At 34.0% G+C, this 273,087-nt stretch overlaps 10 protein-coding genes and 1 long non-coding RNA gene across 11 annotated transcripts; 6 read left to right on the forward strand and 5 right to left on the reverse strand.

The window, feature by feature from the left end:
* Positions 1-5,328: 5,328 nt before the first annotated feature.
* LOC123663728 (unconventional myosin-XVIIIa-like) lies at positions 5,329-64,941 on the forward strand. Its single transcript, XM_045598393.1, has 18 exons — positions 5,329-5,415; positions 15,316-15,464; positions 16,502-16,625; positions 37,897-37,986; positions 53,110-53,253; positions 53,520-53,750; positions 55,018-55,134; positions 55,774-55,935; positions 56,324-56,500; positions 56,967-57,096; positions 57,716-57,863; positions 58,549-58,654; positions 59,085-59,282; positions 59,689-59,898; positions 60,927-61,093; positions 61,894-62,103; positions 62,675-62,782; positions 63,009-64,941. The coding sequence occupies exons 1-18, from the start codon at positions 5,329-5,331 to the stop codon at positions 63,094-63,096; spliced, it is 2,646 nt and encodes an 881-aa protein (XP_045454349.1). The 3' UTR covers positions 63,097-64,941.
* Positions 64,942-67,009: 2,068 nt separating this feature from the next.
* On the forward strand, positions 67,010-80,517 carry LOC123663224 (AP-1 complex subunit beta-1). Its single transcript, XM_045597919.1, has 17 exons — positions 67,010-67,431; positions 67,507-67,677; positions 69,092-69,289; positions 69,369-69,486; positions 70,901-71,091; positions 72,020-72,202; positions 72,387-72,569; positions 72,959-73,153; positions 73,432-73,524; positions 73,948-74,069; positions 74,937-75,127; positions 76,590-76,678; positions 77,360-77,461; positions 78,089-78,230; positions 78,483-78,600; positions 78,972-79,098; positions 79,875-80,517. Exons 1-17 carry the CDS (start codon positions 67,324-67,326, stop codon positions 80,274-80,276), a joined length of 2,733 nt encoding a protein of 910 aa, XP_045453875.1. The 5' UTR covers positions 67,010-67,323; the 3' UTR covers positions 80,277-80,517.
* LOC123663225 lies at positions 79,822-82,076 on the reverse strand. Its single transcript, XR_006744630.1, has 2 exons — positions 81,974-82,076; positions 79,822-80,236 (listed from the first exon to the last, which is right to left on the reverse strand). It is a non-coding gene; the product is annotated as an uncharacterized LOC123663225 (long non-coding RNA).
* A 2,227-nt stretch (positions 82,077-84,303) lies between these two features.
* Positions 84,304-100,985, reverse strand: LOC123663223 (PAX-interacting protein 1). The gene is made up of 16 exons (XM_045597918.1): positions 100,890-100,985; positions 98,300-100,801; positions 98,023-98,190; positions 97,842-97,946; positions 97,210-97,288; positions 95,721-95,854; positions 94,965-95,055; positions 94,006-94,129; positions 93,369-93,462; positions 91,771-91,917; positions 91,131-91,277; positions 88,824-89,036; positions 87,819-87,971; positions 87,450-87,528; positions 85,665-85,884; positions 84,304-85,321 (listed from the first exon to the last, which is right to left on the reverse strand). Exons 1-16 carry the CDS (start codon positions 100,983-100,985, stop codon positions 84,757-84,759), a joined length of 4,917 nt encoding a protein of 1,638 aa, XP_045453874.1. The 3' UTR covers positions 84,304-84,756.
* An 11,826-nt stretch (positions 100,986-112,811) lies between these two features.
* Positions 112,812-142,566, forward strand: LOC123663729 (serine protease gd-like). Its single transcript, XM_045598394.1, has 12 exons — positions 112,812-112,906; positions 113,825-114,324; positions 115,266-115,555; positions 118,726-118,869; positions 136,789-136,954; positions 137,615-137,821; positions 138,792-138,909; positions 140,406-140,617; positions 140,717-140,878; positions 141,278-141,393; positions 141,809-141,953; positions 142,307-142,566. The coding sequence occupies exons 1-12, from the start codon at positions 112,812-112,814 to the stop codon at positions 142,510-142,512; spliced, it is 2,361 nt and encodes a 786-aa protein (XP_045454350.1). The 3' UTR covers positions 142,513-142,566.
* Positions 142,567-144,092: 1,526 nt separating this feature from the next.
* LOC123663378 (N-glycosylase/DNA lyase) lies at positions 144,093-147,668 on the forward strand. The gene is made up of 6 exons (XM_045598066.1): positions 144,093-144,193; positions 144,269-144,598; positions 145,127-145,238; positions 145,930-146,100; positions 146,450-146,644; positions 147,538-147,668. The coding sequence occupies exons 1-6, from the start codon at positions 144,117-144,119 to the stop codon at positions 147,625-147,627; spliced, it is 975 nt and encodes a 324-aa protein (XP_045454022.1). The 5' UTR covers positions 144,093-144,116; the 3' UTR covers positions 147,628-147,668.
* An 813-nt stretch (positions 147,669-148,481) lies between these two features.
* LOC123663553 (beta-chimaerin) lies at positions 148,482-157,628 on the reverse strand. The gene is made up of 8 exons (XM_045598227.1): positions 157,595-157,628; positions 157,320-157,521; positions 156,880-157,110; positions 156,443-156,678; positions 151,620-151,871; positions 150,806-150,937; positions 149,774-149,879; positions 148,482-148,897 (listed from the first exon to the last, which is right to left on the reverse strand). Exons 1-8 carry the CDS (start codon positions 157,626-157,628, stop codon positions 148,729-148,731), a joined length of 1,362 nt encoding a protein of 453 aa, XP_045454183.1. The 3' UTR covers positions 148,482-148,728.
* Positions 157,629-167,503: 9,875 nt separating this feature from the next.
* On the forward strand, positions 167,504-172,808 carry LOC123663730 (phospholipase A2-like). The gene is made up of 4 exons (XM_045598395.1): positions 167,504-167,690; positions 169,267-169,426; positions 171,974-172,126; positions 172,724-172,808. The coding sequence occupies exons 1-4, from the start codon at positions 167,504-167,506 to the stop codon at positions 172,806-172,808; spliced, it is 585 nt and encodes a 194-aa protein (XP_045454351.1).
* Positions 172,809-179,201: 6,393 nt separating this feature from the next.
* On the reverse strand, positions 179,202-193,582 carry LOC123663731 (RIMS-binding protein 2). The gene is made up of 20 exons (XM_045598397.1): positions 193,400-193,582; positions 192,641-192,839; positions 191,604-192,503; positions 191,387-191,507; positions 191,141-191,318; positions 190,762-190,894; positions 190,047-190,261; positions 189,617-189,820; positions 189,338-189,532; positions 188,547-188,741; positions 188,138-188,389; positions 187,115-187,174; positions 186,087-186,176; positions 185,187-185,402; positions 184,194-184,421; positions 182,221-182,451; positions 181,917-182,079; positions 181,529-181,693; positions 180,602-180,675; positions 179,202-179,555 (listed from the first exon to the last, which is right to left on the reverse strand). The coding sequence occupies exons 1-20, from the start codon at positions 193,580-193,582 to the stop codon at positions 179,202-179,204; spliced, it is 4,356 nt and encodes a 1,451-aa protein (XP_045454353.1).
* Positions 193,583-233,367: 39,785 nt separating this feature from the next.
* On the reverse strand, positions 233,368-239,686 carry LOC123663444 (clavesin-1-like). The gene is made up of 4 exons (XM_045598127.1): positions 239,595-239,686; positions 235,384-235,575; positions 234,708-234,960; positions 233,368-234,405 (listed from the first exon to the last, which is right to left on the reverse strand). Exons 1-4 carry the CDS (start codon positions 239,684-239,686, stop codon positions 234,046-234,048), a joined length of 897 nt encoding a protein of 298 aa, XP_045454083.1. The 3' UTR covers positions 233,368-234,045.
* An 11,683-nt stretch (positions 239,687-251,369) lies between these two features.
* On the forward strand, positions 251,370-257,099 carry LOC123663734 (the record flags this gene model as incomplete). The annotated part of the gene is made up of 12 exons (XM_045598400.1): positions 251,370-251,394; positions 251,485-251,753; positions 252,357-252,534; positions 253,237-253,433; positions 253,864-254,002; positions 254,112-254,239; positions 254,960-255,206; positions 255,297-255,578; positions 255,784-255,950; positions 256,024-256,165; positions 256,571-256,704; positions 256,918-257,099. Coding segments are annotated over 12 exons (2,016 nt in total), but the record flags the coding sequence as incomplete, so codon positions are not given.
* Between the last annotated feature and the right edge of the window lie 15,988 nt (positions 257,100-273,087).

Here is a 273,087-nt window from a genome sequence, read left to right on the forward strand (position 1 = left end):
CGGCGAGCGCGCCAACGAGGTCGCTAGCGGTACCCGCGCCGGCACCGACACTCCGAAAGCGGACGAGCAGGTACGCGTCACTTAATATATTGATAACAAGAAATTACAGGTGCTATCGACTAGCTACTACGACTGAGGTCTAAATGTTTTCGATTATGATTACCACCCCTTAGATATCCAATCAGTTTACAATATAGCAAATAATTGAATGAAACTTAAAATGAAAGAGGACAGATTTGCTTATTCCGAAATGAATATACTTATGTACTTCTTTAGCGAGCGAGTAGTTTACAAACATACAGTAATGTACAGTAATATTGACATCAATACCATTAAGATATTAGGCTCATCATATAACGCACGTGCTCAATAGCTGTAATGGGTTCATGAAAATTGTGTCGGTTATTCAAAGTTTTATAACACTTAATACCTATGTATATATCGAGAGTTCTATGAACAGATTGCGTGCTTATCTATCGTTTTACAACATAATGATGAGATTAGCATAATTTAACTTCCGAATGCCTTTCGTTGATCATTTTTCATATTTCAAAGAAATGGCAATAGCGTTATATAACTTCCTATCGACATTCTTGTATCTTTATTGTTTGATTTGTATGAAAGTTTTAATTACGTAACGGCCATAAAGAATGCGCTTCTCGATTCTCTTAAACTCGCACATAATTCTTGCATAATACACGTGATCTACTATATCAAAAAAAGAAGTAATAAATATAAACATAATAATTATTAATTTCTGAAAATCGTTACAAATGACTAAAACAACAAAATGTAGGGTTCAAACTTTGTTATTTATTCAGTTTCAGATTATGTCGGCTAAAAATTTTCAGTGTTATCTCGACAACTGCGCAACGGGGGTCGAATCTTGAAACTGATTTATTTACGCTCTTACTTTCACTAACAACAATACACTGAATAATAGTTTTGCGTCTTCTGACGTGCTGTGACGTAAGCGATACCGTAACAAGTGTTATTTTCGCCATAGAAAACGTAAATCAACGCTTAGAAATCGCTCACACACTAAAGAAATTCGTCGCGAAATCGATTTGCATAGAAATTTTGTTCGAAGTTATCTCACATACATTTTTTCGTAAATTTCTAAATTAAGTCACGTAGTCTTACAAAATCTATTTATATAGCAATTCTTTACCAAATTGATTCTTACTTAATATTCAGATCAATCCTGTAATGCGTTTTCGCAAACGTAACGCTTGTCGCTTTCTTTTACTACTTTCTTTCATGATACGTGCTCCAAATAAATATACAAAACCAAAACATTTGTTTGTACATAGTTAGACAAACATATGCATCATTTTCAAATAAAAACAAAACGATATAACTACAAATGTACGAAAGTAAAAATTTATAGTTTTCATTAAAAATGTAAATCTGACTTTCTACAGAGAGCTATTACGTTCTCCAGGCGTATCTTTCAAACAATTAAATGTCAATTAAAATATCGATACACACGTATAAGAAGGTAAACAGAATTTTATGAGACTTGAGTGCTTGATATATTAAATGTAACAATTATTCTACTTGCAACTATCTATGTGCGGTGACTTATAAAAGCATAGTAAAAAGTTATGAAAATGTAGTAAAATGTTTTTTACTCTCAATTAAATTATTCTCTTAATAACTTAAATTTTATTATAATCTTATTTTGAATTAATTATTTATGATTGATTGTTCGATGTTCTACTACTGTAGTATAAACTCTTTGTAATTAAAAATTATTTTCTACTTTTTAGTTCGATTAGCGTGATAAGAGCGTGGTTTTTTAGTTTTTTTTTTTTTTTTTTTTTTTTTTTATAATTATAATTTATTCCAAATTATGTTTCACAATTTGTTAAATCTATTCTTTATAAAATCAGACAATTTTTTTTCTTAAAACCATGTTTGTTTTTCGAGTTTTGTAGATTAAAACGTTAAAAAATAAAACAATGAACCATTATTCATTTGAATAATAAATAACGTAACAATTGTTTCAAAGATTTATAATTGAAACTTGGACGATCACTACATTCAATTTGCTCAGTCACGTAGTGTTTGTACGGCTTTCATACACTGTAATTCTCTCTCGGCGCCAGCACATGCTCATCACGTCCAGCTTTCCCCGCGCACGCACTGAAAGTAATCCTTTTCTTTGACTAAGCGTAACATAAAAAATTTCTCAACTATCTTCTCATTAATTTGTTACCTGCATATTTTAATATGGTTCTGTATCCAAAAACACGGTTCATAAGCAAAACGAATCGTTTTTTATTATAGCAACGGGAATTTAGAGGTATTTTGCATTCAACGTGTAACATCCCATATGGCATGGCCTCTTTCTCCGTGTAGGAGAATTAAAAAAAAAAAACTATTTGGAGTCTAGTAATATGAATTATTATTGAAATTTATTCCTATTTTGAACTGGTGGCATTTATTTAGTTGTGTATATTATATACTATCATTGGTGATTATTTTAACTAAACAGTATAATCTCAAGGTAACGGTAAATCTTTAGAAAAAAATTAAAGATTGTGACCTTTCATGGAAAGTCAATTTATTTTGAACATAAAAAGAAATAATGATAGGTCATTGAAAAGATAAATTTTCATTTTTGATTTCGCAATCACAATGTATGTAAGTAATGTCACCTGCTTCACTTTCATTTCCTTTCATCAACGTGAACTTCTTGATAACAAATGAAATGAAATATAAAAGATTCCCTACTATATACGGGCGTTTGTAAAAGCGGTTTCTCTTTTTCGAACCGAGTTATTAAAAATGCCAATCCATATTCATTAAACGTATACTTTTTTTCTCAATTCTTAATAACACAAAGGTCACTTTCAATTATATCTAAAATGAGAAAGGATACTTTGTTTGCTTGAAGGCACAAATAACTTCAAATACTAATCCGTTTTAAAAATAACAAAAGTCGGTACTAATTCAAAAAAGTATCATACTGTGATTATTAGGAGTAGAGTTGTTGTCGTAAATGGAAATCAATCTGTAGGTTATCGAATCTTTCAGGTGAAACCGTGAAGGACGCTTAGTTTTATCGTATTCGTCGATTACAGTACAAATATTTAATCGGGTACAATAATCAACGCTATGTATTTTGTTGTCAGTCGTTGGAGCGAAAGTCGTGATACAATACACATAGTAATGATGATTGACGTATTTGAATTATTATTTGTAAATGCTACTAAATTACTATGTTACAGAATTATGTAGGCTACCGATACTTGTACGGTATAATTACCTGACTTTAATGAATTTTGAATATAATACTCTGCCCCGCGGCATCACCCGCGTCAATTTGAGAAAAAAAAACACAAAAATAATATTCAATTCGAAACAGTATTTCCTAACAGTAGCGCGTTTAAACAAACCAAGAAACTTATCAACTGTATAATATTCGTATAGATATATAGATTTGGTATCAAAATTGTCATATTTAATAGAAAACATTTTTGTTCATTCATATTTGACGACGCATTAGCGCAGCGGTAATAGCACTGGCTGTTGCGCTGGCGGTCGCGGTTTCGATTCCCGCTCACGACAGACATTTGTATCGACCATATAGATGTTAGTCTAGTAGTCTGGGCGTTGTGTTTGTGTTTTGTATGTGTTTCCGGACATATATGAGTGGTATATATGTAATCGGGCGCGGTTAATACGGGTTTTTCCGCATAAATCCCGATTTCACGGGAGTTTCGGGATAGTAAGTAGCCTATAAGATGCTCTATAATCTCCTCTATCTTCTGGCGAAAGTCCCATAAAAATGGGTTTAGCCGTTCGGGAGATTAGCCTGGACAAATAGAAAGAGAGACAAAGTAAAATTTTTAAAATAATTTGTGTGTTTTAGTATCATATAAATAACTCTATGCACTTGAAAATCTCAGTTATTTTGAAATCACAGGAAGACACTTGAATTTTATTTATATGTGTAAAGAAAAGGTGATGTATGACCAATTGACGATCATTGACAAACTTTTACATGAATATCCTGTATACTTATACTCTTAATTATGTATCACAGAGTATTTTATTATTGATAAAATATTTAATTCGTATAATTTACGTGTGTGTAAATCAGCACACCAGAGACACGTAGGGATGACACTAACACATTAAAATTTCATATTTCCATAAATTATGTCATGTTTTGTTTAAATATAATTAGTTAGTGTTAATTTTTAATCATTATGAAGGAATAGTTTAATATGACTGTACGTTATAGTTATTACATCATTCCTTTAATACTAATAATTTAATGTATGATAGGTACAAATCATAAAATTTATTTCACAATTAGTTCAAAGTATGTATATGTAAGTCATTATGTTATAAAGTTCATAAATCTTAATACAAGTGACAACCATGATATTGTCTATCGCCTCAGCGCAAGCGCAGGTGTCTAACAAGTGACCCACAATCTCGCATCGTTCGCAAGACTCGATAATGAACTATCACGATACTAAAAGCTTTCCCTACTTACGAGTGTAATCCTTGGGCCAAGACGAGTTAAGATTACGTTAGTTTTACAGACTTTTTACTTCTGCTGTGTAGCGTTGATAGCTAATTGCATTGTTTTATTTTAATGTTCACGTGTTTTATAAATTAGGATTTAGAATCATCTAAGATTTTAAAATACAAGTCTCACTTGATTCAGTAATCAATTCAAAGAAAGCATTTAAGGAATATATCGTAATCTTAGCTATTCTTTTGTACTGATATTAATTATAAGGACTTAATTTTTTATTTATTTCCAAAGCACAGCCTCAAAAATTACTGTCACTGAGTGGTATAGGCTATATCATAACGGCCTTTATATAATAATCTCGTTTTTAAGACGCAATTCGTCTGGAGCTTATGTCAAAATTCTATCTCTAGTGAGTAAATTCAGAGATAGATGAAATATTGAAACTAGCTGTAAGAGGAGTAAACCTAACACCCAAAATAGTGGATTCGCGAATGAAGCCACGGGTTGAAAACTATATTATGATGAAATTATTTTAGAAATTATATAATATATAAGTCTTATGTATAAAACATACATCGGTTAACAAATAAAACAAAGAAACTTCAAGACAATTCCTGCAACAGATTCTACGTAACAAAGCAAAGGAAACTTGTTTAGGTAAATACATTATATTTTTCCCTCGCAAATACAATGAAAATTACCATATTTAAAATTTGCGGCACTACACGCTCGACGGCGATGACCCTGAGTGTGTGTAGTCTGTGTACGTGCAAAATTGTTAATCGGCATTACAGGAATATAGCTACATATGTAACTACAAGAATAATAAGATGGTGGATTCCACCAGTGTGCTTATTAACACGTTGAACGCCAGACCAAAAACCATGTTTAGTCCAGTGGGCCGCGACGGACACCATGTGACTGCCATTATATTGGGTCCAAGAGGCCGTGTCGGACACCATGTGTCCGCATGCCCTCGATCACTTCAGAAGCCTCTAGGGAGCCGACAGACAGTGTTTCGACTGTTTTTACTAAGGCAAGTGACCCGCGCGGCCTCACAGTGCAATAAGGCCACATAGCACAAAAAAAAAATCGAAAACACTTTGAATTTATAGGCTTTTTAACAAATTGTTTCCAAAAATGTTATAGCTGGTGTCTGCCACTTGAGATCTTGGAAAATAATGGGTAAATAACTGTTTCCGTCAGTCGCCCATTATTTTTGAGGTTTTCGCTGACAATATTTGCAGAAAAACACCTTAACAATTTTTTGACGATTCTCGATTTATTGGTGTGGCCCCAGGCGAAAGTATGCTGTCGGACATACGGTGTCCGTCATGGCGTTCAACGTGTTAATACGTTATGTGCGTCTCCACTGATACCGATACTATTGCTTTCGAGAAATAAACGGTTTTTACTTTATAAATATATACATATATCTACTTATATAAAAATCTCCGTTTGTTGTCCTTTGTCCGGGCTAATCTCCGAAACTACTGGAGCGATTTTAATGAAATTTGGCGCAGATATATAAGTTTGTCCTACTTAAAATAAAGGCTATATTTTATTTCGGTTTATTTAATTATTATATTTCCATAAAAAATAGAAGGTACGAATATGTACGATTTTTATTTTTGTGTTACCCACACATTAGAAATCCACACATCAAAAATGTTTAGAAGGTACGTAGTTAGCCAGGTCAGCAAATAAAGCCTATATTTTATTTCGACTTATTTGATTATTATTCACAAAAAAAATAGGAGGCACGAAGTTCGTTAGGTCAGCTAGTATCTATATAGAAGATAGAAGTAGAAAGAAGAATGTTTTCTGCAGGGTTTTGTTTCATGACTTCTTTGTAACTAGTAAACTATAGTTCTATCACTTTTCGCATATTTTCAATACTTTGTGAATTTCGTTAAAGTAGAAATTACATCAATCCAGATCATCATATGTCTATGTACCAAGCCGTAATGTAACCGGATTAATATTTTTCGATATAAAAAGATTTTTTTTTTATCACAATCAGTGCTAGGTACACCTGTCATTAACATTGTGAAAGTGGTGATATTTTTCTCAACATTTTGTATCGTAAAGGTCTTCATTTTTTTCTATCGGTGTATCACGCTAGGACCCTAATATGATCTTAAAAATGACGATGATAATAATCTTAAAATAATGAAGCAAAGAAAAATTCCACCTTCTATACAAAAACCGCATTTTTTGTATCGCCTCGTATTTTGTCTCTATAATAATTTACTTGTACAAAAAAGCTTAACTAGCAACATGTAACATCACAACAAATTGACGATTCATTCGAATTTAATATTTTTTTCAAAATCGCAGTGTCCGGTTCCACGAGCATATAATATACTGTAAAGGTGACAAAAAAATATAGTATTATTCAGAACAAAACAATTGTTCCTCACGGTCTCAAGGAGTCAAAGAACCGGTATTATTGTAACCTCTGCTCAAATACTCGGATATCTCAAATATCAGAAAATTGCTTTGGATCGCGTCGTATTTTTTGTTGGCTATCAAGTGAACGAGCACCTTTGTTTCCAGCAACGGGAGAATATGTTGACACAATGATACATCGTTTGCGTAGCGGATGTTCCGACTTGTCTTTGAATAGTGGACGGACGAAAATAAGCTCAACAATAAGTAGGATTATTTTGAAGAAGGCAATTCGAAGTCATGTTGTATTTATTGCTACTGTGAATGTTTCTCAACCTCTGCTGTAAAAGACTGAACTAATAGATATAAAATATGTTTGTCTGGGTTGGGCGCGAATTTTTAGATTTCACATTGAATCTGATGGGTGGAGCAATCAGGTGGTGTATTTTAGTCTTATTCGCGTTGATATTTGTAGCCACTTCAAGAGAAAAAATTAGCTACCTAATCCGATTTTGATTGAATTATTTAAAACAGGTTAGATATTTCCGCGTTTTATCAAGTATAAACAAGCAAGTACTTGTTTTATAGATACTATTAGTATGAATAAGTTATCAGAGGGAGAATGCTTTATAAAAAGGAATATTTCTAAAAAACTGTCTATCACGAAGAAGACCGCTATGCAGTGCGGTCGGGTGGTAATATTAGCGGCAACTGGAGCGCGCTGCAATGCTGTTTTACTAGATCCAATCTACTGCGAAGTAAAATTGATCTTATGTTAACAGAGAATCTGTCAGACTCTACTGGTAAAACTTATACTGAATAATAGAAAAAAAACACTCTCCCGAAAATTTTTAATTCTTGAAATTTATTTAATAAAATTAATAAATTGTAATCAATTTAGGTTTCTGTTGTAAATTTAAGTTGGTTTTGATTGCAGGGCTTACTTCGAAGTTAATGTTATTTTATAAACTTGACATTCTACTACTTATATGAGTTAATTTTAGCAAAACAATAATGTAATTGTAGTCACATTCCCATGACAATAATTGATACTAATCGTAATAAATAAATACAAACTATGACGTTAAATCGCGTCAAAATATAATAATAATAATAAACATATTGACAAATGTTTATCTACATTAATATCATAAATATATATAACACTAATTTACTTCTTGCGACTTCTCGTGAAGTAAAAATATTTTAAAGTTTTTAAGGTTTCACAAGTAAGGCCCTCAGTTCCCGGCAGCCCCACTATTCCCGGCTACGGCAGCGGCCGTGGTAACGGTGGGGTAGAGGGTGCTAAGAATCACCGGGGTACGGGAGGCTGCCATAGAAAAATATTCCTGGCTACGTATAATGGACGCACGCTACGGTTGGACCATCACCTCACCGAACTTGAGGTAGAACTTAGTCACATTAAGTGGAGCATACTGGGGTTGTCTGAAGTCCGAAGAGAGGGAGAGGACACGATGATCCTGGACTCCGGGCACTTGTTCTACTTCCGTGAAGGTGATGGGCTTTCCCAAGGTGGCGTCGGTTTTCTGGTTCACAAGACTCTCACTAACAACGTTGTGGAAGTCAGTAGTGTGTCGACCCGGGTAGCGTACCTTGTACTTAAGCTCACCGACAGGTACTCCCTGAAAGTGATACAGGTATATGCGCCGACCTCGGCACACTCTGACGATGAAGTCGAAGCCTTGTATGAAGATATTACAAGGGCCATACATGGCACTACTTCGACCTTCTACAGCGTTGTTATGGGAGACTTCAACGCTAAAGTGGGAGTACAAGGCCGCGACGGATCGAGCATCGGACCACACGGATTGGGGCACAGGAATCACAGGGGGCAGACGCTTGTCAACTTCCTCGAATCGGAGGGGCTCTTCTTGATGAACTCATTTTTTGAGAAGAAGCCCCAAAGGAGGTGGACATGGCAAAGCCCCGATACTGTGACGAGGAACGAGATAGATTTCATCATAGCGAATAAAAGGCATATATTCAGAGATGTCTCAGTGGTTAACAGGTTTAACACCGGCAGCGACCACCGGCTAGTACGGGGCACTCTGAATATATGTCTCCGAAAGGAGCGGACCCGCTTGATGAAATCTACTCTCCGACCTACGCGGCCCCAAATACTATGTGGCTCCGAGCAGTTTCAGTTGGAACTCCAAAACCGATTCGATTCGCTGGAAACTACTAGCGACGTGGACGAGATAACCGACAACGTGGTGAAGACGGTGTGTACACTGGGTCGCAGGCACTTTCCACCAACAAAGCCAACGAAGCAGTCCAAACTTTCTCCCGAAGCCTTGGATCTGATGCGGCAGAGGCGCGAGTTGCCGGCTGCTTCGCCAGAACAGAGGGCTCTTTCCAAGAGGGTACGGAAAATTATTCGCCGAGACCTCCGCTGCTCAAATACGAGAGAGGTTGCTACTCTGATTGAGCAGAATAGGGGGTCCAAAGTTTTCCAAAGACCATTGGGGAGAAGCCTTCTTGCGAAGCTTAAAACAGCAGATGGCAGAACCGTCTGCTCTCGCCCTCAGGTCCGAGAAGAGGTTGAGAATTTTTATGGACAGCTGTACTCGTCGAGCGCACGCAAGCCTGCGACTTGGGACACCGAAGATCCACGGGCACCATTGTTGCGCCATTATTCGGAGTGTATCCCGGACTTCGAAGAGGATGAGATTGGTGCAGCGCTCGGGCAGCTTAAAAACGGAAGGGCCCCGGGGGATGACGGAGTTACCACTGAACTCCTTAAAGCCGCAGGGCGACCTGTCCTGAAAGCCTTGGCAAGACTATTTAACGCCGTCATCCACCGAGGTACCACGCCGGAGGCGTGGTCCAGGAGTGTGGTGGTGCTGTTCTTTAAGAGAGGCGATAAGTCTCTGTTAAAGAATTACAGACCGATCTCACTTCTGAGCCACGTCTATAAGCTGTTTTCGAGGGTTGTTACGAATCGTCTCGCCAGAAGACTCGACGAATTCCAACCACCAGAGCAGGCTGGGTTTCGAAATGGCTACAGCACCGTGGACCACATCCATACTGTTCGGCAGATTATCCAAAAGACGGAAGAATATAATCAACCGCTGTGTATGGCATTTGTGGACTACGAGAAAGCCTTCGACTCCGTCGAGACCTGGGCTGTCCTGGACTCTCTGCAGAGATGTCATATCGACTGGCGATATATCGAAGTACTAAAATCTATGTACGACGCGGCGACGATGACCGTTCATGTCAATGACCAAAGAACAAGACCTATTTCCCTCCGGCGCGGGGTAAGACAGGGTGATGTAATATCACCGAAACTGTTTACCACTGCGCTAGAGGATGTTTTTAAGACCTTGGATTGGGGGGAACGGGGCATCAACGTCAACGGTGAATTCATCTCTCACCTTCGTTTCGCCGACGATATTGTCATCTTTGCGGAGACGCTGGATGAGTTAGGCCAAATGCTGGCCGGCCTAAACGAGTCCTCCCGACGTGTCGGTCTCTGTATGAACTTGGATAAGACGAAAGTTATGTTTAACAACCAAGTCATACCGATACCGGTATCGGTCGATGGTACCCTTCTCGAAGTTGTTCAGGATTATATTTACCTAGGCCATACTATCCAACTAGGCCGCAACAACTTCGAGAAGGAGGCCGATAGGAGGATTCGGTTGGGCTGGGCGGCGTTTGGCAGACTTCGTCGAGTCTTCACTTCGAAGATTCCGCAATGCTTGAAGACAAAAGTTTTCGAGCAATGCGTCCTGCCTGTGTTAACATACGGAGCCGAGACGTGGACACTGACCAAGGGACTGGTCCACAAGTTTAAAGTCGCTCAACGTGCAATGGAACGGGCTATGCTTGGGGTCTCTCTCAAAGACAGGATTAGAAATGAGACTATCCGCGAGAGAACGAAGGTAACCGACATAGCCCACAGAATTAGCAAGTTGAAGTGGCAGTGGGCTGGTCATCTGTGTCGCAGGACCGATGGCCGTTGGAGTAGACGGGTCCTAGAGTGGAGACCGCGTCTTGGCAAACGCAGTGTGGGACGTCCTCCGGCCCGTTGGACCGACGATCTACGTAAAATTGCCGGTGTAGGCTGGATGAGGATTGCGGAAGACCGGGATGTGTGGCGCGAACTGGGGGAGGCCTATGTCCAGCAGTGGACTGCGATAGGCTGAAGTGTTGTTGTTGAAGGTTTCACAAAACATTCTTTAGTGACAAATACTCAATATTTTTTATTCATAGATTTAGTCTTTAACTAACAGCTACTTACGCCTCATGGGCTAGCTACAAACCTTAAAAAACCTTGGATAAGCAGTCTGTATCCTCGCTATATCCTAACGCGTTCTGTATGTATCGACACTAAAACGTTGGACCATAGTTCTATAATTACGTACACAGTGAATATCCGCTTAGCAAGCGAATCATTACAATAATATATTAGATAGCAGTTGGCGCCAATAACAAACATAAACGTCCCAAGTAATAGGAATCTTTATTTATTAATTTATCGATAAGCTAAAGGTTAAGCTTGTTTAGTATCCATTAATGTTATTTATATACACGTAACTAATATTGAACACATACCGCGGCTTTCACCCATCACGTTCACTTTAGACACTTATTAGTTGCGTAATCTCTTCAGTTACTAATGAACTTTAATAACTATCTCAAAGGTAAAAAGACTAGCCGAGTTCCTATAGTTACGTTGTACGAGCCGTTCAATATCGAATACGAAATGTTTGAATTGTATCGCTTCGTAAGTCCTACGAATACTTTTTTGAATGAAGATAATACCGGACATTAAAATCACAACAAATACAAACTCATATCATAAACAATCAAACTAGTTATAAATATTCAAAAAATTATTTTACAGTATATAATGTGTCTGTAATGTGTTATAATAGCATTCTTTACTTTGAAAACATAATTAACGCTTGTAAATACAGATGTAAAAAAGTATTTAAGCTGTTCAAGCAACTTCAAAGGCGGACCAGTTCAATAGAACGTAATAACAATTTATAATGAAACTTTTTACCGATATGCCCCCCGGACCGTTGTTATCATTTGCCCATTAACTACGATCTCGTTTGTTTAACCTACTATTTATAGAGGTATTAAATAAAATGCGGTCGATAGTCTCATAGACTCAATATAAGCATACAATTGAAGAAATGATGAATGCTATTTAATTTGTAACGAGATTAAATAGTTCTAAAATGTATTTAGCTTAATTCTTTTATTGATTGTATTTTGTTTTGAAATGTATTTAATGTGTCATTTTTGTACTTACATAAATAAATTATTAAGATAAGCTTATGTAAATATTGAAATTAAAAAAAAAGATATAGTAAATGTATTAATTAATTTCATTGTGACATGGTTGTACAATACTTTAGCTATATTAAATTTGTCAAAATATATTACTGTTTTTCGGTAACCTGCTTTTCAAATGAATTAACATAAAAGTTATATATCAAGTAAAATATAAAAGAATTAACAATCTAAACTTAAACAAAGCTATCGTTATTGGCCTTTATTGTGTATCTATCTAAATAAAAATGAATGTTACTAAGCGCATAGCTCAAGATTAACTCTACCAATTCGGGTATTTTTTTTCTATGTTCCTTAACGTCCACGGAAGGTTTTAATACTAAAAAAAAAAGAAATTAATTTAAAATTATTAACTTTTGACAGAACGAAATCTGTCCAGGCAGCTAGTCATAAATATAAATGAAAAAGATCAATGCAATGTAAATAGTAAAGGCGACGAGCTGTCACGTCCTATTAGAGACGCAGCGTCGGTCTAATACCAATAATAAACAATCATCTCGTATCAGCTCGCCAGTCAGGTGTCATTATGTTCCTACCGCTAAGTGATGAACTAGGTCAACTAGTAACTGAAAGTCGGTTTATATTACCACGAAACCACTGTTTCCGTTTTATTATTTAACGAATTTGACAATTTATCGGTGACGTTGTTGCTGCACGCTTCTGGGTTTCGTATTATTCGATCAGCGATCATATTTTTTTACACACTATTATTTTATTATTATTTATTTGCTTAGCACAGTAACAATATTCATGTTATAACATATTTACTAAATACAATACGTGTAACATTAACTGATATGGATGTAAAGTACCTTTGACAAATCTTGGAATTCAACCTTGTCAAGATGATTTTTATTTGGTAATAGAAGTATGGCGGTAGAAATTATCCTAACCGTAGAACTTGGATGAAGTTTTCCTAGGAAACTATGAAGTTAAGTAGTATCGATGTTAACAAAATTAAAACTGATTTAAAACATTCAGTAAACAAATATTTATGGTGTAACAAGAGTCTTGACAGGGTTAAGGCGTTTATTTTTCTTTAACTTTCTATATAAGGGTTACATCATAAGTAATCATATCTTTATTTCAATTTCGTAACTTTATCAGTTCAGAATAATTTGATGTATAGTAGTGCAGCAACGAATGTATTAAAACTCCAATTTAGCGATCGAGTAAGATTCCTATACGAAGCACTTATAGTTACTTGCACTGGTAGAGCTGAAGATTTTAGATGTTCCAATGATTATGTATCACGAAATTTTATGCTTCGCTTAACTTAGTTACATTTTACTCTGAAACAAATACATGAGGAATTATGTATCGATCATCACCATTCCGTTATATTTATACAATTTTATGGTCTATTTATAGATTTAAAATTAGCTTAACAGCTATTCGACAGTTAATTTATTATGTAAATATATGATGAGCCCGTTAGTCTATCAAATCGTATTTCTTTCGTATATAACAAATGAAAAATGTTTTCATATTAGCCATAAGCATGTATTTCTATTTTAGTAATAACTTTATTAAGATGTTCTGCATATTCTACTCACAAAGTACAGGCTTGCTTTATAAAATCTCTGCAATCTCCAAAAGAACGTAGGAACCACTACATTTGTCATGTCATTGCAACATGTTAAATTAAAACTGATAGCTTATTAGTTGAGTTTCACACACAAGACATATTCTCCCTCGTGCTTCAAATGTATTTAAGTACCTAATAGTATATCTATCGACAACTAGTATGTGAAATAAAATTTGTTACCTACATGTGAAACATACTTTAAGTCTTTAAAGCACTCGTGCTCACGAATTAAGCATAACATCCTAAGGAAAATATGAAGTCTCAAAAGAAAGAAATAAATATCGAGGAAATAAGCTGTTTATTGCTTGCTACATACAGGACAATACGGTAAATGTACATGTCTCAATCGTCGCGTTGAAATGTAAACGAGATCTCGTAACAATGGAGATGCCGGTCGTTGTGGAAATAGAGCGGGCCACTCGTTAATGTTTACATTGTGCGTGACAGCGGTTAAAACTAAAACTCGTAAAAGTAACGAGCCTTCTCAATGTGACTACATTTCTTAGAATTTGTTTAAAAAAAATGATAATGAAGTTTGTACAGCATGGAACACCATACTGTACAATTATATTATTTAAGATTGCTCAGTAAATTATATTTATAGGACTTCTGAACAAAAGACTAAATCTTATGAGCTAAAGATCAACCCGTTTAATATAAATTTCTCTTTTTTTTATTCGCAACATAAATTAATATTTTTTTTCAATCCCTATAAAATTGCTAAATTAAAATTGAACGTGTCAAAAAAATTCTAATAAGTAATAATTATCTAATACTTCAGTTAACTCGCACCTATCTCTTCACACAAGACGATACTGTATAATGTAACCGTATAATAATTGGCCGTTTCGATTAAATAATATAAAATTGAACGTAATTTCTTCGAAAAGAAAGTCAATGAACGAACAAAAGGAATACTTCATTAACATAATATATGTATGTATATACAACAATCTTAAATTACAAAACAAATACAAATACGCAAGTTGTAATCGCTTGTAGTTGTATAAGATTGTTGTGAAATAGTGCGTTATTTGTAAAGAATGAGTAATGTTATGTCCTGACTCCATTTACAAGATAATAATATTGTTCGATATTAAATAATATTATTAAGTACAAGTTACAACACTAATAAACGAACCGCGCTGTTTTACATACGTTGAATTGAATTCTAAGCAATTCAGTTGCCATTTAGGTATGCTCTGCTGTAAAACCATAAGAAACCTGGTACATATTTACGAAGTAATTATGCTTTACTAAACGAAATTGTCTCTTGCTTGATACATTGTATTCACATATTTCTTACTCATATTTTTTTATAATTTGTCTTTATCTAAATATGTTTTTATGTGTCATTAAAAATAATACAGTAATTTTTGCGGAAAGGGTTAACAAACATACATAATAACACATTTATTCCATTCATATTAACCAAATATTCATCCATATACCATATCAAATATCGTGACAAGATTATTGCATATTAACAACGTATCTGTTGTGTCAGATCATGTTCCGCGGCGGCGTGGTGGGCGAGCTGGACGCGCGACGCGACGCCGCGCTCGCCCGCGTGCTCGTGCGTCTCCAGGCGCGAGCGCGCGGCCTGCTCGCCCGCCGTCGCGCCCAGAGACTACGCACGCAGCACACTGCAGCAAGGTATGTTTACACACGTTTTATAGGGATAACACCTGACTTGACAAACGTTTTTCCTGTCTCACGAATTGTCACATGCTTGAACATTTAATTATCATTAAGTTATCTGACCTTCTCCAGTTTTCTACGCTTTTTTTCTATAATACGCTTCTTCTCCTATTTTTTTTTATTGGCATTCTCAAAAAAATGTTTACGTCTCTGACAACCGCTCTGGTCTAGTGATGCATGAAGGCGTCAAATACCGACTGCCGCGACTGCCGTGGGATCGATTTCCACTCGGGTAGAGGATAGTTGTGATTGTTTAAATATTTGTCCGTCACACCGTTCCTTGAAAATCACGTTAAGCTGTCGGTCCCGGTTGTTGTCGTAGATACTTGATATATCGATGATAAAATTAATTGTTGTGGATATCTTTTCAATATAACCATTGTACATATAAGTATATTATATATACGATTAATTGCCCGAATAGTAATTATTTATTATTGATTTATATATATCTTGAACTAGAAACTAAAAAAGAATCAAGGGTAACTAGCAGATACAAATCACTGAGAAGAGTGTTTTTAATGATAAGCCTTGTATAAGGAATGTCATGTAGGTTATATTATATTACTGTCAAGTAGTGTTGTTTCCAGTGGTAAGGTAGCCAGAGCTCCTGGGTAGGGTCACCAACGCTTTTGTGATGCATCAGATGTTGGAGGCGACCTTATGCTATAATAACCGCTTATCATCACGTAGGCCATACGGTGGTATTTCAACCTACACTTCAGCTTATCCACTAGCTACTGCTAAACATAAGCTTCCCCAAGCTCGTGACATGCTGGTTTCACGCATACCTCGTCCAACCGCCGCCAGCGATATTACGTAGATCATCGGTCTATCGGACCTGAGTACGACCGAAACTGTGTTTGCCAACACGCGGTCTCCATTCCACCAACACGTCTGTTCCAGCGGCCATCTTTTGCATGTTTTTTTTTTCCATTCTAATGGTAGTATATAAAACACAGTGTTATTGATTATAAATTGTGTGTCCGTAGGTGTGTGCAACGCAATGTGCGCGCCTTCCTCGCGGTGCGCGATTGGCCGTGGTGGCGGCTGCTGGTGCGCGTCACACCACTGCTCGCTGTACACCGCACAGAGCACCGGCTTAAACAAGCACAGGTAACTCATATTATTTTCTTAACTAAACCACCTTCCAGGTTCAGTCTTTTAGGAAAAACGATTACTTAAGAGGAAAGGGTACCGGCTCTTTCTCCATACAAACGTAGTCGACTGTTTTCTCCCTGGATAATGACACTAGATCAAATATTTTTGTGACACAGAACTCTTTGCTGCCATGACCATGCCCCTATGTTTTGATTTTTTTCATATTCTTATTATCATAGGAATTAGGAGACTTCAAAAACTCGAAATTTTGCATAATTTTTTGTACATTTTCAGACACTCATTAAAAAAAATATATGCATATTTTCAAAAAAATGAAAACATAGGGGCATAGCCGAAGTCTTCTTTTATTTTTTAAAAAAAAATTTAAAAAAAAATTGCCATGTTTTGAGGAGAAAACAGTCGACTACGAAACACTGTTTTGGTCAAAAATTATCTACCTAAAACGGTCTGAGCTGCAGTTGTCCCTTTCTTGCTTTTTGGGGGATAGGTCTGGGGGAGGGAAGGGTCAAAGCAATACGTATATACGCCAGCGAAGTGATGCCTCATAGTCGATAATTATATCGATACACTAGTGATGTAATTTTTAGTCGATATTTTCTAAAATTCGTTTTAACAAAATTAAATAATTTCTCTTTTCATAACTACAATAAAACCGTATTTGTATATGCGGTTTTTATTGTAACACTGTGCAAACCTGGGCTAACGAAGGGTTTCGCTAACAAATAACAATGATAATTATGGTAAATAACTGTGTTGTTTGTTTTTGGTATCAAATTAAAGGGCTCAATACAAGGATTTCAAAAAAGTATATTATGATTATTATTACCGTAATACTAATAAAAAATACAATAAGAAAGTTTAAAAAAATTAGGATTCTGCTCTTTCCCATGCCTATGCCAAGCAAGCTGCGAGCCGCGCTTCTTCCTCGCCTCCTAGGCGAAAAACAACTTCGGGGTTTACTCTTTCCAATATATTTTTTTTTATCAATTTCGGAATACTCTGTAAAAAGTTATGCATGGTCAAACATAAATAAATATAGGTACGTGGCGACTTTAGAACCTCCTCTGTTCTGTTGTTGTCTGTTTGTTTATACTCGATAGTTGATATTGTTCTAGGTGACACTAATTGTCACTTCTCTGTATACACTTCCCTACCGCTTTTTCACTACGCTGTGTCCTATATGCCCAAAGGTTGTCTGGAAGAGATCGCTACTCTAGCGATAAGACCGCCTTTGTACACTGTTTTATTTTTTTTGTTTGTAATATGTTATTGTGTTGATTGTTGTTGTGTACAATAAAGAGAGTATCTATCTGTTTTTTTTCATCGGTAAGGATGAAAGGAAGGAGCAGATTATTAAATTTGGTCGAATCTATGTACCTATGCGATTCGTATTTAGACTTCGCAAATAGAATCATATTTCTGAATTGCGTAAAAAACTCAAGTGGCACCACTGGCGCAGCATTCCTTGGAACCCCGGGAACCTTGGGGCCCTATATCAAAATTAGTGGGGGGGGGCAGGCAAAATAATGGGTAAAGATTTCTCATTAAAAAAATGCTTGCATTGAATTAAAATAAATATTTATTGATTATAAGTTATTACTTTCTCCTAAAATAGACAATAGTGAGTGTAGTCTGCTGTAGCTGTTCCTGTTCCATCGAAATCCTTAGGTAATTTTTTATCACTTTTAGTTTTGAAAAACATCAAGTTAATACCCCCGAAAAACTGGATGCAAGGCTATTGAATTTTATCAGTAATAATTCCATGAGTTCTTTAATGAAATCAATGTTTTGAATTTCGGATTTTAAGCTAATTTAAAGAGCTTGTAGTTCCAAGCTGGAGAGTTATTAGCCTTGACCTGCAGCAATAGATGCGGGGGATCGTTCGCTTCAGCCTGTGAGGCCAATACTATTAGTGAATTCCTATGAATCTTCCGCATCTATATGGGAGATTCACAGGCGCATAACCTGAAGAAGAGATTCAACGCTGCCTCCAGGTCTTACAGGTAGTAAATCGCTAGGGCAAAGTTCAAACACAGCAGAATTGGCGAGAGACTATTGGGCTTTCCAAATGGAACCCGTGCCTTTTGTTTCTTACAAAAGCTGTCGAAGGTAACGTTTTTTAGTCTACACTTCCATCATTGCGCGAACCTGAAGGCTCTCTGGCACATTATGCGAAAAAGTAAGCGAAAATTCTTTGCACTCTTTTTGCGTCGAATTCAACTCTTGACGATGAGGGAAAAGCACCATCGAGCATTCCACGGTGCGAGCACGCGATGCGTAATGTGCACTATGAGCCGTGTCGTTTGTCGTGTTCTGCATTCTTTCGATGTCAAGAAGTCTAGTGGTGCTAATTGTATTCACCAGTAGTTTGCAACCAATGTGCGAGCTTCGTGCGCATTCTTTCCGCGTACATTCAAAGTGTGGAATGACCTTGCTAAAATTTGGGGGTTTTCAAGCGTCTAGTGTTTAAATCTTTTCTCTAAAGGCCATGGGCGACGGTAGCCGTTATAAATCAGATGGCTTCGTCTGCTTGTGTGCTCCATTCTTATATAAAAAAGATTAATTCATTGTTCATAATGATTAACTGAATCCCGAAATAAACGATGCAGAATGTTATCAACAATTGGGCGCACGCTTCAGTCATTTCTGAAGTGAAAACTCTATAGGTATGTATGACAGTTTTTTTATTCTTTTTTCCAGGATTCACAAGATTAAGTGACATTGTGGATAACATTTTACTAATTTTTTTTTTTTATGTCACTAGGTCGGCAAACAATCGTACGGCTCACCTGATGGTAAGCGATTACCGTAGCTTATAGACGCCTGCAACACCAGAAGCATCGCAAGCGCGTTGCCGACCCAATCCCCAATCCCCCCCAGGAGCTCTGGTCACCTTACTCACCAACAGGAACACAATACTGCTTGAAAACAGTATTATTTTGCTGTGATCTTCTGTAAGGTCGAGGTACTACCCCAGTCGGGCTGCTCCATATTTTGAGCAGGAAATTCCTGCTGTGCCCTACCTCAGTCAAAACTTTTACTTACACACCTTAAAAAACACCCTGTAAATAGGGGGCCCCGTATCATTGATACGGCTGATATGGCAGTAGTTACGCCCTGAGTGGCACCCAATTCCCTACTGCGGGAATACGTATATTCTCAACTTACTTTACTCTATTCTTTTTAACCCTGTTGTACCTGCTTATCTAAAACGACGATTTAAATTTCTTAGTGATTCCAATGAACGCAGTCTTCGTTCTGAGGAAAGCTTACTTCTTGAATTTCCCTCTCACTCCTCTTTCTTTTATACTAAATCTTTCACTGTTCAAGCTTGTCGACTTAGGAATTCTATAGACGTGTAAAATCGGTTTCTATTTTTAACCGACTTCCAAAAAAGGAGGAAGCTCTCAATTTAACTGTATTTTTTATGTATGTTACTTCAGAACTTTTGACTGAGTGGACCGATTTCAACATTTTTTTTAATCGAAAGGTCGTGTGTGTCATTTGGTCTCACTTAAGTTTATTTGAGATCTAACAACAACTTTTCGAGTTATATAAATAATACGTTTTTACTTGACTATTTTCGTCGACCTACGTTGTATTATACAGCATAACTTTTTACTGGGTGTACCGATTTTGATGGTTTTTAATTTAATCGAAAGCTGATGTTTATCGTGTAGTCATATTTAAATTTCATCGAGATCTGATAACAACTTTTTGAGTAATCTTTAATAACGCGTATTTACTTGACTATATTTTCGTCTACCTTTGTTGTATTACATGTCGATGTAATTGAAGTCGGCTTTTTTTCCTTTGCGTACAAGTCGAACTCGGTCGACCCAGTCAAAAGATCTGAAGTAACATATATACAAAAAAAAAGGAAAAGAAAAATACAGTCGAATTAAGAACCTCCTCCTTTTTTTGGAAGTCGGTTAAAAATCAATCTGATACGTATTATTATTTTCTGTTGGTGTACAATAAAGTGTATTATTATGTTATGTCATGTTAATCAACCACTCTTTAAAAAAAATCAATCGATTACGTAATTTGCCTAACTAAAAAAACATAAATAAAATAATAATTGAAAAAGTCGCCTTCATGATTTTTGTAAGTGTACATAATGTGTGAAATTGGTGTGATTTATATAGCTATCTTTGTGTAATTATTGAATTTTTATCTTGTTCCAGCCTTTTCAATTGACTTTCTAATAGTTGTTCTTTACGCAGGCGGCTTTTCTTGTTTTTTTTTTTTTAAATCATAATATTATTTTTAACCATTGTTATATCGCCGCAATTATATGTTAATTAATACATATAACCTATACCTATGTATTAATAACTGCAACAAACATGAGACATTATAAATTATATAGGTACTAAGACAAACATTTTATACTATGTATGTACTACATTACATATATATACTATACTTACACTTATACTATGTACTACATGTATACACTATAATTATGTATGTATTTCATTACCCATTCTTACACACACCTCAACCATGTAATTACTTACCTAATTCATAAATAAAGTACCTAAGTATTTCGATAATTACCCACAAAAATATAGACATGTATCAAGTCACAAAGAGTATCCAAGTCAAAATAATAAAACATAATAATAAGTAGTTTACGAAATTCAATAATAGTAAGCCGAGTCTCAGCAATACGATGCAAAACAAATTCAATAAAACAAGCCAAATTCAGAAAAATAGCACTATGCGCTCTATGTACTCGAAGTCAATCACAAACGAAAGATGCGAATACTAAAATATCGTCAACAATTAATAGCTGAATAGCCGGCGCACGCACACTAACAATACGACAGTCACACATAAAAAAACGGAGCGGAGATGGTGCGGGGCGCGGTAGCGGCATGCGGCGCGACAGAAACATTTTATTCAAATACCTATTTTTGAAAAGTCTCTCCGGTACCCTTTCCTCTTAATAAGAAGATCATAAGATTACCTTAAATAACAAAAAAAAACAAACCGTTGCGTTTAATTAGATTTGCATAGCTTTTTTGAGTTTTCGTCTATTAAAAGAAATGTTTATTGTTAAATTTAAATTACACCCAGAGATGACCGTAAACTTAATGTATGTAATGTACTATTATTTGAAATAATTAGCCCTCTTACATAAAGTATCGCATTATCATTTATTTATTTATTTTTTTGCACTTTATACAATACCAAAACTTTTAACTGAGGTAGGGCACAGCAGGAAATTTCCTGCTCAAAATTTGGAGCAGTCCGACTGGGGTAGTTCCTTAACCTTACAGAAGATCACAGCTAAATAATACTTTTCAAGCAGTGTTATGTTCCTATGATGAGTAAGGTGACCAGAGATTCTAGGAGGAATTGATAGTAGGGTTGGCAACGAGTTTGCGATGCTTCTAGTGTTGCAGAAGTCTATAAGTTAAAGTAAACGCTTACCATCAGCCATACGCTTGTTTACCAATCAAATTATATGAGCTTACATTTGATATCGAATAGTGTGCCTAATTTCTTTTTTTTTATATGCGCAATATACCACTTAAATTTTGTTAATGTCTATAAATTATTATTTTCTTTAATTACCGCCTCAATTATTTGGCTATCAATAACCTTTTAACGCTCAACTAAATATCTAAGAGCAATCGCACAGCAGGTAGTATTTACATGAGAGCCATCGATTGGAACATAATAAAATGGCTTTAGTGATATTAAAAAAAAAAAACAAAAATGGAACTTCAATTTCAGCCTTTTAAACCGTTGCCGTCTTATATTTAAACATCTTATCTCAATCAGGTAAACAATTTGCTTTAAATTTAATACTTTTAAAGCGTTTAGTTATTTTTTAAATAATTTTGTAGTTAATGCATCCATGGCTACGGCACTTACAAAAATTTTGAAATATTGGAAACCCTTAATGATTATTAACGAGTATTTTAAATATGCATATCATAATAATAATATCTTAATAATTATGACCATGAAATTAAAAATAAATTACCCGTAGTTAATTAAGCAGCTCATTAATGAAGCCATTAGCTAAAATAGAATTATATATCTACGAAAGAATAGTAAGACGTGGAAACTTGATTATGTTAATGTGTAACTTATTTTTAATGTAGGTATAACTAAATTCCCAAATAAATAACAAAGTCAAATGTTCATATAGTTAACAATGAAAAATATTTAAAAAATTAATAACAAAACAATTACATGTGTTATAAAATAATAATAATAATAATATACAGTAAATATTTGATAAATACGTTATATAAAAAAAAAACTGGTAATTTTAATTTTATAATCTTATATGAAATGTAATATTATTTAATATTATTACACAATTAACATTTTATTAAAAATTTATACAGAATACTACAAAACATTTTACTTTGGAGCGTAAAATTATAATTACGATAATTTAGATTAATGGCTTTCAATAGTGCCTAAATAATAAGATATACGATTCACAGCTTGTAATATCCCACTGCTGGGCATAAGCTTCTTTCCCCGTGTAAAAGAAAACGAAATAAAATAAATATAAATTTAATACTTTTAATTTTAAGCACTACCCCTTTGAAACTTCCGATATTTCAGCAACGTTGCAGGTGCCATATATAATCACGGGTCACCCGTGAAAGGTGTTCATAGTGAACTTAAAAGCTTAAAAACTTATCTATAATTTATTTTAAATATAACAATGAACATTATTTTTCATTTCAACTAGCACAAAAAATTATAGTAAAAAGTAAAATATTTTAAAAATAATCCTCATTAATATCTAAATTGTATTTAAATTTATATTATAATATAGTATTTAAAGCTATATTTTTATCAGTTATATAATAAAAATATAGCTCACATCAAAATTTAAAATATAGCTACTGGACATATACCTAGTGGCTTTAGTATATATTTTGTTGTTGCTAATTTCCATTAAATATGTCATGATAACTTTAAAACCTTGCAATCCTTATTTTGTGATTAGAATGCATATTTAGAAGGAAGACGATTTATTTATCGAGATTTTATACATTTCATAACGCTGCTCACCAACCTTTTTATATAGATTATGTATACCTACTAGTTTTTAATGTAATATTACCCACTACACTACTATTGAAGTTGGTTCCGCTATGGAAAAAATTGCTTAACAAATTCCGCGTCTCTATAATTATAGTGTTGCAAATAAATTGCGATCTGTGTCGCCTACTATACGAATTCCCAATAATAATTACGCTCACACTTTCTCCTCGCGTTTTTCTTTGCAATCAAACCAGTCGCAGGAATGTCGTCACCTAGGACGCAGTCTTAAATCAACGAACAACTTCGATTACATCGTTAACAACACTGTAATAGATATATAAGACATAACCAACTAAATATATATAAGTAAAAATGAGTCGAAAAAATGTATATGTGTGACTGCACTAAATTTGTTTATTCTTTTTGTGTGTTCATTGTTGTAAAGAACAATGTTTATGACAAGAAAATTTAAAAGGATTAATATATTGATAAAATAAATAGCGGAATTTGCTAGACCAGCTAGTATATAATATTTTTTTGTATTGTAAATATGTTATTTAAATAAAAAAGATCGTTCGGTAAAAAATATTGAGCTTAATTGACATATATATATATATTGAGAATGAATATCACTACATTGTATACTCGTAAAACAAAGTCGATTTCCGCTGTCTGTACATATACTTAAATCTTTAAAACTACGCAACGGATTTTGATGCGGTTTTCTTTAGTAAATAGAGTGATTCCAAAGGAAGGTTTATATGTATAGTACATGCATAATATAGTGGAGAAACACTGATAGTTTAAGAGGTTTCTAATGTAATGTCATAAATTAGCAGATTTTTTGCACATATATCATATATTAAATTTATTTTATTTTATACTAGCTGCCCGTACTGGCTTTGTTCTGTCAAAAGTAATTAGATTTTTATTTATATAGATTTTTTAATTTTTAGTTTTTTATTAAAACCTTCCGTGGGCCTTAACGGACATTAAAAAAAATTATCCAAATTGATCGAGCCATTCTTGAGTTATGCACTTAACAACGTTCATTTTTATTTATATAGATTTAGTATCATGCGCCTGTGAGTTCGATAAAATAGAGAATCGAGAAAATAGAGTTCGATAGCAGTTTGACTGTTGTTGATAGGTATTTCTGACTTCTGTTTCTCTACTACGGGTTATATCGATAGATCTTATAGCCTACACTATGCCTTTATGTACCTTTGAAATGGTAAAAAAAATAATTTAAGAGTTTTAAAGTTTATCAATCAAAAAACAAACAACAATATTTCCTCTTTATTGCATTTGTATTGATTAAACATTATATTATAGCTCTAACTTATAAAATGAAATCAATTAATTATTATTACGTATATAAAACAAATAAGTATTAAAGATAAGGCTTTAGATTGATTTGTATAAGAATATTGTATGTTTAGTAAACTTATGTATAAAAATATGTTACAGTTCAGATGTTTCGAAATACACTTTTACGTTCGATGCTCGAGGTTATCTCATGACCGACTTCCATTCATACAATACGATCGCTTCCTGCTTGTAGTAAAGATTTGAAAGTTCGACGACCTCAGATCAAAGATAATCAACATGATCGCATCTGATAGAGGAAGAGACGCAGCCTCCGTAATCGCTCATTGTTTTAATAACTAGTAGTGAATAAAAAGATTTACATCACAGAAACATGATAAAACTGTGAAATGGTGATAAATATTTCGGTTCTCTATCCGTGAGAATTTTTTAAATGGAGTTGTTTTTCTAAGACTTATATTTCCGTTTCGTGTTACATTCTACAATTAAACGGCAGTATTTAAAGAACTAAACGGTAACGAAGAGAAGTAGAGATAGTGTTAATATATTATTTGCTTATAAATGTAACACTGAAAGGTTTAATTTAAATCAAAATCATGTTGCGTTAATAAAATTTACAAATGCTGGAACCTAGAGAACGTAAAGTTATTTTAATGGGAGAACTTTAAAATAATTATTACAAAGTAAGGACAAAGTAGGTACCTTATTCTCCACGACGAATATACCTTTACAGCATAACCAATGAGTGGGGACTCCTTAGATAACACGTAATGTTAGGACGTCGGTTATGCTTATTACCATACAAAAATGTGATGACAATCGCTATCCTAAGAAAAAATTACCGCCGAGCTATAGCCAAGTAAGCTTACTTAGCTATGGGATATTAACTGAGTGACTCAGTACACTGTAAAATAATTCTTCGCGAGAATCATAAACACTTAAAAGTTAGTTGAGTCGTCAACATTTTATGTCTTGATTAATTTACATACATATGTTTAAGGCGGTATAAACGAAGCTCTGTCGACAGTTAGTAGAGACCCGCCACCGAGCTAAACCATCAAACAGGTTGAACATTAACGGTGTGGATTATCACCGTACTTACAGCTTGTTTCCTGCTCAGCGGGCTCGAACAAATTGATCGTTCGGTTTCATTATAGAAACGCATTACTTTCATGAAGAAAACATAATTTATCATTTAATGTGCATACACAGCACATAATGTACTACCTAATTACGTACCACTTGTTTTTTATAGGTACATTAGGTTTGGAGGACCAACCATCTTGTTAGATTGTGCAGGGTCCTTATTAAATAAGTTATTACAGAAAAGTAGGCTCTGTAATTATATACGAATGTTATGAAGATGATATATTTGTTATATATTCTTAATCAATAAATGTATGAATGCAATAACAAAAAATACGTCCTTTGAAGCATAAATTTCACTTATGTACCTAATATCTAAAAATTATATTATGCACTATAAATGGCGGCTGTACCTATTAACATAAAGTTTCATGTCCACGCAAAGAAACCGCGAAAAATTCTTGTCATTTATAAAAACATAGATAATTTTAAATTAAGGCCGATTTTTGCTTTTTCGCCCAACAGAACAGCCTAACAGTAACGCTTAATACCGCTTTTTTATTTTAAATACAATACAATTAAAACCACTATCGAATTATAATAAATACAGATAGGTACAAAAACAACTACGCGATAGTCAGTGACAGAATGACGTAAAGCATTAATATTCATACTTGATTAATCTGACGAGTAAAACTCGTGTAAACTCGTTTATGGCAATCATAATAAACAGCACTGTTGGTAGTATCGTAGACAGTTAGACTCCTATTGCGTAAGTGTTAGCTAACGCCTCATATGCGTTTTCTTGATGTTATGTATTAGTAGTAAATATATGGATAATGTTACACTTATCACTACTGTTTGTATTCCTTTTTAATAAGTAAAAGAAAATATTGAAGTTGTAAAAATAAAAAACGCCGTTTTAAGACGTCTACTTTGGAAATTGTAATTGAATAAATTATTTTATTCATTTAAAATTAAAATAATGTAATATATTTTAAAATGGCTATCTTTTTGTACAATAATTTGGAACTTTAATCGCCACAGTATTTTAGTTTTCCACGAATACATGGTTAGAGAATTATTTAAATTTCAATGAACTATCTCGGCTCAGATAAGTACAATGAGACAACGCGTAAATTTTAGTTAGCCATCTCTCAAACAAAACCAAACTGCTTATAAGACGTGTAAAAATAATTTACAAATCATTATAACACATTTCTTACTTTATTCCAATATCATAATGGTATGAAAATATTCTCATGTCGTCGTTATATTGCACCGTCACGTACGTTGACAATGAAAGTTTGGCCTGTTTTAATTAAATAGTAGGCTACATGAAATATTAAGAGAAATATATATTTTGTTGACCAGCTGCACCCCGCGGTTGCACCCGCGTAATTTCCAATCTCATGAGATTATCGGAATAAAAGTAGCCTATTCATTAATTTGGATACCCATCTATGATCTTATTATAATCAATTCCGTAGCTTTTGCGTGAAAATGTAACAAACATCATTCATACATCCTGACGAAATTCGCATTCATAATGTTATAGGATACGTATTATTGAACTTCCGTGACCATGGTTGCTCTAAAGTATCCAAAACGTTAAACCGTGATAAAACCCTAAAAAGTTGTTTCATTATAATGCGTTTAATTAAAACTAATAATCTCATTCATCAAGTCGTGAATTCAAACATTATATTCTACCGGTCTAGTCACGGATATGTTGCATATATTTTGATGTGACGTATGACGTTTCCTCAGTTTGTGTCTACCGTATTCACGAGCCGACTCCAACGTAAGACTGGCGCCACCTACGTCGAATGCCTTTTAAATGAAATTTTGAGCTTAGTAATTAAGTGTAATAAGTTGTAGTGGAATAGCGTTCCAAATAAATACTTTGACATATATATGTATGTATAACTTTTTAATTTGGTAGATATCAAATGTAGCACAATATTTTGACAATAGTTATATTATACTAGCGACATCTGTCCGTCCATATTTTTACATGATAAATTATAATCGCCTATCATATACTAAAACCTTCTCCGAAACACGCTGCATCTTATGGTTTAGGTATTATTCCGATCGGTTCAGTAGTTTTCGCAGTATAACCAAACAAAAAAACCGGCTCTCCATTTATTAGTATAGATTTTGATCGGTATGGAAAATTCGCACATATTAAGTGTAATTAAGTTTAAAGAATATGAATGCCCTACAATCCGTTGATGCCTACTATTACAAAGTATATTTTATTATAGGTATACGTATCTGACAGTATATTTGTCCTTATAATGAGTTTAATGCATACTGAACTTTATTAGATAAAAAGAACCATTAAGATCTTTAATCCATAACATCTCTAATTTGTTTGTTCAATCCGATAGTTCGAGGCGATGAAGCATTAAAAGTATGTCAAACAAATAAACATATCTTTCACGCTTAAAAACGGTGTTAATTAGAGTCTCACTAACGATAAGCTTTACGATTTAGCTAAATTTGGATTAATAAATTAGGATAAATAATTAATTTTGACAAAATTTAATATATTATTAATTTAATATTTTCAATAAAACACTTTACGAAATTTATTATTTTATATTTATAGTTTTTATATCATCATCATCATCATCATCATCATCATCATCATCATCATCATCATCATCACTGATTTTTGATGAATGATTTTTATTTATTTTTAATTTTTTTTATCATCATCACTACAGCCTATTGCAGTCCACTGCTGGACAATAGCGAGGAGAGAGGGGATGGCTATATTCTTAATGCCGTAGCCACACAGCATTTATATGATTATATGATTTAGACACACAGTTTTTATATGATTTCTACATTTAAATTTATAGTCAATAAATTAATTTAAACATCCAACTGCATTCCTTATCTGCTTTATATATGCAGATATTAAAATAATGAATCAAAGGCTGTTAAAATTTAACTATTGGCGTGTCTTTTGTGTGTGGATTTAGTAAGCACTTCGTACTCAACGGCTGTCAACAGGACTACAATCCTGAGTCGGTGTTCCGGCAATATACAACACAAACAGAAACGCTCAAGACACAATATTTGTAATATTTATCACTATATTAGGTATTATATATTAAAATAATGGAGAGGTATACGATATTGATTGAATACGTATTTATCTTTATAGTTTATGATATATTAAGGTATTAAATGTTTAATCGCTAATTTCACACTTCAGTAATTTTAGTAACTATTGGAAATCCCATTCTTTGAATAATATTAATTAATATCGATAAACAATACAAACTATAATCATATCAACCGTTCAAGGGACTGGATACAAAAATTGAGTACAAAGTAAATAAGATTATTATTATCTCAATTTGAATGTAATGAAATCTTATGTCATAAAATCGACCCACGCCCTATAAAATATCGAGTCACGCTATTTAAAAGTAATCAAGTCCTTATACAGACAGAAGTATAACAGAGTTTATTACAGTAATTATTTATATCGCACAAAACCGGTAGACTGTGAATAATATAAAAACCGAACCGTTCGACTGTCTATTCCATAACGAGAATCGAATCAGTTAATTAGATCGGGGTTGGAAATAACTGTTTGTTGAATGTAAACAATGATGGCAATACATTCGATATGAAAGCGCCAGTAACGGACGCGTTCCCACGTTGAAGATCTTCTCAGAATAAGGACGCCGCGCAAAAACTTATTGTATGACAAATATGGATCTGCAAAGCTTAGAGTATCGTGTTTTATTTTTTGATTTCGTTTAAAAATAGTTTAATTGCACAGTCGTCGATACAACTTCTCCGGTCTGGTAATAATAAGACTGTTTTTTGACTTAATACTCGCCGATGAGTAAGACAAGCGTTATTATAAAATTATGTTAATAATAATGTCTGTATATTGACAGAGCTTTTTATTGCTACATAAAAAGAATATTTATATACTAACCATATATTTTATTTCTGAATATAACGAAAACCGTAAAAGAAAAAGATAATCTTGAAAGATATCTTGGCTTCACCAACTTCTGAAGAGGCTAGAAATGTATATAATTTGGTTAAGTCAAAAGATAAAGGTGACGTGGTCACTGTGTGACAAAACCTCCTTTATTTTTAAAGAATAAAAAAATCTTGAGAGACGTGACAGTGCGCTTATCTATGAATTAAACGGTACCTATAATTTATTGGTAATAATTAAGTTTAAATGTAAGTTCTCGCTAGAATAATAATACCTAAATATCTTATGACGTACACAAACGGTAGTCCGTTCCTATGGTAAGTAATATCATGCTTGTGTTTATCGGTAACAGCCGACTGATAGCTACAATTTTTTTTTTTTTGATAAATATACATAGAAACAAAACATATATAAATGCAAATGCTACACCCACACTCAGGCGGGAATCGAACCCACATCCTGTGGAGCAGAAAGCACTACAGGGCCACTACAAACTGCGCCAACGGGCTAGTCAAAAAGTACTAATATTTTCAAAAGGAGTTAAAAGTTTTATATGAAACATATTTCATCTGACCTCCGCGACCTTAACAAGTAATCCAGTAGTTATTTGTGATGTTGAAACTACCCTCATAATAAACTGAACCACAAAGAAAGGGTCGATCGTCTTTTGAAGATATTGATGATTTTCTAACCAACGCTTTTTCTTTGCGATCCAGTGTAGTAAAGGTAAATCAATTCCTGAAAAGATGATTAAAAAGATTAGTCGTTTCCAAAAGAAAAACAACCATTTCCAAGTACAAATCGATAATCTGCTGGCGTATACTAAAATAAAGTTTATTCAGAAAAAATTAAAATTAATAATCTTTTTTTTTAGGAACAAAATAACATAAGTAGTGCATAGTATTTGTCGTAGATATAAATATTCGCGATTCTATTCATTATACTATTGTCTGTTGCTCTACAGTTAAGCATAGGTACGGTGCTTTAAAACAGGGGTTCCCAAACTTATTTTGCCTACTGCCCACTAAGAGAATAAATTATTATTTTATATAGGTAGTGCCCCCTTTGAGCAATCTTTTAATGAATATTAGTTGATGTTCACAAGTTGTAGTCCAGAGTCCTTGTAGATTAAATGACAAATCTCCCCCAAGCCTCTACACAACGGCAACAGTTTTTTTTCTAGGTCTCTTACCAGACCCCCTTTAGTACTGCAACGCCTACAAGAGGGCGTTATCGCCCACTTTAGGAAACACTGCTTTAAAAGATGCATATTTCTGTACCTACTAGTCTCTGTTACAGAATTCTTCCGATTCCATAGTCAGTGATGTCTGTTCACATAGTGAAAACTGAAAAACTATGCCACATTAATGACAATACAACTTAAACATGAATACTTCTATTGGTGTTTATATACTTACATAGAAATGTGTTGGTACGTATTGTCAGTTGATCGACCAATTTTATTATCTATTTTAGGAGTTTTGTAACTGTTTTGGCTTCAATAATGATAGGAGGGGCCGTTATGACTATTGTGGGTGGTTGCGGTCCACGGCACTATAGCTTATATAATAGCGCATACGACGCAAGTGTCAAGTTACTAAGTGAGAATCGAAAAGGAAATAGTTCTTGTTCGAGTTTTCTCTTTAATGACCACGATTAAGTATAGAATTTAAACGCGCTTTCCACGCGATTTTCTCTTCCCGGAAAAGTAGTGTTAGCACAATGTTTAGCCCATATTTTACAAACATGTCATGTATGCGACGAAACCCGTTTCTCTATACCATTGATTTGTTACATCACTTTTGTTTTTATTTTTATAAAATATTTCTTTTTTACTTTATTTTTTTAAACATATTAATTTGCCCCACGAGTGTGATTCACATTAACAACAAAAATGAAATTAAACAAATTATTTAAAATTCCTTTCCGTTACATTTAAATATAAGCGTTGTTTATTTATTGCATAAATTATATAGAGAAAATTAACTCGCACAAATATATTTAAAAAAAATGCTACTTTTTACATACTCATCCGAGTGTTAAAATATTTTTAATATACCTAAATCAGTTTGTTTTGCAATAATCTGCATCGGAATTTTTAAACCTCGGTTAGTGTGTAGTTAGCTTAATATTGTTGAATGTTATTGTCAACATACGAGCTCGTGATCACTATACTCCATCAAGTTTCGCTCTATTTCACTGCAGTTTCACTCATTTACATTTAAGAATTGATGCGTTAAGACGTATGTCTGATGTTTAATAACACTGATAATATTAAAATAATTTTTTTTCTACTAAAACTATAAGACTGAGTTGAATGATAAATGAAACTTTTGTACGTTTTATCGACGAATGTCAATTACATTACGAAGTCAGGTTTATGTCAATCAATTTGACAAGCTTCAAAATGTATCCCAGGGTTAACCAAGCGTCATATCTCTTAATTATATGTAAGTATACTAGCTGACTCGACAAACGTTGTCTTGCCGCTAAACGCTATTTAAAAATAGGGGTTGGTGCTAGAAAGGTGAAAACTTAGGGTTGTATGGATTTTTCAACGCCAAATCATAATAAAATAAAAAATAAATAATTTATCTAAAAATTAAAGTAAATTATGGGTGGACTAAAACTTAACACTTAACATTTAGGGGGATGAAAAATAGATGTTGTTCGATTCTTAGACCTACCCAATATGCACACCAAATTTCATGAAAATCGGTCAAGCCGTTTCGGAGGAATTTAACTACAAACACCGCGACACGAGAATTTTATATATTAGATGGTTTAATGGATACAAAGTTACTAGCAACTGTGTATATAGGTTTTGTTAAATCTATATGCTAATCATCAAATTTTATCGTCTTTGTTGCTCTTTTGATTTGCTCACATTTTGTTTTTATACTAAGATCAAATTTCAAAATATTATATTTATTTAAATATACTTTCACAATGACTTTCGAATCATTACTTTAAATAATTTATGTTTTATTGTTACGTAGAGCCACAATAGATTCGTAACAAACTTTCTGTTATGTATTTTTAGTAGGCGATAACATCATTTACCGCCATAATTATGTCCAAAATTTAAATTTCAACATTGTAATCTACGTTCGCTAAAATCAATGTAATCTTAGGTAAATTTATATGAAGAACGTCATTATAGAACTGAAAATATATCACAGTAAAAGTGAAGTATTCACAATTAGTTTCAGGAGTTGAAACTTGAAGGAAACATAAATTATATTTCTCAAGTCCGACATTGCCAACACGCTGCCAACCATGAAACATGGTCTAACTCACGTAATTATACAGACATAAATAATATTTGTCTGTTATAAATCCTGATGCTAATCATTTAATAATATCTGACGATGACTGATAAAATAATGTACAGACTAAACTAGACATAAACCTTCCACAGGCAAATCCTTTATAACGAAAATTCTTAGGAAATGGTCCTTAAATTTTTTTCTTATTCAGTATTAATAAGAGAATGGCAAGATAGAATCGTTTCTTTTTTTATAGTTCTAGTCTTCAGATTAAGTTACTAGAAAATCCAGTATTTTATACTTGGATTCCATTTAATAAAATCTATTTTATAAGTTTAATCTATGATTTCTGTATTTATTTAGTAAGTTATAATATTGAATAAAATTAGACATATATTATTTAACCACACAGCACGTTAGTCAAAAAAGGCTGTAATGATAGTAAATGGTTGCGTTTCTTAAACACATAAATAAAAAATAATACGGTCAAATAAGTATTATTTATAGCTAATATTTATTTTGCACATGTAAATTTCACATATTATGTTTTCATTTCACGTAACTTGTCCCATTAAATTTACGCATCCGGTTCAAATATCTTTGGAAAATGCAAATTACCGGTTATTTAAAAATGTAAAGTGACTGTCAAAGATAGATTAATAGTAGGTTTTTTTACAACTTGTAAGCTACGTTAAGATTATTTTGGTAACATATCAATTACATTTTTAAATGTCTTTTATATGGTAATCTAACTATATGATAAATTAATATCGTTTATTGTTGCGAAGTTTGCTTTATTCTGTACATAACCAAATTCACTTTGGATAAAACCTTTAGGCATAAAGTAAAATTTCTTGCCTTGACACATGTCACAGCCACTCAAATGCTTCTTCTATTATATACGTGCTTCATTTTGACAACATTCGACCTACAATATATACTACTGAAAATAATTAATTTGTGACCGACTGGGATTTTCGTTTTAGGGTTCCATGATCAAGAAATTATTTTTTTCACATTTATTGTTTTGAAATTTAGAAATAAATAACGCCCTTCCCATTTAAGTATGTTCGATTTTTATCCATATACGGAATTTTTTGTTTTCATATTACATTATGTTAAAGTTAACTAATTAACCAATTAATGTTTTTATTGTACAACGTTTGTATTTTAATTAAATATTTTTACAACTCATTGTTTTAATGTACAGTTTTTTAAGTCACAGTTCACATATTAGGTAACGTTCGTCTTTGCTTCCTTCCTAAATGCATTTAATTAGTCAAAACGACTGCCACAGTGTAGCGGCCACAAGACCATTAACATGTAACAGAAAAGATATAAATAAATAATAGTAAATAAGTACAACTTACTCACGCGGTCGCCTGTTCCTGATGCAGGCACCATAATGCCTTTGTTTAACAGGTGATATAGATAACTTTTTGCAATAAATGTACATATAAGTAAAACAGATATACATAATTATATTACCATAAGATTCGGAGAGACCTCCCCTCCCCCCGGTACAGAAAAGAGGTTCACTTCCAACTGCAACAGCGCTATACGAGCTACGTGCTATATTATAATTTGCTATGGAAGATGGGAGTTATCTAAAATAGCAGTGAAATGAGGCAGATAACATGCGAAAAGATTTACCGTCACAACATTACCGTCTACAAAGTTAACTCCATTACCAATTAATTATGCCATAAGATATGTACGAGGGGCGGCTGAAAAGTTCTGAGCCTAGGGTACTTGCAGTCGTACTATTTAGTTATCCGGTGGGTCACTATTTGAACGACATCTACCCACTATATAAGCGAAGTTTCACGTCATTAGCTTCATTACGCTTTGAGTAATTGAACCGTAAACATCACCATGCCTGAGTCATCACTGTACTTAACGAAGTTTGAGCATCGCGCCGTCATCAAATTCCTCGTTAAAAAGGGAAAACAGCAAAAGAAATTTTTGAAGAAACTTCTAGTGTATACGGAGAATCTGGAACGTCGTCAGCCACGGTTAAACGATGGACACGCCTATTCCAAAAAGGCAGAGAGACTCTGGAAGATGACCCCCGCTCGGGTCAGCCGAACACCGCAGTCACCGATGAAAACATCGAAAAAGTAAATAAATTGTACTGGACGATCGCCGAATAAAATTGTGGCAGATAGCAGAAGAGCTTGGCTTTAGTAAGGAACGAGTTGAAGATATTATACACAATCATTTGCATATGAATAAAGTCAGTGCGCGTTGGGTGCCAAAAATGCTCACGCCACTTGACAAGCAGCGGCGCGTTGAAACTTCTGAAGAGTTTTTAGACTTGTGCAAGGATAATTTGGAAGAAATTTGCACTCGTATTGTCACCGTTGATGAAACGTGGATCCGACAATATGACCCAGAATCAAAACAGGAGTCAATGCAGTGGATAGAGAAGGGGGAAAGACCGCCGAAGAAGTTCAAGGTGGAAAAATCGGCTTCCAAACTCATAGCCACCATTTTTTGGGATTGCGAAGGAGTTTTGCTCATAGATTACCTTCCAAAAAAAAACTACAATGAATGCAGAGTATTATGCTGGGCTTTTAAAAAGAGTTCGCGAAGCCATTGTCGAAAAAAGAAGAGGTAAAATCAGCAAAGGAATTTTGTTTTTGCAAGACAACGCGCCGGTTCACACGGCGCGCATTGCGAGGCAAGCCTTGCGAGAAACTGGCTTCGATGAAGTAAATCACCCTCACTATAGTCCAGATCTGGCACCTAGCGATTATTTTTTATTTAAAATTTGAAAAAAGACTTACTAGGACGAAGATTTGGGGATAATGAAGAGATGAAGGTGGCCGTTAATGAACATTTTCTAGCCAAAGACGCGGGTTATTTTTTATCAGGGATACAAGCCCTCTATAAAAGATGTCAAAGGTGCATTGAAGTCCAGGGGGACTATATTGAAAAATAAATTTTATTTAGATTTTTATCTAGACTCTTAATGCCCTAGGCTCAGAACTTTTCAGCCGCCCCTCGTATGTGTATGTATTATGCAGGAAACATGGTGAACGGAGCTTTGAACTCCTTTATGAGCAGTCGGAAGGTGTCTAAAAAGGCTCGTTTGGCTGTGCATGAGGGGGTGTTGCTTCCGACACTCATGTACGGAAGTGAAAGTTGGGTATGGCAGAAGAGACATGAAAGCAGAATAAATGCAGTTGAGATGAGAGCGTTAAGAAGTATGATAGGAGTTAAACTGAGTGACAGGATGAGAAATAGTGAGATAAAGAAACGGTGTGGTCTGAAAGAAGATGTAGTGACAAAAATTGAGAAAGGTATGCTGAGATGGTTTGGTCATGTCGAGAGAATGAATGAAGAACGACTGACGAAAAAAGTGTATAAGGCGAGTGTGAGTGGAAGTGTTGGAAGGGGTAGACCTAGGCGGACATTTCAAGACCAAATCGGAGACGTCTTGAAAAAAGGCCAGGTCAAGAGTACCCTAAACCGACGAGCATGTATGAAGGGAATAATGAAAGTGGATGAAGCGAAACAAGTAAGGATCGTAGCAAGTGGAAAGAAGTGGTCTCTGCCTACCCCTACGGGAAAGAGGCGTGATTATATGTATGTATTATGTAGTGATTGACTTGAAAGTTCCATGAAAATTGTTACTTCTAATGAATTTGTAGTCTTTCGACTGAATCGGAAGCTCCCCCTCTATATTTGCAAGGCACGGGCGCAGGTCACACTCGCACTCCTTACAATACTATGTAGGTAGTACTTATAGTGATTATAACAAAATTGTAATACGATCCGATCCAATCTATCGTGTGGCATAGGGAGTAACTCAGAGCAGTGCCTAGGACTTGCGACCCAGGTGTACGTTTAAGGAGATCTCCCCTGAGATGCGCATCAACGCTCACCTTCACTGCTCGAGTTATACGCCTCGCCTAGCCAGATTAATTGTAATAGATAACAATTAATTCGTTTGCACAAATTAATTATTGAACGAGTCTAGGTTAAGCTACTAGCAGGATACAACAAGTGTATCGTGTCAAGCCAGAGCCAAGACTGCCTTAGCGGCGGTTGCACCGTTCGTTTCGTACACGTCAGAATAACTCGAGTAATATAATAAACGAGGGTAGATGACTTATCGAACGATGTGCTAGGTGGCGCGATCGTTGCATCTGTTGCTTATAAATTCCTTTCTAATTGCGTATGACGGCGCTAGTGTTGACAAATTAATTATTAACTAAATGTTATTATTTCTTATAACTTTCTTTAATTTTTATGACACAATTAAAATTATTTTAAGCGGAAGAGTTTATTTATAAATGCGCGCTGTGCTGGTCATCTATTGCTTTGAGTTTTTTTTTTATAAATAGAATGGTTGACTAACTTTATAGGCTGTATAATATTTCGTAACAATAACTAGAACCAGTCGATTTTCTTATTCAATTCTTTGTTTTAATTTAATATTCTGTAAGACTAACAATATTTTTTTCTAAAATTTCTAATACTACAATTGGTAGTATTGTTGCATAAGCTATATTTTAATTTATATGACAATTATTATATCAGATGTATTAAAAGTAAATGTTCTTTACAGGATGAGTTGGAGACGCTACGCGCAAAACTGGAAAAAGTTGAAACCGAACGAACGCACTATAAGAACGAGACCGAAAAGTTTGAAAATAAGGTAAGAAATACATATTACAGTATCTTGTAATTACTATATACATATATATACACTTACTTACGGGGCTTACATTCCCGATATTTTAGTGACATCGCAGGCGCCACGAGACGCTTTAACCATATACGTAAAAAATACTGACCATCAGAGCATTTGAATGTAATTCCTGTATTAGGGGGTTCGAAAACACGTAACACACATGCACAAATGCCCGAAATATTTGGCTTTTGCGTTGATCGAATCCGCGATCACGAGCCAGTTTGTGCTGTGGCCACTGCGCCAACAGGTCCATCATACCCTTATTGTTTATTTAGAAAAAGATTCCTTTCATTTATGTAATTTCAGACAGTTAAAATTAGTTTGAATCAGAGTAAATTTAGCTATCAGCTATGCTTATAAATCGTGATATAAAGAATAAATCACGCACGGTATCGTCCTAAACGCTTTAGAATGCACATCTGATAAGCACAATGTGTCAAAATATCTTAAATACGCGAATGGTCAAACGAATGAGGTCGTTAAGATAAAATGCAATGTTTACCGATGACTTTTGACTCCTATACGGTTCATTCAGACACAAGATCTTTTTACTCACTCAGCAAGACGGTTATCACGTACTTGATTAACGACAGAAAGATAAGGCATGCTAGCAATGTCTTTTATCCAATTACCGGCCAAATAGAACCACGGAACCACTAGGAAATTAATTAGTATTTACCGGTTCTGAATAATAATTATTATCTAGAGACTTAGGACTCCGTGGTATTCTGTGAAGAAGGTATTTACATACATGTCTATTGCGTAATCTACACTAATATTATAAAGAGATAAAGTTTATAACTTTGTTTGTATGTAGGGGGTAATCTTCGCAAATACTGATCCGATCACGAAAATTCTGTCACTAACAGAAAGCTACACTATTCAGGAGTGACATAGGCTAATATTTTATTGTGATTGAACGAAAAATTCAGTGAAAATTGTTGTATATAAAATTCTCGTGTCACAATGTTAATTACAATACTCCTCTGAAACGGCTGGACTGATTTTTATGAAATTTTGTGTGCATATCGGGTAGGTCTGAGAATTGGCCAACATCTATTTTTAACCGACTTCCAAAAAAGGAGGAGGTTCTCAATTCGACTGTTTTTTTTTTTTTTTTTTTTTATGTATGTTACATCAGGACTTTTGACCGGGTAGACCGATTTCGACAAATTTTATTTTAATCGAAAGGTTGTGTGTGCCAATTGGTCCCATTTAAATTTATTTGAGATCTAACAACTACTTTTCGAGTTATATCTAATAATGCGTTTTTACTTGACGCTTTTTTCGTCGACCTACGTTGTATTATACCGCATAACTTTCTACTGGATGTACAGATTTTGATAATTATTTTTTTGTTGGAAAGGGGATATCCCTAGTTTGGTACCATGATAAGGAAACCAGGATCTGATGATGGGATACCAGAGAAATCGAGGGAAACTCTCGAAAATCCGCAATAACTTTTTACTGGGTGTACCGATTTTGATAATTTTTAATTTAATCAAAAGCTGATGTTTATCATGTAGTCACATATAAATTTTATCGAGATCTGATAACTACTTTTTGAGTAATCTTTGATAACGCGTAGTTGCTTGACTATTTTTTCGTCGATCTACGTTGTATTACTTGTCGATGTAATCGAAGTCGGTTTTTTTTCGTTTGCGAGCAAACACAATTATTCATACAGCTAAGTTATTAATGGGGGGGATTAAGGGGGGCTAGTAACATATATGGCAAAACTACGTTTGCGTGGTCAGCTAGTTATGATATATAATGAAATTTAATACCGTGGGCTGAATAGTATTTTGTACACATATTTTGTTTTCTTTTTCTTGTCAATTTCAAATGTCAAAACAATGTCCCGACATTATTGTTAGTGTCATAGCTTGTTTTAGTATCAGAAAATTAGTTTAGCTCAATTATATAATAGGGAAAATAGAAATAATCTTATATGCATTAAGTATTTAATAAATAAATAAAAACTTCTGAACTAATAAATATCAATCAATCGAATCGAAAAAAAAAGTTACACGTGCACATATGTTTAATTCGATAACAAAATGAATATTAACAGCAGAACCGGTAAACCTTGGATCGGGTCAATAGCTCCATTATCTAAAATATGCTTTGTATTCCTCGTAAAAACGAAAACATTTTTAATACGTTAAATTTTAACAATTTCTAAATTTCTACAACTTTTTTAGATGTCACTTCTGACTGTTTTACGGTGACATTTTGTGTTTTTAAAGGAACTTAAATTTATGACTTATAATAACTGTTGCTTATTTAAAATAAATTTTTCGTTAATCTTATACTATTAAACGAGCAATTCTTGTATATATATATATAATCTGAATCTCGGAAACGGCTCCAACGATTTCCATAAAATTTAGTATATAGGAGGTTTCGGGGGAGATAAATCCATCTAACTAGGATTCATTTTTAGAAAATGACGTTTTATCCCTGTTTTTAGGGAGTGAAAAAATAGCTACAATATCGTTAGAATACGAAGGTAAATTTCGCAACTGTCATTAAAGTTGTAATAGCTCGGTGGGAAATCGGCCGGTCGGGATCAACCGAGGAGATCATGGTTCAAATCCCAATGTCCCCTGATCAATTATTTTTTTCCTTTTTTTAATTGCACTCGTTATTTAAAAAAAATATTATTCATATTTTATAAATACGTAATTCGAATTTAAATATGAATTCCAAAAAACACGATTTACTAAAAATACCGAGCTAGGCTCGGTCACCCAGGTACTAATCAATAATTTATAGCAATTTCTCGGTTACTCTCGATTAAAATGGTACACTTATTTTAAATAGTGTTTTGCATTTGCTTGCCGACCATAACTCTGATAAAAGTAAAAGTACCTAGGTGACCGAGCTTAGCTCGGTATTTTTAGTAAATCGTGTTTCTTGGAAATCATTATTTATAAAATATGAATAATATTTTTTTACCGACAATGATAAAAAATATAAATAAATATAAAAAAAAATAAAAAAAATTAAAAAATAATAATGATAAAATATGAATAATATTTTTCAATTTTACATACATTATTAAATAAAAAATAACGAGTGTAATTAGAAAAAAAAGAAAAAATAATAATCGATCGAGGATTTGAACCATTGTCTTTTCGATCGCGACCGGTCGATTTTCCCACCTGAGCATTAACTGAAAGTAGCGAAATTTACTTTCATATTCTAACGATATTTTTTCACTATCTTAAAACTGGGATAAAACTACATTTCCTAAAATAAATCCTAGCTAGATTTATTTATCTCCCCCGAAATTCCCTGCATACTAAATTTCATAAAAATCGTTGGAGCCGTTTCCGAGATTCATATATAAATATATACAAGAATTGCTCGTTTAATAGTATAAGGTAAGATATAAGCCCGAGTTAAATTACATCCAGGTAAAACAATTATTTAGAGTTTTTGCAATTATTACCCCTTCTTCTCACAAAGTTATTACAACTTATCAGTAATCTGAGTAATAATCTGAACTGGATTATCCAGTAGCATCTATATTCGCAACAGACTACGTGAATGAAAAATAAACTTCAAGCTCCCTAAGGCCCAGTTTCTATATTTAGGAAACAATTCGTTCTTTCGATAACATTCGCAATCAAAAGTAGTCGTTTTTGAATACATACATACACATATATACAATATGCATACTTACAATACATATTTAATAAAAAAAAAATTAAGGTGACCAATTTGAATAGGGACTGACTTTCATATTTAGAGATATTTATATTTCTCTATCCTTAGGATACACCAACGTGTGTTCGAACCCGTGGCGCGTAGCTAGTATACAATAAATTAATTTTACCAGCTGCCGCGACAAGCCGCAAGGAACATGAAGGGTGTCATTACAATAATGACCCAAGCAGAGCGGTACACCTTGTTTGTGCTTGCAAATACATGTTTTTCGTGGTACCGCTTATTATTTATTGCAAATTACTTTCACATCAATCTTATGGCAAGTTTCAATAACTAACTGTCCCCAGTTTTTCATGCTCCCGGAAGAGCTGACATAATTTGTATGGAGATTAGGTGTACGAGTACTGTCGAGATAAGTGTTATGTAGTCTTAAGTATGTATTAATGTCTAGGGAAGATACATCAGGTAATAAATAAACATAATATAAGACAGTAAGTAAAATGTAAATACAAAAATTAAAAAGTTTATCAGTTTGTATAAGTTTTTACTACATTGCAATCATTATATAAGAAGTATATATAGCTTTTATATTAGAATATTATATAGCCTATCAGGTCATAAGAAAATATGTCTAGATCAATTAATTAATATATGTGTATGTTATCGACTATCGAAAAGTGAAAATTTAAAACATTTACGAACGAGCTAAAAAACATTTAACAAGATAAAATTTAAATTTAATACTACTCTCCAACTCTACCGACTGTCCCTGCCATCTGTCGGTGAATGCATGCACTAAATTGTAGAGATGGAAAGATATGCGCACTACGTGATTCTTCAATAACCCACGTACAATTACAGGGGAATACTTTATTATTATTTGTTTAATTTCTTGTCTTTTAGTAATCTTCGTCTTCACACCAACCGTTGCAATAAAATACATACATTGTTATTCTTATTTTTTATATTTTAGTTGGATAGCTTACAGCTTATAATAACTATAATTAATTGAGAATAGAAAACTAAATTGCCAATAGCAAGCTACCGCATATTGAAAACACTTATATCATAACACTACACTATTTCTTACTATATTTCATATTTGTTAGACTTTATAAAGCTTAAATATTATATGGCTAACATAATCTCAATCCTTTTTCAAAAAAAAAATTTTTTTCCATCGGACGTGATATAGATTCATTTTAACAAACGTTTATTTAGTTTTCGTACTATCAGTCTGTTTGTGCAGTCCTTGTGGGTCTCCCCACCGTGCCTAGGAGAGCACGTTAAGTCGTCGATCCCGGTTGTTATCATGTACACCTGATAGCGATCGTTACTCATAGTAGGGAATATATCCGCCAACCCGCATTGAAGCAGCGTGGTGGATTAAGCTCTGATCCTTCTCCTACATGGGGAAAGAGGCCTATGCCTAGTAGTGGGATATGACAGGCTGAAGCGTACTATCAGAAAAATATTTTTATTGGTTTAGGCATTCTATACTTCCGCTATATTTGATAAAAACCTCTAAAACTGTTTTCTTTTATTTTCCTGCTAAAAACCAAGAGTTATAAGTAGTTAATTCAATACTAGGTGGAGAATTGCAGAGCACTAGTGCAATCGATAACTCGATACTGTATCAATTGAAAACAATAGGTTTTGATTGAGTACTAACCTTCATTCGGCGATGCAAAACGTAATAGCAAATGTACAATCAAATAGAAAATAATTGATTGAGTTCTTTTTAAATAAAATATTTTTTACGTGCTTTAGACACTTTATTTGTCCGTCTCTTCTAAGTAAATAAAAAGTTTTGTGTAGAACAACATTATGTTGTCAATTTTTTTTTTCGTTACATTATTTTGATAATTAATTAATAGGTATCTAAAGTCAACTGGCAGATGTAAATATACGAGAACGCTCCGTTACTGTACAAGTTTAGTTTTACTATTTTTATCACTACCTCATCTTAGTAACTAAAAATAGTCACAATACAGTCTAGTTTTTTTTTAACATAACTACAATTCCTGTATATGGAATCTTCATTTACGGGTTTCGCAGGTGACTGTACGAAGTAGATCTCCTTGGTAGGATTAATTCGTCTTGTCATCGTCTTTCTGACTATGTACTTTGTGTTGTGTTCAAACCCACCGATAAAACATCTCTCTCACTAAAATACCTGTATTTAAAAAAAAAAATTGAAGGTACAAAAATCATTAACCCTTTTAGTGCAAGTTGAAAAATTACATTTTAATACTAAGTTCATAGAATAACTATTATAATAATAGTTCTATTGCTTTGTTCTAATGTAATTTGAAGCACTGTTTACCACCATAAAAGTCACTTGTAAGATAGACTGTAAAACTTCCATGGATACACTTCACAGATGCATGTAAGTATTTTATATATTGTTACATATAATTTATTTAGTTTAAAAGTTTTTTACAAATTTATTAGATGTTTATCAATTAGAAATTATAATTTAAACTAATTCCTTCAAGCAAATGTGAATTAAATTATTATTTAAATATAGGCTATTTATTCATCCATCGTTTAAAGGAATCCAACTCAAAGCACGATAAAAGAAAATCTCACAAACTTTATTATTCTTCATGTGCCGTGCCAAAGTATGCAAATATAAAGAATTTTCTAGTATACACTGACTCATCGAGTTCGTGTGGAAAGTTAAATAATTTGTTTCATTCACTGCTGATGTCTTTATATAATTTTTTTTTTTCTAATGGTATTTTTATCCTCTCGGTCAAGGAAACATTCATTTCAATCGCCATACAGTTTATTTGTGTTTTTTTTATTTTTAGATAAATTCTTTTTGTGACGCTGACGCCACATTGCTGGTTAAAATACTATAGATACTTAAATTAAATCGAAAAAAAAAAATACGTAAATTAATTTGTCATTATAAAGTACAAAACAGAATTCTCTAAAAATAAATTGTTGCTCTAAAAATATATTGTTTATCTTTTGTAAATCATTTTAATACATCTCTTCTAGTTAATAAAATGATCACCACATTATTTAAATTTGTTTATCCTTTAGCTGATATAAATTAAATTTGGGGATCGTGTAGCAACACTTTTTACTCATCATAAATTATTTTTTCAACATATCCAAAATGCGCTGTCCGGGGACAGTAGATCATTAAAAAAAAATTATAATATCAGATTAAAGTCAGCGAACTCTTAAAAATGTATCGCGTTTTAAATATTCTAGACTATAATACCCAATATCTTCTTAAATTCAGGTCGAACGAGTCATGTATAAAATGGCATCATAATTTTTAACCGTGTAAAAATTTAATATTAGTCGTTTGATAGTTCATATTTTCTTACGTCGATGAAGACATATAAGTGAGCCTTTAATATGTACGTTATGTTATGTCAACTTTGAATTCGACTTCTTTTGGTAAAACGAATGGTTTTCGATGGTGCCAAAAGAGCAAAGATGTCTTCGCCATTGTTTTTTTTTTATTTTTGGTAGTCCTATAAACATGAAATGATACTTATATTCTTATAGAGGATACAGATCTTAGAATCGTGGATCACATTAAATGCAGATGTATCCATAGCTTTACAAAACTCTTTCGCGCAGCGAGCGTCCCAATTGCAATGATTTATTTTTCCCAAAATATTCCTCGCTCTGAATAATTAAACTCAAATTTTTATTACTCTTATGTTTTACAAAATACGTATTTGTTCGCAATGTAAACAGGCTAAGTCGTAGTATGAAATTATAGATACTTTTTTTTAGTTTATAGCTGTTGTCACATTACAAGGTTGAAAAAAAAACATTGTCGCCGCCTACGTCTGTTCTCCATTAATCTCATATGAGACTTGTAATATAACACATAATTACGACACGAAAACTAAACATTTACTCTAAACATAATTTCATTAAATTCTTTGAATTTCTTCATGTCATTATGATTTAAATATTAATTCTAATTATTTTTCAATTCAAATGTTTATGTGATAAATGTTGAATATTAGAATAATTACTGCGGTTTTACTTGTGTTAAATTCCTATGTTTCTTAGACTGATCAACGTTTATCTTCAATTTGGCTTCTGTGACCCTATTTATAGCATTTAATCTTTTATTGGCCATGCAGCTAATACCGATGAAAACACGTATCAAAACAATACATCGTACATTGGTAGAATGGTGAACTATTTCGATGGCTCCTAAGTATACTGAGTCAACTAACAACTTTTGATAATTTCATTTTTTAAGATATTAATAACATTTACTTCATTTCCTATCTACCTATGTAACAAAAAAATAAAGTTATTAAAAGTAGAGTTGACTCAGTATACTTAGGAGCCATCGATTTATTCCTTTAATTGTGCATTTCGTATGATACTATAGAAAATTTTTAATTGGTAACTATTTGATTGTTTTAATAAGCAGCATTTCTAATTATTTGTAACACAAGTAAAGAAATGAAGCCAGTAAAGAGTGCCCTACTTTTTACTTATACTGAAAATTCTTGATTTATATTACATTTTTACTAACGTAGGTATACGTTACATTATCTCACTTATTTCCTTTACTTTTTTAAGTTATATAATTTCAATTAATTTCATCAATAAAATTAGTCCCAAATACTTTTAAACAAGTTTTCATGTGATTACGTATAGTAACAGTAATTATATAAAAATGTTTTTATTACGTAATGTTTGTTTTTTTTTTTTTTAAACGTTTATCTCGTTTTTAATAAACTTGTTACATCATTTTAATTTTATAATTCCTTTTTTCAGCCTGTTTAATTAGAGTAGGTCATGAATACATTCAGTCTTCGTATTTTTATAGTTGTCATAAAACTAGATATATAGCGGCCTATTTACAGAGCTTTGGTTTATCGTTTTAGTATGATGGTAAATACATATATACGTAGTTAAGGTTTAAATTTCTACGAATGCGCTTATACTTTAAATTATCTTTCTACACGTCGTCATAAAACTTGATACTCCTGTTATAGGTAACAGCAGACGAATATAAATAATATCAGTCTCAGGACGGGAATTGTATCCACAATCCTCGGAGCGGAAAGGCAACAGCAGGCTAATATAAATAATATAGTCTTAGGGCGGGAATCGAACCAACAGCCCCTGGAGCAGAAAACCGGGCCACTACATACTACACCAACGGGCTAGTCAAGATAATATTATATTTCTTTAATCTATTGTGGTTAGCATTTTGGTTTTACCAGTTCGGCATAAATTATTTCGCCTGTGCCATATGGATATACAAAATAGCTGTATAAGTTCTGAGAGTGAGTTCAAAACAAATTTCTCTAGTATTTCTTCAAAGAACTTTTTTCGGTTAATTACATTCGAAAACTCAGCGCCGTTACGTGCGTAGGATTGCGCAATTCTCAAAAGTATGACGGATGTTAGATCATTGGCGTGGCGTTCTCTCAGCTTTGGCGGCCGTTGTTATTGTATTTGTTCCGTACTGTATATGCTTTGGGTTAGTCCGCTTTTGATTTCAGATCTTGTCTACAAATCACTGGATTGTTAAAGTTGCTGCTCAGCTATGATTCAAAGAGTCATGGTGAATAGCATGTGTTAACCTTACTTAACAGATATACTACCCAATGCGAATTATCACAATGTTTAATGTAAATTTTTTATTATTCCATTCGGTTCTACAATTTTAAGTGTGCTATATTGTTAAGACACGTATTTGATTGACTGAATCTATTAATTATACATTGTATATTATGATATAAGTGTAATATAATAGTTATAATGTTAAATTATAATAATTATGTTTGCAGGCAAACCAAAAAAAACCGACTTCAATTATATCGACAAGTAATACAACGTAGGTAGACGAAAAAATATAGTCAAGTAAATACGCATTATCAAAGATAACTCCAAAAGTCGTAATCAGATCTCGATGAAATTTAGATGTGACCACGCGATAAACATCGGCTTTCGATTAACTTAAAAATCATCAAAATCGAAACACCCAGTAAAAAGTTATGCGGATTTTCTAGAGTTTCCCTCGATTTCTCTGGGATCCCATCATCAGATCCTGGTTTCCTTATCATGATACCACACCAGGAATATCCCCTTTCCAACAAAAAATAATTATCAAAATCGGTTCATAAACGACGAACTTATCCCCGAACATACATTAAAAAATATATATATACGGTTGAATTGAGTAACCTCCTCCTTTTCTTGAAGTTAGTTAAAAACTAAAACAAAATAAACAATATCAATAAAAGTCTCTATAAGGCCATCTTTATCGTTATCCTGTTTTTCCTATGGTAAATGAAATCTGCATCTTCACTCTACATATTATATATAAGTATAAATGTACCTTACAAATTTACTATGAGATTGGGATTGGAAACGCACTTCGTCCAAATATACCGAACTGACCAATTATAAAATAAACATGTCTGCTTTCCTGTTTGTTAAATGATTTTCGGGAAATTCGTGTTTATGAGCGACTAAATTAGCACTGTAATAATATTATTCTAAACGACTGTTTTCAACATACACATATTCATTAGTACCTCCTGCCTCAAATTCTTGAATAAATAATTATTTTTGTTTTCATTTTATTTACCCATTGTAGAATATTTTCGTTTAAGCTTTTGGTTATAAAATGTATAATACATTGTTATTCCTTTTACAAAAATAAACGTGGGCGCTTCTTAAACAGTGAATAACAACATCGCAATAAATTAAACTTTATGCGTTGATTAATTTTTCAACAATACATTTTCGCATAGCACTGATATATACTTAAGTAATTTTGTTTTAAAAGCAAATCAAGTTATAATTAAGGTAAAGAGTTAGTAGTGCTAGAATTTAAAAATAACAATGAATTAGTAATTTATGACACTATTTATAGACACCAGTTTAAAAACAATTCAACATCTTTTTTTTTTTTTTTTTTAGTAATTTATGACACTATTTATAGACACCAGTTTAAAAACAATTCAACATCGGATATTAGTTTAACTAATGTGCCCGCGCAGACGTAATTCCTCAAGGTTAAATTCATGCGTAAGGAAACAAATTAACTTTCCTGAAGGATTACTTGTTTATTTTGAAGGTTTAACGGGTGTCATTCGAAATTGCACTTCGACATCTACATATACTAAAATAGTCGAGCCGCCACGACTGCCCGGCGACCGAGTTAGCCGGCGCAGTGCGTTCGCGGAGCCCTCTCACGCCGGTTCTATTTCCAACTAATGTCCCGACGCACATCGCGCCGTTCGCGACACTAATCCTGTACGCAAGCGAACTGCGTGAAATGGCACTGGACTTTCATCGCGGGAAACACTTCCGCTTATCTAGGAACCGCAAACAATTTACACGCTAAGTTAATTTGCTAAGTTAAGATGCCTCACGCCAGCTCAAGCTCGAAATTCGCAAAAGGAATGAATACAGAACAACTTACTATTCAAATACCAGAACCAAAGGTAAATGGAACAGCAGCTTCTACCAATGGAATTCTGTCGCCAAATTCCGATGGGCTACTCTCGCCGCCTATATTGGATGCGACTCCAAAGAAACCTCCCAAAGCACCGTCAGGACGGACTATTCTGCCAGTCAAAAAATCCAAAACGTTGCCCATAGACTTTGAAGAGAAAATTCCATCTAAGGTTTCTACAGGACTCTTAAATGGCAAAAAACTCTTCGTTACTAAACCATTGAAAGAGGTTCGTACGATCCCTCAAAATACAACTGAAAATGGAAATAATTTGACAACTCGCTCACTCAGTCCATCATACAAAAGGAGTATGTCGCTTTCGGTGGAAACAGGTTCTATAGCAGAACTCGCTAAGCGACACGGTTCAAATAGTAATCTACTTATTTCACGGTCACCGAGTCCTTTGTCTTATAATAGTGTAAAAAGTTCTGCTAGCCAATATTCAACATGCAGTAGCAATGGTACGTATGTACCATTATCACGTTCTTCCAGCATGAACTCAACGCTTTGCAACAGAAGTCCAACTCCTCGTAGGATGTACCCACAGACTTGCGACAAATCCGATAGAGTCGATCTAAATGAATTAAAATCTAAGGAACAGGCTCCAGTCGTTTTTGATGCTAACCTATCATTTGTTCTTGGTTGTAAAAAACAGCCAGTGAGACAGAGGTTTAAACCAGTCGCAGCTCATTTAGAAGAAGGGACATCGTCGAACTACTTAAGTTCAAAAATTGACAACTTTTTGAAAAGGACTGACCATGTCATGGATGAATGGAGAAGGTTAGGTCATAAGGATGAAACTGATTTGGACGTGTATTGTGACGGGAAAAGAAGAAAAATCGGAAGATCGAAGTCAGCAACAAATATTATGATCAAGGGGTTTACTCTATTCAGCCGTAGTGGAAGCAGAGCTAGTAGTGTTTGTCGATCTTCTAGAGGAATATCTGAAGATAGGACAACTGTTTCTGAAATGGATGAGGTCAGTAAGCCACGCTTTGTCATTGCTACTAGAAATATCAATTTTACAAGATGTCTGAGTCAAAAAAAAAAATACACAAACACAATAATAAATTACTGTAAGCCGTTAGACAGTTATCACGCGCGATGGCGCTTGACTTGTTCAGCCGCAATCAAAGTGGAGACGAGACGATTGCCAAAACCTTTTTTTTTTCATTTTTGACTTCTTACGCTACTTTAACAAATGCGTAAGATTTTTGGCAGTCAATCATTTTAACTAAGCGTTAGTACATAACGAAGCGGAAGTTTCTTGTTCGTAGTTTTGAAATTCGTGCGTAATTTGAAGGAACGGATTTAAATCGATGGGAAATTCCTAATGCGCTTGGCAAGCGACGATGCGTCGAAGCAAATGCAGATCCATCAAATAGTTGTTACAGACAGACCTCCCACTCTCTACTAACGTGTTCCAATTTTAACCTGTTCTATGAGTTATCACCGAGTCGTTAGAGCCCATTCATTATAATAATCGTTTTGTTGCTTAAACAATTATTAATTATACTATAAAGATACCAATCAAAACTTAAAACATTATAAAACTAAAAATATAGAATTGCATGCATCTTATACCATACTACATTGACGCCGCGTTGGCCCAACGGTCACATCCATGGATTGTACCTATTGCGCTGGCGGTTGCGGGTTCGATCCCCGCACATGACAAACATTTGTATTGGCCATACAGGTGTTTGCAGTGGTCTGGGTGTTTGTGCAGTCCTTATGAGTCTTCCCACCATGCCTCGGAGAGCACGTTAAGTCGTCGGTCCCGGATCTTATCATGTACACCTGATAGCGATCGTTACTCGTAGTAGGGAATATATCCGCCAACCCGCATTGGAGCAGCGTGGTGGATTAAGCTCTGATCCTTCTCCTACATGGGGAAAGAGGCCTATGCCCAGTAGTGGGATAGTACATGTGAAACGTAAGGAGATATTTTGTAACGTGCATTTATGTGGCGTTACAAACCCTGAATCAAAATTATTGACAGCTTACCTTGCTCTACATTATATATGCGATGTTTAATGTCTTCGTCCCGTTCGTTGAGATGTAATAAACGACTTGATAAATAAAAACATTATGAGTTTCGTATAAAGTTACACGAAATACGAGTACGTACGTAAATACGTTTATAGACTTTCAATAATTATCATAATATGATGTTTTGCTTTGGTCGTAATAACAATATGAGGTAGCGTGTTACTGAAACTTTTAATACTTTTGGACAATAATATAACTTTGAATTGTTATGACACTACGATCATTAAGGTAAAATAACTTGATTGCACAAGGAGTTTATGTAGTAAGCAGAAATATCACAGAAAAATTAGAGTAGTTTGAGGATAAGAAGTGTTTTATATATATTTGCATATTATGTGCACGAAGTTTACCAAGCTTTTTTGAAATTTTATTTCTAAAAATAATCATATTTTTATCTTATCAATTGTTAAAACGTGCAATAAAATTATGAACCATATTATGATTGGGTATTTATTACGTAATCACTAACTATAATAAAATTATTTCATTTTATATTAGTATTATAAATTAATTTTTAGGTTGATTTAATTTATTTTATTTTGGAGATTTAAGATTTTTTTAAATGTGATTTTAACTATTCATTATTTAGTTAATCAGAACTTGAAACTTTGAACTTGAACTACATTAATTTTATTTATTAACTTCGTAACGCATACGTAAAAAGATACAATATGTTATCGCTCTCGTCTAGGCAATCTTTATTGATAATAGTTTAGGAAAAGAGCTGGGAAGAGTGTGCAATCCAAAGAAAGTATTATAACAGTACGATCTTATATCTACAATAATCAAAGATAAGGTAAATATTTGTCCATATTGCGTTATCTTTGTTTTGAAAACATTAACAAAAAATATGCTACTAGACAGCAATTTTTTGTTAAAATAATAATAATATTGATTTTTATAGCCCTCATTTATAATGCAGACAGCTATAGATAGGTCGTAATATAATTATGTGCTTTTAATGATCTTTAATTTTTACTGAGAAGTGATGAAACAAATAGTTTAATTTCTTCGAAGCATTTAAGACATTTTGATTAATTATAACCGTTGTATTAACGGAGTTACTAGACAGGAACAACGGAAAGACATCTTCGGTATCTCATTACATAAATAACTTGTTCAGAAATTCTTATCTATATGTACTGAAGCTGCGCCAAAATATTTCACTGGTAATGATTAATTTAGTATCGAACCAAAAGGTCGTTGTTATATGTTACGAATAACAATCGTCTATGTATTTATAACAGAACAACAGATAATGAATTTATTTTTTCTAAATTATAGTATTAGAAACCATGGCTAAATGATAAATACGGTATGGGAATATCGTTTTAGATAAAAATTTATTGCATAAAAACCTTGTAAACATAAAATAGCTGTAATGAAAATATTCTAGCATCTATACTATTATGCACGTGTAATTCTGTAGCTAGGCCATTTATTTATATTAAAAATATGTTTAAAAAATATCTGAAGGATCGTTCCGTAATCGATATTAGAGCCGCAACCGTATTATTGAAATAAGCTAACATGTTACGAATCCATACTACAAGTTAGGATACTGGATAGCTCTTGTACTTCAATTCAGTATGGTTTCCGTGGCAGAGTGGAATACATTTAAAATGTGTAATCGTAAACTAAGTAAAGTGTATGAAATATAAGGAGTTTTTTGCCATGTAGACATTTATAAAAATTAAGTAGATATATATATTACCTGCCTGGTGACTATGGGCAACACACTTGAGTTCACGCCATTTTTGGCGCGAACTTGTGGTGGCCTATGTACAGCAGTGGACTGCGATAGGCTGAAGTGAAGTGATGATAGTGATATTACTGTAATGCTATAGTCAATTAATCATAATACTTATAAAACCTTATGTTTGTTGCAGCTATCAGAAGTGGGCGGTGAACTAGCGGAGGAAAGGGCTGCAGCTGCACTAGCATCGGAGAGAGCAGACGCCGAGGCCGCAGAACGACTTCGAGTAGAAAGAGACAACAGGGAACTTCTAGCCAATAATCAAAGGCTGCAGCAGGTTGGTGATACGAACAAAATAATACACAACACAGATAAACTACAGTACCATGTTTTCTGAGACAAGCATATTTACTCACAATATTATTCATTATTTTTTGAAATAAATGAACCACAAAAAATATCAGAAATGCTAGATCTGATTTAAACTACTAAACAACTAGTAGATCTCGTTTTTTAGTGTAGTATAGTCAATCATATGAACAGTTATGCATTAGGTATATTTATATGGTGTATTATACATTATATCCATACATCAACTTCCAGGCATCAGAACGCTTAGAACTCGAACTCCTGCACTGGCGTTCCGCTGAAAACGGTGCGGAGCCTTCAGATTCTGAGGGATCAGAGGCCGAAGTGGGTGCCAACGGCGAAAAATACAAGCGGCGCTTCGAGAGAGCGCACCGTGAGCTGCAACTGCTAAGAGCTCAGCTGCGGAGACAGCACGAGGACGACCTCGAACAGCTGGTCACCGTCAAGAAGCAGCTCGAGAAGAAGGTAATTTAATATCTCAAAAACAGGCAATTGGGCGTCGTTCTAACTATCTTGACTTTTACAAGGCAACTTTGGTGACCCAATCTATTTGTGACAGCAATATTTATGTTTTGTATATTGGTTCAAATTTCCAAAGTAGAGCAGAGCAGTTAATTGATGTCAGTTTTGACTAAGAAAATAATTATTGCACAGACATGATTTTTGTTCAGTAAATAAAATCAGGTCAACAAATTTACTCATTCTAAAAACTTTGCGAAAAACTATCCGGCGTAATTATATATTTAATCAACGTCTTAAATAAACGTTGAAACGAGTCTTAAATTCGGCCCGCGATACGATTTGTTACATTTTATCTCGGTCCAAAGCCCTAGTTATCTCTGATCATCCTTGATGGCGTACTGATGCTGATAATGGTATGAAATTTAGTCACCGATGGTAGTATTTTACTGTCATTACACACTTGCGAAGTATCAAATGTGAGATTTATTAATAGTGTAGATAAACGTGTGATGGAAGAAGAAAAAGAAGAGGTCAGTGGCCTACAATAAAGGACATTTTGTGTGAATTTTTCAAATATTTATAAATTGTGAAACGTATCAATAACTTGTTTGATTTGGCGTCGTCCCAAATCGAACGGATCGACCGATGATGGGCCGGGATTACTTTTTATACGACTAGCCTTAATCTGTTCGGTGTCGTAATAGTAAAATATAATTGCTATTGTGTAACGCGAATTGATACAATATTTATCATTTTTATGATAATGATTTGAGTTGTAAATTTTACTACAAATTAATGTCTATCAAATTATTAAGTAAGTAACCAGTTCGCTGATTCGATTTACGATTATGAAATCAAATAGTAAATTATCTGCTACTACTACATTCTGATTCGGACTTTAAAATTGGATCATTTTAAATTCATTGATCCAAAACTCAAAATTGCAATTATTTATTTAAAGGCTAAACGTAAAACAATATATAATATTTATTCTCTTTTAATGAAGATACTTGTATCGTTAACGGAAGAAGCAAATATTCTAATGATAAAGTGTACTATGTCAATATGTGTACTATTCGTTTAAATATAATAGTCGCTGTCGCTGATAGTTGGCCGAAAGTTAGTTTTTATCAGACTATGTTTGTTGGAGTGAAATGGTAGACAGGAAATTGAACAATTTTAATATATAATAATTTAAAGCGTGAAAAGTTTTCTTAAAATTCCATAAAGCTTAATTTTGTATCGTTCAATAATGTCTTGCTCTGAAAAGGTCCAGGATGCGTATGAAGAAGTGGAAGAACAGCGGGCAGTGGCTGCACAATGGAAACGAAAACTGCAGAAGCTGACCAACGACATGGCGGACCTCCGCTCTCTTCTCGATGAACAGGTCAGTTTATCGTTTATTTAACCTTTTTCTAACATGTTTAGGAATTCAAATTGTGTATTTTGATTTACATACACAAAAAAGAAACAGCTTCTTGTTTTCAAACACTTATTTGCACTCGCTACTCGTGTAGTTCTATCTGCATTGTGCATCTGCTCACATGTATCTTGCATTTTATCCAGTCTTGTTTTATTAAGTCTGTTTTGAAGAAGATTATAGACTATATAACGTCAGGGTCTACTAATAAATCAAACTAATCCGATAAGTATTTAAATTAAATTTAGGTGGATTTACATACACGGATATTCTGTTATGGATATAATATCTTAATTATAATAATTGTATTTGAATATCTATTTTTAGTTAGAGTTGTCTGTCTAAAGGAAATGGTTAATAAATCATAGTACCACTCCTAACGATCTATTTATTTATTTATTTATACTTTATTGTACACCACAACTACATTTTAAACAATAAACACATTAAAAAACACATACAGACTGTGAAGTACAATGGACGGACTTATGGCTATTTAGCCATTTTTTCCAGACAACCCTATTTACTATAAACTCCATAAGGATAAGCTGTAAAATTTGTTCGTTTCACGTTTTGGTGGTCAATAAGTGTTGTATTTTTGTCCAGACTTGCCGCAACAATCTCCTAGAGAAACGTCAACGTAAGTTCGACGCGGAACTACACAGCGCTCAAGAAGAGTTGAAGAGAGAACGCGCCGCCAAGGAACGCCTGTCGCGGGAGAGGGACCAGGCGCACGCCGAAAAGTATGCGCTGGAGCAGAGCCTCTCTGTGAGTGGACCTACGCTTTACACATGCTATACTGACTTACTGACTGACTTATTACTGACTGTTTGTTATTAATTTGTTACTGAACTGTTATATTGATTAAGCCGATTTGGTAATTATTGAATTCATAAAGGATAGACTAGACTTAGAACTATAGGGCTCTTTTTTCGAATGAGTTATGGTCTACTAGTACAATGTCTTTTGCGAATTAAATTGTAATATATTGTTATAGCGCTAGAATATTCATTTTGATGCTACCTATTTTGCCACTTTTTTTGTTCATGTCGTAATTTAATCTATAATACAAACACAAAACAAACACTTCGAAAACGAAATTGGGTCTTCTAGCAGAGTTAAGAAAAAAAATTCTCAAGTAATATTTTCATTCCAGGAAGCTCGGCTCGAGGTCGAGCTGAAGGAGGAGCGCCTGGCGGCGGCGGCTCGCGAGCTCGAGGAGCGCGGAGGGGGGGGTGACGAGCTGGCGGCGCTGAGGCGGGCGCGCGCAGAGCTGGAGAGACGCGTGCGCGACCAGGAGGAGGAGCTGGACGAGCTCGCCGGCCAGATACAGGTGACCGTTGATAATTATATCACGATCTAGCCTTTAACATCCCGCTGCTGGGCATAGACCTCTTCCCCCGTGTAGGAAAAAGATCGGAGCTGAATCCACCACGCTGCTCCAATGGGGTTTGGCGGATATATTCCTTACTATAAGTAACGATCGCTATCTGGTATATATCATAACAACCGGAACGTCACATTAACGTGCTCTGCGACACGTGGAGTGATCCACAAAGACAGACATCCAAACTGGAAACAAATTTGTGTCCAAATACGAACTCGCCAACTTTTGGTGTCAAAACATGGCGCACGCACCAATACACCTACCCATTATTTATAATCGCTTCCTTAAAGCTTAAGTTTTCGGCTGTCAGCGCTGACGGTCAGTGTGTGGTCAGCCTTAAATATGTTACTGTCGATACATTTTTCGCTGGCATCATTTCTATGTTAATGTATATTTGATATATTATCCTCAGCTCCTGGAGAGCTCGAAGCTGCGGCTGGAGATGCTGCTGGAGCAGCAGCGCAAGGAAGCGCGCCTGGAGGCGGCCGCGCGCGACGACGAGATGGAGGAGACGCGCGCCAACGCCTCCAAGAAACTTAAGAGTTAGTCATTGTTTAGTTATTTTTGAAGTCACTTTGGTTGGTCAATATCAATATAAAGTCCTGAAACATCTAACCACAATTAATCTTTAAATAAGTATATTGCAATATGGTGAAGAAGCATTTGTGACACCTGTTTAAAATATAACAAGATCTTAGGAAATGCATATCTTACGGATATACCTATTTACTATTACAGTAATTTTACCTTACCTAGTATTAGTGTGCGAGTGTAAATAAATAAATAAATAAATAATTTTAAGACAGTTACACTATGGCTAAATTATCAAATGTGTTTATTAATTATTCTTTTAAACGCAACAGGATCTGAATGTTACAGATTTCTATTCGACTATCTTACATGCTTATAGTAATAAAACATATGTGGGAGGGGGCCACCATTTGATAATCTCCAATAAATTCCAATTTGCAGTATATTTCGAATAGAAATCCCAGTTGATTTGCGGGAAGTTTAAATTGACGATCTGGGGGATAAGTAGGGGACAGACTCATTCTGTCATTCCGCCCGCGTCTCATCCTCGCGAGGTAGTATGTCCACGCACTATTCTCGGCACATATTTGGTGTGTGCGCTACACGTGTATATTGGTGTGTCCTGGGCAGTGCTGGAGAGCCAGCTGGAGAGCGAGCACGCGGAGCGCTCCCTGCTGCTGCGCGAGCGCCACGAGCTGGAGCGGCGCCTGGCCGCGCTGGAGGAGGCGGCGCGCGCCGACAGCGCCGACCAGCTGCAGCTCGTGCAGCGCCTCAAGAGGTGCTCACCACTGCATACCGACCGCTCTGCTTCATCCCCACTTCGTTCTACTTCATTCTGCCTTCATCCCACTTCATACTGACTTCATTCTACTTCATACTGCCTTCATCCTACTTCATACTGACTTCATCCTACTTCATACTGCCTTCATCCTACTTCATACTGCCGTCATCCTACTTCATACTGACTTCATCCTACTTCATACTGCCTTCATCCTACTTCATACTGACTTCATTCTACTTCATACTGCCTTCATCCTACTTCATACTGACTTCATTCTACTTCATACTGCCCTCATCCTACTTCATACTGCCTTCATCCTACTTCATACTGACTTCATTCTACTTCATATATACTTCATCCTACTTCGTAAATTTTGAATAAATTTAATCGAAATTTTTAGACAAGTGAGATGGTGAAAACATATAAATAGAGGTTTTTCAAAATTTATTAAAATGTATGTCAATGTTAAATCAATTGAAATTAAATAAATATTTCGTAATGAAATCGTAATTCAATCACCAATTGTACAATAAATGCCATAGAACTATATTAGTAGTTATAAAATCAAATGTTTACATATAAAATTAAGATTCTAATTTCATAAATATTACGTTCTTATTGCGAATAATCATATATTTATCTTTACCATACAATAATCACCAAGTAATATTTTTCATCACAGAGACCTCAAACGATACCGCGCACTGCTACGTGATGCACAAACGATGCTCGAACAGAAAGAAAAAGATGGAGGCGGTAAAGCGCAGATTAGGCAGTTAAAGAACCAGGTATGTTGGTGGAAATCAAAAATGTACCACATTATTATCACCCTTTCTGCCCGTCTTTAGCCTGTGTATTTAAAAGCCAGCTGTTGGATGGTTATCCCGCCATCGGACGGCTTTTTAAGTTCCAAGGCGGTAGTGGAAATGTGTTATCCCTTAGTCGGCCTCTTACGATCCTCATGGGAAGAGATGGGGTAGCTATATTCTTTACTGCCATAACCACACAGCATATGTACAACAAATATCTAATCCACCGTCTTACCTGTTATATTTTTTTTTTTTTTTTTTTGTGCCACACTAGTATATTATTATAATAATTTTGTACCTACTTTAAATTCCTTTTATTGTTCGCTTGTTTTTATGTTAAATATTTATAATATAATTATATTTTATGATAAAAGGAAAATTTAATTTTTAATATCATCTGGCTTACCAGGTGGAAGATCTCGAGCTGGCGCTCCGAGCCGCGAACAAGGCTCGTTCCACAGCCGAGGCGGAGGCGGCCGAGGCGACGGCGGCGTTGGAAGAGGCCAATCGCGCCAAGAACGACGCGGCCGAGCGCGCGCTCGCCGCCTCCAGGGACGCCGCCGCGGCGCGAGCGCAGCTGGACGACGCCGAGGAGGAGGCGGCCGAGGTACGGCACCGTCTAGCTGTAGTGTGTACAACGTTCGAGGCTAATTTGACCACATAAATGGACATTTTGAATTATTTTTAGATCTAACATTGCATGAATATCCTAAACGGTGTGTAATTTTAAAAATATATATTGACTGAAAAAGGATAATAGTAATAAGTAACACGCCAACACAACGGATTGACAGATAATCGCATGTCAAAATTTCTGTAAAAATGCGTGCATTACTCATGTAAACTCAACTTTTTTTAATCTCGGCAGTAAAAAAATTACCCATCAAGATAAGTTTTAGACAAATTTATCGATTTAAATCTCAACTCTCAACAGTCTACAATCTGGAATCGTTCAGTCAGGATTCATATATTCTTCATTGAGCAAAAAGTATTAAACTATAATAACCTTCCAGCTATTAAAGAAGTACCGCGCGAGCACGAGCTCGCTGTGCGCGGCGCAGGCGGAGGCGCGCGAGGCGGAGAGTCGTGCGGAGGCGGCGGCGGAGGAGGCGCGGCAGGCGAGGGAGCGCCTCGCGGAGATCAGTGCGCGCCTGGCGACCGCGGAGGCGGGCCACTCGCACGAGCACCACGAGGCCGAGCGCCGCCTCGAGCTGCGGAACAAGGTACCGTGTGCGTGCTCGCCCGTCGGCAGTGTGATGGGAGCGCCTCGCGGAGATCAGTGCGCGCCTGGCGACCGCGGAGGCGGGCCACTCGCACGAGCACCACGAGGCCGAGCGCCGCCTCGAGCTGCGGAACAAGGTACCGTGTGCGTGCTCGCCCGTCGGCAGTGTGATGGGAGCGCCTCGCGGAGATCAGTGCGCGCCTGGCGACCGCGGAGGCGGGCCACTCGCACGAGCACCACGAGGCCGAGCGCCGCCTCGAGCTGCGGAACAAGGTACCGTGTGCGTGCTCGCCCGTCGGCAGTGTGATGGGAGCGCCTCGCGGAGATCAGTGCGCGCCTGGCGACCGCGGAGGCGGGCCACTCGCACGAGCACCACGAGGCCGAGCGCCGCCTCGAGCTGCGGAACAAGGTACCGTGTGCGTGCTCGCCCGTCGGCAGTGTGATGGGAGCGCCTCGCGGAGATCAGTGCGCGCCTGGCGACCGCGGAGGCGGGCCACTCGCACGAGCACCACGAGGCCGAGCGCCGCCTCGAGCTGCGGAACAAGGTACCGTGTGCGTGCTCGCCCGTCGGCAGTGTGATGGGAGCGCCTCGCGGAGATCAGTGCGCGCCTGGCGACCGCGGAGGCGGGCCACTCGCACGAGCACCACGAGGCCGAGCGCCGCCTCGAGCTGCGGAACAAGGTACCGTGTGCGTGCTCGCCCGTCGGCAGTGTGATGGGAGCGCCTCGCGGAGATCAGTGCGCGCCTGGCGACCGCGGAGGCGGGCCACTCGCACGAGCACCACGAGGCCGAGCGCCGCCTCGAGCTGCGGAACAAGGTACCGTGTGCGTGCTCGCCCGTCGGCAGTGTGATGGGAGCGCCTCGCGGAGATCTTTTAAATTTAAAAGGATTTTTTGTAGATCTGATCACTCTTGACTATCTTAATTTCTTTATCTATTGTTCATAATAGCGGTACGATTCAGATATATTTTTACAAAGTTAATTATAGTTCAAAGCATGACACAAATTAAAAACATTTAATTAATACAGGAGCTGGAATCAAGTCTGGAGCTAGAGGCGACACAACGCGCGCGGTTGGAGGGGCAGTTGGCGCGCTTACGAGACGCACACGAGGCACTTGCCGCGGAGCTGGCAGCGGCGCGCGCGCGGGACCACCTCGCCGCCGAGGAGGCGCGGAAACTCGCCCGTCAGCTGAGGTACTGGGGCACACCGTGATTGCCGTTCTATACACCCATCATAGCCGTAGAATAATGATGTTACTCGATTATTTCAAGGCGGTTATTTTAAATAACTATGTTGGTTTTGAAGTGAAACTTCTTTAGGCGCGCGAGTGTAAAATTTTTACGGATGAAATGGCAACGTTTTGATGAAACGGCAACGTTTTTGTCGATGGCGCTGAAACAGAAATCTAAAGCTCTAGATTTGTATAAATATAAACGAGACTTAAAAATTAGTTTGCCAAAGAAGTTTCACTTCTGACATGTGTATTTCGTACGCACACACTTTTTTACATTACTTATTTTAATTCCATTTAGACTACACAGAAGCATAATTTCACTATGAGCACCTATCAAATCTCTGTTTTTCCGATTTGAAAATCAAAATACATATATTTTTTCTTCAGTGTAGTAATAATATTAAGACAGACAATGTTAATGAAATACAAAAGTGAACTTCGTATTTCTTTTCAAAACCGACAATATTCTACCCACTATCCTGACGTCACACTCAATGAATAATAGTATACGTTTTTATTACAATACTAGCTGCCCGGATAGGCTTCGTTCTGTCAAAAGTTAATAGTAAAAAAAAAATATTATGAAAACCTTCCTGAGCCTTAAAGAACATACAAAAAAAAATTTAGCCAAATTGGTCGAGCTATTCTCGAGTTATGCGCTCAGCAACATTTATATGTATATATATATATATATATATAATATAAAGATTATATTCGAAATTCGATCCAATGGTTTCTATAATCGTGCTCGTACGGCAGGGAGCTGAAGGAGGAGAACTCGTCGCTGAACGCGAAGCTGAGCGAGGCGTGCCGCGGCCGGAGCGCGGCGGAGGCGGCGGCGGCGGCGGCGGCGGGCGAGGCGGCGGCGGCGCGCGACGAGGCGCGCCTGGCCGCGCGCCGCGCCGCCGCCCTGCAGGAGGCCATCGCCGGCGACCTGTCCAGCCCCGGCGACTCGCGCGACAGCGACAGGTGCTGGCGCCCGACTGGCCCGTCTCCCGCGTCGTTCGACTGTGACGTCACACCGGGGGAGGGGCTGGGTGGCGGTTACAATATAATTATAATATATATATACCAGTGTTTACGTAGGCATAGGGGGGGCAGGGATTTGCTGACATTCGCTGACAAGGGGGAGGAGAAGAGTAAAAATTACTGAAATTCTGCAATACTTGTATGACCTCTATTAAGCTGTGTTTTTCTAAGCGTAAGATCGAGGTACTTCTCCGGTCGGGCTACTCCAGATTTTGAGCAGAATGTGTCCTGCTGTGCCCTATCTCAATGAGACGGACGCTTCCTAATACACTTTCATTACCTAACTCAAACTTAAGGCTAAAACTAGGCTAGTTAGACTATGGCTAAAAGTAATTTCGCAACTGAAATACTTTGTTTTAGTTATACTTAGAAATTGTTAAGCAATAAAAAAAATTAGCAACCTATATAACTTTAGAGTATAATTATAGAGTATAGTTATAGTTCAATTATGAACCTTTCGAGTGGCGACGTAAATATAAAATTAATCATAAAAGTTTTGTTTCTCTTGCAGTGAAAACGACAGCTACAGCTCAGACGAATCTATAGGAACATTTTTAGCGAATCATAAGCTGAGCCCGTCGGTGCCGTCACGCAACAGCATACAGCTGGACTCCCAAAAGTAAATACCTCTCCTTAATTCATTGATTTACAAACTATACAAAAATGTTTTCTATAAACTAAACGTGGGTAGGCGACTTGCATTTTCAAAATAAAATTAGGTATATTTTGTGTAATATGCCTATCCATTAGATTCTAACATAGCCTTTAACCTAGCCTTTGCATAGTTATAATCGTACCCCCACAAACATTCGCGTGTAATATTAATACGTATATAACACCAACAGATCTCACAGCCCCGAGGGCCGCCAGAGCCGCACCAGCGTCGGCTCGGGCTCGAAGCCGCTGAGCCCCACCAAGGAGTCGTTCGCATAACAACCGGCCGCGGGCGGCTTGCTCGCCAGCGCATTGCCGCTTCTCTGCACCGCGCTCTGCGCCAGGCAGCGCGCGCCCTCCACGCACCTCGTCATCGAGTGAACGAGTAGTGCGTGACGAGAGACGTCACGGCACATGACGTGCAACGCACGCCCTCCACGCACCTTGGCACAGAGTTCGTGACGAGTGACGTCATAATACATAACCTGCAGCGCACGTCCTACACGCAACCCGTCACCGAGTTCGTGACGAGTGACCTCACAATACTTGACGTGCAGCGAGCGTCCTCCACGCACCTCATCATTTAGGTAACACCTAAGCTGCTAGTTTGCCGAAATTATATAGGCAAACAAGCGCGTCGTGGTGGGACGTGTGCCCTGTGACGTCACTTGACGAGTGTCGTGTGTGTACTATATTGACTAATTATGTGTATAGTGTATGTTGTGACTGACTAATTATGTACGAGAATGTTTATCATCGGTTTTTACAGTTGATTGTTAGTGTACCACTGACACTAGTGTCCCACTGATCGTAAAATCCTACTTCCCTTAATGAATTTTATACCACCATTTACGAAAATATTTATCCAATGTGCCAACTTCCAATAATACAATTTAAAATTACAATGACGGTTATTAAGCGACTGATTACCTGGATGTTACAAAATGAAATAGATTCAAATCTAATTGTCTCATTAATAAGCTACATATACGAGTAATAAAATCGTTTGTAGATGAAACTAAATCATATTCGGATTTGATTAGAATATAAGAAAATAATATACACTATACTGTTAAAGAAAGTTTTGCTAATAAAGGATTTATTGGCGATAATATTTCTACGCAATATGATATATTATGATACGTACAATATTTATGAGGCTATAACTTTACATAAATCATTTATAATGTACCACTGGCTTATGATATACTGTGATTATAGTAGTTTATTTTCGCTGAATCGCTATTTTCTGACACAGCTTGTGTTCGCCAAGGCTATCACAAACTATATTAATGCGAAAATGAATATGCATTCCAGACTGTTATATCTCATTATACTCAGACTCGACACTTAAAGGTCTTCTTACTACACTTGCATATTTTATACACGGCTTGACATTAATTTATTTATATTAGATTTTTATAAGAAGTAAAATTCGATGCTTAGAGTAATTGTGCTGTGGTTTCTAAGCAGCCAGTCAGTATTTAGATAATATAGACGGAAAGGTTTAATGTTAAGTTGATTGTTATTTAGTTAATTAATAATTGTAAATAAGTAGATTGCATATACATTTTTTATTATTTAATTTGTAATATTCGTGTGATCAGACTGTTATTATATGATTTATTTGTTACAAATGATTTGTTGCTTTATAGTAGACGAACAAACATATCTGTTAGGTAAATAGATTTTTATCCCCACATTGACTGGTTGGTTCTAAATGTAATTTTTACTACCGTAGTGAATCAGCGTGCATAGACAAATATCACTTTTTTATTGACAGTGTCAATGACAAAAATAAAAGAAGAGGCGTTACAATAAATAATGTTGTAGCTATAATTTATTAACCAAAAAATCTTTATGTTTTTAGTTTTGTTATTTGAAATTGTTGATAAAAAGTGTTCTTAGTTAAGCCTGCTCTTATAGTAAACCATTTTATTAACATTGTATTTACGTATATTACTTCTAAATCATTCTATATATACCATTTAGATATGTGTCTGTAACCGCAAGTATATAATTATCTTTAATAAACTTATGAGTAATGTATAATATGTCATGAAATGTTACTGCATTCGATATTGGTTGTAAAATGAAATATTTAATAAAGTAACTTACAATCTTTCCTAGAGTTTTTTTTCCTAACTTTCTACGCAACAATAGTAACGAAATAAAAAGGTGTGTAATATGCATGAATTTACTTGACTGTACGTTAAAACATTCAGGTTTCCTCAAGATATTTTCCTACGGCGGGCGCAAGACAATTTTAAATGAACTATAAAATTCACTGCGCAAACTCAGCCATGGTAGCCCGGATTTGATCTCGTAAATAGAGATTAGAGTGTAGACCATTACTACGCAGAAACTATTACAAAGTAACATTAAAACATTATCACCGAGGTCATTAAACCAGGTGATAGTACATTCCTCAGCTTTTATTCCATTAAATATTACCAATACGTACGTTTAGCATAATTCCGTTCCCAAGATTAAGATGGTGAATTATACTACCTTGTAGTGGACTATAAAACCAAATCAAAAGAGAAACCAGCCGAGAAGCGCAAACACAGCATCAAGTACAAATTGCTAAATGGACATATGTAAATGGATTTCATGGCAAGAGTCAAAACCTTCCAACTCGCAACAAAACTGTCCGGAGGCTTGTAGGTAATACTGCGGCGGGAAGGCAACTTCTTGGCATTTTTAAAGATCTTCTTTTTTTTGTGGAATGACCAAGTTAAGGTAGCGCTGCGAGGAAAAAATACTGCATTCAAGTAATGGCAGCGAACCAATTCTCCTGAAAATAAAGAAGAGTACAAAGTAATCAAACCTGCTTAGCTTCAGTATACATCCATGAAACTACCATGGCTCATGATGTATGCCGACAATTTAATGCTCGTCAACGCAGTGGCTTAGCGTGGATTTTTGCCGCCCGGGGCACACCAAAAATTTGTTGCCCCTACTAATCCATTTTATTTACCAAATCAATGTAAAACACTCATTGTAAGCTCAATTTTCATTGTGTTTTTTTACCGACTTAAATAAAGGAGGAGGTTGTCAATTCTACTGTATTTTTTATGCTGACACGATTTGGGATTTTTTTTTTGTCAATTGAAAATAATTGTGGTGATTTTGTAGTCCCCTTTCGTGGGTCGCCCAGGGCCATTGCCCCTGGTACCCCCGACGCTACGCTATTGCATCTTCGTGAGCTGGTTGTATCAGGAGCGTAAAAGGAACCTGTGGAAGTGTACGCTTAAAAACATATTACATTACTTGGTCTATGCTTAAAAACGTCGGACCGAAATTAAATGTGACAAGAGCGAGTACCTATATCGTTTGTGAAAGTCCATTCGCTAGCACGATTCAATTATGGCTTGAATTAGCCGTTAAGTCGGATAAATCCGACGAGTTTGTAAATAGGATAAGTTGGATAAGTTCCTCTTTGTCTAATTAGCGGATTAGAATACCACTCAAGCTTAAGGGGAAGATATACAAAAGCATAATCAATCATCAATAATACATATAATTTAAAAACAATGTCTGATTGTCTCTGTGCGTTTGTGGACGCTAATCTATCAGAAACGGCTTATCCGATATGGATGTGGCTTTCACTAATATATTATATTGTATTGGTAAGCTTCACTTATCATTTAGTGTTTGTTTCATGTCAATCGGTCCGTAAAGAAAAAAAGTTATGCCAATTTAAAGAATCGTGTTGAACATGTAAATACCCAAACGACGGTGCTTATGGTGATGTGTGGCGTAATAAGGGTTGACTGCAAGCACAAATCTTTCACACGAAGGTGGTTTACACTACTTACAGCAAGCTTACACCATGGCAAGCTTGACCTACCCCACCCCAGCCTGCAAAATAATGATACTTGTAATAAAAAAAATACTAATCGATAGATTTTCAATAGCTCAATTCAACTATGTTGTCCTTTTAAATTGCTTACCTTAAATTATTTAATTAAAAATCAAAAAAGTCGGTGAAAAAAAATCATTTATCGATATTTTCAAACTCCTATATCTTTTGATGTATACAATATTTTAAATTGCTCAAAGTGTTAAAGAACTGCTCAAGTTGCATTTATAATTGCTCAAGTACCTACAGTTTGGAACAGATCCAGTTTCCTTAATTTTTAAATACTCAGAATCAGAAATAAATATTTATATTTTATCTGTTATATCCAACTGTACAATCATAGATTAAAAATAATAACATTCAATTACGCCCCTTCAACTTCTGTCAAAAAGTGCTTTTAGAAGTATTAATTTTACCGATCGATGTCTTAAAATTAAGTGCAGTTTTATAAGAAATTCCACCATCCACATTAACTCTTTACGTTAATTACTTATTTTATTTTCTAGTTTACGTGGTATTTGTAAACCAATAGGTGACATTTCTACAGGTATTGATTTTTTCGTAGGTCACGATACATAAAAGTTAGATTTAGTGAAAAAGTAACTCATTTTGGTTTATATTGTTTGAGTGATAACATCAAAATGACCGATTCAAAGTACTTCACAACTACAAAAAAGGGCGAAATATTCGAGCTTAAATCTGAGCTGAACAGCGACAAAAAAGAGAAGAAGAAGGAGGCAGTCAAAAAGGTAAATTACCTTACTTTCTGAGTTACGTCAAGTTTTTTGTTTTGTATCAATATTTCTTTATTATTAATATTATAGGTGATAGCATCTATGACTGTGGGCAAAGATGTGTCGGCCCTCTTCCCAGATGTAGTCAACTGTATGCAAACAGACAATTTAGAACTTAAGAAATTAGTTTATTTGTATCTTATGAACTACGCAAAATCCCAGCCAGATATGGCCATTATGGCAGTCAATACATTTGTCAAGGTATGTACTACTTTTTACACAATATATTAATTAAATAAATTTAATACTATGTTAAGGATTTAGTTTTATGCTTTTTATTAGAAGTATGCATGCTGTGAAAGTTGATAGAATTTAAAAACAGCATTACCTAAGGTATAAGATCAAGTTAACAAAATATTAGATCAAGTTGATAAATAACATAAACCTAATAGGAACAGTAAATGTCTTAGGAATTAATGTGAATCTTGTCATTGAATCTATACAATATCGATACTAATAATCTGCACCGCCATAACATAGTTAACAATTCTAACATAGCTAAACATTTTTAATACTTCTTTGAACAAACAAAATGTTCCTTATTGATAGAGTTGTAAAATTATAACATTTATTCTTCAAGCATATGACTTAAAAAATCTATAAGTCAAGACACATTAAGTAACAGTTTATAATAAATTAAGTAAATATAAGATATCAGAATTAATTAATAAAGAAGTAGTTTAGCTATCTGTGTGTGTGACGTGTCTTTTTTATCGTTTTAATGTCTACTGTACCATATTATGATGGGTGGAAGGATCTACCAACATACCAGCTTGTTAAGGTAAACATATGATCCAAAAGAATCAACTCACCGCTCTGTAGATTTACACATTGATAACTAAAATGATCTCATTAGTAAGTAGATATTATATATTATATGTTTAAAATATTGAGACGATTCTTTGAAAAATAATTGCATGTAAGAAAATAGACTCATATGCATGTCCTGATAGCAAGCGCCAATGTGTAAATCTACATTATGTAACAAGTAAATAATATTGGAACAGAAAGATATAAAAATAAATATTCCATGCCTCATCAATAGAAGCACGTTGGCTATTTTATACTATATTTTTTATACCGTAGAACCTTGCTAATCTATAATATGCAGTTATAGTTCTTGTTAATGTTGTATCAGGCTTTTGTAATATCATTGCTCAGTATAATTCAATATGGTTAACTCTTAAGTTTATTCGTTTTTATTATAAAATCATATTTGAAAAAATAAGCTTTAAGATCATTAAATTTCATGAAAAGTATCAATTGTCGTTCTGTGGCTATACAGTATAAACAATACCTTTTACTCCATGGCTTACATAAAAGTATGCTCTTTGAAAAAATTAGGCACCTTGCCAAGTGTGTAACATCATTGCTTTGAAAATATTAATCACTCAATATTACATAATCCATGGTGAAATGTATGTCTCTTAATAAGGCAGTGTTCAAAGTGTAGATTTTAGCATCATTTTTTTGTTCTAGTTTATTTAACACGTGCTGCTAAATGGATAGCAAGTTTCTACAGTTTACGCTTATAGTCAAATTGCTTCAGTAATGTTGATGTTGCTTACATAACTACTACATTGTACTGAATAAAAGTGAAAATGTGTTTCTACAGGATTGCGAAGATTCGAACCCCTTGATTCGGGCACTGGCTGTACGGACGATGGGTTGTATCCGAGTGGACAAGATAACGGAGTATCTATGCGAACCTCTGCGCAAATGCTTGAAAGATGAGGATCCATATGTTCGGAAGACGGCAGCCGTGTGCGTTGCTAAGCTGTATGATATATCACCTAGTATGGTTGAAGATCAGGTAATTTCAAAGAAAAAGTTGATTATTTCTTTTGGGACTAAAAAGTACTATATTAAAATTGTATGTTAAATCAAAACAGGGCTTCCTTGATCAACTAAAGGATTTATTAAGCGACTCAAATCCCATGGTAGTCGCTAATGCTGTTGCTGCTCTGTCTGAGATCAATGAAGCAAGTGTATCTGGACATCCATTAGTTGGTAAGAAGTTTAATACTTTTTTATGTAACTTGGTTGGCAAACAAGCATACGACTCATCTGATAATAAGCCATTACCGTAGCCTATAGAGGCCTGCAACACTAGAAGCATCACAAGCACATTGGCGACCCTACCCCTGACCTTCCCCAAGAGCTCTGGTCACCTTACCAAAGGAACACAACACTATTTGAGGTAGTACTATTTAACTGTGATCTAAAACTCCTAATAATTAAAGCTATCCCCAATAAAATCTACCAGTTCATGAAAAAACAATATCTACCATTAGTAAGGGGACGTTCATAAAATACGTGAGATGCTTAAGGGGGGGGAGGGGGTCGAGTCAAATCTCATCTAATCTTACGTTGGAGGAAAGGGGGCTCGGCAAATATCACGTATTTTTTTTCTGATTGAAACAAAAAAAAAATATACTATATTGGTCCATTTAGTCCAGATTGTACATGCTTAAGATTTAATCTTAAGCGTAATCGTAAAACGATTAATATCATTCACTAATTCGTTCGAAAGAAAATAATTTCATTCAAACTTCGAAGTTATACATCTACTGATTGTCTGATTTGTTGATTGTGTCGGATTACTAGTCTTAACTAGTCGTAAATAAAAGCACAAAGCAATTTTTTTTCTTTTTACAATAACAATCCAACTCGTTTACGTAAGAAACCCACATTTTGAAAAATCTCACGTGTGATTGGGGGATGGGGGAGGAGCTTGAATAAAATCTCACGACATCTTACCAGGGGGAGGGGAGGGACAGAAAATTTAAAAAAACACTTCACGTAATTTATGGACGCCCCCTAACTAGAAATCAAATAATGTAGAGGATTTCTAAAAAATGGTTCCCATTTGTACCCTACAGTTGTGAATATTATTTAATATGAACATCGTCGATATAACTAATCTAATGGACTAATTTTTGGTAGTCACATAATATATTATTTCCTAATCGTTAACTTAGTCTACTCTATACCTTTACGTAAAAAATAACGACTCATCGCTGTCACTAAGCTTAACCACGCCCCTTATATAAACTTAAATTGTCGTAAATTAGAATGCATATCTTAAGCGCTTACTTCTATTGTCCAATTTGAAGACAATATTATTGGTCGAGGGCAGTGGCGTAACGTGGTTTCTTACCGACCGGGGACAGCCGAAAATTTGATCACTATTTTTAATCGACTTAAAAAAGAGTGGTTTCTCATTTCGACTGAATTTTTTTATATATGCTGATCGAGATCTGACAAATATTTTTCGAGTTACCTTATAACGCGTATTCGACTTCATATGTTATAAATTGAAGTCATTTTTATATCGTTTGAGAGCAAACACAATTATCTGAACGCGAATGGCCTATAGAGCTCTAGCTCTAGCTGGAGAGGTAATGCGCGGTGACGTCGGCAGAGATGAACGCGCCGACGATCAACAAGCTGCTGACGGCGCTGAACGAGTGCACGGAGTGGGGGCAGGTGTTCATCCTGGACGCGCTGTCCAACTACGCGCCGCGCGACGCGCGCGAGGCGCACTCCATCTGCGAGCGCATCACGCCGCGCCTGGCGCACGCCAACGCGGCCGTCGTGCTGTCCGCCGTCAAGGTGCGTCGCCAAATCTTGATCCATTCCTTACTGACGGGTCTCATCACATCAGCCTCTCGCAGTCCCCTACTGGACATAGGCCTCCACAAGTTCACGCCAAAAATCGCGTGAACTCATGTGTTTTGCCCAGTCACCACGCTGGGCAGGCGGGTTGGTGACCGCAGGGCTGGCTTTGTCGCACCGAAGACGCTGCTGCCCGTCTTCTGATTGACTGACTGGTCTACATTTATAATAAACAAATACATTTACAGATTTTTTTTTTTACTACACTATTAAAAATTTCTTTTGTGTCTTTACAAAAAATGAGTTGAAAGTGACACATCAATATTTATTCTACTTTATTTTAATTTTACTAATCAAATGATACCCAAAATGCTTAGCAATTTTAGAATTAAATATTATAGTTATCACTATACATATTACTATATATACATTCCATCTATATATTCTTTATTTATGAATATTACACAAATATTACAAAGAAAATTGCTAAATTTTCTATGACTCCATTGTAATATCTATTACAACTTTGTTTTGTGCAATGTTTGTAAATCTCAGTTTTTAATGAAATTCGACAAACAGTTCCGTAAAATTAAAATACAAGTAAGTATTTTGCATAAAGATCGTTACATCATAACACATCCTACTAAGTTTCCTGACATCTTTCGATAAATTACTAGAATTTTTTCATAATTTTGCTGTGGTTAACATTGGTTTTTTACTTTACCCCACCTTTGTTTAGTAAAATGATTGTAATTTTACAAATATTTTTAACAGTGTAAGAAAAAGTGGTAGTTCTCAAATTTTGTAGTATCTTCTTGTGAGTATGCGCTCGATATCATCTTCAACTAATTATAGTATACGTAAACAAGGTTTTTGTAATAAAGCTTTATCATCCTCAGCTTATTTAAGCTTCTATCTTTGCCAGGTCCTCATGAAGCTGATGGAGATGCTGTCGGATGAGACGGAGCTGGTGAGCACGCTATCGCGCAAACTGGCGCCGCCGCTGGTGACGCTGCTGAGCGCGGAGCCCGAGGTTCAGTACGTGGCGCTCAGGAACATCAACCTCGTGGTCCAGAAGCGCCCCGACATCCTGAAGCATGAGATGAAGGTACTTCTTATTGACGATACTATGTATAAATTTACTATATACGTTCCTAGCAAAGAAAAACTTTTAAAGAATAAATGTTTGTTTTGCTTTATTTTGAATTAACTTAAAATATGTAATACTGTATTTTTTACTTTTTGCCAACTATTACAGTACAAGAAATATAAATGGTTTAAATAATCGGCAGGTGTTCTTCGTGAAATACAACGACCCGATCTATGTGAAGCTGGAGAAGCTGGACATCATGATCCGGCTAGCGTCGCAAGCCAACATTGCGCAGGTGCTGGGCGAGCTTAAGGAGTACGCTACCGAGGTGGACGTGGACTTCGTGAGAAAGGCCGTGCGCGCCATCGGCCGCTGCGCAATCAAGGTACGAAGCCCATAGTCTAGGTCTCAAGAACTACGTGACATCAAGGTACGAGCACGTAGTTTCATCGTATCAAAGACAACATTACAGAAAATGTTACACATTCAGTCCTCACGACTGAAGAGAACATAAAAATCTTCGGTTTTATAGAGCGCCGTCTTTTTCTCATGTCTGTGCTAAACAATTTTTAGTCTTACCTATTTAAAAAAAAATTGCAACAAACGAATTTGTTTTCAAATGTGGTTGTGGGTGACGATGTAGAAGAACAGAGACGACTACTATTGAAAATTATCTCCTGAATTACAAATGGTAAAAAAATATCTATTCCAAAAAAAATTGTTAATTTAAATTTCTCAACAATATTTGATAATTATCATTATAACATATTGCAGGTGGAGCCATCTGCCGAGCGCTGTGTATCAACACTACTTGAACTGATCCAGACTAAAGTGAACTATGTCGTACAAGAAGCGATTGTGGTCATCAAAGATATATTCAGAAAGTATCCCAACAAGTATGAAAGCATCATCAGTACATTGTGTGAGAACCTGGACACACTCGATGAGCCAGAAGCCAGAGCTTCTATGGTTGGTAAAAATGTATTATTAAGATAAAAATAGAATCTATAAAAACCTCACAAAAATAGAAATTATTTTCACTACTAATTTTAATAGTGGTTTATATTTTTGTTAAATAATTTATTGAATTTTTCGAACATCTTTTACCTGAATATGATTGTTGGCATAAATATTAAGCATATCTTATTTTTCTTGTTAACTAATTTTTTGAATTTTATTTTTTTATTTTTCTTGTGCAGTGTTGGTATAAAAAATATTATTAAATAGTATTGTTTGTAATCATACAGGTATGGATTGTCGGCGAGTACGCAGAACGTATAGATAATGCTGATGAACTGCTAGACTCATTCTTAGAAGGATTTCATGATGAAAATGCACAAGTAAGTTCTCATTCATTTATAGTCTATATTTCATAATAATAATTAATTGTGGCCTTTTGGTTTTACCCAGATATTTTTCAACTTGAAAGACGTTTGGGTTAAAAAGTTTTCTATGATGGATGAGGAACTATTCATCAGTAAAAAGGAAACAAAATAGATGAAATCAATTAAATTATCGACAAATCCACGTTTAAGTAAGAAGTTACTTGAAAATTGACTGGACTTGCTACTCAACTGGCGCACATAGCGCGCATATATAAGGTGTAGTAAGTGTAATAGTAACGCGTGAAAAAAAAAATCCCAGTTCATTTTTGAATTTCGTGATCTATAACACCTATACACCTACTACATTTGAAGGAACGCAGTTAGGAATCGACCACCTGTATATTAGAGTATCGAGTCTAACCACCGGTGTGTCTGTAGGTGCAGCTGCAGCTGCTGACGGCGGTGGTGAAGCTGTTCCTCAAGCGGCCGGCCGACACGCAGGAGCTGGTGCAGCACGTGCTCAGCCTCGCCACGCAGGACTCCGACAACCCCGACCTCCGGTACACCTTTATACATTTTACATTGTCTCAATATGCGGGATATTCTGGCCAGGTAGTTCTGCATATACCGTCCAATACGCGCGTAAGCAAGCACAGCTGTAATTTAAAATGAAGGGACAGTTTATGCAAAACTACCTTACTGGAATAGCCTTAAAAAAGGTATTGGTACTTTTTTTTGGAATAGCCCGTATGTTAAGACAGTAATATTTAATAAAGGTATTGGTATTTTTTTTTTTCACATTTAACGTGATCAATAAACACATAAAGATCCCTCAATTTGAAGGACCTCAGTTAGCTTTCGAACACCTTATATATTGATCTGCTCGTAAGTATTGTTTGAATGAATGTGCAGATACAGTCTAACAGAAGCTATAACATAATTATGCAGAAGTATATTTAAGTAAACTTTTGAATGTGACACTGTGTGACATGTGTTTACATTTTAGTTATTTTTGAACTAACTTGCAAAACCTAGTTTGGTTACGTGTATAAAATACTAACAAAATTACTCTGTTATAAAAATAATTAGTTTCCTTGTTCATTCATTCAATCAATCATTTCATTTCATCATTCAATTATACAAAATACGTTGCACAAAAACTAGACTTAACAGGCTCATCTACCAGTCGATCTTTAGAAGTATAAGAAACATCATTGCGGTAGATGTATAAAATAAAAAAGAAACTGATAATAATAATATCAAACAGTAAAACAAAATTAAAGATTGGATTAAGTTAGTAGATGTGGAAACAAACAAATATATACACCAATACAAACATATATCCATACAAAGAACATACATACAGTACACATATCAGTAGCTTATTATTAGAAGTATGCATATCAAATGTAATTCAATATTTGCAGGGACCGTGGGTTCATCTACTGGCGACTGCTGTCCACGGACCCCGCGGCCGCCAAAGAGGTGGTATTGGCCGACAAGCCACTCATCAGCGAAGAAACGGACCTACTAGAGCCCACTCTTCTTGATGAGCTCATCTGCCACATCAGCAGCTTGGCCTCGGTTTACCACAAGCCGCCCACGGCCTTCGTTGAGGGTATGAGTCACACTTCACTGAACATCTTACTATCTATTGTAATTTATGCATCTTTAAGATTTTATGCATATATACCATTGTTTTTAAATGATTTTGTGTTTAGAAATGGGCTTGAATATTTTATTTTCTAATCAAATATATAATGAAACTGGCTAAATACAACGGTATTCAAGCACCAACTGCTTTTCTCAAAGGCCGGAAATACACCCGTAGTTACTAACTCTACTACTAATATTGCAGATATGCGTCCACGTATTGTAACCGTCAAATGTCAGGTTTGCTACCTGCAAGTTGGGCAACTCCCTTTTTATATATACATGTATATAGAGGTGGATAATTCAGCTTACGATTTAATTCAATTATAACGTTATTAATCAAATCAACTGTAATTGTCATTTGTTAATATTGTTGCACCTTTGTTATTTTCTGTATTTCCTATAATTATGATATGATATATTATTTAAAAATTTTTTTTTTAAAGACTTTAAAAATTGTTAAATTATGAATTTAGCCCAATTGTAAATTCTTTTTAATATTAATATTATAAAAATGAAGAGTTTTATTTGTTTGTTTGTTTGCTTGAACAACATGTTCAATTCAGTCAGTCAGCTCAGCCTATTGCAGTCCACTGCTGGACATAAGCCTTCCCAAGTTCACGTCAGACATCCCGGTTTTCCACAATTCTCATCCAGCCTACACAGGCAATCTTACGTAGATCGTCGATCCAACGGGCCGGAGGACGTCCCACACTGCGTTTGCCAAGACGTGGTCTCCACTCCAGGACCCGTCTGTTCCAACGGCCATCGGTCCTGCGACACAGATGACCATCCCACTGCCACTTCAACTTGTTAATTCTGTGGGCTATGTCGGTTACTTTCGTTCTCTCGCGAATAGTCTCATTTTTAATCCTATTTTTGAGAGAAACCCCAAGCATAGCCCGTCCCATTGCTCGCTAAGCGACTTTAAACTTGTGGACCAGAGAGTTGAGAGTTTTGAGCATGTTCAAGTAAACAAACAAACAAACAATCAATCTCGAGATCTACTGGTCCGATTTTAAAAATTATTTCAATGTTTCAGAGTTAGCCCATTTATCGAGGAAGGCGCGAAAATGACAAAACGCAATAAACAATCATATAAAAATGTTGGATTCCAAGTTCGAATATCGTATTTTCTTTATTTTTATTGTATAGTATTTATGGCCAGACTATGTAACCTAGTTTTAAAATATAACGTTTTGAGAATTTATTAAGTGTACTAATAATATTTAAATGTACTAAGTGTAACAGTATGTATTACTATTTAATTATTTATCCGAGCGTCAGAATTGAGTAGCGGTGCCCGTCTATAATTTCAGGTAGACGAACATTTTAACAAAACGCTAAACAGGACGCTACTTAGTGTGTTGTATACCTTGCGTTGATGAGCCTTGAATAAATAAATAATACACTGTCGTGTGTCGTAGGCCGAGGAGCGGGGGTGCGCAAGTCGCTGCCGGCGCGAGGCGCGGCTGCAGAGGACGCGCAGCCTCAGCCCACAGTCATACCCAACCAGGTACATACCCGAATAGGTATATACCCGGCCCGGTACAACATAACCGACTAGGTACATACCCGACTAGGTACATACCCGACCAGGTACATACCCGAACAGTACATACCCGACCAGTACATACCCGACCAGGTACATACCCGACCAGGTACATACCCGACCAGGTACATACCCGACCAGTACATACCCGACCAGTACATACCCGACCAGGTACATACCCGACCAGGTACGTACCCGACCAGGTACATACCCGACCAGCTACATACCCGACCAGGTACATATCCGAGTCATCGAACTCCTTACCGTTTTCTTTTATCTTTATGCTGATGACCTGCAGATTTATTTGACGACGTCAGTTGAGAACATCACAGAAGCCGTAGAGACATTAAATATACCCGACCAGGTACATACCCGACCAGGTACATACCCGACCAGGCGCATACCCAACCAGGTGCTTGTCTTACATCTGCACCTCTGTTGTTAAGCTAATAATAGCTTTACATAGTCTTACTACAGTTGTGTCCGATTTCATTACAGAAACAATAGTAGAAACTTTTTTTTTGTTTGATCGTTTTCGAACTGTTTTTCAATGCGTTCATAGGAATTGTAACAAAAAAAAATAAGTTGGCAATAAAGTAATGTCGCTCCTTTCGGAGATCGCTCCTTTCTTCTCCTTTTTTCCAGGAGTCGCTGATCGGCGACCTGCTGTCGATGGACATCGGCGCGCCGCCCGCGCCCGCCGCCCCCGCCACGTTGGACCTGCTGGCGGGCGGGCTGGACGTGCTCGTACGTGCCGCGCCCGCGCTCGACTTATATACGCACACACTATAAATTAATGTATACTAGCTACCCGCCCCGGCTTCGCACGAGTGCAATGCTGATACTAAATATAAAATAAATATTTGCAAGTGAGCGCAATATGTACGACATCACATTAGAAACCTCTAAAACTATCAGTGTTCCTCTACTAAATTATGCATGTATTATACATATAAACCTTCCTCTGGAATAGTAGCGTAGTTTTAAAGATCTAAGCATACAGACAGCGGGAAGCGATTTTTTTATACTATGTAATGACTATGTAATGATAATCAATATTATGAAATTATTTTTCTTTTTTCATGCGATTGTCATGTTTAATAAAAGAAGAATGTTTAATATAAGGCTACTTACCCATTACGCCAGTGTCCAGCCGGTTATTGAATTGCGTTTACCTTATAATATTTTTGGCAACAAAGCATTACACTCGCCTTTGTTTCGGTGCTCACTCTAGGAATAGATAATCCAATATATTTACCTATCTTCTATAAGATTTTCTGTGCAAAATCAAATTGGACTTTAAAAATAAACTAACACAATGTCAGTTTTTTATTTAACATTTTAATTAAGTAAATAAATAAATAAATTGAACAGCTGGGAGGGCCGGAGCCCCCCGCGGCGGCGGGCGCGGTGGGCGGCAGCGCCACCGGCCTGCTCGGAGACATCTTCGGCGCGGTGCCGCCCGCCTCCTACGTGCCGCCCAAGCAGTGCTGGTTGCCGGCCGATAAAGGAAAAGGTAACAAGCAACGACCCACATACACATTATATTACTGTATTATATTTCTTACTAGATGATCCACAGTGGGTGACACACATCATAGCATACGACGAATGTACGAAACCAAACACACTTAGTTATTGTCATTCCAGTCATTAACAATAAGAAGCGTTAATTTATAGTTTGTCTTTGATTATTTATACATTTTTTGAAAATATATATTGTTTACTATTATATATATTTATATGGTACTTGAACATCATTAATTAGGTTTGGAGATTTGGGGCACATTCAGCCGTCAAAATGGTCAGATGCGAATGGAAATGACATTCACAAACAAAGCAATGCAAGCTATGAGTGGATTCGCTATACAGCTCAACAAAAACAGGTGAGTCTTCTTGTACTTTATATAAAAGATTTATATATGAGATATTAAAATTAAAACAATTAAATTGTGTTAGAAGTAAATAAACTTGAGAAATAAGTAAAGATAAATCGCTTGTAAGAATAAAATTGTTGTTCTCGTAAGCGCACTTTTTCTAAAGCGCAGTGCCAAATAACTATCGCGAAACTAGATCCATTGCGAGGTCATTCCGACCCTCCTTTATTTGTTCGATAACTACACTGATTCCATTCGATGACGTTCTGTGGTTTTGTTTGCTCGAGTACATTACATACTCCTTTTCGAACGCATGCGCCTTCACTGCTCAACTTGCGGTGTGTGTAGTGTGACCGATGCCTAACACCTGCCCCCCCCAGCTTCGGCGTGTACCCGGGCGGCGCGCTGGCGGTGGGCGCGCTGGCGGCGGGCGCGCGCGCCGACGCGCCGCTGCCGCTGGCCGCCGCCGGGCCCGTGCAGCGCATGGAGCCGCTCAACAACCTGCAGGTGAGCGCCGCTCGCTGCACTGCTGCTCGCGCCTGCTCCGCTGGAGGTCGGGATGCTCCCCCCCTCGGGCCGCCCCGGAGTTTGACCGGGATATTTCCTGCTGTAACATACCTTAATACGACATGGCTACGGTATCGCCGATGTTCTCATCTTAATATTGTTTCATTGCGACGTGTCTGCAATGTTTAGTCAAAATGCAGCCAATGATTCACATGAAGTGGCACGGTTTTATTGCATCATTTCTGTAGTGTCATGATAATGTTTGTGTAGAATCATTAAAACAACATTATAATACGATTGTACGAATATGTACTGTGTGGCTACGGTACTAAAGACTACAGCCAACCCCTCTCTTCCCGTGGGTGTCGTAAGAGGCGACTAAGGGATAACACAGTTCCGCTACCACCTTGAAGCTTAAAAAGCCGACCGGTGGCGGGATAACTATCCAACTGCTGGCTTTGAAATCCACAGACCGAAGACGGGGACAAAAAAAATACACGTATTTATCAACTTATTCGCGCCTCTCCTACAAATACCTACACATACAAAAAAAATATTTTTAAATTATTATTAAGTAATCACAACCTTAATATAACACATACACATGAGTTCACGTTATTTTTGGCGTAAACTTATGGAGGCCTATGTCCAGCAGTGGACTGTATAGGGTGTAATGATATAATACGATTTATCGTGTTTATAAAATAAATTAAACAAAATGCATCAAAACTTATAAATATGCTATATTCGATTATATAATTTTGACATGTTTCTAGGTGGCGGTAAAAAACAACATCGACGTTTTCTACTTCGCGTGTCTCATTCCTGCACACATCCTCTTCACTGAGGACGGACAGCTCGACAAGCGTGTCTTCTTAACCACTTGGAAGGAAATTCCTGCAGCTAACGAAGTGCAACACACAATTTCCAACGTCATCGGTACCGCAGACTCCATCGCGCAGAAAATGACCCTCAATAATATCTTCACTATCGCCAAGAGAAACGTCGAAGGTCAGGATATGTTGTATCAGTCGCTCAAGCTCACTAATAATATATGGGTTCTCCTAGAGTTGAAACTGCAACCCGGCAACCCTGAAGCGACCCTCAGTCTTAAGTCACGCACTGTAGAGGTCGCCACCTGCATATTCCAAGCGTACGAAGCAATAATTAAATCGTAATCTCAAGAATTGCTTTTATATATGTATATGTTGGTCGAAGATCATGTTATTGAAGTATTCTTATATAAGTTATTATGAAAGACTTTATATGACTGTAAATTCCACTAGTTGTATGAACGTTTATTTAAAATTTAGATATGTATGCATCTCGTAGCTCTGGAGTTTTATTTCTTAGCTCCAGAACTTTAAATATTATTATTATTAAGAATTTAAATATATTAAATAAATTTATGTTAAACATGATCGTAGTTTTCTTTATTTTCGACAAACATTTTAATTTGTTTGTTGAAAATTTTTCGAAAAATATGCTGTTAATCCTTTTAAAGCTAAAAACCAAAGCCATCCACCAAGCCACCAGACATCTATAAAGAAGGCTTGCTATCTACTTACTACAAAATTTGAAATATATATTTGTAACTAAAAATGTCTAAAAAACGCAGCTACAGAACCGATGATATACCTTTCAAAATCATTAAGCAACTCCTAATAAATGACTGAATAACTACGAATAAATGTTATAAATGATTTTATGTTTATGAATATTTATAAATGGCGGTGTCGTCAATATTTGGGAACAACGAATGCAACGGACCTAACGTCGTCAAGGAACTGGCCATCAAATGATATAATAAGTATTTGCAAGATGAAGCTGGATAAATTTGTCAACATTTAAAAAAAACGAGTGCGCTGGCCACACGGCTGAAGTTAAACTTCTTTAGTTTCGTCTAACTTATAAGTTATAACTTCCATTCGTTACGCCCAATCACACTTTTCGTAACGCTCTTGTCACGCATTCACCAACTTATTCCCCAAGTCAGCGTGAGTAAAGAAGTTTTACTTCAACAATAGAATAAAACATTCCACTGAGGTAGGGCACAGCAGGAATTTCCTGCTCAAAATATGGAGCAGCCCGACTGGGGTAGTACCTCGACCTTACAGAAGATCACAGCAAAATAATACTGTTTTCAAGCAGTATTGTGTTCCTGTTGGTGAGTAAGGTGACCAAAGCTTCTGGGGGGATTGGGTCGGCAACGCGCTTGCGACGCTTCTGGTGTTGCAGGTGTCTATAAGCTACGGTAATCGCTTACTATCAGGTGAGCCGTACGCTTGTTTGCCGACCTAGTGACATAAAAAAAAACTGGATGAATTTTTTTCACCGAAAAGAGTAAAATGGAACATTGAACTGTTATGTTAAAAGTTTTGTATTATTTTATAAAACTTGTAGTTCAACCAGGTCAACACATAGAGTACATTAGAAAACAGCATCAGATTACTCTAGTCTAGATCAATTAACCCAAGCGAAAAAGAAAGATACTAAGATACTACTTGCTCGCTCAAAAGATAAGCTTATTGACTTACATGTATTTTTTTATAAAACTAAAACTTTTCTAAAGAAGCGTACGGTTGGTTCACTTGACGGTAAGCGAGTACCGTAGTCTACAGACGCATGTAACACTAGAAGCATCGTAAGCGCGTTGCTGACCTTACCCCCCCAATGAAACAATATATTTTTTATTTTATTTTCAAAAGCACACTTACAACATACATATAAAAATTTTAAAATTACAAATATATAATAACAAAGTATCTGATATGTATGTCACTTACAAGTGTACATAACATTTTGAAATACAATGTTTAAAAGCACAAAAAATCATCACAAATAATTAAAATATTTGAACTTTAGATATACCTACCTAATACATTCCATCAAGTGGTTCTCGCGTTATGTTGCAATCATCTGTACATCCATAATGTTGTGGGAGTGATGTGAGAGTAACATCGGTGTAATTGGGACACTACAATGTTAACGTCCAACATAATATTTATTCAATCGATTGTTTTTACTGTAATAGTAAAAAGAATTTTGTATAAAGTGAAGTTTTGTGTGAAGTGTTATAGAATACTAGCTATACTATATATATTTTATAGAATAATAGCTGAACCCGCAAACGTCGTTTTGCCATATATTTTATTAACCCCCTTAATCCCCCACCTACAACTTAGGGGTATGAAAAATAGATGTTCTTCGATTCTCAGACCTACCCGATATGCACACAAAATTTCATGAGAATCGATCAAGCCGTTTCGGAGGAGTTTAACTACAAACACCGCGACACGAGAATTTTATATATAAGATTAATAAAAATATAGATGTTTAAGAGTAAGCGCTTTCCGTTTTTTTCATTTTGTGAGAATAAAGCACAGCCTTCTTGGAGGCGTTGGAACTCAATATTCCATGTGTTCTTAATTTTTAATTGTCCATTTGAAAACATGTAAATGTTTAATAACTTAATTTCATTAGAGACTGTAATTTTGTTTCTTTTTTTTAAATAAAATAACTAAGTATATAATATCAAATTTAAAATGGCAAAAGTATATAATATATCCTGAGGGATCGTCTTTTAATTACATAATGCTCAAAAGAGTGGTTTGAAAAAAAATCACCAAATCTGATGATCATAAAAGGGTTATAATGAGAAAATGAGACATCGTGTGAATTTATATTCGTTGTTTTTTCATGTTTTTTTTTTACATCTTCGCCCTGGCTATTTCATCGCCTTGTGATTATTTTTATTTTTATTTTATTTTTTGTATAACGACCTTAAATTGGAAAAGTCTAACGAGTTTTTCCTTCCGGCTTTTTTTTCCTCTCGGCCAACACAATACATTAGGTTATGTAATTTATTGTAATCTATAAAAATAAATAAAATTGGAGTGTCTGTTTGTAATATTAAAATAACCGCTTTTTGCTAAATGTATATGGATACACGGTAGACATACCAAAATAACATTTTTTACATTTTTTGTCTGTCTGTTGGTTCCGGCTAATCTCTGAAACGGCTGGACTGATTTTGACGGGACTGTCACTGCCAGAGCTGATAAGGCTAAATATATAAACCTGTAATATCCCACTACTGGGCATAGGCCTCTTTCCCCATGTAGGAGAAGGATCAGAGCTTAATCCACCACGCTGCTCCAATGCAGGTTGGCGGATATATTCCCTACTATGAATAACGATCGCTATCAGGCGTACATGATAACAACCGGGACCGACGCCTCAACGTGCTCTCCGACACACGGTGGGGAGACCCACGGTGGGGAGACCCACAAGGACTGCACAAACACCCAGACTACGGCAAACACCTGTATGGCCAATACAAATGTTTGTCATGTGCGGGGATCGAACCCGCAACCGCCAGCGCAACGGATACAATCCATGGCTGTAACCGTTGCGCCAACGCGGCGTGTATATATATATATATATATATTTATATACTATAACTTAGGCTACTTTTAGTTAAGAAAATAATTTTATAACTCTGTGAACACATAACAAAAACTTTTTTATTAAATTTCACGCGGAAGAAGTCGCGGGCACAGCTAGTATTTTATACAGCCGATGAAGTTTGTAATGTTAGGTACATTTTGATTTGATTTACTGTCATGATTCTACTAAATTGTTTTAGATTTATTTGACGTTCGTTTGTGTATAATCAATCTTATGGCGAAATGAATATTTTCATTTCATTCAGTACTTCTTTTCATAAATCTGCAACCTTAATGCCAGGCAAGAAATTTTTACAAAATACTAAATTTTCCATAATTTAATCAGATTGCCTGTACTTAAAGATAAAATATTGAAAATTTTAGTATACTCTGTACCAAAACAAAACTTCTGTTCCTTACCGATTCTTCTCTGCAGATATAGATCTACTATCGATTCTTCATACATTCCTAATCGATAGTAGCTTCACTTTTAACTCTAGTTAGGTAAATTAATTTGTAAAATGAAATGTAAGGACGGGGAGGGGGGTAGTCTATAACCTCACTACATATCACCAAGAAGAGGGTTAAAAAATTGCTAAAAGGCAATCACGTGATAAATACACGCATCCGATATATAATTACATCATTAAAAGAAAATTTCTTTTCTCCTTTTTTTATTTTATTATACAATTCATCAATTATTTGAATACAATTGAAATAGAAAAATAAATCCTTTATGGAAAAGAAAAAACGCCCATAATAATAAATTCATTTATTCCTTTTTACAATATGTTTAAAACCAGTCTTATATCCTATTTCATTTTGTTTAAAAAATAATATAAAATTTCAAAATTCGTTATACATAAAAATATATCTTTATCCTTAATCTATGAAACAATTTCACAGAAACCCCCTTCAAGGTATTAATAAATATATATTTTTAAATAAAAAATTTAAAGGGTTTCGAAACAAATAGAAACAAAATCTAAGGCACAATTATTTCTACACTACTAAAGAAATGCATGAGATTTTTATAAAATTAATTACATACTAACACATATTGACTAAATTGTACTCTGTAAAACTATATTTTACACATTTACTACACACAAAGTATTTCATACATTAACTAAATACATATTGTAAAAATTTAAGAGATTTATACTTTATTCACAACATTGAAACTTGTAATCGACACCAAAATTTACATTTAATCTATTTTAACAAGAAACTCTTCTATTTCCAATTTTTGCCTCATGATGGCAGATAAAACTACTTCAGTGCTGCACACCACATTCAAAGTCTTTTCCGATTGAAGGAGATAGTAAACTAGATGCAAATCATTGGGCACCGTTAGAACTAAGTAACTAAATGGTTTCTGATTATGCATCTCCTGAATCGAGACATAGGACCTCCGGTTCTTTTCAACTTTTCCTCCACATAGCTCTATCATCTCGGTAAGTCCAGCTTTAGAAGGTTTGACGCAGGGAGTTAGGAAGAATGTTATTCCCTCAAATAACTTCCGCCTCTGTTCACCGCACAGTAATACTTCATCGACGTCACATTTAAACATTTTATTGAAATCCTCATCTCGAAGGCCATGTTTGGCCTCATCCGCAAACTTGTTTAGCCGTTGGCTCTCCATTATCCACTCAGGGGTAAGTAAATGTTTGACGGTGATAAGGCAGCTCACAAGTTTGCATGTTCGAACGAGTTTTTCCATTACAAGATGAGTCGCTTCCGCTGCTGACGTTACGACAAGGCCTCCGAGTTGTCTGTAAATGTCACAAATTCATTGAATTAGTATTAGTTGGTTAACATTATTAATCAGCGTAAAATCAACTGCACTACTTTATCTGGAGCAGCAGATTATATCCTGCTCAAAATCTGTAATAGCCATACCAAAAGCACCGCAACTTACTTAGAAATTTAGAATATTACAGCTATATAGCACTGCTTTGAAGTAGTTTTGTGTTCCAGCGGTGAGTAAAGTAGCCAGAGCTTTCGGGCAGTCGGAGGCAGGGTCAGCAACGCGTTTACGATGCCTTCCGTGTTACAGCTACGGTAACCTGTCCCGCCAGGCGAGCGGCACACCTGCCTGCCGGGACACAGCAGTACCTCACGACGGCGGCCAGGCGCGCGGCGGCGGGCGGCGCCAGCGCGGAGAACAGCACGCGCGGCGCGAGGTGCAGCGGCGGCGGCGCGGCGGGCGCGAGCGGCGCGGGCGGCGCGGGCTCGAGGCGCGGCCGCTTGGCGCGCCGCCCGCTCGCCGCCGCCGCGCTGCGCTTGGCGCGCTCGTGCGACTCCTGCGTTATGTTGATGGGCATCTTCCACGCGTCTGAAACGTTGGATTATTATGTAATTGAAGTCAAACTTCTTTACGCACGCTTGACTTGCGGAGTAAGCTGGTAAATGCGTGACGAGAGCGTTACAAAAAGTGTAATCGGGCGAGGCGAACGGAGCAAGAGAAAGATTTGCGAGCACACATTTTTTTTCTCTTTCTCTCATAACCAGTTACATTTCGTATATCTAAAACCTAGTGCAGGCCTATTGTGCAGAACTTACTTCAGTCTTACTTCAGTCAGCCAGTTTTGATTTTAAACTTTCATTTCACGGTCCATATCTTTATTAAGACTAATAATAAAATTAATTAAGGGGATCTCAGAAAAATTCAACCGTTTGCATGTGCTATAAAGTATACGTTAAAGTTACGTTAAAAATATCAAATAAATATATGTTGTAACTCGGATTCAATTTATTAATGTGACTGTAAGATAAAACTCTCTAAATAAAGAGAAATAATTTTTACCTTACCTCACTTCGCGTACAAAAATCGTATAGGATTTCTAATTTTACTACTTATAATAGTGAATATTTTTTTTTTTTTTTTGTTAATTAAGAATCCTGTACTTAATAATTCTACGGGAGGGTTTTTTATTAAGTGCAGTATTTTATTAGAAAATCGTCAAAATATAATTTCTAGTTAGCGGGTCTGAGTTGCCAGGCGACGGGCGGCCCGCGGCAGACGGCCAGAGAAGAGGCCTTTGTACGGTGAACTAGTGTCGCTCGCCATCGCTCGCTGCTCTTGCTTACGCGCAAATCTTTAAATTTTTTTAATCCAAGATATACATAAAATGTAATAGACAGACAGACTTACTTTTGAATTTTGCAATTGTATTAAATATTAAATAAAAAAATAATTTAAATTATTCATTTTGAGCTGTATACGAATGTAAACGCTGCTTAGTTTAAACTAGTGATCTAAGATCTGAACCTAAAGTCGATCTTCACTGAGCCGATAATAGAATAAAACATAAATTTAGTTATATCTATACAAATATAATTGGAGTGTCTGTTTGTAATATTAAAATAACCGCTTTTTACTAAATGCATATGGATGTATACACGATACATATATCAAAATAGCATTATTACAATTTTTGTCTGTCTGTCTGTTTGTTTCGGCTAATCTCTGAAACGGCTGGACCGATTCTAACGGAATTTTCACCGGCAGATAGCTGATATAGTAAGGAGTAACTTAGGCTACTTTAAAATTATTTATTTTATAACTGCGAACTGAACTATAACTTTTTTGTTAAATTTCACGCGGACGAAGTCGCGGGCACAGCTAGTAATTAATATAATTTTAGAGCCTAAATAATCGACACGACAAGAAGAAGAATTAAATAATAATTATGGATGATCACAACTTGTACGCAAGCTATTGGTCTTAGAAATGGAGAAAGAGGCCTATGCCCCGTAGTGGGATATTACAGGCTGAAGCGTAACACTGATCAGGGTAAGTGGGGGTGGGTGGGGTGTGACAAAGATTAAATGCTCAAGGTCATTGAGAAGGGGGAGCCTTTTAACTAATTATTTTTAGACTGTGTACATTTCACTTACTCATTAGATGTGAAACCAAGCTGTAGTCCATACGGAATGGGCTAGCTAAGTTAAATTGCTGATATTTCGCATTTTCAATCTGAAATTAGAATGAAATATTATAATTAAAAAATCATATTTGTGACACACTCAATATGAAAAATAATAAAGCTTTCTTCCTTTGTTACGGAGATTATACATATTATGTTCTTTTCTAAACGCAGATCTTCAGGTAGACTGTAAGTTTGTTTGTCATTCAAGTCATATATAAAAAAAGTAGTTTGATAAATTAGACTCCGATTATTTTCCTTTCGCCCAGCAGTGGTACTTTACAGACTAATAAGGTCTCTAGTGTTATTGAGTATCATAAAATGTCTCCAGTCCATATACCTGAGCTAGCGCGGTCATGTTCCCCAGCAGCAGGTCGGTGAGCCAGGCCGCGTTGACAACGGGGATGCCCCAGTCCCGCGCGCGCCGGTACTTGTTACCCTCCGCGCGCTTGGCAATCAACACCGTGTTGTCGCGGCTCATATACGGCGTCAGCTGGTGATCGAATGTTTTTGTTTCACTACTTATACAGATAACATTTATACTGTAAGGTAAAAATCGTTAATTATTTGTTATAATTGCGTGACACACGCGAAGACCCAAAATTAAAATTTAACTTGACGTTGAGTGTGAAGCGTTTATTTATTTATAGCTTTAATGATTCTGTTTGAATTTGTTTTTGTAGAGTATTAATAAAAATTTCAACGTATCAAAATCAAAAACAACTTTATTCAAATAGCACTTTCCAATCGTCATTTTACAAACTAAAATTTTAAAGTTATTATTATTTCTGTAAAAGCTACCAGCGATTCGGTAAATCGATTAGGTCGGTAGGTTCGGAAATGTAGATTCTCTATGGATAAATCGGCAAGAAACTGTGCAGTTCCTCTTTTGAAAATAATATATAAACTGTGTTTTAGAACAAAATTAGAGTTATTTTGCATGAAATATAGCGTCACTAAGTTCACGCAATCTTTATATTGGCTGGATAGTAAGAATTCCGGTTTCAAAGTAATACGCTTCAGCCTGTAATATCCCACTCCTGGGCATAGGCCTCTTTCCCCATGTAGGAGAAGGATCAGAGCTTAATCCACCACGCTGCTCCCTATATAATCCTGCATACGCTTTATGTATTAATTTTTTTTTTTATACAAACTTAAATTTAGACGAGTTGAGACAATTACAAAATTGTTTGTTGGATTTTATTACACACACGAATACCATAACCCAGAAAGGAGACGTTTACTTTGCACAGTTTGGAGTTACAATTTTGTTATTCCTTCTCGTGTTTACTCTGGGCTTATTACTATTTATATTGTAGTTATGTGTTAGCGCGGCCCTGCCAACCTTGGCGCCGAGCTGGCGCAGGCTGCAGGCCAGGCGGCGGCGCTCGTCGCGGCGCCAGCCCGCCAGCGCGGCGCGGTGGTGCGCGGCGGGGCGCTCGGCGCGCGCGTGCAGCGCCGGCAGGTGCAGCGCCAGCCACGGCGGCGCCACGCAGCGCCGCTCCAGCGTGTCCGCCACCCAGTACGCCGTCACGCAGCGCTTCGCGTCGCGCAGCGCCTGCGCACGTCCGACACTCTTAACACTGTCGCTTAGGTCTTTACCTATGAAATTGCCCTTTCGTCGTACTGGCTATGTATGTCGTATCGCACCTGACTTGCTGCTGCTGATTATGGTAGATAAAAGATATAAAAATAAAAGTTAAAATATAAATATATTTGCTAATATTTAATTGCTATGAATGAGCTCACGAACGCGCTGTACGATGATGATATGTGAACGTGAACTGATGTATTTAGCTAATGAATCGTGCAACTAACGTAAACTGCTGATCGGGCGATATGTATGTGCGGCTGAACCGTACAATTTCTAAACTAAAAAACATTCGCTAAGAACTTGTATTTCAAACTATTTTTATTTTAAAAGTATAGAATTCTTTTTTTATAATTAGTCATTTGTTTAATGGTTAGCGTTCTGTTTACATCGCATTTGTACGTTTTTCGTCATCGTGGATATGTTAAAATTCGAGTAATTATGGAATTCCGTCGTGGTAGCAAAGCGGCAGAAGCGGCACGCAACATCAACGACGTTTACGGTGCGAACACTACTAGCGATCGTACTACCTGTTATTGGTTTACTCGCTTTCGTTCCGGAAATTTTAACCTAAGAAATGTATCACGTGGTCGGCCGAAAATGTTGGTCGAAAATGACGAATTAAAGGCGGTTGTGGAGACTGATGATTCTCAAACTATAGCTGAGTTAGGAGCAGCTTTCGAAGTTAGCACTAAAACAATATTGGTCCATTTTCGTCAAATTGGCAAGAACGAATTGAATGAACGCCAGCGCGAGATACGAATCGAGACGTGCCTTGCACTGCTCAACAGCACACAAACGAAGCCATATTGAATCGCATTGTTACTTGTGACGAAAAATGGATTCTACTCGACAATCGCAAGCGCTCAGCTAGTTGGTTAGATCCTGGTTCAGGACCTGAACAATGCCCTAAACGAAAAGTGATGGTAACTGTTTGGTGGGCTAGCACCATCACAGCTTCTTCTTACCAAACAGCATAGCATTGCTGCAGACGTGTATTGTGAAGAACTAAACACAATAATGGGGAAGCTCGCACGTGTCCAGTCAGCTGTGGTCAATCGCTCCGCTTCGCTGCTCCTGCACGACAACGCGCGACCTCATACTGCACAGCAGAACGTCACCAAGTTAAGAGCTTGGGTTGGAAGTTTTCCGTCTTCCACCGTACTCACCAGATCTTGCCTCTACAGACTTTTCCTTTTTTCCGGAATTTGGATAACTTTTTGGCGGGTAAAAATTCAATACCCGAGAGGCAATACAAAATGCCATTGAAGAGTTTGTTGCCTCCCATCCAGCAGTTTTTCAAGAAAGACGTCAATAAGTTACCACTACGTCGGCAAAAATGCATTGATTGCACGGGTAACATTGAATAATAAAAATAAAAAATATAGAAAAAAAGGTGCGTTAACTTATCAAAAACGGCAATTTCATAGGTAAGTATTATTTAACAAATAAGTAATTTAATATTTATTATAATTTTACTTATCGTACAGTAAGTAAGCAAATAGATAGTTATTCCGACAATCTGATCGAAATTAATTATTTATTATAGTTAGGATTATAACTACGGTGTAAGATGTTAGTTGAATTTAGAAACTGGCTAAGGAAGAATGGCCTGTTTCGGTAAATTGCTCGCAAATAACGCGTCTCGTTCTACGTTAAAAAAATATATCGAATCAATCAATAATTACAGCCTATACAGTCCATTGCTGGACATAGGCCTCCACAAGTTGACGCCAAAAATAACGTGAACTCATGTGTTTTGCCCATAGTCACCACGCTGGGCAGGCGGGTTGGTGACCGCAGTACTGGCTTTGTCGCACCGAAGACGCTGCTGCCCGTCTTCGGCCTGTGTATTTCAAAGCCAGCAGTTGGATGGTTATCCCGCCATCGGTCGGCTTCTTAAGTTCCAAGGTGGTTGTGGAACCTTGTTATCCCTTAGTCGCCTCTAACGACACCCACGAGAAGAGAGGGGGGTGGCTAAATTCTTTAGTGCCGTAGCCACACAGCACTCATATCGAATAATTTTCTGAAATAGGAAGTGTGGCCTTAAAGCGCTCTGACCTGCATGACGACGCCGTGGCGCTGCGTCTCGCACAGCACGTGCGTGACGCGCGCGCAGTAGCCGGCCTCCACCTCGCCGCCGCGCCGCGCCAGCGCCTCCGCCCAGCGCGCCAGGCGCTCCGGGCCCGCCGACTGCTGGTACTCCACCTGGCGGCGTGCGCACTAGACATATCCGTGTACGCTAGACGGTAGCGGTGCTTACAGTGTTTAACCCATAATGCAGTAGAAATAAGTATATGTATCATTGTTCACACCGTGCAGAGGTCTCAAACAGAAAATAATTTGTAATTTATTTAAATTAAAGATTTACACATATATCCACAAAATGTTAAAATACAGTTCAGTCGAGTCAGTGCTATCGAGCGTTATAGATAATAAATAAAGAATCAATATTGTTAAGGACACACAAAGAAACTAGAGCCATCTAGCGGCAACATTTTACATTGACATTGACATTTGACATTGTTAGTGCTTAGCGTTTGAACCTAGTGCTTTGTGTTGGACCTAGTGCTAGTGAATAAAGTCTTGAAAAGAGTCAGCAGGTTTTTCTCTCCAAATCCTTCGAACCCTAACACGTAACAATATCCTTGTCGATAGCCATACTCATCTAGCTTAAATATACCGGGAACGTAATGCTCACGATGTGAAAGACGCAGCCTAGCAGGAAGAGGTCGGGCGGCAGCTTGAGGTTGGGGTTGTGCCCGTAGAACTGCGCGCGGGGCGGCGCCGCCCGCACCGCGCCCGCGTACACCTTGTTGCTCACCACGCCCGCGCTGCCCGCCGGTTGCTGGGGAATGTCATGTTAACATTCTAGTTACCGTATACAATGTGTTTTTCTAGTATTAATGTTGTGTGATTGGGATCATCATCATCCTCCTCAATTTAACCTATTGCAGTCCGCTGCTGGACATGGCTTTGTCGCACCGAAGACGCAACTGCCCGTCTTCGGCCTGTGTATTTCAAAGCCAGCAGTTGGATGGTTATCACACTACCGGTCGGCTTTATAAGTTCCATTGATTAGAATAAAATTGACTTGATTAACTTTTAAAATTGTACCTATATAATGAGACTATTTTCAGAGATACAGACAGCCTATAGACCAGTGCTTTTAGCTTTTGAAACAAAAAAAATTACAGTAGGATGAAACCCATTGTAAAAGAAAAAGAACACAACGAAAATGAAAGGATAAATAAATTACGGGCGATCTGAGGTCGGGGAGTAGGGAGGGTAGGGGGGTGGGTTTAAGGGTAAAAACGGTTTATCTCGATTTTCGACCAACCTACACAAGTCCTTTTGAAAAATGTTCAACGGCAAAGTTGTAGGTCGGTAGGTAGTAAAAAGGTCGACAACTTTTGTATATACACTTATTTCACATAACCTCAAAATCAAAGTGAAAAATACAAAAAACCAAATGTTTGGTTTTTTTATTCTTACCTTTTACAAGAAAAAATTTTTTTTTTTACGTAATTTGGTGAAAACGCCTTTTTATGTGCCAAACACACTAATTTATTTGATTTAAAATATTTATTTTTTCACCTTATTTTGACTTCAATATCGAAAAAGTACCCTCATTTTCAATCGAAAATTCTCACGTCAAAATATCAGCTTTTTTTAAAAAAGTCAGTGGGCTTTTTATTTGTTGAAATCTCTATTTTCTGATGGTATAAAAAAATACATTACTGTGGTAAATGTTTTCAGAAAATGCAAATAAAAAGACCAATAAATTTTTTTAAATTTTTCACATGAATTTTGAGGTTTTGTGAAAAAAGTGTAAATACAAAAGTTGTAGATCTTTTTACTACCTACAACTTTGACACTAAACATTTTTCAAAAGGAGTAGTTTAGTCGAAAATCGAGATAAACTGTATCCAACAACTTCTAGACCTCAAATCGCCCATAAATTTTTTCCTTTCATTTTCGTTGTATTCTCCTTTCTTTTACAATGGGTTTCATCGAACTGTATTTTTTTTCACTTTTTACCATTTTCAGAGGCTAAAAGCACTGGTGTACTTGTGTAATAATATGTTTAATATTATCTTAAGATTTGTTAATTTTACCATTATTATTATTTAAAGTCGTTATTAATTATTGAAAAAATTACAATTAAATTAAAAAAAAAATACGTGTTCATTGGATTTCAACTCTGTAAATGATTGAGGAGGTTTTACTCAATATGTGTGTGTATGTGGTTTGTACTAAATAGTTTGTGTAATGTTTTCCTATAACAATGTGTATTACCGGGGTAGGGACCTGGTGCGGGTGGTGCGCGGGTCCCAGCAGCAGCCGCGTGGGGCGCACCGCGCCGCCCGCCGCGTGAGCCGCCGTCATCAGCCTGAAAGGAACACATACCACATAATGGTTTAAGTTTTTAAGCCAATTTGAAGACCCAAAATATGCGGTGCATAAATACAAAAATAATTTTTTTAAAAATTGATAAAAACTAAACACTACAATTAGATGTTAGAAAAAATTGTTACATCTTTGGAACTGATTAATTTATACACTATCTTATAGTGTCATTAAAGACAACTTTTGGAAACTAATGCGAAAAATGTAAGCAAAATGAACCGAAAAGAAGTATTGAATTGACTAGCCCGTTGGCGCAGTTTGTAGTGACCCTGCTTTCTGCTCCGAGGGTTGTGGGTTCGATTCCCACCCCGAGTCTGGGTGTAATATAAATATTTATTTATATATTTATATATGTATTATTTATAAGTATGTTTATCGAAAAAAAAAATGTAGTATACCAGTCGGCTATTACCTATAACGCAAGCATTAAGTTTCTTACTTTAGGAACAGACGACCGTGTGTGTATTGTGTAAAAAAAAAATTGAATATAAAAGTCAAGTTCCGCCATGGTCGCCCCGCAGCTTACCGCAGCGTGCCGGCGGCGGAGGGCTCGTGGTCGGGCGGCGGCGCGGCGCCCTGCAGGCGGATGGACAGCATGTTGGCGAGCGCCGTCTTGGTCTTCGGGTTCACGAGCAGCGCGCCCGCGCCCGCTGGAATCATTCATCCCGAGCTATAATCTTAACCGAGTTGATATACGGTGTGCACGAAACTCGGTGCAGCTCTGTCTAAATTTTACATACGCTTCAGTCTGTAATATCCCACGACTGTGCATAGGCCTCTTTCCCCATGTAGGAGAAGGATCAGAGCTTAATCCACCACGCTGCTCCAATACGGGTTGGCGGATATATTCCCTACTATGAGTAACGATCGCTATCAGGTGTACATGATAACAACCGGGACCGACGGCTTAACGTGCTCTCCGAGTCACGGTGGGGAGGCCCACAAGGACTACAGACACCCAGACCGAGGCAAACACCTGTATGGCCAATAAAAATGTTTGTCATGTGCGGGGAACCCGCATCCACCAGCGCAACAGGTACAACCCATGGCTGTAACCATTGCGCCAACGTGGCGTCAGCCAAATTTTGCATGTTAGGAGCAATATTAAGCTTTCCCATTTCTTTTATAAGTGGGATCAATGAAATTAAATCTAACAATAGGTGGATCATATGAGAGCGAACCAGTATGCTTAGTCAATGAAATACGAATTTTCTCCACTAGATCCTCAAAATTGGAAATTTATTTAATAATATATATGTACTATATGGGACAAATAAACCCAGAGTACACATTTTATACTCGACAATAAATGGATCACAAAGAGCTATTTCAATTTATCAAACTGACACCTATTCATTTGCACAAGCTAAACAACACTTTAAAATACTCCATATTCCAACAATTAAAAACACGATATAAAAAAGATATCAACAGTGATACTAAAACAGGCGGCACTAAATTCATAATTATTAAAATTATTCATACCTTGTTGTTGTTCAGGAGTAGTAGGTGTTAGCAGAGCGTCCACTTGTTGTTCTTGCAAAGGAGTCACTACATGTTGGGTAACTGGAGCAACCTGAATATATAAAAGTCAATTAAATTCAAATTGAATCTGAATTTTCTAAGATTTGCATGTTCGAAAGTCATCTTAATATATATAATTTTTGTGCGTGTGTGTTTGTCACCTAACTTCTTGTAAACTGTTGGCTGGACTGATTTTGTTGAAATTTCATATGCATATTTCAATGGGTTTATGGATGGTTTGAAAACAATTGGCACAAGGTGGTGCTGTTGTCTGTATGCGAGCAATCAAATTTGGTAGGTGCTATTCCCGACAGGACAACATCTACTGGGTCCACTAGTATGAATCGTGTACTGTATGTATTTATAGGTGCATATGTGTCTATATAAATATTTTACACATTTATGTCTCAATCTAAATGTTTATATTATAATTCATACATCTACACCAACACAATACAATCTCCTCTGCCACTAGGTTGCCTGGAAGAGATCGATTTTCAGTGATAAGGCCTCTATTTGTACCTTATGATACTTTGTTAAAATCAATTTACTATGTAATATTTCTCTTTTCAGTTACAATAAAGTGTTATATATACTTATTTTTGAATAATCGTAAAAATTAATTACTACTCAGATAAATAATGAAATAATTATTAGTAATAATTCAATAAATTAATTTTTAATTGGCAGCAGAAAAATGGGACATGTGTTTCTGACCGGCTTGGGTGGCTGGTGGTGGTGCGCGGCGTGGTCGCGTTGCGCCTGCAGCTGCTGCAGGCGCTGGTACTGCTGCTGGCGCTGCAGCTGCTGCAGCGGCGTGTCGCCCGCCGCGCCGGCGCCCGCCGGCGTCGCTGTGGGCCACACGATATTTACAATACGTTCCAACTTTCAATTTTATTATTAAAACATTTGCAACAACTATGGATTCGTCCCTTAATTACATGAGGCTTCAACAGGGGAAAAAAATCATGTAGTATCACAAGGGGACCTCCCCTTGTACCCCCTGAGGGGCTGAAAGCGGGTTTAAACACGCAAAAATATTCTCAAAATTTCAATATTACTACACAAGGGTTAAGAAGTTGGTAAAAAAACATCATGTGATTAATGGACATCCCTATATTTAAATGTCAAGCAAGTTAGTAGCAGTAAGCTTTGTTAGTAATAAGTATGTCTATTTAAAATATTTGATGCTAGAAACATATTTTAAAGTAACTATGAACTATGATATATTAGTCTTGAACGATGGTGATATGAAATTAGAAAGATAATAGAGAAAATAGAAAATATAGTATTACATATTATTAAACCATATCATAATATAAGTGAATGCCTTTCACATAAACTTAATACTATTGATATAAATAAAGTATTTACTTACATTCTGATTCAGGTGAATCCATCAGAATTCAAACCAAAATTGTTTTAATAAAATAGAGTATGATAGATTAATTACATAAAACGCACTTCTTCACAATAAAAAAATATTTTATTGAGATATATTTTAAAGTATCTGTAACACTTAATAAGACAAATATCAAACTATCTTTTTATATATTTAAATAAACTTATTTTAAGAAAAAGTTAAAGATTATATCAATGCTTGACGATGAACTACAAAATATTCATCGTTGTATTAGAACATGAGGTGGGTATCACATTGAAATTAGAATTTCCGATCAGCACTGTAGGGCATCATTATGTATGAATCACAATTTGAATACCAAAACTTCTAACAGGACACATTCTTCAACACTTTTGCTTGAATGTTCTTTCAGATACCTAAAAATATATCTTAAAATAAGCGTAAGCAGGACAACATCACAATGAACATAGCTTTTATGTGTCCCTGGTAATTTTCTATTACACTTTTTACTACTTTGATGATTTCAAATATCCTAGTCATCTTACAAATTTTTAAGAATATATAAAATCTTTATTGCTTTAACAAAATGAAATATCTTTAATGGGAGCTGGTTGGTAGATTAGTATTTGAATAAATAATATAAACAGTAATTAATGAATATGAAAAAAAAGCGTGAAGAAAGAGTAAATATTAAAAAAAATGCCTTAAATTATTAGTTGAATATGAACAAAATTAATTTTACAGAAAATAGGAGCATATAGAATATTAAAATGCAGCAAGGATATTTATATAATTGCAGTGCAATGATAAATGAATGATTTTTTCAAGAGAAATAATATTTACCAGGAGATTGTGGCTGTTGTGTCGGTTGCGCTGCCGGTATGGTTGCTGTCCTAGCACCTTGCTGCTGTAGCCATTGTACCTGTGAATATGTAATATTTGTAAGCTATTCTAAAAAATATAAAATATCTTGATCACATGGCAATTTTAATACCTATAACAAAATGTGTTAGCCCAAGTTTGTTAGTATTTAAACATAACATTGATAAACCTGTATACATCCTCTCAAACATTTTCATATACAATATAAAACAGGTTTTTAAATTGCATATTATACTGTTTCAAGCTAATAAATTTGCTTAGTAGTGTTCAATAAGTTGCAAAATGTGTCTTTTATTTAAAGTATATTAACTTATGTGTTGTTTATACCTATATCAAAATTCTCAAAATTATTATTAGTTTCATTTATTTAATCTTTATGAATATTCTCTATGAATAAGAAACATTCTATTATGAATTTATCTTTTTTCTTAATTTTTTTTTTTTATTATTTTATTTTACATTAATAAATTATTTATATCAGTCTAACCTTCTTTTTTTATAAGACTTTATTTTTTATTTATTAAATAAAAAATTGTATTACTTTTTGTTATTCATAAATATATTTATTCATTATAATTGTATAAAACTATTACCTGTTGTTGCTGTGACAACCCAGGTGGTAACTGGCTCCTTATGAACGTAACACTCTGTGGTGCGGGTGATGGAGCTCCCGGGGAACCAGCTACTACTCCACTTTGCTACAATATTACAACAATGATTAATAATAAATAATAATATTCACATTGAAAACGAAGTGTATTAGAATAGTCACACCTGTTGTTGAGCCAAGGCTGCAGACCTCTGTATATGTAACTGTCTCCGTTTCTGCAACTGTGCGACAAACATTGCACGTTGCTGAGGATCCATTTGTTGTAACTGAGCATGTGTCTGAGCATCGAGATGGATCAGCTGTCTTCCACCACCGCCCGCTGTCCACGACACCTGTAAAACCTTGACATTGAGGAAGAGTAAAGGTATAGAATAAGTTTTAGTTGTGACAGTAAATTTTTTTACAAATAAAATACTAAGAAAATAATACAAATTTTCTTACCCTCGGTCCCACAGCTCCAGGTTGACCAATTTGTTGTCTCTGCTGCAAGTATTGCTGTTGTTGCCAGGACACATTCTGTCCACCTTGTACTATCTGCTGACCCCCCGGTGACACAATTTGTTGATTGCCACTGTGAGTAATTATCTGCTGAATACCACCTCCTGCTAGTTGAGAACCGGGCTGTGGTGATTGAGGCACTTGCGTCAGCACCTGTTGCGTCTGACCAACTGTTTGGCCTATTATTTGCTGGCCAGACTGTGTTACTATTTGTTGGGATGGCTGGGCAATAACTACTTGATGCTGTTGACCCTGTTGTGTTATCACGTGTTGACCACCCTGTGATAAAACTTGTTGACCGCCTTGAGTTATTATCTGTTGGCCACCTTGGTTCACAATTTGACCACCTTGATGGACAATTTGACTTTGTGACACTATTTGCTGGCCACCTTGTAAAGTAACTTGTTGATTTCCATGTACTAAAATTTGTTGTTGTCCTGTGTGTTGATTTATCAAAACCTGCTGTGGACCTTGTACTATCTGTTGCTGGCCCGATCCATTTAACAATTGTTGCTTTTGCACCAAAATTTGATGATGAGTTTGGCTAATTCCTTGTCCTTGATTATTTATTGACTGTTGAAGGATTTGTTGTGAAGTTTGTTGTATTGTGTGTTGTTGTGGGCTCAGTTGAGGTTGCTGGTTGCTAATTAAAGCTTGTTGTTGTGTTTGCATGATTTGCTGTTGCAATATAACTTGATTTGGTGGGTTACGAGATTGAACTAAAGGACTTCTGATAATTTGATGTTGTCCCTGAATCATCTGGATATTCTGCTGTCTCCAGGTACCCTGCACAGGTACTGTGTTACCTTGTTGGTTTTGTATATTTTGCTGAACAGTTTGTATTTGTTGTCCAATGACGGATTGTTGAGTTGTGTTTCCAACAAGTTGATTAAGTTGACCTCCCTGTCCAGTTTGAGCCTGAGATGTAACCAATCCTTGTTGATTAATAACACCCATGTTAATATTTTGCTGTTGATTTGTTAGTGACTGAACAGTTTGCTGTTGAATTATACCCTGATTTTGTCCCGACATTTGCTGTCCCGAATTTATAAGTTGTTGTTGGTTTAATACTTGCGTCTGACCTAAATTTTGATTGAGTTTAGCGTTTTGCAGACTTTGTTGAAGATTTTGTGTAGATTGTGCCAACTGTTGAGCAATGTTTTGTACAGCACTCTGTTGACTTAAGGTTAACCCTGGTTTCATTACCATATTCTGTTGATTAAGTTGACTTTGTTGTAGATTATTAGCTGTTTGACTTAACATTTGACTGATATTTTCAATTTGTTGCTGCGCTGAACTCATTGATGTGTTAATATTTTGATTACTATTCTGAATGTGTTGTTGCAATTGGTTAGAAATATTCTGAGTTATTTGCGAAGTTGATACATTCGATTGAGCAAATCCTTGTTGATTTTGATTACCAATTTTATGTTGTAGCATTTGCATTCTTAATTGATGTTGTTGCAACAACTTCTGTTGTTGAATTTGTATAGCTGATAGCCCATGTGGCTGTTGCGAATTTTGTTGAGCTTGACTATAAGTTTGCTGTTGTAAATTAACCTGTTGATTTTGTGCATTCATGCCAGCTTGAGATACTACTGAGTTTTGTGCCATTTTCTGAATAAATTGAGTGTTAGCCTGACTTCCTTGAATTTGCACATTTTGGGTAACAATGCCCTGAGGTATAGACTTGTTTATAATATTTGATGTTGACATAGCAGTTGTGTAACCCATTGAGTTGACATTAGAGGTTACAGCAGCAGAAGAATTTGCTGAGGAAGGTGGGTGGTTCCAAGGCATTCTTTGTTTAAGTTTGTCTAATAATGCTTGTGTACCTTCGTCTTTATTTTCAGTCATGTTTTGAGTTGGCACCTCATTCTTTGCAATTCCTTCCTCAAAATCGAATCCAGTAATAGCACTGATTCGATCCATTGGTTTAGGTGGCGGCTGAGGTGTTACAAGTAGTTTAGGGTGAAATACTTCTGTCACTGCTTGAATTCTAGCTCGTACACTTTCAAGTACCCAATCAGGGGTAACAATTTTTATTCTAGAAGAAAGCGTAAGCGCAGCACTATACTTCTTACCCGATGCAGAACCACTAATTAAGTGTGTACAATGTGTATCTAGGTTCAACTTCACTTTTCCACCATGATATGTTATGAGTGCGAATAACGCTTTGGCGTCAGAGGGAGTTACTTTAGTCACACAAGCAGTAACATTTGAAAATATCTTGTTCTTGCTAGGAAAGTATGGCTTCGTATTGGCAAGTTTCTTCAATCGCGCACATGCAAGAACCCAATTTTCAGTTACTGCTGGGATCTGGTAGATGTCTTGGGCGTCATCGAGGTCCGTATCAGCGGCATTGTTTCCACAAATTAGATGAGTGACATAATCAGAGAAATATTTAGTGTTTTCCGCTCCTCCTGACTGAAGCAACTGCATAATCTGCAATTACAATAAAACAAGGGACCAGTTATACTACAATTCGAAGCGTAAATAAAAATAAAAACAAGTATACATGTCAAAAACAAACCCTTTCCGAGACATCGCCAGAGAGGTAGTACTTGACATCCTTGAAAACTGGCTCTTGCAAAGTTAATGAATCTAAATCGTCAACAATCGTTACCATTTTCTATTTCAGCGAAATTATAAAAACTTTATTTTAAATAAACATTGTAATTGAACTTTAGTTCGAGCGCCGAAAAGTAAAAACTCAAGCGAGAACGTCCATCATGAAAGACGTTGCCATATAAAAAAATCGGATAATAACCTCACTGAAAAACATAAAAATCTATTATGTTATTTTTTTTTAAGTACCTACTTACATAAATTTTGTTGTGTATTAAAATGTTAATGTTTGCACAAGTCTTGTAGGTATGTAATGGCTAATAGTATTTCTAATTATAATATCTTCATGATGTAAAACATTATTTTGAAATTTTAACTAATTTAATTTGTAGCTTATTAACAGTAGGTAATTTAAAATGAGGGTAGATAAATATGGGTAGCAATATATATATCGAGGGTATTCTGGGAGAACCAGATAAGTAGTGATACTGTTATGTTGAAAAAAGGGCAGTTAAAGTTTTGGATGATAATGGGTCAACGACGAAGCAATAATTATTTTAATTATAATTTAAAATGAATGTCTGTTGTAAGAATGCTAAGACTATCTATTCTACTCAAACCCTTTCTAAACCCAAATTGAAGGAGAGCCAGAATTTTTCTGGTTTCCATTATCCATTCCAATCTATTATTTATAAGGTTTTCTGATATTTTGGCTAATGTGGAGAAAAGAGGTATGGGATTCTTGCCGGGTTTTAATATCGGTAAAATTATTTATGATTTCCAAGAGTCTGGAACAAAACTTGACATAAAAAAAATTATTAACAATGTTCAGAAAAAAATCTTTTGCTTTATTGTTTAAACTTATGATAAACTAGCCGACCCGTGCCCACTTCGTTGGGCGTTAATTATTATTATATTAACCAAATAACATACTTTAAACAACAAATTTTATAGCAGTTAAATAAATAATATGTCGCTCCCGTGTATTTATTATTTTCAATTACATAACCAAATAACATACTTTATAGAACAAATTTTATATCACTTAAATACATAATATGTTGCTCCAACGCCATCTATCAAAAATCGAGAAAACGTCGTCGATAGACTAAAATAAGACTAAATTAATAACGTCGAAAGACTAATAAATTGTTTTTTAATAGCAATAGATGGCGCTAATTTATTTACTTTTTTTTTTTTTTTTTTTTTTATTTACACAATACACACACGGTCGTCTGTTCCTAAAGTAAGCAACTTAATGCTTGTGTTATAGGTTACAGCCGACTGGTATATAGCTACATTTTTTTTTTTTCGATAAATATACTTATAAATAATACATATATGAATATATAAATAAATCTTTATATTACACCCAGACTCGGGGTGGGAATCGAACCCACAACCCTCGGAGCAGAAAGCAGGGTCACTACAAACTGCGCCAACGGGCTAGTAGGGCGGTTTTGATATTATATTTTAATCTTTTTCTTATTTACTGAATTTTTTGTTCAATTACAATAAAATATAGCCTATGTCACTCCTGAATAGTGTATCTTTCTGTTAGTGAAAGAATTTTCATGATCGGATCAGTATTTGCGAAGATTACCCCCTACATACAAACAAAGTTATAAAGTTTACCTCTTTATAATATTAGTATGGAAGTATAGATGAGTTCGGGATGCCATCTTTCCCAGGAGTGGAATCTTTAAGGTCTGAAATAGCACATCGAAGTTCAGAAAAAGAAAAAGGAGCATCCATTTCATCTGAAGAATGGGAGGAAAGAGGACTGAGAAAGTTGTCATAGTAAGTGACAAATGGAGGGGCCAGCTTGTCAGTAAAATTATTAATCCATTCCAGTGGATCATAAGAACTAGAGATAGGGGAGCAAAGAGAACGACGAAATTTTTGAAGGTTTTACCATAAGGACTTGACCATACTAAGGTGGGGAGAGATCGAGGGCTAAGAGATTCACAAAAGTGGGACCAGCTAAGTTTCTTTTTTTTAAATAAGTTTTTTATCTAATCGTTCTAAAATGTATCTTTTTTTGTGTGTGCATAAAAGTTTAGTTATTTATTTATTTTATTTATTTACACTTTTTGCACACCAACAAAAAAGTAACATAAGTTTATTAAGTAAAAAATAAATAATACATTTGCATTAGTTGCAACAGGCGGCCTTATCGCTAAATCAGCGATTTCTTTCAGGCAACCTTTGGGCAGATGACTAGAATTGATTATTAGCGGGGATAGGGGCGCAAAATAAGTGCTATCAATCATAAACTTAAGTATATATATTATATACTAGCTGCTTCCCGCGACGTCGTCTGCGTGCACGCTATACAGCACTAAAAATACCTACGATTATACCTTTTAAAATAACATTAATTTACCCGTTTCTTCTTTACATTTCATATCTACAGAAAAATCTCATAGATGGCGCTGCTTTAAAATTGTGTTGTCTACTTATATTCATTTAATTATTAATTATGTTTATCGGCTTAGTTACTTATATTGCGTGATTTTTATAGTGTGAAGCTAGCTTATATGGCATGGTTATTAACATAATAACAACAATATTCAAAAATGCGTCGTTAGATTACACGTTGTTACAGAATGCGTTGAGGAAATAAAGGTTCACTGCTCGTTCCCGGTGGGTGATAGCATGATAATATATAGCCTATATGTTGACCCGACTTTTTAATAATATTCGTGTCAAATTTGAAGTAAATCCATGCAGTACTTTTTGAGTTTATCCCGGACATACATACAGACAACAGACAAACAGACAAAAATTCTAAAAACTATATTTTTGGCTTCGGTATCGATTGTAGATCACACCCCAGGTATTCTTTTAAAAAAATATTCAAAGTACAGTTTTGACTTTCCTACCATTTTATTATATGTATAGATATTCATACATATACATATACATACAAATACACGTACACAAATATACACATATACACGCACATAAATACCAACATAAACACATAATAATTTGATAACAAAAGAAAAATACATACACAGAGAAAAAAAGAAATTCATAAACGAATAAAAAAATAATAATATTATGATGACAAGTACATTGCCATAATAAACCTCTTGAATTATTCCAATGAAACAAAATAAAACAGTGAAACAGGCTTCAACAGTGAAAGATTTAAGAGTAAAAGGTTGAAGAATGATATGGAATCTTTAGGATGAGGTTAATATCAGAGCGGAAGAGATATTTCGTGAGTATCACTAAGAAATTCGAACCGATGTTTTAGATAGGAAGGTGTTAGAGGATTAAATAGGATTGAGTATAGGAGAGACAGAATGTGAGTATTCCTGCGAAGTCGGATAGGTAGCAACTTTTGCTGTTTGCGAAATTCTGAAACATGGTCGTATTTATGTAAACCAAATATGATGAATGGATGAAAGTTTAGTAAATAAAAATAAATATTTTCTTTTTTTTAATTTTGCGTCTAATTGTTGGAATTTTAGAGAATTTGCTGTAGTCATAGACTGAGAGTATATTTTCTCTGCCTCTAATCTTTGGGATTGTTGGGAACTTAATTGTTTGCATTCCTCATTCCACCAAGGGGTCAAAAGATCAAGGAGAACAAAACAAACTCACTTATTCTGTTCTGCCTGTCAAAAAAATAGAGAACGCCGTTTGTTTTTTTACCAATGCGAAACAAATGAGATTCAATATTTTGTTTTACCTGTTACCATAAAATACGAATTTAATTTAGGTGTTTTTGTGGGTAAAGAAAGTAAATCGTTTTATTCCGTTGTCACTACTTGTATAATAAACTTTTTATTTTGTTTGAAAAATAACGTTGTGAAAGCTTCGGCAGTTATATGGCTTTTTTTTGCCAGATAAAAATTACGGCGAAAACTAAGTAGCCTATGTGTGTAACTATTTTTTTAAATTTTTTGCACTTATTTGGTTCTGCCAGAATACCCTATATATATATATATATATATATAAGCGAAAGGTCACTCACTCATCACGAAATCTCCGAAACTATAACACCTACAAACTTGAAATTTGGCAGGTAGGCTTCTTATAGAGCGTAGACATCCGCTAAGAACGGATTTTATGAAACTCGACCCCTAAGGGGGAAAAACGGGGGTTGCAAGTTTGTATGAAAATCCTATGTTTTTGAAGTAAGAGACCTGAAATTTTAAATGTATGCTCTATAGATGATGAGAAGACGTCCAAACAATGCATCTTTAGAAATCAACCCTTTTTTGGGGTTAAAACGGGGGATGGTAGGTTGACTCACTGATCACGAAATCTCCGAAACTATAACACCTACAAACTTGAAATTTGGCAGGAAGGCTCCTTATAGGGCGTAGAGATTTGCTAAGAACGGATTTTACGAAACACAACCCCTAAGGGGGTGAAACGGGGGTTGGAAGTTTGTATGAAAGTCCTATGTTTTTGAAGTAAGAGACCTGAAATTTAAAATGTATGCTCTATAGATAATGAAAAGGCGTCCAAATAATGTATCTTTTGAAATCAACCCCTTTTTGGGGTTAAAACGGGGGATGGTAGGTTGACTCACTGATCACGAAATCTCCGAAACTATAACACCTACAAACTTGAAATTTGGCAGGAAAGCTCCTTATAGAGCGTAGACATCCGCTAAGAACGGATTTTACGAAACTCGGCCCCTAAGGGGGTAAAACGGGGGTTGCAAGTTTGTATGAAAGTCCTATGTTTTTGAAGTAAGAGACCTGAAATTTTAAATGTATGCTCTATAGATGATGAAAAGACGTTCAAATAATGCATCTTTAGAAATCAACCCCTTTTTGGGGTAAAAACGGGGGATGGTAGGTTGACTCACTGATCACGAAATCTCCGAAACTATAATACCTACAAACTTGAAATTTGGCAGGAAGGCTCCTTATAGAGCGTAGAGATCCGCTAAGAACGGATTTTTCGAAACTCGACCCCTAAGCGGGCAAAACGGGGGGTTGGAAGTTTGTATGAAAGTCCTATGTTTTAGAAGTAAAAGACTTGAAATTTAAAATGTATGCTCTATAGATAGCGAGAAGGTGTCCAAATAATGCATCGTAATATATATATATATATATATATATAAGAGAAAGGTCACTGACTAACTCATCACGAGAACTTAATAACCGCTGGATGGTCCATCCATCCAGGATGGACAAAGATGAGGCAGGGAGGTAGATTATAGTTAGTTGACGTCCGCTAAGAACGGATTTTGCGATATTCCACCGCTAAGAGGGTTTAATTAGGGTTGATAGTTTGTATGAAACATATACAGCCTGAAAATAAAACTAAAAATGTGGTGTATAGAGAGGTTTTATAAAAATAACTATTAAATTATACTAAATTGTGCCTTTTAAAAAGTTACTCAGTTTGATAAGCATTTCAAGTGACTGAAATAAAAAAATAATTTGCGTTAAACATCTTAATAGTAATGCATATCTTCATAACCACGCGGACGTAGTCGCGGGCGACAGTTAGTGTATTATAAAACAAAGTCCCCAAAAGTATTTGTGATAGATTCCTTCAAAATCTACTGAACGGAGTTTCATGCGATTTCACCAATGAAGAGAGGGCTTCGAGAGAAAGGTTTACGGAACGGCTAAGCTGATAATAGTTTCACTGGAAGTTTGCCGGGAAAACTTTGTGACACACTGATTTCTACGCGGGCGAAGCCGCGGGCACAGCTAGTATATATATATATATATATATATATATATATATATATATATATATATATATATACTAGCTGTGCCCGCGACTTCGTCCGCGTGGAATTTAACAAAAAAGTTATAGTTCAGTTCGCAGAGTTATAAAATATATAAATATCTAAAATAAAAGTAACCTAAGTTACTCCTTACTATATCAGCTATCTGCCAGTGAAAGTCCAATCAATATCAGTCCAGCCGTTTCAAAGATTAGCCGGAACAAGCAGACACACAGATAGACAGACAGACAGACAGACAGGCAGACAGACAGACAGACAAAAATAAAAAAATGTTATTTTGGTATATGTACCGTGTATACATCCATATGCATTTAGTAAAAAGCGGCTATTTTAATATTACAAACAGACATTTCTAAGTGACTATCAAAACATATAAATTACATGACATATAAATTATAAGTAGAAAAGTTTTAAAGCATATGTTGTGCATGTATGTGTTTAAGCATTCAGTCAATTATGCCTGAAAAGTGACAAATAACATTTAACCCAACCATACATTAAAATAAATCCAGTAAGACTAGTTAAATTATGTGTATTTTCAACTTCTATTTTATGTTTTGCAAATCTTATTACTTATTTGAATAATGATTAGAACAAAGACTAGAGAAAAAAACTACGCGGCTTAATTTAATGCGTGCTACCAGTCCGATTGTAAAGAGTAGGTAACTAAAAACCTGTTTATTTTCCTGTTATATTATATCAACCTAAAATTAAATTAAATTTCACAGTAGTGTTTTTTGCAATAAAAAGCTTTGCAAAAGCTCTTTTAAGGATAGAACTGTTTCATAACATCATCATCATATCAGCCACATTGGTAGTTTCACAAGTTCGAGCCGAAAATGGCGTGAACTTATATGTTTTGCCCATAGTCACCACGCTGGGCAGGCGGGTTAGTGACCGCAGAGCTGGCTTTGCCGCACCAAAGACGCTGCTGCCCGTCTTCAGCCTATGTATTTCAAAGTCAGTAGTTGGATCCCGCCATCGGTCGACCTTTTAAATTCCAAGGTGGTAGTGGAACCCTGTTTTCCCTTAGTCGCCTCTTACGACACACACGGGAAGAGAAGGAGTGGTTATATTCTTTAATGCCGTAACCACACAGCAAGAACTGTTTCATTGTCCTGATTTTATTGGCAAAAAGGTTTTATAAAAATATAATTTTGATTTAAATAGTGTTTCTTTAAATCATTCATATATATGTATATTAAAATCAATTCATTCGCATTTCTCTCGGCATCATGGATGACAATTGAATTCGTCGCCGCTGCGCTCGCACCGTCGCCGGTGCTCCCCGCCGCCTCCCGTCACCCGCGCCCCACGCGATCATCAGGCGCGCACGTACTCTAACATACTCCCCTCGTTGAAGAGTCGTCTTCAATATTTACAGTCGGCATAACATAACATATCATGTTGAAGGCCCTTCCTGGTGCGAATGTCTGCCACCCTTGCAACTCCATCTTCACCCGAAAGCACTCGAACAATTCGCCCCAGCAACCGCATGGGTTGACTGGACTTGTCCTTTATCACAACCAATGCACCCTCCTTCAGCGTCTCTTGCGACTGCATCCACTTTGTTTTCGACTGAAGTAAAGTAACATATTCATTAGAGAACCGATTCCAAAGTGTTGCTTCAGTAGTTGGATTCTGTTGAATCTCGCAAGAGATGAGATTTTGGTGACAGTGATCACAGAATGCGGTGCAAATAAGATAGATCGTCCAATAAGGAGATGACCTGGCGTTAAAGGACAAAGACCAGAAGGATCGTTGGACAAGGGTGTAAGGGGACATGAATTTAATATTACCTTTAATTGACTTAATAAACAATTCATTTCTTCGTAGTCCAGAAACGTAAGACTCAAAACGTAGAATAGGCTGGAATAAATGTAAACCTTATACCTTCCTCAGTCGTGTCTGCCAGTGAGAGCCGCTTAAGAAGTACTGACAAGGCATGAAATGCATCTTGTAACAAATCCAACCTATAAATAAACTTAAAGCTGCTTTAAAATGAATTAAAAGCTCCCTTCGTCAGGTCCGAAACATGCTATAAATGCAAAGTCCCTGTCCCTGTCCCTGCAAGCTAAACATACAAACTCACAAACGTAAGATTTTATATGTTTGCAGTCTTTTTTCTAGGTGTACTATCATTACTGGCTGGTATAATAAAAAAAGGGAAATAATACATTGTTATTTTGAAAAGATTATAAATCTAGAAATTAAGTTACAGAATATATAGGTAGTTTTATTAAACGAAAAAGAAAACTGTCTGTTCTTAACCTTCGTGAAGCGATATCTGCGGGATAGTCCTTGGAAAGAATACCGCACCATTTTGAATTTGAGAAACTCTCTTATATTTTGATATAAACTATATTCTAAAAATAAAAATTTGCGTCGAGTTAGAAGAAAAGAATACCCTAAAGTCGTGGGTGATTCCTTAAGTGTTTTGATTATAGATGGAATACAGAACGACGAGGGTATCTGTATGTTATTTAAATTAAAACAAGTAGAAGGAATGATGTTAGGTAAAATGATGTAATTATTGTCTTCCTTATAGTCACTAGCATCAGACTCCATTATAAGAGAGTGTGACTGTGAACTATTAAGGGGTTGATTACTAATATCAGACATTTGAGTTTTAATTGGAGTAGTATTAAGTACGCCTGCAGTATCATCTAGCTCGTGAAATTCATTTATATGTTCAATAGTGATATCCGAATGCATTGACGTATTCATCGTATGCCCAGAACCAAGCCAGTACTGATATTCATCATTAAACTCTGGCATGTTAGGAATATGACTTTTTACTGGCTATGTTAGGAAGTTCAACAAACCGGAAGAAGAGCAAACCGGAACCGAAGTGTCCTGCGAAGGAAGTGAAAGACTCTGGATCAAGGCACGACCGGCAGACACGAGAGAGTAGTACTGGCAATCGAAGGCCTCGCGTCCCTGAGCCTCGTCCTCAAGCATATCCGACCACTCGTCCAGCTCACTCTGTAAAGCATCGAAATCATCGTATAAACCTTCAATTTTATCTAAACGCAATTGAAGTTCGATCTGTGTTTGTAAATTATTAGTTAGTTTACTGATTGTAAGTGATTTCAAAAAATTAGTAACCTTTCGCTTAATTATAGCTTGTTTTCCAATCAAATGTTTTATTGTTTATCACTCATTGTTAATTTTATTAAAATATTTAATATTATTCTCAGTTGTTATATTTTATTAACAAGGAGTAATAATAATAATAATAAAAACTCTTTATTGTACACCAAAAGTGAGCAAAAATACAAAAATAAAAACAGGAGTTAAGTACAAAAGGCGGCCTTATCGCTAATGAGCGATCTCTTCCAGGCAACCTTTGGGTAAAGGAAATGGTATATATGTAGACAGTTTAGGTGTAGGAGTAATTAATTTGCAATAATTATTTTAAAGATTTTTTTTATAAGCAAAAAGCAAGCAATGTTTAAAGTTTAGTACGTAAGAAACAAAAAACTAGAATTCATTAAAATTTTAAAAGCAATTTGCTAGAGTTAAAAATCCTTATGAAAAAGTAAAGCAACTACTAGTATATGCCATTGCTATTGAAAATAGCTAGGCGCCTAATATTGCAACTACAATGTTACAGTATTGTACAGTTTTATTTTTGAAATACCAACCTGTAAATAGAAAATTATAAATTAGCAATTTTGTCATATGCGGGGATCGAACCTGCAACCGCCAGCGCAACAACCACAACCAGTGCAGCGCCAACGTGTTGTCGTGAGAATTATTATTATGTTTAATTGCGACAATTTTATCATTAAAGTCACTATAGGTTTTTTGACTGCGTCTGCGTGACAAACATGTTTTCAAATTCACCTTTAATACGCTCAATGCAAACACGTTCTCGGCCGTTGCAATGTAATTTAAAAATGTAAAGTCATTGAACCAGAAAGACTTTCTCATAAATTAGTATCTTTAATTTTTTTTAAGCTGATGAAAATATGCAGAAAGATATCAGATCGCCGAATCGCGAACCGAATGTCAGATGGGTTGGTATCTGTTTTTATTCATTCATTCATTTTGCTTAGCGGCGTTTAGTTGTGGCATATTTTGAATTAAAGTTTATCTGTCGTAAAGTTAGAAGCCGTTATGAAGTCTCCTTCAAATTATTATAAGCCTCATTATATAAATATTAATCAGTGATTTTTTGGAATCTATCCTCCGTAAAAAATACAATGTGATTTCTACAAATAAACTACAAGTTCACTATCACATTTCTAGAGCAAAGCTCATATTATGCTACTCTAACAGAAAACAAATTTTGAATTTGGATACTAATAAACGTATTTTAAATCATTATAATTAACTAGCTATAATAATAACAATAATTCTTTATTTCAGGCAACAATTTGACCCATAAAACAATTTGACTTTCTTCAGTTCTTATAATCAGATACAACTAAAAAAAAAAAATTAATAAATGTCACGACAATTTGAAAAATACAATTACAATAATAAAATGAAACTAATTACAATCACACAATGTCCAATATAAATAATAATAATAATTAATATTTAAAGCTTTCGCTCCGGTATTTGTATCGCAAGGTGTCTATCGCAACAATGCTAGAGGTAGAAGCAGTCAAAACGCTCCGCGATCATCTTCAGCACACTGTTTTGGCTGCCCCTTACTCAACGCACAAAATAGCTATACTATATAGCTATTTTGTGCGAATAATTCGTACTAAATAATTTTAATAATTAATTAATTTACAAAAACTTTTTTAGCTATTGATGCCGGTAGAGCAAACAATTATCTATAAAATAACATATAATTTATGTGGAGTAATTGTGAGATTTTTTTTTAAAAAGGTAGGCACACATACCTTAGTGTATTCATATATATGATAACAAATGGGGAAACGTTTGTAGGGCTCTATATTTGATTGTCACAATATGATACTGATTTTTACTATAAAATTGTAATATGTTTTACTATTCACATAAGGTCGTCTGTTCCTAAGATAGCTATTTATTACTTGTGTTTTTGGTAATAGCCGGTTGATATAGACTGAGGCGTGTTTTTTGGATTAAACTTATGTACATATAAATAAGATGTATAGATATAAATGCCATAAATGTATTTTATTTACTTTATTTATTTATTTATTTGACGACGAATGACGCTTTGGCGCAATGTTCACGGCACTGGTTTGTGGGTGTAGCGCTGGCGGTTGCAGGGTCGATCCCCGCACACGGCAAAAATTTTGTATTGGCCTTACAATGGCCTTGGTCAAACATTTGTTTACCGTGGTCTGGGTGTTTGTGCTTGTGTTTTGTGTATTTCCGAATCCCCGACACAAAAGATAATCCTAGTAGGGGCCGTTGAGTGTCAGGCGTTTATTTATTTAATTAAAAAAATTTATACGTACAGTATTACATGTCACGTAGGAAACGTATAAAGTTGCGCTTCTCCAACGAGGCGAGCCTTCGATTATTCTGATGTTGTAGGCGTTTATAGGTGATATATACATATATATAGGCTACACTAATATAACCGCTTACCATCAGGTCGCTTGTTAGCCACTGTAAAAAAGAAATGTTTTACAAAAGAAGCTACAAGGCAGGGTTATTCCAATCAAATTGATTTAAAGGTCACTTGGTCGTTATGGCGTACAATTACTTTTTCCTAAATGACTTTCAATAAAACTTGTCTGGAAGAGATTACTATAGGTGACCTTTATATAATTATACTAGCTGACCTGGCGAACTTCGTATCACCTTATTTTTTTCTGAAATATAATAATAACATAATATATGAGGGGTATAGAATCAAAGGCAGCTATATCCAGAACAAGTCGTTTTGAATCTGTGAATGCCATTTTGTTCTTCATACGATTCTTTATAAGTTTACAAAATTGTTTGGTACCTAAAACAGCTAAATCCCTACCAAATTCTAGTTTAAAAGATTGGTTTAGAACCTAAGTCAGCTAAATCCACACAGTTTGGAAACAAACACAGCTAAAATTGCGCCTAGCCAATCACAGGTCTCCATTTTCGTAAGGACAAGATGGCGGATTTCATACTAAACCGTATTTTCGTGGGTGTGATTTTTATCGAAAATAAATAGGATTTTGCACAGTTTTTTTACTAAAAACGTGTTAAACGACTAAAAAAAGTGCAATGGAAGTGTCTGTAGTAGAAGCAGTGCCAGAGAAAGGAAGAAAGCGCAAAAGACAGCCGGAGAATTGGAAGGCGAAGAAAGCAAAAATTAAGGGGTGAGCCTAGACTAGTGATGTACTTAATCCGATGGAGTTCGATAGAATCTTTAACATAAAATACAATTTTTAAAAATCGATGGGAAAAAAGTCTATCAGCCAGATCTAGGTTTAATGAACAATCGTACTAATATTATAAAGGCGAAAGTTTGGAGTATGTATGTATGGATGTATGGATGTTTGTAACTCTTTCACGCAAAAACTACTGAACGGATTTTAATAAAACTTTACAATAATATAGCTTATAGATCAGAATAACACATAGGCTACAACTTTAACCGACTTTTAAAATGGAGGAGGTGCTATGTTCGTTTTTTTATGTTCAACGATTACTCTGCCGTTTGTGAACCAATTTTCAAAATTTTCCTTTTGGTGTATAGGTTATCATCTTAATTTGGTACCATATTCATAAAAGTGGTGACCTGATGAAGGGATCCATAAGAAATCGAGGGAACTCATCAAAATTTATATGGAAACATGTGGTGACTTCGGTTTCGTGACCAGTATTATAAGCATATGCTACCAACAAGTAAGATTTTGCACCAAGGTATACCATGGTTCGGAAAGTGCTGAGACAACTCCTGACTCTTTATAGATACGAGTTTGTGAGTTTCTACGTTGTTTTAAGAACGAAAAGCATATGCTACCATGCAAACTACATTCACCACTATCATAAACCATTATAGAACCATGTATCGTCCCGTTTTGACTCTATTATTGGTACTTTTCATAGTCTTATTATATTATATCACTTTAACAGCGGGTAACACCGCGGGGCACAGCTAGTATTATCTATACGTTTTATGTTGTTCAGTGCGGATTTCTATCAATGAAGCTTTTCTGTTACATTAATAATTAATGTAGGTACATTAAGATTATGTTATTTATAGTAATGGTTACGTTTGCTTTGTTTCACAGGTACTCGCCGAAATGTTTGCCAGAAAACATAACCTGCAATCATAACACCAAATCATTTGCATGTAAACAATTGAAAATGCTAGATCTTGTGCATTTTCACAGATCGTTTTACTCGAAACCCATCAAACAACATCAAGATGCGTTAATATTGAAGTGCTGTTCGGTAAAGAAAACAGCCAGAAAGCGGCCTGTAAAAAACACAAGAAAAAGCAGAGCTTTTTCAATTAAATATGCAATTTACGCTAAATCACTTAAGAAAGCAATTCCAGTTTGCCAGAAAGTGTTTCTAAATACACTTGGGATAACGAAGTATCGTGTTCAGTTCGTCATGCAAAACTTTTTTGAATCTGGTCAGGTTCCTACAGAGAAAAGAGGCGGTGACCATGAGAAACAGAAGTATGCAGCACTAAGACAATCAGTTCATAGGTTTTTAAAGTCTTTGAATTGCGTAGAAGCACATTATTGCAGAGGATCATCGCAACAACGCAAATACCTACCTAGTGAGCTCAATATTAAAAAACTATTTAAACTTTTTAAACAAGCACACCCAGACAGCCCAGTAAAATCATCTTACTTTAGATCTATCTTTAATCAGGATTTTAATCTTGGTTTTGGCAGTCCAAGGACGGATGTGTGCTCGAAATGCATTGAACTCCAAGAAAAGCTGAAGAACGAAAATGATCCATCGAGGAAAATTCAACTGATGACAGAGAAAAGGATACACAAATTAAGAGCACAAGCATTTTTTAAACTACTCAAAGAAAAAAAAGAAGAAATGATTACGTTTTCATTCGACTGCCAAAAGAATTTAGTACTTCCAAAAGTGCCCGACCAGAGCTGTTATTACAGCAGGCAGCTGTATTTGTATAATTTTACAATAGTCAAAGGTTAATCGAAAGATCCTTTAAATAAGAACACTACATTTGCGTATGTCTGGACGGAAAATGAATATGCTAAAGGTTCAAACCAAATTGCTTCCGCTGTATATGATAGGCTCAACAAAACTGACCTGACTGATGTCACCCACGTCCGTTTAGTGGCAGACGGATGTGCTGGCCAAAATAAAAATTTAATAATGATTTCAATGTGTATGAGTTGGATATTGGAAAAACGTCAAATAAAAAAAATGGAACTGGTGTTTCCCGTCACAGGCCATTCTTTTATGCCTCCTGATCGAGTTTTCGGGAATATTGAAAAAAATATTCGAAAAATTGAGATAATCACATCGCCAGAAGAGTACATCGATGTGATCAGTCAACACTCGACAGTCACGCGACTACGAGATATGTGCTTGACTGGAAAAGTTCAATACAAAATATTGTAAAAACACCGGCTCAACTCCACTTCAAGATTTCTCTGTGTAAAAGATTTATTCTTCGAAGATCAAAAACTCAAGGAAGTGTGTTGGTACGTGGTGAATTATATTACAATTCTGACACAGGAAACCCCAAAAGCTTGTGTAAAACAGGCAAAAACGCTGGGGCTATACGGCCAACAATAATCCCTAATGGCATAGAAGTGAATCCATTAAAGTTGCGAGATGTCAGAAACCTTCTTCAAAAACACTACGGTGACTCTTGGCAAAATCTTCCACATTTAGGATATTTCCACGCCGTGTTGAATAATCAAGACGAAGATGAGCTGCGGCTATTAGAAGAAAGGGGAATTGAAGAGGAGAACTATACTGTAGAAGATCTTTGCGAAGTTCAAGTAGAGCAAGATAATTTAAGAGTATAAGATTTTTAATTTAAAAAACATAATATTTTTTCAGAAATGTTCTTTTATTTACTCATTTATTCATTTCGATATCATTTTTTTAGCAATCTTCTTGATAATGACGAACACATTGCATTTTGTTTTCGATAGAAAATCCTTAGATACTTAAATAAAGTTTAAATACACAACACTAGTCTTGTGACGTCATCACCAAAGAATTGGTATCAAAAACGGCTATATCCATTGTAGCCTGAATCAAAGACAGCTAAATCCTTTTGTTGGTATCAAATACAGCTAAGTGATTTTAAAATTACCGCAAAAAAGTAATTTAATCTTTGGATTGGTCGATGTATGTGTATTCAGTGTTACCACCATTCCAAAAACTTTTTTTGGACTATTTTTTATTCGTGTTGCTACAGTAAAAATAAAATAAAACGTTTTTTCTGCTTTATGAAAAAATAAACTAGGTGGATATAGCTGCCTTTGATTCTATACCCCTCATATCAAAATAAAATATAGCCTATCTTTTAAGTTGGATCAAACTGCACACGGTGTGCAAATTTGACTAAAATCGGTTAAGTAGTTTAGGAGTCCATTGAGGACAAACATTGTGACGCGAGATTTATATATATAAAGATATTTGTAATACTCGTAGTTCTAAATTGTATCATTTATATGTGCTAAAAAGTTTTAATAAAATAAATAAATAAATAACAATTAACAATCTTTCTTGGTATATAATTATGTATGTATGTATGTATTAAACACAAAAATAATTGTGTTTGCTCGCAAACGAAAAAAAACCGGCTTCAATTACATCGACAAGTAATACAACGTAGATCGACGAAAAAATAGTCAAGTAACTACGCGTTATCAAAGATTACTCAAAAAGTAGTGATCAGATCTCAATAAAATTTATATGTGACCACATGACAAACATCAGCTTACGATAAAATTAAAAAAATTATCAAAATTGGTACACCCAGTAAAAAGTTATTGCGGATTTTCAAGAGTTTCCCTCGATTTCTCTAGGATCCCATCATCATATCCTGGTTTCCTTATCATGGTGCTAAACTAGGGATATCTTCTTTCCAACAAAAAAAGAATTATCAAAATCAGTACACCCAGTAAAAAGTTATTGCAGATTTTCGAGAGTTTCCCTCGATTTCTCTGGGATCCAATCATCAAATCCTGGTTTCCTTATCATGGTACCAAACTAGAGATATCCCCTTTCCAACAAAAAAAGAATTATCAAAATCGGTACATCCAGTAGAAAGTTATGCGGTATAATACAACGTAGGTCGACGAAAAAAGCGTCAAGTAAAAACGCATTATTAGATATAACTCGAAAAGTAGTTGTTAGATCTCAAATAAATTTAAATGGGACCAATTGGCACACACCACCTTTCGATTAAAACAAAATTTCGGTCTACCCGGTCAAAAGTTCTGATGTAACATACATAAAAAAAAAAAAATACAGTCGAATTGAGAACCTCCTCCTTTTTTGGAAGTCGGTTAAAAAATAATTTTATCGAGATCTGATAACAACCTTTTGAGTTATCTTTGATAACGCGTAGTTTCTTGACTATTTTTTCGTCGATCTACGTTGTATTACTTGTCGATGTAATTGAAGCCGGTTTTTTTTCGTTTGCGAGCAAACACAATTATTTGGAAGTCGGTTAAAAAATAGTGCTACGGAGATGTATTGTAGAATTTATTTATTTTTATTTTAAGTGTAATTGTTAAAAACTATAGCCATAAAATATAATTTATTTATTCATATTTATTTATTTATACTTAATGTACACCAAAATACAGACACATATAAAGGAAGATACAATACAAGATGTACAAAGGCGATCTTATCACTATATAGCGATTTCCTCTAGATAACTTTTGGGTACTGGACACGATACAGTAGCAGCGGTTAGAAGTGTGCACATATTAAGAGTGTATGCTACCTCAAATTGCTTATTTTCCACTCGGCCGGATGTCCATAGCTTCCAAACTACTGAATATTTAAGTTTGAAATTTATGTATAATAAAGTTCAGGATATAAACTATCTTTCATATGTTTCGAAAACACGATTCCATAAAATTTTCTCGATACAAAAAAATCGCAAAGTTACCTCTATTTTTGTATTAAAACCTTAATATCTCAGTAAATATAGAAGTTATGGACTTGAGATTAAGCATAGTAATTGAAATAAGTATGAAGAACATTTTATATGTTGCGTTTTTTTAAAAATAACTATTGATAATGTTTGTTGGGAGAAAATACATATAATTCGCGCGATAAACGACCAAGCGCTCTCAATTCTCATGTGTATTTAGTACGGGTGAAATCTGAATTCGAGCTGAGGTAGTGTAGCCCCTTAAGGAGGAAAAATCAATAATAAATAACGTTAAACAAATTGTTTACATGTTTAATACTAAAAATACGAGGCATTATCAGACATACGTAGATATAAACTACGATATGATAGACTTACATAAATATAAAAAACTTATATATAAATAAAATACATACACACATATATACATATATACATACACTTATATACATATATATGTATCTACATATAAAATAAACTACAAATCACGACAGTTATGACTACCAGTATATAAGTGTATAATCTATGGTTATGACCACGTAAAATGTTTTTTAAGGCGTGTTTAAAACAAGATTGCGTTGGTTGATGGTTGGTGGTTATAATATTAAATAAGATAAATTTAACTTTTTAGAAATCGCTCTTTTGGCGATAAGACCGCCTTTGTACATCTTCATCTAATTGTACTATATTTGTTCGTATCATTTAATGGTGTACAATCAAGAACATTATTATTATTTATTTAATGTACTCAATGTATAAGAAACAAACTGGTTTATTTTTGACATTTTGCAAAGGCCACACTTAGGTTCCGCTTGGCTTGGTGTCCAACATAACGTAGCTGGAAGTGTGCTACGAGTCTAAAGGATGTCCAAGACCTGTGCAAGCCGGACAAAGAATCGTATTTTACGTTAGTATATCTCGTACCATAGACTCGATAACACGTTTTTCTTCTGATTATTAATAAAATGCGCCGTATTTTACACTTAATAGTATCGAAATAGTAAATGTGCTAGGATGTATCGTGTATTCTTTAGTTTCATTTTTTTCGGATTTTGGTGTGTGTGTGGACAGCACGTACGGTCTCCATGTCCAGACTATTTTGACTATGTGACTGACGGTTCAGGAACTTATGGGGTGATTGTGTTGCAGCCTTTCGGTCCTGTGTCCTCTTTGTTAGTCAGAGGCAATTTCACGATTGCCGCAAGACTAGCATTTGTAAGTATTTTATAATATCTGAAAATTTAACAAAGGTTTTTTTTTTCATATTTTAAAAGTTTTGTCACTTTTAACGTTCATTAATGCTTTATTAAAAGCAGTACAAATATACAACGAAGAATACAAAGAATACTTAATTTATTTAAAAGCGTGTCCTCATATACTTAATTTTTTATTACTTTGACATGGTACGTATATAAACAAGTTTGAAATAAATCAGACACAGTTAAACTAAACTTGAATTTTTCTGAAGGTTGCATGTTCAATTCCTATTTCGATCAAAAAAAATCTCTTGATAAAGTTTGTGTTATAGAAGTTATTATTTCGATTCAAATTGTACTCCTTGGGATTTCCCATTGGTAATACTTGGTAAGTATTGGTAAAGTCTAAGTCTCTATTTTTAAACATACACACATTTTCCGTTTCATTTACTATTGTTTTAAAAACAATATTTCATATTATTATTATTTCATATATATTTTTTATAAGTTTCGTATAGGTACATTTTAATTTTTAGATGTTACCATATTATTGCTAACATTTTTAGTTTGTGATCAATTAAAAATTATAAACAGTAAGAAACCGTTAGTGATATAATTAACTACGTGGATATATATAAGTAAGTGATATAATTATAATGTATATAATTATTAATAATCCTATCCTATTTCAACCACCTAATCGTCACCGAACCCTCAAGGTTCTCTTTAATTTTGTTACCCATGTACTTGTATAGTCGCACTTAGATTATTATTAACTGTTTTGGCTTTGTCACAAGAAAACAATTTTAATCAATTCTTCTGTTATAACCTGTAAAAAATTTAAAAACAAAATTTAAAAACAATCATTTATATCGAGGTTCAATGTAAGAAATATTTATTAAGTGCTATGAAATAAATTTAATAAGACAAATATTTGAAACTATAAGGTATAATGGTATCACATAAGGAGAAAAAGCCACGCGTGTCGCGAGGTGTTCAAGTTTCTAGTGATCTACTCGTAAGAACCGAACTAGATACTATCTTCACCCATCTGCTTAATGGACAGAATGTATTTTATATCTATTTTAGTATATTAAAAATAAATCACGATCGGTTTGGCTAAAAAAAAAATCCTGGCCTGTATAACATTCGCCAACCGCCATTCGAAACAGATTCTTAGCAGACTAGCCTATATCATCGTATTAGGAATAAAACCGCTCATTTTTTATATTTATTTATTCGACATGTGCGTGAAAATAACTAGTAGGGGAGAGCGATGAGAATTGAAATCGAGGTAAGTTATAGCGCAAATATCTTGAAATCTAAAAACACTAAAGATTTGGCAATTATGGCTAATTTGCTACTTTTGCCACTCGCTTGCCCTCTTAGTAGCCGCTTACGAGCGAAAATTTACATTTTCATGGTTATAAAATATCAGGTCAAAAAATCGATAAAAACAAGTCCTTATGTAGCTTCACCTTAATTTGGTTTAATTAGCTATTTTATCATCCTAACTGTTCTATGTTATTTAGAATAGCTGTCTTGTCTTACGAAGATATATCGACTCAAGCCTAATGGCAACCGATTTTTATATGCTAGAAGAGTTGAAACACAGCTTGGTCGCACTTACCAATATAATTATCTGCTATGAACTGAACTGAACTGAATTTCGCCATAAGATGACTTCAAACTCTTAACGAACGTCGTTTGAAAGAAAATCATAGTACTATTTTAAAATTTAAAGTCATATACAAGACACAAAATAAACAAATCGCAAAGCAAATCGTGTATATGTGTGTATAGACATAGCTTGGTCGAGCTCTATCTATTCAATCCCATGCCTTGATGTTAATTGATGTTATTATAAGCTTTAATACATAAAGTTCGCTTACCTTTTCATCATTAAGATGTTAATTGATGTTATTATAAGCTTTACTACATAAAGTTCGCTTAATAATTTTTTTTTAAACTTCAGTAAAGGCAGAAATTGAACTAAAGTCGGAATCGTCTTATACATTTTCTATATCTATTCTACAAATAAATAAAACTGGAGTATCTGTTTGTAATATTAAAATAACCGCTTTTTAATAAATGCATATGCATGTATACACGGCACATATACCAAAATAACATTTTTTACAATTTTTGTCTCGCTGTCTGTCTGTTTGTTCCGGCTAATCTCCGAAACGGCTTGACCGATTTTGACGGGACTTTAACTGGCAGATAGCTGATGTAATAAGGAGTAAATTGGGATACTTTTATTTTAGGAATATATTTATTTTGTAACTCTGCGAACTGAACAATAACTTTTTTGTTGAATTCCACGCGGACGAAGTCGCGGGCACAGCTAAATTATCATAATAATCTCATCTTATTATTAGTTACTACCCTTTCATTTGAAACTCATACTGGGAGGGTTATACAAAAGTATGTTGGTCCTTAATCCACCATTTTGTTGCGGCGGCCATTTTGGATTATCAACATTATCGATTATTTATTTATAATTGCATATACGATATCTAAAATACTTCGCATTAATAAATCTGAACTATCTCAGAAATTTAGGTGTTATTTTTGACCAACATCTCTCTTGGGGTCCGCAAATATGTGAAATTAGTCGCAGACTGTTCGCTTCGGTTGGGTCTCTCCACAGATTGCGTAATCTTCTACCCATTCCTACTAAAATTGCTCTTACAAATAGTCTCCTATTACCAATTCTTGATTATGCTGATACTTGCTATCTTGACATTACAGAGGAGCAGCTTAATAAGCTTGAGCGCATTCAGAATTTATGTATAAGATTTATATTTGGACTACGCAAATATGATCATATTTCGGAATTTCACAAAAAACTCAAGTGGCTCCCAATTCGCCTTCGCAGCAATGCTCATATCCTTACCCTACTTTATTCTATTTTATTTAATCCCTTTACCCCTTCCTATCTGAAAGAACGTTTCAAATTCCTTGGTGATTCTCATGAACGCTGTCTTCGTTCTGACAGTAATTTTCTTCTTGAAATTCCTTCTCACGCCTCTTCCTTTTATGATAAATCTTTATAGTTCAAGCCTCTCGCTTATGGAATACCTTGCCTCTGAATATCAGACGTGTTCAAACACCTGCAATTTTTAAAAAGACTGTTTGGAAGCATTTTCTTTAAACTCAACAATAAACAAGTAATTTATAATTATAATGTATATATGTATTTATATGTATGTGTGCTATACGTGGGTATATATGTATGTATTTATGTATGTATGTATATATGTATGTATGTATGTATATGTTTAATTATTTGATTATTTATAGTAAATTTGTTGTAACTTGTACACCTTATGCTGACGCTAGACCTTGCCCCTTTCCTTTGCCCTAAGGTTGCCTGGAAGAGATCGCTTTTCAGCGATAAGGCCGCCCTTTGTACCTAATGAATATATTGTTAATATTTTTGTCTTTCTTTGCTATGTATCACTAGCTGTGCACCGCGGTTTCACCCGCGTTAATTTGAGAAAAGTAGTTACCTATAACCTTCATCACTATATCTCTATATCTTCTAATTTTTGTCCACAGCGTAGTGAAAGCGGTAGGAAAGTGTACACAGAGAAGTGACAATTAGTGTCACCTAGAACAATATCAACTATCGAATACAAATACACATAAATATACAGCACAATACATACATACATAGACACATACATACAAATATATATATATATAAACATATATATGGGTATTTCATATCTATCTGGGCGTTAGGTACTCGGACACGGTAAACATGGGTTTTCCCGCGTAAAACCCCGATTTAGCAGAAATTTCGGGATAAAAAGGAGCCTATGTTTGGCCCTTAACCTTTTTTGTCTTTTAATGACTATCCGATAAAAATCGGTTTAGCCGCTCTAAAAATAAGCCAACAGAAAGACAGACAGATAGACAAAAATTAGAGACTACGGCACGGTACGTGAAATGATGATTATAATAATAATAGTAACTACGAAAATGAAAAGGACGGATCGTCAGAGAGTGTGTCGCAGTATGGCATGCAAAACGTGCATTTCAAGACATGTGCAATAAATAGGATTTGGTCCTAAATACAGCTCGACATTTCAAAATAGATAATATCGTGGCTCTGCGATTTGTCAAATCAAAGGGTTTGACGGTGCACACAATTTTTCATGTAAAGCTAGAACGTCAAGTTTGAATTTACCATCTAATGACCAGGAAATACAGGCACCATGCGTGCCCAAAGAAATTTGTTCGTGTACTGGAGCTAGTAAAAACCTGTATTCTTTAATTCTTTAAGTAATTCCAAACTGTTTTCTGATTTCTGTTTTTGGTGTACAATAAAGCGTATTATTATTATTCGCCTTTAGCTTTTCAGACGTAGGTACCTACCCAATAGTGCCCCACCTTCAAGCTCCACCTTTTTTGGGAACGTCAGTAACATTTTTGTTTTTCTATTTTTTTATTATTTGTCTGATTTATTAGCCAGTTTTATAAAACTAGTTGTATAACATAACTTATGAGGTTTATGATTATTGTGTTATGATTAAGAAAACCAATCATAACATGGATAAACATTTACGATGACATTAACTGACATTGTAAGGGAAGAAAACTATAATCTATCCTTATTAAGACAGCAGTGGTTCATTGCTGTCGCGTAACTTAGCCGCATCCCTTGACCAATTAAATAGTAGGTAGTAAGTTAGAACGCCGTATTGTGTCGTGTTGACCAGTTGAAGTAAGTTATTAAAACAGGCAACATAGGTTCCTACCTACCCTGACAAACTGGTTCACATTTTATATTTCTACTAGCTGACCTGGCAAACTTCATATTGCCTTATTTTTTTTCTTAAATATAATAATTACATATATCAAAATAAAATATAGCCTATCTTTCAAGTTGGATCGAACTGCACATGGTGTGCGAATTTTATTATAATCGGTTAAGTGGTTTAGGAGTCCATTGAGGACAAACATTGTGACACGAGATTTATATATATTAAGATTCGGTAATGTTGTTTTATGTCGTGTCCACTTTACTCTGAAGCCTAAGCAATACTTGAATAATTTTTTTCAATCTTCCTAGAAAATCAGAATTTCGATTCGACGAGGAAACGTTGTACCCATCTGTAAATAATTAGTACAAATAGCGTCTCCTCAATTGATATTTCTTGAAGCATTTACCTTCCTCTGTAGGTACACGTGATGACTTTAATTATTTAATTACTTTAATAAAAAAACTTGGATCGCGTGTTATAACTTGTAAATTGTAATAGAATTAGGATTGTTTAGTATAAAAATGGGCGTACCGTACATATTGAATATTGGTGTATGGTATTTCCTATAGATACAATTTTAATAGCACAAATAATTGCAAAGTGAGGTAAGAGTAAACAAAATATAAACTGAATCATATAGCGTTTTGTAAATAACAGTCATAGGTATGTGTTAAATTTGAATTATTCTTGTTTAGAGTAATATCTATGCACTGCAAAACTGTAAATGTATTTTTTAACTAATTATACAGGTACCTTTTGTGTGTGTGTTTTTTTTTGCTATACATAATACTTACTGTATAAAATACGGTATAAAATTTGTTACTATATTTTAAAGACTGAATCCATCATTATATCTATCCCGGGGTTCTCTGATTCAAAATTAACTCGTCAACAAATTACTTTAATACTTCGTTCTGGACACGTTCCCATGAAAAATTTTGGATGGATGATGAAAAATGTTAGTTCATCTGACTGTGATATTTGTGCTGTTGGAGACGATATCCAAAATTTATTTTGGTAGAATATGTTCAAAACGGAAATAAAAGAAAGAAAGTAGTACCTACCTAATAATAAAATTTAATTGTGTAGGAAAGTTTCAAAGTAAATATTCTGCGCGACTCTAATTTATGAAGCAGCCAAGATACTTTATACTTTTAAATTAAAATACAAATTAAGAATAGAATATATATTTGAATTATCAATTGTGATTAGGGCATTATGAGACTGACATTATCAGCCTTTCTATTAAAAGTACCATACTAGAAAGAAAAAACATATTGAAGAATTTTAGGTGATGAAAATTAATTAATCAATTCATATATTACACAAGTAGACAATAAACACACCAATATATATAAAAAAAAACACTTAATAAACCGCGATAAAATCCGAAATTTCATTATAAAAATCAAAATAAGCTGAGACAAAAACAGTAGGCGATCATCTCAAAATTTAAATCACAATATTATTATTATAATTCATATTGGAAGGCCTAGCATCTATCAAAAACTGAAAGGCCTTTATTCTTGTACATGTTTCTAGAGTCGTTAAAACATCGAGACTTTCAGAATGCTCATTAAATGTGCATATGTAAATAAAGTGATTCTAGGGATGGTTGAGTTACTGCCCAGATTAGTCTGACTTTTTCTTACTTCGAAAACACTTAAACTAAAGGGTATTGAATAAATTAAATAAAAAGGTAAGATCTGCCATTTGTATAGAAATAGAAAGATTACATATCTAGTCTAAAGTGTTGCCATCTTTCACTATAGTTCTTTTGAATCCCGAGTTAAAAAGCAATGTTTAACTAAGGTAGGGCACAGCAGGAATTTCCTGCTCAAAATATGGAGAAGCCCGACTGAGGTAGTACCTCGACCTTACAGAAGATCACAGCAAAATAATACTGTTTTCAAGCAGTATTGTGTTCCTGTAGTAAGGTGACCAGAGCTCCTGGGGGGATTGGGGATTGAGTCGGTAACGCGCTTGCGATGCTTCTGGTGTTGCAGGCGTCTATAAGCTGCGGTAATCGCTTACCATCAGGTGAGCCGTACGCTTGTTTGCCGACCTAGTGACATAAAAAAAGCAGTACTCAAAAATACTGCGTATATAAGCACTAAAATTGTAATTTTTGTCACTGATTTCTTAAATAAACTGCTTCAAAAATCTTTAGTTAACAAAATAAAACTCTTATTAGGTACTTTTTTGTACGATTATAATATACATATACAGTTTTTATTAATGCTAATTAAAATTTGTTATAATGAAAGCGATTATTTTATTCATGTTAAAGAGCAAAAAATATTTAATTAATCTTGTCTTGAAAGTTCAATACACAAGACTATTCACGTAGATTAAAAATATAAGTGCAGACAACCGCTGCGAACCTGCGTATAGTTCAATACCCTATGATTAATGTAAAAGCCCTTTGTTTCTTTGTAGTACCCATAAAAATTATTATATTTAAGTCAATAAGACAGGCATTTCTGTAATTAGTATAATAAAGACTTTGTGATTATGAAATATAACATCGATTGTGTAAATTATTTAAAACCAAAGGATCCGGCGAATTTCGTACCTACATATATACTACTACATACATACTTTTTTTAGAACATGTATTGGTTTCTTTTTTTAGTTTTCTTAATAAAAATATTGTACAAATTGGTGGTTGGTATCGTATTGTGTCGTACGGAAGGTATGCACCTAGGTACATAATTCAAAATAAAATAAAATAAAAAATAAATCTCCATGTAGGAGAAGGATTGGAGCTTAATCCACCACCCTGCTCCACTGAGGGTTGGATATGTTCCCTACAATGAGTAGCGATCGCTATCAGATATTTAAGATAACAACCGAGACCGACAGTTTAACGTGCTCTCCGAGGCTCGGTGAGGAGAAACACAAGAACAGACATCTAAACCGGTAAGAAATATTTGTACATATACAAATATCCATCCCGAGCGGGAATCAAACCCGCAAACTATCGGTGTTTTAGGCGACTACACGCATCACTACACCAGAGCGGTTGTTTCACTTATGTACTCATTACAATAGATAAAAGACAGATTAAGTAATTTCTACTACCTATTAACTAAATAAAGTTGTAAAAGAATTTCATACGTATTCAATAAAACTTAGTTGCATTATTATTCTTTTAACCGCTAAACGTGTTAAATTAAATGAACAAACTCTTTAAATATACAGTTTAATATTTATTTATTTAATGCTTGTGAGTTTGCTGTTCTGAAACGGTACAATCATTGATGAGCAATCGAAACGTTGAAAATAAAAATCATGTGAGAGTCTTTAATAAATGTTTAAAAGTAGTAGGCAAAAAATTTGAATACGAGGAAAATGTTTTTAAGATCATGTTTTTAAGCTGAGTTGAGTTCTGGTACTTGATCAGCAGTTGAAAGTAACGGAATGAATTTATTTATTCTTGATGTTCTTATCGTAATATATATACTTACATTAGTTTTTGAACATCTTCGATGTTTTTGGATATTTCAAAGCCAGCAGGCTTTGAAATACATAGACCAAAAACGGGCAGCAGCGTTTTCGTGCGACAAAGCCCGCCCTGCGGTCATTAACCCGCCTGCCCAGCTTGGTGACTATGGGCAAAACACGTGAATTCATGCCATTTTTGGCACGAACTTGTAGAGGCTTATGTCCAGCAGTGGACTTTATTAGGCTGCAGTGAGTGAGTGAGTGAGTGAATATTTACCTATATGTTGGTCATACATATAACGCCTCGCCCGATCACACTTTTCGTAACGCTCTCGACACGATTTCACCAGTTTACTCCCCAAGTCAAGCGTGTGTAAAGAAGCTTTACTTCAAAAATGTATTATAAAATCGTCGCTACAACTTTCTTTATTGGTGTTGGACAAACTTGGGGACATACTTTATGCAGTAGAAGCAATACATTAGTTTGTAAGTAGGTTAAGAGGTTAATGGTGAGAAGTTTTATTATACCCAAATATTAATTAAAGGATGTATTAACGGCCGTGAGCTCTATGGAAATCCTGATCAACATCTCGTGTCCAACCGGACTTTCACAAAATTTCAAATGACCTATTTATATGTAAATATTTTTTTTTGTCCAAAATCGCCTGATGTGTGTTTTTTGTACTCATCTATCTAAGTATGCCTTATCAATCACTTTTACGAGTTTGATAAAAAATAATATCAGCTTTGTCTCCGTTAACGTTTATGATTACAGTTCCTCTGTAAATTTTTGTATGATGACTTGGGTATAATCGTCATTTTTAATGGGAATCGTAAATCCTGAAATAATAGATATTATATTGTATTGTAATGACAATTTTAAACGATATTCAATAAAATAACTGATCAAGTTAATATTATTCTACGTGACATTGGCGAAGTCATCTGTGCTCATTTGGCACTATTGAAAGCCATTAACCCTGAAGAAGTAGAAGAAGTTAGCATTATGACAGCTACTAGGTTCATATGAAATACTCTTGTAAAATTTAATCACTATCCGTCTTATGTAGCTGGTCTAATTTTTTCAGATTGTCTATTTTCTTTGAAGAAATTTCCATTATTAGACTAATTAAGTAATGTGCGGATGAGTTTATAAGATACTAGCTGTGCCCGCGGCTTCGCCCGCGTTGAAATTAGTGTGTCACAAAGTTTTCCTGGCAAACTTCCAGTGAAACTCTCATCAAAATCGGCTTAGCCGTTCCGTAAACCTTCTTCTTGCCAATGGTGGAGCCATCTCTCCAATGGTGAAACCGCATGAAAATCTGTTCAGTAGGTTTTGAGCGAATCGATCACATACACTTTTGGGGACTTTGTTTTATAATACACTAACTGTTGCCCGCGACTACGTCCGCGTGGTTATGAAGATATGCATTACTATTAACATGTTTAACGCAAATTATTTTTTTATTTCAGTCACTTGAAACTGAGTAACTTTTTAAAAGGCACAATTTAGTATAATTTAATAGTTATTTTTATAAAACCTATGTATACACCACATTTTTAGTTTTATTTTCAGGCTGTATAGGTTTCATACAAACTATCAACCCCAATTAAACCCCCTTAGAGGTGGAATATCGTAAAATCCGTTCTTAGCGGACGTCTGCTAACTATAATCTACCTCCCTGCCAAATTTTATTTTTGTCCAACCTGGATGGATAGACCATCCAGCGGTTTTTGAGTTCTCGTGATGCGTGAGTTATATTTATATATATAGATAACGATGCATTATTTGGACACCTTCTCACCATCTTAAGAACGTACATTTTAAATTTCAAGTCTCTTACTTCAAAAACATGGGACTTTCACACAAACTTCCAACCCCCGTTTTACCCCCTTAGAGGAGGAATTTCGTAAAATCCGTTATTAACAAATGTTTACGCTTTATAAGGAGCCTTCCTGCCAAATTTCAAGTTTGTAGGTGTTATAGTTTCGGAGATTTCGTGATCAGTGAGTCAACCTACCATCCCCCGTTTTAACCCCAAAAGGGGGTTGATTTCTAAAGATACATTATTTGGACGCCTTCTTATCTTTTATAGAGTAAACTTTTTAAATTTCAAGTCTCTTACTTCAAAAACATAGGACTTTCATACAAACTTGCAACCCCCGTTTTACCCCCTTAGGGGTCGAGTTTCGTAAAATCCGTTCTTAGCGGATGTCTACGTTCTATAAGGAGCCTACCTGCCAAATTTCAAGTTTGTAGGTGTTATAGTTTCGGAGATTTCGTGATGAGTGAGTGACCTTTCGCTTTTATATATATTATAGATTAAAATTAGAAAAAATGACGAAATTTTACTTTAAAGTAGTTTCAAAAAGAAGAAGATGAAACCCTTATTAATTGAAAAAGGATAAGTAATGAAACATCATCATAATTATTTTGATTAAATAAATGGCTTTGCCCAAGTGAATAAACGGCTTATTTAATTGTTAAAATAGTCTATATGTATTGTATACTTTCCTTGGACAGTATAAAAATCGTTCTAATTAAATTAATGCCATTTCCTACTACTGTATCATTTGAACCGGTGCCTTATTAATTAAAAAAATTATTGTAACTTTCATATAGATATTTATAATTCTAGTACAAAAACTCGTAGCTTAGTAATGGGTATTAATCTTTAAAACGCTTTCTCATCTCAATTTTTTATAAACTACTTACAATAAATACTTATCATATTACGGCATTCGGAAAGATATACATCTATAACATATATAATATTCTTTGAGTATTTTCCTGTTACCGTGTTTTCAATCAAGTTATATTACTTATAATAAAATTAATAGTTCTATTAATCTTATATATAAGATTCTCGTGTCACAGTGTTAGTTAATATACTCATCCGAAACGGCTCGACCGATTTTTATGAAATTTTGTGTGCATATCGGGTAGGTCTGAGGATCAGCCAACATCTATTTTCTATACCCTTAAGTTAATAAAATATATGGCAAAACAACGTTTGCGGGGTCAGCTGTATACATATAAAAGAGTGACCAGTTTTAATCGGCCACTGTTTATTGTATGGGTACTGTACCCTACGGTTTCACCCGCGTTAATTTGAAAAAAAATAGCCTATTGCCTTCCTCGGTAAATGAGCTATCCAACACAAATTGATTTTTTTCAATTCGAAAAAGTAGTTCCTGAGATTAGCGCATTTTAAACAAACAAACAGACACACTATATACACTTATACATTCCATCTTTTCCAAACTTTTGACCGGGTGGACCGATTTCGATGTTTTTTTTCAATCAAAAGCTGGTGCGTGCCATGTCCCATTTAAATTTGATCGAGATATGATGACCACTTTTTGAGTAATCTTTGATAACTAGCATTGACTTGACTTTTTTAAGCTTACTTACGTGGTATTACTTGTCTATGTAATTGAAGTCGGTTTTTTTTTCGTTTGAGAGCAAACACAATCATGTGGTGTTGTTATCATCATATTAATAAAATTCCAACGATTTTTATTATTTCAAAGGAGTGTAAACATTAAACAAGGAAAAACTCGATGCGAAAGAATTCAGTTGTAATATAAAAAATCAAGTCTTCTTATGTTAATAAAGTAAAACAACTATTTTGAATAATATTATTGATAATATATAAAGTTTTTTCGACTGGTTATCGAAATACGCAAGTTAATGACGATCAAGTTTGCCAAATATAATATTTTATGTCAAAATCTTAAAATATTGACATCATATTGCGTATCATCTTATAAATAATTATATTTTACATTAATCCTCTACGTTTCGCTCGCTTGCTTTAGCCTGCAATATCCCACTGCTGGGCATAAGCCTGTTTCACCATGTAGGAGAAGGATCAGAGCTCAGTCCACCACGCTGCACCAATGCGGGTTGGCGGATATATTCCCTACTATAAGTAACGATCGCTATCAGGTGGACATGACATCAACCGGGACCGACAAATTAATGTGCTCTACGAGGCACGGTGGGAAGATCCACAAGGACTGCACAAACACCTTGACCACGGCAAACATCTGTATTGCCAATACAAATGTTTGTCATGTGCAGGGATCGAACCGGCAACCGCCAGTGCAACAGCCACAAACAAAATAACATTTTTTACAATTTTTGTCTGTATGTCTGTCTGTCTGTTTGTTCCGGCTAATTTTTGAAATGGCTGGACCGATTTTGACGGGAATTTCACTGGCAGATAACTTATGTAATAAGAAGTAACTTAGGCTACTTTTATTTTAGAAATTTATTTAATTTGTAACTCTGCGAACTGAATAATAATTTTATTTTAATTCCACGCGGACGAAGCCGCGGGCGCAGCTAGTGTCAAATATAGTTATTTATAAGCTGATACGCAATATGATACCAATATTTTAAAATGTTGTCATAAAATATTATAAATCTGCTAAACTTGATTGTCACCATAAGAACTTGCGTATTTCGAAAACCAGTAAAAATAATTCTGTTTGCTCGCAAACGAAAAAAAAACCGACTTCAATTACATTGACGAGAATACAACGTAGATCGACTAAAAAATAGTCAAGTAACGACGCGTTATCAAAGATTACTCAAAAAGTAGTTATCAGATCTCAATAAAATTTATATGTGACCACATGACAAACATCAGCTTTCGATTAAATTAAAAATTATTAAAATCGGTACATCCAGTAAAAAGTTATTGCGGATTTTCAGGAAGTTCCCTCGATTTCTCTAGGATCCCACCATCAGATCCTGGTTTCCTTATCATGGTACTAAACTAAGGATATCTTCTTTCCAACAAAAAAAGAATTATTAAAATCGGTACACCCAGTAAAAAGTTATTGCTGATTTTCAAGAATTTCCATCAATTTCTCTGGGATCCCATCATCAGATCCTGGTTTCCTTATCATGGTACTAAACTTGGGATATCTCCTTTCCAACAAAACAAGAATTATTAAAATCCGTACATCCATTAGAAAGTTATGCGGTATAATACAACGCAGGTCGACGAAAAAAGCGTCAAGTAAAAACGCATTATTAGATATAGCTCGAAAAGTAGTTGTTAGATCTCAAATAAATTTAAATGGGACCAATTGGCACACACCACCTTTCGATTAAAAGAAAATTTGTCGAAATCGCTCCACCCAGTCAAAAGTTCTGATGTAACATACATTAAAAAAAAAAAAAAAAAAATACAGTCGAATTGAGAACCTCCTCCTTTTTTGGAAGTCGGTTAAAAACTTTATATATTATCAATAATATCATTCAAAAAAGTTGATTTACTTTATAACTTGATTTGTTATATTACAACCAAATTCTTTTGCATCGAATTTTTTCTTGTTTAATGATCACACTCCTTTGAAATAAAAACAAAATCGTTGGAATTTTATTCAGGTCAAGTATTGAATAAAACAAGTTATATCTTATATCTTAGTTTTGCGTAAATTTGTTCTTTGATTTTACATTTATTGAATAAAATTAACAAAAATTATGTGGTGTCATGGGACACCAAGTAGGAACGAAGTTCTTTCGGATAGTATAGAAGCAACACAATTTGAAAAAAAAAATGTTTAATTTTATATAATTATATTTTCTAGTTCTAGATTTTTTTTTTTTTTTTTTTTTTGATTCGTTTTTAATTAAGTACATAAAAGTATTTAGGAAATTAAGTATTTTAGAAAATAACAAATACCATAAAATAAAATAAATCAAACAAAATAATAATAAAAAAAGTTATGTGGAGTCATGGGACACCAGGTAGGAATGAAGTTCCTTCGGATAGTATAGAAGCAACACAATTTGAAACAAAAAATGTTTTAATATGTGTACCTATATTTTTACGTATGGTTTACGTAAATTCATTTATTCTCATGATTTTGTATGTTTATCTTATTCTTCTGTAAGTGTATGTATGTATTTTTTTTATGTATTTATAATTCTATTTATATTTATCTACTTTTGCACAATCCCGCACTTTGTTACTAATAATCTCCTTTTACCTGGGGTTGTCTGGAAGAGATTGCTTAAAGCAATAAGACCGCCTTTGCATGCTGTCATTGTAACTACTTTTTGTTTAATTTTATTTCTGTTCTGTTGTTTTTTTTTTCTTCTTTTTTTTTACTACGTGAAAGTGTTTGATTATATGTATGCAAGAAGTAATAAATAAATAAATAAATAAATAAATAAAAAATGTTGAACTTGATATATATTTTCTAGTTGTTGATTTTTTTTAATTTTGTTGATTGGTTTGTAATTAAGTACATAAAAGTATTTCCGAAATTTAGTATTTTAGAAAATAACAAATACCGTAAAATAAAATAAATAAAACAAAATAATAATAATAATAATAATTCAAACTATTAAGTGAAATAAAAAACATGTGTCTTTATTTATTTTTGTCGCAATATAAAATTACATAAATAATTTAAAAAAAAAGTTTACTAGTAATATTTTAGGTTTACAAGCGTCATATTATACAGTCGTGTGACTGATATTACGTCACTTCCGTTATATATTTTTTCTTACGGTTTTAGTCTCACATTTTTCTCAGTTCGGTCGCCCAGCCAAATGTCAAGCTTGCTGTAAGGAACTTCGTTCCAATAATAATAATTCAAACTATTAAGTGAAATAAAAAAAAAAACATGTCTTTATTTATTTTGTCGACAGTATAAAATTACATAAATAATTTTAAAAAAAGTTTACTAGTAATATTTTAGTTTTACAAACGTCATATTATACAGTCGTGTGACTGATATTACGTTACTTCCGTTATATATTTTTCGTACGGTTTTAATCTCACATTTTTCTCAGTTCGGTCGCCTAGCCAAATGTCAAGCTTGCTGTAAGGAACTTCGTTCCAATTATGGATAACAAATCGCAAAAATTTTGTAAATTTTCGATCCTGATGTTCGAAATGAATGTTTTTTATCTGTTAAATAAACTCTTAGGAACTACATGATTCGGCGGATAGTTTAAGTTACAAACCGTTTCATCTGTACAATAAGTGATATATTGAATATAAATAAGATAAGAATCGGCAAAAACAGCTATCCGAGACTTTAGTGGCAACTGGCGAAACAGGCGCTAAAACAGGTTACCAATAAAATCGTAGATTGCTTATTTCGATGTTATCCATCATATAAATGACAGCTTTTGATTTCACAGATTTCAAATAGAGGTGTTACATAGAATAAGCGGCTTGTAAGTTCTATTAGGTATATCCGCCGAATAATGTAGCCGTGTATTTGATTAGCTCGTTCGCGTTGGCGCAATTTGTGCGCTTTCTACTCCGCGGATCGTGAGCTCGCATCCCGCCTGAGTATGGGATAATAATATATATTTATATTTATGTATTATTTATAGTTTTATATGTATATTTATATGCTATGTCAAATTATAATCTTTGTATTTTTTTTCTTGACAAATTTCCTGACTGAAAACGGTTAGACCCAATTTGTTATTAAGGCGGCTTGAGTCACATTTTTTCTTTTTTTAAAGTAAAAATTTAAAATATACCGAATTTCTTCGTTGGATATTCGTCCATTTTGACGGATAGAAAAATAAATGAAAAGTGGCCGGAAACACTTTCTTACTTTTTAATTTCATTTTTAAAATGTTACCTTTTCATTGTATCGAAACCAGCCTGTTACATACAGCTAATAACATTTTATTGCAATTTTTTACTACAAAATACAAGAAAGACTTTTTCTCCGACTGATTTTAGTTTTAATATTTAAAAAAAAATCGTATATTTCGTTTGTATAATAGTTAAAAGAATATAAACATATTTCAATCAACAGTTTTACCAATTCTAAATTAACACTAAACTTATCGTTGAATAAAGCTCTCAAGTTTTAGATCACAAACACACGCATATTGTGAGTAAAAAATTGACAAATGAGTGTCCTTCATATAATTTCTTGTCCGACTTTATAATGTCCATATATAAGGGACTTCCCTCTATCTAGTGACGGAGGTAGTTATTTAAACATAATGTACATATGTTTTTAATGTGAAACTCGGCCTGAATATTATAGTAAGGTTGTGAATAAGTAAATAAATACGTGTATTTTTTTTAAGATACGACTTACAATTTACAGAGTGAGTTAAAGGTGTTTTTTTTAATTATTACTAAATCTTTCAATAAAATGTTAAGAAAAATAACAAATAAACTACCCTATGGAATAAATCTCATAAAATATGGACAAAATATGCAGACCAAATTCTCATACCGAGTTATGAAAGTCTACGAGTACGAGATCTCTTATGCTCTCATAACTCGGTATGAGAGTTTGATCTGCAATCTGATCTGAGAATTATGTCAAAACGTTTATTTTTAACCAAACAAACCACATCACAAAGTTTATCTTTAAAATAATGTAAAATAGGTTTTCGCCTTTTCCTTCTATTTTTTTTTTTTGTTGGCAACTTTCACTTTAGCTGTGTATTTTCGTTTAAACAAATAGGTACAAAGAACGTGATCTCGATTGTACGATCTCTCGCATTATATATATATATATATATCTAATTTATGTATTATACCGCTGATATGCCCGCTATTTATCAGTATGCAAGACGTATAACCAAGGATTTATACCTACCGTATATTTCCTCATAGGGACCGGCTCCATTTGTTAAACGTGCGACCAGCGTTTAAAAAATCCTAATATTTTTTTTTTCGTTTTGTTTGTTTACTGTGTGGGCCATTCACCTTACGCGGTAACCTTCTCTTTTTCAGGATGTTGGATAAACAAACTAAAATAATTTTGCAAGACTGAGTTGTCAGTTCGTCCCTTCATCTTTCTGCCCTATGTCCAACAGTGGGATATTACAGACTGAACCGTAGCCTATGGTTGCCTACAACACTAGAAGCATTGCTAACGATTTGCTGACCCTACCCCCGACTTTCCCCAGGAAATCTGTTGAATTGTAATTGGTTGACATTTAATATTACCAATTAAAGTTATCACAATGGTAACAAATACAAATAAAATAGAGTCAATCCTTTAAAATATACAGTCACACATATAGTGTAGTAGTATTACTACAGCAATCGCGGACTTGGCCCTTATTGTTATTCCTGATTGAAAGTAATAAAACATTTTGTGACTTGAATTGACTAACAGATTCATAGTCGCTGAGCCTCACATCGGAATGATTGGCAAGTTTCTATATTATATTGCAATAGCTGAACTGGCGAACTTGAACAATCTTCATACCGCTTCATACTTCGTATTTTTTTTTCGTGAACCTTTTTTTTAAATTTTCTTAATACAACCTTACCCTGTACTAACGAGCAAAAAAAGGATTAATTCAATTTCGTGCTGTCGTTCGAAAATTATGTGCGTACATATATCTCGTCGTTTCGTCGTTTTTTTTTTTGTATACAACCAAAGCGAAAAGCTTGCTTGCTATTCTACCTCTAAGAGAAAAACAACTTTGCGATTAGCGAAAAGCTTGGTAATAATCCTTATAAAAACGTTGCCGCATTATCTATTGATTAATTAACAGTATTTTTACTGTACGAATTAAATTTTTGGTATGATGGAGAATGCTTACTAGTAGCATGCGACAGTGAGTAACATACAGTTTTAGTTTCGACTTAAAAAATATAATATTATCACGTTACGCTTGACATATTAAAATCAATAAAATGCCCCTTTATCTAGCTTACTAATTTATATTTAATTTCTCTTTTATTTTACAGACTTATGCGGGTAGTATAGAACCGGTAGTCTCGAGTACACACCTCCTCCAGGATTTTAACAGAGGCGTCCCTCTAAAGTACCGAGTGAATTTCCCTGTGACCTCCCCACTGCCGAAGATCACTTCGCTAACCGTGAATGATAATGTTGTTTGTTATGCAACTGGAGGTAAGATATACATTGGTAGTTATTATTACTATTAACAGGTTTCAATTGGGATAGGCCAGTGAATAATCCACATGGATCGTAGTTGAGATCGTAGGTTGAATACTATAATGAAACTATTAATCAATTTTGTTTTAAGCGGTCAAACATTGACTTTTTTTGAAACATATGTACATATAGTAATTCCTTATAGAAGCAATTTTGATTCTAAAGGACTTAGCGCTATTGTTATTTTGAAACTCTCGATATTTCGGTCACCATGGCAAGACCCGTAGAATCGAAAATGTTCATAATAACAGTGAAAGCTTAAAACCTTATACCTATTGAAGTTACTTAAATTCCAATCCCCTCTTCAATCATCACGATCGCAGTATAGTAAATACAGCTGACCTTAAAAACCTATACTAACTTCATTCTTATAATAAGTTACACATAAATTATATGGGCAGTATATATTTATCCAATTTACGTATTATAGACAAGAAGATTTACCGGATCTAGATATGATGTGTCACATGGTGGAAATCTTAATTATGTGTTTCTTTCCTTCTTCAAAAAACAATAACAAATATTTTTCTCATAATTCCAACCAATTCTGAGATAAGAATGTTTAAATTATAACTTCTAAGACTGATGCTCCAAAATAAAATATATTTTCTACAGATCTTCCAGGAGAAGCTCAATACGTGACAACAATAAGTCTGCAACACATGTTGTTCTTTAAGTCAGGAAGTGATGGATTATACAATGCTCTTCCTCCTCAAACACAACAACCAGAAATAATTTACGTACAGGAACCACAACGGCCTCCTAGCAACATCAACCCAACATTTGAAGTTATTGAAACTAACCAATCTCCTTGGAATCAAGGTGAGGAACGCATATTACACTATTTAAGATATTAATGTCTGGTTACAGCTTATATAGGAAGTACCCAAGTGTCTTTATTCCTTATTTCATTAAACTGGTACAGTACCGACTGATAGTTGATACTAGTTACAGAAAAATACTAAATTTTTTTTACTGTATTTTACCCGCAGCTTAACTAGCATTGATTTTTTTAATAAAAAGTATCCTTCGCTACTTCTAATACCTCCAAAAATATGTGTACGAAGTTCCATCATGATCGGTTAAGTAGTTTTCGCGTAAAAGCGTAACAAACAAACTTATATTCACGTTTATAATATTAATACATATACATAATATTAGGGATTAGCTACAATATTACAAACACAACACGTGGCCATAATTATTTTAAAGAAAAGAAAATTAAATAATCTTCATTAACAAATTAGGTTAATATCGAAAAGACGAAAGACTATGGTATTTTCGAGTAGCACATAATTGTGTTTGCTCGCAAATGAAAAAAAAACCGCCTGCAATTATATCGACCAGTCCACAATACAACGAAGGTAGACGAAAAAATATTCAAGTAAATTACACATTACATATAAGAGATTACTTAAAAGTAGTCGTCAAGTCTTAATCTTTAAATGGTACCGTGTGACAATTACCAGCTTTCAATTAAAAAAAAATTCAAAATCCGTGTACTCAATAAATAGTTATGAGGCATACTCGTAATACAACGACAGTCGACGAAAAAATAGTCAAATAAATACACATAATTAGAGATATATCAAAAGATACTAGTTAAGTCTCGATCAATTTTAAATGTGACCACGTGATAAAAACCAGTTTTTTTTTTTTAAGAATCATCTAAATCGGTATACGCGTAAAAAGTTATGAGGTCTCTTTTTTGAATCTGCTAAAAATTATTTTATATAACGCCTTACATTTTTCTTGGTAAATTGTAAGGACTGAGGTCTGGATTTCTTTCTAGATATTCCGAGAAGAACTACAGAATCCCCACGAACAACATCTACCCCAAGATTAATTTATACAAGACCAACTACGCAAAGAACTCGACCAATTCCATCTCGCCCAATAAATACTTACAGGTAAGTATTAAAAGTTTTTTTTTTAAAATAAGTTCTATAAAAATTGGGACTCATTTCGCTAGCTACAAGTGTGCAAGAAAAATTACAAACCCCAAATCATTGTCAATAAGACAGAAACTAAAGTATTTTTGAATATATTTAATCAAGGAGACACTGTTCCTTGAACGGAACCGGGAAACATGGAGGAAATTTTTACAGACCATAATGAAAGCAAACGCTTAAACGTTTAAGAGCGCATATTAATAGATAAAAAATAACACACTCATTTTTGAAGTAAAACTTTTTTACTCACGCTTGAATTGGAAAGTAAGGTGATGAATGCGTGACGAAAAGTGTGATCGGGTGTGGTGAACGGAAGTAGAGAGGGAAAGATAAGTTAGTGAAGATAGAAAGAAAGAGAATTACCTTTCGTAAGTTTTACTTCAATTGTGTGGTCTAAAGTACACTCGTTTTTTTAGGAAGGGTTTATAGATTTCATTTTCAATTCGTACCTATGATTTAATGTTATCTCCGATACATAAAAAATTCGAAATATGGATTAAAAAAGTTGTACTCGTTACCTGATGTACTATTTTATATTGTCTTAAATATGTCTTATCGCATTCCTAATGACTAGCTCGTTGGCGCAGTTTGTAGTGTATGTCCTGCTTTCTGCTCCGCGGGTTGCGGGTTCCATTCCCGCCTGGGGGTACCATTTGTATTTATATATTTATATTTTTGTTTGAAATAATTTTGTGGTAAATATGAGGCAAATTTTAACGGGTTTATTGTCTAGACGAACCAACACGCTAACTTAGGTATTGTTTATTACATGCATAATAATTCTTATAACAAATTATCTTGTGAAATCTGATTTAATACTTTATGTCTGACTAGCTGTGCCCGCGACTTCGTCGGCGTGGAATTTAACAATAAGCTATTTTTTAGTTCGCACAGCTATAAAATAAGTAAATTTCTAAAATAAAAGTACCCTTAGTTATTTGTTATTACATCAGCTATCTGCCAGTGAAATTCTCGTCAAAATCGGTCCAACCGTTTCAGAGATTAGCCGGAACAAACAAACAGACAGACAGACAGACAAAAATTACAAAAAATGTTATTTTGGTATATGTTCCGTGTATACATAGATATGAATTTAATAAAAAGCAGTTATTTTAATATTACAAACAGACACTCCAATTTTATTTATTTGTATAGATAAAGATAGACTAGTGGTTGCCCAGTAGTCGAAATTCGACCATAATTAATTTAAATTATAAGTTTGAACATTAAACAAAAGAGTAGAGACTATGTAGGCAATCAAATTTCATAGCAGTTTTCTGGCCAGGACAACGTCTGCCGGGTCCGCTAGTAAACTATAAGTTTTCAAAATATCGTACTTCTCTGTCCGGGCGATTTTGGTAAAAAGGGGTACAAAGTTTTTGCTTCACGTATTAATATATAGATTATTTACGTGTTTGTTTGACTGTTTGTAATTTGGACTTTTTCTTCCATAGACCAGCACTGAATCCTATACAAACCAGTAGTACAATAAACTCAATGGAATGTGGAATTAATAGTAGTCCGATTGTTCCACTAATTATACAAGGATATAGTTATGATAGAGGAGAATGGCCGTGGTTGGTTGCGATTTATAAAATACAAAAGTTCAGTAGCCTGAGTTATATTTGCGCAGGAACATTAATATCTGCAACACACGTGGTTTCAGGTAGGTTCACCAACATAAAATAATTTTAGTTTAATTTAGCTTCAATTACTAATTGTAAATGTCCATTAAAAAAAATATCTTTTTACCTGTCTTTTCAAGCGGCCCATTGCATGAAACGGAAGAGTTCTTATACGGCTGCAAAGAATTTAGTTGTTAAGGCGGGTGTTTACAATTTAGAAGATTGGAGTGATGACATCACCGTCACTAGAACCTTACAAGCGGCTTCTATACATGAGGCATATAATGCGACCACTCTTGCTAGTAAGATAATTTATATTTTTGTTAATAATAGGTATATACGAAAAGGCTAATTCTTACTTTGGATGTACACAAAGAACAACAAAATTAAATTAACGTTTGATATGGTTAGGCATTGTTTAAATTAAATTAATTTTTTGACCGACAATTTTTTTTAAAGAATGGCTAAGTAATAATTGGTAAATTTATGGTTCCTTTTTTAAGTCTTTATAAAGAGGCTTTTGAAAAATGTTGATATTCGTAATGCAAAGGCGGTTCCAGAAAATTGTTATTTGAGAGATTCGAGAAATTGTTACATTGAAAGTCGTTACATTAGGGTTTGTATTTTGTATGTGGAATTAAAAGGAATTGGAAAGTAGGTAAGTAGGTATGGGTAAGTTAAAAACTTTCATTATATTTCAGATGACCTATTGGTGATGACACTTGAAAAACCTGTTCCCTTTGGTACGTACATTAAGCCAGCTTGTCTTTGGAGTGGCAACCCAGACCTTAATCGTATAGTCGGAACATCAGGAGTCGTAAGTGTTGTACCTACTTAATTAATTTAAGGTAAATGATAGAATGACTCGTGCTGAATGTTTCGAAAGCTGGTAGCACTAAGTTTTCTGTCTGTTACTCTGTAATAACTTATCTCTTCTCTCTTTCCTTCGTTGTTTTAATCTCACATTAAAATTATTAGTTACTATTAAGTAAATTTATAGCACAGTTAGGTACTATTCTGTAATAGATAATATAAACAATAAAGATATGTAAGCGTATTATACGTTGAAATTAATGCACATTTATTACTTGTTTAATCTGTTCTGTAATACATACTTTTATGTGTACATAAAATTTTGTTTTATATAAAAATAGCATAATAGCTTACTTCTTCGCAGTTTAGTTATTACAAAAATCTCTAGATAGATTTAATAATTCGATATCATTACTTAGGTAGCAGGATGGGGTGCGAATGAAATTGGCCCAGGGGGTACAGGCGAGCCCCGTATGGTGCACATGCCCATAGTCAGCACAGCCACATGTAGAGCGAGCAAACCCGAGTTTCATAAACTGACCTCAACCAAGACACTTTGTGCAGGTGTGTACTATACGTTTTCCTAATAAAAAATCTTTCAAGAAGGGACGCGACGCGATGCGACATTTGGCGACCAATATAGTTATCAGCACGGATATTGAGCGCTGACATTCTACCTGCGTACAAACGAATTTGAGATTCAAATTCGTTTGTACGCAGTAGAAAACAGTCTGGTAGCTCAAACGCACAAAAGGTGAACCATAAATGTCGTACAAAGGGGTCATGAATTGTTCTAATATAATGATTGAACACTCCTTTAGCTCCTCGCTATGTTAACATTATCAATTTCTACGCAAGCAAAGCCGTGGGCAACTGCTAGTATTATATATTATTTAACATTGTAAAAAATGTTTTAGGAGATCACAGCGGATCTGGTCCTTGCTTAGGTGACTCTGGCGGTGGACTTTACATTTTAGACAATGGCCGATGGAGACTTCGAGGGGTGGTTTCCTTATCCCTGTGGTCAGATAATGGTGACTCAACATGTAATCTTGAAGATTACGTTGTCTTCACAGACACCGCCCAATATTTGCCATGGATTAGGAAAGTTATGTCTAATTAAATTCGTTAATTAATTAACAGTATTTTTATTAAACTTTTGTAATATATTTATTTACATGTGTTGTTTACTTTCCTAACTAGTATAAGAACCCTGTTTTCATCACTATTTTTTCAATAACAGAACAATGTGAACATTAATTAGTGAACGTATTATAACAACTACTTTTATGAAATGAACATAATAATATATAAACGACGCGTTGGCGCAGCGGCTGTAAAACTGGTTGGTTGCGTTAGCAGTCGCGGGTTCGATTCCCGCTCATGGTGAAAATTTGTATAGGTCATACAACTGTTTTCCGACATCTGGGCTTTTGGACACTACTGGGGTCTGTTAAAGGTTAATATATATATATATATATATATATATATATATATATATATATATATATATATAACCCAATAGCTGAAAAGAAACTCATTTAACTATCAATGAGGTTTTCTTGAATTCGAAAACAAACTTTTTGAATCTTGTTATAATTCACATCCTAACATATATCACGGTCTTACAGACGTGTTGCGCTTTTCTTTTCAATTTACTGCCGTCAGAGGCATGACGATAGATTATGTTTTAAAATATAACCAATTACAATGAAACGTCACTCAATTTAACCAATAACAATGAAACGTCACTAAATATAACCAATTGCAATGAAACGTCACTCAACTAGCATGCGCAGTACGCACTGCGGACTGCACCACGTGACCGTATCCAACGATAGCAATGACATGCAGCGGTTTTGACCCGAACGGGAAGTTATGACACTATCGTACTAATCTCTCGCCATCGAAATTGGGCTTAGTTGCATGACCTTATATAAGACCGTGACATGTATGGTTGTCATTAATCAATGGATGCGTTCCACTAAAGGCCCGCAACGCCATCGACCACGACCGCTAAAATAGCCCTTCCTCTAACTTAAAAAATGCCACGGGAATTGTAGATGAACTTTAGAAGTGGAACACATATTTGAGCACTGTCAGGTGTCAGCTGCGTGCTCGCAATATAGCGACATGATGAGAATATGCAGTTTTAGGGGTTGTAATTAAATATTTCGCATAGATTGGAGTAAATTTAATTCAACATAGATTCCCAGGAATTTTTATTGTATCGCCACACAGCTGACACCTGACAGTGCCCAAATATGTGTTCCATTTCTAAAAGTCATCTACGATTCCCGTGGCATTGTTTACGTTAGTGGAAAGGCAATTTCAGCGGTCGTGGTCGATGGCGTTGTGGGCCTTAGGTGGAACGCATCCAATATAAACAACACGTACCTCAAAAGCATGGAGCATAGAAATTCAAACTAGGCTGTATGAATTATAGTCCTTTGCCTTTCCCTATTGGGGATAAATTTAAAAACAACAAGTAACATGGAGTATAGAGAAACTATGCTCCATGCTCAAAAGGCTAAGCTGTCAAAGTCACTCACAGAGTACCTACATTATATAAACAAAGTCACTATGAAGTGTGACATTTACACAAATATTTACATGCTTGTAGGAGGTTAATGGCCAGTTTTTTTTTTTAATGTTTCCCGCCTAAATGTAAATTATATTCTTTTATTTTACTGTTAAGTTAGTTTTAAGTCGTTTTATTGCTGCAAAATGGCTTGGCATAAAATACCGTGTAGCCGTCGTGAACTTCAGTTACTAGGTACTCTAAACGGGGGTCAAAGTTTTAGGTAAGTATTACTTTTTTGCTATTAAAAATTGATTGACAATTAAGCTAAAAATAAATGTTTTTTTGTGGTGTGTAGGTGGGAGTATAATAAAGAAACTGATGTGTGGACTGGAATTTTTTCCAAAACAGTTTGGAAGCTACGACAGGATGACGAAAATTTGCAGTATCAAGTTATGGGATCGTTATTAAATAAAGCATCGAAAAGCGGAAGCGATATGTTTCAGAATTTACTAGAAAACTATTTTCGCTTAAACTATAAACTTAGTGATTACTATAAAAAGTGGTCAGAAAAAGATGAACTATTTGAAAAGGCCTGTAAACAGTTTTATGGTATAAGGATGCTTTATCAAGAGCCTGTAGAAAATCTTTTTTCGTTTATTTGTAGTCAAAACAATCATATTTCTAGGTGACTGATTTTCATTACTTAATTTAACTAGAACTAATCTAGACACAAAAACTTAAACAACTTTATCTTAAGAGTATTATGGTGCCGCTCGCCTGGCACAAATAGCAGTGCAGCTACATGCTGCACTGATTTTAGTTTCTTTTGATAAATTTATATAGCTGGAAGCCGTGTTGGCACAACGGTCACAGCCATGGACTGCACCTGTTGCATTGGCGGTTAGGGGTTCGATTCCCACACATGACAAACATTTGTATTGGCCATACAAGTGTTTGCCGTGGTCTGGGTGTTTGTGCAGTCCTTGTGGGTCCATCGTTACTCATAGTATGGAATATATCTGCCAACCCGCATTGGAGCAGCGTGGTGGATTAAGCTCTGATCCTTCTCCTACATGAGGAAAGAGGCCTATGCCCAGTAGTGGGATATTACAGGCTGAAGCGATGAAATTTATATAGCTTTGTACCATTTAATTCTTAATTTAAACTATATAGTGATGTGTTTTAAGATTAAATAATCAATTATTATTTTTAGGATATCGACAATGGTTGAAAAATTATGTAAACACTATGGAGAGAAAATCTGTGAATTTGATGGAGTAACTTACTTTAGTTTCCCAGATGTTGATAAATTAAAACAGCCACAGGTAAATATTCAACCTTACTTAATCACATTAGAAAAAGATTTTATTTTATTATATCTACTTTGAAACAAGAACACTAGTAAAAATAATTACTACTAAATCAATACCAATCATGATAAAGTTGTCATTTCATAAGTTTTAATAATAAAAAAAATTAAGTAAAAACCATTCATTAATTACGTAAAAGTCCCAAGTAGGGTTGGAAAAATTTCTATATACCCTTACTTTCAAACTGATTATTACGTAATATTTTCTAAGTTGATATTTTATATTGGAAATTGTGCAGTCATCAAGTGTCTTGGCAAATGATCATATTTCATTTGCATCTGGAAATTAAAAAACATATCAGGAGGAGCTGTTTATTACAAAGTTATTATTGTTTTACAAATAATTAATAGTGTAAAATATAATAAAATAATCGCACTATTGTATGGCATATTATATTTTTAATTAGTATTGCATCATATACAAAAAATATGTCATACTACATTCAGTCTAGATTCAGACTTTTTAGTAACTCTTTTCACAATAAGGTTTTTAATAATAATCTAATAAAAGTGAATTTAACAACGATTGAAATAAAACAAATACAGTGAAATTGAGAACTTCCTCCTTTTTTATAAGTGTCAAAAATTTTAATTACCTTTATGTGATGGTAAACTAAATACCTTAATTATTATTTCTTATGTTTCAGATTGAATCAGAACTAAGAAATTTAGGCTTTGGTTACAGAGCTAAGTTTATACAAAAGTCCGCAGCACAGATAGTGGAATGGGGTGGAAGGCAGTGGTTCAAAAGCTTACAGGAAATGAAATATAAAGATGCTAGATTGGAGCTTATGAAGCTTTGTGGAATAGGTCCAAAGGTATTATTACAATTTACTAAAAGAAATTCGAATATTGGCTTCTTTTATTAAATCAAGAAATAGTAAATATGTCTAATTACATATTTCCACTACTTACATAATATTAAAAAGTAAAAAATATATATTATTTGACGTTTTTTTGATGTTTCCCTGTGTTAAAATAGCTTCTCATAATAATATACGGTGCACAGGTTTTTTTTTTTTAATACTGGACTGAATAACTTCTCAAGTTACTCAGGTATTAGTTTTATATTGGGACATTTGTATAAACCCTTAAATGACCTAAAATTAGAATAAATAGAATTATTTAATTTTCATAAACTTTGTTTATCTTATAAATTTATTCTAGGTGGCAGATTGTATATGTTTAATGTCTTTAAACCACCTTGAGGCTTTACCTGTCGACACGCATGTGTACCAAATAGCGGCCCAGAACTATCTCCCACACTTAAAAGGAAAAAAGAATGTTACTGAGAAAATGTACTCAGAAATTGGAGATCATTTTAGAATGTTGTATGGTGATATGGCTGGATGGGCTCATACTGTAAGTTGATTATAATCTATTATATAATGAAACAACTTCTCCGGATTATATAGCGGTGTATTAGGTTTTTACATGCTCGACATTTCGTATACTCTACAGCAACCATGGCCCCGGGAGGACCATGATAATCTATTATAGTAAAGAATTTGTAATTTACTTATAAACTTTTTCTCTTGAACAAAACATTCGTAGCTAATGTCGAAATAACGAGCTCCGCAAAATTAAAATCAAAAACATGGTAAATAACTAAATATCCCGTTTTTGAATAATTTACTTATAAACTTTTGTATACCTATAATTCAGATATCAGAACATATGTTGCTCAATGTAATATTGTCCTATTTTCTTTCTCTTTCGCAATCATTGAATACAGTACTAGGAATCGTACTAAACTTCGTTTCATAGGAATGCAATCTCTGGGGCTCCATTCGTTACAACCTAATGCCTAATGTAATAATGTACGTATTATAATAGACTATTGTATAGGCATAGTAGAATGGAAAGAATATAATGTAAGGATAGTATGTAATATAAATAAATATAGATTTAAGATTACCTATGTAATTTTAGTGGGAGCGCTCTTTAGGACGAGCAGCCTCTGATCTATACGCTGTCTATGACGTAAAACAATTCTAATATTGTAGTTGTACTATAGATAGAGACTGAAAAATAATAAAATATGTTTACGGGATAATTATTTCGAGATTCAAGATGTTTCGGTCATTGAATGAGATGGTGCCATAGTCGTGAGTGACATGAAATAGTGCTTTCAGTAAATTTTATAACTATATAAAGTAGTTAACTCTAAAAATATCTTGTAATTAATTAATAATTATATTTATTGTCGTATTTACATTTATTTCACAAATTTAAATAATTTTTTATTGTTTTAGGTATTGTTTTGTGCTGACTTAAAGAAGTTCCAGCAAAATGATGAACAGCTGTCAGAAGGTGAAAAGCCTAAGAAGAAGAGAAAAAAATAAGAAATCTATGATTTTTAGAGAAATAAAAAATAATCAATAAATTGTTCATATTTTTATTTCTAATTTTTTTTAACATATGAAAGTACAAAAGATATATAAAATGGATACATAACACAACCTGGAATGGTTTACAAATATATCTTTTACAAAGATTATATTTAATTGATCCAATATCACAATGCAAATAAATAATTTATCATAAATATTGCACTAATACGATTAACTACTACAGGATTATATGGATACATAATCTTAAAACTATTTATAAGTATTTATATACATTTGATTAAATAAATATATATTAAAATAAATTTTGTCTTAATTTTTGAGTAAAGAAATGTAATGAGAAATGTGTCAATAATAGAATTGGCTTGTGTAACAAGAATATTCTTTTTAAATAGTCAACAAAAAATGAGAGATTGAAGTGCTAATTAGAAATGAAGTTAAATCTTTATTAGAAAAACTTGAATTTGATGCAGACAATAATATTAATGTCTAAATGATCGTTTTAGTCTGTACTGAATAAATTACTTGATGTAAGTGTATAACAAGGTTTACTCCAATATATGTAATAATAATATTATATATGAACTTACTGTCAATATTCTTGCTACTGTCGAACTCAAACACGATTTATACAATATTTATCTATGAATAATTATTAATTTAAATTTTCTAGTTTTTAAATATGAGATGAGATATGAGAGATAAAAGAACCCAGACTTATTTTTTATTCAGATCTTTTAAATATTTTAAAACAGTCAAATTAAGGAAAATGTGAACTAGATAATGGTTCAAATTTCCAAACAAATAAATACGTACTAGTCTTAGGGTTGCTAGATTCATTTCATTTCAGGGACAATTCGAGGATTACGAATTCGGTCGGTTGAAAAATATACGAAAATTGATAATATTTTTTGTAAATCGCTAGAAAACAAGTAGTGTTCGAAATCCGGGACAATCGACTATAACCTGGACACGGGACAAGACAATTATTTCCGGGACCATCCCGGATTTCCCGGCCATCTGGCAACCCTAACTAGTCTTGTCTTTCTAAATTTTACTTAATTCGTATTCAGAAATAAGTAATTTTGAATTTAATTATTTATTACCATAATATATTTGTGGACAGTATTCAATCAGCGCTTGCAATGCCCTTATTTCAAAAGCCAAGTCAGTAATGGCGGGAGGCGTAGCGACGAGTGTTGGCGCGAAAACTGTGCTAAGGTTATGTGCCGACATTTTGTTGACATCCGCATGTTGGGCAATTCTAAAAAATTACATATGAATATTAATATTCATTTTATATAGTTATAATTTGAAATATATTTTATGCCATTATTATGTAGGTATCATCAAAGTATCAACATATTCCGATTTACATCACATCATCATCACTTCAGCCTATCGCAGTCCATACTGAACCTAGGCCTCCACAAGTTTGAGCCAAAAATGGCGTGAACTCGTGTGTTTTGCCCATAATCACCACGCTGGGCAGGCGGGTTGGTGACTGCAGGGCTGGCTTTGTCGCACCGAAGACGCTGCTGCCTGTCTTTGGCATGTGTATTTCATAGTCAGCAGTTGGATGGTTATCCCGCCATCGGTCGGCTTTTTAAGTTCCAAGGTGGTAGTGGAACTGTGTTATCCCTTAGTCGCCTCTTACGACACGCACATCACTTCAACCTATTGCAGTCCACTGCTGGACATAGGCCTCCCCGAGTTCGCGGCAGACATCCCGATTTTCCGCAATCCTCATCCAGCCTACACCGGCAATCTTACGTAGATCGTCGGTCCAACGACACGCACGCGAAGAGAGATTACGATTCCGCTTTACGTTTTAGTACAATTCAGCTGTTAAATTTTAGTTATTGTTCATACCATAATGAAAATAAAGTGACAAATTTCGTGGCTCAAACAAGCATCTCGTGTTATGTTTATAAAATTTACTAAATATCTTTTTCTGAAATTTACATTTTATTTATCTTGGCAAATACAAACGAAAAAAAAAACAATGTTATTTTGAGAATTCCATAAATTTGATTAGACGTTTCTTATCTTGGGGAATTAGAAAACGTCGGGACTTCTCAAACCCTATAGAATGCTTTACAATATTTGTATAAGAATTTGGCAAAAAATTGTTACAAACCTATGTAAATGCTGTACCATATATTGTAAGCAGTTGAAATGAGCTGGTGGTAACGTATCGAGGGCCTCTCTCAACATTGTCACTTGTATTGCTGCTGTCTTCGTTTCTGTAAAAATAAAGTTGTATAGTTATAGTTGTAAATATAACTAAAACATTATTTTATAAACTGAAAATAAATATTATAATCTCCCTCAAGATTTCGTATCCCTTTACTCTGTTTACAACCAAAACAGGAGATACATTTAACTAAGGTACGCTCCAGCCCGTTATATCCCACTACTGGGCCTCTTTCCCCAGGAGAAGGATCAGAGCTTAATCCACCACGCTACTCCAATGCGAGTTAGCGGGTACATTCCCTACTATGAGTAACGATCGCTATCAGGTGTACATGATAACAACCGGGACCGACGGCTATACGTGCTCTCCGAGGCACGGTGGGGACTCACAAAGATTGCACAAACACCCAGACCACGGCAAACACCTGTATTGCCAATACAAATATAAATGAGGTATTCAGCAAAAAATATCATGCTCAAAATCTGGAGCAGCCCAACTGGGTAAGTACCTCGACGTTACAGCTGATGATCTCAGCTAAATAATACTGCTTTCAAGCAGTGTTGTGTTCCTGTTGTGAGTTAGGTGACCAGACCAGCTCCTGGGTAGAGTCAGGTAAGGATCGGCAACGCGCTTGCGATGCATGTGATATTGCAGGAGTCTATAGGCTATGGTAATCGCTTGGCATAACTGTACGCTTGTTTGCCGACCTAGTTGTATAAAAAAAGGTCCATATATATATATATATATATATATATATATATACGGTCGAATTGAGTAACCTTCTCCTTTTTTTGAAGTCGGTTAAAAAATGTATCACACAATTATCCCAAGATGAAAACTGGTTTCAGGCTCAGGAAATAAAAAGCCTAACTACAACAAATGTATTGTCTATACAAACACATTATTACAGCCAGTTGCTCTGAATCAATTTCTGTAATAAACAAATATTTTACAATAATTGTAATAAATACTTACGAATAGCATTCACTAGCTTGGGATGAACCTCAAAAGTTATAAGCGGAACTGGTAGTAATCTCAAGTAAAGTTTCAGAGTGCCAGCTATTACATTGATGTTACTGTATACACTAAGATCCGTCGCCTCTCCATCTTCAAAAGATATAAAAAAATAACAACCATAAAACTTTATAATACAAATGATCGATAAGCATACAAAATAGGGCTTCAGTTAATAATAATTGCATTTGTTATCTATCTAAGAAGTAGTAATTTTTTAAACATTTTGAATATCATATCAAAAATTGACCGCTCCAGCGGGGTTCGAACCCGCGTCTCCGACGTACCGTGTCGGCGCTCTAGCCAATTAAGCTATGGAACGATGCACCCGCTCGAGCGAAATTTTCGATATGATAATTTTTAATTTCGGTTTAAGCGAACCGTGGCGCCGTCTATAGTGAGCTCTTTACAGAAACCCGTAACTATTCAAAGTTTCATATTACAATGAAAATCTTTGACAGGAGACGAAATCAATTTTTGATATGATATTCAAAATGTTTAGAATTCCTAATGTGGGTAACACAAAAATAAAATCTTAGATAGTAGTAATTTTTTGTTCACTGGTTTTACAAATTAATTTAAAATTGCAAAGCAAAAGTTAAAGTGTAAGGTAAAACTAAGCTTAAAATTCCGAAATTACAAATAGTTTATTGCTTCAGCCTGTAACATCCCACAGCTGGGCATAGGCCATTTCGTCATGTAAAAGTGTCGGGGCTTAATCTCGGTTAGCAGATAAATATTAAAAAAAAAAACAATATACTAAAAATATTTTCACCTTTATCAAAAGCCATTTTCAATGCTTCAATCTCGTCAGCAAAACCTGATACTCTATAAATACCCTCGGAGTCCAAACCTCTGGCTTCTATTTCAATGACACACTTCTTGACCACAAATGGCAATGTACTCGAGTGAGCATTAAGTAATGTTGTCAGGTCGATACCAAACACACCCCTTAGCTTTTTTAAATCCGGTACGCAATGGTTCGGTACTCGCTCTGAACATTTTGAATGTGCAATGAAACCACAATCTGGTAAATTAAAAAATTATGTTAAAATAAATAGTTATAAGAAATCATATTTGATACAATTAAATATTAAATTATAGGAAGAGAAACAATTATAGCATCAATCTAGTAATCTTAAAGATGATATTTATAAAGTACTAGCGACGCGCCCCGGTTTCGCACGGGTGCAATGTTGATACTAATTATAAAATAAATATGATATATAATATATTCACAAAAAATGTGTTTATTTACGACATCACATTAGAAATTTCTTAAACTATCAGTGTTCCTCTACTATATTATGCATATATTATACATATAAACCTTCCCCTGGAATCACTCTATTTACTAAAGAAAACCGCATCAAAATCCGTTGCGTAGTTTTAAAGATCTAAGCACACAGACAGCGGAAAGCGACTTTGTTTTATACTATGTAATGAAGTGATGTATGAGGATGACATCTATGAGGATGGTTATACCTCGAATTAAGTCTATAAGTTGATATTAATTTTTTTTTAAGTATTATAAAAATGTATATATTTTTAAACGTTTTGACCAATCTTGTTAGTAAAATGAAACACAAAGAGTCAGCATACAAAAAACAACTTATTCTTTAAGATCAAATTATTGCAAGACAATTTAATATGTAATATCGACACATGATATGAAGAACATTGTAACTAATGAAACAATGTTTTCTAACTATACCAACAAAATACTGAGGGGGAAAAAGGTATCTTTCAATCTAGGAACCGTATTTATACGACCACTAGAACGATTTTTAGATGAAAAAAAAAAAATTAATTGCAATTCAAGATAATCCAGATTTCCGCTAAAAATTATAGTAATTTCGGTTACGAAAATAAAAATATATATAGTAATGGTCTCCTTTGAACACAGTAGCATTGTAATACCATTTCTTATACTCAAATTTCAACATCACAGCAGCTTATAATATACATTAAGTTGATATACCACATTATTGGAACTATTCATACAATGTTTTTAAAATAAAACAAATGTATTCTTAATCATTGTAACTTGAACAAAAACAGCTTTCCGTTTGATGTAACACAACATGGTCATACTACAGAACGCAAAAATTAATAGAAGAATAATTTATTTCATTACAGATGTGGCATTATTGAATATCACTTGGCCACTTTTTAAATGCAACAAAATTGTAAAACGTTCTCCTGAAAAATTAGTAACAAAATCAGATACAATGTTCTTCATATCAGGTGTCAATATGACTAATACCAAAAAAATAAGAAAATAATGTTACAGTAAATCTAATTTTATATGAAAGATCCACTGCAATAATGATGTCGTTTGTTTTTTGTTTTAAGATTCTGTTTCAAATTTTGTTTCTTTTTCAAGAATTGTGTTTCAAGCTTATAAATACATATACATACATATAATCACGCCTCTTTCCCGTAGGGGTAGGCAGAGACCACTTCTTTCCACTTGCTACGATCCTTACATACTTGTTTCGCTTCATCCACTTTCATTATTCCCTTCATACATGCTCGTCGGTTTAGGGTACTTTTGACCTGGCCTTTTTTCAAGACGTCCCCGATTTGGTCTTGAAATGTCCGCCTAGGTCTACCCCTTCCAACACTTCCACTCACACTCGCCTTATACACTTTTTTCGTCAGTCGTTCTTCATTCATTCTCTCGACATGACCAAACCATCTCAGCATACCTTTCTCAATTTTTGTCACTACATCTTCTTTCAGACCACACCGTTTCTTTATCTCACTATTTCTCATCCTGTCACTCAGTTTAACTCCTATCATGCTTCTTAACGCTCTCATCTCAACTGCATTTATTCTGCTTTCATGTCTCTTCTGCCATACCCAACTTTCACTTCCGTACATGAGTGTCGGAAGCAACACCCCCTCATGCACAGCCAAACGAGCCTTTTTAGACACCTTCCGACTGCTCATAAAGGAGTTCAAAGCTCCGTTCACCATGTTTCCTGCATTCACTCTTCTTTCAATATCACTCTCACACTTTCCATCTCTTGTAAACTTCGAACCCAGATACACAAACTCATTCACCTGTTCAATTTGTTCATCTCCAATCACGATATTACAGTCTGTCACTACCTCATCTCTTTCAAACACCATCACTTTCGTCTTCTTTACATTCATCTTCATTCCCTTTCTAACAAAAGCTCCACTCATAGCAGTTACCATCTCCTGCAACTCCTCGGCCGAGGACGCAAGTAATACTTGGTCATCAGCATAGAGAAGACATTTGACGAGTAACTCACCCATTCTCAACCCACTTTCATTCTCTTTTAACTCTGTCAAGCAATTGTCCATGAACACGTTAAACAGCCACGGTGACGCTACACATCCCTGTCTAACACCTTTTTCGATATTAAACCATTCAGTGTATGCCCCGTTTATCCTCACACAAGCACTAGAATCCCTATAAAGAGATTGTAGTGCTCGCATGAGTGCGCCGCTCACACCGTACACGGACAATGCTGACCACAATTCATTCCTCACCACTCTATCATAGGCCTTTTCCAGATCCACGAACGCGCAATAGACCTTTTTGTTTTTTGCTAAAAACTTTTCGGCTATGCACCGCAAGGAAAAGACCTGATCCGTACATCCCATTCCCTTTCTAAATCCCGCTTGTGCATCCCATACTTTTTCATCTGTTTCATTCACAACCCTTTCAATCAACACTTTCGCATACAATTTACCGACGACGCTGAGAAGGCTTATACCGCGGTAATTTATGCAGTCCTGCCGTGACCCTTTTCCCTTATACAACGGCACGATTACGGCTTTGCACCAGTCTTCCGGTACTTGCCCATTTCGCCAGCACAAATTGAAAAGGCAGTACAGCTGGCTAGCCACTATACCCTGTCCAGCCCTCAGCATCTCGACGGTGATCCTGTCATACCCTGCAGCCTTACCTAATCTCATACTTTTCAGCGCTTTCACTATTTCATCCATGCTTATCTCACTTTCATCGACATTTATACTACTCTCAATGGAAGGTGCCGGATGTTGTACCTGCACTTCCTCTCTTTCAAACACACTTTCAAAATACTCTTTCCATCTCTTTAACACACATTCTTCTCCATTTATAACGCTCCCATCTTGACTCCTGATTGTGCTCAGCTCCGAGGGAGAAATTTTTCCTCTGGCTGTTTTGATGGATTTCCAGAAAAACTTAATGTTTGACTGGAAATCTTCAGTGAGCCTCCTATCAAAATCATCCTTTCGTTCTTCTTTCTTTCTAGACACAACTTCTTTCGCTACTGATTTCAATCTTTTATACTTCGTTCTTGCTTCCTTTACCTCGTCATCCGTTGCCTTTTGAACCTTTTGGTTAGCTTTTGTTGCTAACCAATCCAACCACGCTTTCTTCTTTTCTTGCACAGCCTTTTGTACATCTTTATCCATCCACACATTATAGTTCTTTCTTCCTTTCCTTCTTTTAGCTACCCCGCACACCTCAATAGCACTATTCACGACCCCTTTCTTAAAAGTCTCCCACAAATTCTCAATCACACCTATCTCTTCTATGCCTTTAAAACTTTCTTTCAGTTTCTCTACATACTCATCTTTCTTTTCTTTTCCTTGTAGATTTTCCACTTTTATTCTGGCTAAAACACTCGTAGGCTCGGCCCTTCGGTGGCGCCATCGTTTAAAGAGGCCACGTATTCGGGCTATGACCAGGAAGTGGTCTGTGTCGAGACCAACACCGTGGTATGCCCGAGTGTCAAGCACTTTCTTTCTCAGTCTTTCATCCACAATTACAAAATCAATCATACTTCTAGACTCACCCTCATCTCTTGTATACAAATGGATCTTTTTGTGTTCAAACATTGTGTTGACCACGCAAAGATTCCATTCCAAGCATACTTCAAGCAGACTTCTCCCATTGTCATTCACTCTTTCGTCCCCAAACGTACCCAGAACTCTTTCATACCCATCACGCTTTATGCTTAAAAAAAATTTCAAAATTTGAATGGTATTATTTTTTGACAAATTATCATTCTTTAGGTATTATAATGTAATTTAAAAAAAAATTACAAAAATGTATACTATCATGATCAAAGTCCACACTATACCGATGTTCATCCGACTGGTTAAATTAACTTCTGATTGTTTAGTTTCTGCAGTATGAGAAAGCCAATCGTAACACTGTTTTGTTAACTGAATTTAAAAAAAGGAAGTGTGTTACCTTTTATGTTTTTATTGGGTGTACCGATTTTGATTATTCTTCATCATTACAGCCTATACAGTCCACTGCTGGACATAGGCCTCCACAAGTTTACGCCAGAAATAACGTGAACTCACGTGTTTTGCCTATAGTCACCACGCTGGGCAGGCGGGTTGGTGACCGCAGTACTGGCTTTGTCGCACCGAAGACGCTGCTGCCCGTCTTCGGCCTGTGTATTTCAAAGCCAGCAGTTGGATGGTTATCCCGCCATCGGTCTGCTTCTTAAGTTCCAAGGTGGTTGTGGAACCTTGTTATCCCTTAGTCGCCTCTTACGACACCCACGGGAAGAGAGCATTTGCTTTAGCTTTATAAAACAAATATGCAGATACAACTATTACCTTCACATTTTACACCCTGTGCGGTAAAACCCCACAAGAAGTTAGCACAAAGTTCGCACCAATTTAAGCCCTTAAATGTATGAACTTTAAATGAATGTGATTTTGTATACTTAGACAGTAGAGGGCTATCTTCGAGTGTAGGTGTTAGATCAAAATTCAGTTTTTTAATATCAGATTCTATTTCTAATATTTTTCCCTCATGTTTGTTAATGATTGGACTTGATCTGTTCGAAGCCCTGAAGAATGATATTATGTTAGTAAAATAACTGTTATAATATTGATTATTCTTAGCAAAAGATATTATTTTGATAGTATGAAATAAGGTACAAATGCCAGATATATGAAAAATGTAACGAAATTAAAATGCTGAGAATATTAAATAAGCATACTTGTAACTGAATAAATTACATTTTTTTTTAAATATTATTTATACATACTGATGGATTTTTGTAAGTGTGTTTATCTTTCGTCTATTCAGCGTAACATACGGACTCTCTGTGTAGTTAGCCTGAGAATTTATCATTTCCATTATATGGTGAGCCCTTAGTTCCATGTGGCATGTGATGAGACCGTCCGCTACTAAATCATATATGCTATCATATCTTTTATCCTTTATGTAATGGGTCCCATCATAATATAATTTATAGTGATGAACTTTATTATTGAACCTTCAAAAAGTTTTTACATTTTTAATAAATTTGCGAGACTTAGTACTTATTGAGACAAAAAATTTAAAATATTTAATACAATTGATAACAGAATATTTAAATAATCAATCAAAGATATTTTAAATAGTTGAAAATGGTAGGCCATTCTATGCACTATCATTCTGATTAGACTCAATTAACATAAACTAATAAAAGAATAAGGTCAATACCTCCAAGTTAATGTGTAGAAATCATTGTATTCATTGCCTTTTCTTATCAGAAACGCACCATTGGGTTCATCCTCGAGTAGTAACGTCGCTTCCTTATGACCCATAATTCCATGATATTCCTTTCCATAAAATAATGGTCTGTCCGGACATTCTTCACAAATTATTTTCTTCGGCACAGGAGCCTCTAACTGAATGCGATAAACTAAAAAATAAATAAATAATTTACTCATTTAATACTATAGCAGAAAGTTACATACATTATTCCATTAACTGACGTTCAGGTTTCCATATGTTTTTAAGATTTTCCATTATTTATTTTTATTAACACGTAAAATAATAAATTACTGCCGTATTTAGTCAAGGCTCGTACAAAATAAGTATGACAACAAAATAAATAACTAAATCGTAACGTAAACAAAATAAATGTCAAGTAACGCATAGAGCCATGGCATAGAGATTAACATCACAGATAAAGAGCCTGTATTTCATAGTCGCATAGGTAAAACAATGTTAATTGTCATTACATGTGGGTATTAACATTTTCATTGACATTGCGTTTATTCGAATAGATTAATTTAAATTACTCTTGGTGACCACTTGTTCTGTGAATTCCGATTCTGAAAAATGTTTGTACTTATTAATTTTTTATAGAAGTATACCTTCCAACCGAAATAATAATGTTTATATTATTAATATAATACTTTTAATATAAAATGTTTGTGTTGTTGTAAGACAAGAAATATAGATAAAAAGGCCTGTCTCAAATCAAGGTTTAATAATGGAAATTTGAACTCTTTTCGGGCTATTTTTTTAATAGTTCGATGTTAAAAAAAATACTCGTGATAAAATCTTCAATACCTGTTGCTCTAATAGATAAATTTTATTACATCGCCAATCACTGCCACTCCACTGCGACGACAAATATAAAATATTTTGTTATACTGTTTGCAAACAAACAATACATCTTTTTGGGTGTTTTAGGTGTAAACTAATTATTTAATAATTAATTAAAATAAAATAAAATATTTAAGGTTTTCGAGTTCAAATAAGTCTGAAAAAGATATGTTCTACAGTATTACTACCTTAGTTATTTTTATTTTTATTTTTATTGTACTTATTTTAGTTCTGTTTGGGAAACAAACAATTATTAAAACACTAATCCAAAAATAAATAAATAAGAATAACATAAATCAATCTAAATTATACAAAAAATATGTGGTGTCATGGGACACCAGGTAGGCAGTAGGTAGGTTCCAGGTAGGCCAAGTTCCTTCGAATAATATAGAAGCAACACAATTTGAAAAAAAAAATGGTTTAATTTTATATATATTTTCTAGTTCTTGTTTTTTTTTTTTTTTAAATTTTGTTGATTGGTTTTTAATTAAGTATATAAAAGTATTTAGTAAAGTTAGTATTTTAGAAAATAACAAATACTTAGGTACCGTAAAATAAGATAAATCAAACAAAAAATAATAATAAAAATATTCAATAAGTTATCAGGTTTTTTAAATAATTTCAACAATATTTGAATATAAAATTAATTTTATTGTTCATTCATTTACTCTTTGTGTCACTTTACTAAATTACACTATCTAATTTTCTGTGGTCGGATTTTCGTTCTTACGCCACATTTGTTTACCATTTAGAAAACTTCAAAAAAATGTACTATAGAAATAGATACTACGCTCAAACGATAGCTATTTTAAATCATTATTTTACCAAAAACCGCCAAACATTTATAGTTCTTAATGTTAAATGAGTTCGGTTTTACATACGTCATGTTATACAGTTCTTACGGTTTTAGTCTCACATTTTTTTCAGTTCGGTCGCCCACCCAAATGTCAAGCCTGCCGTAAGGAACTTCGTTCTAAAATTAACACAAATATTTGAGAATTAAAAAAAAAAATAAAAGTAACACAGTCAAATTAAATATAATATTTACAAAACTATAAAAAATATAAAAACGTGTGTGCTTTAGACCACACGACTGAAGTCAAACTTTTTAAAAACTTCTCTCAACTTCCGTTCGCCTTGCCCGATCATACTTTTCGTAACGCTTTCGTCACGCATTCACCAGCTTACTTCCCAAGTCAAGCGTGCATAAAAAAAATTTACTCATGAAATTACTATGTACTACGTACAACAATAATATATCTACAATAAAATTATAAAATATATTCACTTTATCAAGCGTGACCTTTAAAGTAGCTTTTTATGATATACATTTTATCTCACGGCTCTCTAAATACGGTATAATAGGCATAGTTGGACATCATTAATAGTAAAAAGTTAATTTCGATAAATGTTAAAGCTTTAATTACGTTTCGGAACGTAGTTCTAGAATTTTAAGGGAAGTTAAGAAGTCCGTTAACATCTTTTAAAGTTACTTTGAAAGTTAATTCTATAATTCAAGTGTTTGTTAATCAACTACTTTGTTCATTAACGATTAAAGAATTAACGAGTTAACGATATGCTATGATTGTTATGTAGTTATCGATATGACAGGGAATGTGACCGCAACCTTAAGATTCGTGTTTTTTCCACCGAGTCATCTTAAATATTTGTAAAAGTCTTATTGATATCTCAATACAATGGAATGTTATGCAATCAATAGACCAACACACAAAATGATCCTAACTTGTATAACAAGCCACTTTATAATATGAAATTGTCCTCATTTTCGTAATCTTCCTTTAATAAATACCTCCGAAATTAAAATATTTTGAATTAACAATTGGAACGGAATTTTTTATTAACTGTAAGTCTGTATCGTGTATGTAACCATAAGATCTTTCTTTATTATTTATATAAAAGTGTTATTAATGTAATATTAATACTTAGATCAATAAATTTTCTCTTGAACTCCGGTACCTAATTCCTAAAACGAACCAACTTACAATTTTTTTTTAAATAAAACACCATAATTATGATGATGTAAGACAAGGAGCAATTATCCAAAATATCACACAATCTAGTAAATTTCGACATATGTATAATAGGTAGGTATATATAGTAGGTAGTATAGACTATAAGTAGGTAGATAGGTACATCTTTTTCTTAAACAAATTATCGGTGGGTCGATCGAGATATAAGTTATACTTACCTACTTATTATTTTGTTTTGTTTATGACAAGTGTTATAAATAAAAGAAAATGTAACATGGCAGTGTCATAGAATGATACGAATTTTCGAGGTAACAGCGGGAAATTCAATTTTAACAACATGCTGTCTTCCTTAATGACTCGTACTTGCATTTAGTAAGTGATAAAATGTGACGTTCGTTCAATAATGAACACCCATGGTTAGGAAACGTATTGGGTACCCCGCTGTTAACGTACAAACATTCCGTAAATGTGTCGTTGTCAACTATATCTACAGCAACTGATAAAACCAAAAAATACTCAAAGGACATAGAACTTTATACTTACGTAACTTAAATAAGAAAATATACATTATTTCTTAACTTAAAAAAAAGTAAACCTTTATCTACTATCGTAGACATTCACTGACCGACAAATTATTACTGTATCTACTTATAATTTGTACTTTAATTTTTTATAATATTCTTTTGTTCTTAAGGTCATTGCATCTAATGAGGAATAGTAATAAAAAATTTGTAAAGAAATAAAATGATTAAAATTATTTGTTAACTGTATGAATATTCTAAATCCTTTTTGATTGTTTTAAGATGACGTCAAAATAATTGTATTTGCTCGCAAACGAAAAAAAACTGACTTCATGTCGATGAAATATCGACAAGTAATACAACGTAGGTCGACGAAAAAATAGTCAAGTAAAAACGCATTATTAGATATTACTCGAAAAGTAGTTGTTAGATCTCAAATAAATTTAAATGGAACCAAATGACACACACCACCTTTCGATTAAAAAAAATTTTTTGAAATCGGTCCACCCAGTCAAAAGTTCAGAAGTAACATACATTAAAAAAAAATACAGTCGAATTGAGAACCTCTTCCTTTTTTTGGAAGTCGCTTCAAAAGGAGGAGTTTACTCAATTCGACCGTATATATAATATTATATATATTTTTATGTATGTTCGCGGATAACTCCGTCGTTTATGAACCGATTTTGATAATTATTTTTTTGTTGGAAAGGAGATATTCCTAGTTTGGTACTATGATAAGGAAACCAGGATCTGATGATGGAATCCCAGAGAAATCGAGGGAAACTCTCGAAAATCTGCATTACTTTTTACTGAGTGTACCGATTTTAATAATTCTTTATTTAATCGAAATTTGGTAATTGTCATATGGTACTATTTAAATTTCATCCAGATCTGACGAGTACTTTTTGAGCTGTCCCTAATAACGTATATTTAATTAACTGTTTTATCGACTACCTACGTCGTAATACCTACTTGTTATAATTACGTTCTTAGCAACTTTTCTCAGATTGTACAAACCTATAGTTATTATATTTAACCGTTAAATATGATTGTAGGAAGGTATGTACCTACTTATTATTTATTTATGTAAAAGCAATGTTTGACTAAGTATTTTACAGGTCATCTAAAAAAAATAGAAATCAAAATAATAATAAAAATAATTGTGTTTGCAGGCAAACGAAAAAAAAAACCGACTTCAGTTACATCGACAAATAATACAATGTAGGTAGACAAAAAAAAAAATAGTAAAGTAAATACGCATTATCAAAGATTACTCCAAAAGTTGTAATCAGATCTCGATGAAAGTTAAATGTGACCACAGTCATGATAAACATCGGCTTTCGATTAAATAAAAAATCATTAAAATCGGTATACCCAGTAAAAAGTTATGCGGATTTTCGAGAGTTTCTCTCGATTTCTCTGGGATCCCATCATCAGATCCTGGTTTCCTTATCATGGTACCAAACTAGGGATATCTCCTTTCCAACAAAACAAGAATTATGAAAATCGGTTCATAAACGACGGAGTTATCTACGAACATACATAAAAAATATATCTGGAGACACGGTAGTGCCCCCGCCAAGACGAGCCATAAAAAAAAACGAAAAGCACTACCTATCTTTTCTCGAAGCGCTTCGTCGTTTTTTTGAACCCTCATAACTTGGGTTCGGATTATACTAGATAATCAAAATTCTCGAGATATGATGTCAATAGTGGACTTATTAACCATATAAAGTTTCCATTGCATAGCTCTTATACTTTAGATTTTATTGATATCTAAAAAACCCCGATTTCGTCACTCACTGATGATCATCAAAATTCTTAGAGTACTTCCTGAAGTCCCAGAAAGCAGAAATTTGGTATGTAAGCTAGTATTAGTACACAAACAAAAAAATTCTAAAACTTTACCCCCCAACCCCTTAAACTAGGGGATGGAAGTTTGTATGATACTTCCGCAAATTTTAAAGCTAGAGGTCTGAAAATTGATATAGGGACTCCTTGTTACTCCTTGTTATAAATAATAATAATAAAATACATAAAAAATAAAAATCGGTTATTAGATAAATATTGACTTTAGCACAACAGTCAGCTATAGTCGAATATAATCGCCTAAGAGCCAAGTATCGCCCTGATCTATCGCTTATTATAAACAGTAAACCAACAAAGAAAAAAGGCAAAGATAGAGAGTGGGCTGTAAAAAAGGCACCTCTGATGTGCAAGAAATACACCCCAAAAAAAGAAAGAAAAAATGAACAAAATAACAAAATATTGTCATAAGCAACTTACAAAAAGAAGTGAAATCCCACCAAAAACATTTTCATATAAAATGTTGCCAAGACGAGATCACATGGCTGGCACTGTCAAAAAGTTATCAGATCTTATGTAGAGCCAAGCTTCTAACTCTACACGCCCTAACTCTACAAGTCCTAACTTCACAAACTCTACACCTTAGTCAAAATATGTGGATATATATATACGGGCGAATTGAGTAACCTCTTCCTTTTTTTGGAGTCGGTTAAAAAATTAATTAAAATAGTATTTAATGACTATATTCATTTGTAAGATTTATTAGTTCACACATTGTTATTAATAACATTTTGTGTATTCGTATAGCTATTAGTTACCTATATTCTTTTGTGTAATTAAAAAGTAATTCAGCGAAATACTTCCTGTGTATCTTAGTTTTAAAACGATTTTTTTTGTATCTACAATTTAAATTGAAGTAAAAATATTTAAATCTTTAATTTACAATTAAAAGTATTAATTTTCTTTTATTTCTCTATAGTAATTGTCATCCGCGCGTATGAATTTTTTTTGTTGCTCTAAATCAATATTTACAAGCCTTCTAGAAATTCCAGGTTAAATGCTTTGTTCATTTACTGACTGTCGTGCAACTTCTGCGGTGTATAAAAGCGATAAAAAATCATTAAATTCAAAAACGTCCATAAAATGGGTCCAGTTTTTCTACAAGACGTCTGTTTTGTTTTTAACAAATGATACGAAATATCCGTACTTTCATTATCACATCAAAAATACGATGTTTTATGAGGCTTGAGTGGGCTTGAGACAACCAAAATTAATTTTCTCATTCGGAGGTTGCCCACTGATATGAGTGAACAATTATATACTTTACTGCACTCAAAAATACTAATATAGAAATATAAAATAATAGTAAGGTTTATGGCAAAGGTTGACTTATCTCTGAAAGAGATTTCTTCCAGTCAACCCATGGTCATGAGTAAGTGTTTCATATAGCGAGGCCAACAGAGCAAGAAGTATTCATTAAGAAGAAAAATAAAAAACACAACACCATTTACCAGAAGACAAAATAAGAGTAGGTTACCATTATTATTAATTATATACAATATATTATATTACATTACGAATAATTATATTATATTACATTTTTCAATTTATAACATCCAAATCCCAAGAAAAAAAGTGAATAGTACAAGAATAGATACGTTTGTATTGTTTGTTTTTGTATTGCCCACATATTAGGGACTTCTAAAGTTCTAACCATTTTTAATCGATCCCCGCTGAAACGGATTTTTGATATGATATTTAAAAAATGTTAAGAAAGATTTGAAATTTCATTCCTAGGACGGAGAATCAACGGAATTCAAGGACGGAGGGGTGAGACCGATTGCTGTTGGATCAACACTTCGACGTCTGGCCTCCAAAATTGCTGTTAGACATATTTTACCAAAATTAAATTCGGAATTTGAACCCGTACAGTTAGGCTTCGGTGTAAAAGGAGGCTGTGAGGCAGCCGTCCATGCCCTACGCTCTTTCCTAACTTACGACCGGCCTGACGTGTTGCTCAAAATTGACGTCAAAAATGCTTTCAATTCGGTAAATAGGGATACCCTGCTGACAGAAATAAAACAGTATATACCGGAATTATACAATTATCTTCTTCTCAGTTACGCTGACCCAACAAAATTATTATATCGTTCTAATGAACTGTCCTCGGAAGTAGGTTGTCAACAGGGTGATCCCCTTGGGCCTGCAATTTTTAGTTTAGCTATAAATCCGATAATTAAAAATCTAAATTCAAAATTCAACGTCTGGTATTTGGACGACGGAACCCTAGGAGGTGATGTGGATACTGTGTTTTCGGACCTTTTTTTAATCAAAAATAAATTTGAAGCCATTGGTTTGGAACTTAATTTTAGCAAATGCGAACTTTTTATAAATAACTGCGACTTAAATTTAAATGACGTAAAACAAAAATTTAATATTTTGGCTCCAAATATTAAAATAGTTAACAGTAATTCGCTTTACCTTTTAGGTTCTCCAATTTTTGATGAATGTATTTCTGAATATATTAATAATTCATTCACTAAATTTCAAAATTCAGTTGACCGTCTCCTTGAAATTAGTCCACATTATGCACTTTGCATCTTAAAATATTGTCTTTTCGTCCCTAAATTTACGTATGCGCTCCGTTGCTGCTCCTTTTGGAATCACCCAGATCTTTTAACACAAGTAGACGACTTAATCAAAATTAGCTTAGAATCGATTCTTAATATGCAACTGAACGAGCAATCTTGGACCCAAGCGTCCCTACCTATCCGTTATGGTGGTTTAGGGATTCGCAAAATTTCCAGTGTCGCTTTACCAGCCTTTCTATCTTCTGTCCATAGTTCAGCAAATCTCATAAGTAAAATTTTAAGGGCATCCCCTTCAAACTTTGAGATTGCTGGTTTGGAAGAAGCTAGAAACGCTTTCTTAATTGCATGCCCAGGTCAAAATTTTCCAGTTTCTCCAAATTCACAGAGGAGCTGGGACGACATAAACTGCAAATTGACTTATGAAAATCTTTTAAGCTGTAGTACAGGCTCGGCGCGTGCTAGGCTTTTGGCCGTGGGTACGCATGAGGCCGGCTACTGGCTTCACGCGTACCCTTCGACAAATACAGGAACATTTCTTGAGCCTGACACGCTCCGAATCGCAACATGTCTACGGCTTGGGGTTCCGGTCTGCGCTCCTCATAAATGTCCCTGTGGCAGTGATGTCGATAAGCTAGGACATCACGGTCTGTCATGCCTAAAAAGTGCAGGCCGCTTCTCGAGACATGCCGCACTTAACGATATCATACGCCGGTCCCTTGCCACCGTCAACGTGCCAAGTCTACTTGAGCCGACTGGTATTGCAAGAGACGATGGCAAGAGACCGGACGGTATGAGTTTGATTCCATGGAAGATGGGCCGGGTGCTGGTATGGGATGCAACCTGTTCAGACACGCTGGCCCCTTCCCATCTACATGGAACCAACAACAGAGCTGGTGCGGCTTGTGAAGCGGCGGAAAAAACAAAAGCAGACAAATACAGGGGTCTAGGCTCCGAATATGATTTTGTCCCATTCGGTGTCGAGACCCTTGGTCCGTGGGGTCCTAGTGCTATAACCCTTTTTAAGGAAATATCTAAAAGGTTATTCGACGTCACAGGAGACCGAAGAGCTGGCAGCTACTTCGGACAAAGAATTAGTCTAGCTATTCAAAGGGGGAACGCTGCCAGTATCTTCGGAACCTTGCCTAAAGGGACTCCTTTTAATAATATTTTTTAATTATTATATTATGTACATATATATATACTTAAGGTTTTTTAGTTTAATGTTATTTATCTAATTATTATTATTATATTATAAGTTGCTATTAATAAATCTTAGTGAGTTAGTGAGTTCAAGTCTCAAATCCGTATAACTGGAATGAAATTTCAAATCTTTCTTAACATTTTTTAAATATCATATCAAAAATCCGTTTCAGCGGGGATCGATTAAAAATGGTTAGAACTTTAGAAGTCCCTAATGTGTGGGCAATACAAAAACAAACAATACAAACGTATCTATTCTTGTACTATTCACTTTTTTTCTTGGGATTTGGAAGTTACAGTAGTTAAGGGTCTTTTAATTTCTAAAAAGTTTACATTTAATTTGTAAAATATTTACATTACATAGTAATTTATTTCAATGTAAAACACGCATTTATTTATAACATCATATAATCACAAAGTTAAAAAATAAAATTATCTACAAAGCATCTAAAGTTTGTAAGGTATACACAATCACCTCTATTAATATAAGTAACGTTTAAAATTTTTATAATTTTAACAAGCTGAAGAGATTTAACCTAAAAAAAACCAGTGTCTTAGATTAAAACTATCAAATACAAAAAAAAATGTCTATATGCGTAAAATCTTAAAATTTTTGAACAGATTCATTTTTTTTTTTTTTTTTTGTATATTGTCTCAGCGGGAAAATATAATGTAAGCCGTAAGTTTTAAGTTTTTGTATTTGTAGTTTTTGTCGTTCAACAACCGTTATATTATGTTCGTCTTATAGCTAAATATTGTTTAGTTACTTAATAAGTTATTACTCTCAATAAGTGTAATTCTTAATGAGAGTAATAAATATCTTAAACTATAAAACTGCTTGTATTTATTAGTTGCAGATTGTTACAGTATAATTTGAGTAACGAAAAACGTTAGTAAAGAACAAAACATAATACCTAATAGAAATAAATAAGAAAATAGAAGTGTAAAAATAATACCTAAATGTCATTTAATAATAAGCGAATCAAAAATATTTGTTCATGTTCAATAACAAATACAAGTAAACAATCGTTTTAAAATAATTTAAGTATTAAGATAAAAACGTTTTGATGGACGCTTCATAAAAGGTATTAAAGAAATGGACGACGCAAACCGTATATAAAGAATGTGTCGCGACTGAAAAACATAGTTTACATTGTTAGGAACTGAACTGAACATTTAAAATGGAAATTAAGTTCACTCTTTTGTCACTAGTTTTTAATTTAATTGACTATAGTCACAGCTGGGTGTTCAACAATATTGATAATAAGTCATCAGACATGATAAAGATATACCTCAGAGATGTAGACGTGGAACACAGGTTGTCTGAAGAAGATTTAGCCAGACTTAGATTCGATCTCACATTTCCAGGTTTGTTTCTAAATTTTTAGTAATTTATTTAAAAAAGGCATTATAAAAGTCAGCAACTTTTAACGGAACAGAAAATTTCCTGCTCAATATATGGAGCAGTCCGACCGAGGTAGTAAGTAACCTCTACCTTACAGAAGATCACAGCTAAATAATACTGCTTTCAAGCAGTGTTGTGTTTCTGTTGGTGAGTAAGGTGACCAGAGCTCCTGGGGGCATTTGGGATAGGGTCGGCAACGCGCTTGCGATGTTTCTGGTGAAGCTACGGAAATCGCTTACCATAAGGTAAGCCGTACGTTTCTTTTCCGACCTAGTTATATAATAAAAAAAGTAGCCGTCTGTGTGAAAGTAAAGTGATCACAGCAGTTCAGGAACATTTGATATGTCAAAGTAATTAATTAATACGTTACCTAGTGGGTTACAGGGATTAGGGAAAGATAGAAGATAAAAGATAAGCAAAGAGGGGTGGTCTATTAGTTCAATTTTCAAACATTCTCCGAAATGTAATAAGCGCTTCAATAATCAATATAATTATAAAATTCAATAATAAGCACCGATTATTCGGAAAAAGTTCCTACTTCTTTAAGATCCAATTTAAGAAATCGCACACTAAATCAATATCAGAATTACTAACTTTTTGTATGTTTAATATATTCAAAAATTGTTTGTTACGTGTTGGTGACGGAAATATTATGGAAAGATATACTTTAAAAAAATGACTAAAGATCCAAAAATACAGTTTAAAAGCGTAGATAGACAATTACGTTACCATCCTTCTAATTAACAGCATTAGAGACACGCGATATTTAGTAGATAACAATATATGTCATACATTGCAGTGTCGGTCAAGGTCAAAACACTATATTTACATTTATGTATACATTGATAAAAATTACGTAAATAATAAAACAAATAATTATGAGGTATTTCTTTTTTAATAACGCGACATCCAAAATTGTAGTTGTTACTTTACATTACTAGGTATTATTTATTTTATTTTATTTTATAGACATTTGATTTATATTCTTTCTGTTGCTATCAGAAATATTTTATTATTCATAAACATTAAATTTATTAGTATAGGACTATATTCAAATATTTTTATAAGTACGAGAAGGTAGATAGAAAACTTCAAATTATTTATTTTCTATCAGTTTTTTTTTTTTTTTTTTTTTTAATTTTATAATTGTAAAAAGTTTGTGTGTGCCAATTTGGAAGAAATAACATGTATGTTATCAATATTTGTATGGGTTTTTGTTTCGGTTTGATTTGGGTTTATGTCAACGAAAAGCCTCGAAACCTTTTTTATTTTCTAATAAACAATTATCTGTGTGTTTCATTTCACAATTTAAAAAAAAAACATCCTTCTAACTAGAACAACTCTAACAGATTAATTAATCAGTACATTGGCCCGAAAAGTAAAAATATAATTAAATAGTTTGTTAGTACGTTATTGTTTCATCAATCTACAAATTGATATGTTTAACGAACTTGTGCACATTTAGTTCTTTGCAAAATAATAATTTGAACGCAGGTATCCCTAAAAATGTGATTAAACTTACAACTTGGATGTAATTAGGTACGAAATGGTGTGGACCAGGAAACGTTGCAGATGACTATGAAGACTTAGGATCAGATAAAGAGGCAGATATCTGCTGTAGAGAGCACGATAACTGCTCGGACGCCATACCTGCGGGGGAGTCAAAGCATAATTTAACCAACGAAGCTTTTTATACGCGGTAAGTTAATTTTATCATAAAAGTACATCTCCAAAAAAAGGCGGGGCCTAGCAATGACATTTTATTTGACTGGCCACAATTATACAGTGCGAATCAATTCACAGATGTCGTTTTTTTCAATTCAGTACTGTAGCTACTTATCAGACAAATTCATATTTATTAGTTAGCTATTTCTCACTGCTTCTCACAAATTACATTTACAAAAACAATCGTTAATTAATTATACTAAATTCAAATCTGACAGACTTTCAATACAAAGTTTAAATCCTTATTTCACTCACCTAGAGATAAAATTCCTAATAAACTTTTCTCAGGTAGTTTCTACTCAATAAAACTATACTTATCAAAATTAAATTGTTTAAGGGCTTGTTTCACTGGTTTTGGATAATACTATTTGACAGATGATAGTAGCCAACAGATAAATGCGATACTTGGATCCAATTGTGATTGAAAATTTTTAATTGAGGCAAAACAAGTCCTTGAGCTCCTATACTGCATACGAAAAAAAACCGACTTCAATTACATCGACAAGTAATACAACGCAGATCAACGAAAAAATAGTCAAGTAACTACGCGCTATCAAAGATTACTAAAAAAATTGTCATCAGATCTCGATCAAATTTAAATATGATCACAAGACAAGCACTCGCTTTCGATTAAAATGAGAATCATCAAAATAAATTATTCATAAAAAAATAAACTACTACCCTAGTGGGTAAAACAGCTCACTACGTTATAGTAGATGCATCCTTGGATCGATTCTTTACTGAAGTAGTTTTAATGAAGTCAAATAGATGGCGTTGGCGAAGCGTGGCGTTGCACTGTCTCATAAATACGCGTCATCAAAAATTACTATCTTTGATGACGTGTATAAAATTGTTATGTTAAAAGATAGAAGAAAAAAGTGCTCATTACATCTTGATCATATTTAAACGGAACCACACACAACAACATGACAAGTGTTAGATTTTGATTTATAAAAGAATCATCAAAATCGGTGTACCCGTAAAAAGTTATGAGGTATAACACAAAAAACAGTAAAGTTATCAAAGATTACTCAAAAAGTGGTAATCAGATATCGATCAAATTTGAATAAGACTACATGATGAGCATTAGCTTTCGATTAAAGTAAGAATCATCAAAATCGATAAACCCAGTGAAAAGTTATGCGCACAACGTAGATCGACGAAAAAATAGCCAAGTAAATACGCATTATTAGATATAACTCTAAAAGTACTTGTCAGATCTCATTCATGCATTCATTCAGATTAATGGCTTCCAACAGTGCCAAATTAGCACAGATGATTTCGCCAATGTCACGTTGTTGTCAGATTTCAATTAAATTTGAAATTAATGTGACACGCTACACCTTGCAATTAAACTAAAATTCATCGAAATCAGTCCATCCAGTCAAAAGTTCTGATGTAACATACATAAAAAATAGAAATATAGTCGAATTGAGAACCTACTTCTTTTTTGAAAGTCAGTTTAAAAGTAACTATGCTTCTTTTTGATTTCGTAAAATAATCGCGGTAAATAAACAAATGAAATTGAAATCCGTATGTACATTAGAGAACAACAGGCACAAAAAGAAATCTGTAAAGGGACTTTGAATTCTACACCGATTACGATTACAGGTTACTTTTTATTGTTATTGATATAAATAAATGTATAATTATTTGAGGTTACTGGATGACTTACGCTAAGTCTATAATATTATACATCTAATTAGTTACTTAATCTTGATAAATTTTAGATTAAAAAAAAAATGCTTTTTAAAAATTTTCATCTTTTTCATTGCCTAATTTTTTTTTTATTACTTTACACATTTCAGTCTGAAATCAATGCGGGTTAGTAATTTTTGTTAGTTGCTGACCTTTACCCACTAAAATATCGTTAATTAAAAGTATTTGACGTTAATTCAAATTATTATACAGAACATGAATTGAATAACAGTGTCTTTCACGTAGATATTTTTGATTTGAAAAGAACTTTTTGTAAATTTTAGACCGTAGTTGGAAAAAGATGAATTTTTTTACCAAAATTATCATAAAATTTCTTTCATATACTAATATTTACTATAATTATATGTGTTTGTTCTTAAACAAGGAAAATAAAATACTGACTTCACTTTAGGTCGAAAATTATTGTACCTACAATCACATCATTAAGATTAACCTAAAAACTATTCGTCCCATCTCGCTCAAATTAAAATGAATTTCGAAAAAATAATTGTGTTTGCTCGCAAACGAAAAAAAAGCCGACTTCAATTACATCCACATGTAATACAACGTAAGTAAACGAAAAATAAAAATAACAAATGCACTAGTCGTCACTACGATCTTCGAGGGTTTAACTCGATTTTTTTTTTTGGAATTCCATCATCAGATCCGACTCTCAACTTAAAAAAGAATCATCAAAATCGATATATCCAGTAAAAAGTCGTAAGATAACACACAAAAATATAATTGAGTTGAGAACCTGCTCCGTTTTTTGCAGTCGGTTAAAAGTTATATGTATATGATTTTTGTGTTTTTATTGTTTCAGATTGAGCTGTGCTTGCGATGAGAATTTCCGTTTATGTCTTCGAAATGGAAATACGAAAACTTCCACTACAGTAGGGCTGATGTACTTCAATGTAATTGGGACTCAGTGCTATAGAAAAGATTATCTTACAACTGGATGCATTAAAAAAGGAGGGTAAGCCGAATTTTCGTCATATAATAATACGAAATAGGTTCATTATTGATTACTAGCTTCGCTTTGCGGTTTCATCCGCATAATTTCCGATTCCGTGTAAATGCCAGGATATGAAGTAGCATAGCTGTTAGTCTGGATCTTCATTACAATCAATTCGTAACTTTTGCATAAAAAAGTGACAAATATCCATTAATCTATCAATGTATCCTCACAAGACTAGTACGCCTGCTAGACATTCTCCTGGTTTTTGAACTGTCAAACGCTTTAAAATAATAAAAGTTATATTTTCGGAACTTTTGCGATTTTCTAAATTTTTCATTCAAATAAATATTTTTTTTTATTTTATTCACTAAGTTGAAAGAATTATATTTATAAGATTTTATATTGTTTTCTAATATTTACGCGAATATCACCTATTATAATGAAACAACTTTTCTCGAGAGGAGGACTGATCCTCCTGTGACCATGGTTGCTGTAAAGTATCCGAAACGACGGGCATCTAAAACACCTAATAAATCGCAATAAAATCCGGAAAAAGTTGTTTCGTTACAATATAAAATTTTATACGAGTATCGTTTAATATCATTACATTTTCAGGTGGCTGAACACAAAGTGTGTTGAATATTCATACGATACGAGCAGCAACATGACTTACCAGTGGTTTGACGTGCCCAACTACTGAGAAATCTGAACACACGCTTACAGCTCTAAGTATATTAGGAACCCATTTGTGTTACTAAAAAACTAGTTAAGCTTGACACGAGAGAGTCGTGACACTGCATTATTTTGTTTGAAATGTAGATTATTTCATCTCTATAAAAATAGTAGATAAATGTTTTTTTAGTGTTTAATCGTTGACTTTTTTCGTTTATATTTGTTGTTCGTATATTTTTCTTTTATCCGCATAGTCTAATTTGTTTGTACATAAATCTACATACAAGTGTTAATTTATTTTCCTGAAGACTGATTCGTATTTTAAAATTGTGTAATTAATTTTAAATTATTACATATTTATTACTTTTTTTTTCATTTCATGTCGCAAACCCATGTACAGCCTTGAACAATTCTATTTATGAAGGATATAAGTAAAATGCATTTACATTATGCTTACAATAAATGTACTTATATGTAATTTTCACGTTTTGGTTATTAATAACGTGTGTATATTTTGAATAAAGTTACCACAAACATATTTTGTTTCATCTGTTTATATTTAAATGATACAGTTATACCAATTACTATCCGTTACGAGGTACATATTATAACCGACTTAAATAGAGGAGGTTCTAAATTCAACTTTATTGTATTACGTGTTACTAGATCGTTCAATAAGTCCCGAGACTAACCTGGAAATGGCGCATATATTAAAAACTCTTTTGATTTTTAAAAAGTACTGTCTATCAATACAAGAATATGTGTCAAATTTTTAAAAATGGAACAATAAAATTATTGATTTTGAAACATTTAAGTGACGCTACGGTTGTAATTTCGATACAATGGAAAAAAACGAGTTTCGCGTGTTGAGAAAACATTGTTTTTTAATGGGAAAAAATACCGTTGAAACACAGCAATGGCTTATAAAATGTTATGCAGGATCAGCTCCCTCTAAAGCAACCATTTGTCGGTGGTATGCCGACTTCAAACGCGGTCGCATGGACACCAATGATGGGGGACGCTCAGGTCGTCCAAATGAAGCAGTGACTCAACAAAATATTAACCAAGTCCTCAAAATCGTATTGGAAGATCGGAAGGTAAAAGTGCGAGAGATAGCCGAGATAGTGAAGATTTCAGCTGGTAGTGTTTTCACTATTTTACATAAAAATTTGGCCATGAAAAAGCTTTTTTCTAAGTGGGTGCCGCGTTTGCTTACAACTAATCAAAAGGAACAACGTATCAATGATTCAGAGCGATGTTTGGCGCTGATGAATCATAATAAAAAGGATTTTTTACGTCGGTATGTAACAATGGATGAAACCTGGATATACCATTTCACTCCGGAATCCAATCGGCAGGCAGCGGAGTGGAGAGTGGCTGGTGAAAGCCGCCCGAAGCGTCCAAAGACTCAGAAATCGGCCAGTAAGGTTATGGCGTCTATATTTTGGGATGCGCATGGAATACTTTTCATCGACTACCTTGAAAAGGGGCAAAATATAAATAGTGACTATTACATGTGCTTATTGGAGCGATTGAAGTACGAAATTGCGGATAAACGGCCTCACATGAACAAAAAGAAAGTGGTGTTTCACCAGGACAACGCGCCTTTGCACAAGTCCGTGAGAACGATGGCCAAAATTAACGAATTGGGCTTCGAATTGCTTCCTCATCTCCCTTATTCGCCAGACTTGGCCCCCAGCAATTACTAGCTGTTTGCAGACCTCAAAAAAATGCTTCAGGGTAAGAAATTTGACTCAAATAGTGAAGTTATCGCAGCAACGGAGGCTTATTTTGAAGCCAAAGACAAGTCGTTCTACACACATGGGATAGAAAAGTTAGAAAAGCGTTGGAGGGACTGTATCGCTCTTGGAGGAGACTATGTTGATGAATAAAAATTAATTTTATAAAAAAGACCTTTTTTTAGTACTTAGTCTCGGGACTTATTGAACCACGTGTTACATCATAACTTTTTACTGGGTTTTAGCGATTTTTGATCTTTTTTTCGAAAGCTAGTACTTGCCGTGTGGTTCCATTTAAAGTTGATAGTAGACACTTTTGAGTTATCATTTATTTTATTATTACATTGTGTTACTTGTTGATATAAATTGAAATTGGATTTTTTCGTATACGAGCAAATACAAGTATATTAATAACCAGCTGACCCGAAGACGTTGTTATGTCTAAGTGAAGCACAGAGAGTGAGTGAGTAGTCGTTTCTTTATACATACAAGCAATCTAGATAAGCGCGTGTAAGTTCATGGTGCTTTTGAAATACACAAGCCGAAGACGGGCAGCAGCGTCTTCGGTGCGGTCATCAACCCGCCTGCCCAGCGTGGTGACTATGGACAACACGTATGAGTTCACGCCATATTTGGTGCGAACTTGTGGAGGCCTATGTCCAGCAGTGGACGGCGATAGGCTGAAGCGATGAGTGAAATTCATAGTTACGATAACGAATGTTATTCATTAGTGCAAGGCTTGTAAACTTGATGCTGGAGAGTAGATGGTTTAATTGAACAAAACAAATTATTAGCCTCAAAAAATTATTACAGTTAGAACACAACGTCCCAACTGCCGACAGACTTCGTTCTGCAAAAAATTGTGGTAATGTTAACTTCAGCCCCATCCATGGGGTTAAATTATTATGAATCTAAATCATTAATTTAAAAAATGAATAAATCATTGATTTAAAAATGTATTTTGCTAATCGCTTAACTCGAAAACAGGTAAACAAATTCAAGACTTTTTTTATACTTTCATCATATTTATAACGATAGTTAGGAATGAATCCTTGTATAAAAGGCTCATTAGTTAATGAAACAGTAGGTAATACGAATAAATTTCGATATAAAGGTATGAAAACCTTCACCCGCAGTAATTAAATTTTGTTCTTCGAGACTTTTTTAACAAAAAAAAAAAATTAACTAACATAAATCCTTTTTATGTTATTTAATTTTAATGACTATTTCTTACCTGACTTTGGATATGTTCGATGACGTCAAATAAAGGAACAGTAAATAAATACAATTAATAAAGAAGCGGCATTTGTATCATTTAATATGTCGCAGCGTATTGGTACATTGTTTAAAGGTTTATTCATTATTCATTGCCATAATTCATCATTAATTATAATTAATATACAACTCTTCATATTAAATTATGCATTCATGATTGCACGATTAATATACAATAATTATATTATATCATATCGTATAAATAACCATACACATAGGTACATGTGATAAAAGATATGGATACAGATTTATAACAATGTATAAACAAGTGAACAACTTTGAACGCTGTTAGATGTAACACTAGAATAATTATTAATAGAAAAACCTCAATTAATATCAGGTCGTACATTTATAGGTAGATATGTAGCCTGGGAGCTTAGCTAAGGTATTTGTCACGCACGATTATATACAACCGTTGTAACGCACCTGAGTGCGGCGGTTTCGATATGCAACCATCTCGACGTCGAGAAAACTTTATAGAATTTTGTAAAATAACGTTAAAAAACATTTCAACTACGTTTTCATTAAAAAGACATGCATAAATCAACTACGGTATTTTTTTTGTTTCTTTTTTCTATCTAAATATTTAAATTAAGGACAGTTACAAAACTTTCTGAATTATTATAAAAATTTATTGTTTGCTATTACAATAGTAAATTGTCGCAACCACAACATTTGCACAGCGAAACCGCCTTACAATATTGTGGACTAAACAGCACGGCTAAACACGTTTTAATATATGAATTGTTATCACTAAGAATCGCAAGCTAACTCTGGATTTATTTATAAGTGAAGAGATTTAAATACTTGATAATGTCATTGGTTAGATACAAAGCGATAATAAGGACTTAATAGAGAATCCCTTGTACGAAGTGAGCATCGAAATAGCCTACAGTTCAAGCAACCTTACCGAACAATATATACAACAACGATTTTTGTTTTTAAATTTATTAATGTTTGTGATTTGAGGACCATTTAATGAGTTTTAGTAAACTTTCACATATGCCAATTTCGACAAAACCTTTTTAGAGTCCACTTATATGTAAAGTCTTATAATGGAAGATTAATAGAGAAAAAGAAACCTATTTATTTTCTTCTGTAGACTTGTAGCTTCAATAAGAAAAAATTCACATCCATACTGCCACAAAGATAGAAAACAATAAACTGATATTAATTAAGTTACATTTTGAAAATGTATATGTGCATACTTGAAGAATATATTATGTATCACAATTCACCTTTTAAATAATGAAATTGGCTTTAATTTGTTTAGATATTATGTGACACTTAGAAATGCGAACGCCCTCCAAAATTCAATCTTAAGGTAGGCAATAATATTAATAATATAATTTCGTCTCCGTTTAGTAAATACTGCAGAAGTCCTTCAACCTCATTTAACCATTTTTGTAGTCGATTTCCATGACATTGAGCTTGTAAATAGTAGTAAAAGGATATATTTTAATATCTCATGAATTCAGATTTAAAAACAACAAAATTAACATAAATTTAAATGTTTATATTTATTTTCTATTAATAAAAGAAACATTTCAAATGTAGGAACTGATAAAAAGATTTATTTTTTATTTTAAGCAATAAAATGAAGTGTGACAAACGAAAGTTCATCCTTAAAATACTCGCCAAACTTTTTTATAATTTAACTGCTGTAGGAAGGAGGTATACTTAGTTTGAAACATAATCAGATAATATCAATTTCAATTATATATTTGATATTATCAATATTCAACAAGTAATATTATAAAAGGATAATTTTTTTTCGAAATGTTGTTTTATTCGTAGAAGTGCATAAAGCTGAAAATATTGATTTATAATTTCGATTAAAAGTCCTTAATGAAGTTATTTAAGTGGCATCAATCACACAGTTTTAATTTCGTATATGAAATCAAAGAATGAAATATGATTATTACTAACATAAACGTGTTGAAACAACAACTTTCAAATCATCCGTAGGGTACCTATAACGAACGTATACGAACCTATACGTACCCTATATGTACCCTATACATACCTATAACGAACTCGTAAAAAACTATTTTCGTGACATTACTTAACGTAATTAAAAACTGTATTTTGTTTTTGCCTTTTTTAATTACTCGTATTACACAAACATTATTCATCCGTGCTAACCATATTCTTGTCAAGAAACATTGCAAATAGATCTCCAAATTTTATGTGATAAAATGACGCAATTATTTTATTTTAATTATATTATAATGAGAAAGATGGTATCACGTCTACTATCACAGAATATTTATTTTTTAGAGAGGGAAGTTTCACGTAATGCACCTTTTCGATACACTACTTACAGAAAGATTCTTATTAGTACTCGTAGTTTACATAGTGGTTGTTGAACTGTATATCTTAACAGGCCTAGATACATTACATTAAGATGTACATATAATGACAATTTTATTTTTATTAACACAACTTACTGTACCGTGAACATTGAATATAGGGTAACATCGATGTTATTTTTAAGTTTTAAACTATATGTAAAATTTGTGATTCAATATATAACATTATCATAAACATTTGAAACAGTTAATCTTAATCACTTCCGCAAGTTAATTATTGCCAAGTCGCAACTGATGATCGGTTTCATCGGTTCTGCAAGGACGGTTGCAGGTTCGACTATTTGTACACAAAGTGCGGTTGTTGTTTGCTCGTGTAAAAAACATCGCTCTTGAAACGTACACAATTGTGTTTCAGATAAGAATTTTCTAATTAATTTAATAAGACGACGTCTAGCGATTGAAAAATTAATACAGAAAGTAGTTGCAGTCCAACCGAGTTTAAGTGTGTACGTACTTAAAAAATAACAGTCAGACAACATTTTATTAAATGAGATATTCCCTAGTCATTACGAAACAAAATATTAATTTTATTATGTGGAGAATAATTTACACAAGAATTAGCAAATATTTCTAACACAAGTGAAAGTACCATCTAACCTGTTTTTAAATTATTAAGTATATAGAGATGGCCAAATTCTGATAAAAATCATTCTCCACTTACACTGAATTTTCCTACAAACTAACCTAACAGACGGGAACAGATTCCAAAGATAGAAAACATTACATGTAACTATAATTTCAGGTGTTTAATTTTCAACCGTGCGTACTATCGAGACCACTAAATATTTGAATATTCACTAAACTGTGCGTTTATTGAATTATAATTTTTAATTATTTACAACATCTCTTATATTATTAGGTCGGGTAAGGGTAAACCGAATGGCTTAAAGTAGAAAAATTCGATATACAACTCGACCGTGATAATTTTAGCCGGACAGAAAAACAGCAGTAGAACCCTTCGTTCTGGAGGCGATATATAAATAAAAGAATGTTGCATTCACGCACACGAAGGCCCTATAGGCCGTAATGCCGACATTATTTACCGCCGAGACCGAACTTCATGAAGATGAGCTCCTTGCCCTTGCTCAGGATATCACCACCGGGCGCCGTCATCTCGGAAAACTTTTGCATGAGGTTAGGTTGCGAAGTTGGCGGTTGAGCTTGTGAAATAGGTTGCGCGGTGGGGGCCGGTACGACGGCGGGCCCGCCGCGGCGCGCGGGCGATGTGCTAACGGCCGTGGTGGTTCCTATGGGCGGCATGGCCGTGAGCGCGCCCGCGGAGCCCGGGGACTGCGCGGTCGGCGTGCTCACATTACCAGCGCTCGTGCGCGCGATCGTGCTCGCTTGCGGAGCGCTCACCGCGCCTCTCCCCCTCTGCTGCTGCTGCTGCTGCACTCAACATATAGAAGTACCATGAATAATTGATTTTAAAGTAGGGGCAAATTCTCTGAATGAACTATGACTCTGAATTACTTTGAATGGAACTAGCATCTGCTTGATTTTAATGCAATTTCATGATATCTAAATTCGCACTTCTATATTACTACGGCCTAATGTTAATGGGTATGTCTCAAAAACCATCAAGTCTGTTGTTCAGAAAGAGTAACTAATCTAGGGAAGTTGTTTTGATAATTTTAAATTTCTTTGTAAAGTACAGGAATCCCGTTTGATACAAATATTATAATTTCATGCATCAACCTAAAATACTTACAAAATACAATCATATACAATTTAAGTCATGCATTTACAATATTTACAATATACGAAAGCAAATTTGAAAAATAATAAATGAAATGCTCAATTTCTCAAATTTAATATTTATACAATCAATATAATATTTTTAATTCTATAGCAAGAAGCGACGTGAAATAATAATACGGTATTGCGAAACAACATGCTTAAGAAAACTTATACAAAAGAAAAAAGTATTTTTGCTAAACGATTACTTTCACGACATAACAGTTTTTATAATATTACAAGTGCACCGTTAAATACTGCTCACATTGACATTAAAGATCATAACTGTAATCGTCTAGTTGTGGACCACATTCACAAGCTTCAGAGACTTATCGACATAGTGAATGCGTAATGGTATATATGATGTAAGTGAAGTATACGCCAGTGTTGTTTTGTTCTAGTTCTGTATGATATGGCCCAATATGAAATGAAATCTAATGTGTATAAAAACGTCAATGATTAATCCACAAGTTTTGACCAAAAATATTTCCGGACGATTCGCCCTTTCGCTATACACTGGGCGTAGATGAAACGCAACATAAAAATAAAAAGAAGAAAATAATAGAGGAAAATGAAAACAGTGGAAATCAAATCTAAAAGTATGAAGTGGTAGTCGAACTAAAGAAAATGACTAGCATCATTGCATAATCTGAAAGTATTGTTGTGGGGTCAAACTGTATAAACGGTAACATTTTTACCTGAGAATTCGCCTGTTCTGGATTACTGGCGCATGTGTTGTGGTCTAACTGAGAAGGGGGAAGAGGGCAGGCATCTAGCAAACAGACAATACACACAACATATATAGTGACCACAGACAACCACTTGAATCTTGGATCACACTTCACGCACATCGTGGGCTCTGTGCAATGCTATGTTGCGTGTATTTGACCAGCCTACCTTGCGTGAGCTAATGTGACAGCTAGTTTGATAAAACAACAGGGAAATTGTGACAAAATAAAAACAGAATAGACAGTTAGAAAGATAATGCGAAAAAAAATAAAGTTGCCCTTAAGATATTGCTGAAAATAAAAACTTCGTTTAATTCTCTCTTTTGTGTTTCGTTGTAACTTTCAGTTTTCACGTGTACGTATAACTTCGATGTCTGTGACTGTGTAATCCAAGATAGTGTTTTTCAGCAAGTGTACACCAAGAGTCTTTGTGCTCCGTGGATTGCAACCGGACTCGCGTTAGAAATATTCATTTAATTTCGACGCTGTAAAATTGTCAGGTTATTTCATTGAAGTAATTTAAAGTTTATTAATGATTTTAGAGTAGATACTATTGATAGAAAAAAATCTATACTTTGATTAGCAACGCATATTTTGATAAGCGTTTAAACTCGCAAAGCGAGTCCTGTAGCAATCGTAAACCGTGTACAGAGAAAATGATAGAAGTTACCAGAGCAAAATAGCGAGCGTTTTTCAGTAGTCACACAGCAAGTCCAAGGTGCAAACATGAAACACTCAAAGCTCTTAGTAATCAGAATCAACCCTGATCGTCAGCTGAACTTACCTAATCGATCTTATTATTTTTTATCTAACAGGGAGAGTAACTATGACAGCGAATATTGAAAAGCCGTTCGCGGCTCTACACAATACATTACATAAAAGTATGATAAATCGTACCTGTTTTCCGGTGATGGTTTCTGGGTGCAGGGGCGACATTATCTCGTGGTGGAGGGGGAGGTCCTCGAGCTCCAGGACCGGTCGGAACGCCCCGCCCGCGTCCTGGTCCTCCCCCTGAAACACTTGTTCCTGCGATGGCTGTTCTACCACCAACCGCTCCAACACCTGTATTTGAAACAGATTTTTTTACTTACTATACTACTACTATACTACATAAATACTAAATCATTTACATTAGTTTTAATAATATATTGTCCCATGAAAAATGATTTAGTAATAAAACGAACTAATTTCCATTATTCTTGGCACGATACAGAACTTGTTACTTGATAACGATTTATGTAAAGTTTATCACAATAACTTTATTTGTTACTAGTAAATGTCCTACCTTGACCGGCTTGTCCCGCTGCTCCAAACTGGTCATTGGCTTCCGTAAGGAAATTACTGGGCACCAAACCTCTCATACCATCTATTTCTGCCATATAGAATCCATCGTCGTCCATATCACCATAAACGAGAATAATTTGACCCGTTTGAAAGCTTAATTCCGCCTAAAATTCATAACAAATTTTAGTACTCGTGGACTACTAAGTATATAGAGCAAACAAATGTGATAAACAAAGTAATATACTTTGCGAATAATAGATGGTGCTTGAAAAATAGTTTACAATTACTTTATATGTAATACTCACGTCAGCATCGACGTTTGGGCTAAGCTCCTGAGGGTCGTAGTCATAAAGAGCCACCATTCTTCGGACGGGTTGATTGGCATATGCATCTGTCCATCTATCCCGAGGCTTTGCGGCAACTTGCCCAGTAGCGTCTTGTTCTGACACTTCCACAACCATATTATGAGGGACATAACCACGCCGACCGCGGCATTCTCCCCAATAGAAACCATCAGCGTCTTTGTCTCCCCAAACCTATTGCAATAAAAGATATATTTTATTAAATTCAAACACTTTAGAATCGTCATTTTGCATTATTTGGACTAATAACAAAACATCACCGCCTCAGAATATGGATTAAAGAAACTTACCCGGCCTATTTCGTAACGTATTTCATCTATACATTTCGTAAAATTGTTTTTTTTTTTTATAGATATAAATATACTTCGATCATACAGACTGTGTCATTGTTTTTATGTCAAATAGCTTCGCTAAGTATATCAGAATATTCCGGCGTAGAAAAAAAAATAACACAAGTTATAATTTTGTTGTTATAAAATCCCTCCATCTCACATAAGGACTCTTTAATCGACTTCAAAAAAAGAGGAGGTTCTCAATTGGATTGTATTTTTTAATTTGTTTTTCTTCTTAACTTTTTACTGGGTGTGATAATTCTATGATACTTTTTAACCGACTTCAAAAAAGGAGGAGGTTACTTAATTCGACCATACATATTTTTAACCGACTTCCAAAAAAGGAGGAGGTTCTCAATTCGACTGTATTTTTTTAACCGACTTCCAAAAAAGGAGGAGGTTCTCAATTCGACTGTATTTTTTTTTATGTATGTTACATCAGAACTTTTGACTGGGTGGAGCGATTTCGACAAATTTTCTTTTAATCGAAAGGTGGTGTGTGCCAATTGGTCCCATTTAAATTTATTTGAGATCTAACAACTACTTTTCGAGTTATATCTAATAATGCGTTTTTACTTGACGCTTTTTTCGTCGACCTACGTTGTATTATACCGCATAACTTTCTACTAGATGTACCGATTTTGATAATTCTTTTTTTGTTGGAAAGAAGATATCCCTAGTTTGGTACCATAATAAGGAAACCAGGATCTGATGATGGGATCCTAGAGAAATCGAGGGAAACTCTAGAAAATCTGCAATAACTTTTTACTGGGTATACCGATTTTGATAATTCTTTTTTTGTTGGAAAGAAGATATCCCTAGTTTAGTACCATGATAAGGGAACTAGGATCTGATGATGGAATCCCAGAGAAATCAAGGGAACTTCTTGAAAATCCGCAATAACTTTTTACTGAGTGTACCGATTTTAATAATTTTTAATTTCATCGAAAGCTGATGTTTGTCATGTGGTCACATATAAATTTTATTGAGATCTGATAACTACTTTTTGAGTAATCTTTGATAACGCGCAGTTACTTGACTATTTTTTCGTCGATCTACGTTGTATTACTCGTCGATGTAATTGAAGTCGGTTTTTTTTCGTTTACGAGTAAACACAATTATTTTATGTATGTTCGGGGATAATTTCTTCATTTATGAATCGATTTTGATTTTGATTTTTGATACCAGGTGTTGGTACGATGATAAGGAAACCAGGATCTGATGAAAGAATCCTAGAGAAATCGAGGGCAACCCTATAAACTCGTAGTGACGACTAGTACGTTTGTTAATTTTTTTCGTCAACTTACGTTGCATTACTAATCTAATTGAAGTCGGTTTTTTTACGTTTGCGAGCAAACATAATTATTTTAAGTGATAGCTGGTGCTAATCATGTGGTCCTATTTAAATTTGATAGAGTCTTTCGAGTACTTTTTGAGTTATTCTTAATAATCCGTATTTAATTGACTGTTATCGACTACCTACATCGTATTACTTGTCGATGTAATTGAAGTCTGTTTTTGTCTTTTTTGTTTGCGAGCAAACACAATTATTTAGTTTTTATTGGCACTACAAATAAAAAGTACCTTAATTGTGTCTCCATCGCTGAAAGGTAGTTCTTCATCACAACTCTCTGGATTAGGACTCATTGTTGCTGGATCATAGTCAAACAACGCTACGAAATATCGACATCTTTTAGACTGTGGATGCCCCTGCTGTTGACGCTGGCCTGGCGGTGGGCCTCTAGGACCTATTGGTGGCCCAGGTCGTGGACCATATTGTTGATTAGGACCTTGTGACATTTGTTGAGCTTGCTGAATAAAAACAAAATTTATGATACAATCTGTATAAAGGTTGGAAAGATGTAGTACGTTGTGAATGTTATATTAATATTTTTTTTCCGATAAGCATGGAAAAAATATATTTTATTCTACCCAAAGACCTCTTTTTCGTGTGAGGGGAAGGGTCGCAGCTTAATCAATTATTCTGCGCTACAGCAAACTGGCGGATAATTTTTGTAATACGACGCTATTAGATATATCTATGATAAAAAACAGGGACTGGTAGGTTTACATGTTCGATTATTTACATGTATGGGTTCGATTCTCGTTCGGGATGAATATTTATATTTGTACAAATATTCCTTTCCAGTTCGGATATTTCTCCTTGTGGGTTTCCCCACCGTGCCTCAGAGAGCATATTAAGCCGTTGGTCCTGGTTCTTATAATAAATACCTGATATCGAACATCTAACAATTCGTAGTGGAGCAGCGTGGTGGATTCCAATTCTTCTCCTATATGGAAAATGAAGTCCAACAGTGGGATATTACAGGCATGATTACCCACCACCAATTCATGTCAATCCCCAGATTAAATAGTTGTACAATTGTTATATCCAGATCAGAAACAAATATTTATACAAATACAAATATCTGTCTAGAGTGAGAGTTGAAGACGGGACCGTGAGTATTTAGATAATTACTCTCATCACTACGTCATAGCGGATTTCATCGACTGACATTTATTTAATTCATTATTTTATAAAAAAAGGACTCAAATTTTAATGTAAAAAAATTTAACCTGATGAGGATTAGGTGGACGTCCTCTTTCATGGTGATTTCTAGGCGGAGGGTTCTGATACTGCTGTTGCTGACCGGTGTATTGATTAGGCTGGTTACTTTGAAACTGGCCGCCCTGTGGATAGGGGGGTTGCTGCGTGCCATGGTAGGCTTGTGTATTCGGGTACTGCTGACCCGAAGGCTGCTGCGACGCTTGTGCAGGTTGGGACGGCTGCTGCTGACGTCCGTACGTACCAAGACATTAATAAGGTTAGATTTTCCATATCAAAGCCCATAGCAATTTATTAAGCTTTACAGCCATATAAAATTTGGCATATGCGATCATAAGCAACAAATACTTTACCTTCCGTTTAACATAACATTCCGCTGAAACTATTAAATCCCCATGCATAACGGAAGCTAGCGTGCAGCACTTACATTTGAAACCATATATTATCCACAGCACAAAATTTCCGAAAGTCCATAGCTTAAAAAAACTGATAAATTTTTGAATTCAAATGTTTATATATTATTTAACAGATTCCTTGTTTCAACAGAGTAAAGAGTGAGTGAGAGGAGTACTGAGAACGATTCGAAGCCAAGACAGCATGCAGAAATAGACATACAAACACGCTGCGCATGCTCGGATGGTATGATTCTGTATCGAGTGCTCTGTGGGGGGTCTGTCTTCTGCCTAACAGTCGGGCGGTAAATTTACGTGTCACAAGACCTGGATAGTGTCGAACGTGAACCTGTGTAGTGTGTAGAACATCGAGGACGTGAAGATAACAACACAGAACAACGAAAAGTGAAAACATGTGTTTCGGAAGTTCCGCATAAAATTTAAAAGAGAGAAGAGAGCAAAGTGAACAGTGCTAGCACATGAAGAGCACATCGATGACAGCTAGGAGAGAGCGCAGACCTGCGGGCGGCGACGCGACGCCTCCTCATCCTCGCCAGTGGCCTCCACTGCTCCCTCTTTAGTGATTTCGATGGCCGGTATCCCCGATTGCTAATAGGTACCACATGGTCATTCAAAATTTCATTGATTACAATACATGAACATGAAAATGACAGTGGTCAAGAGTGAACTGATGATGATTATTATTTGTACCATTAACCGCTGAAGCTTGAGCTAATCAGATAAGCGGGCAACGATATAACCATGAAGTAGACAGATACACAAATCTATTTCAGTATAAGGCGAGAAATGTCGAGCAAGTGAAGCCGCGTTTTGAAGCCGAAGTGAAAATAAAAAATTGTCGCGTAAGCGTTCTCTTGATTCCAAATTTTCGACGTGATGTTGACGAATGAATTTTCGACTTTACATTTTATAATATAGGTCTGTATATGACTTATGAATGAAGTGTAAGTGATTTTATAACTTTTATACTTTATGAGATTCGTACGTATATGATGAGCAGTGTCATGGTTATTCAACAAAACTGTCTGGTATGTTTTTCAGTAAAATGTTGCTGTCCTGGATAAATTTATTCACTATTAAAAAATCATAAAACACATTTATTTTAAAGACCAATTTCATAAGGTTTTAGCATCTTTATTTAAAGTCTCAATCTAATTAGCTATGTTTTGTATGTTACTAAACATATGAAAGTTTTTTTTTAATTTGTTCAATAAACGAATATGCAATAAAATTAGCTAATAAGTACTTTTCTGCTACGGTTAAATATTTTATTTGTCTACTTTTATATGTACAGAAGCATACTTAAAATATTATTTTATGTATGGATTATAAATTGTCTACGTAAGTAAATACGCATATAACGATGCTATTAAAATACGAGCACACTGTGTAAAAATAAATAAATAAAACTAATAACATAAAAAAAAACACTCCCAAACTTAAAATTGTTTAAATTCTAAACAAAACGTGTCAAGAAGATGTTAAAAGAAATAAAAGTATATAAAAGACGTGTTAAAATTCCTTACCGAAGGGGTTATTTTGTCGAATATACTCTTTAGGAGACCTGTGCCGAATCCGCTCGTGGGCTACGGAAAGGTGTATAATAGTTATGTGAGAGAGAGAGAAGTTAGGGCATACGTTACGTGGCACGTTAACATAATGAGCTTGATGAGATCTGTCTGTGTCACAAAGTACAAGCTCTTTATTTGATCTAAGTATTCTGGTTTCTGTAGGGTGTCGTGCACTGTTAGGTATCGGCCAATAGCACTAGAGACTACAGATCTAGTCGCAAGCAGTATGCATTTAATTTTGAACGCTCGAGCCGAGTGCATAGCTAAAGATATGTAATAGTCGTAGGCGCGCGTGATTGTATTTAAACCGTTTGGCAGAGAACTACTCGACATTTAGAAGATGCCAGCGACAGAACCACAGGAGAGAGTATGTATAAAGAGTGCAGTTTGCAACACCGATATTACGATACGTGAAAAGCTATTTGTTTTTAAAGCTACATTGTCCAGTATTTGTTCAGTTACGATTACAACTGAAACCAAACTACGTTCGTAAAGTGAGCTGCCAATGAAACTTTTACAAATAGCTTTTACCGCATGTAGAGCATATGACATTGATTTTAATAAAGACAACTAAGAAGACACAAATGGAAAGACTGGATAAAATAAAAAATAAAGCTTTTTTATACATTATAAATAAATAAATAATATAAATACTGGCCAAATATGTTCGAATTTACACACAATATAATACGACACTGATATGCGAACTAAATATACAAAGTGCTGTGCCAACATTATACACAATTTAATGATGAAATAATCAGTAACACAAAATTAACATCATTATTATGTTAAAAAAGTAAATAAATTTCATAAACGAAGCGTTATAACTTATTTAGGAAACATATTTAAAGCTGAAAATTTAATATTGTTTCATTAGGTAATCAAGATTTAGGCTATTACTTTGTTTTACAGTTGAGTAAACACTTTCAAAAATATAAGTACAAAATAGGAATAAAAAGTTAAATAAATTTTCACCTGAGTCGTTTGTGGGTCATGTCGATTGCCCGTTGGAAATATTTCCTTATCCGATAGGTTCTCATCGTGTTCTATGACTTGTTGATGTTGTTGATAAGGCTGTGGGCGTTGGCCTCGATAACCGGCTGGTGGCTGATTCATAGCGGGACCAGGTCCACGAGGGACTCTCGAAGCGACCCCTCTAAGTACAGCAGGTGGTATAGGAGTTGGTGCACTGTCACTCGACTGGCTGTCCCGCGATTTGGTTCGCACCTGCAATTCATAATAACTGATTCCATTTGTTTCTAAGCTGTAATCGTGAAAGAAAATAATTAGCACACAATGCCTTGTGCCGTTGACCAAAATAATATATGCGTGTTTAATAACAACACAGCGCTCAAGTAGCCAGTCTAAGCCTTACAGTACTCACAGTGACACATTTTGGATTGAGGCCGATCAATTTGCCAATGTCGATGAGAGCATGATCACCCGTCGGAGAATCAACATCGGTCACCTTCTTCCCGTCGGCATACACTGCGTACCCAGTGACAGGCCCAGAAGCTGGAGGCCGAAGCACCGGCTGCCACGTCACAAGCAGTGTGCCGTCCTGAGGTCCAGCTTCCACCTGCGACATCGCACCAATCACCACCAACAATCCAGCTATTTTTGTAAGGCCAATTGGTTTATGACAATGTATTTATATATACTATTAAGCCACATCGAGGGAGGGTCGAAATAACAAAGGGAACACTAAGCTACCAACAACGTGAGCGAAGTCAATAAAAATTTGTCCTGGCGCTGGATTAATGGTTGCGATTGACGCGACTTCCTCGAAATTTTCCATGGTGCCGCGTGCTTTGAGGTTGTGATATATTACTTGAAGGGGTCAGGGTGTGTATGACTTGTGGAATCTTTAATGTTAGGATTTAATCACACACTTCGTGAGCGTTGAAAAGCATTCTTTAAGTGCGTTTGCTAAAATGTTGTTTAGTTAGGTATTAAATTGGAAAGCAGCTTTGTAATTTATTATTATTTACATAGCTGCTTCACTTTTTAGTCATTACCATCCAGATTATAGAAAATAAATATGAGCTAAATATTATAAGAGATAGGGTAGTATCTTCATATTACGGCGAGCAGGATGTGAGTGTAAAGTGTAAAAAATTTACGAAAGCATGCTTAAGTCATTTCATGCTGAATCAACTAAAAATCTTTATATACCATTATTTCATTAGGTGGATCTGGTAGGCCTTTAGGTAAGGTTCTGAAGTCTGTATAAGCGCCAGGAGCCTCTTCAATCGGGACTCCAGGAGGACCCGCCCGTAAGTGCTTAGCTCTAACTGTCACTCGATATTGTGTGCTTGGCGACAGGCCGGTTATTGTATGCCGATAAACACCTGGTTTTACAGTTCGAACCTAAAATATTTTTCAGACAAAATTGATGATTTAGTTATAGGATTATATTGTCTTAGTATTTTTTAAAATATAAATATATCTTACTTCAACATTATTGACACAGACAACGTGTTGATGGTTAGAATTCGCTGGTAGCCATGATATTACAGCTTGAGAACAGGTAACTCCACTAGCTCTCACACAGGTAGGTCCCATATTGCCGGTGTCTCTTCCTATTACCATAGTGCACGCAGCATCTCTTGAGGTACGCCTTGTAGCTGTTACTGAACGGACGCTAATTCGATGTGGCTTTGGAAACATAATACACTTAGTCAATGTAGAAGTAAACGTACATTAGGTAACATCGTGTAAACGCAATTATTGTCAATTTCGAAAAAGTAATTGAGAAAAATATTAAAAAACTAAACGTAATGTTATAGAAAAAGAAAAATAAAAAAATTATACAATACCTAAAATATATATAAATAATAATAATGTTCATATATAAACAAAAATTCTAAAAGTATTGACTTACTCGATTAGCGTCTACGCCTTCAACCAAAGCACGTGTGCGTTCCGTCGCTTTGACCGTAGTTTTCAAGACGCCATCGACGTAAACATGGTAACTTTCAATGTTTGCTTGTTGAACCCCTTCTGGCGCCGTCCAACCGATCAGCACCGATTTGTTGAGCTGTCTCTCGAGGGTGAGCTGGCGCGGTGCAGGCACTAGCGACGAGAAAAACAGCTCGGCTGTTCAGGTCCGAGGGTTTGATCGCGAGTAGGAGTTAGCCAAGCAGGCGAAGTGCGTGTGATATGCCAAGAAGCGTGCAGCGAAACCCGATGTTATAGGATAGGGCAGTTAGGAAAGGATAAAGGTTTTGTATAGATTTCTATAACTACATTATACAAAAAAAAGAGTGATTCGACTTAAATTCTGCTAAGGCAGATATACTGTTTGGCATTCACTATTTATAAATTAAGCACCTAATTATTAGTGCTGCATTATATGTGGATGTGTTAGCATGCGAATGTTTAAATGTGTTGATAGTAAAAATCTGAAACTTCATAGAATAGAAAATACTATTAAACATTATAAAATTTTGAATAGGGTATAACCTTAAAAGCTCTAAGTACTACGGTGTGATTTAAGTGGGATTTATATGTGTTAGACTAAATTATTTATAATTTACTCTAATTTTTTAATGTAATAGTGTTAAACTAATTTCGTTTTAATGGAAACACTATCTTACCATTATCATCATCTTCAGGCCCTTCACTAATGTCTGCCATTTCACTAAGGCGTGCCACATCTCTACTAAGGGATAAATCACTTATAGCTGTGGTTGCAGTTTCATCAGCATCACGTAAAGTAGCTACGACGGCCTAATGATGCAATAAATATGAAATAAGAGCTCTTATTACAATTTCGAAATTGAACTCTGTGTGTATGTATTACGATTGAATTAAAAATAAAGTTACACCGAAAATGTAAATATTAAAGAAAATGTTTTTATAGACAAAACATGTTCTTGTAATAATTTGTTGAAATAAGTCTGTTTTTGAATTTCAACCGTAATTACACATTATTTAATGTATATTTAATACATCACCAATCTCGCACTTAGTTACCTGATGAAACTCTAAAAGATCATCTCCAACTAGGCGTTGAACGAAATTGGCAGGTACAAGACCACGTCTTCCGTCTAGCAATTCAGCATCAAGCATTGTTGCATTTGGGTCGGGTGGACCCCATACTAGCAAATAATCACCAGCGCATATAGACAATTCTCCCTCAGTATTTTCGACACTAAAAAAACATTTTATTTTTACGTCTGCAAACGTTTTGAAACAGTTTTAATAGCACAAATAACGTACTCTGGTGGTTCATAGGAAAACCTGGCGATGTAAACGCAACAACGACCTTTTCCTGGTATATCCAACATGTCAACTTGTGGCTCAGTTGGTGCACCGCCATTCATATAATGGGTATTTCGTACTAAAATTTAGAAACAATAAAAATTTAAGCACAAACAAATTTAAACAAAAGATAAATATTTATATTTTTATATGTTTTTAAGATTAAACAACATACCATCTACGTCCAAAATATTATTTGGTAAAAGTCTTATAGCTCTCGGACCTCGGTCATGAAGAAATGTATCTAAATTTCCTATTCTATCAGTTCCAAATTGGCTATCTAATCCTAAGTTCCAAGTAGGTTGATGTGGCGTTACAGGAGTTGCAGCTCTAACTATAGGGTTATTGCTTGCTCCATATCTGCTTAAGCCGAGGTCAATTTCATCGATGGGTTTAAGTTTAATATTCATCGTATTTGTTCCCAAGCCACTTGATAAAAGAGGGTTCGTATAGGTTCCAGCGCCAGTTCCATAAGCATTTGATCCTGTTAAACTCGTATTAAGACCTCCAATTTGTGTTCCTCCCGTTAAATTAGATAAGGTATTTCCTAGAGCACCGGGTATATGGCTTTGAATGCCAGCAAGGGTACTTGTTAGTCCTCCAGATAAACTAGTTGGTGGGTTATTTAAACAACTAGAAAGTCCCGTTCCGGCCATGGTTCCAGTGATAGATGGACCGACTAAGGTGGCTCCCAAACTCATAGCGGATACATTTCCCGTGATATTTTGAAGATTTGACTGTAGCCCAGCCAGAGTACTGGAAATTTGACTGATATTGTTTACGAGGGGAGCAGTAACGGGGTTTGTAAACGTGACTTGATGAGAATTAGACAAACCAAAGGAAGCAGGTACAGGGTTTGAGTAGGAAGGATTGTGTGCACTCATCGAGTAAGCTACAGAGTTGGAACTAGGGGCAGTGAACTGTGAGGTGGCGTGGAGTGAAGAGAGAGTAGGCATAGTGTTGCTCTGACACAGGGCTACATGGCCTGTCACGCTAGTATACGAATGAGGCAAAGGCGACGGCGTTGGTGAATGAAATTCTCCCAGCGCCTGATTAGATCCACTTTGTTGAATTCCTATGCAAAAAAGTAATAGATAATCTCAAGTCTTTTATAACGACATAAAATATTTTGGTTTAATTGTTATCTATTTACTAAATATTTATCAAAAACACATCTAACTTACGTATAAGAAAAATAGAATAATATCTTACCATGTGTAGTGGACCTAGAATGTTCCAGCTCAGCTAGAATTCGGTTGTCTTGTTCTATCTTTGCCATGATCCGTTCTATCTCAGAGGCGGGCTGAGCAACTGACGTCGTCCAGGTCGCAGTTGTTGAGGTGCCACGGGCGCGCATCGCCGATGACAATTCTAGCTGTAGCTCTTCACAACGAACTGTTTCCAATGCAGCCTCGAATTCAAAAATATTACTAATTACTTAGTATTCAAAAAAATTACTTCAAAGGATTACCATTCGCCATTAATAGATAACATCGTTATAAAATTAGGAATAATTCTCTCGTTTCTTTTACGTTATAACCATATTCACAGTTTTTGGTTTTACACATTGGTCTTATCTTAATATATATAAATCTCGTGGCACAATGTTTGTCCTCAATGGACTCCTAAACTACTTAACCGATTTTAGTCAAATTCGCACACCGTGTGCAGTTTGATCCAACTTAAAAGATAGGCTATATTTTATTTTGATATATTATGTTATTATTATATTTCAGGAAAAAATAAGGTGATACGAAGTTCGCCAGGTCAGCTAGTGTGCATATAATTTTAATAATTCGATTATTAGTGGCAAATCAAAAACTACGCGTTAAATCTTGAAAAAAATTTAAAAAATGGGTACACCTAGTACTAATGTATGAGGTAACACAGGTGAAAACAAAACGATCAAATTGAAAAAACTTATCCTCCTTTATTGGAAACGGTTAAAGAATTTTTATATTTAAATATTACCTTCTTCTCCAACTCACGTACTCGTGACTGTAGCTGTTCGACGTTATGCGAGTCGTGCGGCGATCGCTGTGCGTTCCGCAGTTGTGCGAGTGCGTCCGCGTGTGCGCGCTCGGCGTCCGCACGCGCCCGTTCCGCCTCGCGCAGCCGTCGCGACAGGGCGTCCGTTTCACCCCCGCTCGACATGTTGTAGCTGCTCATTTTCTGGATACAATTAATATCATTGTATGCTTTATATACAAACACACTTATACTTATATATATAATTATATGAATCACCGAAATAGATCAAAAGTCTGGGAGGATAAGTCATTTCATAAAATTTGTAACTTCCTTAGCTTATAAAGTTTAACTCATAGTGGCTTTGGCAGATATCAAGTATGAAAAAATATATGGCGATATGAAGTTCGCCGGGTCAGCTGGCTATTCGATCGATTTAGTATTTTTTTTTACTATTTGAAGAAAAATTTGATATATCGGTTATCATACGAGAATATAAATTTTATCTATACTAATAATTTAAAGCTGAATAGTTTGTTTGTTTGTCTGTTTGCTTGCTTACTTGAACGCACTAATCTCAGGAACTACTGGTCCGATTTGAAAAATTCTTTTAGTGTTAGATAGTCCATTTGTTGAGGAAGGCTATAGGCTATATACGAACGCTAAGACCAATAGGAGCGGAGCACCAATAAGAATGTTTCAAAATCGGCAAAAAAAATTTCCTCTTGAGAGCTTCCGCTGCGTGCACACCGCTTAAACTGTTTAAATAAACAGTCAGTTAGTTCGGGTTAAATTTAGCGTTAGCCCAAAGTAACTACCCATGCTGACGAAGTTGCGGTCAGAAGCTAATCTTTTATAATATGACGAAAATTTTATTCACTTTGGTGATATACTCGTATTATTAGTTATTGTTAGTAGGTATTAAAATTACACAATAAGGTAACATAGAAATAGTTATAATAAAACGTAAATATATAAATAATAATAAAACATAGCTTTTATTAATTATTAATTTTCGTTTGGATTTACATTTGGTAATAATCAAAACATAAAGAGTGAAGGTAAACATTGTCCAATTCAAGTGTGATAAACGAGGTTGTGTTACTGATGCATGAATAATAATTTATCGATTTTCTGTTAAAATCGACTTGTACAGGTACGTATTTGTCCTTCATCGTTTGACGTCATCGATAAAAGCGATATGAAATAAGTAAACCGTAAAAGCATCACGAAAGAACCGTAGAAATTGAGAGCTGTTAACGTCACCATTCTAACATCCATTACTTGCAAATTGACAAAATGGCGACATTTCAAAATGATTGATTGTTTTAACTACAAATTATACATTAAGACGGAATAGGTCGACGAAATTTTTAAATCAACACAAATATCTTTAAGTTTAATGTACATAATAGGAGTTTTTCTGTAATAAGCTATTTTAATTTGTTGTGATAGTTTAACATACTTTAAAATATATAATTCATACATGAATAATTATAAAATCAATATTTAGCGTACAACGAACTCGACGACGCAGCCAAAAATCGCTATTATTCGCCGCCGTCTCGTCTCGCCGAGAAAAAGTGCTCTGACCTGCTTCCTCTGAGCTCCTTACAAAAGCGGGGAGCGTTCACTAAGCTTGGCAGACACTCCGGCGGTAGTAAATTGGGAAAGCAGCCAGAGTGTACGCAATACGGCGCGCCAGAATAAATGTCTTTCATACTCTAAGAAATATATGTTACGCCCCTTTAGGCAGTAGCAGAGCAAAAAGCGAACGTAATTGTGCCCACATGAAAAATTAATTAAGTAGAATCGTAAACCGTTACGTACACGGTATGATTAGGATTAAAATTTTGTTCAAATTATATTGTTTTACTTAACTTTTATATTTATTTATTATGTATACATGCCTTTTGTTTCATTATAATGGTTTTTTTTTTTGTTGTTGTTTAACGGGTCGGTAGAGGTGGGTATATATGGTGACCAGCAATTGTCAAAGAACAATAAAATTATAAAAATGTCTCATTTAAGCAGATGTACTACGATTATTAGGTATTATCTTTTTTATTGTGCTTCTAGGATACCTACTTATACTTTACTAGATTCTGCGCGCGACTTCGTTCGCGTGGAACAGAGGCGCTCGCAATACTTGATCATTATTTTGCTGCGGTGTTATTTTAAAATTGCGATATCTCCTGAGATACTCATTGAAATCGAATGTAAAAAACTATTATGTTTTAAATTAAATGCTTGTGATGAATAACGTATTTATTTAGATAAGGATTAATATCATCTTTATAAAAACATCTTCGCAAATAATGCATTATTTTAGAACAAACTTGGTTAGCATAAAAAAGGTTATAGTGAGCAAACCTTAAAAGATTAAATTTTTTTTAGAACTTTATTTATCGTTGTGTCCATTTGTTATAAGTATTCTTTGACGGTTAGCAGGAAAGTGGACATAAGGTGCCAATCAAACCACCAATTGCAAATTCATGCGACGTTTCGATCCTTTATTGGACCATCATCAGGCATCTTTACATGTAGTAGTCAATAGACATCTCCTTATCAAAGTTCTTCCATTATGTAAGATTCTAAATCCAAATACATTATATATTATTTTTAAGTTATGTTTTAAGCTGTATTCTATGAATTTTGAAAATTTAAACTAAAACATTTGAATTTGATAGGTAACAATATGCACAATTTTAAGTTATTAAGTTTTTGGTTTTTACAATTTCAAGGCATCAAATTCTCCGAACTTGACTATTGAACTGCATCTTTACATATGTTTTTTAAATTTATAATTTCTTTCTACCTATTTTGATTTTTTTAATTTATATTTTTTCTACCCACATGTATTTTTCTTCAATGTTATATATTATTTTTCATTATTAATCATTTCAATTGTTAAGCTTTAAAAAATTAGTCATTTCTTATAAAAATATGTCATTCAAAATTAGCTAGTTACAATTTTTTTTTTATTATATTATTACATTATAATTTCTATTTTATAGTCATTACTTTTTATATTTACATCGTGTTCTCAAATTTCTTCTATTCTCGTGTCTCACATGTAGTAGAATCAATACATCTTTTGTTATCATTAAATTACATCCTCTAATTAGTTTTTTTTTTTTTTTTTTTTTTAGAACTTTTAAAGAGGATCAATGTTTTCACAGCGCACGCTCGCAACGCAGCGGAAGCTCTCAAAAGGAAAAAAGAACCCCCGATTTTGAAACATTCTTCATTGATGCTCCGCTCCTTTTGGTCTTAGCGTGATGATATATAGCCTACAACCTTCCTCGATAAATGGGCTATCTATCACAAAAAGAATTTTTGAAATCGTACCAGTAGCTTCTGAGATTAGCGCGTTCAAAACAAACAAACTCTTCAGCTTTATAATATTAGTATAGATTAACACATTAGTTTGACTAATGACACGATATCAAATTTGTGATAATTCACAAACTTCGCTATTGAAATGTGTCAAATGTCCCTACTTTTTGCTCCAGGGCTTTTGGGTTCGGTTTCCGCCCCGCGTCTGAGCGTAATGTAACTCATATATGTATTATTTATATGTATATTTATTATAAAAAATATATACCCTATAACAGCCACTTGTTTACGCATACATTCATCATTATTTCATTACAGCCTATACAGTCCACTGCTGGACATAGGCCTCCACAAGTTTACGCCAAAAATAACGTGAACTCATGTGTTTTGCCCATAGTCACCACGCTGGGCAGGCGGGTTGGTGACCGCAGTACTGGCTTTGTCGCACCGAAGACGCTGCTGCCCGTCTTCGGCCTGTGTATTTCAAAGCCAGCAGTTGGATGGTTATCCCGCCATCGTTCGGCTTCTTAAATTCCAAGGTGGTTGTGGAACCTTGTTCTCCCTTAGTCGCCTCTTACGACACCCACGGGAAGAGAGGGGGTGGCTAAATTCTTTAGTGCCGTAGCCACACAGCACACACGTTTACGCATACATTAAGTTAACCCAATATAAGAAACAGAAGAAGATCGATATTGCATCTTAAATGTCACGGTTAGCAGAGCATTGTCAATGGCAAGGGCTTCCCGACTGTCCCAAGCATTGTGTAACTTCATAAACTCACCTTACATTTATGCTATAAATTAAGTATAATATTTAAATCTCTTAGTAAATTTTTACCTGACAGTCAGAAAGAGGGAGTTTTTTTTTTTTCTTTCAAATAGTACAACTTCTATAACTATACGATATAAGTTTTTATGATATAAAAAAAAGAAAATCTTAGGTCACTTACAATCTTATTAGTGGATTATTTAAAATTCGTTATTGTTATACAACCCATATTTTTAACGTGAAAGTTATGTATCGTTTTCTAATGTTTACGCGAATTTCACTCATTATAGTAAAACAACTTTTTCGGATTATATCGTGGTGTCAACCATGATCACGGGACCTCCAGTTGCTGTAAAGTATCCGTATTAAGTTGTTACATTATAATTAATTAATATAATATAATATATTTCTTTATTTGGATTCTAAATATATACCACAAGAAGGGGCGGGATCGTGCATTTTACTTAATGTGACTGTATTAAAGTATATAAAACTCCTTAAACTTTTTCTTCCTTTCGACCCTTAATAGCGCAAGTACAGCCATAGAATAAATTTGTCTAAAACTTTGTATTAAGGTTTTTAAAAATACTAAGAATGTAAAGAAGAAGGTATGTATGAGTATGGTATATATATAATAAATTCATAGTTTATTTCAATCAGCCCTCAAATGACTCAATTGAGATCAGTTTCTTTTTTATATTTTTTATAAGAAATTAACAGTTTCCTCAACAGACAGTCACTCTCTCATAGTAGTGGAATAGTAACCAATCAACGTAAGAAACATCGAGAATCTTCTAGAGCACTTATTAAAAAAATTACGAACAGCTTATATGTTTGCATAAATATTCACATTCCCAAACAATTATTATCAATAAAGGTTCTAAAAAATCCAAACAATGTTTTAAAAACGATGAATATATTTGAAATGTATTTCTCAACTTTTGTATTTTTTTATTCATGTAAAAAGGAATAAAGCACTGTTTATACTAGGGTGCAGTTCTCAAGCGACGCTCGAATAATTGCAACGAGGGAAACCTATTATTGTGAACACATTAAAAAGGTACGGTGAACCACCCTTACTCAATATTCGCAATCTAAAATAGTCCTTAATCTCGGAAACATAAGAGTCATTTTGTAACTAAGCCAATTTCATTTAGCACACAAAAGCCAGCACTTTAGTGTTGTTAATTTGTAGAGCCCCACACTTCTTAAGTAGAAAATTTATAGTATAGTTACGTATAGAACCTAACCACGCATCCCAAAGTAAGTATGTCATATATAGATAATTTATAAGTATCTGGGTGACCGAGGTTAGCTCGGTATTTCTAGTAAATCGTGTTTTTTGGAAATATAAAATATTATAGCATGGTTATTATTAACATAATAACAACAACATTCAAATATGCGTCGTTAGATTACTCGTTATTACAGAATGCGTTGAAGAAATAAAGGTTCACTGCTCGTTCCCCGTAGGTGATAGCGTGATAATATGTAGCCTATATGTTGACCCGACTTCTTAACAATATTCGTGCCAAATTTGAAGTAAATCCATGCAGTACTTTTTTAGTTTATCCTGGACATACATACAACAGACAAAAATTCTAAAAACCATATTTTTGGCTTCGGTATCGATTGTAGATCACACCCCAACTATTCATTAAAAAAATATTCAATGTACGGTTTTACCTTTCTTACCATTTTATTATATGTATAGATGAATAATATTTTTTTTTATCGATAATAACAAAAAATATAAGTATATATAAAAAATCAAAAATAAAAAATAATTAAAAATAATAATGATAAAATATCGATTTTATTGACATAGTTAATAATAAAAAACAAGAACTGGATATTTAAACAAAAAATAACGAGTGCAATTAGAAAAAAAAAAATTAATAATCGATCTGGAACTTTGGGGATTTGAACCGTGGTCTTATCGTTCGATCGCGACCGGCCGATTTTCCACCTGAGCTATTATAACTATTGAGAAATGCAAAATTTACCAATTTTTTAAAAATGAATCCTAGCTAGATTTATTTATCTTCCCCGAAATCCCCTACATACTAAAAAATTCCATGAAAATCATTGGAGCCGTTTCCGAGATTCAGATTATATATATATACAAGAATGGCTCGTTTAATAGCATTAGATTATTCGAGTTTAAATAAAAGTTTAAAAACTTTAAAAAAATACGTCTTTATTTGTTTTACTAGCCGCCCAGACAGAATTTAATAGTAAAAATCTATTTTTTACATTATTTTTTTTTTCGTACTAAAATCTTCCGTGGGCCTTTAGGAAATAAAAAAAATTGTCGAATTGGTCGAGCCAATCTCGATTTATGCGCTTAGCAACATTCATTTTTTTTTATAACTAAGAGAAGATAATAAACTAGATCACCAACATATCATATACTAAAACCTTCACCGAAACACGAGCATCTTATAGTATAAGTAGTATTCCAATCGGTTCAGTTGTATTTGCTGTATAATCGAACAAAAAAAAACCGGCCTTCCATTTATTAGTATAGATAGATAATAATAAATTATTATGGTAATTTGTCCTATTTTCTCATCTGAATGCATCAAGGGGCCGTAATGAAATATGCCACATGAATAATTCGCAACACGAAGACTAGATTCATTTCACCACTAAATTCTCCTTTACATGTAATATTTAGCCAGCAAGGCGATATCTTAAAAATTTCGCACCCTTATAGGTTGTACGTACATACGTGTAAATACACATACATATAGATATACATACACACCCAGATCAAATTCAAATATTGACCATGCAGATTTTGGCCGTGGTCTGAGTGTTTATGCAGTCCTTGTGGGTCTCCCCATCGTGCTTCGTAGAACACGATAAGCCGTCGATCCCGGTTGTTATCACGTAGCTGATAGCAATCGTTAAATAGCATAGCAAAATAGGGAATATATCCGGCAACCCGCATTGTAGCAGCATTGTGGACTAAGCTCTTATCCTTCTCCTACATGGGGAAAGAGGCCTTGGTGCAGCAGTGAGATATGACAGGCTGAAGCGATGAACGATGATGAGATCAAATTCATTCAGTAAATTTCTTATTGGATTCTTTTATTTTATGCATTTCAGTTGTTCTAATTGCAGTATTTGCACACCAAAGTGAGAAATAAATACTATTTATACAATAAACTCATAAAAACATAACTAAAATGGTGTGTTATCTACCCTCTCTTTCTAATCTATTAATTATGTGGAATTCTCAACATGAATAAAAATTTATAAAAAAAATCTAAGCAGTTCTTCATTCGACCAAGTTAATTTTAAATGTTGTTATCAACTTTAAAACTAAGTTTTAATGATTTTATAATTTCGTACAAAGTATTAAAAACATAAATTTTATTAAACTTTAAAGTTTATACAGGCGAGCAGTCTGAGCTTGTTGTCACAAGTTTTCGTAATATGGACGCAACTGGCTCGCATGTGGCGCTTATTACACTGTTAAAAATTTCTTTGGTAAACTTACTAAAAATGTGTGGGAAGTTTTAACGCAAAACAATTTAGTAAATTTACTAAACAGAATGCTTCAACTCAATTTGAGAAAATTACAAAATGTTTTTGGAAATTTACCAAGCAGTTCCAGAAGATTTAAATAGTAATTTTATCATACAATTTTGTAATTTTAATCAATAATTGATCATAAAAATGTTTAGTAAATTTACTATGCTGTTTTGTAACTATACTACTTAATTAACTTGAATTGAGTTTGATAAAATTACAAAATATTTTTAGAGATTTACCAAGCGGTTACAGAAAATTTGATTAGTAATTTTACTATACAGTTTTGTAATTTTATTCAATAATTGATCATAAAAATGTTTAGTAAATTTACTACGCAGTTTCGTAACTATACCAACCAATTCATTTGAATTGGGTTTGATAAAATTACTTAATAATATAAAATAAATAGACTTTCGAAAAACGGGGTAAAACCAATAACTTCCCGATTTTTAAAAAAAAATTTAATTTTTTTAGAGGGAAGTTAAAAATGCTTTATTAATCATAACTTTACTATATATAATTTTCAAATCAAAATTTTACATATAAATATGATATAAAAATATTGATAAATTTTTAATAATTTCAATAATATGTAAATAAACATTTTTTTTTTGTAATCTTTCAAGAAACTATGGTAAACCGAAATACTAACAATTTTGGTTCATCTAAAAAAGTAGTTACCCTATTATACTGTTAATTATACAAAACACTGTATAATTTTACAGTCAAAATAATAAAATTAATGAGAAGATTATTGAATTTCCAATGAATTCATTAGAATTCGAATTTAACTATTGTTTCACAATCTTACTAGACCACAGATTAAATTAAAATACGTACAATGTTTGTAAATTTACGAAGCTTGGAAACGAAAGTCGACAGCGTGTTTAGTAAAATTAAACAAGGCTAAAGAAAAATAGTATTTTTTAGTAATTTTACAATACATTGTGTATTTTTACAATAAGAATAGTAAAAATACCAAAAAAATTTTTTGAATTTTCAATAATTCCATTGTAGTTTCAATTACAATATTGTTTTGTAAATTTACAACAAAATTAGTAATTCAAAACACAAACAATGTTAGTAAATTTAAGGAGCTTGGTATCGAAAATTGATAACCTGTTTAGTAAAATTATACATGGCAACAGACAAATAGTATTTTTTAGTAATTTTACAATGTATTGTGTAATTTTACAGTTCAAATTGTAAAAATAATAACAAAATTTGTAAATTTCTAAACACTTCACAGTAATTCGAATTATAAAATATTTGGTAATTTTACAAAAAAATATAGTATCTCAAATTACTAAAAATTTTGGTAAATCTTCAAAGTTTGTTATTAAAATTTAATAAACTGTTCCGTGAAATTACAATACAAGTAAGATTTATACTCTAAGATTGTAAAATTAAAGCGCATCTTAGCAAATTTTCTCATATGTCTTGGAAAATTACTCAAAATGTGTTATAATTTGAATTCATACACACTGATTAGTAATTTAGCCATCTCATGTTGAGTAAAAAAATGATAATTTTACAAAAATTTTTTACAGTGTACTGTTGCTTATCATTTTTTGCTCATTTTGACCAGATATTGAGCGTACCATTTTATTTCTTTTTCATATGTTATGAATTATATATAACATATCAATACTAACATTACTAGAACATAATATATATAGTCTAATATAAGCATGTTTGTTTATTTGTTCGTGTCGTATCCATAAACTCTGAAACAGAATCGATTTCATTAAATCTTTCGATACTATAAAATATTCACAACACACAAGTAGCATTGGCATTGACATATCGCACTCAGCAAACTAGTCAAAAGTGCCAATAAAGGTATCTTAAATTGTACAAAAATAATTGTCGAATTACAAATTCAAATTTTTATTTATAATCAAGCCAAAATTGTTTTTTTTATATATGTACAATTAGGTCGGAAAACAAACGTATGGCTCACTTGATGGTAAGCGATTACCGTAGTCCTTAGATACCTGCAAATCCAGAAGCATCGTGAGCGCGTTGCCGGCTCTATCCCCAATTTCCCCAGAAGCTCTGGTCACCTTAATCACCACAGGAACACAACACTTCTTAAAAACAGTATTATTTAGTTATGATCTTCTCTAAGGTCGAGGTACTTCCCCAGTCGGGCTTCCAGATTTTGAGCAATACTTTTCCTGCTGTGCCCTACCTCAGTTAAGATTTCGACATAGCTATGTCATATTAGCTTAGCGAGAAAAAAGAAGCAAATAATAAAAAGAAGAGACAGAGTTTTCTTTCACATCAGAGTTATATATCTCTGGTACCTATAACTAAAAATTTTAAATGTTTTATTTCGTAATCTAATGTCATCTTTTGAGTACTTGGATAAGCATAGAAAATGAAAAAGTGCTTATAATATTTTTAACGCCTATCTTTGTCGTCGATGGAAATCAATCATCCTTTCAACTGAAATAGAAAGCTTTTGATGTAACTTTAAATGTTCGGGGTCGTTTAAGTAACTGTTGGGTGTCTCTAATCTACGTTTAATGCTACTTGTAGCTCGAATTCTACTATTGATTAACCAAACTATACATATTTATTTTCTATAGCTATAAAATATAATTATTCCCATGACAACTTTTCTGTATTAAATAGAACTACAAATCGTTTATCCAGAATATACAAATAGTAAAAACCAGAAAACAAAACTGTTCAACAAAATTATATGGTGTCATGGGACACCAGGTAGGAACGAAGTTCCTTCGAATAGTATAGAAACAACACAATTTGAAAAAAAAAATGTTGAATTTTATATATATTTTCTAGTTCTTAATTTTTTTAATTTAAAAAAACATGGCTTTATTTATTTTGTCGAGAGTGTAAAATTACATAAGTAATTTTAAAAAAGTTCACTAACAATATTTATGTTTTACAAACGTCATATTATACAGTCGTGTGACTGATATTACGTCACTTCCGTTATATATTTTTCTTACGATTTTAGTATCACATTTTTTCAGTTCGCTCGCCCAGCCAAGGCGTCAAGCCTGCCATAAGGAACTTCGTTCGAATAGATAATTCATAATTATATATATATATATATATATATATATATATATATATATATATTATATATATATTTATATTTGTCTAAATTTGTTTAATATTTATTTGGATTTAGGCGATCGATTCGAATCAATTATGAAATATTAATATCAATTTCAATTAAAATATAACATCGCATATAGGAAAGATCAGTATTGGGAGATGTTCTGAATGAGTCGTATACATTAACTGGTCAATTTTAAGACGGCATTCTAATTTACAACGACTTAATTTCTCTTAATTCCTCATACTGCTTTTGCACACCAGAACTCGGTCTCTACTTCAGAATACGCTGCTACAGCGATTACCGGACACACGCGACCGGCTGATTGTCACTTCAACTTGCGGATTCGACAGGCCAAGTTGGTTACTTCCGTTTTCTCACAGATAATCTCATTTCTGATTCTATCTTTAAAACAGACGCGAAGCATACCCTGTTTTATAGAATGTTGAGTAATTTTAAACTAAGAGAATAAGACTAATCTCATCATTAACATCCACGTCTTAGAACCGTAATTTTCTAGAAACCATCAACAGAGATCTTTGTCTGTGGCCTGTGTTTGAGAGTCTTTTGTCTTCAAGCATTGTGGAATTTTCAAACTCTCAGTGAAGCATACCAGTGGATGGCACATGCCACCCAACCTAACTGACTTCTCCTATTGGCGACCTAGTTCGATTGTATGGCCTAGGTAGACATTAGCCTTAAAAAATCAAGAAGGGTTTTTTTATTATATAAAGAATCAAAAAATGTAGTGAAGTATCGGTGTGACTTGTTTTTTAACATAACTTTGGTCTTGTAAAAATTTACTGTGATATCGACCTATCAGGAGGATTCATATAGGTCGATTAGCATTTGACCTATCTCCTTCAACGTCCCCCCAATGATAATGACATCGTTGGTGTAAAAAAGGACAAATATGTATTTGACGCTGACATTGTTGTCACATTTTATCCGGGGTCTTAAAAACATCTTCCGTCGCATTGATGAATAGTTTTGAAAGATATATTACATCCTCTGTTTTTATCCTACGAAAAAAGGTCTTGTTCATTGGTCTTGTATTCGGTCATCGTTTCCGATATTTTTTTATTTGAGCATGTTTTTGATATTGGAAAGAGTCTTCTAAAAAGAGCGAAGCTATGAGATGCTTTCTGCTTGATCAAAAACCTTCTCCTTATTAGATCCAAGGATTCGCGAGAAAGACTGCACACCGCTTTACTGATTCGTCGGTAAAAAGAGTCAACGACTCATCAGTCATCTCGTCTATCCCTATGGATAAAAAATCATAACATAGAACAACATAGACAAATCCAGACCACATATTCTTATCGAGCTATGGTTGGCTACGAGATCTATAAGAATTTGGTCTGCTTTTGTTCCTTAATGAGGTTTGTGAGATTTTTTTCATAGTAATGTTGCTAATAGTTTCCAGTGAATTTAATTCATATTGCAGTTCCTGTTGGAAGTGCTCAGAGCCACATAGTACTCGGGGCAGCATTGGTCTAAGGGTAGGTTTTGTAAAGCGGGCTAGCTCCTTTCTAATGCATACATTTAGAGTGCCACGCAGCAGCCGATGATCGCTGCCTGTGTTAAGCCTATTAGTCTCATTGTCCAATTTAGTTTATTCTATACCGTCCCTCATCACAGTGTTTGAGCTCTGCCATGCCAACCGGCTTTCAGTTTTCTCTTTGAATAATAAGTTCATCACAAAAGCCTCTCTCACTTAAGGATGTCAACAAAAAAAGTGTGACGACCACTGGGCTAGTCTTTAACAAAAAATAAATAAATAAGCAGGTTGTATTAATGCAACTGTTAATTAAATTTAGTCATTATTTTATTTTATTTTTTGAAGTTATACTTCTTTTAAAAAAAAACGAGAGTACAGTTTTTGCGATGCGCGCGCACACCGTCACAAAAAAATGCGACACCCTGAAGTTAGCTAGTCAACGAAATTGAAGTTGGCAACGTGAAGTTAGCCAATGAAGTATATCGTCTTACTTGCTTACATAAGTATTTTTGTACAATATTGTTTCTTAATTTGCTTATACACATTTTATTTTTAATAAATCTGTACGTGTTAGAAAACCTGGCAAATTTCTGAAGCTTGTAGTCGTTATAATACGTATATAGGAGCAAAGTAGAAGCCAATAGTTAAATACTAATTTTTATTGCATACTTTGTAAACTGATAAATGTGATTTTAAAGCCTACTTGAGTGAAGAAACGTTTGGTTTGGTTTAATGTATAATATACTCAGTATTCATATTATTAATTATAAGCTGTCTTAAAAATAATATTAAATACGTTACTTAGTATTCAATTATTTTCTATGTTTTTAATTTACTTTTTTACTTTTAATTTACTTATTTTAGATTTCCATTACACAAGCTGAAATGAATCTCATCCTTTGAGTGGCTTGGTTCTGTACATTTATAAAGAAATACTTATTACATCTTCATTCTTCAGTACGCCTGTACTCATATAACTATTCTAAATACGTTATAATAATACCCTCTTTATGAATATACTATTATTTAATAGAGCTTTTATAAAAAATTGCATGCGTACAACGTACACATCAGAATTGAAACTTCTTTGGCAAACTAATTGAAAATAAAAAGTAATTAAAAAAACAAAAAGCGAACGTCACGCGGTGTTACCAGGCGGTCATCCATCCAAGTACTGACCGCGTCCAACGCCGTGACGTGTTTGATCCCTAAAAATTTCACCCCTGATGCGTCTGAAGAAGTTTCACTTCAAAAACAGTTAAAAAAACAGCCGTTTTACTCTAAAGGACATTTTTGTACAAAACTTTATCCAAGAACAATATTTAAAACGTTTCATCACGAAAGTAAAGTATAAAATTCAGAATAGAATAACAAAAAAAATGTAATTCAATTTTAAATGTCATATTATTGTTTAAAAGCGGTTTATAAATTGTATACATCAAATTAGTCTAAAAGCATGAATATTTCGTAGACATCTCGCATTTAAGTACGGTTACTGGATAAAGAAAATACTTCTTAACTTTTTACAATAAAAAGTAAATTTCTGAAATAAAGCTGCAAGTGCCCCGTACAAAGCAAACAGACCCTTGAACTCCGGTATTTTCGATAAAAATAATTTACCACTGTTGTTCCTCGACTCGTTTCATTTGAATACAGTATAAATAAAATGCTGGGTAGGTTTCTCTTTTTCAACTCGTGTTAGGTATTTTATCTATGGTTATATGTAATTCAATATATAATGGCATATTGATCAAACTTTCAACCATGTTATATTATATAAAACCTGTATTAGTAATGGATGAAAAAAAAATATTTTTAATAATTAATGAAAAAACTAGTTTTAACAAAATCAACTTCAAAACTAAAAACCAAAAAACAACTCAATTAAATATTTAATTTGTAACACGGGTTCTTATGCAAACCTTCTGACTACCTTTAAAGACGGTGTCAGGCCCTAAACAAAACAAAAGTTAATGTTACAAGCAGCGTACCATGAATACTGGTAAATTACTGTAATGAAATTCCTACTACGAGTACACTCGGGTTGTTCTACACGAAGTCACGGCAAGTGTTATATTTGGCAAGGTTGTTAAGTAAGCTACAGTAGGACTTTTCTAGATTTAATCAGTTAGACAATGGTAGATTTTGTTGTTATCCCCTAAAAAACGTACACAAATATCATGAAAATTACATCATCCAAGTTAACAAAAACGCCCCATAAAATGAAAACTACAGGGTCAAACTTAATTAAATTTTTAGGACCAAAAGGCAACTATTCCGCATCTAAAAGAAAAAAAAAAACACGTAAATCGGATCAACAATCTCGGAGTAACCGGTGAATATACACTTAAAAAAAATAGCAATGAAACCTCCTTTTTGAAGTCAATTAAACTGTAATAATGCCTACAAATTAATCTCTTTCTTTCTTGGTCACGAAGTATCGGTGAAGCACCGATTTCAAATATATATATATATATATATATATATATATATATATATATATATATATATATATATTTATATTATAGTTTTTTCATTAATTATTAAAAATATTTTTTTTTCATCCATTACTAATACAGGTTTTATATAATATAACATGGTTGAAAGTTTGATCAATATGCCATTATATATTGAATTACATATAACCATAGATAAAATACCTAACACGAGTTGAAAAAGAGAAACCTACCCAGCATTTTATTTATACTGTATTCAAATGAAACGAGTCGAGGAACAACAGTGGTAAATTATTTTTATCGAAAATACCGGAGTTCAAGGGTCTGTTTGCTTTGTACGGGGCACGTGCAGCTTTATTTCAGAAATTTACTTTTTATTGTAAAAAGTTAAGAAGTATTTTCTTTATCCAGTAACCGTACTTAAATGCGAGATGTCTACGAAATATTCATGCTTTTAGACTAATTTGATGTATACAATTTATAAACCGCTTTTAAACAATAATATGACATTTAAAATTGAATTACATTTTTTTTGTTATTCTATTCTGAATTTTATACTTTACTTTCGTGATGAAACGTTTTAAATATTGTTCTTGGATAAAGTTTTGTACAAAAATGTCCTTTAGAGTAAAACGGCTGTTTTTTTAACTGTTTTTGAAGTGAAACTTCTTCAGACGCATCAGGGGTGAAATTTTTAGGGATCAAACACGTCACGGCGTTGGACGCGGTCAGTACTTGGATGGATGACCGCCTGGTAACACCGCGTGACGTTCGCTTTTTGTTTTTTTAATTACTTTTTATTTTCAATTAGTTTGCCAAAGAAGTTTCAATTCTGATGTGTACGTTGTACGCATGCAATTTTTTATAAAAGCTCTATTAAATAATAGTATATTCATAAAGAGGGTATTATTATAACGTATTTAGAATAGTTATATGAGTACAGGCGTACTGAAGAATGAAGATGTAATAAGTATTTCTTTATAAATGTACAGAACCAAGCCACTCAAAGGATGAGATTCATTTCAGCTTGTGTAATGGAAATCTAAAATAAGTAAATTAAAAGTAAAAAAGTAAATTAAAAACATAGAAAATAATTGAATACTAAGTAACGTATTTAATATTATTTTTAAGACAGCTTATAATTAATAATATGAATACTGAGTATATTATACATTAAACCAAACCAAACGTTTCTTCACTCAAGTAGGCTTTAAAATCACATTTATCAGTTTACAAAGTATGCAATAAAAATTAGTATTTAACTATTGGCTTCTACTTTGCTCCTATATACGTATTATAACGACTACAAGCTTCAGAAATTTGCCAGGTTTTCTAACACGTACAGATTTATTAAAAATAAAATGTGTATAAGCAAATTAAGAAACAATATTGTACAAAAATACTTATGTAAGCAAGTAAGACGATATACTTCATTGGCTAACTTCACGTTGCCAACTTCAATTTCGTTGACTAGCTAACTTCAGGGTGTCGCATTTTTTTGTGACGGTGTGCGCGCGCATCGCAAAAACTGTACTCTCGTTTTTTTTTAAAAGAAGTATAACTTCAAAAAATAAAATAAAATAATGACTAAATTTAATTAACAGTTGCATTAATACAACCTGCTTATTTATTTATTTTTTGTTAAAGACTAGCCCAGTGGTCGTCACACTTTTTTTGTTGACATCCTTAAGTGAGAGAGGCTTTTGTGATGAACTTATTATTCAAAGAGAAAACTCAAAGCCGGTTGGCATGGCAGAGCTCAAACACTGTGATGAGGGACGGTATAGAATAAACTAAATTGGACAATGAGACTAATAGGCTTAACACAGACAGCGATCATCGGCTGCTGCGTGGCACTCTAAATGTATGCATTAGAAAGGAGCTAGCCCGCTTTACAAAACCTACCCTTAGACCAATGCTGCCCCGAGTACTATGTGGCTCTGAGCACTTCCAACAGGAACTGCAATATGAATTAAATTCACTGGAAACTATTAGCAACATTACTATGAAAAAAATCTCACAAACCTCATTAAGGAACAAAAGCAGACCAAATTCTTATAGATCTCGTAGCCAACCATAGCTCGATAAGAATATGTGGTCTGGATTTGTCTATGTTGTTCTATGTTATGATTTTTTATCCATAGGGATAGACGAGATGACTGATGAGTCGTTGACTCTTTTTACCGACGAATCAGTAAAGCGGTGTGCAGTCTTTCTCGCGAATCCTTGGATCTAATAAGGAGAAGGTTTTTGATCAAGCAGAAAGCATCTCATAGCTTCGCTCTTTTTAGAAGACTCTTTCCAATATCAAAAACATGCTCAAATAAAAAAATATCGGAAACGATGACCGAATACAAGACCAATGAACAAGACCTTTTTTCGTAGGATAAAAACAGAGGATGTAATATATCTTTCAAAACTATTCATCAATGCGACGGAAGATGTTTTTAAGACCCCGGATAGGATGTGACAACAATGTCAGCGTCAAATACATATTTGTCCTTTTTTACACCAACGATGTCATTATCATTGGGGGGACGTTGAAGGAGATAGGTCAAATGCTAATCGACCTATATGAATCCTCCTGATAGGTCGATATCACAGTAAATTTTTACAAGACCAAAGTTATGTTAAAAAACAAGTCACACCGATACTTCACTACATTTTTTGATTCTTTATATAATAAAAAAACCCTTCTTGATTTTTTAAGGCTAATGTCTACCTAGGCCATACAATCGAACTAGGTCGCCAATAGGAGAAGTCAGTTAGGTTGGGTGGCATGTGCCATCCACTGGTATGCTTCACTGAGAGTTTGAAAATTCCACAATGCTTGAAGACAAAAGACTCTCAAACACAGGCCACAGACAAAGATCTCTGTTGATGGTTTCTAGAAAATTACGGTTCTAAGACGTGGATGTTAATGATGAGATTAGTCTTATTCTCTTAGTTTAAAATTACTCAACATTCTATAAAACAGGGTATGCTTCGCGTCTGTTTTAAAGATAGAATCAGAAATGAGATTATCTGTGAGAAAACGGAAGTAACCAACTTGGCCTGTCGAATCCGCAAGTTGAAGTGACAATCAGCCGGTCGCGTGTGTCCGGTAATCGCTGTAGCAGCGTATTCTGAAGTAGAGACCGAGTTCTGGTGTGCAAAAGCAGTATGAGGAATTAAGAGAAATTAAGTCGTTGTAAATTAGAATGCCGTCTTAAAATTGACCAGTTAATGTATACGACTCATTCAGAACATCTCCCAATACTGATCTTTCCTATATGCGATGTTATATTTTAATTGAAATTGATATTAATATTTCATAATTGATTCGAATCGATCGCCTAAATCCAAATAAATATTAAACAAATTTAGACAAATATAAATATATATATATATATATATATATATATATAATTATGAATTATCTATTCGAACGAAGTTCCTTATGGCAGGCTTGACGCCTTGGCTGGGCGAGCGAACTGAAAAAATGTGATACTAAAATCGTAAGAAAAATATATAACGGAAGTGACGTAATATCAGTCACACGACTGTATAATATGACGTTTGTAAAACATAAATATTGTTAGTGAACTTTTTTAAAATTACTTATGTAATTTTACACTCTCGACAAAATAAATAAAGCCATGTTTTTTTAAATTAAAAAAATTAAGAACTAGAAAATATATATAAAATTCAACATTTTTTTTTTCAAATTGTGTTGTTTCTATACTATTCGAAGGAACTTCGTTCCTACCTGGTGTCCCATGACACCATATAATTTTGTTGAACAGTTTTGTTTTCTGGTTTTTACTATTTGTATATTCTGGATAAACGATTTGTAGTTCTATTTAATACAGAAAAGTTGTCATGGGAATAATTATATTTTATAGCTATAGAAAATAAATATGTATAGTTTGGTTAATCAATAGTAGAATTCGAGCTACAAGTAGCATTAAACGTAGATTAGAGACACCCAACAGTTACTTAAACGACCCCGAACATTTAAAGTTACATCAAAAGCTTTCTATTTCAGTTGAAAGGATGATTGATTTCCATCGACGACAAAGATAGGCGTTAAAAATATTATAAGCACTTTTTCATTTTCTATGCTTATCCAAGTACTCAAAAGATGACATTAGATTACGAAATAAAACATTTAAAATTTTTAGTTATAGGTACCAGAGATATATAACTCTGATGTGAAAGAAAACTCTGTCTCTTCTTTTTATTCTTTGCTTCTTTTTTCTCGCTAAGCTAATATGACATAGCTATGTCGAAATCTTAACTGAGGTAGGGCACAGCAGGAAAAGTATTGCTCAAAATCTGGAAGCCCGACTGGGGAAGTACCTCGACCTTAGAGAAGATCATAACTAAATAATACTGTTTTTAAGAAGTGTTGTGTTCCTGTGGTGATTAAGGTGACCAGAGCTTCTGGGGAAATTGGGGGTAGAGCCGGCAACGCGCTCACGATGCTTCTGGATTTGCAGGTATCTAAGGACTACGGTAATCGCTTACCATCAAGTGAGCCATACGTTTGTTTTCCGACCTAATTGTACATATATAAAAAAAACAATTTTGGCTTGATTATAAATAAAAATTTGAATTTGTAATTCGACAATTATTTTTGTACAATTTAAGATACCTTTATTGGCACTTTTAAAACTAGTTTTAACAAAATCAACTTCAAAACTAAAAACCAAAAAACAACTCAATTAAATATTTAATTTGTAACACGGGTTCTTATGCAAACCTTCTGACTACCTTTAAAGACGGTGTCAGGCCCTAAACAAAACAAAAGTTAATGTTACAAGCAGCGTACCATGAATACTGGTAAATTACTGTAATGAAATTCCTACTACGAGTACACTCGGGTTGTTCTACACGAAGTCACGGCAAGTGTTATATTTGGCAAGGTTGTTAAGTAAGCTACAGTAGGACTTTTCTAGATTTAATCAGTTAGACAATGGTAGATTTTGTTGTTATCCCCTAAAAAACGTACACAAATATCATGAAAATTACATCATCCAAGTTAACAAAAACGCCCCATAAAATGAAAACTACAGGGTCAAACTTAATTAAATTTTTAGGACCAAAAGGCAACTATTCCGCATCTAAAAGAAAAAAAAAACACGTAAATCGGATCAACAATCTCGGAGTAACCGGTGAATATACACTTAAAAAAAATAGCAATGAAACCTCCTTTTTGAAGTCAATTAAACTGTAATAATGCCTACAAATTAATCTCTTTCTTTCTTGGTCACGAAGTATCGGTGAAGCACCGATTTCAAATATATATATATATATATATATATATATATATATATATATATATATATATATTTAACTTGCTTAATAGTTTAAAAAAAATTCTTACTAAATGAAAAATAAGCAAATTTAGTAAATTTTTCGGCTAGGTACTTAAACTTTAGGCGTTGTCAGGTCGTAGACAGGATGACGTCTGACGGATAATATAGTTTTGAATAAAATTCGACACTCGATATTTCAACAGTTTCTGATATTTATAAAATATGTCTATAATAGATAGATCTGTTCAAGTTTTCTTTTTACCGGATGGTACATATCTGTGAAGGATCATCATTACTTTCGATCAATCAAATGAGACGTGAACTAGTTTAAAGCTATAGGATTTTATCAAGTTTCCTGAGTAACGTTTTTCATAAACAAAAATACTGCTACATATATTTAGCACTTACAAAGATATTTGCTTTTTTTGTAAATAAATTGAAAATTGAATATGTCTGCTTACTGTTGGGGGCTATAAAATGACACATTATGGTTAAAATTTCTCATTCTGGTCGTACATATATCTATGCGTCTAAAAAGCTATATAACATAAGAAATCATATTAGCTCGTTTTTTTCTCGTTAGCTTAGTTTTATTTCGATTACCAGTCTTTTTTAACAGACCAATTTTTATAATTCTTTTTTTGTTGGAAAGGAGATATCCCAAGTGTAGTACCGTCGATGGAATCGAGAAGAGAAATCGAGGGAAACCCTCAAAAATCGTTGTGAAGACTAGTACGTTTGTTAATTTTTTTCGTCTACTTACGTTGTATTACTTGTCAATGTAATTGGAGTGGGTTTTTTTCGTTTGCAAGCAAACACAATTATTTCAATTATATTCAAATTCAAACGCCGCGTTAGCGCAACGGTCACAGCCATGGATTGTACCTGTTGCGCTGGCGGTTGCGGGTTCGATCCCCGCACATGACAAACATTTGTATTGGCCATACAGGTGTTTGTCGTGGTCTGGGTGTTTGTGCAGTCCTTGTGGGTCTCCCCACCGTGCCTCGAAGAGCACGTTAAGCCGTCGGTCCCGGTTGCTATCATGTACACCTAATAGCGATCGTTACTCATATAGGGAATATATCCGCCAACCCGCATTGGAGCAGTGTGGTGGATTAAGCTCTGATCCTTCTCCTACACGGGGAAAGAGGCCTATGCCTATAGTAGTGGGATATTACAGACTGAAGCGTACGCCTGATAGCGATCGTTACTCATAGTAGGGAATATATCCGCCAACCCACATTGGAGCAGCCTTCTCCTACATTGCAAAAGAGCCCTATATAGCTGTGGGATATTATATGTCGAAGCGAAACAGCCTAAATTTGAGAACATTTTTACATTTTACAATGTTACATTAACTAAGAGACTAGTACTATATTAAACCCCATATTATGCAATAAATTGCAATAATAACCAAACCATTTAACCAAATACGGCCACTGCTGAGGCCTATATTCACGAAAACGCAGCAACTAGCTGTCTATTATGTAAATATAGTACCCAGAATTTGCTGTAAACTGTTAACTATCCAAGCCTCCAATGTGTCCTAGTTTGGCAGCGACATCGCGTGCGCTGTATTGAATATTTCACTACCGACCGAGCCAACAGTGCAACGACCGTTTTTATTTTATTTTTTATTTTTGTGTAGCTAATACACACAGCGTTTTTATAATTCTGCTTGCTCTATTGCTGTGAAAATTGCGGCTTTATTCCAATGCTCTCGTTGAAACAAACGAGATATTGCTTGACTGCAATGCGTAAGCTGACAGCGAAAAAATATTATACGAATACCTAGTTACTAGATTCATTGTTTTATTTAGATTCCTATTTGTATTTATTATTTCATTTGCTCGCTCTAATTAACGAATTGTTCAATAAAAAATGTTGCAATCGTAACAATGACAATGTTTTAACCATTTGCACCCAGAACCTACTAACAAAGTTTTTTGACTACAGTCTTATTAATTAAAAATTATGGAGAATGTTAAAAATAATGTTTTTCTCAAACATTACAATTTTTTGCTTAATTATTTTATGTCTATTTTTGATGTTTTTATTTCGATTTTAAAAACATGCACTGCTAAACATTTACAGTGATACGAAATACTTGATGTGTTTCAAATAACATTTGTTACTAAAAAAATCGTGTCTTATTGTTATAGATTAGTAATGTACAATATCGTTTGTCTTATTGACTCTTACATGCGACGAATAACAGTAATTCGATCGATAGAAATTCCAACAAGATTTCCAAGATTACGATGTCGACATATTACATAATTATGATGAGCGCTCACACAACTTGTGTTCGCTGTGGTTGTCGGTTTTTTCTATAATATATATATGTGTATGTATGTGTGTGTGTCTAATGTATACATTTTAATTTTTTGGTATTGGAAACTAGTTTCTTTTCAGATGTAAGTACAATGCAGTATATAATATAAATAAAAATATAAACAATAAACCGACGAACACAGAAAAAAACCGACAACCGAATAAATTGATCACACCTTAACTTCTTATCAAAAGCATGTGCAGACTTAGGAGCTTAAATTGATAAAACCTTAACTTGTTATCAGAGGCATGTATCAACTATCGGGATTTTAAGTAACAAAAATATCCTCTTTGCAAATATGTTTTTAAAATCGTATGAAACTGGTTTTAAAGTAAAGGTTTACTACAGAATACAAACCCTAACCCACCCACTGAAGAATTAAGCATATCCGTAAAAATACTAGTACTGTAAAACTTAATTATTGATATTTCTTTACATCCCATGCTTAACAGAAAACTCTCAAAAAACAATTCGACGTTGACGAATCGCTTATACTTTTTTTTGGTTGAAATTTCTACCTAGATCACGTGTTTATTCCATTTTTGAATATTTTTGAATATAAAATCGCTAGAAATTACTTTCAACTGAAATGTTATTTAATTTGCTACATTCTAAACAGTCTGATAATGTAAACAAATTACAGCACAAACATATTAGGAGTATCACAATCGTTTCAGCAGTAGGTGCGTTTTTTTGTTTACTGTGGGTAGTCACAGAAATAAGAAGCAATTTTAGTGTGCTCCTAAATTTTATTTACTTTATATAGTTTATTTACATTTTTTTGGCAAGATTATGTGTTGATTGTTTGTGTAACTCACCGATACTCATTATCTTAATAAATTTTCCTGTCAAATTATTATCAAGAATCACTTCTTCTTTTTACCGCATTATTTTACTATGGATTCATACAACCTAGAAGCTCTGGGTAAGCTGTTTGAAACACGTATGCAGGAGTATGAAAGGAAACTACAGAAGGTAGCAGAAGGATCATCTGTGCATACTGATGTTACCATGCTGTCCCAGGATTTTTATGATTTTAAATCGATGATCTGGCAATTATTTAATAATATAAAATCACAATTAGAATCTCTCTCGCTAGGACTTGATAGACATGAGATGATCATGAGGAAAAAGGTCCTCCTCTTCCACGGCATTGACGAAAAACATAATGAAAAGCTTCCTGAGGTAATATACCAGGTAATAGCCGAACAACTAAAACTGCCCGATATTTCAAAGAGCGATCTTCAAGTCTGTCATCGTCTTGGTGTCTCTGCGCAAGCTAAATCAAGACCTGTCTTAGTCAGGTTCACTGCCCTTGATCCCAGGCAGGCAGTTTGGGATGCTAAGACATTACTTAAAGGCACTGGTATCACCATTTCGGAGTTTTTAACCAAAACTAGACATCAGATTTTCCTATTGGCTCGTAAACATTTCGAAATCAAAAATTGTTGGTCATCTGAGGGAAGGATAGTTATTAATCTTCCCGACAAAGCACGACGTAAAATCGAAACCATGGCCTCCCTTCAAGATATTATCTCCAAATTTCCAGTTGGTAGCGGCGATACTAATGTTCCTGTGCATGTATCTGACTCTAAAAGTGCTAAAACAACTAGATCCAATCGACGTAAATAGTGTGCTTAGACGGAGTTTGTGTCGTCATTACTTGTTAGATATTTTTTTATTTGTGTTACAAGGTCGGTATTTAGACATTATATATGTAGGTACTTTAAAATCCAAACATTGTTTAAGTCGGTGGTTTAAATTTTACTATGTATTTAATTTATACTTTGTTTTGGGTTTTTATTTCTATCATAGATATAGTAAAAAAAAGTAGATAATGCGCGGCCTTTGTTGTTAGTGAAGCCACAAAACTCGGCTCCTTCAAGTAAATACACGCGCTCACGCACACATATGCATCAAACTACGCTCATTTTCGTTAGTATGTCACGAGGCTTCATACAGTAACTTTGCTTATAAAATGCCGTCTTGTGTGATTAAATGGTGCAAAAACAATACCAAAGTAAACAAAAAATCTGAAGGAATATCGTTTCACACGTAAGTACATATAAAACTTTAAATTTATTGTTATTTCAAAATAATATTGAGGTTATTCGGAACTTATAATTTCAATGTCACGAAATGACGTACCACGGGACTGTTGCCAGTAGTTCTTTTTTTCAATACCCCAAAATGTGGGTAAGTAAATTGTACGCAATCAGAAAAATAATTAAGTAAAAAGTAGACGAAAGAAGTTATTTTATGTTACATAAATTAAAAATAAAAAAATCAAAATATATTTATGAATTATTAACTCGTTTGTTTTATGTTTTAACTTTTTACAAATTTTGAGTAAACTAGGTACCCATATTTTACTATCAAATTTCATGGTTTTAGGTTTCCAACGAATATTTTAATAAGAGGTGAATGGGTAGCGGCTGTAAGACTGAGAAAATGACCACGATTATGCTGGCCATGCGCATAAAGTCAATTTAATACGATTAGTTATTGAAAAATATTTGAACATAAGACTACATCATATTAGTAAAATGCAAACAATGACGATGACTCTGAGTTCTAAGCGACAGAAATTTAAAAAAACTTATACAACATAAAGGATTCTAGGTTTAAGAAAAATAGTTAAAAAAAAAACCGACTGCAAACTGAAAAGAGATAAACAGAGGGGATAGGAAGTGTCCATTCATACGATTATCTTACGAATATATTTTTTTATTATTCTATCGATTTTTTGTTTTATTTTTAGTAAATTTATTTAAAACTACAAACAGGTTTTTATTTTCACATACCCATTTTACCTATATTAAATTAATTGTTTAATAAAAATTTTAGGGACTTTTTTTAAAAGGTGTCAACACTTCACTCACTCACACATCTTTAAAAAAGTGGCTTCAGTTTTCTGTTCTAGATGCGTTATCTACCTTTTTTTACTTGATCTATGATTTCTATATGTTGACATGAGTGGTTGACATTAGACTGCTGTCAGTACGCCTGTTGGCATTGTTTGTTTTACCTTTTTTTTAAATAGTGACACTGACCGTCCTATATATTAATTTTTTATTTTTCTTTCTTGCAATTATTGATAATATAAGTCTACTTGTAATATTTCCTATTATTATACTGCTACTTTTCTTTTATATTTTAATTATTATTATGTGTTTTATTTTTTATTTTGTTCATGTAAATTAAAGTACCAAGTTGTAATATTTCCTATTACTCTGTACTACGCATGCGTGCGCATGTGCTACGCATTATGGTTCAGCTATATTTGTAACTTTTCTTTTATATTTTATTTGTTTGTTATTTTTTTTTTTTTAAACTTTGTTCATATATATTTGTTTTGAGTATAATTAATGCTGTAATTGTTCCTAATATTATAGCTGCTAGGTATTATGATTTAGCTATATTTGTAACTTTTCTCTTTATATATATATTTCTTTTTTTTTTAAATTTTGTTATTGTAAATTTGTTTTGAGTATAATTAATGCTTTTTCCATCTGATGCTGATCTTAGTTTATTTTAGGTAATTATTTTTAATGTGTTTTATTTTATCCTCTCTTGCATGAGTGGTGAGTTATTACATTACTGTTGTGCTTTAAGTTGTAATAAAGTATATTTTTTATTTATTATTCTTATTGTATATTTATTATATTTAATTTTACGTGTTGTTAATCATATATTATTCGTCCCAATACGTTATATATGGATACTAATTATATAAACGATCTTGATGATAGTTTTTTCTCATGTTCTTCATCCAGCAGTTTTAAAAGTGTAAACAGTATATCTTCTTCGCCTTATACATTATGTGATCAACTATCGTCGGTATTCTGTGATTATCGCTCTTTTCTAAATGTAGTGCATATTAATGCACAAAGTGTTCCCAGCCATTATTCAGATATACTGGCATCCTTCAGTAGTGATTCTATTGATGCGATCTTAATTTCAGAATCATTTTTAAAACCATCGCTCCAATCTAAGCAATTCGCAATACCAGGATATGTACTGATTCGCAATGACAGAATTGGTAAGGGGGGCGGAGGGGTGGCTATCTATCTTCGTTCTGAAATTAAGTATACGGTCGTCGACACGTCTCCTTCAACTTATTCAGAATCAGCTGAACACCTAGCTGTTGAATTATTTTTACACCATAGCAAACTATTACTTACAGTCTTTTATTGCCCGAATCTCAATATTGATTATTTTAATGGATTTGATACTATCCTTAACAATTACCGCACCATTTACCAGCATGTCATTATAATGGGTGATTTCAACACTTGTCTAATGAAAGATAACCTTCGTGCTCTTAAACTACGTGCCTTACTATCATCTTACAATCTTCATCTCTTACCCACTGCTGCGACTCATCATTTTCCTGATTGCACCCCTTCTCTGTTAGATTTAATGATTGTATCTTCAACTGATAATGTTCCAGTTCATGGCCAACTTTCCGCTTCATTTTCTTATCACGATCTACTTTTCCTGTCCTATCGTGTGCGTCCCCCTAAACGTATACCTCAAGTAATCTTTCGACGTAGCTACAAGAATATTAACCAGGAGGCGCTGGAAAGTGATGCTTCGAATATTGATTGGTCTGATGTATTGAGTGGCACCAGTATCGACGAAAAAGTTAAAAGCCTTAATGCGAAGATTTTAGACCTTTATGATCGACATGCACCACTTAAAAGAACCAAAGTCAAGCATAATCCCGCTCCCTGGCTTTCCGATACTATCAAGGAGCAAATGGCATTAAGAAATCGCGCTAAAAGGAAATTCAAAATTTGTCCTTCCGGAAGTAATCTCCAAAAATTCAAAACTCTTCGTAATCGATGTAACCGTCTTTGTCGTGCCGCCAAACGTCAATATTTTCACTCTTCTCTCCAAAATAGAAGTACTTCAAAAGTGTGGAAATTTCTTAAGTCCGTGGGTATCGGTAAATCACCTATCCTTTCACCTAGCGATTTTGACTTAGATGTTCTCAACAATTTTTTTTTTCCATTCTCCTACGAGACTGTGTTCTAACGTCAAAAAAAGGCACTCTAAAATATTTATCAGAATTACCATTGTCCAATACTCCTTTCTCCTTTACACCTATAACTGATTCAGATATTAAAACTGCAGTCCTTTCAATTTCATCGCAGGCCGCTGGCAATGACAAGTTATGTTTGAAAATGATTACGCTGATTCTTCCATTCTTATTACCGATTCTTAACCATATTTTTAACTACTCTCTTACCACTAGTACCTTTCCGAAAGCCTGGAAACAAGCGAATATTATTCCTTTGCCTAAAGTTACCAATCCTTCTTCTTTAGCTAATTTCCGACCTATTTCCATATTGCCTACTCTCTCTAAAGTTTTTGAATGCATTGTCCGCAAGCAGTTCTCTTTCTTTTTATACTCTAATGATCTTCTCAATTCACATCAATCTGGCTTTCGTCCAGGCCATAGCACAACTTCGGCTCTTATCGACGTAACTGATGATATTCGCTTAGCCATGGAGAATAAATCGCTTACAATCCTTATACTTATTGATTTTAGTAATGCTTTCAATTCTATCGACTTCGATATCCTTCTTGGCGTACTAAAATCTATCAATACTTCTTTATCCGCGTTAGCGTGGTTTGAATCTTATCTTCGGAATCGTTCACAGCGTGTTCAAGTAAATACATCGTATTCCAACTGGTGTAACCTTACTGTGGGAGTTCCCCAAGGTGGCGTACTTTCCCCTCTTCTTTTTTCAGTTTTTATTGACTCGATCACTAAGGTCATATCTTCCAAATACCACTTATATGCTGATGATCTGCAAATTTATCGCCATTGTAAGTTACATGATGTCGCGTCTGCTATTATCTCCATCAATGATGATCTAAGGCGTATTACTGAATGGGCTGATAGTTTCGGTCTTACTGTTAACCCGGGAAAGACTAAAGCATTAATCGTAGGTAGTAAACGCATTCGCTCTCGACTTGATATAGCTGAACTACCCCCTATTACCGTCGACGGCGTTCCTATTACTTTTTCCGACTCGGCTAAGAACTTAGGTGTTGTTTTTGACTCCAATCTTAACTGGGATGCTTATATCAATGAGATCAGTCGTAAGGTATACTTTTCGCTCCATTCTCTAAAAGCACTACAAAATTTTTTACCCTTCAAGACTAAAGTTTCTCTTGTGCAAACTCTCATACATCCGATCATTGATTACGCCGATGTCACTTGCTTAGATACCACCGAAGAATTGCTTAACAGACTTGAGCGACTACAAAATTTATGCTTGCGTTTCATTTTCGGCTTAAAAAAATATGATCATGTAAGTCACTTTCGTAAACAGCTTCAATGGCTACCTATCCGCCATCGTAGAAATTTTAGAATACTTTGTTTCCTTTTTAAGACTCTTTTTAATCCTCGTTCTCCTTCGTATCTACGGGACCGCTTTTCTTTCTCTCACGACGATGATTCTCCGTGCAGATCACTTAAACGTTCTCTTCTTTAGGTGCCCACCCACCGTACCGATTTTTATTCTTACTCCTTTACTGTACATTCCGTTAGACTTTGGAATTCCCTACCATATGAAATTCGCGATTGCAAAACACTATCGCTATTTAAGAAAAGAGTGAGAAAATTCTACCTTAATCAATCCTAATCTAAAATCAATTTAATTAAGTGTCCTTATGCGTATTGGAATTTATTATCGTATGTATTATATTATGTATCGTATATGTGTATGCGTGTATGTATAAGTATCGTATTATTTGTATCTACGTGTGTATAAATTATTATGTATTTATTTATATATTGTATAATTATGTATTTATATTATATTTTTATTATCTATATGTTTAGATTGTACACGCTAATTTTGCGACTGTTTTATAAGTTTCCTGTAGCAGGACTACTGGAAAAGATTCCATCATGGGATAAGTAGTGCCTTTGTACCAGCATTGTTTATAAGAGATATTTCCTTTTGCTTTCCTAGTGTACATAAATTGTTAAATAAATAAATAAATAAATAGGTTCATGGTCTCATTCATTACGTTGTAGCTTTCCTTGATAGTTTTAGGTACTTGCAACTAATATTGGAAAAACACACCTCATTTTAGAAATATACGGTCGAAAAGGGGTTTTAAAAAGTATTTCGTCTATATCTCTTTACCAGAAAGAGGTAGGAACTACGATTGTCACGGGGTAGTACTTATTCTGATCTATAATGGTGCCCGCAACGTCGCCCAAATATTGGATATTTCAAAATGACAAGCAGGGTAAAAGTAAATAGGTAGGTAAAAGTAAAATATTACAAAGTTTTTGAGTTGTTAAGAAATCACAGATATCATATCGTAACCCTCGGTTTTACATTACTTGAGGCCCAGAATACATAAACCTTAGACCGTAACGTAGATCTTCAACTGGTGACAAAAATCGGGAATAAAGTCTGAGATATACTTATTAAATATATATTTTTATAAAAGTATAAATTTACATATTATCTTGTCATAAATTATGTTTGCGTTGATCAGAGACATAAAATTATATAAAGGAAGAAATTGTACTTTAAGCGTCTATATTTAACAATTATTTTTTTTATATTTGCTACCTTAGCTGTACGAATATGAAATAGATACATCTAAGGTTTCGTTATATTTAGGATAACCAAACCTTAAATTAGGTGCGTAATAGTTAAAAAAATGGGTATCAAAACCATAATATGGAAATGAAATAATGGATATAATCGTTTTTTTCTCAGGAGAAAAAACTTTTTTAACTTTCATTATTTATCGTTGTGTCCAACGGTCAAAACTTTTGACCGTGTGGACCGATTTCGACAATTTTTTTTTTAATCGAAAGGTTGTGCGTGTCAATTGGTCCCATTTAAATTTATTTGAGATCTAACCACTACTTTTCAAGTTATATCTAATAATGCGTTTTTACTTGACGCTTTTTTCGTCGACCTACGTTGTATTATATCCCATAACTTTCTACTAGATGTACCAATTTTGATAATTCTTTTTTTGTTGGAAAGGAGATATCCCAAGTTTAGTACCATGATAAGGAAACCAGGATCTGATGATGGAATCTTAGAGAAATCGAGGGAAACTCTAGAAAATCCTCAATAACTTTTTACTGGGTATACCGATTTTGATAATTCTTTTTTTGTTCTAAAGAAGATATCCCTAGTTTAGTACCATGATAAGGAAACCAGGATCTGATGATGGGATCTCAGAGAAATCGAGAGAACTTCTTGAAAATCCGCAATAACTTTTTACTGGGTGTACCGATTTTAATAATTTTTAATTTAAACGAAAGCTGATGTTTGTCATGTGGTCACATATAAATTTTATTGAGATCTAATAACTACTTTTTGAGTGATCTTTGATAACGCGTAGTTACTTGACTATTTTTTCGTCGATCTACGTTATATTACTCGTCGATGTAATTGAATCCGTTTTTTTTCGTTTGCGAGCAAACACAATTATTTGTTTGTACATTTTCAAGGCATCAAATTCTCAGAACTTGACTATTGAACTGCATCTTTACATATATTTTTTTTTATATAATTTCTTTCTTCCTATTTTAATTTTTTCTACATGTATTTTTCTTCAATGTTACATATATTTTTTTTTTGCCTGATGATGGCCCAATAAAGGATCGAAAAGTCGCATGAATTTGCAATTGGTTTGATTGGCACCTTATGTGCACTTTCCTGCGAACCGTCAAAGAAAAGATTCCCTCCATTGGAAATGTTGATAGAAGACGGAAGGAAACGACACCTTAGATGACTGATTTCAGTTTCTACTTTTGTTTTGTACAATGGTTTAATAACAATACAGAATAAAGATAAACATGTAGAAAAATTAGTCTTAATATTGTCAGTGTTTTTTTACTGTCATAATAATACTTTAATATGACATCATATTTCTCTTATTTTTGTATATATCTATAATAATATAAAATGATATATATTAATTATAGTCTATTAAAAAAAGATATCGTTAAAGATGTTTAAATAATTACAAGACCAAATATTTTTATTACTTTTGACAGGCAATTTTGAAATTACGTGATCGTTCAGGTAGAGTTCACTGACAGAGCTCTTATCACACCAACATTACCCATTTCCGAGTATTATCGACTGAGTTATAAGTAGATCAAATTATATAGATACCAACGTCAGCAGCTACGTGAAGCAATTATTAAATGTAGAGTCGCTTTCATGGCGGAAAATCAGATAGGAGTTTTTCCAAGTTTATACGTAGTTTGATATGAAATTATTTTTTTATCGTAACATTCGTATTATTACGTAGCTACAAATGTAAAAGATAATATCACTGTATATATCTATTTCTTCTTCGATTTCCACAAATTCATATTTCTAGAAATAGAGATATAAAACTTGTTATTAAACTGGCGTCGTTCCATTTAATATATATAGAGATAATAATAAATATAGAGATACACGGAAGTATACCATAGCCGAAATTATATGTGAAAAAAAAATGAATCAGTCGTAAGTACAGCTCATTACTACATAACTTTGAAATCTATAAATTTGAAAAAAAATTGAAAAACGTGAAAAATTATACGAGTATAATATATAAATAACTGACATAACTAAAAAACGCAGGTGACTCGGTCATTGATGACACGACACTCACATACACACGACGATAATTTTATCAATAATTTAAATTTAGATAAACGCTTTACATTCAACAGCCCTCAGTAGGATTTTCTCCTCTCCTTTCGGGGGTCTGGAAACACACATAATACACAAGCGCAAACGCCCAGACCACGACAAATACCTATTTGGCCAATACAAACGTCTCTAGTAAACGGCAATTGAACCCGCGACCGCCAGCACGTCGTCAATAATATTATTTAATAACTAAATTTCACGTTAGGACAAGTAAGTTGCATATTTGGGTTATAATATCAATTCTAATATCTCAGTTAAATGGAAGGAGTTAATAATGCGTTGTGTAGTTGCTCAATCATCTTTTAGTTACATATACGATACAATATGAATCAAATATATATAAAGTAAATAAATAATATATTTTATATAATCAAATCATTATTCAATTACCGGAATTATATATTTCTTGAAATACAAACTAGTTGCTCAAGCGATTTTATTCAAATCTTAGCCAGCATTAGAATTATTATGAAAAAATCAATATTCATTTGAAATTAGAATTAGGCTCCACTTGAGTTTTCCTTGAAAGTCTAACATAAGCGTCAATACATACTTTGACAACTTCAGACTTGTATAATGATAAAGTACTGGAGAGGAGGAATCACTTTTTTTAATTAGAAAGACACTTACGTTCTCTAATTGTCTTATCGGGCACGCATATCTATTGTCCGTTCTTTACTTTATATATAAAAAAAAACTACATAATCAAAGGTATATTGGTAATCAATACTGTATTTAGAAAAAATCTAACATATAGACGCTCTGTTATATACACAATCTACATAAAAGTAAAACTATGCCTTCTGAATATTTAGCAGAAGTCTTGCCATACGTAATTGCGAAAAGAAATAAAATTACCGAGAAACGTACAATCTATTAAATAATATATTAAGTTTTTATTGAAAGATGATATAAAAAGAATTATTTCTATCTGTTTTCGTTGCTTAAATATCGCCTATTTAATTGTATACTCCTAATTAATACGTTCGGATTTTTCTTAGCTTATTTATTGTATTAATGGTTATATTTTAAACTCTTTTACATAGAATAAAACCATTTCACATAAAAAAAAATCAATAGTTTTTTAAACATATTGATATGAACACTTACACTAAATTATTACTGTTATTAAAATTGTGATTTGATTCTCAGAATATTTAAGTAGTTATAAGATAAGACCATAGTCATAAGTATATCAATCAAAAGGTATCTTCCACCACGCTGTAGTACGTCAGTTTTTATTATTATAAAGGCAAAAATTTTAACTCATGAATTTATAAAAAATAAAAACTTCAATGGAATATGAAAGTACATTAATTATTGTACCAAAGCTTAGCAATTTCTACACGTACAATATGCACAAAAATGAATGTTCTAAGTTAGGTGCTTAACCGTCTTAACAAAATGTTGCAGTATCAAAAATCGAATTTAAAAAACAATCATACTATATGTACGTATGTAGTAGATTTTGTAAAGTTCCCATAGCAATAGCTTATACATAATAAACCCATTTACGTTTGACGTTATTGTAGGCAATTTAAAACACATTATGGGAACAAAAACTAAGTATTAGCTAAATTGTAGAAATTAAAAAACATTAACATGCAAACCCTATGTAAAATAATTGAATTTTTACCACAGAGAAACATGCTAAGCCTTTACATAAACTCTTGAGTGAGTCAGTTTTCTTCATTACAAACGTATAAGCACTTATTGTCAACTGTTATTAGCGTTTTCTAAGAACTCAACCAGTGTAAAATAGGTCATCAATCAATGTAAGTAGGGTAAGTAGAGAGAAAGTAAACGTTTAAACTAAATCAATATTTAATATTGAATATGACAAACATTAACGACGACCTTCAGTTCTGTGTTAGACATGAATGTCAACCCATTAAGGGCTTAAGAGACGTTCTCTAAAACAATAAGTTGCGTGATCAATAAGCCTTCCTCACATGCAAAGGATCATTTGGGCCCCCATAATGTACTGTTGACAGGCGCGAAGCTATTTAACTTATTATTCGCCATATTTTATATTAAAAAAAAAACTTAACACCCACACACCCTTATCTGTTCTACAACAATACTCAACAAAAGGGCTTAATTTCAGCAGCTACAGATAATCGATCGATAAAACCTTATTCGTATGCACTTTGAACGTATTTTTAACGAATTGTAGTGAAAATAGAAGACCGAGCTCCAATTGATTTTACGCCCCCACAGTGGATGCGTATAAACGTACTCACGTTAGTGGCTGTCCTCGAGTGCGTTACATGGGCTCCAAGGTTCACTGCACCGACGACGTTACTGGTCGTAACGGATGCACCTTCTCGTAGCCACCGTCCCAAACTTGCGTAACATTTATATAACGAGGCACATACCGACCGTGATCAAAACTGTGCGGTCAGAGGCTGGCTCGCGCACAGCTCAGGAGACCGCTCTGTCCTGCCATTTTGGATTCGATTGAAGCAAACAGTGTGTCACGCGGTAGGGACAGGTCGCGCGCGGGTTTCGCCTTCGGCGTAACCTTTCGGGCGTGCTTTTCTGTTAAAATCGAGATGTCACGGAGCTACGTTCGGAGGGAAAATAAAAAAGTGTGTATCGGTCGGGCGGAGCGGTCGGCCGGCTGCGAGTGGCACATGCCGCTCGATACACGGGCGCGTGCGCGAGGCGCGGCGCCGCGTGACGTCACGCGCCGCGCGCCGCGCGCCGCCGCGCTGCCGCTGCGCCGTCAGCTCTTCAATGGACCACTGTGCACAGCTACCGTTTCAACGCTCGTCAGCCGACACGCTCACCATTATTACATATTTAACTGACTTTACTACTTAACCATATCCGACTAATTACCAACCCTTTGAAGTGAACATTTTTAGAGGCTTGCAAAGGAGAGGAGCGTATTTACAATATTTTTTTCTAGAGCAACTGAAATTTCTAAATTAAAATGTGTATTTATTTTTATGCACACAGTTAGCAAAACCTAAAATTTAACAATTTTAACACTGAAAATAAGTAGGTACGTAGCACGATAATGCTGAAACGTAAAATCTCACTACGCAAATGCACGCTCTTCTAATAAGAGAGGTTGGAGCCTCTATTGCTGCACCACTTGACATCACTAAAGTTCAGCAACCTATACTGATCGAAAAAAATCCACTCACAAATCTACGATATTCTACTATATTCATTTTTTAAAAAGATTTACATTGATTTACGCTCATAACCTGATTGAGATACTTCAGTATGAGAAACTCGAAATTTTGTATACACAGAAACGGACAAAATCTAATATTTACTCACAAACAGTAGTTGGTTGGACATTTGTTGATGACAGTAGGTACTCGTAATTCTGCTGTTAAATCTTACCTTCTCATTATCAACGACACTTGCTTGTAGACGTTTCTCTTCAACATTGTCATTGTTGTCATTTTCAGCCCTAATCAAATCATTTGCCATGTTCTTATTGACATAATTTTCCACAACCTCATCTGATACTGAATTAAAGTCTTCTAGATTATTAATGTCTCTCAATTCATCTGTTTGCACGTAAACGGTTTTGGTTTTTACCTTAGATTCCACTTTAGCACTGTCTAACTCAATAGTATTCTTTATCATCTTATGGCAAAATATAATTTTGTAAATGAAATTTGGTAGATATCTTACAATAATATCTATACAACTATTATTTTTGCTACAGTCAAATTTCATTTCTATTCTTGTGTATTAACAGAAAAAAGTAACCGTGTAGGTACACCGTATTAATAAAAAGAATGAGTGAATAAAGAGTAATTTTAATTAAATATGGTTTATCAATATATCGAAATCGTATTCATTGATAACTATATCTGAATTAACTAGTATTAAACTCTTGCTTCTACTCTTTATAAACTTGCTTGCTGCCTTTTTTTACTAATAATTTAATTTTTTTTATTTAGACAATTTAAAAATTAATATTTTAGGGAAGCATTATATCGTTATGACTACAATAACTAAAATGATATCAATTTAAAATTAGAACACTAGTAAGATTTATTAACCGTTGCATATCCGATTTTTTTTTGGACATCAAACAATAACTATATTTTTACTAATAAAGATGTTCAATGTTTGTTCTAGTGAAGGTTCTTAATGTTAAGGTACCTTTTTTTCAAAGATTTGCGTTGTTTTTGAACAAGTTCAATGCATGCTGCATACGAATCCCTAAAGTACATATGACTAATATTACAAATATAAAGAGGAAAGGTTTGATTTTGTTATGAGTTTCTAATTATTTGTATTGGAAATAATAAACTCAATAAGTAATGGACAGAATTTAAAAAACCTTTCACTAGGAGAATACTACATTTATTTAACATAACAACATAACAATACACTTTATTGTACACCAAAACAGAAATAGTACATATCAGATTGATTTTAACAAAGTATCATCAGGTACAAAGGGTGGCCTTATTGCTGAAAAGCGATCTCTTCCAGGCCTTATTATTCATTAATTTAACACCGTACCGTCAGACCATATTGCAGAATATAAAAACCTTGGTTTATACATAGACTCTACGTTATCGTGGACCGATCACATTAAAGAATTAAGCCAAAAACTATAGTATCACTAAAATCTCTTCAAAGGTTGGGTTATTTTCTGCCAATCCCTACCAAGGTTATGCTAGCCCAATTTCTAATCCTATCCATTCTCGACTATGCCGACGCAAGCTATCTCAATTTAACCGAAGAACAAATGAATAAACTTGAGCGTCTCCAAAACATCGCCATACGTTTCATATTTGATTTGCGCAAATATGATCATGTCTCTGAATTTCGTTCAAGGCTCAAATGGTTACCTATCCGCTTTCGCCGGAATCTGCATGTTCTCTCGCTTTGTACTGTGTGTTATTCCACAAAAATGCACCAATCTATCTCAAAGACAAATTTAAATTTCTTCTCTGAATTCACAATAAAACTCTTCGTTCAGCAGAGAACCTCACTCTACTTAAGTAGGGAACGAAAATGCATCATGTTTGCATACATAATGTTTTATTTACAAATTTTACAGATAATTGCACTGCTGCACCTAACTTTTCAATGCTTACTTTCCTATTTCTAAAGGTTGTCTGGAAGAGATCACTACGAAGCGATGAGACCGCCTTTGTACATTACTATCTCTATGTGTAAATATCTGTTTTTAATATTTTTTTACTAAGTGGTGTGCAATAAAGTTTATTCTATTCTATTTTTTTTGTTTAAAATTTTTGATCCACGGGCTCAAAATGACCGTGCCTTGTTAATCACGCATGCATTATAATAATACCACAAGCGATTTTTCTTTATTACTACAGATCGACAGTCCTGTGACTGCCTAGTAAAACTAGGACGTATTCTATTCTATTATTCGATTCTATTCCACTTTATTGCACATCTGAAATAACATGAGAAAATATTAAACCTAAGTTACTCCTTATTACACATTAAAAACAACAATTAACCTCGCCAACATGATCAAATTTAAATTGTTTATATCCAATAAGAGATCGATGATGTTTTTGAAATCTCATAGATGGCGCTGCTTTCAAATTGTCTTGATACTACTTATATTCATTTAATTATGTTTATCGGCCTAAGTTGAAGCTAGCTTATAGCATGGTTATTAACATAATAACAACAACATTCAAATATGCGTCGTTAGATTACACGTTGTTACAGAATGTTGTTGAAGAAATAAAGGTTCACTGCTCCTTCCTCGTAGGTGGTAGCGTGATATCATGCAACCTATATGTTGACTCGACTTCTTAATAATATTCGTTCCTATTTTGAAGTTAATCCATGCAGTACTTTTTGAGTTTATCTCGGACATACATACAGACAAACAGACAAAAATTATAAAAACTATATTTTTTACTTCGGTATCGACTTTTAAAAAAAATACTCAATGTACAGTTTTGACTTTCCTACCATTTTGTTATATGTATAGATAACGAGGTCAGTAAATAAGAGGTAGGTACGACTCACTTTACGGAAAATGATTAGTAATCACTGATTACCGTAGCTTATAGACGTCTGCAACACCGGAATAGGCAAACGCGTTGCCGACCATCCCCAGTAACTCACAAAACTGCTTGTTGGCAGTACCTATTACCACATTTAGCAGCGATCAAAAATGATAAAAACTTTGAAGAAATAACTGTGGACTTTTTTGCCAGTTCTTCTCAATAGTCACTAAATTTCTTGTCTTCACAGACATTTCATTTAAAAATTCGGATTGAATTAATTTAATAATGTCTTCGTTTTATACTGATAAGAGTGTTGTAAGGTAACTTGAATCATTTAGCAGTAAAATAATTTGATTTGTTGTTTGAAAAAAAAACACGTATATATGTATAATAGAACATATAATTACTTACAAAAATATGTGCAAATTCTGCAATTCCAATGTATGTGACATAATAGAAAGAGTCTATAATATATTTTTACACAATTTTTAACAAACCCGATGAAAACAGTAAAAAGAGGGCCACATCATTAATTATGGTAACTTATTATAATGAAACAACTTTTTCGGATTTTATCGACAGTTAGTTTATTAGGTTTTTTCATGCCCGACGTTTCGGATACTCTACAGAAACCAAAAAACCTAATTAACCGCGATAAAATCCGAAAAAGATCTTTAATTATAATGAGTAAAATTCGCGTAATCATTAGAAAATAATATGTAGCTTGATACATTTAAAAACCATTACGTACCCTGGACACCATATAATATAATAGGAAATGTTTTATTTATATCTAATATTGAAAACTTAACAATTTACTTGCTATATATTCTTAACATCAACCGATATACATTTTATTAAAGCTATATATTTTTTTAACTTTTCTTTGAAAAGTTAAAAGTATATACAATTACATTATGCCTACATTAAAAAGAGGACTATGTGATTTTATCTTTGACACAATCTAAAAAGTATACAAGGTTTGAGGTGTTGCTAACTAATTTACGTATATAAAGCTATTTATACTGTCATGGACTATCAGAGTAAATACTAATAACTTTATTATATATAACTTTGCCGTCCGTATTACAAAGATATCGTAAGCTTGCCAAATTTCTCCCCAACCCTGCCAAATTGTCTGCAGGCCTAATACACACGTATAACACTTAAATTTTTGTAAGGAAACTTTGATATTCGCCGCTCGATATTATGAGAACGTTTTGATTGTCTTTGTGCATTTTATATCACCTGGATGTAAGAATTTACATTAATGATACCAAAACTTCTAAAATATGTTTATTTATTTACTGGTTAATTTTACACCAAAAGATAGCAATAAATTTAAGTTAACGTTTTAAAAAAGATTTTCATTATTTTTATTGCATGTAACATTTTAACTAAACAACAAAACGAGCAAAACTTTTTAACCCACTTTTCTCCACTTTCCACTCACTAAAAGTAAAAGTCGTTTGATGAATTTTTGGTTTATTAATTCCAAATATTGATTAGTTTAACGAACTACGATCGTTCAAAAACGATAGCCTCCATGACAGTACATGCTTTAGTATCCTAATAGCCCTTGATAGAGGTACTGCGGGGAAGAGGCTTGAAAACCGCATCGCTAAACGTCAACCGCACGACGATCACAAAACGTCCAAGCGATTCGATTATCGGAACAAACTTGCGGTTAGCATCCGTGATGTACGTTACATCAAAGTCTTCTAACATCCAAGATATTTTGAACTCCAAACCATAGCTATAAAGCATATTTAGGATTGGCAGTAACAAAACATGCGAAAAGGACATTTTCAGAAGTGTAAAAGTGTAAAGCCTTGGCGTATTAGACGCTATTTTTTGTAATTGACTTGTTGCTTGTTTTATTTTGTTTGTTAATTTGCCTTATCGACGAAAAAATACTTTAATTATATTCTATGCGATTGAAACTCAAAATTTTAGAAATTTGTAGATGAAGCATGTTTATTTTAATAATTGTATCATATTGCAGATTAAAATTGAAGTATTAACGCATGAAAAAACTATATTTTCAATTGCATTTTAAGTCATGTAAAAATTATTATTGTTAAATGTTCAACAAACGCAGCTAAAATTTAAATGTATTTTCAGATTCAATATCATTTTTAATGACGGGAGTATTTAATCATTTACAAAATTCCTCTATAAGAATACGTGATATACCCCAGTTATTGCATTTTTATTATTTCCGAGATTCGATCTCGTGTCAGTAACAAGAATAACAAACTCTAAAATATAATATTTACAGCATTTTATATTTACATTATATTTATAGTTGAGCAACATGATAATTTAAATATAAAAGCGATTTAAAATCGTACTTGTTTTTTAAATAATAATAACGTGATTGTCATTGTCAATGTATCAATGAATATTCAACATCCTTTCAATAATACCAAGTACAATAACGAAATTTAAAAATAATAAATAATAAGAAAACAGTATACGAAGTAAATTTACGGACAGTTGATTACGATATTATACATGCACGAAGCTGAAATAACGCAAAATATTATTGAAGTCAGTCAAGATTATAAAAAAAAACAGTTAAAGACCAATGTAGAGAAATAGAAGTAAATACAGAAGAAAAACGGATCAGTCGATGTCTAAACTCTTAAAGCTACTCGTAAAACTGGCGAACATGCCCTTGCTTGGCTTTTTGATACGCTTCTTCTCATCGACTTTAAAAATTTCCGACTCGATCAACCAATCCCGGTAATTGTTTTCCATGTTCTTCCGTTGTTCTTCATGTAATTGTTTTACAGGCGGTTGTGGACCACCATAGTCTTCTGGCAGGCATTCCAGATCGACTGCTGATTCTGGCCCTTCCGAAGAGAAGTGGAGGAGGTTCAAGAGATTGGAGTGTATGAGAGGTTTGACGAGACACATGACCTGGTTGATAAAGGACACCGTGTGCACCACGTGGATCTTCTTTAGACGACATGGGTGCGCGCTCTAAAAACCATTCAAACAATACCTTTATAAAAATTATCGCTGGACTATTTGGGCGCGTTTTGAATATTTTACACCTTTCGAATCATCGAAATCCAACATTTGATTCTTAATCTTCTGTTTTATTGAATGATTTCCATCTGATTTTTTAAATTAAATTTATATAAATTATAGATAAGTGATTTGATATATAGTAAGTGTTAGTAGTAGTTTGATATATAGTTCAATTTATATTTAATATTTTACTGAACACTTTGAAGTTACAATAATATAAGTTTTAATTTTTAACGTTTTTCAAAATATACCTGAATGTATTGCATAAACGTTCTCAACGCGGGCAGCGTGACTCTAGTCAAATGTCCCAAACTGCAGCCTCTCATATCGAAGATGACAATGTAGCCCTCGGAGAGCCGATCCTCGGACAGTTTAACGTCATTAAACATGCAGAACACGCGCACAGCATCGGCGAAGTTCAACTTGCTGTAGTCCGTATCTGAGAGGCGGTAAAGTAGAATATGGTAACCCTCGGGCGATAACTTGGGAAGAGCTATCATATGTCTGGAAAGTATAAAATTAAATTTTTGTTTACAGAAAAGTTTTTTTTTTGTATGTATGTATGTAACTATGTATGTAACGCAAAGACCTAGACCACGGAAAACATCTGTATGGACAATACAAATGTTTGTCACGTGCGGGGATCGAGTCCGCAACCGCCAGCGCAACAGCCACAAGCCAGTACTGTGACAGTTGCGCCAACGATCTATTCTATTAAATAATTTGATGTTTTTCCTTAAACGTATGAAACAGTTTTTATTTAATTCATTATCATGACCATATTTTGCTACAGGTACAATAACAGAATACTAACGTAATAGAAAACCGCGTCAAAATTCGTTGCGTAATATTAGCACGTGAAAAAAGATAAAGTAACTTGTTAACTGATATGTCAAATAATATTATACTATTTCAAATCACACTTACGTTATATCCAATATAGTTTTGTTCTTCGGCAACAAAGGATCACGATTGGAAAATAGATCAGGCGAACTGTTCCTCAAAGTAAAGTAGCATTCTATGGTGTCTTTCGTCTCTTTCACCTTGTAGTAATTTGAATGCAGAAACAGAAACACATACTCGTCGGATATGTATGGCAAATGTGATTGACTTTTCATCCTGAAAATAAAAATTGAAATGTAATATTAAAAACGATAACAATATTTTGATTTACGTAGGTACTACTAAACTACTTTTATTGTTAATCTTAAAATAAGTGATTTTTGTCTTTCTAATAGTAAAGCCATATATTATGACATTTAAATTGCCTTATTGTAAGTAAATGTCTTGCATCTCTTAGGGGCAATTGCGACTCCTATACTTATACTAGTAACCGTACGACTCGATTGATTGCTGCTTTTGTAAGGAAATAGTATTTTTTTGTATCAACTTTGGTACTCAAGTCTTGATCTTGATTACGCTGAATAAGCATAAACAATTAAATTAAACACAAATTGTTTCAAGGTGAAAACATAATTATTTATTACGTAATTATTTTTATTACTAATATCATAATTTATTCAGAAATATTTGGAACAATGACCACATATATTTCTAAATAAAAACACAATAAAAGTTTATTTTATAGGAAAACAATAATCCTTAAATTATCATAAATATCAAGATCATATACTTGACCAGACAGACAACTTGAAATATGAAACCTTTAAATTAAATTGCCAGAACCAAGTCGTCAGATTAAACCGGGGACGTATTAAAATATAAGTAACAAAAAAAAAACTAGCAATTCAAATTGTGAAATGAATGTGATGTGAAAATGTCAAAGTGTGAAAAAAAATTTCGTGTATTCAAAGAATCTCTATACTTCAGATAAAAATTGTGCATATTCGCTTTAAGCTGTAGAAAATCCAATGAATCCATTTGAATGCTTCTTTTTTTAAATATTACCCACATTTAGTAAATAGACTAGATTGTAAATTTATGTACATAGATTATAAATATATAAAAAGCTACAAATATAATAAGCATTAGGTCAGTTCATATAAAATGTATTTAGTATTAACGCATTTGAGTACCTACACTACACAATTGTCATTTTTTTTCCAAACAATTGATAAGTGTCATTAAATGATAATAGCAAAAAAATTGAAACGAAAAATATTCAAACAGCGAGTAAGATTTTTTTCATTTTGAACGACCTATGTTGTGAGTTTTAATACCCAAAAAACTGTTATAACGGCGCCGTTATTATCTAAAAGTAGAATATATTATGTTTCAAGCTTTGATATTTACGTAAACAAATCAACAGATGTATTACTTTTCTAAGAGATTTATCCTTATGCACAACCAATAAGAACCTATATACGAGCCTATGATAAATATTTAACATAACCTAATTCACTGGTCTAAAGTAACACCTGAATTTCAAATATAAGTTTCTCTTTAGTAATAATAGCGTAAACAATTATGCTTGTGATATAAACCGTTGTGTAATATTTTACTTTCAAAATCTATTTGAAATGGAGAAAGTGAATACGGTACGCCACTCACACATTTTCGACGTTTATTTAACCCGATGTCGGTTTTTTTTTTTATGTATGTTACATCAGAACTTTTGCCCGTGTGGACCGATTTCGACAATTTTTGTTTTAATCGAAAGGTGGTGTGTGTCAATCGGTCCCATTTAAATTTATTTGAGATCTAACAACTACTTTTCGAGTTATATCTAATAATGCGTTTTTACTTGACGCTTTTTTCGTCGACCTACGTTGTATTATACCGCATAATTTACTACTGGATGAACCGATTTTGATAATTCTTTTTTTGTTGGAAAGGAGATGCTTAGTTTAGTACCATGATAAGGAAACCAGGATCTGATGATGGGATCTCAGAGAAATCGAGGGAAACTCTTGAAAATCAGCAATAACTTTTTACTGGGTGTACCGATTTTGATTATTCTTTTTTTGTTGGAAAGAAGATAGTCCTAGTTTAGTAACATGATAAGAAAACCAGGATCTAATGATGGTATCCCAGATAAATCGAGGGAAACTCTTGAAAATCCGCAATAACTTTTTACTGGGTGTACCGATTTTGATATTTTTTAATTTAATCGAAAGCTGATGATCATATGGTCACATATAAATTTTATCGAGATCTGATAATTACTTTTTGAGTATTCTTTGATAACGCGTAGTTACTTGACTATTTTTTCGTCGATCTACGTTGTATTACTCATCGATGTAATTGAAGTCGGTTTTTTTTTTCGTTTGCGAGCAAACACAATTATGCCCGTAATATTATACGAAACTGAACAAAGGATGACCCTATTGAAGGGGCCTTTTTGAACCAGCTTCTTGTAGTCAAAACTAACCAGATACCGAGACGTATAATAGAGACCGGCCAGTTCAGATAAAGAACAACCATCACGTTTCACAGCGGAGTTAAGACAGCTAGCAGATATTGAACAAGAGGATGATGAGCAAGAAACGATTAATACATCCAGTTACCAGCAACTATATGCAGCAAAAGACATTACTATATAATAAATAAATAAATAAAAACAACACAAGAACATGACGTAAAATAATATCCTTAGAAAATTCGGTTTATTTAACTTACTACTTAACTAGTATACTGACAATAAAAACGCTATGTTCCTGTATAATTTTTAAGTTTTAGATGTTATTTTATATTTTAGAATATTTTATTCAATTTATGTGATACTGAGACAAAATCGTTACAAATTAAATTGTCGATGATCTACTTCCATAATATTAAGTACTATTATAGACATAAAATGTATACAGTGCCCATATAGTGCATGGGTAAAATATACCCGGCTAAAACGGCTATGTTTTGTTTTGCCATTACATCGATACCGGATTAAAAATAACTATAAACGGAAGTGATATAATTCGTAAGCCTGAAATCGCAATTATTTACATACTTTTAATAATTTACTATCGGAAAATTTATTATTTTTAGAACCATTTTTCAACCGACTTCCCAAAATCAGTAGGTTCATAGTTCGATTTTATTTTTTTGAGCGTACACATCAGAACTACTTACTGGGTAAAGGACCGATAATTCTTTTTTTTAATGGAAAGGTGGTGCTTGGTTCCATGTAATTTATTCGAGATCTAACAACTACTTTTTGAGTTATCTGTAATAATACGTATTTGGTCGACTATTTTTTCATCGATAGTCGTTGTATTATACCTACCTCGACTTTTTACTAGGTTTATCGATTACTATAATTCTTTTTTTATTCCAAAACTATTGCTTGTTCACGTGGTCTGGATTTGATTGAGATTTGAGGAGAACTTCCAGAGTTATCTCTAATTATACGTATTTACATGATTTTTTTCGTCTACCTACATTGTATTACTGATCGATGTAATCAAAGTCGTTTTGTTTTTCGTTTGCGATTAAACACAATTATTTATTAACTGTAAGGATCATTTGTCAACTGACTTCGAAAAACGGCACCTCCCTTTTTCGAAGTTAGTCATTCTCAATTCGACAGTATTTTTTTATTTGTGTACCGATTCTTTTTTATACACAACTAGGTTAGCAAACAAGCGTACGGCCACTAAATGGTAAGTAAATATCGTGGCCTATAAATGCCTGTAACACCAGAGGCATCGCACACGCGTTGTCGACCCTACCCCCAATCACCCTCAAGAGCTTTGGTCAGCTTACTCACCACAGGAACACTTCAGTAAGGTCGAGGTACTTCCCCAGTCGAGCAGGATATTTCCTGATATGCTCTACCTCAGTTAAAAATTTAAAAACCGACATTCATGATTCTTTTTTTAATCAAAAGTTGGTGCTTGTCGCTGTGCTTGTTGTACTTTTTGAGTCATGCTTAATAATGCGTATTTAATTGATTATCTTTTCGACTATGTTGTCGATATAAATAAAAGTTGGTTTTTTTTGCGTCCAAATATTTTATTAATGTTAATTTAAGGCAAAACGTAGACTGATACGTATAAAACATATGCTTCAATAAGAATGTAGAAGACTATCACAAAACTGCGAAAGTATAAAGTTCGGTGAAAGTATCATGGCAACTACTTTCTTGAAACAGTCAACTCGAAAATTAAAATAGTGCTTTTGTTTTTTATGGACACATAAAAAATTCAAAACAATGTGTATATCCTATGATAGAAACTTACCATTCTCGTATTTGCTGCAGCTCGTCATCATAACCTTCCGGAAGCGGCTTTAAGCCATTCAGAAATGGATGGGAATATTTCGTGGCCGACATCACGATGGTAAATTCTCGCCTATCTGAAAATTGAGTAGAAATAATAAAGTAACAAATACTTGAACATATTCAAACAATAATGGTCAATTAATGATATGACAAACAATGCTAAATTTTCATTTTATTAGTCTCCATCCTTACATATTATTTGTAATGTTTTTTTTTACTGCCACAGGGTAGCAACCACACGTACGTTTTACCTGACATTAATTAGTTACTGTAGCCTATAGACGGTTGTAACACTACGCGCATCCCGAGCGCTTTGGCGACCCTGCCCCCGTTTTAAACCAAGCGCGTTCCCAGACTCTCTAGGTATCTTAATCACCGCAAGGACACAAAACTACTTTAAAACGGTATTATTTGGATGTAATCTTCTGCCCTCTGAATCAGGTTAAACCAGGTTCAGACTACCCCTAAAAATACTACCCCTACCTCTAAAAATGTTTGTAATCTACGATTGTATTAAATATTCCGGTGTTGTGTATATAATAATGTTGGTGATAATAATAATTCTCAACAGGTTTAAAACATTAACTTGCATAAAAAAGTAATGGTGATAGTAAAACATTTTGTTATCATCATTAGAAGGTAATGATCGCCCATTTCACATAAGGTCTACAAAACTCATGTTCCTATAACCCAAGAAGCCAACACTAGGTATACGGAATATCGCGGACTGAACAAAAGCGATACTCACTCACGCAACAAATATTTAGACAGCTTGCGAACCTACTAAATGTGGATTTGAAAGAAACTTTACATGATTTGTGCCGATACAACGAGCTATGACACTGTACTTTTTATTCCGAAATTCAGTAAATAGGTAAAATTAGGACAGAAGATGAAAGTCAAAATGTGGAATCGCGAAAAAGTTTAGGATACAGTCTGTATATGAGATAACCATAATTTTAATTATTATCATAGAAGGCATAATTATTACAAATTTACAAAACAGAAACAATAGAAGACAAAAGTAAAGTAAACTCGTGTATTTTGTGTACTTTTTTTACTAAAACTACAGGTATCTTGTAGTAAGTACGTTGATTTCACTTGACCCGCTTTACAATAAAATAGTTCGAAACAATTACAAGTAGAGGTCAACAACTGATATCAGACTTAAAAACTTTAGTATTCAAAAGTCAAGGATGTAACATAGGGTTAAAGGTGTTTTTAAGTACACTTCAGAAACAGAGGTTAGTATATATTAATTTCTATTCGATTTCGATCAATGTTACACCATGTCTTCCTTAGTTTTAGACTTATATACGCAGTAATACTTATTATCTAAACCTTCGCTGCACGTAATTTTTTTTATATTTTTAAGCTGATAACTTGTTTTTATGCAAAGCAAGAGCGAATCCAACTTTGGTACCAGGGGGGAGTCACGTAGTCGTGATCAAGTCTCAAAAAGTTATAATTTATTTTTGATAATAATAGATACAGGTAAAAAGTAAGTATTTTATTAGTGTATGTAAGTACTATACTTACAAATACCTATACTTAAATAACAAAATCAATTTTTCTTTTACCTCTTCTCCCGAAACCCAACAGCCCAGAGGGGGGGACATGGCCAATCAGGTCAGGGTGACCAGTCATGACAATAGTTAGTTTAAAAAAATCGATTTTAATTTCATCATAGAAAATACGCATTATTTGGTATAATTCCAAAACTTCTTGTCAGATGTCGCTAAAATTTGGAACAACACGACAAGCATAAGCTTTCAAGTTAAATAAGAATCATGATACACCCATTCAACCGCTATTAGGTTAAACACATAAAAACGAGCGATTGAGAATCTCCTCCTTATTGATTAAGTTATATGCAATCACTATAAGGTTTAATAAAGTTTGTAACAAATGTTTTTATATTCTGGACAATAAAAAAATGTTTGTTAGTTGCCAGTTTGAAAAAAATAATAATTTTAGAAGTTATGAATCGTTTAAATACACTCCACACGCATCCTAATTTCATGCAATTAACAAGTTTATTATTGAAGAAAGTGTTCCGCGTGTTACGGACTGTGATTCGCATCGTTGGCTGTGCGGTAACAGAGGTTTGCCCGAATTTGATGAGCAATGCAATATCGCGTTTTTTGCCATTACGCGCATAACTTGCACGCCTTGTATTCGAATTAATTATCTTTATTATTACGCAATCAAATGTTAAAATACTGCTTGTTGCTTGATAACGGTTTTCAAATAATAATAAAAAACAGATTAATACGAACATCGCCTATTTTTACGTTTTATAATTAAATGTGTTTTCATTATTTATTAAAAAATAAAACTTGTACACATCTTGTGTCTAGGTTTTTAATTACTCTACTAATACTAATATCCTAACACTAGGTCATAATAAGCTAACTACTTGTACAAAATAAACATGAAATTACTAACTACGAATGAAATATTTAATATTTTTTCATTTCCCACTCTCTACGTACGCGCCTTCGTATGTATGTATTTAAAAATTTCAAGTGTCAGCAATGATTTGGATTCTCATTATTTCACAGTGAGTCGACGATAGATCTTCATTTACTAAACTTAAAAAATACAACTTTGTTACTTCTTTACATGTCGGTATAGTAAACAAAGTTTAATATAAATTAAGGAATTCTTGTATGATCTCTTGTTTTGGATCTTACTCAAAGTATTGAAGGTCTGCAATCTCTACTAGCTACTTCTAAATGCGTAGCCAGTACGTATGTATTTATGATTATTTAAAATAAATAAAAAATTTACACAATATATTTTTTTTTACATTTTGAGACATATGTATATCCGCAAATAGACGAGTACAGAGTACAGTAAAGTTTGACGAAAATACAAAAACTTTCTTCTATTAGATGTCGTTATACCTTAAATAGCTTAATCAGCAACCAGTGAAACAGATCTTAAGTATTCAAAAGAACCAAATTAATTTTATAACACTGTATTTCATTATTATTTTTAACCGACTTCAAAAAAGGAGGCGGTTACTCAATTCGACCGTATATATATATTTTTCTATGTATGTTCGGGGATAACTTTGTCGTTTATGAACCGATTTTGATAATTCTTTTTTTGTTGGAAAGGAGATATCCTATGTTTGGTACCATGATAAGGAAACCAGGATTTGATGATGGGATCCTAGAGAAATCGATGGAAACCCTCGAAAATCCGCATAACTTTTTACTGGGTGTACCGATTTTGATAATTTTTATTTAATCGAAAGCCGATATTTATCATGCGTATATATATATATATATATATATAATGTCGAAAAATTTTATAAATACGTTACGTGAGTAAAAAAACTCAAGGGTGGTAGTTTCCACGATTGTTTTTATGGATACAATTGTACGATTGTTTTCGAGTTAAAATTTAATTACGATACTTAATTACATATGTAACATAAATATCTAAAAAAACTTTAGTAAATAAAATGATACCTTAAAGAGTTAAAAGGTAAAATTAAGGACTATTGATTCTTTTTGGGTTTTACCATTTAGACAAATTAAAAATAAAAATAAATTAAGGTGTGATATAAAAGCTTGTCATGAGATTCAAGTACTCGTAAATAAGAGTAAAAAATACTTACATTGAAAATAATAAAACTTAAAATAAATTACATCAAAGTTATTTAATTCACTTGTTTACCTGTATATAGATAAACAAGTGAAAATATGTGTGTGTGTGTAAAGCTATCAAAACAAACATATTTGCTAATAACTGCCTACCTAATAGAATACCATTTTGTTGGTTTAATAATTTACTCAAATATATAAAATAGGTAGTCTTTTTTAAAATATATCAGAAAAAAAAAATTATATGGAGTACACTATATGTGACATTTTTATTAAAGCCTTCAACCTTTTAACTGTAGGAACTGAGGAAGGACATTCAGTGATAATGGTATCAGTACAAAGAGATGAGTAGGTACCTACTCATGCATTGGAAGTGAAACTGTTTGCTTCGAGCTTAGCAGTCGTTGGGCATACATATTTACTTGATTTATGTATACCTTTTTGTACATTATATATATACATATCTATTTTTATTTCCTCAATCATGACGTAAGTAGAAAATAGTTGATAAGTATCACTCATGTTTCTAGAATGAAATATCATACTTTAATATTTTTAATATATTCAATATTTTCAAACAGTTAGAGTAGAATAAAAACGAGTGTGCTTTAGACCACACGACTGAAGTAAAACTTCTTTAGCTCCATCTAACTTATATCTCTCTCTCAACTTCCGTACACCTCGGTCGATCACACTTTTCATAACGCTCTCGTCACGCATTCGACAGCTTATTCTCCGAGTCAAGCGTGCGTACAGAAGTTTTACTTCAAAAATTGTATACAATCAAAACATCCTGGTATTCAAGTATTAGGTCAATTGAGAACTATTTGCCCTAAAATTGTTTTAACATACAATAACAACGAAACCAGTTTCGCTCGCGTCGCTAGGTATCTACGTACTAAGACGCGTGCAGTATCTCTGTTAGCAAAAAAAATATTACGATTTCTGCCATAACATTTGTGATATTAGAAACACATAATTAAACTTGAATTAACATCACAACATCATTTGTAAATCTTTACAGCAATTTGCCTACAATGTTTGGGTGATATTGTTGTTGCAGATTAAATACAGCAATCAACCGCAATGTGCGTTAGCTTAGTTTTCTATTCCTTTGACTGAGTAACCAAAGTTGTGAGCACTGCCCCAGCCCATCACGTAACCAGTGCGTAACAGGTACTAAGACGTCCAACACGGTTCTAGCTTTAAGCGGATTTATATTTCCGTGTTTACAAGCCGTGTTTGATAGATAACATTACTTTGAAACTATTGTTAAATAATATTTCACATTTACATCACACTTACGTTGAAAAATAACAATACGGTATTTTTTTCCATTAATAAAGAATAAGTATATATATTTTTTTTATATAATATCGAACTGCCGCTATTTATATTGCGACAATTTTTAAGTCATTATCACTATTTGATTCTGTATAGCCTTTCATTTCATTGCAGTACTTGCGTACCCTCAGTATTAGTACTGTTAGACTACCCTCGATGACTGAGATATTATGATATCCTCCTGATGTTGATTGTGTTATTTCACTTAACCTGTTTATCATTTGCTTTCACAGCACAAATTCAGCCTTTTTGAACGCTAGCTTGAACCTTTTTTTTTTTTTTTTTTTTTTTTTTGGGAAAACAAACAGTATTACAATGGGTATCAACAACATCAGTATATATACAAAAAGTACTTATCGTAATACCAACACCGTTTACCACGGATTACACCTTACCTGTATATTTCACGTTATTTCGCAGATTTAGGAGAGTAACAGTCATAGGTATCTATTCATTGACAGCCGGAACCGGAACTTCGAATCATATATATTAATACGCTAAGTTTGCCTCCCTTTTTAGAAAAAAAAAAAAAAAAAACATCACAAATTACTCCACATCATTACATAGTATAAAAGAAAGTCGCTTCCCGCTGTCTGAATGCTTCGATCTTTAAAATTACGCAACGGATTTTGATGCGGTTTTCTTTAGTAAATAGAGAGATTCCAGAGGAAGGTTTATATGTATAATACATGCATAATATAGTAGAGAAGAAACACTGATAGTTTTAGAGGTTTCTAATGTGATGTCATAAATAAACACATTTTTTTGCGTTTATATTGCAAATATTCATTTTGTATTTTAAATTTAGTATCAACATTGCACCCATACGAAGCCGGGGCGGGTCGCTAGTAAATTATTTATCATTTTATAGATAATTGATTGCTCTACCGGCATCAACAACTAAAAAAATTATTATTGCTTTTGTTTTTGTAAATAAATTAATCATTAAAATTATATATAATATGGCCTTAATTTTGAAACAATGTCAACATGATTAACAGTGGATAAATTTAATTATTAATTTAATAAATACTTTTTTGTAATTTTGTAAAATTATAATTTTCTTCTCTTATTATAACCATCTTAATATACCTACATAATTTGTGTGAATTATTCGCACGGGTTTCAATTCAATAACGTTAATTGTTTATTTGTTATTTTTTATTCAATAACGTTAATTGTTAACTTGTTATTGTTTATATGCAATAATATATATGTTTTTGTTTATTGAATAATACACCGGATTTACAATATTATAAAACGGAACAAAAATTAATTTAAGATAATAGTAGAGCTAAAAGACAGAACCTTAGCTGTGAGTACCACTATACTTATAAAACTAAAATGAAATTAAGCTGCAATTATATATAATTGTTACGGTACAGTAAGTCTCGTGATTTTTAATGTACTAAATGTACTTAAGATTTTTTGTGTTATTCAGTGTCGGCTATACCTCAAAATCATTTTTTCACTGAACTACTTACATCTTATATAATTAATTAATGGTAAATTGGAATTTGTTAATATGGACTATCTGTGCCCGCGACAAAGATAAAGATATTGTTCAATTTGCAGAGTTATAAAATAAATAAATTTCTGAAATAAAAGTAGCCTTAGTTACTCCTTATTACACCAGCTATCTGCCAGTGAAAGTCCCGTCAAAATCGATCCAGCCGTTTCAGAGATTCGCCGGAATAAACAGGCAGATAGACAAAAGTTGTAAAAAATGTTATTTTCTTACATGTAACGTGTATACATCCATATGTATTTAGTAAAAAGCAGCTATTTTAATATTACAAACAGACACTCCAATTTTATTTATTTGTATAGATGTATAGATAAAATTGTCACAGCACTTTATTTACAATTCTAACAGCTTTTACAATTTAAGCGATGGCGTTTTAATAACTCAAACTTCGTATGCATCTAATGGAAGTTTACAAATGAATCAAGGCCGTGAGAGATTTGACGAAGAATAATGAAAATATTTCTTGTTTGATAAGGTGCAGTTTTTTTCGTTTCATTTTGTTTATTTCGGACTAGTTCTTCAGTTCCAGCTTCGAACACGTCGACTACACGACATTTTATTCGGTTAAAATATAGCCTATAATACTCACAAATCACAATCAGTGATATAGCTTTGTGTTGATAAAAACATTATAAAAATCGATTTAGTAGTGTTTGGTTTTATTTATTACAAAGAAACAAAAAAAAAATACTCTTTTTTAAAAAATTATGAATAGATTTATTCAATATTTATAATATATTTTAAGTTTATTTTTCAAATGAGATTCGACAAGGAAGAGTTTTAATTTTTAAATAAAAATAAAGAAACCAAGAGCGGTTAACGTACAATACTTTTAATATTGTAAATCTAAAATATAAAATTCTCGTGTCGCGGTGTTTGTAGTTAAACTCCTCTGTAACGGCTTGACCGATTCTCATGAAATTTTGTGTGCATATCGGGTAGGTCTTTTTCATACCCCTAAGTTATAAGGGGGGGATTGAGAAGGGTAATAAAATATATGGCAAAACAATGTTTGCGGGGTCAGCTAGTATTAATATAAAAAAAAACAGTAAGTATTCATAACAGCAAGTAAATATATCATTAACACTTATGTGACATACATATGCGAGAAAGACTTTCTCTACATTTTAACCTCAACGTGAAAACCACCAAGTGGTCTTAAGGAAAACCATTGAATATTTACCAAACACATGAATATTATCTTATTATTACATGATTCTTTATATCGAGTAGCATCAATAAATATTCAAGTGATATATTCGTTTATAATTTTTTTAAGCCTGATGCTGGGCTGCAGAGGTACATACATATAAACCTAACTAGAAACGAAATTAAGCGTTCAACCTCTGGTAGAGCAAGACGATAATGAAATGAAATGAAATGAAAACATTTATTTCGTCATAAGGTGATATACACACTTCACGAAAGTCAAAATAATGTCAATTACAGAAATAATAATACAAATAAATTTAAAAAAAAACTTGAGATAATAAAAGAAAGTTAAGGCAGCTAAAATAATAAAACAATAAAATTAAAATTTATATCTTAATATTGGGTACATTACAAACTTAGGTAATATACCCAGTGTTTTATGTGCAACCTTAAATATATAATAAACTGTTGTTTCTACTTTTTTCTTAATCTGCAATATTTTGAAGGCCGCAAAAGGGCTAGATATATATATATTCTCTATGTGACATAATTATATGACTTAGTTGACGTTCCGTCCGGCTAGTTCAGCAGAAAGTAACCCAACGGCATTTTATGAGCACATCTTGTTCTCCTCTTTAAAAAAAACTCAAGAGCAAAGACTTGATATTACAATGATATTACATCGTACTTTATGTCATAAAGATAAACGAATCTAGTGAATTTGCATATACAAACTGCATATGTATACATTACAAGCTATTGTCATATTATACTGTTCCCACGAATCCATGCGTGTACGATTATTTAAAAAACAACAATAATAACTCTACGAAATTTATCGAACGTATTATCAAATAATAAAATATATAAAATAGGACTTACTCAAAAAAATCCTTTTCGGTCGAACAAACGAGTTAACTAACGGGACACAATTTCACTCGTGAATGTGCTCGACGTGCGCGCCCGCCGCCACACTGAGCACGACTAACCAGCCATATAAAAATTAACTCTAAAATAAAAAGTTTACTTTCTAACTTCGAATTCACGAATGACCTGCTTCGTGAACGTGAAGGAACTGCAGACGTCTCTTCGCACATGGACAATGGAGGTCTCGAGTTCAAAACCTTCGACCTCTTATTTGCATTGTCAATTGTCTAATCAATCTTCAATAATGATTTGTACTTTTATCGCCGAGTAATACAAAGTTTTAATTGTTTACTAATGTGATTAAGTGAAAAAGACTGTTCGTCTTTGTCTGTTTGGATATTATCAGTGTACTTTAAAAGTCTATCATTAATATAACGAGTATGATGTTTGATTGCAGTGACAATACACGTATATAGCTCCTTTAAATGTTTTAATACAGCTATTTACATTTTTAATCACCTTGTTTTCTTTTACGATAATGAAGAAAAATATAAAATAGTAAAAGTAAGTCTGCTTTCATTATAAGAGATGAATCAATATTTATTGATTTTTGTCTGTTAAAAATACATAGAGTTAGGTAATTAAAATGTCTACGTCGCTTTCTATTAGGAAAATTGCCCGCACATTGTCGACCTTATTCCTGACCTTCCCTTGAAGTCCCTAACTACCTTACTCACCACTGAAATATAGGACAACTTGAGAGCACTAACTTGAACTTCTGTAAGGTTGAAATACCTTACTCTAAGGTCTCTCTCGGCGGAGACAGTGGCCAGTGGAGATGTACTCCTGACTATCTTTCTGGACGTGGCGAATGTCTTCAACAGCATTCCTGTTGAGACGATTGTGGAGGCGTTGAAGTTCCATGAAGTGCCCCATTACCTCCAGAGGCTGTTCGAGGCGTACCTCCACGACAGCGAGGTCCTCTGGGAGGTGAGCGACAGTCGACTTCGGGTCGGCATCGCGTCGGTTGCGGAGTTCCACAGAGCTCCGTCTTGGGACCGACCCTGTGAACATTGGCTTTGATTGGTTTCTGCGGGCAGCCTTATCGCCCGGGTTGAGAGTAATTTGCTACGCGGACGACACTTTGCTGACAGCCCGGGCGAGAAGCTTCGAGGACGCAGCCCGACAAGCAGAGACAGGCGTCTCGTTAACGGTCGACCGCATTGCGATGCTGTGCCTGAGGGTCCCTGTATCCAAAACAGAGAGAACTCCTTTTTCACGGCCCACGCAGGGGCCCTCCCCGTGGTGCACGGATCATCGTTCAGGGCATAGAGGTGCCGGTTCAGACCCACATGAAGTATCTGGGCCTAACCCTGGACGAACGATAGAATTTTGGTCCACATCTGAGGGAGCTCGCTCCTAGGCTTGAGAGCGCTGCCCCTGTTTTTTTGCGGACGCTCTCACCGCCCAGAACAGAATCCTCTTGAGGAGACCACAGAGGGTCTTAGCGCTGAGAGCCATACGTGGGTACCGTACGGTGTCATGTACAGCGGCGACATTTCTTGCGAGCGATCCGCCTTGGGAACTCCAGGCGCAGATGCTTGCGGAAATGTATCGATACCAGCCGAGCCTCCGAGCTCGAGGACAAATTTCAAGTGCGGACCAGATACGTAGGATCAGGGCTCAGGCTCAGAGAGCCCTGATCGATTGGTGGATGGAGGATCTAGGGTCTCCAACGGCGGGTCTAGCGACGGTGGATGCCATACGTCCTCACCTACGTTGCTGGGTCAAAAGATCCTTTAAACTGACACAGGTACTTACCGGGCACGGATGCTTCGGTATGCAGCTGCATGAGATCGCGGGTAGGGAGGCCACCCCTGCCTGTCACGCAGGTGGTGAACCAAGTGATACGGTGCGTCACACTCTCGAGAACTGTGTCACTTGGGGCCCCCAGCACTACGCACTGGTGGCCGTAATAGGCGAAGATCTGTCGTGGAGATGTTGGTGCAGAGGTGTTGGTCGGCCATAACCTCCTTCTGCGAGAAGGTCATGGCGCTAAAGGAGGCTGCGGAGCGACAGTGCGAGGCTGACACCAACTCGTTCCGCAGGAGACGACCAGGGGGAAGGAGACGCCGTTATGCGCTCCTTCACCCTTCGCAATAGAGTGGGAGAAGGGCACCACTATTCCTCCCACTCACCGCCGGGGTGATAGAGCGCTCACAGTGGCCGTGGGCGCTCTATAGACGAAGGTGTCCTGCACATGGTAGGTCAATCCTCGGGAGGTCGCAGTAGCATGCGAAAGCGATCCCGTGGCGCCCCGCTATGGCGATGAGGGCACCGCTGGCTTTTAGTGGGTAGTCTGGGTTGGCCAAGAGTCCCACGCTCCCGCCGGCCTTTTCGGGAGGGTGCGTAAAAGCATTTCCCCGCGAAAAAAAAAGGTTGAAATACCTTCACCACTTGGGCTGCTCTCACCTGCTGTTCCTTTTGAGCAACATATTTCATGATGTGCCCTACTTAATAAAATTTCAGGTACACACTTCACTATAAGTTCAAGAATATTTAGACTTTAGTAATTACAGAATAATAAAAAACAAAAGTGCTTTAGACCACACGACTGAAGTAAAACTTCTTTGGCAGTAGGCCTGCTCTGTTTCTTATATATACGAAACGTAACTGGCTATTAGAGAAAGAGAGAAAGAAAATATGCTCTCGCACCTCTCTCTCTCTTACTCCGTTCGCCTCGCCCGATCACATTTTTCGTAACACTCTCGTAACGCACTCACCAGCTCTCCAAGTCAAGCGTGCGTAAAGAAGTTTTACTTCAATAAATGGCCATAAAATTTTACAAAGAAATCCACGATGAACATCTGTAATAACGAAAGCATGCTTACGTAGCATTTCAAATAACATTTAAAAAGTATATATACAACGGCATGAACATTATGATACCCATTCCAAACAAGCAAAATGTTAAATATACTCAATGCCCATTACTATTTCGATGATGTGAAATAGCAGCTTTTCACGTTTTTATAGTAATATTAAAAAAGTTATGACATTCACATAAAACACAACATAAAATTTTCAATTTATGCCCAAAACTAAAATCTGCATAATATTATTCATAAAGGAAGAATAAAATACATATTTTTCGTAAAATAAAATAATGGATTTCAAAACGAAAATTTTATTATGTATTTTTTTGTTTTCATTTGTTAAATGTATTATTCCAAGGTTAAGTGTTCAAAGGAGTAAGTTATGTTAATGAATACAACTTTAGTTTTAATCGTTAAATCTTTTTTGTAATTAGTTATTGAAAGTTAATTTTATAATAAAAAAAGTCGACAGCAAACTTATCGAAAGAAAACGACAAGATACACTAGAAATATGTCGCATTTTCAACGAAGAAAACAAACGCGGTCTGAATGCTGAAAAGAATTTGAGGTATAGAAATAAAAGAAACGTAAATAACAATGAACTAGGAAATACAAATCTGAAACAAGAAGATTTGGTAAGAGTAGAACAAATCGTTGACAAACTGTACGATGATTTAGATTCGACTACAGTGGCTTACCGACGAAGAGTATTAATTGATGTGAGTAAAGAAAAAGTAATTTTCATTTTTATTGATATTGATGAAGCTAAGGAATCTGTCAAATAGTCGCTAACGAAGTGGCATGGCACATAAATAACATAATTAACAAGAGTAAATACGAACAGTAATGTAACGGTGTATCGACACGCTAACCACGGGCACTTCTAACTATCAGCCGTTCAAATGAATGTAAACCACAGCTATTATAATGTAATAAATATATTTTCGTAATACTTATCTTTAAAAAAAAAACTTTACAATAGCGTACAGTTTTTTTTACTGTACCAGACACATTTAATTCAATGAAATCAACAGATTTTTTGACGAAACGGTACACATATGAAGCCCGAAAACTATAAGTCTTTTTTAGCACTGCATAAGACATTTAACGTAGGTATAATAACCCCTATGTGCTATACTGGAATATACAATCGTAATCTCGATACATGCTATAGCTATTTTTTTATTATGATATAGTAAACTCATACTCGTTACTACATAACAGCAACAATGATAAATAGCGTATAAATCATATCCCTATGTATTCAGGGACCATTTTCAAACAATACTTGTTGAAATGGACGTGACTTTTAGAGTATGTAATAATTAATCTTACAGAATTCTACCGAAAATGTAAATCGAAGATACAATTTTGCACCAGCGCAATTACAGGGATCTGTGGAGCATAAAAATGAACAGGAAAAAGTCCTTTCACAGCCGCATCTGATTAAAATACCATGGATTAAAAAATGGAGTGATGGCATCGTGCCTTTTTTTATCGATTCTAGAACGTATGGTAGGTTTTGATATAACATCGCATTTAATTATTAACTTTTACTAATTCTAATTTAAAAAAAATGTGGTGTCATGGGACACCGGGTAGGAACGAAGTTCCTTCGGATAGTATTAAAAAAAAACACAATTTGAAAGAAAGATGTGTAATTTTATATATATTTTCTAGTTCTTGATTTTCTCTAGTTTTGAATTTTGTTGATTGGTTTTTAATTAAGTACATAAAAGTATTTAGGAAATTTAGTATTTAAGAAAATAACAAATACCGTAAAATAAAATAAATCAAACAAAATAATAATAATAATTCAAACTATTAAGTGAAATAAAAAAACATATGTCTTTATTTATTTTTGTCGACAGTATAAAATTACATAAATAATTTTAAAAAAGTTTACTAGTAATATTTTAGTTTTACAAACGTCATATTATACAGTCGTTTATATATTTTTCTTACGGTTTTAGTATCACATATTTTGCAGTTAGCTCGCCCAGCCAAATGTCAAGCCGGTCGTAAGGAACTTCGTTTCAAAAAGAACACCTGTTTGTTTAATCTAAATTCTATGTGTGTTAATCTCTACGTCTCTTTTCTCCTTTAACTTTATTTTTGAACACTAACAGATTTGTTAAGTCAAAAATCTTCTTACTTTTAACCTTTTTAGTTTGTAGTTGTAATTCGAAAAATTCACATTAGTTGGAATTTTTTCAGACTCGTTTTTAGTAGGAATAATTCTTAAGGCTTTTGATTATATTGAAAAGACAACATGTATCCGCCTTCAGCGGCTTCGGGAGAAACCAACAGATAAGAAGTCCATGCAAAATGTTGAATGGCTCTACATCACAAATCCGTCTGGTATACGACAGTGCGTCCATACAAATGAACGTAAACCCAATTCTGGAGTCCAGGTAAAAACAGCAGCTGAAAACCAAAGTGCTTCATTTAACGTCAAGTAATTACTGTCACTCATACATCATCAAATTTAGTTTTTAAGAATATCATGCATCCGATCGAACTAAAGCGCTCTGTTCTTTCTGATACTGTTTAAAAGAATGATAACTCGACTCTATCAGATTAAAATTCATTAAAATTTCTCAATTAATGGAGAACCCACGCGCTTTCATCAATTATTAATTAACTAATTAAATACTTCTCTTCTATCGATCGCCAATAACTATTCCCAATATATGCAATATATGTTTCACAAACCCTTTTTTGTGTCATAAGTATATTAGTCCTGTAAACAGAAAAGAAAAATCTTTAGCTGCACGCTAATAGAATAGATCGCTGCTTGTTACATTTTATTCTAATGTTTTTATAACGCAAACCTATTCGCAGGTGGTTGTATTTGGCTATGATTGTCTATCTCAAGGAGAAATTACACACGAGATAATGCACATTTTGGGTTTTTCTCATGAACATACACGTCCTGACAGAGATCGTTACATTACTATAATGTGGGAAAATATTAAACCTGGTACGTTCATTATGTTATATTTATATGATTATTATATATTGTTAAACAAGGGTTAAAATAATTTATAGATCTCTTCGTAACGATTGCTTATTAATTTTGTCTGTTTTAGGCTACAAGAAATATTTTGATGTCGGGAAAGAGGATTATCTATCCAACCTTCCCTATGACTATAACAGCGTTCTTCACTATCCACCTCGAGCATTTTCTAAAAATGGACAAGTGACCATAGTGACAGAGGTAACAAACATAATAATTGTTTAGGTTGTGTTTTTCAATTGTGTAAGGATAGCCTTGCGATCCTTCCACATTTAAAAAAAGAATATTATGAATTTTGTAGTTATAGTAACTATAGGTAATTCTTAATTCTCTCTGTTGTGTGGTTACGGCAGTAACCAGACAGCAGAATAATAAATATAGCCATCCCTTCCCGTGGGTGTCGTAAGAGGCGACTAAAGGATAACACAGTTCCACTACGACATTGGAACTTAAAAGCCGACCGATGGCAGGATAACCATCCAACTGATGGCTTTGAAATATACAGGCTGAAGACGGGCTTCTAGACTATCTTCGGTGCGACAAAGCCAGCCCTGCGGTCTCCAACCTGCCTGCCCAGCGTGGTGACTATGGGCAACACATATGAGTTCCCGCCATTTTTGGGGCGAACTTTTGGAGGCCTATGTCCAACAGTGGACTGCGAAAGGCTGAAATGATGTAATTAATTCTTAATCATAAATGCAAAATGAATTCTTGCTTGAGGTCGAACTAATCATTTAAACAGCTAAATTACAGCTAAATTGATATAAAGATTTTTTTCCGTTAGTCTACAATGTGTCATTATTTCCCTGATATTTTTCCTTATTAACAACTCTATTAAATGGTGTGATAAAAGAAAATCGAGTAATTGAAAATTATATATTTATAATAAGTTTACCCTTTAATATATTAAATTATTAATAGTCAGGTACAAAAATCGGTCAACGAGACGGTTTCAGTGAATTGGATGTAGAAAAAATCCGCATGATATACGGAGAAGTATGTGTACAAAGGAATATAAACTACTTATTCAAGACATGTAAATCTGCCTCAGAAGCAAACTACAAAGAAACGAAAACTTTGACTGAAGAAGAAATAAAACAATACTTCAAGGACAGAATATGGCCTTATGGAATCATAAATTTTAAGTTTAAAGATGAAACAGAATTCAGTAAGTTTTGCAATATACTAAACTTTAAATATTTTTTTTAATAAAAATATTCATATATTTATGCGTATAAGTATGTATTTTTCAATGTAGCTGCAGAAGAAAGAGAAAATATAAAAGCAGCAATTAATCACATCCAGAAAGAAACTTGTATTGAATTTAGAGATATTAATACAGAAGATAGAGATAACAACGAAGTTGATGATGAAGTCGACAACGATGTTGATGAATCTACTAAGGGTCAAAAACTCATATACATAAAAGAAAATATTCCACTTACTGATGTGAATGTAGAAAAGGAAAATATGAAATTAACTAATGATGATGATACTCCTAAATTTGCTAATACAGACTTGGAAAATGAACCTGATGATGGTATAATACCAAAATATACTACGTTGTCCTCTGAACCTCAAAACGGTGATGAATCTGACACAAGAAGACATGGCAAAACAAAAATTTTAGTACGTTCTAAATTAAAGCAAGACAAATCAAAGGGAAGTAAGTTAACTCTAATGAAAGTATTGTCTTTTCATTTATACGCACTTTTTTTTGTAGAAATAAAATGTCATTATTTAAGTAAAACTGTTGCAAGTTGCAGAAGGCTTAAAAGAAAATGTTAAGAAAGTTAAAATACCTCTTCCTCAATCGTCCTCGAGACGACACGCTGAAAATGTAATCATCTTAAAACGTTCAACAGAACCAGGTTGCAAATGTCCACCTTCTGGCAGGCCAAATGGAACCAAGGTATTTGTTATTCGTAATGTTTCGAATAATTCTTTACATGTCAAATAATTGTACAACTACTTATTTTTTGCAGATCTTTACCATTAGCACAGATTGTTTCAACTCTGTAAATGACTTACTCCATCTTTTTGTCCATATACTGGGATTAGACCACCAGCATAACATGTACGACCGAGACAAATATTTGTATATTAATTGGGATAATATGAGTCCAGGTACGATAATTTTATTATAACTAGTTACGTGCAGGAAACTATAAACACTTACTAACTACACTCAATTATGTAAATTAATCTGTCATGCCAATTTATTAGTGCATTATTTAATTAAACGTAACAAATATACATAAACATGTATCAGCCCATTAGGAAAATGTATTAAAATATTTTTTAATTGTGCAATAACAACTACATATTTTTAGCATCAATTGAAACGAGAAAATTATTACTAGCGACTTAATTTTTCCTCCAATTTTAGATAAAATATTTCGAAAGTGTAAAGAACCATTCTAATAAAACATTTCCCTCGATGCTATTCTTTTACAACACATTTTCTATCCATGTACATATTGTACCATGTATATACATGTATTTAACTAGAATATTCTTATTTGTGAACAGAAATACAAAAAGAAATGCAAAAGACTCTACCGCCTGCAGCAACGGCAGGGTTCGCCTATGATTATCAAAGCGTTATGCATTATCCCTGGATGCAGATCAAGGATGGTGTTACAAATACGATGTATCCTGTTTGGGTTAGCTTTTTTTATACAGATATTAATTATTTTCTTGTAGTTTGTTTATTGCTTGTAGTTCGGTATGTGGATGGATAAAGACACACATTTTCAATTATAATGGCTATATTGAGATTCACCATAGCAATATATGTTTAAGAAATTGTATTGAAACTATTTCTATTCTGAGCTGTTTTAGCAGTTCATATACCTTTTGTTTTTTTAATCTTTCAGAATGATGGTTGGACCATGGGCAATTGGCAGGGACTCAGTTGGGCGGATGTACAGAAGATAAATCGCATTTATAAAGAACAATGTGACAATGCAAAGATAAGCGAATAATTCAAATTCATATAGTAAAAATATTAAAAAGTATCTTAAAGTCTTGACTGTATGAAATATAGTGTGGAATTTAATATTTTTGTTTGAATCGTCGGAGATAACATACAAAGAAATAGACTATCGTCAATTGATTTTTTCTTTTTTTGAGTACAAAAAAATTATTGAATGCCTAAATCCTGTAACTACTTTGAGCAAATATTGTAAAAGTAAAGAATAAAGAGTTTTCTATTAGTCAGTTTCAGTAAACTTGAACAGCTTTGAACACATTAAACTTAAGTACATTAGTGATTAGGTGTTTACAATGTTAAGGTAAAAAAACTAAAGATAGTTTATTTTGGACAACTTGGATCGATAAAAGTGTTAGTACAAAATAACAGAATAACTTATATCTATGTTACTAGTTCTTGTAAAAAATGTAACCTCACACCTCTTCCAGAATTCTACTACACACGAAAAACTTGTAATTCAACAAATACTTAAAACTACTACTTTTATACGCTTAACTAGTCTATAATTAAAAAATGGTTTGTAATTGTTTAAATTTCTTTATTTCATTAATTTAGACAAATTAATACTTTGGAGTGTACAAATATATTCGTCTATACAACGTTATAAATATTGTTCTGAGCTGGCACTGAGCTGATCAACATATACTTTAGTAGACAGAACTTGAAAGTTATTTCTATCTGAATTCGACTTGCACGAATTTAATATATCATAAACTTTCCTCTTATGACATTCATTTCCAAAATATAATCGTAAACGCATTCTATCGAGTTGGGACAAACTGTCCGATGGGTGAATTAATAACCCAGGTTCCTTAAATGTAATAAAGTAAATTCTAATCTTGAATATGTAAAATATGGTTTATTTAGGAAAGAGTACGTAATAGAATAATAAAAATAGAAAGTAATAAATTTGAAAATCAAATCCGTTGAAAATCAAATAAGTAAAAAACTTGATTTAGAAATCACTTTGTAGACAAAATACTTTAAAACTAAAAAAGAAATTGTCAAACTAATGTCGCAATATCTTCAAATGCAAAACATTAACATTTTGCCTAATAACCGACACAACTATTGCGTCGTCATAAGTTGCGATGGATAAATTCTTGCTCATCAAATCTGGAGTATCCAAGGTAAGGAATCATATCAACCATTAGCGTTACCTTCCCGTGACAAGTAAGGTAACCAAACCCCCTGAGAAAACCCAAATCATCATTACATCATCATCATCACATCAGCTTTTCGCAGTCCACTACTGGACATAGGCCTCCACAAATTCACGCCAAAGATGGCGTGAACTCATCAACCCAAATCAGAATAAATAATAAAACAAGAGAAAGAGAAGAAATCTAAGTACAAAAAAAGAGAGTATTTTAATAAACTAACCAAAGGTGCTATAGTTGCTCTTCCGTTCATACTAAAAGCATGATCATGAAATTGCATAACGCTCAACGGGTCATATTCCACTATATTTTTAGCATGCTCCTCTAATTGTTTACGATAAAGATGACGATATCCTTAGCAAAAAAGAATACCTTGATTTTGTCGCAGGTCAAATGTGACAGTTGAATGCGTAAAGAACAGTGTTTTCTTATTCTATGCTTTATATATAGATACATTGTTATTTTTTTCTGACATATTATTATACAAGAAAACTAAATAGATTTTTTATATGTGCTGCTATGTTCCTGTATCCTATGTCCAACACAACCTCAGATCTCGTGAAACTTTTTAGATTACAATGTTTATACAACAACTTCAAATATCAGCATACCAAAATTTCATATCATTTGCGTTAGTAGTTTTTGCCTGATCAAGAAATAAACATCAAAAATTTCATACATCCTAATGTTGGATGTCGGATGAAACGACTATAGTAAACATGTCGGTTTTTAAAGTTGTTTCATTATAATGACTATGGTAAACTTGAAAAGTATGCTACTGTAGTATGTACTCGTACATCCTATGTGAATTTAATTTACTACACTTGAGGCATATATGGCTGCACTCTTATCCACCTATTTTAGTGCTAGCAATTAGGTATAACTAGAAAAAGTATCACAGTACAAAATTGCTATGAAACCTTGATCTTTAACTCAGTTGTAAATATACCCACCAGGTTGAATGTTATTCCATTGAACACGAATATACTTGTCGCGATGAGGATGAGTAACTTCATCTTTTAACCCGACTCCATGAAGTAAAGTATGCAACAAGTCTTTTTTGGTTAAACAGTCGTAACCCAATACTAACATCTACAAATATTATAAAACTGTTATTCTAAAAGATTATAAGTGTTGCACTTCTGAACAATGAAGATGGAATGGCAATAGGAGAAGAAACTTTGAAGCAAAAGGAATGTTTTTATACCGCTAGCTGTTTCTGTGTATTAGAAGTTTTAGTTTATATTCGAATATTTCACTCGGAACGTGTAGATTTATTTGCAACGTTTTAAGTGTTCAATCTTGTAAAATTCAACATTGGTCTTATATTGAAGAACACCTGCACGTTTAGTTTGTCATGATATTTAACATCTATACAAATACAAAAAATAAATAAAATTGACATGTCTGTTTGTAATATTAAAAAGCGGTTGCTTTATACTAAATGCATATGGATGTACACACGGTACATATACTATTTTTTACAATTTTTGTCTGACTGTCTGTCTATCTGTCTGTCTGTTTGTTCCGGCTAATCTCTGAAACGGCTGCATCAATTTTGACGGGACTTTCACTGGCAGAGTTAGCTGTTGTAGTAAGGAGTAACTTAAGCTACTTTTAGTTTAGAAATATATTTCTTTTATATCTTTATGAACTGAACAATAACTTTTTTTGTTAAATCCCATGCGGACGAAGTCGCGCGCACAGCTAGTCTCCAATAAGCTGGGGACGCAACATGATGGATTAAACTCTATATTTTTGTTAATAGAAAGAAGACCTTTGCTCAAAAGTGAAACATCTTCAAGCTGATACTTTTACTACCTTATACATTTCAGAACACATTCAACGACATTAATTATCAATATCGTACGTACTATTTGCCCATTTTCCTGTTGTCTTGGTTCGTGATTGCATTCCCTTTCTTTGTTTGGATTAGATATGTGAATCCATGTTTTATCCTTAGACTCTTGGATTGATACAGGATTAAATTTAATACACGAATTTAATTCAATAATGCGCATTGCATGCTTAATATCTGCTTGTATTTTCGGACCTGCAATTAATTTCACCAATACAACAAATATTATAAATGTTCATTTTTTATGATAAAATATACCATCTATTTTTAGCCGACTTCCAAAAATGGAAGAGATTTTCATTTTTAACCGACTTCCAAAAAAGGAGGAGGTTCTCAATTCGAATGTATTTTTTTTTTATGTATGTTACATCAGAACTTTTGCCCGTGTGGACCGATTTCAACAAATTTTCTTTTAATCGAAAGGTGGTGTGTGCCAATTGGTCCCATTTAAATTTATTTGAGATCTAACAACTGCTTTTTGAGTTATATCTAATAATGCGTTTTTACTTGACGCTTTTTTCGTCGACCTACGTTATATTATACCGCATAACTTTCTACTGGATTTACCGATTTTGATAATTCTTTTTTTGTTAGAAAGGAGATATCCCTAGCTTAGTACCATGATAAGGAAACCAGGATCTAATGATGGGATCCCAGAGAAATCGAGGGAAACTCTTGAAAATCCGCAATAACTTTTTACTGGGTGTACCGATTTTGATAATTCTTTTTTTTTGTTGGAAAGAAGATATCCCTTGTTTAGTAACAAGATAAGGAAACCAGGATCTGATGATGGGATCCCAGAGAAATCGAGGGAAACTCTTGAAAATCTGCAACAACTTTTTACACATATAAATTTTATTGAGATCTGATAACTACTTTTTGAGTAACCTTTGATAACGCGTAGTTACTTGACTATGTTTTCGTCGATCTACGTTGTATTACTCGTCGATGTAATTGAAGTCGGTTTTTTTTTTCGTTTGCGAGCAAACACAATTATTTTTATGTATGGTTACATCAGAACTTTGACTGGGTGAACCGATTCCGATGAATTTTGTTTTAATTGAAAAGTGTTACGTCATGTGGTCCCATTTAAATTTAATTGAGATCTAACAATTACTTTTAGAGTTATATCTAATAATGCGTATTTACTTGGCTATTTTTTCATCGACCAACGTTGTCCGCATAACTTTTCACTGGGTTTATCGATTATGATGATTCTTATTTTAATCGGAAGCTGATGCTGTCTTGTAGTTTCATTTAAATTTGATGGAGATCGAGATGACTACTTTTTAAGTATTCTTTGATAATCCGTATTTATTTGACTATTTTTTCGTCTACTTACGTTGTATTACTTCTTGATGTAATTGAAGTCGGTTTTTTTTTTTCGTTTGCAAGCAAACTCAATTATAATATCACTAATAAAATAAATAGTAATAATAGTGAATAGTTTGGACTTTCGGAAAAAAACAAACAATAACATTGAAACACTACGTAAAAGTATATTCAATAAAATTATGTCTTCATTTTCATATGGACAAGCTCGTTGAATAATTATACTTACTGTAAGCCTGTTCGTCCACATTATAATTAATGATGCCCTTCGGCCAATTAAGGCTGACCTCTTTTCCGTCCTTAGAGTTCTGCAGTATATTAACTGGACAGAATAAAAAATAAGCACATTTAAGTAGACACTTCAATAACTGAGGTAGAGCACAGCAGGAAATTTCCTGCTCAAAATATGAAGCAGCCCGACTGGGGTAGTACCTCGACCTTACAGAAGACCACAGCGAATAATACCGTTTTTAAGCAGTGTTGTGTTCCTGTTGGTGAGTAAGGTGACCAGAGGTCCTGGGTGGGATTAGAAATAGGATCGGCAACGCGCTTGCAATGCTTCTGGTGTTGCAAACGTCTATAAGCTACGGTAATCGCTTACCATCAGAGGTGAGCCGTACGCTTGTTTATCGACCTAGTTATGTAAAAAAAGAAATATAAGAGGTAAACCCGTGCATTAAGCTATAGTATATTATTGTTTATTTAATAGTGTTTTTCTCCAGATCTACCAAAACAATATGAAAGATTTTTAGCGAAAAAAAAGCAAGTTTATTTTTTAACCCTGCAGGCTAAAAAACTTCGGTGAGTGTATACTTATAAGTTATAAAAGTGGAGTAATAGCCACAAATATCAATCAATCTTACAAATGTAGGAACTCAATTAAATAAACCGCTTAAGAGCGTTTATGTTTTGACTAGTCTGTTGGCGCAGTTTGTAGTTGTAGTGCTTTCTGCTCCAAAGGTTGTAGGTTCGATTCCCGATTCGAGTCTAGGTGTGATATATACTTATTTATATGTAAGTGGTTATTATTTATTTGTATTTATGGAAAAAAAGGAGCTACATCTATCGGCTGTTACCTATAACATAAGCATTAAGTTGCTTACAGTAGGAACACACGACTGTGTGTGTAGGTTAAAGATAAAAAAGACATATGGAAACAGAACAACAAGGAAAAGACCTTACCGAACGGTCCAGGAACGTTTGCTGCAATCGGAAAATCATATTAATTATTTTCATTACAAATTATCTACCCTTCATTTATAAATTTATAAACTAACTAGCTGTGCCCACAACTTCGTCCGCGTGGAATTTAACAAAAAAGTTATTGTTCAATTCGCAGAGTTATATAATAAATAAATTTCTAAAATAAAATTATCCTAAGTTACTCTTTATTGCATCAGCTATCTGCAAGTGAAAGTCCCGTGAAAATCGGTCCAGCCGTTTCAGAGATTAACCGGAACAAAGAGAGAGACAGACAAAAGTCGTAAAAAATGTTATTTTTGTATATGTACCGTGTATACATCCACATGTATTTAGTAAAAAGCAGTTATTTTAATATTACAAACAGACACTCCAATTTTATTTATTTGTATAGATATTATAAAGGGATAGTTTGTGACTTGATCACAACTAAATAATACTGCTTTCAAGCAGTTTTGTGTTCTTGTGGTGAGTAAGGTAACCAGAGCTGCTGAGATTGGTAGTAGGGTTGGCAAGCTGCTTGCGATGCTTCTGGTGTTGCAGGCGTCTATAGGCTACGGTAATCACTTATCATCAGGTGAGCCGCCGTACGCTTGTTTGCCGACCTAGTTGTATAAAAATGACAATTTTGAAAACTCTGTTATCGGCAGAATACCGAATGATTTTAGAGTGACATAGACTATATTTTATTTATGTTACATACATTTTTTATTCAGAATGTATTACGTTTGTAAGAAAAAGTACCACTGAGTTATTCCTTTACGTTGACATTAAGGTAAGTCGTACATTATGTATCATATCATATATATATTTAAACGCTAAGGTTAAGATGTTTGCCTCTCTTTTTAGAAAAAAACCTCATAATTATTCCTCATAAATTATATTTCATTTTATAGATAGTTGCTTGCTCTACCGGCATCTACAACTAAAAAATTTATTATTGCTTTTGTTTTTGTAAATTAATTAATTATTAAAATTATATATACATATGACGGCTTTAATTTTGAAACAACGGTACTTCCGTGCGAATTATTCGCATGGGTATTGCTAGTCTATGCAATGTTAGAATATAGATACTATACCAAAAAATGTTAGCCTTAATTAGATTTAAAAAAAATCCGTGACACTAGATATCCATTACCATATGGCAATTAGTGTCAAAAACTTATTATTATAATTTGGAAAGTGGTATATGAATAATATGATTAAGCATGGCATATTAAGCATCACTACATAGTATAAAACAAAGTCGCTTTCTCTGTCCTTATGTCCCTATGTATGCTTAAATCGTTAAAACTACGCAACGGATTTTGATGCGGTTTTTTTAATAGATAGAGTGATTAAAAAGGAAGGTTTATATGTATAATAACATCCATTAAATAGTGGAGAAATGCTGTTATTTTTGAGGTTTCTAATGTGATGTCGTAAATAATTCCATTTTTTCCGCTTACATTGCAAACGCAGGCTGAACCCTACGAGATTTATCAAAATAATGTACTAAGTATTGTACACATTAAAAAGGTGTACAGAAAACTCCGCTATGGTATATGTCTATCTATATGGTATATGTCTATCCCACAATAACATTTTTTTGTCATTTACTTTTTACGACAAATAATGGCTAATTTTCGAAGTGATTTTAACCAATACAGCATTAATCCTTATCTAATTAAATACCTCAAATACATTGTTGATTTAATATAGATCTATATGGCCCTTTACAGCATATGATTGAAATTAATATTTTCGACGATATTACAGATTTAAAAGTTGCGATACGTAGCGTTTGCGGCGTTTCCGGCCGGCTTTTACCCTAAAGTTAACGCGTGCGGGCCACGGGCACTAATGAATAAACCAAAACTACTGGATCGATTTTAATCATTTTTTCAGTGAATGACATAGGCTATAATTATATTTTATACCCGTGCGAAGCCGGAGCGGGTCGCTAGTTATAAATAGCACCGCCATCAAGACAAAAATACAATTTATTTAATTTAAATGACACTACACAAGCAATTTAAACTCTTTAAACACGTTATAAGTAAAATAGGGCCAATTGGCCCTATTTTTCCTAATGGTTTTAAATAAAGCTATATCTTCAAGACTAATAATGCAGCTATAGAGTTTATCACAATCCGTCCCGGTACTCTCTTACGAGCATGCATTTCGTTATTGCTTTTATATTTGACCTTCCAGGCCCAATGGAAAAATTCAACGGTGTAATTTCTTATTGTTGCTTAGTTTTGTCGCGATTTATTAATCTTTATAGTTATATTAAACCTTGGAAATTTAACAACAACGTAAATAATCTGATATTCATGTACCCGCGATGATCTCAGAAAGAACTAGCCAAAATTTAAAAAAAATCATAAAAATTTAATAAAAAATATTGTTTCGTTATATTACTGTATTTTAGATAGATTATATGCAACAAAACCCTACGACGCCGACGTATAGAAGTTGGTAGCGCAATTTGCATAAATGTCAAACATTTGAGATGAATAGAAAATTAATTCAGCCACCAAGGGTATATTTCGACTGTCCCTACGTACAATATCGAATCTGAAAATTTTCAATTTTTTTTATTGCATGAAAAAACTACTTTTTATGTATAATTTTAAAGAAAAAAGAGAAAATGCTATAAAATACACATAAAATCACATTTTTCATGAGCTTATACTCAATATCGATACTTAACAAATCATTCAGCTTAAAAAATGTAAAGTGGATTTTTTCAATTTCGATATTATACGTAGGGACAGTCGATTTATAGTATTACTAGCTGACCCAGTAAACGTTGTTATGCCATATATATTATTAACCCAATTAATCCCCCCGCCCTTGTAACTTAGGGGTATGAAAAATAGATATTGGCCGATTATCAGACCTACCCGATATGCACATAAAATTTCATATAAATTGGACAGATGCGAAATTTACCTTCGTATTCTAACGATATTTTTTCACTCCTTAAAAACAGGGATAAAACGACATTTTCTAAAAATGAATCCTAGCCAGATGGATTTATTTCCCCCGAAACCTCCTATATACTAAATTTTATGAAAATCGTTGAAGCCGTTTCCGAGATTCAGATTCTATATATATACAAGAATTGCTCATTTAATAGTATTAGAGTGCAAAGCTTTGATTTATTGTATGTTTGATTTATTGTAATGAATAAACTCAAAAACTGCGGGAACAACTTTAAAGATTCTTTCAACAGGAGAATGCTACATTATCACTGAATGACATGGGTAGGCCGGTAGGAGCTAGGGTGGCCAGATTCAAGCGTGTCATTTCCGGGACAATTCGAGGATCACGAATTCGGTCGGTTGAAAAATATACGAAAATTGATAATATTTTTTGTCAATCGCTAGAAAACTAGTAGTATTCGAAATCTAGGACAATCAACTATAATTCCTGGACAGGGGAGAAGACACGTGATTCCGGGACAATCCCGGATTTCCCGGCCATATGACAACCCTAGTAGGAGCTGATGAGCATTTGAAATGAGAAAGCGGAACTACCACAATTGCGTAATCCACAGGTAAACCCGCAAGCGTCTAGTCTAGTCAAATGTCATAGGTAAAGACATATTTCCTATAACTATGGCCTCAGAAGTATTTTCAATAGAACTATTTTTAATTGTTATTATAAGTGGTCAACTCTACATGCGAGGACATGTATAAGCAATAAAATATGTATTAAATCGAAGCAAATTTTATAAACTATAAAAAAACATAAACTAAAATTGTTTATACAAATAATACACAAAGCCTTAAGAATGACATTTATTTATTTCTACTGAAGTAAATAATCTGTTATTATACTTACATGGAGCCCTTAAATCTATTTCGAAACCGTACACAAAAAAAGGTAAAATAAGATATTTAAATAAAACTAAGCAGCAACTGAACATAATAAGTAGGTACGCTATAAAAGTTATAATATATATTAGTATAAATACGAAGTGTAAGGTGCCTACTGAAGTTTGATATAACACAAGAAAAATTTATGTCTTGTTTTTATAATTCTGCTTTTATTACACAATATGCTATAAAACATAGGTACTAGCTACATCAGTTTATATTATTGTACTACGTCTATGTTTTCGTTGTTAGAGATGCCTTATAATGCAAACTTATTTCATTATATGTGCCCATATAACAATGCCTTGTTATTTCACCGTTTTCCGTCAATCTGAAAGAGTGCTTTAAAGGAACCCATATACTATCTAGGCTATTTTTGTCGGAAATTACTAGGTTTCCTAACATGACTCTTCTACCCGTAAATCTTAAAGTGTACCCGACATTAGCTGGACGTCAATTTGTCAAACTTTAAGCGGAGTGATTTGTCGTCGTCAAGCCCTAACTATCTTTTCTCTTCTCTTTGCTCTTTTAGAGAAGTAGTTAAGAATTAGTAGGTATGATGTATTTATTTAAACGATCAATAAATAATATTTCGTTTCCTTTTGTTTAGTTTTAGTGCGATCTAATTTTTTAAATGTTTGGTAATAGCTTAATTGATATTATCAACTACCAATGACCATACTATATCATTAATATATTAATACGTGAAGCAAAAACTTTGTACCCCTTTTTACGAAAATTGCGCGGACGGAGGAGTATGAAATTTCGTACTCTTATAATTTATATAGAGAAGGAGTGCAGAATGCTTTTTTTTTTTTTTAATTGATCCACAAAAATATATTAATTCAATAAAAAACACATTATACACACTACTTTGTCTTTGACATACACGCACACGCGTATTTGACTCTTTTATTACTCTTTTATTTGTGCACTCTTTTATTGATTTTCAAAGTCAGTTAACCCTAAAGTAGAAGAAAATTGTCAGTCTGTAGTCAAATTGAAAAAAATATTTATAAGGTTGTTTATTAACCGACTTCAAAAAAAGAGGAGGCTACTCGATTCGACCGTATATGTATACCGTATATAGCTATATGTATTTTTATGTATGTTCAGGGATAAGTCCGTCATTTATGAACCGATTTTGATCATTCTTTTTTTTGTTAAAAAGATATCCCAAGTATGGAAGGAAACTATATAATAACCCATGATAAGGAAACTAGGATCTGATGGTGGAATCCCAGAGATATCGAGGGAAACCCTCGAAAATCGTAGTGACTAGTGCGTTTGTTAATTTTTTCGTCTTCTTACGTTGTATTACTTGTCAATATAAATGAAGTCGGTTTTTTTCGTTTGCAAGCAAACACAATTATTTTCAATTTTTTTTGGTTTTCTTAAATTTTAATTATGGTCGAATTTCGACTTAAGGCCGACCACTATTATAGTATCATTAATTTTAAAATTCACAGATTTCGTATATGATTTAATTTTATTTTATAAACCCTTAATTGCATAATAATATTTCTTATTAATAATTTAATCGAACAGCTGTGTAATTAATTTAAATTAACCACCATTTCGTTTATGATTATGGGTGTTATTATAAATTAACCAATCTGGAAAGCCCACGCCGATCTTTTTAATTTTATATTATAGATAGTATCAGCACTATCACATTATCAGCAAACAATAGAATTGTTCTTGATAAATATTAAAGATGCGTTTCTTTTGACGCAAAATACAAATGTAAACAAAAATATATATAAAAGTATAAAACTATTATAATACAGTAATAACTACTTATTATAAATTATGAACAGTTACCTCAATTGTGACTGCTCTTTAAAAATTTCGTTAACAGTTTTAATTCGAATATAATGATTGTACTGCTTCAAAGTTTTGGTATTTCAGAAAATGGAATATAAAATCGAGGACAGTATTCGCCGGCTGTCAAAGAGAACCAGTCAATAATAGGATGAAGCTTCTGAACTTCTGACTTCGTATTCCTCGAAAAAAAAGCGCGGGAACTTTGAAGTGAAAAGGCGGTCTTTTTTTTTCAAAAATATTTTATTAATTCTATAATTCATTCACTGGAGTTTTTTATAAATAAATACTTATAAATTAATCAAGAGATGGGGAGAAGTAAGAAAAGGAAAAAGAAGGAGGAAGGTAACGCTGAGGACGACTCGTTGAGCTCCGACTCCGAGTCCATAAAATCTGTTGAGCTAACAGACGCCGAAAGGTATGCCCCGTTTCGGGTAGCCGATTACGTGCGGCACTACCCTGAGAACGGGGGTAATTTTGACTATATTGTATTCCTGGAGAGTACAGAGGCTGACAAGCCAATCGGAACAAGAGACATGATGACACTCGCTAATAGCATAAAAAAATATAATAAAGGCGTGAAACAACTAAAACGCATTAATAAAAGTAAAGTTGGAGTTATCTTTGATAGACCTGCTTTTGCTAACGCGGTCTTAGGCAACAAAAAATATCTTGATGGGTACAAACTTAAAGCTTCCCTTCCGGCTGCCGCTACAGAGGTCACTGGGGTAATTTCTCATGTGCCTATAGAATTATCCAATAAAGAAATATATTCAGCTCTAACTAGCACGAAAAATATTATATCTATACGTAGATTTATGCGACGTGTAAGAGAAAATGGAGAAATAAAATTAATCCCCACAAAAACAATTTCTATAACCTTTTCCTGTCCCAATTTACCAGATAGTGTGGACCTCAACAGCTGGCGGTTCGAAGTACGGCAGTACATCCCGCCAGTAAAGCAGTGTCTAAAGTGTTTAAGGTATGGTCATATTGCAAAATTCTGTAAAAATTCACAAAGATGCAGCATTTGTGGCGAAGGTCACAATTTTAAAGATTGTCAGACTCCTTATACTGCAGCCAGTTGCTGTCACTGCTCTGGCAATCACATTGCCATATCCCCTGCATGCCCTGTTAAAAAAGAAAAAATCCAGCTTAACAGAGATAAATTTCAGAAAAAAAGCTTTGTTGATGTTTTAAACAGCTCTCACTTTCCATCATTAAACAAAACTGATCAGTTCTTATCTCTTTTAAATTCCGAAATAATACTCAAATCTATTACAGAAGCTTTAGTAAAACTTATAACACTAAACAAAAATAATGAAATACCTATCTCTTCCCAAAATATTAAAAATGTCCTGCAAGATACATTAAAAAAGGTTACTAATAAATAATTTGTACTTTATGGATACTTTAAATATTGTGCAATGGAATGCTCAGAGTATTCTACACAATCAACATATTTTTAATTATTTCCTTTTGGACAAAAATATTCACATTGCGTTAATTTGTGAGACTTGGTTAAAGCCTTGTCAAAAATTTAAGATACGTCATTACAATGTAATTCGTCTTGATTCAGGAAACACCCACAATGGCGTAGCCATATTAATACATAGCTCTATTTCTTATTCTAAAATTGATACTTTTTATGATGACTCCATTCAAAATGTTGTTGTTCGTATAAAATACTCTAGCAACAAAGAACTTACTATCATAAGCTTTTACAGTCCAACTAATTGCAATCCTGCTTTTTCCAAATCTAAACTAGACAGGTTAATTAAAAGTTTACCAGAACCAATCTTCCTAGCAGGAGATTTTAATGGCCTAAACTCAGCCTGGGGCTGTTCTACTTCTAATTGTCGAGGCAAAGACATTTTAGAGTCTATCAATAACAATAATTTGGTTATACTTAATGACGGAAGTATGACCACTGTTGGTTCGCACATATGGAGACAGAATGCTCTTGACTTAACCATAGTATCACCTTCATTGGCTCTAGAGTGTGACTGGTCAGTACATGACGATCCCTTAGGCAGCTACCACTTTCCTGTAATCACAAAAATTTTACTTAATAACAATCATTACAATGCCACTCCTATTCCCAATAGTAGCTCACTACCCTGCTTCCCTAACCTGAACAACGTTGATTGGAACATTTATAATTTAAATGTCCAACTATTGCTCACTGAATTTTCTCTTGATACACAAGACCCCCTTCATAACTACACAAAATTTACAGATATTTTACACTCAGCACTGTGGAAATCATCTTCTATTTCTAAGCACTCTTTGGTTAATACAGCTTTATCTTCATGCTCTCCTTCTAACTTAAATAAAAAAAAAAAACTTCTTCCTTGGTGGAATTTCAATTGCACCAAAGCCGTATTAAATAGCAAAAACGCTTATTTGACTTTTAAATCTGATCCCACTGAGGCTAATTACATTAATTTTAAAAGACTACAAGCCACCAAAAAATATATTATCAGAAATGAGAGAAGAAACAGTTGGATAAAACTTTGTGAACAATTTAACAGATCGACTCCTATATCAGTCATTTGGACGTATATGCGAAAATTTAACAAAAGCTATTCTCCACCTTCCCATAACAACTCTGACTATTCTTGGATCTTTGATTTTCTCAAAAAATATACTCCAGATACTGTAGAGCCAGCCTTTAATCTTAATTCTTTCTGCCATATTCTTCCTAATCAAAATTTTATTATAAAATCTTTTACCATTGTCGAATTAAATTCTGCTATTTCATCCAGAAAAGACTCTACACCTGGCCTTGACTACATTTCATATAAAATGCTTAAACACCTGTCTTCTCAATCTAAACTAATTTTATTAAATATCCTGAATCTTCTTTGGGAGCATAATCTTATTCCTATGGATTGGAAGGTTGATTGTTTAGTACCTATCTTAAAACCCAACAAGGACAAGTTTAACTTTGATTCATATAGACCTATAGCATTGACTTCTTGCATGGGAAAAATATTTGAACAACTTTTAAAACAAAGATTGGAACATTTCATAGAGTCTAATCATATTTTACCTTCTAATCAGTTTGGTTTTAGAAGAGGCAGGTCTTCAAGGGAGAGCATTGCTCACTTACATCTTGATATTTATAATGCTATACAATCAAAGCAAGCTCTCGCTGGAGTTTTCTTCGATGTAGTTGGAGCCTTTAATAATGTTAACCATCATATTCTATCCACGGAATTAGCTGCGATTGGTTTACCTGTAAAAGTTATACAATGGATTTTTAATTTTTTGCACAGTAGGAAGGTATTTGTTAAGTATAATAATAGACTTATTGGTCCAAGGCTTTCTCATAAAGGTACATGTCAAGGTAGCATTTTGAGTCCATTGATTTTCACACTTTATATACATAGATTAAACTTAATTCTAGGCTCTCATATATACAATTTACAGTTTGCTGATGATTTGGTAGTCTATTGTTCTAGTAATAATATAACTACCCTAAATCTTAAGTTAAACGAAGCTTTAGTTAAATTAAATTCTTATTTTAATTATCTTGCATTGGACATTAGCTTTGAAAAGTCTAAAGTCATAGTTTTTAATAAAGTAGGGTCTGAAAGAATTAAAATAAACTATAATAATATATCTCTTCTTATCACAAATGAAGTTAAATTTTTAGGTGTTATATTCATGAATAACTTATCATGGAACAAATATGTAGACCACATAGTTGATAGAGCTCTTAAGGCTCTTAATATTTTAAAGTCTCTTGCAAAAACATATTGGGGTTCTGATCCAAAAATCCTTCTTACCCTATATAAATCTCTTGTACGCAGTCATTTTGAATATGGATTTCTATGTTTTTCTGCTAATGACAAGTTGGTTAACAAATTAAATATTATTCAAAATCACAGCCTGAGACTTATCACTGGCGCCATGAAAACAACCCCAATTAATTCGTTACAGGTCGAGTGCAACATTTCCCCTTTACACCTTAGATTTAAATATTTGAAATACTGTTTTTTGCTAAAACTGTTTTCCATTAGTAATCATCCTCTAATTAAAAAGCTTAATTACTTACATAGTAAATATCCTGTAAATGCTCCATTAACTTCTAATAACCCATTTATTCTCTTCGAATATTCATTCATGTTAAATCTAAATAACCAACACAAAATACACAGTTCTAGCAATTGGATGTGTTACGAAAAGGAGTTTGACTGTCTTATTAATCAAATCGATATTATTATTGACCATAAGCTAAAAGAGCGCCAGGAAGTTTACAACCTCATAGCACAATACTCTGATAAGTTCAAACAAGTTTACACAGATGGATCAAAAAATGATATAAATGTTTCCATGGCCTATTATGTACCTCATCTGAAGTTTGGCCAAGGCGTCAGATTGAAAAAGGAGATATCAATATTTACAGCTGAAGCTCTAGCAATTACTGCTGCCCTAGAATTCATTAAAAAACAAACTAATCAATATTGGCTGATCATTACTGACAGTATGAGCGTTCTAAAGGCTTTAGATAATTATCAATTCAGTGCTAATACAAACTTCATCATTTTAGAAATAAGACATCTCCTTTATCAACTATCCAGAAGAAACTACAACATCAAATTATTGTGGACACCTTCACATATAGGAGTAAGGGGAAATGAACATGTGGACTTTCTGGCACGTTCAATTGTTGACAGTGACAGCGGCAGCCCTGTTGATGAGAATGTTGCCGTACCATACACTGATCTATTAGTTGCTATTAAATCAAAAATCCTATCTGATTGGCGTGATCTTTGGCGACAAACCTTGTTAAGAAAAGGATC

This window comes from Melitaea cinxia, chromosome 20 (assembly GCF_905220565.1).
Source record: "Melitaea cinxia chromosome 20, ilMelCinx1.1, whole genome shotgun sequence".
In the NCBI taxonomy this organism is placed as follows: domain Eukaryota; kingdom Metazoa; phylum Arthropoda; class Insecta; order Lepidoptera; family Nymphalidae; genus Melitaea; species Melitaea cinxia.

Excerpts from the sequence above, each read along its gene's own strand:
- LOC123663223 (XM_045597918.1), bottom strand. The coding sequence starts at position 100,985 with ATGGTAACGATTGTTGACGATTTAGATTCATTAACTTTGCAAGAGCCA. Across the intron at positions 95,855-97,209 it reads ACAACAGCCACAATCTCCTG|CGACGCCGGCGGGCGCCGGC; the intron begins GTAAATATTATT and ends TGTGGCCCACAG. Across the intron at positions 89,037-91,130 it reads GCCACGGCGTCGTCATGCAG|GCGCTGCGCGACGCGAAGCG; the intron begins GTCAGAGCGCTT and ends GGACGTGCGCAG.
- LOC123663553 (XM_045598227.1), bottom strand. The coding sequence starts at position 157,628 with ATGGAAAATCTTAAAAACATATGGAAACCTGAAC. Across the intron at positions 151,872-156,442 it reads ACAGGGTGTAAAATGTGAAG|ATTGTGGTTTCATTGCACAT; the intron begins GTAATAGTTGTA and ends TTAATTTACCAG. Across the intron at positions 150,938-151,619 it reads GAAAATGGCTTTTGATAAAG|ATGGAGAGGCGACGGATCTT; the intron begins GTGAAAATATTT and ends TATCTTTTGAAG.
- LOC123663728 (XM_045598393.1), top strand. The coding sequence starts at position 5,329 with ATGGTGGATTCCACCAGTGTGCTTATTAACACGTTGAACGCCAGACCA. Across the intron at positions 53,751-55,017 it reads AGAAGCAGCTCGAGAAGAAG|GTCCAGGATGCGTATGAAGA; the intron begins GTAATTTAATAT and ends TGCTCTGAAAAG. Across the intron at positions 57,864-58,548 it reads CTCGTGCAGCGCCTCAAGAG|AGACCTCAAACGATACCGCG; the intron begins GTGCTCACCACT and ends TTTTCATCACAG.
- LOC123663444 (XM_045598127.1), bottom strand. The coding sequence starts at position 239,686 with ATGTCGGCCACGAAATATTCCCATCCATTTCTGAATGGCTTAAAGCCG. Across the intron at positions 235,576-239,594 it reads CTGCAGCAAATACGAGAATG|GATGAAAAGTCAATCACATT; the intron begins GTAAGTTTCTAT and ends TTTTATTTTCAG. Across the intron at positions 234,961-235,383 it reads AAAACTATATTGGATATAAC|ACATATGATAGCTCTTCCCA; the intron begins GTAAGTGTGATT and ends TATACTTTCCAG.
- LOC123663224 (XM_045597919.1), top strand. The coding sequence starts at position 67,324 with ATGACCGATTCAAAGTACTTCACAACTACAAAAAAGGGCGAAATATTC. Across the intron at positions 67,432-67,506 it reads AGAAGGAGGCAGTCAAAAAG|GTGATAGCATCTATGACTGT; the intron begins GTAAATTACCTT and ends TTAATATTATAG. Across the intron at positions 77,462-78,088 it reads CGGGCGGGCTGGACGTGCTC|CTGGGAGGGCCGGAGCCCCC; the intron begins GTACGTGCCGCG and ends TAAATTGAACAG.
- LOC123663378 (XM_045598066.1), top strand. The coding sequence starts at position 144,117 with ATGGCTTGGCATAAAATACCGTGTAGCCGTCGTGAACTTCAGTTACTA. Across the intron at positions 144,599-145,126 it reads CAAAACAATCATATTTCTAG|GATATCGACAATGGTTGAAA; the intron begins GTGACTGATTTT and ends TATTATTTTTAG. Across the intron at positions 146,101-146,449 it reads TTTGTGGAATAGGTCCAAAG|GTGGCAGATTGTATATGTTT; the intron begins GTATTATTACAA and ends AATTTATTCTAG.
- LOC123663731 (XM_045598397.1), bottom strand. The coding sequence starts at position 193,582 with ATGTCGAGCGGGGGTGAAACGGACGCCCTGTCGCGACGGCTGCGCGAG. Across the intron at positions 192,840-193,399 it reads TACGTGAGTTGGAGAAGAAG|GCTGCATTGGAAACAGTTCG; the intron begins GTAATATTTAAA and ends TTTGAATTCGAG. Across the intron at positions 192,504-192,640 it reads TTCTAGGTCCACTACACATG|GAATTCAACAAAGTGGATCT; the intron begins GTAAGATATTAT and ends TTTTTTGCATAG.
- LOC123663729 (XM_045598394.1), top strand. The coding sequence starts at position 112,812 with ATGGAAGTGTCTGTAGTAGAAGCAGTGCCAGAGAAAGGAAGAAAGCGC. Across the intron at positions 115,556-118,725 it reads TAGAGCAAGATAATTTAAGA|CACGTACGGTCTCCATGTCC; the intron begins GTATAAGATTTT and ends GTGTGTGGACAG. Across the intron at positions 118,870-136,788 it reads TTGCCGCAAGACTAGCATTT|ACTTATGCGGGTAGTATAGA; the intron begins GTAAGTATTTTA and ends TTTATTTTACAG.
- LOC123663730 (XM_045598395.1), top strand. The coding sequence starts at position 167,504 with ATGGAAATTAAGTTCACTCTTTTGTCACTAGTTTTTAATTTAATTGAC. Across the intron at positions 167,691-169,266 it reads ATTCGATCTCACATTTCCAG|GTACGAAATGGTGTGGACCA; the intron begins GTTTGTTTCTAA and ends GGATGTAATTAG. Across the intron at positions 169,427-171,973 it reads AACGAAGCTTTTTATACGCG|ATTGAGCTGTGCTTGCGATG; the intron begins GTAAGTTAATTT and ends TTATTGTTTCAG.